The sequence below is a fragment of the Phaenicophaeus curvirostris genome, chromosome 17 (assembly GCF_032191515.1).
Source record: "Phaenicophaeus curvirostris isolate KB17595 chromosome 17, BPBGC_Pcur_1.0, whole genome shotgun sequence".
Taxonomy (NCBI): Eukaryota; Metazoa; Chordata; class Aves; order Cuculiformes; family Cuculidae; genus Phaenicophaeus; species Phaenicophaeus curvirostris.
The window spans coordinates 11326316-11614673 of NC_091408.1; the positions used below are offsets into that span (position 1 = coordinate 11326316).

Consider the following 288358-nt stretch of genomic DNA (forward strand, 5'->3'; position numbering starts at 1 on the left):
GTTACTATAAATACTTGCTCTGCCCATCTCTATCTGTAATCACTCATGCACTCCAAAGGGTGTCCACTGCCCCTTGCTGCCTAGCAAAACAGGTTCCCATTGCTCTCTGGGGCTCTGGGTGTTCCCATAGCATCCCAAATAATCCTGAGGATTACTGAATACATTCGTGTCCATCTTTCTGGAGAGGGTGGATGAAATCATCTTCTGATGAGTCAGATACTTCTTGCTATTGGTAGGACAAATATAGTGGAGTTAATTTTGCCTTTGACTTGTTTCACTTTTATTATATCACATGCAACACACTGACATTTTTACCCTCATCGTACTTTTAAAACATCCAATGATTCTGTGTAACACATCTTTCTGGAAATCGCTTGTTTTTCACTGATCCAAACACTGTGATTGAATGTTCCAGGTTATGTCTTAGCGTGCTGTTGCAGCTTGGATGGTGCCTTTCCCAGCTATTATAATTCATCAGAAATACAGAACAACACTGGTTGGCTTTGCAATATGCCATTTACTCCTGGGGGTGAAATCTCTAAGTAATGCTCCCACAGGTGTTTATAGCATAGCCCAAAGGGCACGAGCGTACGCCGTGAGTGACGCGTGCTGTGCTGTTTATCCTGGCTGTGCTTTGTACATAATCCCCACTACAAATGGGCTCTCTCAGCTATTGCTTGCAGCCTGAGCGAGCTGAGCAGGCAAAACCTACATTTTAGTCTATTAAATTGTGATGTAACGAGCTGATGTTTTTTGAGGACTCTGCTCAATGGTGGTTTTCTATATTTTAGGAGCTGATGCCTTTAGACGTGATCAGGGAGTTGCATGTCCTCATAGCACATATGATGTCAGCTTAGCAACTTTTATCTGTTATGCAGAGTACCTTTTTTGTCTTTAAATGACATGAACTCAGTGCTAAAAAATACATATCCTCCTCTTTGATATGCTCCTGATTTTTATGATTTCTGGCATGGAGTCTGATTCATGCATTTCTTATTTCATTTTTGCATTACATTTATTTCAATAGAATTACACAAGTATGAGATTATGAGATTGAATCATAAAGTGATAAACAGACACTTATATTTATCATAGATCCTGCATAGAATCATTTTTTGTGAGTCAGATCTTGTTTGCTGTACTAACATGAATAGTAGCACCCGTGTGAGCAAAGAATAGTAGGAATTTTCCTTCTATGGAGACAAATGCTAACCTGACCAGCATTGCTAATAGTATAGTCTGTTGAGTTCAAGTCTTTTGATTATGAAAGGCAGCTGGGGTTTGGGGTTTGTTCTCCAGACATTAAAAGGGAGGGTTTTTTAGGTTTCATCTCCTGTTTTCCAAATTTAACCCACAGCATTTATTCTAGATGATTATATTGCACAGTAAAAAGTAAACTTTTTCTAGATTAAAAGCCATTTTATAGAGTTTACACTTTGCTAGTTTTATAGACTAGCATAAAACATAAAGGTATCTTGGGATTTTTTGTTCCTCCACAAGAAACTGAAGATGTTTTTCTAGCTGCTTGAAAATAAAATGCCAGGATGTGCTTTAGAAGAAGATAACCATTTTGATCATGTTAATGCTACTCTGTGGGGCAAATTCTGTCTCATGAGGACAACCTTAAATTTTTGTACTATTGGAATAATTATGTTCAATTACGATTTGTAATCCAGGGCTTAATTTAATCCACAGATAAAACATGTGCTTTGTCTTCATCTTCACAACCCAGCTGTTAAATGAAACAGAAGGGAAATATTTATCACTGAGAAAATTTGTTTTTGAAAAGTTCATGTTATAGTTCTGCTTTTGTGAAGTTCCATAAATCAAGGATTTTTAAGTTTCATTAGTGGGCCTTTTCATGAGTTTGACTGGTTAGTCTATACACACAGTAAGCTTTACTGTCTCACTCTCCAATGACGTTATTCCAAAAGCTGGTGCTCTCAAAGGTTTTTGGGATGGGGAGGTGCCTTGTGGAGGCTTTCCACTTTATCCTCTGTCTCTCAAGCTCAAACTGATCTATGTTTCCATTGCATCTGAAGCAGCTGGTCTGGTTTCGTGCAGCAAGTGGCTTTAGGAGATGCGCAGTGGGGAAACGCCACACTGAAAACTACTAACATGGAGAGATATAGTTTGAAAAGAATTTAACCTTTTGAGGAAATGGGGCACCTAGAGTGGTGATTGCTGTGTGAATGTGTTTCAGGGTAGCCCATGAGCAGCATTTACTAAGTGGAAATCTCTAAATTGTTTCTAAAGGAAATAAGTGTGGTTCTAGAGCTGTAAGGGTGGGTGTGTTTGGTAAAAGGCAGCACTGTGTATTGTCCTTATGTCCATGGTGAAGACTAGAACTTGAGCATGGGGCTAAGCTGTGACCTACAAACAGAGGCTGGAGTTCCTCCCATCGCCAGATATGACCTGCTGTCCTTTGGGAATTTTGCAGTTCAGTTTGATAAACTTCTGCAGGTTTTCTATTACACAGGACAAAGCATCACTATTGATTTTTACAGCTTGATGAATTTTATTTCTATTTTCTTGCAAAATCAGCAGAAAGAGAAAAATCACAAATCGTTGCACAGACCTATGGAGAACTTTCAAACTAAGAGTTCTGTACTTACCTCTGAAAATTTTAATACACGTATGTTGGACCATCCTATTGTGACTATTTTTTCTCTGGAAATATCATTGTTGAAAACCTGATTGCTAGTTTGCCATTTGCTATGTGAAAAATCAAGCTGTCATGAGTTATTGCCTGTGCTTTTCATCTGATGCGAGATACATGAACACATTGCAGTTGCTCTGGCTGAACGGACTGAAGTAGAAGTTATTGAATACAGCCAGTCTGTGTAGTATCTTCATCCAGCGATACTGCAGAGATCATCCTCAAGTCAGAGCAGTAAACTCTGCTCATAAAATCAAGTCAGTGCGAGCTTTGTTTCTCAGAAATCTCAAAACCATTTCAATTAGGAGAAGCTTAAGGCTGCTAGCAATCACAGGAAGCAGCCTGAGATTTTATTGCCTGGGAAAGCATGAGTAAGGTTGATTTTTAGCTAACACTTCACAGGGAAGGGAAAACCTTTCCACTACTTCATACTGTGCTGACGTATAAATATATCAGATTTTCTTCCAGAGTGAACAGCTAGGGCAAAAAGGATTTCCTCCATCTTCCTAGACTATAGACCCACTTTTGATGTGGATTTAAAGACAAACAAAAGAGAAAAACCTCCCCAAACTAGAAATTAATGGATCAAATATTTCTAAATGAAACTGGAACAGCGTCTGTGGTTTTATTATCTTTCGCCATACAGGGCTGTCTTTGAAAGGGGAAAAAGCTTAGTGAAAAGTAATTTCAGAGCCTCAACTGCTTTTTGATTACAATTTGGGATTACTGTTTTAATCACCGCTTATCAAGTAATACCACAAACCTCAAAGCATGACCATCTTTCTCAGGGGAAGCCAGATTTAAAAGCCAATTTTCAGCAATCCCTCCTCTTTCTCCCAAACTCATCTAACAAATATGGAGGGATAATAATCTGTGATATTACAAGGGACCTTTAGCAATGCCTGAAGCTCTCTCTGTTCTCGGTTTTCTTCTGCATTTTCCTTATTGTTGTAGAAGTATTATTTGTCAGTGGAAATACCAGTGTATGTCTAAGCGAGCTCTTGTTTCAAGGCAGCCTCCATTTAGGTGAAAGAACATGCTCCCTGTTCCCAAGCTAGAAAGGCTTTTACACATGCAAACTTGTCCAGATATAAGCATGTGCACGTGTTCAGGGGAGGGCTGAAATGTATACGTTGTATTTGTATGCAAATGACTGCTGCAAAATGGCTTCATGCACAAACAAAAGCTCTTGCAAAGGTGTATACAAGCTAGCAGACATAGCCATTATAGGCATGGGAGTTAAAAGGTGGATTTTTAACTCAAAGTTACTGATATTGCATTTTTTTTCTGTTGCGAGAGCTGGGTAGCAGCCCTGCATCTGAAGCAGGGTGAGAGAAGGAGCCTTTGGTTTCTGCATTGCATCAAGGAGCATGACTAGGTGTTTGCAAGGGAAAAGATGCCTGCTAAGTGTGGTGCTCAGGGAGGAATTAGAGCAGCCAAGATCAACCCCAGACCTTTTCCTTGGATTTGCTTTGATGACTTTATCTCGCAGTGGCATGAGGCTCTGCTGCGGGACAGCTGGTTCGTGTTAGTTCTTTCAGATAAATACTGCTGCTCTTTTAAAAAGTGAAGACAGACCCTCCCTCTTCCCTACAAAGAGGTTGCATCTAATGAAAGTAGTCGGACAGATTCTAACCACAATTAACTTTTGTCTGAATTATTCAAACCCTACTCAATAATGCCAGGGATGGAAGAGGCCTATTAGATCATTAAATTTCTTGCCCATAAAAAGCAGGATGTAACCTGATGGGAGATGATGTATCTTTTATCAAAAGGATACAGTGAGTGATCTTAGCCAAAAGCCTTAGAAGATGCTGTTACCTGCCAAGGAGACCCCAGAGCTAGTTCTATTCAAGAGCTAATTGTATGTGGTACATGTGCCTATAGACAGTGCTTGAAGTGCGGGCAGTAAAGCTAGTGTCCCCATGAAAAGGAAGATGCTTGTACACGAATGTTTATAAACAAATCATGACCTCTTTTTATTATTTTTTTATTATTATTTGTATGAAGAGAGTTTTGAATGTGGCACTAAGTAGTGTTAATGAAATGATAAATGGCTGAAAGGGAAGGATGTGAATTGGTGTATATTCAGCTCCCTGGAGGAAAAAAGAGCTCCTCCCTGCTGCTTGAAGTGTCCATATTTTACCTACAAGTTACTACCATGCAAAGAACTACATCAGATAAATTTACTCTGATGTAAATCTCAATGAAGTCCAAGTACATGAGACCGACCTAGATCAATGCTCTCTCTTAACTTTCCAGTTCAAACCCAGCTTTATCACGGTTGAAACTTACTAAGATGCTGCCCAGTGGAAACATGATATGCTAAGTTTATCACCAATGGGAGAGGTTCATCCTCTGAGCAGCTTTTCTTTCTCTTCAAATTTGTGTTTCTAACTTCTCTACTAGCTGTGTAGGAAGAGGAGGATAAATCTAGCAAACTGCTGCTGGAGCAGAACCTCCTCTTTCTACATTGTGAACATCTTTCTATCTCTCCAGGGTACACAAACCCCCTCTAAAACCCCAAATCAAAGCTAATTTTTAGGTAGTCTGGCAAGGGAGATACAACAACACAGAAGGCAGTGATATGGCAGATAACTTGTTGATTTGGTGTTGCACAGTGCAGAATCACGGGATGAGCTGAATGATTTAGCAAAATAGTTGTGTTTGAGCAACAAATTCTGAATGCCTACTGACCTTAGCTGTTGAAAATCTTGGTGATGCAGCCTCACGGTGTTAATGTTTCTCTTTGGGAATTCAGGATGCTGGTGTTTTGGCCTGGTGGAGTTGTTCAGAGGGAGTGGGTGGAATTCATAACCTCCTACATTGTGTAGACTCTAGAGGAGGAAACAGCTTTAAAGGACATTGTTTAAGTGGTACATGTGCATGCATGATATGTTCCACCTTCTTTCTACTGAAATGCACGTTGTCCATCTATTGCTTCTCTGTTCTTAGAGCAGGTGGGCTGCTGATCAAGTGATCATGCCTAGCTGGTCAAAATGGCAGTAACTGTAGTTCACTCCATGATCTGCTCATCATATAGATGGCCATAAAGAGGGTAGAAACAGGCATCTTCAAATGGGCTACGTTGTTGATCGGGTAAAAGAGTTTGGTTTGGAAATAGCAGAATGATTCTGGTTTCTTACACTCACGTAGGGCTAAAGCAGTTGCACCTGTGTAAATAATGGTTTAACTTGTATCAAAATTCTTCCTTAACTGGTTTCTTTGGTGATTGCCTTATTTTCAGACGTGGAGGAGAGGGAGATGTTTGTACTGATTTGATTAAGCCTGGCAGCTGTGTCTCTCACTGGAAGGGATGCTCACAGAATATTTCTCATCCTCCCTGTCTGAGAGATACCATAATATCATTACAGAGAGCTATCTCATTTTTCCTTAAGGACATGAAGTTGTGTGATGTAGGGTTCGGTTTTCAACAGCAAGTTGAAAGAGCAAAAAGCAGGACTAAAGGAATGCTTGTGAAGGGAACCAGGGGAGAATGCTCTCCCTGCACATGATCTCAAAAGCTGATTGTTCCATGAGTCAGAGTGAAAACAATTTTTAAAAATTGCCACAAAATGTACCTTCAAAAGTGAGTGAAGCCTTTTACCTGTGGGTGCTTAGTCACAATACAGTCAGATTAAAGCCAGATCAGGACTGCAGCCTGGAATTCCTTAGTTTCTCTGTGTGGTAGTATACTGTGATGTTGTAGGTATGGAGAGCTTAGCATATCTGTCCTGCTGTTGTTTCTGCTTGCAAAATTAGCATCATCTTTATCTGCTCGCTCTGCCAGCCTGAATTAATGTGCCAGTCTGCTTTAAAAAATAAAGGGAGAGAGAAAAAGGAAAAAACCAAACCTCTCCATCCTACTAACAAAATACATCAATGCCAGCAGCCCCTACACATGAATGAACCTCAATAAGCAAACCACTATGCATGGGTGGCAGAGGAAGAGAAAAACAAGAAATTGATAAAGAAATATATTTCACTTTCAGTCTTCTGAGATGCTGGCTTAAAAACAACAGGGAGAGAGAATAAGCCCAGCCATTTTTTAAAATCATGAAAAATTACACTGACAATGGCCTCCAAGCTCAAGTAGGCTTTTTTTTTTCGCCTACAGAGGGCCTAGGGCTGGGAACCAGTTTCAGTTATTCTTCTGGAGCTCTTGTCATGTTCCTCAAATATGGATTGATCTTATTTGATCTCAAAGGATGATACCTGAACACCTTACTTCTTCTAGCATTCTGCTAAGGCATTGGGTAGGTTGAGTTAAACCTCTTCATTTAAGATATCTGCAGGAAATGGTCACACACATGAGGTCGTCTAAAATGCCAGAGTGAAACTGCTTGGAAATTCAGATGCTCTACTGAAGATTATTGACTCTTAGGAGGACAAGCTGATTGGTGGCCTGTTTTCAGTTAGGAAAACTTGAATACAACTACTTTTTCTCTTTGCTGTCTATCCCAGAAGGATCTCAAGGGCTCCAGGCTCTACGCCCAAATACCTCTTAGTTAACAGACAGGTTAGGTGAGGCAGGATAGACAAGTTGACACTGGAGGGACAGCAGAGTCAATGTGCATACAAGTGAAGACCTTCAAGAGACAGTATTGATACTGACCTGGAGGCAGAAGGTTTAAGTTATGTTAATACCAATTCTGGTAGAAACGACCTTCGAAAGACAGGTTAATCTTGCTACTGGGTATTTTTGTGTTCAACATGAAAACAGCATTTTATGAAACGGAAGTAGTGGCTGCTTGACTTGAAAAGGGATTGTTAGCAAGTTTGGGATTTCATCAGAAGAGTGAAAATAATCTTCTGTCTCACGCTTTACATCAATTCTGGAAATCTAAATGTGTCATATGACATGGTCCTCTTCTGCATCTCTGTCCTCACAGGTACTGATGCACATATGCATTTCCCTGTAGTATCTGAGCGCTTCTCTAGTCTTTCACTCTATCCCCCAGAGGTCAGATATTCATGTTCTTTCCAGAATGCGGGTGATATAGTGCAACAGAAAAAGCAAGGTCCAAATACTTAAAACTGTTAACTTGTCTCAAGATCCTAGTCTGTTTGTTGGTTGATTTTGCAAGTGCCGAACTCCCAGTCGTGGGTGCCCATTTGCATCTTCAGAGGTTTGAATACTGCTTTGGACCTACTCCTAGGTGATTTGTCCAGATCATAGAATTAGTTTATTGGCTATGGAAGTCCCAAATGTAAGACTGGAAATGCCAGCCTTATTGTATTATAAATATCCAGGGGTAAGGTAATGTGATGTAGATGTTGCAAAGGAGGGAGGAAAGCTTTGTCAGGGGACTCGTTTGCATATTCCTCCCATTTTATGGTGATGAATGATGTCCATGATATCTAAGTCTTGAGGGCTGCCTTTCCCTGTACAGGCAGAGGCTTTCTAGTCTTCCCTCGGTCCTGGTCGTCCCTTGCAGTATTAAAGCATTAGAACAAGGGGGTTTTGCTGTGTCTGTCTAGTGTATTGCTCACTAGCACCATGTTAGATTTATTGTGCCGTGTAGGTTTTTCCCCATGTATCTGTAGAAAACATGGAATAAATGACATAGACGGAGTGAAAACATATTTCCCAAGCCCCCTCTGAAAATTTAATTAAACCCACAGGGTCTTGTTTGGGGGTAGAAAAACAGCAGGATGTGAAGTACTGAAGACCAGTAAATAAATTATTGGTGTTCCTTGCTATTTCACTGTGTTTGTAGTCAGGTGGAAAAAAAAAATCCAAATCTATTCTTTTTGCCTGACCATTTTATTATTAGCAGCTTCTCTGTGTTTCATCCATGACTTCCTGTTGAAGAAAACTGCACTGGGGAAAAGACAGTTTTTTAAGATTGGACTTAAGCTCATAAATATACAGGGAGCTTCTCCACTGAGCCTGAAATTCATTGTTCCTATTTTTCACCCAGTATATCTCATCACAGAGGCTGAAATTGAGACTTGTGGATGTGGCTTGGAACACAACACATCTATATTCAAGCTGCCTGGGTGCAGTGGTGATTACAGGGACTACAGGGACACTGTACAAATATGAGGACAGAACCTACAGATCTCTATAGTAAAGCATTGCATGCACAACCATTTAGCTGGAAAATGTAGGGCCATCCTTAATTGTTATCCCAGCATTGGGTTATTCATCTGTTCCAGTGAACTGTACTTTATCCCAGCACTCCACTGGAGTAAGAGATTGTGGATGTTTCCCTGGTGAAGGACTGAGGTGAAGTGACTTGGTCAAGATCATGCAGAAAATCTGTGTTGGAGTGGGGATCCAAATTGGCAATATCGGATGGGGCTGAATGAGAAGTATGGGCTCTTGCCAGATTCAGACACCAAGCAGAATACAGGCACAGCACGTGTGTGATGAATAAGAGAGTTGCTTGAACTCCTAACAGCCCCAGGAAAGGTGAAAAATTATATCCTGTGCCTGTCCTTCCTGTTTCTTCAGTGGTGGCAAAGTCTCAAATTAATAGTTCCTGAAGCTGACTCAGTGATATTTCCAGTCTTCATCTCTTCTGTGAAATACGTGATACACATTAGCCTTAAAAAACAATGAGAAAGGGGAAATACCGATAGAGTAGTGCTCTACACCAGCAATCATGGAACCAAGGTAGAGCTTGGATGAGTAATGAGAGGAAAACCCCAAGTCTCCATGAGAACGTGTGCTTCTATGATGCTGGTGAACTGATCTGGATAATGCTGGGTACTGTTTCTATAATGCCATTGGCTTCACTCATTCCTGGAGATATGAGGTTATTCGTTCCAGTTTATTAAAGAAAAATCATACCTAAAGGCTAGTTTCATCAAAATGTTTAGAAACAGAGAATAAGTCTAATAAGTTAGTCTCTTAAAAATAAAAAACCAACATAATCTCATTAAATGTGGGATTTTTTCTGTTTTGTTGTGAGTGTGTGGTGGGTTTTGGTTTTTATTTGTTTTGTTTAATGTAGACCCTCCTTAAATTCTGGAGCAATTTTGTTACTGGTACAGTAAGTGGCATGTACCCATGCTTTCTCTCATCCTATTGAGTAAGGTGTGCAGCCTGAGCATATGCAAGGAGAATATCCACAATCCAGTAGGGAGACAGAGGTTTCCACAGCAATTTTGCAGAAATCCATAACAAATGCATTGTTAGGTTGGTTTATTCCTTCCCTTTCCTGCTGTGCAAAGTATTTGATATTCAAATTAAAATGTTGCTTGTTTAGGACAATTCAGTTATAGAATAAGCCTGGTAATTGGTGCCCGTGGGACTGTTTACACTCTGCTTGGTGTAATCCACTTATAGAAAATTAATGAAAGGCGATTTCCTCCTCCGTGTAGCAGTTTTAATATGTACACTATGTTGCTTCCTCTTCCAGCTGAAGCCTCAGATGGTTATTTGGGGACAAAAGTTCCAGCAAACTGACATGCTGCTTGGAGAGTTCCTTAGGGTTATGGGTGGCTTTGGCAATGCTGAAGTTGTTTGTGGGTCCTGCACTGCTGTGACTCAGAAATATCCTCTGAACTGCAAGCCGTTCCTGCTCCCAGGGAGGACCAGGAGAAGTTTGCTACCAATATATATCCTTCCGTCATACCTCCCAGTGGTTGCTGAGCTGACCTGGGGGTCCAGCTGTGCCCTTCAAAGCACAGCACTAATCTGCACCTGAATGTTCAGATCAAATATTTCTTCCCTGCCCCAGCTCTGGGGAACCTGCTTAGGTTTGGGGAACTGCCTTTTCTCCGTAAGTGCATGGTCTGAGTCTGAGTCTCCATTGAGAAAACTGTAATTTATTTTTCAGCTTCCTCAACAAGCTGCACAAGCCCCTTTGATAGAGCTGAGGAGGAGGTAGAGGGGGAAAGAAAGGGGTTATTATGTGTTTCTACAGTCCATGATATACTCTGTATGCAGCATTTACTGTCATGGGATACCAGTACCACTTCCTGTGCACTCTAAAAAACATCCTTGTCCTGCAGGTTGATGAAAGGAGGTAACCTCTCAAATGCCCAGGTCAAGCCAGACCTAAGTCACTGCTTTCACTGTGTGCAGATTTGCTATTTCATGTTTTGTCTGATGAGGGGAGAAAAGGAAAAAGAAAAGCCATTATTTTTCCTTTCCTCAGGAATATTTTCTAGTATTTCACAGGGAGCTGACCGTAAGTGCAGGCTGTGTGTGAAAAACGAAGCATTTCAGTGAGTAGCTGTTCAATTTTACAAACAGCACTAATGCACAGTTTTGGGCTGAGGGAGCCCTGAGTCAATACAGCCAAAGCTCTAGTTCCAGAGCAAATAGCAGCAGCAGAATTGGGAATAGTGAGAATAGAAGTAGCATAGTTTTGTTATTCACAGTGGCTACAGAAAAATTCACTGAGGAAATATCAAATTCAGAGAGCTGGAGGTCAAAGAGAAGAACAAAATCAAGGTGATCTTAGAGAAATTACTAAGCTACATTGCCTGAAAGAAACTGAAATGAAACCATTGCATCTTACCTCAGTAATAAAGCATCAGGGTAACGCATAGAAAATATGCCCACTTCAACCTAGGGCTATTACCTAGATGCCATCTCTTCCCTGCCTTACCCCAAATTTCTTTCCCTCCTTCAGGCAGCGGACAGACTATATTTGCTTTATCACTTCTAAGAAACTCATTTCTCTTTCTGTGCTCAGCCAGGCTTGTGCTCAGAAATTACTTGTGTAAGGTTAGGTTGACCAAAAGAGGAAGGCAGGGAGTAGGGGGTTGTCCCATTTCATCATCTCCCATATTTATTTGCAACCATGAATAAATAGCAGTGGACAAGCTCTCCCTAGAGCTTTATGTGGAAAACATGGGAAAATGCATCCTTACACCTGCATCTTTTTCTGTATGGTCTACTAATGTGGAAACGCTTGTTCAGGAAATGTCTTCTTTGCCAGGTAGGGTCATCATCAGTGTGGGCCACAGCTGCTGCGCTTTTTTGCAGATTCAAAGATCAGGTTACAGGCAGCAAATGCTTTGCTCAGCTGTTGTTTTACCCAGCTCAGCAACATCTCACACCTGTTCTACAAACCATGCAATAAACCTCACCTGTGCAGTGCTGTGTCCTGACTATTAAGAGCTTGATGTATTGCACACAAGGTCCAACTCATAACGGCCTGTGTTCCACAGCTCATTGGGTATTGTTCTGAGGAACATCTGTCTTAGCTGCTGGCAGCATCATCTTTGAAAACAAGCTTCATTTTGCATCTCTGTCCTTTGGAAGATGGGGAAGATTTACAACCTGCAGATAATCATGATAGGTGAACTTGTGTCCTCAGGAATGGGATGGAGGCAATGAGCTTGAGAGATGAACAACTCTGAGGTCATTTGGGCATTCTCACTGGCATTATCAAATAGAGATGGATCAGGTTCACTCTGCCTCTCCATTCAGCTGTGCTCCTCTGCAAGAGCTGAACCTGTCTGTAACATAGCATCTTCCAAGCACTGGGCCATCTACAAGGTGCCTTCAGGCATGGGCCGAGAAAAGGAAGGTTTTAAAGGCTCTTATTCAGTTCCTCAACATTTGAAGGGAGTTGGGAGGAAAAAGTAGATATTTTGGGAGAAATTGCTTTTTCTCAGCAGTCACTTGAATGTCTTTGAGTGGGACTGTCTGTTATCTCTATGTGATTGGCACCTTTCGCTCTGGATTGAAGGAAATCATCTGTTTGTTTTAACATATCTCTTCTCCATTTGTCATTTTCAAAGTCCTTGTGGACTTTGCTTTAGGCTTGGTGAACTTTATTATAATTGCATTTGAAGAAAATGATGAAAGGGGCTTGCTTGATAAGTGTTGTGTTTCCACAGGACTCCTGGATTCAATGACCAAGACCTCCAGTTGTCTTTTAACAAGCCCATCTTGGTTATTTTATGTGGATAATAGGTGTAAATGGTAAATATCCATGGGGATGTTGTCCTTCTTGCCACGTAGCAACCCAGTTGTGGAAGGAGGAGTGTAGTCTGTGGTCCACTGAATGACCTGGGCACTGTTTTGTAAATGGGGAATTGTTTGAACAGGATATGAAGCTCAAATCTCTCCTTGGTGAAGTTGGTGAAAGCCTATCACTGAATGTGGTGGGAGATGCACAGTAGTTTGCTGTATATTTGGTCTAATGATATGAATGCAAGGGCTGGAGCACAGATTGGTTTTGTTAAAATGGACACGGTTACTTCTGATTTTGAGAACAACTCAGATGAGTGGTTGTGGTGAAATAGTATTTTGCGCAAGTACCTCTGCTAAAATTAAGTGGAAGCGGTACATAAGGAAGGTGAGGCTATTTGGCTCTATGCCATAGTTCTTCTAAGCAAGTAAAATGACAGGAAGCAAAAAACCTCATAGTTGGTAGCACATCTCTGTTCTGTAATTATTATCTGCGAGTTACTGGGAACAAAACAGAGCCAAAAAACCAAGAGTACCTGAAAATCACTTCACTGCCTGTAAAACTTATGACAGATACTTTTCATTTAATTCATTCAGGAAATCAATATGTCTTACAGAATCATTTGACTGTGGTTGGCAGTGAAATGATAAATATACATGAAAACAGAATTAGATTAATAATATTTGACAGGTAATATAATGCAGCTGTTGCTGAATGATATTAACAAGAGGAGGCATGTTAAGTCCTAGTGTCAGAGTAAGGGTAGGTGGTTATAATGTCGGAATAAATTTCAAGCTGTGACTGAAGACTCTTGATGGCAGGTGGAGATCAACAATATAAAGTTCCATGAAAAAGTCCTTTGCTTTGCTAATTCTTGATTCTCTTGCTGGTCAGTGGTCTGCTCATCGATCTTGGCTGACTGAAATAGAATTTCCCCATTTTATCTGCCTGAGCCTATAGACTTCATTTGCAATATACTGAGTTGTGAAAAAGTAGAAACTTCACCCTTCTGAGATCAGCATCCCAAAGAAGCCTATCATCATTCGGGCAGGGCATCATCTCTCTTCTATCTTCTTTCCCAAGTGAGACTGAGAGTTTAGATTTCTTTCTTCGGGGTTTACAAGATGATTGTAAATGCCTATGAAAGACGAAATACCCTTCGTGAAGGACATCAGATGGAATTTATTGCTGCTCTCTTCCAGTTTTTCTGTTCCCTCCTTCTACCATTTTCTTTTTTGTGCTACCACCATGGCCCCACTTTTCTCTCAGCGCCTGCTTGTGTGGGGAATCCTTTTCCCCACAAGTCATGTAAAGCGACCAGAACCCACTAGAACTGCCTATAGATTCCACCTGAGAAAAGGTATTACATGTGCCATTTCTTTTAAAAGACAGAGAGGCTGAGTCAATCTCATGTTCTCGCTACTCATAGGACATTGAGCTCAGAAAATACTTGTATATGGCTTCCACAGAGCCATGATCTCTTTCTAGGATTGGCTGTTTGCCCCCATATCCTATTGTGATATTTCAAGTACTAGCAACAATTTGATCCTTGAAGATGAGGAATATGCCAACATCAATTCAGCAAAGCATTTAAGCAAACATTACCTTAGAGTATGGGAATAGTCCCCATGGGAGGGATTTACTTCTAACCACATGCTTTCTTGCTTTGGCTGAAGTGCTAAGTTTTTGTTGGCTGAACCCATCTGGCAGAATTCACTCTTTGCTCTTATTCATACCAGAAACTTCCCCCTTGTCACACCTGGATGGTGTTTGTATGCAAGTTTAGCAAATGCTGTGGTGAATAGAATTTTACTTATATACCTGCAACAAAAATTCCTTATATACCAGTGAACTAGAAGATGTAATTTCAAAGGGAAACTAAGGAGAAAGATCAATTTAATAGAATTATAGATGTGTGGAGACAGTAAGCATCACACCTGGGGGAAAAAAATAAAATATATCAATCACTAAATGGAAAATAGGGATTAAGATCATATGGACCATATTCTTCTTTTCACCAGTGTAAATCTGGATGCACTGGTGAGGATTAATTTGATGACTGTGACTACAGTTCATATTAAGACCTGTCCAGGTAGATGTTAAATAGAAATAAGTCTATTTTACAGCTGATAGCGGTTGATGAAGCTCCGAAGTCTACTTTTTCTGCCAGTGTAGAAATGATGACTTTTAATCTAAATTTTCATCTGAGCTTTGCACAGGACTGCAGTGCAAAAGCTATTCTGAAATGGAAGAGGAAGCCCAAAAAAATCTTACTTCCTCCAAACGCTGTGAATTAAACACTGTGAGTGAGCACTGAAAGACTAAGACCCAAGGAAGTAGATGGGATTTTTGCTACCTAGTTAGCTGTTTTTCTGTGCCTCACCAACGTTTAGAGACATTCCCTGTAGCAGAGAAAGCTGCATCTCAAGTTGAGCAGTGTTCAGTGTAGGTTTCTGCTTCCTTCTCAGTAGAGTGAGACCATGTGGGATTTTTTTATATGAGGAGCTTCTTAAGTAAAAAAGCTCTTTCCAGATTCTTTCCAAGCACTCATACTCCAGCTCGCAGACTCTCTAGGTGAGTGTGTGGTAGTGAACACATTATAAAGGTGAATAAGATTCCAGCTATCTTGCAGCCCTTTAGGACACGGGGTTTGGAAGCAGATAATCTTTAAGGTCCCTTCCTACCCAGACTATTCTCTGATTCCATGACATAACGTGTTGGACAAGCATATCACATGATCATCATCTTTACTTGAGCATGGAAACTCATCCTTAAAATGAAAAGATATTATTTCAATAGCATGTTTGTATTTTTCCTTAGGCAGAATCCCTCCAGAAAAATTCAAGCCTCACCAGTTGTCAGAGGGACTGAACAACCTGGTGACCAGCTGCCATGCATTTCAATAAATATTGGCAGTTACTCTGGTAGCTCTTAACTTAATCATGAAATCACTTATTTTCCTCAGCAAAAGCTTTTTTGACTGAAGTCTCCATGTCTCAGCCAGCACCTGCTTCTCCCTGCAAGATGAGAATGCTGTTAAGTTAGAAAATGCACAATGTGTACAGAGCGAAGGGGAGAATGCACTGACACAAAATGACCCCAAAACCTGATGTGAGTTCATGTGATTTACCAGAGCTTTATCACCTCTGTAGTGGGAGCTCTAGAGGAACTGGTGGGCATTCTTTTGTAGAAAGTCCTGACTATACCCAGCAGAAATCCAGTATCTCAGTGAAGAACCTTCTGTCTAAAACTGCCATTTCATGAGTGGTTTTGTTAGTTGCGATTGTCTTCTAAATGCCAAGATTTGCCGTAAGCGATGAAGTAACTGGACCTTCAGGATCTGCTTCAATACTTTTTTATAAGAACAAGAAATGCTTAACATAGGGAGAGGCCGGAATTAATTGAATTGTTCAGCTGTAGCTTATCTATTCTTCTGTCATGAAACCATCAAAACTGCCATTTTATTACTCACCCAGGACCTGGAAGAATGTTTTAGTGAGACAGCGTAGATAAAGTGGCAAGGAAAATAATAGGTAGCACTGGAATTATACAACTCTTATTATAGCTTGCTTCAAAGATTATTTTCATTTAATTGATCATTTTGTACAAAATTACATACTTGTGTGCTGCTGGCAGAGGCCCAGGTGGGTGCTACCAGCATTTGTAATGTCCATTGTATCAGACTCAGATATCTTTAGAATGATTTACCTGAGGGAAAAAATGTTTTTAATTGGAACATTACTTGTTATCTTTACTGGATTATTTGAGCTAGTAGTTGGGGTAGTGGCTTGATAATGTCCCCATAAGAAATATTCTGCCGAGTATACAACCCATAGATCTTGAGACAGAGACATTTTGACTGGCTGTACAGCTTCACATATCAATATTTACAGTGATTAGAAATAAAACCACATCAGGAGACTAACCTCCATACCCAGGTTTAATTTCCATCTGTTAAAAATTGGTTTGGGTTTGTTTTTTTCCCCCTTCTTAATATATTAGTTGCTGATTTCACCCTCTTTTTTTCGTATTCATCTCTGTTCTTTTGACACACATCAGCAATTTCAGCGTAATTTTGTCATGATAGGCTTTGAATAACATAGTATCTAAAAATAAAGAAACATTTTATTCAGAGTTCTCTCTGATCTGGGTAGATTCTCAGCTTGTTTTAGTAAGTTGATAGGCTTACTTTCACCACCTTCAGCTGCTTAAGTGATCTTGCTACTCTGAACTACTAAAATATGGAACATTTTCTGATACTGCTCTTGTACGGAAATGACATCTCTCAGTGTCATTTCAAAGCATTTCTGAATAAATATCCAGCAGTCCTGTATATTGGACAAATAACATTACTATAAAAAAAGTGATTATTCAATTAAATGAGAAGTTTCCAGAAAGCCAAACTTTGTATCCTGAGAGACCGGTTGTAAGAGGAGGTTAGGCGTTAAGCAAAGGATGGCTGAAATACTTTTGGAATGCTGAAATCTTCCCTGGCCTATAACTCTCTGTGCTGCATAGACATGATCCCAGGAATACTGAAGATTAATGCTTTCTGGTAACTATTTGCAACGACTCAGCTGAGTAATAGGATAGATATTCTACTCAGGAACTCATTTAGTCTGCTTCTGTGTTCCTAGTTTATACTATAATGAGACGAGTTGCTAGCCAGACACTCATGACAAATGATGTGCTGAGGGTTGATTCCCCCCTGCCACACACTTCAAGTTGTTGTTTACACCTGTGTTGAGTGAATGCAAAGCAGTATAAAGGGATTCTGCCACTTGCATTTGTTTTATGTACTTTGCTATGAATAAGGTGAAGAAAGAACTGTTGAAATGGAGTGAGTGCCTGCTGTTCCCTGTCTTATGCTTGTTGTATGCCCCAGGTGGATCTGTAATATGAATCCATGCACCTTCTTGGTTTGTAACACTTGGGAACCTCTGCAAATGTAATAAAACACCTTCCATCATAGGGCACTCCAAACTCCATCCTAGGACATCAGGGTCTCAAATTCCTGAGTTTATTCTTCCTGATTTTGAGCATTTGCTGATTGATGAGAAGCTCGATATGGGCTGGCAATGTGCGCTTGCAGCCCAGAAGGCCAACCATGTCCTGGGCTGCATCAGAAGCGTGGCCAGCAGGGTAAGGGAGGGGATTCTGCCCCTCTATTCCTCTCTTGTGAGACCTCATCTGGAGTATTGTGTCCAGTCCTGGAATCCTCAGCACAAAAAGGATTGTTGGAATGGCTCCTGAGGAGGCTACAAGGATGATCAGAGGGCTGGAGCACCTCCCGTATGAGAGAGGCTGAGAGAGTTGGGCTTGTTCAGCCTGGAGAAGAGAAGGCTCTGAGGAGACTTTATAATGACCTTCCAGTACACGAAGGGGCTACAGGAAAGCTGGGCAGGGACTGTTCACAAACGCTTTTGGTGATAGGACTAGGGCCAATGGGTACAAACTGGAGAGGGGCAGATTTAGACTGGACATAAGGAGGAATTTCTTCGTAATGAGAGTGGTGCTGAGGCACTGGCCCAGGTTGCCTGGGGAAGCTGCGGCTGCCCCATCCCTGGAGGTGTTCAAGGCCAGGTTGGATGGGCCTTGGGCAGCCTGGTACAGTGGGAGGTGTCCCTGCCCATGGCAGGGGATGGAACTGCACGATCTTCAAGATCTCTTACAACCCAAACTATTCTATGATTTTTACTTTTGGTTTGCATAAGGTAAAGATCTGCAGAAGATGGATATGGGCTAATCAGATAGCAAGCTAATGGTCTTGGTCTTTCAGAAGGAGATTGAAAGATGAGACGTATGCATACTGTTAGTTTCTTTAGGGCAAAAATGTAGATGTGTTCCCAGCCTGTGCAGATTTCTTTATTCTTCAAGGGGAATTAGAAGGGTTGAAGACAAGAACCTGAGGATGAAGAAGGTGTTTCTAGTAGAGTTGTGGTGTTCTGCATTTGCTGTGTGATATTGTGAAATAGAGCAGGCATCTGCAAAGAAATGAGATGGGGAAAAAGCTAAATAAGATGTCTATATCTGTTCTGTAAGTTCATAGCAGATGTAGATATCGCTGTTAGTTTTTATAAATCCTGTGCTTTAACCACCTCTCATTCTTTTAATGCTAATGAATAACCAGGCTGTGTCTGGGTCCTGCAGAGCAGCCTGCTCTAAGTCCTGTTGCACTCTTTGTTGCTGTGTTACTGCTCATCTCTATCTCATGATCCCCCTAAGGGGGGATATAAGCCTGGAAGGTGCAGAAATTAACTCCACGTGAGCAGGTTGTACCTAGCTAAGACCTGCAGGGTTAAACAGTGGGGTGATGAGGCAGAAGCTGCATCTGAGTCACACTTCCATCCTCAGGCACCTCAGATAGTGCACTGAGCAAAGGCCCAGTTCAGGTCATGATTAACAATGAGGTGAGTGTCCCTTTTCATTAAATTTGATCCTTGCTAAAGACTTATGGACAAAGCATGAAATATGCTGGGACCCTGGAAAAAGAAAACACACAAATCCCACTCATGTCCATCTCTAAAATGATATGTATACTGTATCTGATTTATGAAAAATGTATAAATGTGACTTGGGAACATCTTGCGCTTTCACACTAAATAAAAGGAAGAGACAGAAGAGGGAACTTGAATGTCTGTGAGCATACTCATGTATACAAATGACTGTCATAAATCTTTTTGCATGATTGCTTTGCTTTGTGGCATCTCTTTGGGGAGTTCGGCAGGGGAAAAAAGCCCTACAGTTTGGAAAACTGGAAAAAAATTACAAAAGAAAATGGATTTGCTGATATAATTATGCAATACATGTAGAACATATTTGGTCTGCTAATCAGAAGCCTAGACAATGCTGTTGGTTTAAGGGAATTGAATTAAAAGACCAAACAGTCTAAGCAAGACTGCTGCAGCCCTCAGGAGGCAGGCCAGGCTCTGGAGGGAGTTGGAAACAGAGCCCTGCAAACCATGCTAGTGTCTCATGACTGAGGGAAGAAAATGCTTTATTCTTGCAAGATAGGCTGGGGAGAAAACAAATTCCTTAACTAGTATAAATCTGCCTTGACATTGGTGCTCATTCACATTACCTGTAGGTCTGGTCCACAGTGTCCTCAGTCTGGGTTTAAAGTCATTCCTCGTTGTGGTCTAGCTCCATCAGCCTGGAGCTCAGGATAGGATGCAGAGCTCCCCAGAAAAGCAAGATGAACTCTGAGGAGATCATCTCCCATGGGGATTAGTGCTGTCAGGGCCAGACCGGATCCTGTATCCAAGCAAATGCTCCTGTGTGACTGTGCAACAGTTCTGCCCTGCTGATTTTCTCAAAGCATTATTCCCTTCTGTCTCTTCAGGTTGGAAGGTGAGTGATTCTTAGTTACCCTTTTGATGTGTAGAGGAGTGAGCGAATGAGATTATTCAGAAAGAGATGGGAGAGAGGGGAAGTGAGTGGAAAGACAATGGAAAAAGAACAGCTAAACTGTTTGGGCCCCTATAATGTGGTCCATAGTGTTGTACTTTTCCAGGAAAGTTTGTCTTGCTCACCACACTCAGGCTAAAGAAATATGACTGGCAGCTCTGTGCCTTGTTCCTGCCTCTGGGACTGTGTTGTCCTGATGCTGGTCTGAGCTGTACATCTCACTGTCGCTCTCAAGTAATCTTGCTGGAGCCCAGGGCATACCTGAGAGGTATTTCTGCAATTCATATTTTGCAGAGGAATTCCTGTTAATTAGCTAGGCTTTTGCAGCTTGCTTCTGGAAATGTTAAGTAATATATAAATAATATTAACAGTTAAATAACTATTAAAGCTGCAATACAGTGACTCCAGAAAGAATATTTGGATAGTAAAGAAGGATTTACTTTGGTGATATCCAAGGGTTTTTGCAAACCATGTTGAATGTGATGTGGTTTTCTGAGCAAAGGCATGCACAAATGATAGAACAGCTAAGAGCAACACTCGTGATGGTGCCCTCATGCCTGTCCTGAAATGACCGTAAATGATGCCAGTGAGTTCAATCAAGTTGATCTCTCCTGCTCTTCCTAACATCAGCCATCTGGCTCCATAGCCTTTGTATTGTGCATGACCAGCCAGCTGGCATCTGCACGTCTCATCTTCCAGACCCCTAAGCCTCCTCTGGACAACAGCCGACTTTGGGCCTTGAAGTGCTGCTCAGACTTTCATGAAGGCGTAACTCCAGCGAAACTCGTTCCATTTTATTCCATGAAAAGAGCGGTAACTACATGGAAAAGACATCATCTTTTCTTTTTGTCATTGAACTCTGATGCAAAAAGGAAGCAAAGCAAAGATTACAATACAGTTGCTTTAGTATGGGGGAGCAAAGTCCTCAGCTGCTGTACGCTGCTGTGGGTTTTTTTTTGTTAAGGAACTAAGCTTGCCTTACTTATACTAAAAGCAAAATAATTGTCTTTGATAGAAATTTGTTCCTTCCAGTTGAAAGCCTCTGAATTTTGAAAGTCACTAGAGCATCCCTTTCGCCTTCCTTCCCAGGGTTTTTGAAGAAACCAAAGAGATTCATGGTAAAATGGAAACCGCTGAAGCCTGTTCTGTGGTCTTCTCATCTTGTGCTCAGTTCTTCCATTCAAAGCATTTGTTTAGTCAGCCAACTCCCAGCAGAGCCAAGCTTTGACTGACATCTTTAGCACAGGCAAACAGAGGCCGCCTTGGCTCATCTAACAAGGTATTTGCCTGAAGACTGTAAATTCTCTTGTCCCAACTGCAGCAGCAGGAAAGCGGTCTCCTCTTCACCTCTCTGGCAACGGGACCACAGCCTCAGCCTGAAGGACTTAACTAAGGTCAAGGTGCTGACAAGGCACCTGTAAGCAGCAATTTCATCCAGGGAGCAAAATTTTAACCAGGAGGCTTGTGCTAAAGGAAGAGTAACACATCCAAGTGCTTTATAGAACAGAGTAATAGAGAGAGGATGGGACATATCTTGCTGTAAAAGCCATTATGTGTGCTTTTGAAATAATCTTTGATAACTCAGAGAAAGGTGCAGCTGTGCCTTTCATTGAACAGCAGTGAGAACGCTAAAAACTGCTTACCCCTACTTATGCAGGCTTTTCTTTTACATTAATAGCCGTCACTCTCCCTGGCTGGGCTGCCAGGGACTAACTTAATTCATGTGCTCAGCAGACTAGCAGGATGGAAACTGTGCCACAAGCAGTTCTTGCTGCTGTCATCTGATTTTCCATGGAGTGTGTAACATTAGTAACTGGATGCAGCAGGATTTGGTGGGTTATATTTCCCTATACTGGAAATCTGCCTAATCTGCCCTTTTCTCAGGCCTCCCTTCATTTTTATTGAAAGCCAGCTCTGCTGCAATTTTCCAGGCACAGGTTAATAGGACAGATTAGTGTTTTATTACTATGATTATCTTATTGTTCCTTGTGTGACACTGACCATGAGTTTTTGAAGTGCTGCATCAAGCATAAAGGAGGCACAAGCCCAATTCATAAAAGCAATCCTTAGATTATAACAGGTCTGATCCTGCAGGCACTCAGGAGGCTGCGTGCTTGTTCCCATTCACCTTCGCAGACTGTTATTGGGAGCATGGGTGTTTGTACTAGCTTTTTATAACAAAATGCCTTATATGTGGCTCTTCAAAGGTAGATGCAGTGTAATTAGGAAGGGAATTTAAAAGGTTTCAGCAGGAATTTTCTAAAGCTTCTGAGTCATTAAGGAGAGCAACTACTAAGGACTTTTGTGCCCTTGAGGCCGTTGCATGCTTCTAAGATGCCACTTATTTTTGCATAGGTTCTGATCCAGTCGTTGCTGCTACAGTGGTTGTAGAACACGTTGATCTCTGACCTACGCATTCTGTTTAACCTTGCTGAGCTTGCATGGGCTCTGCATGATGGATTCACCGCCCTGTGCTCCTTGGGATGAACCGCAGTGTGCCTTGAAGTTTTATTTGTTGCAAGATAAGTTTGGAATTCCTTGTCCTAGTGCTGTGAAAGGTGACACCTTAGAGCACAAAAGCTATTATTTGAAAGAGCAACAAATAATGTACCTTGAGTTGTTCACCTGGTCACCAGCAAAGAAAGCCAGTGCCCTTCTCTCTTCTGAGAGCTCATAGTTGAAACTTGAAGTAGCACCACCAAAGCCCTTTAATGAAAGTTAAAGGTGTCAGTTAAGCAGACAAGTCCATTAAAATGTCTAAAAGATATCTCTCCAGGTAGTAGGAAATACTAATTGCCTACTTCTACAGAGAAGCCTGCATTTCAATAATTTTTACTGTCTAAAGGTAATGTGAATATGTCCCATCAACTGCCCTGAAAGCAGGAATCTGATGCACGAGAGCTGTGCGTTTCCCCATTCATCCTTTGGCAGGGATGAGAAACATCCACAAGCAAGTGGCTGTCTTTGTGCTGTCATACAGTTTTCCATGGGTTGTGTAACATCAGTAACCAGATAAATCAGGATTTCCTGGGTTCTTCTAGTGGGCAGAGATGGGAGGCATTGCATGCTTGATGTATCTTGATGACTCAATGATCCTGGAGGTCTTTTCCAACCTGGTGATTCCATGATCTTCAGCCTTACGCTCTACCTGTGAGCATCTAACTACATGAGATATCGTATGTAAGGGCCATCGTGAGTCGCAGCTCTTGACCCAACTGGGACCCTAAAGGTCTTACTCTTCCATTTTACACCTTGAGCACAGAATTGTTTTGTTTTGGTTTCTTTTGAAGGTTACCTAAAGCTGATTTCCTTTGTCTACATATAGGAATTGCCATATATGATAGTGGTTTCCCATCCTGGGGTTTCTATCACCTTTTCCTAAAATCACTGGCTGAGGCAATAGATCAATAGCAGATGTTAGTTTCTCAGCAGCTTGAAGCACTAAGTTAAGAGTCTTAGCAATGAAGTTAAAGAGCCTGGTTGTGTCAGGCCTGACTACACTTTGCTTTCTTAGCATAATATCATAAACTAAATTTTATCTAGTGAGTTATGAGGCATTAAGATCTCGTTAAGGATGAACTGTTTACTTTGCTGTAGCCCATAATGCCATTTGTGTTGTTTCTCAGTGTGTCAATCATCCTGTGATGATACTGCTGGCTGTGATGTAGACTGGATAGAGGCTGCTCTAAATAGTAACTGCATGTTTGAAACGTGCATCTCCTGACTCTGCTGTCCTCTGTTCTTCTCAGAGGGGAGTGAAAGGAGCCAACAAGGAAAAAAAATATTTTTTTCTTTTAGTTACTATGATTTGAAAGACAATCATACTTCATTAGCATGCAGACTGAGTGTCACAGACCATCTGAATCTCAAGCAATAATTTTCAGACCTCTTGAGAGCTAGAGTGTGAGTCTGGAAAACTACTATATGTAGAGCCATTGGACCTATTTCCCATGGGATTTACTTCCATCTGCAAAAACGTGTAGCATCCACCTAGGAAAAATAGCAGAGTTTTGCACAGGTTTAAATGACTGCAGAATGTCAGAGTGAAGAGAACATGGCTCCATATTTCTCTGTGGAAGACAAGTAGTTCACAAAATAGGAGTGTGATGTGGTTCGTGTTTTTGCTTTGCTAAGCCCAGGGGCCTTGTCATGTTGGTTTGGGAGATTGATACTTTCTTTACAGCTCTCTACCTCCAGGAATACTGTGGGTTTGAAAGAAAAAAACCTATCAGAGAAAAGACTAAGCTATGCAGCAGACAATACCAGGGCTGTTGATCATAGATGTATTAAGTGTATTTGATTTTTTTTTCTATTGGGTAAAATAATGGTTGTTTTCCTCTAATCAAAGAGATTTGTCTTTTGACTCAGTCTCCAGCCTCCCAATCATGATCTTTTCCCTCTGTTTTCTTTTTTCTCCTTTCCCCTTTAAGTGCAATCAACAACAGACCAGGACTACAGCAGTTTGATGTTTATAAAGTGGTCCAATCATAGCTTCACTTCTAGGCAGGAGTAAATAAATTCATCAAGCGATTGATGCTTTTTTGCTGCAGTTATGATAAATGTTGCCATCAATTACACCAGTATGCTCAGACTGCAAGGAGCAGAGCTAAGCGAACATCGGTGCCTGATAGGAATGACAACAAGACAATACGTGTTGCCTCTCTTTATGCTTTGTATTCGTAAACACAGCTCTCCAATTATACTAATTTGTTTGTTTGGATTAGGCAGTAGATTAAGAAATTGTTTTAGTTAACACTGAAGCATAACACGCATTAATATTTTGGCGAACATAACATAATTCTCTGCATTGGGACAGGATCAGCCGTGCGGTGAGTGTAGTCCTATTGACTTTGAAGTTGCACGAGCTCCATAGCATTGGAGCATGCCAAAAGAGCAGACACTTGTGTGGCTGCTCCTTTACTTACTGCAATGTCGAGAGATCCAAATGTCACCAGCAAAGTGCAGGACAAGTGCTACAATGCCTGTAGCATTAGAGAATTACCTGCTTCCCCAGCTGACTTTGAATTCCTCTGGAAAAAAATGGCATTGGTCCCAATACTGGAAGGTGCTTGTTCATTGTTGTGTTTTGGCGAGGTTGTAGGTAGTAGATTTGGAGGAGATTTGCTGTTGTTTTAGCTCAGGATGGGCAGTAATAAGTAAGGTAGCAACTGGCTTTTGTTTAACTTCTACATTGGACTTAATGCCCTTGCTCTTTTGTTCCTGTGTGGTGTTTATCACAGTCCTTGCGTGATGTGATTACAAAACAGAAGATTTGCTAGAGAAGTGAAAATCAAAGTAGCAGATAGCACACTGTGAAACCTAAAGCATATTTAGCATTATTTAAGACATCCTTCCTTAGATCACAAACTGTGAAGAAGCATAGCACGAATTGAAGGAAATTAATTAATTCAGCAAAGAGACCTCCAATTCCTCCTTTGACATTAATAAACAGCTAGAGGCATTTCAGAATTGAACATTGTCACTAAAATACCTAGAAACAAGTGCACCTGACAGGTTACAGTAGAAGTAAACATACAATATTTGGCTTCTTTTGATCCAGAGTTCACATGATAGCATATTTATTTGACAAGTGGAATTTAAAAATTCAAATTATTTAGTTTAACTTAAAATACATCAATTAAAGCTGAAACAGAATTCTGTCTATGGGGTGCTGCTTCTCTGTGGGATCAGCCCTCTTTTTCTCATCCAGCCAGAATCAGTGGTAACTTGAAGAAAGCTTGATGAGAAAATGAGTGTGAGTTTTCAAACTGAGAGTGTGATCCTCCGCATTTCATGTATCACATATTCAGCAGTTTACTAGAGGGTCTGGTTCAGTGTAGTGCAGCATGGGTCATAGTCACTGAAGCATAAACTGAAAAAACACAGCATGCAACACCCTTATTAAACAGAAAGAATGGTCTGCAATCTGAGAGAAGGAAGGCTGGACCATCTAATCCACTCTGTAGACAAAAATTCTGCAAGGACTAATAAATTACACTTACAAATGATCAGAAGAATGCTGTGCTAATAGCATCCAGACAAAAAACTCAGTGGAAGATTTCAGTTCTCATAGCAGTTCCTTGTCTGTGGCAGAAGGAATTTGTCTTTTTAGCGTTTCTTCCAAGTATTCATCTGCCTCTTTATCAAGAACTCGAGTTATAATCTAGTGGAGTTTTGTGTTTCCATGAACTTAGAGAGGGATATTGCTTCCCAGACTGATTCCTCAAATGACCCCTCGCCCTCCTCTGTCCCTGAGCTAACTTCTCCAGAAATTCTTAGAACAGTGCTATTCAACTGGACAGAAAACCATGCGCTAAATGTGAGCATAAATAACAGAGGCAGAGTGTACCTTGAGGAAGGAGTCTGTAAGCTTTCTTGGTTGAGACACCAGGGAATATCACAGGGACTTTGCATTTATAGGGAATCTATTTTAAATTATTCTGGAAGAAGTGAGTGTGATTTTTGTGCTGCCTTTTCTATCTTGTATGACTTCTTGTAAACAGATACATCTTAAATACAGATAATTTGGTAAAAAGGGAAGAAAATAATTTCTTTTAGTAGGCAAGAAAATGCTGTCATGCCCAGGTACTTCTGAGACAGGTAACAAGCTTTGTTCTTCAATTGCTCTTGCCCTGAAGGGCAGTGTTTTACATTTCCCTTCCATGACTTTCAGGAGCAATGTAAAGAAGGCTGCTTGGCTGAATCTCCAGCTCGACCTCTGTATTTGGATGCCTCCATTTTCATCTGCTTATTGCAAGACAGCATACCCTTGGTGCAGATGTGCCACCCCTCATTTAGCTAATATTAGTAGTGTTGATGGATGGGGGTATATTTGAGATATATTTTTCTTTTCAATGTGTAACATGGCTTTAAGTTTACTGTCTGATGAATTATTGCAGTATCCGGTACATCAGCTAAACAGATTTATTCTTCACCCACCTTTCTTCACAGGCTATTGTTGGTGGGGCATTTAGACGGTTTGACAGGGAGGAACCAAACAAAGGTAACAACCTTTTATATACAGGGAAACAAGGTACCATACTGTGGCCAGTTGTGAGCTGTTCTGCAAAGGGAACCAGGCAGGCAAAGAAAAAGCTGTTTTGAATTTCAGACTGATTATAAATGACAAGTTATCAGGGAGCATAAAGAAGGAACTGCTGTGCATTTCATAACACTGATACCCTTTGTTAGACTACAGACAAAAGTAGACTTTGCCTTGAGACTACAGGAGAATACAAGATGAGAGTCTATAAAGATGGAACATATTGATCTTCCCTTTATCTTTTCAAAGCATTACTCTTTTGTCAAGGGTTCCTATTTTTGTATAGCATGATGTCCCTATCTTTTAATACCCTGTGCATTTCAGTGCATTTTTATAGGGAAATGCTGCATTAATGTTTTCTGTAATTACATTTTTTAACTAAATATTTATGAGTAGTGGAACACATGTATTTGCAAACAAAAAAAATTATCTCTGAAGTGAGATAGTAAAAATGGGTCGGTTCCTAGCCTGGCATGAAAGCACACAGCTTTGTGTTTCTCACTGAAGATATATTGATTTAGATGAACCAAGCATCTTTTTCTCTAAGCCCCAAATCAGAGCAGATTATTTTGAAATATGCTGTCTCCTATGAAGTCTAAAAAGCACAGATTATATTATGGATACTGGAGATCTACAAATAATGGATTTTTTGTTTGTTTGTTGGCTCAGTGAAAACATTGGCAAAGAGAAATATCCAGGGTGAGAAGTGGGCCCATTTCATCTGAGGGTGTCATTTAGAAATGCAAAATGCAACACTTAAAAGGGTGGAAAGATAGGAAAAAATTCAAACAAATTTACCATTTTGCAATAAATGGGTTTTAGTCCACTTTTTGGTGTCTAAATTTTGTATTCCAATGAATGGAATAACCTTCCAGGTTAGTCAAGCCTTTTGTCCCCATGAGTCTTGATCACAGAGCGCTTTGAGTCATTGCCGTGTTCTGACAACATATAAATGCATCACTGGTGAACTTCCAGGAAATAAGGTTTGACTAATGTTTTCTTATAAAATATAGTGGCACAATACAGTAAAGCACACACAACCATTATTCAAGGTGCAAACCTTAAGGAAAAACTCTTCGTTTGTTTCCATTGAAGAAATAGTTGAATCTGTCCCAAATCGGGTGCATAATCCACAGCTGCTATAAATCAAAGAAGAAAAGAATTATGCTTCAATTGACTTTCCTGACTTCAAGCACCAAAGAGGAATCTCTTGAAAGATCGAGGGAATTCTGCAATCTAAAATTCAAATGCATTGAGCTCAGTAAGCTCACCAGAATGCTTTTGAGGGTGCTGTAGGTCCCCAGCTCACTGAGAGACCGTTTGCTGAGAGGTTACACCTGGATTAGCTGGGGAACACTAGCCAGAAATGAACATAAAAATGGACTTGCAAGCACACAAATATTGAATGATTCCTTGTTCTTAACAAGTTTTTCTTCCCAAAATGAAAAGTTATTGGGATTGAAGCAATGTCACACGTGACATTGCGACATGTTTATTGATCTGAAGACTAACGGAATTTACTAGAAGTGCAAGATCATAGTTTTGGAAGGATCTCTTTCCCTGATTTTTCTTTTCTGATTTTAACCTTTTCTTTCAACTCAGTACAGAAAGTTTTTATTTCTTTTCTAATCGTGTAAGTTGCTTTATGAAAGCAAGAATAAATGGAGTTGCCACAAGCTTTTTGTCTGAAAATTTTTCAGAGGATTTAAAAGAACCTAATAAATAACTGCATTTCTTTGTTCTCTTCAACAACAAAGAGTTGGGGCTTTGCATCTTTTAAAACCCTTGTTATTCTAAGAGCAATAGAGAATTCAGTGGTCCACAGGTCTGTCTGGAGTTGTGTAATTGGATTTGTTCTGTTTTTCAATTTGATGGAAAATGGGAATTTGCCTTCAAATCTGAGATAGGTATTTTTTGAAAGTCTGCGTAGGCTTTTCAGCCAGTTCTACGGTTTGTTTTCTGGAATTTCATTGCTGCTTTAAAATATCACCTGTTTCTGTCTTTGTTATTTTAACAGAGCGTTCTAGATGGTAGCAGAGTTAACATACTGGTATTTCTGTTATTTGCCAATTCCATTTCCAGCCTGTGCTATCAGAGGAACACAGAGCAAGAGAAAAAATCCTATCCTGTCTTGCCTTCAGTATAATCGTTCTTTCAACTTTTCTATAAGTCTATATGAAAATGGTATAGACTTGTTTGGATGTCCTTGCTTGAAAGGCTGGAGCGCTCTTTCGTTTTGGTATGATGATATGAAAAATTTACTGTGTTTAGAGACTGTCTTTCTTCCACTGAAGTCAGCAAAGGAATGCTTGGGGCTGTATTCTGAGTTGATGGAAACTGGCATAGTTCCATTTACAGCTGTAGGATCAGACTGTGGTGTGAAAATGAAGGCTGGAGGCATTTTAAAAAGACATGAATCTTGGGATTTATTTGTGAATATCAATATTAATATTATATTAAGTAAATATGAAAAAGAGGAGAAATTAGTAAGAAAGCAAGAGAACTGCAAGGAACAAACAAAACATTACTTTTTAATTGGGTTGTGTATTTTCTAATTCCCTTTTCTAATCCAATATAAGCAGCTGGCTTGTGACAATATATTCCCAGAAGAATACATGATTTTCCCCTAATGTACCAGGTTCTGTCCATCACGGCACTGTCATCATGGCACTGTTTAGTGTCTTGTCAGCTATCAGTTATTGATTTTTATTCCTTAAAACAAAAGGGTCTTGTCTTCCCTCTTCTTCTTCTTCCCTTGTCTTCTCTGCACCTCAAAATCCCCAAATTCCTGTTAGGCTAAGAATTTGTATAAAGCTGAATTATCTATTGTAGGATTTACTGTGACTCAGAGGAGTGGCTAGAAAGGCATTCAGCTACTTCTCTTGCTATTTAAAGACAGTATCAGATTTGCTGCCATGTACCACAACTTTGAGAGAGAGATTTCAGAGGACAAAAAGTGGATAAAAGAGTTACTCTTACCGATTGTAACTTGCTGGAAGTTCTTAAGGCTTTTTTATCCTATAGCTATGGGACTTTAATGCTTTCTTTGGTAAAGAGATTTCCCAAGATGGAGCCCTGCCTTTTGGTGTTATTTGATATTATTGTGTGTTTACAGTCTGGGATTTAATGCTGATATTGCACTGTGCCCCAGGCATTGTTTTGCTGGTGCCCAGTTCTCTGGTGGGTTGGAATACGCTGGTAGCAGCAGATGCCATAATCACATTATCTGACTTTTCTTCTGTCTTCAAGCTGATGTTCCAGAATTTACAAAACATTAAGGATTTATAGTTGTAGCTAAGGCTCTTTGTAGGTTTTTTTAGGGTTTGCTTTTGTTTTGTTATGTGAACGTTGGACTCAACCACGACGACCTATCTCAAACACTCTGTGATAAGAAGGTAAACAAGATGATTTCTTGTGGTAAAAAACACAAAAGAAATTATTAGGAAAAAAACCAACGCACTCCAAATCTTGTTTGTGAGGCTTTGCAGTAATAAAGTCCACAGACAATGGCACAAGTCAAATGTCACCCAGTGGGTTTTCTTTATCTACTGTGTATGCCTGTCTTTGCTAAGCTTGCAAATAGGTGAAAGTATTGTGGATCACAACCTGACTTTCATCCTTAACATCCAGAGGCTGTGAGTGTAGCCCTGGATGTTACTTAGTCTGTTAGCCAGGAGACCAGGGATTTCTGTATTGACAGCTTATTACACAGGAGTCCAGTTGTGTCCAGAGGAATGTGAGTCTGATACTGTTCCAAGTTAAGTGGTTTTGTTCTGCCGTAATCCCTGGAAGTCCATGGTTCAGTTACTTATGTTAGCCCAGGAAACCCTCGAGTGGCCACACTTTGCTCATCAGTTGCATTTAAAGAACGATATGGTTTTTTTCTGGTTGCCATCTATGCTGCAAGTTCAGACAGTTGCACAATTGAAGTACAACATGATAGAGGACATGGTTTAGAACTGTTGTACATGCCACAGAAATCACATTTTATTTGAGATTAAATTGGGGTATTTTCATATTGCTACTGTCCTTTTCTGCAGTACACTTTGGAAAGCTAGGAGGGCGTAAAACACGCATTCTCTTATTCTGATACAGATTTTTCTTAAAATGAAAGCTCTGCCTGACAAAAGTCAGATTCAGTACTGATTACTCAGTTTTCATTTTTGAATGTACAGTAACACAATGACAATTAGTGGCACTTACATGAAGTCACATTTTCAAGGCAGAGGATGTTCTTAGCACTAAATCTAGTCTTTACATCCAGCTCCTCCAATTACTTTAGTATGATTGTGTTACATGGCAATGTTCACTTATCTAATTTTAGAGTGGGCTATTTTAAGAATAATCCAATACATTCATTTATGTCGTACATTAAGTGGATATCATAAAGATGCACTGTTCTTATCACTGCTGCCCATTATTATTTGTCTTGTTTATGTATTGTGTGTCAGATGAAAGCTTCTCGCTCTCCCTGTCAAGATCAGGGTAGATAAATATCCCATTCAAACATTGAGAACAAGAAGTTTAGGAAGGTGTGATAGGGAAAAAGAGGCTTGTAAGAAATAGACTGAAGGCTTCATCAACAGAACAAATTTGGCTATAGTCAGTGGCTGTGTCTGTGACCAGTTAAAGCCAATGGTGAGATCGGTTCTGTGAATATTATTTCTGTCTCTGCTACCATAATGTTTCAAGTTTTTACTTCAAGCCTTTCTGTATCCTCTGTGCCAAACCTGACTTGCACACACATGTGCACCAAAATGTATGCCCATTCTGAAGGCTTCCTAAATTTTATTTCCTCAAACCAGACCTACCATTTGCCTATACAGGCAATAAACTTCACTTACCTCCAGTTAACCAGGTAACGATGGCTGTATATTTGTATTGGACTTACTATTACTGAGTCTGTTGTTATAGTGTAGTGAATGTTTTCACCCCTAGAAATACATTCTTCTTCCTATGCCATTCTGTCTTGTTTTGGCTGACACGGTAAAATACCACATCCCAAATCCTCCCACACCCTTCTTTGTGATACTGGAGAAGTTCCTTATCCACACACTGACCACAAAAATTCTTAAAACCTAGGAGGAAACCAGCCTCATTTATTTCAGATTCAGACACATCAGTTGAATTTGAGATTTTTGTTAACTTTCTTTTATTCTTTATTTTTTATCCAGTCTACCCTAGACTCTGTTGGTAAGTCCATTAGATTCTGCTGTATTAACCTGCATGCCTCTAGTTTCCTCTTGCCCTAATCCAATTGATGTTATGGTTTCCTCTTTCCTGTGTTGAAGAAGTTGCAGTATTTCATGTGACAGACAATTACTGTTTCAAGAGAATTCCCCTAACCTTTCATCAAACGTTGAATAACCTCAGTCTATCACCTGAGCGGTCCTCTAGTATTTAATCTGGCAGGGTACCCTACTAATTGTGTTGAACAAAGCATGCTAACAAGCAGTGGTGCTTGCTCAATGCAGCATTGTCTCTATTAAAAAGCAACTGAAACCCCAGTATTTTAAGCCAATGTAGGTCCAGGCTAACCTCTGTCAGGGCATATCTTCCTAGGGGCCTGTTTGCTGGAGGGATGGAAGAGAATAACCAGCAGGAACACAAGCTTTGCTCAGCACTATGCAGCCTATTCACTGCTTGTTGCTGATCTTTGGTTTATGTAAATCAAAAGCAGCTCAATAGAGACATTAAAGGATGTAATGTCAGGAAATTTTTGTGAGCTGATACAATTGGACACATATTGGATATAGTATATAGTAACAAATGCCATAAAGAAAACTACACACATGATCTTTTACATTTCATGTTTTCTTTTTACAGCCCAAATATGATCTCTCCTTTATGGCTGTTATTAATGTCTGTACTTGGGAGAATCAAGCCACTAACATAACATATCCCCCTGTATTTATCATCAAAAGCTGTAAGTGTTTAGTATCTGAGTGTCTGCAATTATATATTTTGATGTAGTGGCTAAAGGCACATACAGCGTGAAATGCTTGTGAGCTAGGCTAGAGACTTTGAAGCTGTATTTTCACCATAGAGGGTTTTGGTGAGAAATACTTTTCCCTCAAAATAGGTAAATATATAAATAAATTAAGCTCTTCAGCTTCATAGCCCAGAGCAAGATTAATTAAGAGGGAAAAATGCTTAATTTATCTGCTCACCATACGATTAATGAATAATAGAGATTGTCTTCCCAGCATCTACAGCTAAAGGGGTTATGAATAAATGTGTGTGTCATACCCACGTGTTTCTGCCTACCTGCAGCTTCCCTCACCATGTTTCTCTTTTGGTGCTTTGTAGCAGATCTGTTTGTTTTCCATATTTTTTCTTGTTTTGGGTTTCTATATACTTTAAACTGCGTATGGTCTCTAAATCATAGAATCACTAGGTTCGAACAGACCCACCAGATCATCGAGTCCAACCATTCCTATCAAACACTAAACCATGTCCCTTGAGATGAAGACTAATAAAAGTAAACTCTGCCACTTCTCTTGTGGCAAGCTGTCCCCGGTTTTCAGATGGAGATACTGAAAACTAGAGAAGTTGTGTTTTCTGGAACAGGAAACAGCATAATGATTCTTTAGGCATTTGTATAGTCCAATATAGGCTTAAGTGTTCTTTTCCCACTGACTGTCTCATTTTCAAGTACATTAAAAAAAAAAGCAGCCTTCAAAACTGCTAAATGTGACTTTGTCCTTTACTGGGAATATTCGTTTACGCAACTCAACGAGAGGAGTTTGGTTTTGTCATCCTACTTCCATCTGTTAAGGCTTCTCACTGGCATAGTCGGATGGAATTTCACCATCATCAGCTTAGATCTTACTTTTTTAAGGTGGTATTTTTTTATAAAGGCATTAAAGACTTTAATGCTACAAATGGTTTCTATTTAAACATTCCGAACATCTCTGTTAAAGGCAAATACAAACAGTACTAAATATTCATTATTGCTCACACATGCACTATCCCTGTGAAAACCATCAGACATTGGAGGCAGCAGTGATTGTTCAGACTTGTCCAGGGATAAACCACCACATAGTTACTCTTTGCTAAAAATGTCAATGTCAACTTTATTTACCAAAATATGTTGGGGTTTTTTTTTGGTTGTTTTTTTTTTCAAGCTGCCAGTAGTTGTTTCAAAATAAATGGAACCTAAAAATCTCATTAATTTTATTGTTTAAAGCCAGCATTCGGTGCAGCTCTGGGGGTCAGAAGGTAACAATACTAATTTACCCCTGCGCTGCTGCACTTAGAATATTTAATCTCTTATGACTTTGACATGATGACTGACTGTGTTTCTTAATTTTGTTGTGAAGATTTTGCTGGAGGGCCATGCATCTCTTAATAATGTGCATCAAGACTGAGACAAATAAGTAATGAATATTTTATGAGGCTCTTTTTCTACAAGTGAATCAGTCTAGGCAAATACCTGCAGAAGTCCACAAGCCTCTGTGCCTCATGGCAGGGCTGGAACTGTGATGATGGCCAAAGGTTAATTTATGGTACTGAATTCAGTGCAATTCCAGTACCACAATATTTTTAACTCTTCTAAGCCAGTTATAATGTTCAACTTTTCATAGGCTTCCAGCTGAATTGGAGAGGGAAGAACATCCTTCCAATTGTGTTTGCTCCTCTATTTGGGTCTCCTGGCTATTTTAGTGCCAGCTGAGAACTGCAAAGTTCAACATCTATGAGGAAGATCACTTCTTTTTGCCACTCCTTTCAGTAAACAGACTTCTACCAGAAAGTGCAGCTATCTTTAAAATGTACCTTGATATAAAACTTGACCTGGACAGTATTTTCAGATAATGTTTGAGTAAATATTGATATAAAAGCTGACTGAATTCTATTACCATGGGTTTGGCTGTTTAGGAGTAAAGGTGCAAGCAAGACAAATGGATTCCAAAGAGGAGCTTAGGGTCATAGTCCCTAGATGTCAGCTGACAGATAGAGCCAAAGACTGATTTGTTCCTGGGATTAGGAATGGCATCCGTGAAGAAATTTTTAAAATCAATACTATCAAGAAGCAGTTTTGGGCTATACAGAATATGATAAAACAGAAGACAATATGAGGCAGTGCAAAAACCAGAAGCTTCAGCATGCAAAAAGCTTAGCCATTGTTTAGGCTTTTCTAAGTTTTCTGGAAACAGGAACAAGTAAAGATGGATTTCAAGGAGTATAATGAGGCAAGTTCTTTATCTGTAATAGCTAGATATTAAACTACATTTATATATCTCTCAAACACTTATTTTCTTACTAGAACTCTCATAAGCATAGAAGCTGTCCTTGAAAACTGCTTAGATTTATTTCTAGTGTGTGAGTCTCTCTGTCTTATCACAATACCTCTTATTTTATCAAAAAGCATCAGTCGGCAGCCTAGGATCTTGGGGCAGGAGTTGTCAGGCAGGTTCCAACCACCTTTCCTTTTTAAGGCACAGATGGATTGAGCCTCTGACATTCGTGAGAGAGAAGGTCCTCGAATATTACTTTCTGTTGTTGCATGGAGTAAATCTAAGACCATGCAAATAGTCTTTGATCACAGCGAACAGGGATAATCCTCTCTTAGAAAACAAGCACCTATTCTGAAATTACAGTAGGAGATAATAACAGAAAATGGATAGAGGACTATGCAGTTAGATTTTAAAAAGATGGGAGATCAACTCGTTCTTATTAAAACTGGTGAAAGCCGTAATGTTTATAAATTACAGCTTTGTAAAATGTAAGCATGTGGGTTGAATATTTTAATCTTGGCAGTTATTTATATTCTGGTCTTACAATGACAGGTTTATTGGGTTTTTTAATGCGTGTTTAGATAATTGTTGGGTTTTATCTGTGTGCTATTTTCTACAGTGTGGTCATCAGCACAATATCACAAGCATAAAAGCAGCAGATCTGCCTGCAATTATGCTGGGTATTATAAATCCTCTCTGAGGAGTCAACCTGTAGTTTTAATAAAATACGAGGAATTTGTGGGCAGTGCGTCTTTGTGTTGCAGCAACAGGTGCTAGAACACAGTGCAGTGTGCACATTAGAAGAACTGCCCCGTGTTCCAGTGTGAATTACTGCAATGTTAAAGGGAAGAGTCCCCAAAATTCCATTTAGAAAAATTCTGTGTGACTTTAATAAGTGACTGATACTGCCGTGTATTTCTATATAACTTCTGAAATACGTGTTCAGATTTTAAGGCACCTCATTTGATTTAGAACCATCCTCAAGATGATGTTAAAATTCAGCAATTATAAGTTAACTTGTATACTTAATCCTTGTGTTGTGCCCACTGCTTTGAGTAGGTTGTGAATGAGAGTCTTTGCAGGCTGTAACTGTGACCCCATGATGAGCATTTACGGCACCAAGTTTGTGATAGGTATAGTAAAGAGATCATGTTACTAAAGTAAACACATTCATCTTGTTCGAAACTTCATCATAGCACATTGTGTTGTCATTCAGCTCTAAGTAAAGCAGACGTTGATTATATTCAGGGCTATCCAGTCATCATACACCTTTGCTTTCTGAACCAGCACTAAATGTTCTCAGCATATAATCACTGCATGGAAATCCCTTGTGGCTTTTGGGCTTCCAGCCTTTTTAATGCAGTCAGAGGGATACCAGGTTGGGAATTCCTCTCTCTGCCTTATCTGGCTACATTACTTCTATTCTAGCTGTAACAGGCATTTGATCAACAGTGAACGTGCTCCAAAGCCTCTACATCAGCATGAGCAGAGTGGCAGTTTGAAGCCTTAGGGACCTGGCAGTGTTTTGTTGCAAGAGGAATTATTTGGCTATTGGCCTTCTCGTGCCACTATAATGCCAGCTTGCCATCTTCTCTGAAGCTGCAGCAGAAAAGATAAGAGGCTGGTTGGAAACACCTCCAGTATAAGACAGCTGAGGCTTCCTTATTTATTTCTCTCCTACCTTGCTACCTACTTTTTCAAAAAAAAACCCCTCACTTCATGCAACTTCATGCAAATATCACATTTGTTCGAATCTCTTCTTACAGTCTGCTGAAACTATGATAAGAAGAGGGCTGCAAAAATACTAGATTGTACGATTATTTGATGGGCTGCAATACCTCTTTGCAACAGGATGAGGGCCTCAGTTCTGTATATCTGGGTGACTTAACAGAGATCTTAGACTTTGTTGTCTGGTTTTGTTGCTGTTTTCTTCTAAATAAGTACTAGTTAAACTAGAAAAATAGTAGGCTATGCTAAAACTCTAGCTGATGGGCTAGAGACATCCAATGTCATTGGGATTTCATTAGGAAAATGGCCGATGATTTCAGTATGCATGAATAACCACAGCTGGAGTCTACAATTGCAGATCTTCAGTGGTATAATATTTTGGCCTTTTTTTTTTTTTTTCAAAGCTTGTGATCAAATACTTTAAACATCAAAGTCTTCCCTTCTACACATTATTCATTCTTGTAAAAGTCTCATATCGTGCAGTGGAATGATCAGAAAAGTATGTCTCTTTAGACAGGGTAAATGGATCCTATGTCCTTTTGGAAAAGTGGTTAGGAATGATTTTATGGTTATTAACTTGAATTCATTTTTTTTTCTGAACCTAGGTTTTTAAAAATTAAAAAAAATTTCAAGCAACTTTTCAATCACTATCTCCTGTTCTTATCTTTCCTCAGATGTAAAATCTTACTTGTTTTGTTTCATCATCAATCCAATTCCTTCATCTCCTTCTAGAGACATTAAAGTGAAATTCAACAGAAAACATCTCATAAAAAATGAAACTCATATTGATTACCTGATTATGCACCCACCGTACCTGGACTATACAACAAAAGGTATAGTGATTCCAATGATCCTGCCATAAAAATGGTACTTTGTAGGTCTGGCATGGTAATTCGTTAAGAACTTTTTCTGACCATTTTTGGAGAAAACGTCAACCTGGGAAATGTGCAGATGACGATGTGTATCTTGGTCACATTCAGTTGCTGCACAATCTACAGTTTTCACTAGCTAGTAAAAAAATAAAATAAAATATCTGATTCCTCTGTATTGGTTGAGGTTAGTAGCCCTAAATGAACTGGGGTCACATTGACTTGGAGTCTGTTGTCTTGACTACTCACACAATGAGCTCTGCAGAGAATGGCTGTAAGACTGATGCTTCACTAAATGTTCTTTTCAAAACCTTTTAGTTAAGTGTTTGAAGTGAAATTTACTGTCTCTGACCTCAATAGCTAAGTAGAACAGGATTGTAAATGCAGAAGAAGCTGAAGTTTTCCCTCTATATCAACATGGAGTGTTCTGCAGTAACCAAGAGTCAACAGGAGCAAAGACAACTTGCAGGACTAGGCACAGTTTCAAGCAGAGCCATAGACAATAGCAAGGTTTCTTTTGTGACCCTATTATTAGCATTGCAGCCTTAGCTATTTGATAGTCCCGTAGCAGTCCAGAAGAGCCTCAAGGCAATAAACCATCTTTACTCTATTAGGGGAGACACCTCTGACAGGTGGCTATTTTAGAATGCTGACGGATTTTTCAGTCTCTTTACCTCTGGCTACTTAAAATCATCTTCATCTTCAGCCAGCTGTCCTTCATCCAGGTGCATATTCTGGCTGAGCACAGTGACAACAGAGTGATGTAAAGAATATAGACTGTCATTTGAATATACAGCATCTTGTTTTTTCTTTCTAGCACCTTCCTAATCCATCTTACATGATATGAGTTAAACCATGAGCTCTATGGAGATGAATAGGAGTAAAAATCAATAAAAGAGAGTAATAAAGAGAAAGAGTAACTGTACGAGAGAGAGAGAAACTGGATTTGTGATTTGGAATGGGATCCTGGCACTGCCTCTGGGTTGGTCCATTGATTTAAAACAAGTTACCAGCACCTTCCCATGTTCCCTGTTTGTAAGATCCATCAGCAATCAGAGCTGACTGGTAAGATTTCAACAAAAGCATTTTCACCGAAATCCAGATATTGCATATATTGATTTTGATCTAGGTGGTTTGGGGGTTTGTTTTGGCAACATAAGCCTCACTGAGGGAAGAAATACTTGAACCTGACCCTCTGGGGCAGGAAACAATGGCTTGAGCTCAATGCTGTTTGTGTGAAACTATTTCAAAGCTTTTTGGTTTTGTTCCAGTGACAAAAGAAAATACATTTTATGACCTTGATTTTTTTCTAAAAACACTACTGTCACCCTTCAGTCAGATCTAATAGCATATTCAGTTGTAAGTTGCTCTGAGCTCTCTGAATGAACATTGATCTACAGGAGCTAGCTATTACTTTTACTTGAATGGTGTTAGGGAAGGTTGCAGCCATATAAGTTTATTCTCATGTTCTTTCATTTTAAAATGACTATTTAAGAACATTTACTTAGCAAAAGGAAACAACTTGCTTGACCTAAGTCAATCATCGATGAAATCATGTCTTGGAAAAAGCCCAGTTAAAACTGCAATGATGTGAATAAAACCCAAACAATCCAGAACCACCAGAATCTGGGAAACCTCTCAAAGTTATTTTACAACTCTTGGGACAAACTATACACTCCTGTATCATAATCTAAACTGAATTCTTGCAGACAGCTTGTGAGCTTGCAGTTTATAATGGAAATAGTGATCTAACAGATTCTTAACCATATCAAGACCAGCAGGTGTTGCTATAATATATTAAATGCTGTGGAGATATCTAATAAGCTGTGCTTGATCATTAGTTCAACATATTTTCTTAAACCAAATTGGTATTTTCTAGGAAGCACAATGCTATGACAGACCTGCAATAAGACTACTACTAAAATAATCAAAACGCTGGAAAATTGCAGGTTGTGAGCTGCTTCTGCTGAGCTGACTGAGAGTTTTACCACTGCTTCAGTGAAAGAACATCTGACCCCACATTTAGATATTGTGTTTAAGAATACAGCACTGTCAGAAGTAACCAAATGCCATACCTATTTTCATAGAGACATACCTGTTTGCAAGAGATGACCTTGCAGAAACCTGTGGCATCTTTTGCCAGGGACAAGATTAGATTATGGTGAAACTCTAGTATAAGCTTATTCTGTCCTGCTGATCCCTCTGACACAGGTTTCATTGGAGGTCCCCAAAAGAGAAGGGGAGAATTCATCTAAGACAAAACACATCTTTTCCAACAAATGGCACCCTCAAGGGCCATGCAGGTGAACAACAGGTGGGTCACAAGTAGGAGAGCAGTGGAGAGTTTATACATCAGGAAACCCTGAACATGCCTTGCCAAGCTACAGTAAATTCAGTGAAGTTTTAACTTTAGCTGGATTTTGAGCTTAGGAGCTTCTGAAATCAAGAAGGAAGGATGAAAAAAAAAGATATCTCACAAACGGGATTATATTATGGAATGCAACCCTCTAGGTGAGATGGTGTACAAAGAAGGACCACTGTGAACATGAACAGAGAAGCCACCCACTGCAGTCACTGGCTGTGTGTTTGCGAGTAAAAGCTTAGGTTGCTTTTCTCCACCTATGTGTACTTGGAGAGAATCATAGAATCATTAGGTTGGAAAAGACCCACTGGATCATTGAGTCCAACCATTCCTATCAAACACTAAACCATGTCCCTCAGCAGCTCGTCCACCCGTGCCTTAAACACCTCCAAGGAAGGTGACTCAACCACCTCCCCGGGCAGCCTCTGCCAGTGCTCAATGACCCTTTCCGTGAAAATTTTGTTCCTAATGTGGATGTGGTCTCCCAGCCATGTCGCTCTCAGGTAGGATCACTAACCAATGTTGTACTTGGCTAGTGGGGAACCTATGGAGCCGAGTGTGTTACCAGCTCTCCCTCTCGTCAGGAGCAAGCGAACTTGTTTCAGCTTATTTCCAGTGGCGAGGCAGCTGGGGCATCATCTCGCCTCCGGCTGCCGCACCCATAGACAAGGACAATTTTCATCCCGCCTGTTCTTAGGAACAGCGATCCTCGGGCGGGATAAGGGAAGGAAAAATGGCCCCGGTGGTGTTTCCCGTGGGAGAGAAGCGTGCGACTCCCGTGCTGCGGGGCGGGGAGCCGCGGGCGAGGCGTGGCGGACACGGCGGCTCCACCGTGTGCATGTAGATGAGATTCCCCCGGAGCACGTCACTCCGCACCGGCGCTCTGCGTTTGGGGCGGTGGAGAGCGAGGGCGGGCGAGCGAGCGGGAGCCGGAGGAAGAGGAGGAGGAGGAGAGGGAGGGGGAGGAGGAGAAGGAGGAGGAGGCTCGGCGGGCAGCAGCCGCTCGGCTCCGCGCCCCCGCTCCGTGCCGCCCAGCGCGCCGCCGGGGCGGGGAGCGGGGCCGTGGTGCTGAAGGACAGCTCCTCACCCCGCCGCACGGGGGTGACAGCGGAGCCGTGGTGCTGAAGGACAGCTCCGCACCCCGCGGTGATAGCGGAGCCGTGGTGCTGAAGGACAGCTCCGCACCCTATAGCCCGGGGGGTATCTGAGCCGTGGTGCTGAAGGACAGCTCCGCCCCGCCGCCGGGGTTCGCCGCGCCTGGATGCGCCCCCCGCCCCCGCGCCCGCGGCTCCCATGGCGGTGGCACGGAAGATCAAAACTTTGTTGACGGTCAACATCTTGGTCTTCGTGGGTATCATCCTCTTCTCCGTCTACTGCAGGATCCAGGACCGCTCCCAAGAGCTGGTGCAGATCGTCCGGAGCGCGGAACGCCGGGCCAGGAGCCGCGGCGCCAAAGTGGGCAGCCTGGGAGACAGGGAGTCCATCCTGCAGCGCCTGGACCACCTGGAGGAAGTGGTCTACAACCAACTCAATGGTACGGAGAGGGCTGGGAGGGCACGCAGCACCGTCCCCTGTGTCCTGGGAGGGTGCTGCGGGTTAGGGGAGAGAACCATAAGTGCCCACCCGGTGGGGAAAAAAGCCCAGGCACTGATCCCACTGTGCTGAAACTGAAGGGAAAGAGGTGGCTGCAGGGTCTTGATAGAGGGATGTGTTAAGCCCTCACCCCGAACTCTCGGTCCAAAATGAGCACTTCCTCAGTAGACACAAAGTTAAGGTGGCTGCAGAGTTTGTGGGTTTACAGATTGGTGGGAGTCCTTACAAACTGTACAGGGTATTACAGTTTGCTTGGCTATTTTCACTCTGCACAGCTAGGTGTTTGTACAGCAAATCTGCTGTCAGGTTATAGCTGGAAGTCATACACTTGGTCTCGGAACTAGTTTAAAAACATTCTGCCAAGTTCTTACACTGTGTACTTTTAATGGTCTATTTAAACATAGCACCTATATGTTTTCTTAATGACTGTGCCATTTAAGTTTGATGTTATCTTTGGTGAGGAGACAAAGCATCCACCACTGTTTTTTTTGTGATATTCTATTCTAACTCACCAGCTTTAAAAAATCTTGGTAGGTAAACAAAGAACCCTTTGACAGTAGTTAGAATGCGCTGAGCCATAAAAGTTGTTACAGGACTACGACTGTTTCATATAGAAACTAATTCTTCAGAACAAGTGTATATATTTTATAGTTTTTATTTGCACAGATGTGTAAAATTGTAAATGTGGAACGTCAATGATATAAGTATGTAATTAAATACATCAGTGATCTGGACAAGAAGAGGCTGAAGGAGTGAGCTTTTACATGAAATGATAATATAAATGTAGCATTTAGCATCTAGGACCAAATAAAACTTCCAGTATAAACATGTTGAAGTATACCAAATGTGCTTCTGGGCTTCTAGTGAAATTCTTGCTCATAACATTGATTTAACAAAGGCTACCGTCATCTCAAAATGCAGACAAATAGGGGGGTTAGGATAAAGTATATTTCCAATTACTGCTTTCTGAATAACTGTATAAATCTGAGTATGTTATGGCAGTAAGCAGCCTGTGCCAGCAAGCATTATAGGACAGGCATCCCCTTATGCACTTGTTAGTATAAACAGGGAAGAGAGAAGGGAAATGTGGAGTGTGGGTGTTAGTCACAAAAGCACACACTCATGAATTAGAGGGAAGGTGTCAATCAACAGCTGTGTGCCCTAACCATATTTTGGAGCAGTTTTGAAGAATGTAGCATTTAAGAGGGAAATCCTCCTCTCAAATTTGACAAAGCCACAGAGTTCCCAAACTAAAGTAGATTAGTCCACGAGCTATATCCATCATAGCTCAACTGAACAGGTTTTTTGACACAAATTGATTTGTTCTTGGTGTTGTTTATACATGAGTCTTTGTGTAGGATTTTACCTGTTCTGGGCTTATCTCAGCATAGCAACCCCTGGAGAATCAGCAGGAGTCCTTAAATGTACTGGGCAGGCACCACCACACATAATGACTGTGGCTTCACAGTAAACAGGAATTTTTCTGTAAAGCATACCTCTGTTTAGGGAAGGATTTGTTCTTCTTTAATTTCGTTTGTTGGGTATCAAAATTGACGGAGAAATTACTTCAGTTTAAATGTTACATTGCTTCTTCGGGTCATGATAAACACTGTAGGCTGTTTCTTCTTGGAAGCTCTTGCATGGGAAAGTACAGAAAGTTTTTCAAGCTGAACCATTCAAACTCCCTATTCATTTCCCTTCAGTTTCTTTCTGACACAATTGGGGTTTTTTATTACACAGTGGCACCTGAACACAGATTAATTATTTTATCATCATTGTGAAAAGATACTTTGTCAACTTTTTTTTGTTTGTATCCTATGGCAACAAAACCAAAATTCCTAAAAAATTAGGAGGTGCTTCACTGAAATCATCAGAATTGCATCACTGTAAGTGAAATCAGGATCAAGCATCTATGACATTAGCTCACTGGAATTCTGTTTTTAATATGACTCATTGCTCACGCTGTTAATGGGCATAATGCCAGACTAGCAGCACTGAGATTCTGTGGCAGTGTTCTACAGCTTTAGAGAGCTAGATGAGGCCTTCTTGGATGTTAATTTTTAAGGAGGTGGGTCAAAGTCACTTTTTTAGGGAGAGACACACGTGGCTAGACAGATTTTATTCAGAAGGAATATGAATTCCTTGCATACCCAGAACTCCAGCAACATCAGGAGTTTGAGTCCAGGTCGATATTATTGTTAGGTCCATCCAGATCAGTATTTCAATCTTCTGATCTTGGTTCTTTCTGCTTAGAGATTAGGAAGTTTAGAGGCACCTATTCAGGATCTCATAGTTTTGGTAATGAAGTCTCAGTGTTCTTTTGTTTCATTTTTCTATTCTATTACAATTAGTCCTGAACAGGGAAAGACCTTACCTGGATTTTCTAGGGAGTCTGTTGAGGATCCAGTGTAGTAGATAGATGCTTCTATGAGAGACCAGCCCTGCAGCTGCAGCCATACAGAATTTTCCTTCTGTCACACTTATTTGTTTTCATGCAATCAAAGATATGTTATCTGAAAGCGTACCTTCCACAAGGAAGAATAAACACAAACAGTAATGTTACAAAGTTATCAAGAGGCAACCCAAAAACTGAGCACTGGAGAACTCATTGACTTTTCAGTCTGAATAAAAACTGCACACATGGTACCTGTAGAGTTGTGTATAGAACACAGGGGACTGTGCATGGAAGTCAGTAGAAAGCTGGTCCTTGCAATTATCTTTGACAGAATAAGAATTTTTAGAATAGAGTGAATGAGCATTGCCATGATTCCCTGCAGAGTCATGCAGACATACACCCAAACAATAGTTTTCAGTTGGCTCGTGCTTTGGTTTTCTATCAACTTAGAAAAATAGTATTTCTAAAAGCTTTCTTTATGCTCAGCTTCTGCTGGCTTGGGTGGAAGTAAATGAACACTGCGCAAAGGGAAAGAAAAGCAATGAAAGATGTCTAGAATTTTCTTGGTGAAACTTTACCTCTTAATATTTGACTTTGGGTATAACATCTATTTTGAAAAACAGAATTATTCTAGATCTAGTTCATCAATCTATGTTTTCATTTTTACTGTGGTATTTCTATAGATGAATATGATTTAATTTTAGTCAACACATATCTAGCACCAGATAGACTTAGTAGCGATTTATGAAATGGCATAAAGACAACACCTTGTTATTTTCTTCCTTTGTCTCTATTTTTTTTAAAGTGGAAAAAATGAAAAATATTTAATTGACTGGATTTTTTTCCCCTAATCAGTTTTGCATCTGAGTCTGTTGCTAATGATTTACCATAGAGAATAAAGAATTTTTGATGCCCCAAGTAGAGCATAACCTTTCATGCCAAAAGCAATTGAAGGGTCAGACTACAATTTCACTGTAATTGCCTTTTTCCCTTTTCACTGTCTCTTTCCAGTAATACACAACAATCAATACGGCATGTAATTAGATTTCATTCAATCTGCAAAGATTAAGAGTGTTTTCATCTTCTCATTATGTATGCTCGCATCTTGTCTTCCTACCCATGCCTTCTGCATTAGACCTCTTTGACCCGTTCTATTGCAGGCGTGGAGGGATAAGTTTGGAGTATTCCCTTGAATTTGACAGATTATCATTCTTTACACATTATAATTTGATTTTGCTCTCTTTGGGGAGATTAAATACAATAGCTATTTCCAGTATGATAAATGGATTTTATATTGCATATGCATTTTATGGTGGAGGCTGGGGGGAAAAAGTGGACAATTCATATAATTGCAACACACAGACTTGAAATGATGGAAATAGCAGGTCCTAGGTGCAGAGGACTGATTCATGCTGACTATGACTCCTGATTTTTAGAGTGTACTGGAAGGAAAATGATTGCATTTAAAATTCAGTCTGGCAATCTGCATACTTAAAAGGTACAGTAGTATTTTTAAAAGGACAGTTTATTCTTCATAGGCTTGGGCCCGTTGAAAATGGTTCCAAATTTCCATATCAAAAAGTAATAGTTGGGAACAGGCTGCAAATGGATCACATGAATGTCCACATCAGATTTGTCAAAAAGAAGCTTTTAGAGCTGGCGACTTTCAGTTGAAGAGTAATTCTCTTGCAGAGAAGAGAGGTGAAGCCATGTGTGCGTGAAGGAAGATTAAGTGTGACTGCCAGCCTTGCATTCATGGAGCCGCATCTTCTCACACCCATGTACGGATTTTTGTGTTCTAATTTGGTTATGGTCTGGTGCTAACATGTCTGACAAAATTAGCACATAATTATCTCCAAAATTATCAGCTTATTTGTGAGGACAGCTCTCAGCCATGTGATTTCCTTGTGCTCATGAGAGGTGTCTCCATGTGGTCTCATTTTGAGGAGTTTTTTAAGAAATGCAAGATTTTACACCTGCCTAGTGAAGGCAGGTGTAAAAATTACCAGCTACATTTTGGTTTTATTTTTTTTAAGTTATGCTACAGGTTATCTTCTTACCACATAGCACAGAACAAGTATTCTCAATGGTTCTGGACCAGTTACTGAAGTTTAGGTAAGTAAATACTGCTATAGGCCTGACCTTCAGTGTCGCAAAGTGGTGGTCAAGTCCAAAAGACAGATTTCCACTTCATGCTGGCCTTAACTGTGTTAGTCTTGATTTATGTAGCTGGAGAAACTCATAATCAGTGATTTCAGGAAGGGCGAGATTTTAGAAGAAAACTTCCTGAGTCGATATTTGGATAACACTTAAGAAAATATAACGTTATATTTGAAATAGTATTATTCAATTTAGACACTCCAGGAAGAAAAGTCTAAAGGTTTGGCAGGAAAAAAAAAGAGGCTAAATCTCTTGTAGAATAGGCAAAATTTTATTCAACTCTGCAAAATATTGGCAAATGCAGAAAATATATCTCTATTCCAGCAGCACATCAGTGATTTTAAAGTCAGTCTCAGTACTCTCTGTTTTCTATACTGGTAACAATTTTTTATGTAGTGGTTTTGCTTTTTGCATTTGTAGCTAGGAAAAATGCTTATTTTGACAGAAAATTCATGGTAATTTCATCATTGACTCATTTATTTTTGTAGATCTTGAATCATTTTTACCCTATAGGATTAAAAGCAATGTTTACAGAGGTGAAAAAAAAGTCTTTGCCTGATGTTGGTTTTGTTGCCTTTAAGGACATATACCAGTTCGGTTTCTTTCCATTTCTTTGTAGATGTGGCTGGAGTTGGAAAAGCAAATATGTGTCTTTCATCTTTCTAGTGGAAAGCGGCAGTGTGGTTGTTGCACGTCTGTAACCACTGTACTGCTATATAGGATTAGAAAACCTGGCTTTAGCCGAGTACCCTTGATAATCAGAGGTCAGGTTTGGTTTTGTATTTAGATTTTTTTTGTTTATTTAATGTTTTAACTAAGTAAAGGCAGGTAGTAGTTAAATCAGGAGCATCATCTAAGAATGCAGTTCCAGCCAGTAAATGTATGGCTGTTCTCCAAGTGAATAATAAGATTTATGAAAGGAAGGAAAAGAAATGAGTCATGTTTAACAAATCTTCCTTTTATTAATGCCACTCTCTAACCTTACTAATGGGTACTCAGTCTCTCTTTCTCAGTATGTTTGGCATACTTTTTTATTACTATTATTTGCAGGGTTTCGCTTGGTAGTCATTTCCATCACTTATTTCAAACTAACAAACTGAAAAGGGAAAAAAGTAAAGAAAAAGCCTGCAGTGTTCTGGATAACAGGAAGGAAGAAAGCCAATGACAGCAGAGTGGCTTTCAATCTTGTTGTAGTCCTATTGATCAAAACTGTCCTCTGAAATAAGAGAACTTCAGTTTCTGAGAATGAAAACCAGATAGAGATCCTCCCACTGACCCAAAGTCATCTTCTCCTGAGAGTACAGAGCTAAAGCAGCCCAGTGCTAATTGGATCTGTACATGAGTTGTGTCTGCTTTTCCTAAAGCCCATTACTAGGGTGCCATTCAAATTCCTATGAATATCTGAAAGCCTTGTAGGTGGAGGCAAAACCCATTTCAAGGACAGCACGACAGATGCAAACAGATAAAAAAAATGGTCTGTCTGACCTATAGTTTTTATCCTTTCAGGTGTTCTTCAATACTCAGGTTTCCCAGGCAGCTTGGAGACAAGCTACAGTGCATCTGACACTTCCTGGTTATTCAGCAAATCCTGGAAGACATAAAAAGGGCATAAAAATTACGTGTAGCAAAACCATCTCCCAAGCCAAAATTTTTTTGTGTTAAGGAACAGAAGGGAGTAATCAGAAAGCAACAACTTGATATCAGGTCCTCTTCTTTAGATGGGGTTATTTGAGTTTAAATGTATTGTAGTATTGCTGTGGATGAAGGTGATAATCTTGGTTCTGTAATTTATTTCTCAGTCTAATCTGCTAGGCATTTGAGCTCTTATTTGCAAACTCTCCAGTACACAAAAGAGTATGGAATTTCACCTGGTGAAGATAGCTTCAAATCTCGGCAGGCTTAATCTTTTCGGTGTTGGATTTCCTCCAATATCTGTTCTGTCTTCTTTCATTGCCCACAATATCCACACTGGCAGCATACAAGAGTGTGGCGTGGATGATCTGTGTGACTTCTCTGGCCTTGGTTTTTTGAACTCTGAAGCAGTAGGAAAAGGCCTTTGTTTACATCAACAAGAGGTCCTCTAAAACAGAGTTGAGGATGGGATTAGTGTTTGTGGCTAAATGGTCCTTTTGTCAAATTGGGTTCCACCAGCTGGCTTGCTGGAGTGTTGACACACCTGTAATCTGCTCTAGGTCTTAAATAGAGTGAGCTCTGTGTGTATATGCAAGTCTGTGGATATCCCAGGAAGTGATATTTTGGAGCCAAGCTCTGCTTTCTCACCCCTCTGTTTAACATTCTCCTCCCATGGTGAGGTAGGTGGACTAGTGCTTCTTTGGTTCTTTGCAGTAGCTTTTTTATTCCATCTGGTTTAAGCTAAATTGGAATCATTGCCATGCGTGGAAAGACATTGCAGCAGTGCGTTCTGTGAGAAAGACAATGGAACATCGAGAGGACCTCTCATACCCATTTCCTACTCCTCATACTGGATTTTCTTACTGCAAGAGAAAGGTATCCTTAGGATAAGGTAAACCCTCTTGCTGCTTGCTATCAGGATAATCTATTCTGTGTGCATTCTGCCCAGTCTTGAAAAGCCATCTTGTGAAATAGATGTGGCTACCTGCCTCTCCCTTTATTTTATAATATTTGAATGACCTGTTCTGAGAGATCTGCTTTCAGGACAGGGATGAGATTAGGACCATGAATAGTTTTGCATCCTCAGTGAAGGGAGTCCTTAGTGAAACAGGAGAAGAGGGCCAGTTCTGGGAATCCCTGACAAATGGAAAAAGGCCCAATATATATTTTTCTTTTCCAAGTATGTCCTTGATCAGTGGCTTTGGAGGAGAGTCCAAGGGCAGCTGCAGAGTAGATAGCTGAAGAGATAATAGACTGATTCTGCTTCGTCATCATAAGCATTGTGCATGCCTAGTTTTCTCAAGGGCTGAAGAGTTGTCTAAGTAAACAAGCAAAGCATTTTTAGAAAAGGTAAGAATATAGACATCTGAATATTTAAAGCCTTGCACCACCTCCTATGGAGCTGTTCTCTAGAAGCCCTGCCACCAGTCTGATTTATACTTTTAATACTTGAGCTGTAATTTGCATGTCATCCTGGGAGAGTGGGCAATCATTAAGAAAACTAAACCAAGGAAAAGGTTTTTGAAACAGCTTCTCTAAGCACTGCTACTTAGAAATGATTCTGTCAAGCAGAGGTATTTGGTGTTGGAATCCTACAGGAGAGGGTTACCTGTTTAACAGCACTATTTGGAAATCACATCTAAATAATCCAAGCTGAGTGGATGAAATATGCCTAAAATATAAAGGCCTTCTGGATTTTTAGTGCTTTTAGTGCTTTTCCTTCATTCTTAACTTCCTGGGCAAAATGTTAGAGCAAGAAGCTGCTGTAACGCCAACTACCTTGTGTTGAATAGACGCTGTAAAATAGTATAGCACTAGCAAAAGCCATGCTCTTCCCCAACAGATCACCGATGCTTCCCCAAGCATGTCTGTGGAAAGAAGCTGCTGATGTGAAGGCCTTTCTCATTGAATTCTGCTCCAAGAGGACAATTCCTTGACTGTACAAACCACTGCTTTCCCCTCTCCAGGCAATTACCCGTGGCAGGAGAGAGAGGACAGAATCTGAGCCTCAGTAGGCAAAAGCCAGCTGTGGGACTTAATTATCTACCTTCTACCTATATTTCAGAGCTACTTATATAGGCAATCCAGTTCTCTTCACTGGAGTACTCATGAGAATAAGAGCTCACCAGTGTGAGGGTCTCATGCAATTTATAAGGCATGACTCAGTTTGGGCTTGCTGGAGTTGCATTTGAATCACTGCTTTGTACAAGCAGCATAAAAGATCTCCCAACTAGTCTTTAAGGTCTGATAAACTGATCAGGGAAGAAAATGGATCCTGCCAGCTCTTTCTCTTGTGTGAAGTTCTTTAAATATTTAGACACTGTGAAACACAAATAGTATCTACAGAGGTTCGCGTAGGGCTGTGTAAGACTGCAGAGATACCTGTGAGGGGTGTCTTCCATCAGATTTTGTGGACTCAGAAAGCACAGAGCTGGTCTCTGTGGGATTACCAATGTCTTACTAGTTTTTGTTCCTGAGGGCAACTGTTAAAAATCAGTCTATGATCTAGTTAGCCGTTGTGTCTTGTCAGGAATCTAATCAGGTACAAATCTGACATTGCTTTCTAAGCAAACCGAGAATCCTGCCTACCCCTGTTCTGCTGTCAGCAGTGCATTGTGTGGACAGTGACAGATGTTGCTGTTGGGATTAGGTAACTTGCTCAAATAGGTTTTTATACCTGCATAGGTATCCAAATTCCCCTCATCTCCCCCATGCACTTTGTCTTGTTGAAGTCAGTTGCTTAAATTCATCCATGTTATTGATTCAGCAGCTTCAGCGCAACCAGTAGTTATCAGCATAGTAGTTCCTGCAGCAAATTTGGCCAAATGAAGGTACTTGTGCCAAAGAACAAACAATATATTGCTAGTTATGATGATGAATAGGTAGTGTAAAGGATGAATTCATACCATGCCCCTGTACTATTTTAGTATGTTTGAGAACAGAACCCTTCCTCCTTGAATCAGAGATTCCTCTTTCTAGTACAGATCTGGAAACCTTTGTGTTTCTACTTCTGACCCCTACTATTGGAGTCTTTGATTGCTTCTGTGTTTGTGCCATTTGGCTACAGTCTGCATTTTGCAAAAAGAAGTACACAGACCAGAGGGTCAGATTAGCAGCCTTGTTGTGGCTGGCTTGCTCCTGGTATCCTAGTAAACTTTAATCAGAGATTGATTTATGTGTTTCCATGACACCGGTGGCACAGTACTATCTAGCTACCACAGAGCAAAACTGTTACCTAATCCCTCAGCTTGTGCATAAATGGTAGAAACTCTTCACTTCTGACCTTTGAGATTTGCTTCTGCCCATGATAAGTTTTACTTCTGTTTAATAGCACTGGGCAAGTTATACTTTTAGCTTGCATACACAATCAAATATGCATGGGTTATCTGTATCCTACCTGAATGCTTTGACTACTAATATGTTATTCAAAGAAACAAAAGGAGCATCATATCACTTTCCCTTTCCTTTAGGTGATGAATAAGACCACCGCTTTAGAGCTGTGGGTCTTATGTGGGCAAAGTTTTTCAGACTTCAAAGCAAGGATGAGACTCCTTTTCTTCATCCTTTGTTAACTAGTGCCATCCTAAGCCTCAGCCAAAGGTTTGATCTATGCCTGGAGGGAGAGCAGGTCTTTGCTGCAAGCACTAAGCTTGAACCCGAGATGCTAGCACCTGGATGTTATCCTCGGTGTGGTAGAGCACTTTGGAATGCATCAAAAACTGGAACTTGCACAAGGTCACACCGTCTCCAGTTCCTGTTTCGCATAGCCCAGGCTAGCATCCCAGCCAAAGTACCACCGCACCATTCCCAAAGCAATAGAGGATTTGTTGCACAGGAGCTCATTTTTCTTGGAATGAATCCACCGTGACAGCTGGAAAGACCTCTCCTGTAATACCAGAGAAGTTTGCTTCTCATTTTGCTTCTGTGGCATTTTTGGTGAGGTGGTAGGGTTAATTGGTTGTTTTTCATTTGGATTCCTTATGCTGGTTTTGTATTTTATTTGGCAACAGGGCCTTACTGCCCTTTTAGAAATTGAATTTATTTTCTCTACAGTTCTCATGCCTCTAGGATGTGAAGCTTTTGTAAATAAAAATGTATTTTTTGTTATATTAACTCATTTTCAAGTAAGCCTTGTGTTGTAGAAAAGATTGGTGGTATTCTTTCCTGTGCATACTGAACTGAAGGCAGTGATAAGACTAAAAATATCTCCAATTGAAATAGCATTCTATAACCCAAAGGTTAGTCTTCCTTGGGATTAAAATTTGCAGTAGCTTTATAGATTCCTTGTGAGGCAGATTTCTAGTCATCCAGCCATGTGTAAAATGAGGCTGCTGATAGCTGCACAATTTTCCATCTGCAAAACGCAATCCCATCGGTGATTACCATGAGCACACACCTGCTGATGGAAGATGCTGATACCCATTGTGCTGGTGCCAGCCGGCCAATGAGGTCTAAATATTCCTGTGTTGTTTGTATTATAAGCACCGTTCAGGAGGTGCTGAGAAGGAACTACGTACTATTCATACCTCTAACAGGAAAACCAGATTTTGCTGCGCAGAGGTGTTAATCCTAAAAGATGATGATAGTTTGCAGGTGGCTCCATGTAACAGATGGGAGTGGATTATGAGGTAAGTGAGCTGATCCCGTTCAAGCCTGATCTAGTGGGAGATGTCTCTGCCCATCACAGAGGGTTGGAACCGGATGTTCTTTAAGGTCCCTTCCAACCCAAACTATTTTATGAAGTTACCAAATAACCTAATACCCAGCTGCTGAACTACTGAAAGAGTTGATGCTTACAACTTGCACCAGCAGTGAGTGGGTTTGGCTTGGAAAAATGGGTGATTGAGTGGTTTAGGTGTTAGAATAGTTTGGATTGGAAGGGACCTTAAAGATCATCCAGTTCCAACCCACCTGCCATGGGCAGGGACACCTCCCACTGGATCAGGCTGCCCAAGGCCCATCCAACCTGGCCTTGAACACCTCCAGGGATGGGCAGCCACAGCTTCCCTGGGCAACCTGGGCCAGTGTCTCACTGCTCTCATGGTGAAGAAATTCCTCCTTATGTCTAGACTAAATCTGCCCCTCTCTAGTTTATACCCATTGTTTCTAGTCCTATCACTGCAAGCCTTCATAAACAGTAGGTATTAATTAGAAATTTTCCATCTTTCTTTAATTTAGTATTTGGCAAACTCACTTTATGTATCCTTCCTGGGATACTTCTTTAGGCTTAGACCTCAACATGTCAGCACAGGCACTGAACGCTTTGCTTTCAACTACTCAAACTTTGAATACACAAACCCAATAATCTTTGATTTTAGCCTTGTGCCAGCTTGATCTTCCTCCTGAAATAGTTCCATCTGGCCTGATATATTTTCATTCAACAAAAAATTAATTCTGTAGTGGAAGTAGCTCTTCTAATGCTGGTAGCCAGAGAGGTTCTATGTAAAACCTTCTGTTTTCTGAGCGAGCTTGGTATGGTTTCCATATGCACAGCCATGGTCCTATTTCAGGCCTTCGAAACCCCAAGCCAGGCTGCAGAGAGCCCTCATAGATGAGGTCAGGAAGTTACGAATTTCTTCTGTGATTCATCCTGAACCTGATCCGCCTAATAACTGGATTTTTTGTCTCCCTCTTTCTGTCACACATTAAATAGTTCACACAGCAAGATTTTTAAGTCTTCGTTGCACAGGGAAAAGAATGAATGGAACATATGCAGAAATGGAGGAAAATATTAATGAGAGAACAAAGACATGGCCTGACTTTGAAGCTGGGGTGGTGCAGCCCAGCATGCCAATGGACACAGGCTGAGTGATGCAGCCCTCAAAGAAGGTATTGATCATTGCAGAGGGTGTTTTTGCGTATGTTACAGGACTTCTTGTTTTGGCATCTCTCTCAGCCTTTAATCATACTGACAGGAAGCTGGAGCACAAATACCGCTGTTTTAGAGACACGGTGGATGTTGTTGAAGAATGAGAACAGTGAAATTCTTCTTATTGAAGTCGCTTGTAGTTGATGAAGTAAGTATGGGATTTGTGTACTGTAATCAGGGGCCACACATGAGTCTTCCTAGGCCTTCCTAGCCCTAAGGAGAGGTGGCATTCCCCACTTTCCCACAATGCACAACAGGTTATTCTGGTAAAGGCAGAAGTTTGACAATTCAAATTAACATAGATTGTAGATAAGTATTTTGAACCAGAATTTCAAGTGATGAAAACTGTCTTTTACATAGCCTACTTATGGCACTGTAGAGGCAGGATCAGAATCTGGTCCAAGGGACAGGACAGCTAATGCAGGGTCAACATCAATTAGACATGACTCTGTGATGCTCTGGGTGGTGGTAGGGTGAGATATCCTCTGTACACACTACTATCAGAAAAAAAACAACAACGCTGGATATTTCTGGATGGAAATTTATATTAAAAAAAGAAGTCAGTGTATGATCTTTTGGTTTTGTCCCTGGACTGGGACAAGATGCCTGTAATCTGTTTGATGGGAAATATTACACGCTGTTGGCTTCTCTATGCTAGATATGAGTGTCTCAGCATATAATTGTGAGACTGGAGGTTGATTTTTTTCAAAAGTATTTTGACAGATACTGGTCTGATTAATTCTCTGTCAAAAACAAAACAAAATGGTTTTGTTTAATACTCTGCTGGTGAGGCTGTGTGGATTTGGGATCATACTTTACATTATATCCCCTTCAAACACAGGGAGGGAAAATCAGCCCTACTATCAGAAGGATTAATTTCTTAAATGCCAGAGGAAACAGGCAGAGTTGCGTGGAGTGGTGTGCTCTGCTGTCATGGTGCCTCACCTCTAAGTCTGTGCCTTCTTTAACATGATCTCTTTACAGGGAAAGCGTTCTTAAATGGTGTCACAGACGTACCTCATTCATTCATCAGGTATATCCTAATCTGTGACCAAAACTTAGGCTGTTTTATCACTTAACTTGGTTCTTATTATTGCAAATAACACCTGACAAGAAGCAAGTGTAAGCTCACAGAAACAGGAACTGGAGGGTAATGGAGAAGTTTCAGTTCTAGCCTATGAGAAAATATTTAGAGCTGCTGAAATATCTGAGCTCAGGAGACCTGGGCTTCATTTCCAGGTGTGCCTTTCCTTTGCTCTTTAGCTGTGTTGTTAACTCATCTCTCTGCTCTTTTCCTTTCCCTTCCCTTATCTGTGTCCTCTATTTAACTGAGGAGGTCTGAGCCCAGACTAGTCTGTGCAGCATAATATTGTTAATTAGTCATATAAATAACAGCCAGACATCCAAGAGACCTAGACATCCAGTAATTATCACAGTTGATCCTAAAAATAAATGTTTAGTTCCTTGAGCAGCAAAAGCAAGGAAGCTGACTTTGTTGTGGGTTGGTACCTCAGATGTGAATTCTTGGATGCTCTCTGCTCACTCCAATAGGTCCCTCATATTTGATCTTCCACTGAACCTCTTCTCTTTGTGGAAACATTCTAATGCCACTTTCTTCCCAGGTGTGACACTTACAGAAATGTAATTTTTGGAGACCTCTGGCTGTCTGCCAAGCTTTGGCTGAAATTGGGCACAATCATCAAAATCTAATGAGCAGAGTGGAGGGGAAGGTATGGGAGTGGGAAGCAGACTGATAGACAAATGCAGGCAGCGTGATTCCGCAAACTGTTTTTTGTTAGCAAACTAGGCTAAAAATTGTATTGGTGACAAGTGGGATTTTTCCTCATTTGAACACAACATGAAAATCAAGTATTTAGCTTTTAAAGGAACCAGTCTCAGATCTTCACATTGAATTCCTCTGCTCGCTTTGTTAATTGGCAATATGTTAAAGCAAGCATTTTTTCCTCTGCTTTCCTGTTTACTTCAGTTAATATATGTATCGGCATGAAATTTCTCTGGCACTACCCTAATACTACAGGAGAGCCTCCTTTATTCCCTGCTTCTTAAAGTGTCAGGCTCGGGTCCCACTAGCTTGTCTCATTGCCTTTTGGTAGTGGTTGAATAATTAAGCTACAGAAGGAGCAGAGAAATGATCCTGCACTGCTCTCTGTGAGGCAGTGTAAAGCATTCCCTGATGCTCATTGCATCAGATACCCTTCATGGCTCAGGGGGCTCAGCATTGGCTTTCACTGGGACCATTTGGTGCTGGGAAGCTCTTTCTGCTTAGGGAAGCATGGATTTGACCTGAAGGTTAAGCATGACTGGATAGCAAGCCTGCTTTGTGTCCTTGAGGAGTGAAGAATTCAAGCTCCAAGCTCAGATCTCAGTTTTCTGAAATTCAAATTCTGATTCATCTTCACTAAAGAATCTTCTCCTCCTGTATAAAAGTACCTTCTATCCCTGTCTTCATTTTTCTCTTTCCTGTGTAATTTAACATCTCTTAATGAAGTCATAGTCGCAAGTACAAACCTGAGACACATTAGGGGACAAGAATATTCATTCTTTTATGGAATTTCTGCATAAAGTAAAGAAAAGCTTGAAGGAAAACTGAGCCTCTGTAAAACTTGATTTTCTTTTTCATTTCCTTGCTGGAAACCAGATAAGCAGTACTGCAGTCAGTGGCATTAACAAGGTAAATTGGAGAAGGCTAATCTACAATTTTGAAAACTCAGCTATTGTCTTCATTAATGATCTGAATTCTATATATATGTGATAGCTTTAAACATGCTCTGTAGGTGGATCAAAGCAGCATGTTGTTGCCAAATGCACTCCCACACACACATCTTTGTCAAACAAAGCCCACTTTGTCTTACAGTGAGTTTGTCAGGTCCTAGACTAGCTGTAGGTCATAGTCAATTCATAAAAATACCAACACACAATGAAGCCAATCTTGTTAATAATGAATTGGGGATTATAGCAGTGCTGATTTTTAAAGTGCCTGTAACAGTGGATCATAGCTTTTCCGCTCCTGGAAGTCTGAGTCAATTTATCTTTATATCAACAATAAACCAGAAAGGGCAGAAATCAAAGTAAGCAATGCTTTTATTACCACTTTTAAATAAAACATTGTGCCAATATTTTCCCCCTCACATTACATCTTTATTTTCTCAAATTTATTGACAATTGCTATTTATCCTCATTTTACCTTTCTTTTGCAAAACTGTCTTATCCTTTGATTTACTCCCTCTGGAGAATATAGAACCTAACACTTTTTATTTTTCCCTGATAAATGCCTGATTAATTGTATGTTATACGCTATCCATGCAACATTGTATCTTTCATTTCTAAATAGGCTTTCTTTTATGAATTTCAAGAGGGAACACTTCTCCCTTTAAAGACAAAACTAAATCCAGGCTCAATATTTCGTTAAACAATAGCAAGGCACTTCAAAACCGAGTATGATTCTCAGCACTGTGGACTTCTCCTTCTCCTCTGTGAACAGGAGAGAATTAGATCTTTAGTTGTGATGCATCATCTAATAGATTTGCTATAAATGTGGCTGCCAATTTGTCTCATCAATTAGAACTCCCTGAATAGTAACTTACTTCAACCACTGTAGCTTCAAAACTGTCATAAATTGTTGATTTGAAAGCATTTTGGTTCAGATGCTGGATGCTGGGCTGTATTTTTCTGTTTCAAATGTGTCCTGTGTTTAGTTTTGAACGGAATTGTCCTGCTGGTAGAAAATTAAATCATATGCGTGTTAAGAGGCTGTTGGAAGGAGGCACTGCAGCCTGGCATTGACAAGCAAGGCGCAGCTGTAGTGTGTGTTGACATGAGATATGAAAATAAAGGCAAGGAAGGCAAGAGGAGGAAAAGCAGAGATGCAAGTTCTATCTCAAACAAAATTTGCAAGCCAGACTCCCTGAGAGGTGTCAAAGATGTGCCTGAAAAAGCAGCACACAAACACGGTTCAAGAAAAATACACATTTCTACAAATGTAAAACAGACAGTCTTTCAGGAAAATGAGTATCTTTTGAAGCCAGCCAACAATATTTCTGTGCAACGGTGCAAAAGAAAAGTATGTCACCTTTAAAGAGCCTATAAGGGAGTATCACACTGAAAGGAAAAGGGAGGAAACAATGCGCTGTCTGGCTGTTGTCAAAACCAATATCCAAATTAACTTATTTTCAAATGTAAGCCCTTGACGAGATCTGATGGAAGTATTTCTGATGGAAATATTCTGATGGAAGAATTTGATCTGATGGAAGAGTTTCTTCACAATGAGAGTGGTGAGGCACTGGAACAGGTTGCCCAGGGAAGCTGTGGCTGCCCCATCCCTGGAGGTGTTCAAGGCCAGGTTGGACGGGCCTTGGGCAGCCTGATACAGTGGGACAAGTTGGGATGGCAGGGGAGTTGGAACTAGATGATCTTTAAGGTTCCTTCCAACCCAAACAATTCTATGATTCTATGATTCTATCTGAAATGTCACGTCTTCAGTGGCAGCTGATCTCTTCTACTATCTATTCCATACGCGAAATGCCTGGTGATAATATTGAGGGGCAGCAGTTAGAGAATCAACACTACTCTGACAAAGCTAGGAACATTTTCAGATCCTTTGATTCTCTCCTGGCCAGCAAAGATACCAGACAGTGACCACTGGAGCATGGAAAGGAGAGCAGCGGACATAGCCAGTAGGTCTGCAGGTGTTAATATTGTTTCTTTATTATAGTTGCATTGCCAGATATGGACATGGTGACTAATTTCACAGCTGTGGAAAATCCAGATCCTACTTTCAAGCAATTTTGAGCTAGTACAACTGGACTTAATGCTGTCATCCTCTGCTGTGCAAAATGGGCTCAACAACCAGGAGCTTTTCAGTCATACAAATGGCAAATGTTCTGTGTGACTCTGTTATTGGGAAAGTTGCCTGTGTGATTATGTTAGTTTAATTTAATAGCAGGCTGTTAAGATAAATGAGCAGAGAGGCATATGAAAGTCTGCAAATAACGTGGATTGCTAAATGATGCTGCGTGAGATGGGGCATGTGTGGGCCTTGCTGAGGGCTCACCAAATACCCTTGAGCAGGGAGAGAAGAGTCTTGCTTAGTCTTGGACACTATCCTTCAGACATGGAGCAGAGTCCCAGGGGCACGTGACTGAAACCTTTGGCAGGCTTGGCAATGTCAGATATGGCACAGCCTTTGGTTAGTTTAGACTTAAGTATCAGCACAATAGAATCTGGAGTGGTACAAGCCTGCACAAGCTGGTCTGAGAATAGGCCAGTCAGGATTTCTCATCTAGAATTGCATCAGGAATCAGAGAGGTATTTTTAACAGTTAGAGATGGTCAGCTCTGTAAGTGCAAGAATGTATCCAACGGCATCTTTTCATCTATGGGCTCTGTGCTGTCAGACCTTGGGTCAGAAGTCCCCATACCTCTGATTCACATAAGCAAAGTCCTTGTTTTTCAAAGGATCTTTTCCTCATTTGTGAAATGAAAACCCTTTAACTTGTCTTGGAGTAGCTTGTTCCTGAACCTAATTAAACATCCCCAAAGTTTTAGCTCTTGCAACTTGAAGCTTTTCAAGGAGAAGCCCTTTTCCCTTCCTCTAGAATAGTTCTTATCATTTTAATGATCACTTTCCCAGGAGTTCTCACCTCTGTTTCCCTAGAAAAATTAAAGAAAATCTAATATATTGACAGATGATCTATTTCATGTGAGTCAGTGACACTCTGACTGTGACAGTATGAGAGGATTCATTGCTGCAGGAGGGCATTGAATCCAATATTAGTGGCTGGGCTTTTAAGGGGCACTAGGCAGTTTTAAGCCCTATTTCTACCTGTCTGAGTTAAGATAATGAGGGGAGTCTGATATTATGCTTCAGGGCTTTAGTTACCTGCCTATGGGGTTCAGAAGGGAACTTTCCTTCCAGGGACGGTGTAGAGTTTAATTGGCCAAGTGCTTTATGATTTGTGTTTTGTTTCCTCTGAAGCCTCAGGTATTGGCTACTGCCAGAGGCCAGTTACCAAACTGATGACACTCAGAATTTGTGTCCTTTTAATATCAGTGGGCTGCCGGGCAGTTACACCAATGTTTCAGCTCCCTCTCTCCCAACTCCAGATTTATGCTATCACCAGAGGAAGAGTTTTCTGGCTTTCCTCCAAAGCCCTGAAGAGAAAAATCCATTTTATACGTTTCACCAGCACAAGCCACGAGTCAGTTGGGATTTTAAAACTTCTAGAAGAATCTTGGCATCTGTTATTTATTTAAAGAAAAACAACTGATCTTTCTCTGTGAATGATGTTTTTGATCATTGAAATAAAAATAATAATAATAAAAAAGAGACTCACACATATATAATTTGGAATTGTGTATATGGTGTAGGACCTTTTTATTATTGTTATTCAAAACTTAAGTTCAAAAATGTATCACATAGGTCTCTCTTGTTTAAAGATCTCTACTCTTTAGGAAATTGGTTTTGCTCATATCAAGCCTCTGACAAAACTCTGGCATCTCTCATTATCCATAGGCTTGCAATTAGTGTTCTACTTCAGAAATGGGGTTTTATCTTCATCTCCAGCGGTCTGTGCAGCTCCTGTTTCTTGGTCCTTCAGTCATCAATCTGTTTATCTCCTCCTGAATTATCTGTTGTAATTAGAATACATTTTCTCATCTCAAGGGGAAACCAGCTCCAAATGAGTATTCTATAAAAGCAATTACTTTTGATATTAGATATCTGTACATAAAAACACAGTATTTCTTCCAATTAAAAAGCACTAATGAATTCTGTGTATAGAGAGGGGGTAGCCTACACAATGTTACTGGTTTTTTGCTAGGCCAGTGAACAAAAAATTAGACCTATAAAAGGGCTGATGAAGCTAGCAGTGGCATGTGTGAAACACCTTTGAATAGTAGGTCAGGGAGAGAAAATATAAACTTAAATATAAATTCCTGCCCCCAAATGACTCTCCCATAGGAATCCTCTCCTTTTCATCTCCAGCAGCCATCTGTGGGTGCTTCTGGGGGCTCATTGGGATAGAATCTGTTTGATGGGGTAGGAAGGAAGATCCCCGAGCGGGCTATGAAACAACATGTTTTCTTGCTGTGATGACAAGGATGAGATCCACAGGCCACTGTTGCATTGCAATCTCTGCCTTTCTTACTGATCCATGTTGTCTTGCTGTCTTCTTCGGTGATTATCTTTCTGCATCTGTTTCTTGTCTTCAGTGTTGATAGCAAGCTCTTTAGGGTAGAAACTGTCTTTCTGGGCTCGTGTAGCATCTGCTGCTATGGCATCATGAATCTAGACTACAAGTTATGAAAACACTGAGAAAACAAGCTGTTATGGCCAAATGCTGTCCTAGTAGGGCTTACTATAAAGGGTTTAAGGGTTAATACATCAATATGGTAGGGACAGAGTGCGTAGAACAGTATAAGGGCCAGGTTTCAGCCAGGATGCTGATAACAGCCTGAGCATTTTTATGGCATTTCCCATCTAATGTACTTTGAGCACTTGACAGATATTCATAGGCTGTGCCTCAGAGGGCTCTCTGCAACCAGGAAATGTCCCCATTTTAAAAAAAGAAGGAGAAACACAGGGTAAAGCATGTAAGGCGTTGGATATTAGTCTTCTTGCCAGATAATTTGTTGTAATGTATGTCGTTTCCAAGGCTCCTGATTCTGAACTCTCTCTGCCTGACAAGCTTCTGTGGGCAGAAAAGGAATAGCCCTCCTACAGGCAGAGCTGCCAAATCGTTTCATCCCTTCACCAACATTTTGCAGTCTTCTCACAGATAAGTGTCTCACAGGATTGTCAGTCATCTGTGGATGAAGGCTGAGAAACACTATCTCAGGCTCCCACTTAAGCAGAGAGAAGGGTCTGGGAGATGAGGTCAAGGTAAAAAAAATGCTGCACCATCTATTTCCTAGAGCCAAAAAGTTGCACGCTAAGTGCTTCACTTTAGAAGTTATTGTACTTTTTTTCCTTTTCAAACCATCAGCCACAGGATACTGTTTGTCTTTTCCCTGCTATATCTGCAGAGATACTTGGGGCTGATACTGGATACTAGGAGACATAAATCTTTCAAGCAACGATGCAGCAAACTTGATTGCAACTATAAAAAATAGGACTGTATTTTGGATTTCAGATAAATGGAAGAGCTGGAGTAATTCAAATTGGATGGGGTTTTGTTTGTTGCTCTTCTCTTTACAGAGAGCTGGAGCCTGTGTCCCTGTGGAGTCTGATTTTGTGAATGCTTCTGTATGTAAAACTAAATCTCATCGCCATAAAGCGTTCCTTCTAGCTCAGGAAGTAAGCACCTTTGATTCGGGCAAAATTCAGATCAGTTCCCTGGGTAGCAAATCTTATATATTATTTAGGCTTACTGCAGGGTGGTGGCAGTGGAAACTGATTTGGGATATGGGAAGTTGAGATATGCAGAAATTAACGGCCAGGCTCTGTTTAACATTTAGATTGAATCATGAACCAGACACCACTGACTCCCCATGCTGTGTACTACTCTTTGCAAAGTTGATTCAAATAGTGTCAAATAATGAAATGGTTTCAAATAAGATTTTTTTTTTTTTTGATGTTGTTGATCCTTATGCATGCAATGGCAAAATATTTTTGCTTTTCCAGGTTTAATTTTGGTGCACTGAGCTGCTAATGCATTCAGCAAATTTATGCCTGTGAGACAAAACAATTTTTTTAATGTTCTCCAAGGCAATAATTGCAGCCACTCTTTAGCTATGCTCATTTCTTCATTAATCATAGTTTGAGCACAATTTATGAGATTCTTTGGCAAAAATGAAGCATGCATCATTGGAGAGGGGGGGAAAAGAAAGAACAGGCTGTGAAACTTGTTCAGCAGTTTGGTAGCCTGGGTGGTGCCAGAGGACAGAGAAGAGAGAAATACAGTTCTACATGTAAGGCCGTACGTTACTATCCCGCACCGTTAGCTCCTCCTAACATCACAGGGAATCACTGGACAGAAGATGCTTCAGCTCTTACCAGAGTAGGCCTGTATTAGAAACTGAGGGAGGCAGCTTTTTAGTTCCTAAATAATCACAACAGGACAAGAATTGAGACAGTCACTTGTTTTGATTTCTGGCTCCACAACTGTATCTTGTGCAATCCTGGGGCGTTCCTCAACCTTTCAGCAGATCATTGCTGCCTAAAGGTGGGTAGAACGGCTCCTTCCAGCCTCCAGGGATCCTGGGAGTCCAGTCTCACTGGTGTTTGGGAGGTACTGAGATATTTCAGTGCCAGCTGCAAAAGACCTTTAAGTACCATAACGTTCTGTACAGTGGGAGCTGCTTTGTACTCAGTAGCCTAATGAAAGTACATGTGAACCAATACAAGTTACCGTAAAACCAGTATCCCGGAGCACTTCAGTGGCTTAAGTAACCAAGGTGGAAGGGTTTTATTTATTTCTGAAAAAGAGATCTTTTTCTCAAGCTGAATCTCAAACCCAAAATCTGCTTCTTTTGGACTGTAGTAAAGAACTTCGGTGCTTTTTATCCAGAGATTTCAAAACATTTTGTAAAAGTTGGTGCCGTTTTATAGTCTCTGTATGTCCATTCTTTGTCAAACCATCTGGCTGGTGGGGATCATCAGCTTAGTTTGGAATTGTGACAAAGCTCATGGTACCTCTTCTCTCTGCTGTAGCAACTATGCCCCATGGGGACTTGCTTAGCCTCCCCAGGATGTCTCCTCTAGCACTCAGTCTGAGCAGCGTCCTGAACTGAGCAGCCAGTCAGAGTGGGCTCTGCTAGGTGGGTATGAGAGGTAAGGTACTTTTTATGCAATTGAGCCTCCCTCTGATGGAAAAATGAGATTTTTTAGAAAACTTGTTCCTCTTAGTTATTTTTAAAAATTCTCTAAAGCGGAGCTGTAAACAGCAAGACAGCTACTGAGCTGAGATCTTTTGCTTAGCGTTGAACAGCTCGCTCATATTGCTCTTTCTTCCTCCTCCTCCAACCAGCTGCTGTTCTTTTTCATCTGCTTGGCTCTAGCATGCACTGCTAATTCCTGAAGGCCAGTTTTTTCCTCCATGCCTACAGATATGCAAGGCAGTGAGGCAGTAACCTTCATCTGAAGTTTCTACTTGCAATAGAACAAGATTGCAAAATTAGCACAGTACAATAATTCACTTTAGCAGCATTAGAACTGAGTCATTAGATGCAACCAATTTGATATCAGCTCCCAAAAGAGTGGTTTTGTATAGGATTAGCTTAAAAAATGTTGTAAGCTGAGTCTTGTTTTAGCTATGTTACTGAACCTGTTCTTGAGTCTATGAACATTTTCTTTCAAAAGATGGCTCAAGACGTACTAAAAGTCAGCTTTATTGATCTATATGGAATTGCTGGTTTTCTTGAATTCTTTTTTCTTTCCTCAGTTAACCTAGGATCTAAGGATTTATATTCCCTTACAAGGTATGCAGGGATGTTTTCAGCTGAGAAATCAGAATCAGAAATGGAAACAAATGGTTTGCAGATAATTTCTACAATTCCTGTTCAAAAGAGAGAGAAGTGTTTCAGGGGTCACTGGTAAAACTGCTGGGTGACTATGCCAGCCTTTTTAGAAGGAAATGTTTTATTCCCTCCTTTTAGGGTGCTAGGAACCAGAATACTTTTGTGCAGTTACTTGAGAGTGCAGATGGTCTAAGTGCAGATAAAGCTTAGAAGTTTGGCTCTGGAGCCCTACAACAAGTCATCAAGGGCATTTCAGAGAAATTGCAGCAGTTTTGTCAATGCTTACCAGACTTGGTGACATTGGTGACTGAGATGGCCTCATGGTTGTGCCCAGCATCTCTGATACCCCCTCAGCAGACTTTTAACGAAAGAGGGATGAGGTGTGTGAGCAGAGCAACAGCTGCTGAAGGGGAGGTGGCCTTGCCAGAAGTGTCAGGATGACCAAGAAAAGGCTAAGAACAGATTTGTGGTACTGTGGATATGGGGGTATAATTATTCTCAATTGCTTTTTTTTATTTTGTATTGGCCAGAGGTTAATTATGTCTAAGAACCTCGGCTGAATTTGATTTACAGCTACCTATAATGGTGTTGCAAATTTTTAAAGAAGATAAGACACTAAAATAATCACAGATGTAGTTTGATCTTGGGTTTGCTATAGTTTCTCACATAAATATCTTCAGGAATTTTGCCATTTTGACAGGGATTATGGTGAAAAATAGAAGGTCTCTTTTCTTCCTAGAAAATTATGCATCTTGCAGAGTAATTAATCTGGTTAAGAAAGTAAGACTTGTTCATTCTGCTCTCCATTCTCCCAGCAGTTTCTTTCTTACACAGAAATCTCTGCAGTGTGAGCAATAAATTTGAGATGAGTGACAGACACTAATTATTTGTGACCTCATTGTCATCTGCGGTGTTGAACTGAGTACGACTGATCTCTGTGTAAGGGCTGTAGATCTTTTTAGTCTAAAAATTTAAAGAAAAGACAGCTTTAATAATAACACCTTGATGGACATTACCAGTGTTGTTCCCTCTCTCCCCTCTCTGCTCATCACCATTTCAGACCTGGCAGCATGATTTCAATCCTTTGCTCTGATACAAGCCACAGCCTTACACTGACAGCAATGCTGCTGTGCCCAGCCCACAACTGCTTGACAAGCCATGGACAAAAGGGTGAAATAGTTGCTAAGGCAGATCCCTAGGTAAGCAACTCAAATACAAGACGAGGATCTGGAATTCTGATGCAAGCTTTAGCAGAAGAAAGGAGAAAAGCTCTCTCATCACATCTACCTTGGTTAAAACTCAAATATATGCTGGAAGCTGAACCAAAACCTCTTCTCCATCTGTTGGAATGGGTCCAGAGAAGGCTACAAAGATGATCAGGGGGCTGGAGCACCTCCCATATGAGGACAAGCTGAGAGAGTTGGGGTTGTTCAGCCTGGAGAAGAGAAGGCTTCAAGGAGATCTTATAGTGACCTTCCAGTACCTGAAAGGGCTACAAGAAAGCTGGGAAGGGACTATTTACAAAGGACTAGGGGCAATGGGTATAAACTGGAGAGGGGCATATTTAGAGTAGACATAAGGAGGAATTTCTTCACAATGAGAATGGTGAGGCACTTGAACAGGTTGCCCACGGAAGCTGTAGCTGCCCCATCCCTAGAGGCGTTCAAGGTCATGTTGGATGGGGCTTTGAGCCCCCCGATCCAGTGGGAGGTGTCCCTGCCCATGGCAGGTGTGTTGGAACTGGATGATCTTTAAGGTCCCTTCCAACCCAAAATATTCTATGATTCTATGATCTGGGTTTTTTTAGGTTTTATGCAGCTCCCCATCACTTGTAGGACCTGAACACCCATCATATTAAATGAGCAGCAACTGCCTTTCTGCCAATTAGCAGTTTTCCCAGAAATGTGTCCCTTTTCCTGTTGTTCCAGTAGGTGAGACCCACAGGAATGAATTCTCCTACAGGCTATTCCTGGTTTTTCATTGCAGAGTACTCTACTCTTGAGTATTCTGTTCTTCTGTGCCCTCCCAGACATTGTTCCCATGTTTGGCATACTGACATGTCTCTGAGGAGAGAATTCTGCTCAATGACCCCAGACTGTAGGGAACCCCTTGCACGGGGCCCCAGAGGGTCTGCTGGAAGGTATGTCGTGTTCACCAGCAGCCTCTTCCTCAGACAAACCTGAGGCCATTGTCTCCTGCCTCCTGCCTCCCAATCCCATCTCTTAATGCCAACCTGTTTTTACGATGCTGCTGCTGAACTGGCACTCTCTTTCTGGTTTTCTTTTTCACAAAAGACTGCCAGTGCAGATAACTGAGGATCTGGGGTTTAGCGAGTTATGATCTTGACTTAGGTAGCCGTCGGGCAAAGCACTCTGAGGAGACATTTGCTGAAGCAACAGGCTATGCAAAAGTTATCTTATGTGAGACACAGTTAGATTGTGTCTAGCTACCTAACCAAGCATTGAAGAACATTGTCTGTAATTGCTGAAGTTAACACACACACAAACATATATTTAAATTATACTACATTCATCATTCCCAAGTACTACTATAGACACTTTCATGCTTTTCTTGCACAAAGAAGCAATGTGATATCATTTGTTTAATTGCTGCTGCATACTGGTCAATGTCACTGCATTGCTAAAATAATTGTCAGTCAGACAATTTGCGTAATGAATAGGGAAACAGCCTTACCACAGTATGTTCTGAGAGAAAGTCAGATATATGATGACTCTTTCATAGAACAAGATCAGATTATCAGCATGAGGAGCTTGAATAATAGATTTAAGAATAAGGTATATGAAATAGTTGCCATTATGCAAGGTTTGGAAGGGTATCTAACTAATTATCTCATAAGAAAAATAGCAAACAAATTCCTTGACGCTTCTCGTGGGTTGAAAATTCTATTCTGCTGTTACTTGTGCCATGAAGATGTAAATATTTTGTTCTTTAAACTGCAAGATCATATAGTATAAAGAATAAGGTTTTTAAATGCTGGAATTAAATGGTTGCTTAAAGTCGAATGAGCACAACACATCTTGGAGTGCCTTTCATCAAAGCAGGTCAGTTGACTTTAATGAAGTCATCTTCAGTTTGCTGAACCCAGCCCAGATGATTCCAAATGATCAGCAAATAAATTTCTACATTGCAGTTTTTCAAGGGCATAGGCTTTGTGAAGTGTCTGGTTTTCTTGATTCTTTAACTTCTAAAGTGCTTTATTTGGTTCCCTTTTAATAAGGCCTGCCTGTGCTTTTTTGAGGGAACTGTTGACTTTTCTCTGAAATTGAGCCCCCCTTTAAGATGCTGGATATCAGGCAAGTAAAGCAGAGGCAAGCAGCATAGCTGTTTGCTATTACTGTCTTTTATGTCTAAGACTGTATCATGCAGGAGGATTAGGCTGCTGTGGTTTTCCTTTTGGGAGGGGAGGGATTTAGATTCTCAGACATGTAATTTCTGTAATTACTTGAGCAAGGGCTAGTTGTCAGGCCAGGGATGGCAATATTAAGCCATTCTGTTCTAATTTTTCCGGAGGAAGTAACATTAAATACTGAAGCTAGTCAAAGTGCCAAATAGCCTCTCATCCTAAATTGAATCAAAAGGGACAAATGTTAAAGTTTCCTTCAAAGTTAAGTTCCCTAAAATATTTTCAGAAGTATTTGATGTGTATTGAAGTGCTTCACTTAGTATGGTAAAAGAATTTCTACTGTTTGAAATTACTAACTGCAGCACAACTTTTGAGGAGTTTTAGTCATATTTCAACAGAAACTATAGCTGTCTCATTCTCCAGTATTCTTACAGAAAGTTGTTTCATTAGAGAACTAAAATAGTCCTTCTTAAATACCACAAATAGCATGATATCACATTTTTTTGCTTATAGCTTCCATCTTTGCATGACCCAGTTGGAGGCATGATTATATCAATTCCTCCCTTGTGTTAGTTTCTCACCATCCCTGCAGAATGCAAAACTATGATACCAGTTGCAGATTGATCACCAGTGCTAACCCAGTTGCTTTATGAGGATTGCTGCAAGTGAAAATGAAAGGTTCTCAGGCAGTTCTGAACCAGTTTTAGTGGAAGAAAGATTCATGAGGTAGATTTCTTCAAAGAAATGTGAGCAATAGAGAAGGTTGGTTTGTGATTTATGAAGTAAATTTGTTCGGTTTTTAGGGATGAGAATATTGTTTTTTTCAAGAAATCACATTGGACTAATGATAGTTATTCAGAGTTGGAACACTCGGTATGTTTGCACGTTAGTAAAAAACTATAGGAATCATAATATTTGTAATAATTAAGACAGAACCAGTCGAGAATGGCAACTGGTGCTATAAGTCCTACTGAGACTCAGTACACTTGGTCATATCTCTTAGTAAGCAGCAGTTCAACATAGTGTTATGGTTTGGATTTGTCTCTAAGTGAATCGCTACCACTGTAAGTCGGCAGGAAATTTTGACTCACAAGCCAGCTCCTGTTGGGTGGAAGTTTAGACATCAGAGACACAGCTCTATTTTTCCATTTACCTGCAAATGTAGCTGGGCAGAGGTTCATGTGACCAGCATAAGATCACTAGAAAGACTCTTATCCCCTCTATTTCTGCACAGTGGAGGAACATGGCTGAGACAAGCACATAAAAACATTCTAAATGCTTCCACACATACGTGAAGACAATTCCATGAATTCACAAATAATTTGAGACATGAAATGTCAAATGAAAACTATTATAGGTTGGAACAATTATAATACTCTTTGGAAACATTTAGCTTACTTTTTTGCAGTTGTGGCATAAGGTCCAAATTCTCTAGCATTAATGGCTTGAGCTGGTAACTCCTTGTGATTTTCTTTTTTTTAGTGGTAGGTGAGGAGAAGGAATAGGCACATCTGCTGCCCTGCTGGGCATCAGCTCAGTCCAGATGAACTGATATCTTCATTCTCCTTGTACATTTTGAGGCAGGACAAGAGCACTTTCCTATTTGTCTTCCAGGTTAGCTACATGCCTTACTAGAGGAAAATGTGTTTGGGAGAGAAAGACATCATAGGTGGCCAGGGAGGAAGAGCAGTCATCGAACAGCAGGAGGGCTGTGTTTTACATCACTGAATATTGAAGGATAAGTCATCAAAGATGGTCCAAGATCCTAGTTTGGTAGTGTGACTGAGCACGAGAGATATCTACTGATAACGTGTTCCCTTGCCTTGAGCATGTCTTTCTTTTTTCCTAGCATTTTGTTTTACTTACAGCTTTAAATAAGTTAATTATTGATTAAGCATCAGTATCAATTGTAATAGCTCAGTGCTTTGGTGTTTTCTTCCTGTGTACCAGTAAATTAATACCCTAGAAAAAGGTGCTGTTTTGAAGTTTCATCTTTCTACTTTCCCCTCATGTATGTGTGGCCTATGGGTTTTCTGCCCGTGCCTCTATTCAGTCTCCCTTGCTAGTAAGATCTGGAGCTCACCTCCCTCACACACCTTTAACGAGACCATGGCTGCAGGAGGATCTTGTTTTCCTTTCTTTTCAACTGGGCTTGAATGCTTGGAGCTGCCTGAATTTTTCAAAAGCTTGGCCATGCCAAGAATGTTTTTCTGTAGGGTGTCATTTCTTCCTTCTTCTGCCCTCTCTCCTGCTAAAACTCATAATTCACTCTTAGATGGCTGAGCGTTTTAGTGTGTGATGATGAAGAACATGAAGAAGACGTCAAAGGCACAAGGTCTGTCCTGAATTAGGATCACTGATTGCAGTATGAAGTGTGTAGTTTTGTAGGCAAAAATCAGTACCAAAATTCCAGAGTACTGTAAGTACTCAGTCCTTTTCTTTTCAGGTAGACTATTTGTAGTGTTGCACATTTTCTCATAAACACTTACAGGAGGAAATGCTAACTTTACTCTTTCAGACCTCTAACAAACCACTGTCTTTCTGTTCTGTCCTGCAATTAAACAGAGATAATGATGGAGCTCTAACAAGTCAGGACTGTGTTAGCATTGAGGTGCAAGAGAAATTCCTTATGAGGGACTAAGCAGTCCTAGACCTTATTATGACTTGGAGAAGGCAGCCCCAGCTTTGTACTGCCTTGCATGTCTGTTGCTAGCAAATGTTGACATTTTCTTTTTGTCTTTCTCTTTAATTGTTTAGTTGAAATAATGACATTTTTGTCTTGAAAAATCCTTAATCTGAAACATGTTGAGCAGGTCAAACTCTAATTGTTTTGCTCTGCATTATAAATGATTTGGAGGATATCTGCACATTTCTGTATGTCATCCCCAAGAATATTATAAACAACTTTTTCACTTATAATGACTTGTTGACAGTGAACCTTTGGAAAGGAAAGCTTTGACGTTAAACACAGGATATTTGAGGAGCTTATTTATGACAATTAGATGCTAAGTGAAATGCCTGTTGCCATGGAGGATGCTCTTGGTGATGTGATCATATGGGTATTTTTTAAGTTGGTTTAATTTTGTTTTACATGTCTTTTTTAATTGATCAGTAATATACCAGTGAATGATACCTATAAATGCATTGTTGACTGGCTAATATCTCAGGTCTAACCAAATGGAGCTAATAATTTTAGCTCGTTTGTCCAAACTTCCTGATCCTATCAGATGTATAGAGATGAGTATTTTACATAGTATACATATTTAATTCATCAAAGATCTGAAGAACAGAGGAAATCTGGAACAATTCCCAGGTGAGTAATGATGTCACGCTGGGTAAGGTATGCAGTTGAGTCCAAATAACCAATGAATTGACTCACACAGTGAAATTAGATTTACCCTATATTTCCCACCCAGCAGCAGCTGGTGACCAGTTACACAGCTGTATGTTCCCAGCATGGGAACCAAACCTGAGTCTTTCAAGAGTTGCAGGTGATCTTAGAGCCACAGAGCAGCTGCCTCTGCCCCAGAACTGACATTAAAATGGAGCTAAACTAGGAGATCTACCTGTGGTAGATATTCAACATACCTCCCTTAAAATGAATGGAGCTATAATGGGCTGGTTTCCTGTTCTTATGAGGAAAATTTATCTTAACGATAATTAGGAATTTTGGAAAGTTTGGAAACATGAATAATATTTCCAGGGATATATACAGGAAAAAGGAGAAATCATGAAAGATGCTAGTATATTCTTTATTGTTTACTCATTAATAATTATGCATTGATACTGCAAGATGTGTCAATATGGACTCTGGTTTGAAAAGCTGAGTATAATTTCCACAGAGCCATGAGGGTTTCAGAGCTGAATTTCATGGGAATTTAGATCTTGTTTATCTATAAACATTCCATGGTCACGGAAGAAGTTAATTCCACTTCCTTTATATTAACAATTTGACCTTTTTTTTGTCTTTTTCATTCAGGTCTGGCAAAGCCCATGGGATTAGTTGAAGGTCCAGGAGGCTTGGGCCAGGGGGGAATGGCTGCTACCCTGAGAGATGATAGTCATGAATCAGAAACTAAGTATGAAGAATATGGTTATAATGCCCAACTCAGTGACAGGATATCACTGGACAGATCCATCCCTGACTACAGACCGAAAAAGTAAGTTGAGTTCCACATTATAAATAAGTGTAAGTGGTTGATGGTTCTGTTGACCCACCATGGTGTTCTTCTCTTCAAATCCTTTCCTGGTTATAGTATGACAGCAGTTAGTCATACACAGACCCCTATATATAGTGAAAATTAAAAAGGCTGACCACCATCTCAAGCATGGAGTATCATTTTAAATCATAGCTAATTCAAAAACTGCATCAGAACTCTGGGTTTAGTTCATTTAGAAAAAGCCAGGTAGTGCCCATCGTCAGAGATGGAAGCCTTACTCTGTGCTTTTTATAGGCCTGTGCAGTGGAAGATGAGGCAGTGACAACAGACACTTTGTTAACATTGGTCACTTAAGAAAAGAAAAACCACATCAAATCAACTGCCTTTTCTTTAATTGCATTTGATGGTCTTAGAATTGTTTAGTCGGGGTTTACAATGTGCTGAAACGTGGACTAAGTATAATCCATTGGGGTCCTATAATTGCAATAAGATTTGTTTTGTCATTGGAATGTGTGTTTATTTTTATTTTAGTGTTATAGTCTTCACGTGCCTGTACTATGTTTGACATTACAATTATGTGTTTAGTATTCGTACTGATTTATTATATTTTGTATTAAATGGCTTTCAAATTTTTCATATTTATGGAGTTATGTATCTTCCAGATGAGACATCCACACTGTCATCCTACGAATGACAATCAGTAATGTCTTAATGCAGAGGAGATCAGCAGCAATGCCTAGTTAGTCTCAGGAGACAGAATTGAAAAGAATACTTAATTAATTTCTAATACTAATCTTCTGTTTTAAAAGACCCACTGGGGCTTCTAGGCAGAACTGAAAGTTAAATAAAAAAGTATCTTATTAAGTGACTAGAAAAGTTTAGCCAAGCAAAACAGCTGCGCTCTGTGAGTAGATTGCAATTGAATTAGGATTTTAGGCAGTTCATGCTGCCAAAACCAAAATCTAGCAAAACCAAACTTCAGCTTAACTACAGATTTCATTAGCTGTGTTACATGCTGATCTAATCTCAGAAGTACTCACTCAGCATTTATTTTCTCAGACACTTGCTATACTAAAGGAGGCCTAGATGAAAGAAGTGGTGAAGAGAAAAAATATCTGCTGCTTTGGTATCACATTTGATGCAAGTATACTGACTTGTCCAATCACCTCATCTCTTTTTCTCTCTTGATGTATCATAAAAATCCATCATGGAATTATTCTGGGGAGAAAGTAATCTTTAATTATGCAAATTTTTGAGTTGTGCATCAGATCTGGTCCAAAGACCCTTAGAATCAGCGTGAAGTTTTTCAAATGAAAGTCATTGAGGTTTTGACCTGGCCAGGTGAATAATAAATGAGAGTGCTCTACTAGGGAATACGGAAGCAAAGGTTGCAGAGCTTGAATCTAGCTAAGCAGCTGTCAGAAGCATGAGAGCATTTGCAATGCAGTGATGTTTCACTTTAGATTATACTCTTGCACAGTTTTACCAAGAAGATTTGATGAGTCATTTAGATAAGCTTCGTGATGTGCTCCTGGGAATCTCATAAAGCCACGCTGCACTATTAACTGTCTGAGTTACTGGGAGAACTGCCTGCCTTGTGGTGTTTTGACACTTTTGAGGTGGTTCTAGTTATGCCTAGATGCTGGAATTGAAACACTTGTCCCTAGATAAAAGTCACAGGGAAACCCTTCAGACTGAATTTGCTCTGAAAAATAAGCACAACTTTGGAGAAGGTAGAAGCTTATTATATGGAGAGTTTTATACACTCATATCAAAGGACCTTTGGCTGCCATTAGGTTGCCATTTTCTGTTATAAATGTCTGCTGTCCTCATGAGCAGCATTTTTTATCTCTGACCACTTCAAATGCGCAGCTACTCATATACATCTTTCTTGGGAGCTCTCACTGTAACACCAAGAGGCAGTTTTCACTCCAAACCCTGTCAGCCTCCTCTTATCAACCATGTAGTACAACATCTCCTTGCCTAACAGGTGATAGTTGTGTATTATAGCCATAGGGCAAAACTGCGATTGACTTTCTATTTGATTTAGGTGCCCTGCTCTAATTACATACTGGAGAGAACTAAACCTCCAGATCTTTAAAACAGGCTTTGGAAAAAACACTCTTGTTTTATCCAACTTTATATACTGACTTGACCAACGGTCTCATCTCTCCGTTTTTCTATAACAGCTCTCATCACTGAGCCCTTCTCAGTCTGCTTGTCATTTATATTTGCATCATTCCCAGAACTTTCCATTTTTAAAAAGGAAGGACTTTTGATTTTTAAATTGAGAAGCAAGATAGAATTAATGCCCAAGGCCATGTACAAAGTCCATCGCCAGTCTATGAATAAAAGAAGTCTCTTCATTCACATTCCCAAAGTAACAAACAATGTTTTCTCCTCATTCTGGCTTCCATATAAAATGTTCAGATCTACATATTTGCACACAACAGTAGTTATTAAAGACAATTTATACTCAAGTAAGCATTGTATAGAGTCAAGTTATTAAAATAAACACAATTTCTCTATGCAAGTGTAGTACTCATAATATTCAAGGCTTGGACTTCTTTTAAAAGAATTTGATCAGGAATACTATCTTTTAGTTCATTTTATCTTTGACCTTCCCCCTTACTGTTGTCCAGTATCTTATACTGGTGGATTAAGCCTTTTGTTCTACCTGCTAGCATAGCTGCAGTAAACAATCAGCAGTTTAATTGCTTTTCAGGAGGTGTTTTCACCCTCACACAGCAAGTTAAAAAGTATGTTACACTAAAGAGGTGTACAGTTGTACCATGAAATCTCCTACAGTGGAGTAGGAGATTACTCCTACTTACCCTTTGTCTGCAATAAAGCCCACAATGCTGGGTGGACAGTCCTTTTCTCAAGATCCTTTTGCCATATGCTTGCATTGTGCTCTGGTTTTCTACCTGTTGCTGTCAGTGCAGATATTCATTTTAAATCAGAAGCATCTTCTTTATGAGAGGAACAGCTAAGTCAGTACAGGAGACAACAGCAGATTTTGTGCTTGTGTTTGTGTGCCAAACCAAAGCAATGACAATAAATAGCTTGCTTGCAATTACAATTCACACAATAATTTCAAAACTATGGTTTGGTCCTAACACAGTGTAATAAATACATCTCAGCTTTTTCTTCTCTGATATTGTACCTCCCACAGCTTGAATGCTTTCCCTGTCTCTATGCAGCAAGCAGATAACCCTGGGGAAACAGTTAAAAACATACTGTGAATTGATATTTCTGGCTATGTTTAGTTTCAAGAGACATATAATATAGAGAAGTTGCCGCTCTCTTTTATTGAAAAATGAAAAGCCTCTCCAACAGTTTGTAAGTTTATTCAGTTTGACCTTGAACACTATTTTCATTTCTTGTTGGATTTCACCTGAAACAAATGGCTTGATTTTAAAGTTGGAATGATGATCCTTCTTGAACCTATTATGTAACTCCTCATAGTGACTTTTTGCCTTTAAGCAGCTGAGTACAGTGCAGCAGAGTTGTCTGAGGAGATGCAAGGACCAAGTAGTGGGAATGGAACATGTTTGAGTTCAGTGTCAAGTAGAATATTCAGGATTTATTATGGTTGATTTATGTGTATTTAGAAATATTCAACTAATCCTCCTAGTGTTGGAATGAGCTGAGATTTTACTTCACATACTCAATAAAAAATAGTCAAGATCTTTATTTTTTTTCTTTTAAAATACAGGCCAATAACTCTAAAATAGTGGTCTCATTAGTACTGACTATTACTAACTGTCTAAATTCTAAACTAATTTTTTTAGTATATATGAAATCTATATTAAAGGCAAAAGAAGTTTGCAGGATTATTTTGGTTGCAAGGGAATTCATAATTCTTGTGATAGAAGTATGTTCATCTCGTGTCATTCAGTCACACATCAAGCTCTAAAAACTCTTCTCAAGTTAAGGCTGAGACAGAAGGAGAAGGGTCAAGGAAAGTCGCACAGGTCTCTGCATGTCCCAGCTGAGGTCCATCTTTGCTCACTGCTACGCTCAAGCTTTTCAAGGGTTAAACCCCTGTGGGAAATACGTTGCAGATAGCTCAGGATGTCCTGATCTCTCTTCCCAGCAATAAAATATTAGCAGGACTTTCTAGCCCTCACTAATGTACCCCATTTCCTCTGTGCAGTGGAAGAAACCCCTGCATAGTTGTTTGTCTTCAAGTGGTTTAATTTGTTAGAGGTAGTGAGAGTAGAGAAAGAGCGGGTTTAGCTGGAATACGCTGTATTGCTACAACAGGTGTCAAGAACAGCAGCAGCCATCCTCCTGCCCTTCTGGGAGTGTAACAGCCTTCACTGCTGCCAGCTGTACCACAAAATGTAAGTCTGTGCTCCAGTAACAAGGGATCATTCTCAGTCCTTCCCAGTCACGCATGAAGACAGAGGTGCTGCAGCCCTAGATGACAGTCGACTTTACCAAACATGAAGAATGCAGAAAAAGTCAAAACCTGAGGGAAATTCATCGAAGGGTCAGGGGAAGGGCTCCCAAACTTACAAAAGCTGCTTGTATTACAGTATGGCTTCCTGGAAAATTGGGAAGTGTCAACTAACCAGATCCTTTCAAAAGTAAGCATTGTCCCTTAGGATAACATCAATTCCCCTGCTCTTCATGGTGCACAGGCAGGATCACAAGGGATTGGAATAAACAGGTTGAACACCTGTAAATCTGGCATTTTCTAACTTTATGTCACTTGACTTTGCAACTTAAATAACTTCTGGGGTTCTTTACATGCAGGACACATCCACACATACGTACATATGCACTTGTTTAAACCACTCTCTGTGATGCATTATGTATACTTTTGAGAAAAGTTAATATGATCCCGGAACTTCCATAGTGCCTAAATTTGCTTTTAGAAGAAATTGTCGACCCTTTGTGAGGATCTTTAACTGATATTTTCTGTGCAACTGGATGCTGAGTGCGTTGTGGCAGTTTAGCAGTAACAATAATACTAATATATGGATTCTCTGCTGGCTCTATCAGCCAAAGAAGATATTTCTTTGTGTTATGGTCATGAATGTTTGTATTGAGAAAACTGAGCCCTAAAGAACAAGCTTATTAATGCTGAGGCAAGTCAAGTCTTTAGCCATAAAGAGCAGAGGAATCTAGGTCTCAAGGAAATTACTTTCATTTATTCAGTTCTTTTACAGAGGTGAACAATTTCTTTACTTGCTATAGACATTTCGCAACAGCAAAGGAATTGCATCTCTAGGGCTCTGAAGTGTAATTAATGGTTCGCTCCACTCTATACCTAAGGAAAAGCTTTTTTAATTACTTATCAAACAGGGTTCTGGAATTGATCAAATAGCGCTATCGAGGGGGCAGACTTGGTAAATAGACCTCTGATTTGTTCATTCAAGGGTTTAATAACAGTAGCTAGAAAACAGCCTTTCTGTCCTTCAGTGGTCAGTGAGCTTTTGAGAATGCAGAGAGCTCACCTTTAATTTTGACCCTTTCTTTTGGTGCTGGAGCTCACTGTGACATGTGTGCCACCAGACAGCAGCTCTCTGAAGCCGAATCATGCGTTTGCCAGTTCCCTGTGGTGAGAGGGAGCTCAGTGAGCGGGTACAACGGCACCTGCCTGAGGCTGTCTGATAGGCTGCTCCTCTGCCCGTCTGTGCTGGATGTCCCTGCAGGAGCAGGGCAAGAAGGCAGATGGCTTTCAAAGAGCATTAGCTTCTGGATCAGTGGATTGGAGAGAGCTAGACCTGGTTTTATTTTATTTTCTCCACCTCTGCAGCTTGCTCTGCCTCATGACCCACTTTTCACATGCTCTGGGGACACTGGGTGTTCTTTGCACCACTTTTCTAAGTGGCACAAGAATCTCCAAATTAAAACAGGCCCTTAAGATTCTTCCCAGGTTAACCAGAGTCTGATGTAATGGGCCCTTTTGCAAGGAGTGTTTGAACTGGAACAGATTCATCGCAGTTCAAGAACTGGGATTTCTGGTGAGCAGAAAAAAGCAAGTGAAAAACAAAACCCCACCTAAAAATATTTTATATCAGGCTGAACATCTTCTGTGAGGTCACTATTCTAAAAAAAGTCAGTTAGACCTACGAAATGTTTAGTGTTTTATGTCAAATCTAGTTCTAAAATAATTAATTTTCTGTCACTTGATTCTACTAATACTTTCAGATTTTTGTAGGGCACAAGGAAGTGAAACATTTGTTGCACTTAAGCTTTTTGTTTTCACAGCTGACAGTGTTTCACAATGTACATGCACAATATTTTTATTTCAATTGGGCTTATTTATTTTAATAGAGAAATTTTTGACTTTTTGCACCCTCTCTCAGCAAATGTGAAAACTCATGCTAAAATTTCGAAAGACCTGTTGTGGCCACTCTGATTGCAAATAGGATGTAAGTTGGAGCAGAGAGAAGGAAAAAGCAGAGATAGAAATGGAGCAGACAGAAGTATCTCTGGGGCACAGATTGGGATTGTTTGTTGGAGGGAAATTGAGTAAGAGATGAAACTAACTGATATTTCAGTTGGATTCCACATCAATGTCCAGATGTGGATTTTGAGCAGGACAAGGGGGACGTGTATGTACATGTGCTCTGGGACTTTGTATATATCTCACCCAACTTTGCCAGGTTGCACAGGCTGGAGGTTTTCCTTGGGCTCTGAATCCCATACAGGTAGCACAAGGCAACTCTCACACATACTATCTGTGTGCAGAATTGGCAAAACAGCTTCATAGAGATGCACCCAAGTCTGAGCTGACTTTCTGTCTTGCCCAGGATCAAAAGGAACAGGTGTGGACTAAGTCCCTGTGTGGCTTCTGTGGAGAGCTGGGCTCTGACCAGCTACTGCACAGTGCTCTGTGTTGTAATTCTGACTCGGCTCATTTCAGACATCAGTTGACAGCCTAACTTTGCTCATATTGCTGCCTCTGGGCCAGTTGTGTTTATTTGTGTATCCTTGTGTATGCCAAAGGCTTATCACTGCAGTTTGGGACACGTTTCCTGTTTTGGCTGTAATGGGCTCAGATGGGAACTGTGTAAAGCCCACAAAGGATGGAAAAATCGTCTGCTTCTTTGGCTGGGAAAGGAAACTCCCTATGAATCACAGGTACTGCCAGCCAGCCTCTGGCTTTATACTCAGTGCTCTTTATTTTTACTATACTTTGTATTTGTCACTGAGATCTCTAATTATGACTTGACCCTGTTTATGAAGGTACTGTAGGTCTCCTCCCAAAGTCTGCTGGAGCTCTGCTCGCTTTGCATGAATAATGATATATTAATTGGGATGTGGGCTCAAACCTTTGTCTCCAAAACCCCAGATCACCATTAGATCTTTGAACATTTATTTAGTTGTACAATGTGAAATTGCTCCAGTGAGAGGGCTGAAGAACAGATTAACACTGTCACCATGTTTCCCAATAGTAACAAAAAATAATTGAGGAACTTTCCAGTCACTTTTTGAAGCCATTATTGTGATGGTTCTTGGACTGGTTTTGCTTGATCGACGAGAGTAGAATATGACCATGAGACTGCCCAAGTTGCATTACGCTAATACTCTGCTTTTTGCTCTGTTGCGCATAGGGGCTGGTGACCCCACCGGGTTTGGGTATATGAACCAAAGTGTTTTGCCAGACATGGCTCCTAAGCAAAGACTCCCCCAAGCCAGACTCCATGCTGTCTCCAAAACAGCAGTGCTAGACATATTGCAACATCTCACAGTTATTCCTGATATTCAATAGAAGTTTTCTCTGGCTTTTCCCATTAGATATGTTATCGATTCCCTTTTGTTTAGTGCTAGACTTTCCAATTAAATAGTGACTTTAATTATACCACAAAACATTTAACATAGATCTTGATTATTAACAGTGTCCCATGGGATAATAAAAGGAGGAGCAGCAAGGCTAAATTAAACAGAAACATAAAAATGAACCACCTTTTCCAAAACCCCACCTTATGTTCAAATGCTGTAATTTTCCTCTCGTTGTATTTTTGCACTGTCTTTATGTATATTAATTGCTGAAGACAAGTTCTGCATGAGTGTCAGCACTAATAAATGTAGATTTAGTGAAGGCTGAATTTGATTAGCTAGGGAGCATGAAAAAAAAAACCCGATTGCAATGTTGTGTTTAAATGCAGTAAGACTGGAAGCCATTCCCTGCAGTTTGTCTGCACCAGAACGTACTCTGGATACATGAATAGTTTACCTAATATGGGTTGCATAACATTGACTGAAACTTAGACCTCAAATTAAAGGTGATCAACTCGGCTGACTTCATAATCAATGAAGAAGCAGCAGCCATGGTAGCATTACTTAAGGTCTGTATAATGTCCTCTGAAGGTCTCTCCCTCAGTAACCTAGGGCAGCCAGCATAAATAGGGTTTCAGGTGAATCCAATCCAAAATGCTAAATGTTTCAAGCCATACAGAAGCAAGAATTTCTGTATTAGCAACACGTGTTGAAGAATGACCTGCCAGCGTGGGCAGCCTGGGTAAGGTCCCTACTCAACAGCTGCAGAAGCAAAACTGTGGATACAGCACAGTTCTCAGCTGGGAGGAAAAGCAAAAAGCTGGTTTGCATCCCTCAGTTTTTCTTAAAATTCATAAGACTAAATGTGTCTCATGTGACTTGTAAATTTACAGATGTCTTAAATACGATGACATTTTTTAGAAAAAGCCTTCATTTGAGACTGTAGAAATTTTCTGAAGTTGAAAAGAGAAACACAATATTTTCATAGCAGGAGTATTTTCTCCTTAAGCAGTGCAGTGGTGGGGGACAGCCTCCAACTTGTGTATGCTATTCTTTCACAGGTAAACGTATATCTGTATTGTGGAAGCACTACAGAGATCCAGCCATGGCTTGCAGCTGTCTGCAGCTGTGTGTTGGCATTTTAAAGTTTCTTTCATTTCACTCCCCTGGGCCCATGGCTCATTGTTGCCCGCTATCACTTCCAGGGAGAAAAGGGTATTCCTGTAAATTTCTGAACTGTCATGTTATGTTACTCTCCATGACATAACATTACAGGATAAAAAGAAGTAACAGAACAAGTCAAGCAATGAATTCAGGGTGGTATTTCTTTTCCTTTTATGTTTCCTTACATGTGTATCTGTTAGGTTCTACCCGATATCCTTCTTACAGCTTTGAAGGAATTCTTCTAATGTTTTGAGATGTTCTTCCCCTTTTCTTTCTTAAAACGTGCATGCAAATTTAGTTCTCCTGACAATGTGAGATATGTTTTATCTCCAAATGCTTCCCTGGTGTAACTTCAAATTTAGCAGGTTTTGGTTCCTATTTTATTTGGATAGATTTCATAGTAAAAAGAAGTCGAGGTTTCAGGTCAAATAACATCAAGGAGGGATTTGTTGTTGTTGTTTGTGTCTTTGTGACAAAAACATGAACAGGCCAAAATGTCAGACAGTTTACTCTTCTGTCTGAAATAAAACTGAATTGTGAACTCCAAGTTGATGCAGTGTTTCACTTTAATAGTATTAGTTCTTGCTTGTTTTGCCCATGTCTCCTGTTTTGAGTGAATTTAGTTCTAATAAAAGTGAGAGACTCTTAAAACCAGCCAGAGCAAGAAGTACCCGACAGCAGCAGATGAGCAAATATAAGCTCCCTGGTCTTGGTTAGCTTGATTTAGATGCTTTCCAAAGTTTTATTTCTCTGAAACAGCACCTGTCAGCTAAGTTGTTTAACAGTTTTGCCATGTTAGAATATGGGGCCTCTATTTTCTTCTGACTCTAGCTTTCTGAAAAAAATCTTGCCTTTTCTTGTAGTGCTTCTAAGCTTTCTGCTGTTGTCTCAAAATCAAACCATAATCAAACCAGATCACCTCACCGGACACAACTTGAAAGGATCTCCAGGCACAATTGCTTCACATGCAGTTTGTGCACTCCTTCCCCTAAATTTCTAACTCACCAACTGGCTGTCTGAATAAGAAATCATTATGCATGTGCTATTTTGGCCACAAGAAATCCTGTAGCAGCTGAATGTTCCCACCTGGAGACTTTGTTTGAAATGCAATGCAAGCCCTGAGGAGCAGGAGCTCCAGACTTGTACCTTGATGTGTCCTTGGTAAAGTCAGCACTGGACTGATCATTGTTGTCTATGGCTGTCCAGTTATGTTTAAATAAACCTTGTGAAGCAGGCATCATGCAGCATGTGTAACTAAGCCTAAGAACTCCAAGTTGTTGAAAACCCCACTCTCTGCATGTAGCAGAAGGAGATCAGGGTGTAAAACATGGTGTAAAATCAGATTCATTATCTCTGTGGTTCTTGAGGATTCTGTGCATTGAGAGGAATAGCCTTGTGAGCACAGGGGAAGCTCAAATTGGAAATTTCATTTTTCACACAAAACTTGTGATGGAGCTTTTAACTCACTGGAGTTTTGTAAAGGCACGGTCACTGGGAAAGCACAAGACATGCTTTGTGCTTCTAGTATTATTTTTTTTTCATCCTGTCTGCAAATAAATGCTCTGTCCTAGAAAGACGATTAGCCTAAGTCTGTAATTAATGACTAGTTGAGGCAAAGTTACTCTTTGCAAAGAAATTTAGCATGGGCTTCAATTTAAGTTAAGAAGTCAAGAATCCTCTGTAAGTTATTGTGGACACTTCTAGTGTACAGATTAGCATTTATATGAAAATAACTCTTAGAAAATACTCTGGATCAGTGTTTCTTATCTCCCCTCCCCAGAAAGAAAGCTGGAAGGCCCTTGCTCAGCATTTATAGTAGCAACAGAAGAGGATGCAACAATATTCTCTGTTTTCTGTAGAGAATTATAATGTAGTTGATACATTGTGCAGGGATCACTTAAGCAATGGCAAGAAGCCATTCAGTGGAGGAGAAGAGCAGAGCTGGCTACCCAGCACAAAGACACACATCTCCTTATATGTCTAAATTCAACAGAGAAAATGAGGGTGGTTGTCATGCAAACATCAAGAAATCCAAATCACCTTGGTCTAAGAAGTGTAACTACAATTTGTGGTGGTATGGCAGGATTTATTAGTGAGGCATTAGACAACTTTAAGTTATGGGAGATTTAGTCTCAAATTGTGTATTGCTTATGCACAAAGTTCCCTGTTTCTCAGCTTCTAAAAATGAAGCCCTCTGGAGTTGCATTTTACCTGTGTGAGATGCCTTCAGGTTGTCAAACAGTTCCTTAATTAGTTTATTTTCTTCTTTGTGCCAAGGGATGAGTATATTATTTATTTTACCCCAGATTTTTGTTAGTCTGAGTTTATGTATTTTGTTCTCAGAATGACCTAGCACTGGGCTACCCTTGAAAGTAGTATGGAACACACCTCTCTGGCACAGACAGTAGTTCAGACTTGACTAATGGTAGAATATTAATAGCAGCCATAATAATTAAATCAGTGCACTGAAATACCCTTGGGTGCTGTTGCTAAGTTAGACCGTACCCCTAAAATTCCAGAGGAAAGGCATAAATTTTATTTATTTCCTTCCAGAAAGTGGACAGTTGTCTCTCTTAGCAACTGGAGTAAGCTTTCATCTCCTCTGTGGATGTTTCATTAGGACACAGTTCTCCCAGAGGGTCATGGTGCAGTTTACATTAAATTCAACATAAAAATGACATTGAAGCTTTGGTCCTGTGTTTTCTGCACTGCCTGAAAACAAATACATGACCTATAGCTAGTTCATTGGCTTGGTGCCTTGGTGTTATTAACCCTCATGTACCCAAGAGGCAAGGAATTTGTGATCTGTTTGCTCATCGAGGAGCACTCAACACCTTTGCCTGACAGACCTGGGAATCTGTGGAAGCAATGAGGGGCAAGTTTCTCTAAGTACGGGTCTGAGCAAATAGTCTGGATGAAACAGGTTGAATGTGTCTGTCTATAGATGACAGATGAAGAAGGGCATCACTGTGAGCACAGCTTCAGTCTGCTGAGCAGATAGTTAATGGGAATAATCTGTTCCCCCAGTGCAGAGCACTCGCTTCCAGGTTTCTTTCTAATAGCAAATTAATTTCAATCTGCAAGCACTGAGCATGTGACTTCAAAATGTCTGTGATCTATGGATAAGTAGGAAAAAATACCAGATAGCACAGAGTGAAAAAGGGAACCAGTTCTCAGCAGGCAGATTTGGCCAGGGTCGGTGCATGAATTTTGAAATACTATAATGGCCACAGTTTCTCAGAGTAGGGGAAAGTCTGGCGTGTGTCCTTGGTCCACTCAAATTCACAACCATACTTAAGTCTGTTGCCTGGTCTAGGTTGCGTGCCCGATTTCTGTCAGCCTGAGTGAAGAGTGAGCATATGCTGACCTGTTTTTGTGAATAAGGATAAGAGCTCATAAATATAAAATATCCCCATATATTGAAATGTTTTGCTGCTGTGAAGTGTGTGCCCTAGATATTAGCTTTGTGCTAGACAGTAAATGTGTCTGGATTTTTAAAAAATGTTTTTATGTCTGAATGTTTCCAAAATTAAATTAAAATGCAACAGTTTTTTTAAGTGCTCAAAATAATTAGAAGGTAAGAAACTGTTGTTAACATTTAACTTTTAAATGCGTGAAACTGTTGAATACTGTGCTGTTCACCTCTAGCTAGCCTTTAATTTAAACAAAAGCTATAAAAGTGCAATTAGGCTCCAGTCCAATGGAGCACTTAAATATGTTCCTAGTTTTAAGTGTATGAGTAACCCCAGTGAAGTTAAAACGTGCTTAACTTCTTTACTTGAATAGGACATTTCGTAGAGCAATTATAATAGAGAAAGAACAATCCTGCAAGTATCACTGAGAAAGATGTAAAAAGGAATAAAGTCCCAAACGCACTTCAGGATCTGATGGCTCTTAGGTTTTCACAAAGCTGATTTTGCCCAATGATTTTGCCTTGCGGGGTCCTGATCCAGATTTCATTGAACTCTTTGGATGCTCTTCAACGTCTGTTGTTAAAGAAGCTTAGCTGGTCAGGCACCTTCCTACCCCTGTCTACACACAGCACATGTACCTTCATTTGTCCTTTCTGCTTGACTCAGGGATGCTCCTTTTTATAAACACGCTGCTGCTGCCACTGTATTGAGCTCCGCTCAATCCCACATAAAGCATCTAAACATCATGGATTTAATACTCCCATTTTCAGTGCTAAATCAATGTTCTTTACGCATTTGTTCTTGGAACACTGCTCTATTAGAACCATAATTCTTCCTGTATACTATAAACTCGGTCTGTTTTCACTCAGATAGAAATTGATCATTTAAAGCAGGAGGAAAAACCCTGTGACTGCTGTTTAAATGTTTCAAGGCTATTGCTGGTGAGTCAAATCAGCTTCTGCATCACCTCAGCACACTCGGTGCTGGGATTACTGGGGAAGCAATACCTTTCTGGCTACCTTGCAACTGCTGGGATAGGGCAAAATTAAAAGCTGCTCGCGATGGTTTTGGCAGGCAGTGAGGGGATGGTTTTACTCAGTTTATGACTGACCTCCCATTTGGTTGTTTACACCTCCAACCATCCTGCATCTGTACATAGGTAGAAAGAAACATTCTGCTGCATAACTGGATTTGACCAGAGATTAAAGCTGGTCTCCTGTGAAATACGTTGGAGCCCATTAAAGAAAGGATTGGTTGCCAAACATTGTTGTATGTCCTCCCGAGACCATAAAAAACATTGTTAGCTGAAGTAATAGTGGAGAATGATTGCATTCCTCTATCCTCCTCCTTACCACTACACTGCAACGTGACAGCAAACCTGTAATGAAATCCATGAAGAGCTCTGCAGCAGTTACCTTGAGAACTCTTTTATTGCCCTACATTTCTAGACGCCACTGTGATACTCAGTCTCCATCCAGCACAAACAGCAGCAGCTGAGGGATTGATATAGTCAGAATTAAACAAAAGTACCTTGAATTTTTAACATGAAATACTCCCAGTAGATTTTTAATAGTAAAGGATAACTTTCTGTATTTACATATTGTTATTTGAATAATGAATACCTTCAAGGGTACAGCAAACTGTTGTGTGCAAGTGGAAAATGGTGAGTTTACTCTTTTATGTTATTTACTGAATATTTTTCCTTTGATTCCATCCACTCCACTGTTTTTTCCTTGCAACTGGCTTGTGCTTCAAGCGCAGTGGGAGAGGCGTTTCAGAGAAGGTGATATTTTAAGGTACGTAGTCCACTTTAAGGCTGTTACCTTCTCATGCTGACACGCTGGGATTAATTCTTTCTTTACTACTAAGATTCTCTTTTTTGGATCTTGATGCATCAGCTTGAGTGGAAGAGTACTTCTTAATGGGAATTCTGCTAGAAATCACTGTTGGAAACGCAGCTAAATAGCTGACTTCACATTGTTAGCTGGAGAGTAATGACCCTTGGTGGCAGGAACTAGAAGTGGTGCCACAGGCTAACAGCCAATTTTGTGAAAGCACCCGAGAAAACATTTCCTGGCTTCTTGAATGGTTCTTTCTGAACCTCCCCTATTTGAAACATGAGGTCTTAGTTTTGAGATGAGAATATATTCTCTATCCTCTAGAGGCAACATGGTTTCCAGAATTAAGTTTCAAAAAGTTGCACAAAAGGTACTGTTTTCTGAATGTATTTTGTTGGTAATAACTTCAAATTAAATCACTGCTACTGTGAATTGGCCTCTATTTACTATCACTTCATTGATTTCACTGATGCTTATATTTCACTTCAAAGAGCTGTCCAATCTTGAAGCATAATTTTGCAAAACCACCTTCATGTTTATTTTTTTTTAAGGCCACTCCTAAAAATCCAGTTGGAACAAGGGCTGGGATCTTTCACAAATCCTGAGAACCGCTTGACAAATCTAAATAAGCCTTTAATGTTTAATCACCTGGAATGAGGCAGAACATGTGTCACATGGAATTTAGTGGGGCTCTTCCTTAAATTTAAGTGTAGCATCATTAAAAATAAAATCTCACGGGGGATACATTTTCTTTGGGGATTTTTGAAAAGCATTTGAAAGCACACTTCAGCTTCTCCATTAATTTCCAATCAGCCTAATGCTTTCTGATGCAGCATGCAAGCAGCCACAGGCAGATCTGAATGGGCACACTAGGGGATAGAGCGGAAATTTTTTACAGATGGTATTTCAAAACATATTAGTGACTCAAGTTACCCAAAAAAGGCAAATACTTTTTATTACAGAAGGATCTGAGCATGAGCTTTTAGCCATTTGTCATATTAATAAAGGGGCTTGTTTTAAAAGTGATTTGAACAGTTTTTAACATTTTCATATGTGTAAATTAATACGAGTATTAGACATGATGGCATGTTTCTGTTATTGTTTGCCTGAGGAAAAACAGAAATAGCTCACTGAAATACAAAGTGTCTAATTTTGTGTGTGTGGCAGCTACTTTTGAAGAGTCTAATAATCCTAAATATAAGGTTTAATACTCTTCACAAATGGGGAAATCTTTGTGCTGCATATGTTAACTATGTATACATTTTGTGTTATGAGTCACTGAGTGACAGTTCTTAGGGCCTTCTACCATATACATAAAATAATTTGTCATAAGGAAGGGAGGGAATAAGCCAAATAGAGCAGGAAGCGTGTTAAAAAAATTCAAAAGATACAAACATGCACTGGCGTTTTTGTGCAGAGACATTAGCCCAGATGTACTGGCCTGAAATTTAAAAAGAGAGGGGAAAGGACAAAAATAAATGTCTGATCCTCAGTAAACCCTTGTCCCATGTGTATTATTGCAACTTCATGGGGAGCATTAACCTGACTGTGGAACTGTGTGTCTCCCAGCTTAAAAGAGCTCTCTCCTTTCTGGAAGTACTGGAGGACAGAAATTCCTGTACCTCGGGTGTTTTCTGTAGGAAACAGGACAGAGAAGAGAGAGTTCTAAGGCATAAAAGATGTGCTTTTTAAAAGCTCCCGCTGTTCTACAGATGTGAATTCCAGTTGTTCTGCCTGGGAATGTGGGAAATTCCCAGGAGCAGATATATGTGCTGGTGAAATCATGACATATTGCAGTGATTTGTTTCTTGTTGATATCAAAAGATACTTTTTCTTGATACAGGAAGTGTTTGAGATTAGCATAGAAACAAGGGTTTGGCCTGATTTCTTTCTTAAGTGAGTGATTTCTTTCTTAAGGCCTTTGGATGCAAAATAAGGAAAAGTGTGTCAAGGAGGCATGCAAAACAAAATGCTACTGGGAATTCCCACAGCGTGGAGTTAATTTAAGGTCTGTATTTATTATAATCCTAAAAATGACCATCAACGTCACTGTGTACCGGAAAAGCTGGAAGACAGATTATCTCAGTTAATTTCCCCTGACTGCCTCTTAGTACAAAGCATAGAAACACTACGGGAGGAGGAACAGACACAGTTTGTGCTCAGGAACAGTTGAGGAGGAGTCTTTATTTTAATGAATTTCTTCTTGAGGGATAACTGCTGAGGACATCCTGCATGGAGTGTGGCTGAGGGAACAACTGAAGTCAGGTAGAAGTTGTTAAGGGAAGCTGACCATTTGCAGACTGTAAAGAGCTTTAAATAATACATATTATGAAGATGATCTCTTGAGCAGCAGAAAGGGCATTTGTGTCTTTGGCATTACGTTTAGTTCTTGCAAAATTATCATTCAGTTTGTTCTTTCAAGAAGAATCAGGCAGTAGAGCTCAAAATTGCCTTTCATTGCTTTGGCAAATACTTCCTTTGCTGAGAACTCAAAAAGTGGATGGATGCAAAAAGTCAGTGTTAATGCTGAGTGTTCAAATACTGACAGGAGTCTTACAGTATTTGTAGAGGTGGAGAAAAAAACTATTCTGTTTTATTTTTAGCTGTCACTCAAGGAAGGAAATTCACCCACCAAATCCTCTGTCCATCAGTGCTGGTGGCTTTTTGGAGCTTCCTAGACTACCACACTTACAGCACCAACAGAAATTGCACTGTCTCTTGTATCTGCATTTCCCTGAATAAATTCAGGAAGAAGGGGAGGTGGTGTTGATTTTTCTCCCATATAGTAAATCAAAGTGGAGGCTGTTCCATAAAGCAACACAGAAATAGCCATGGTAAAAAGATATCTTCTGATATGACTGCAGTTTCTAGGCTTTTTCTGAAAGCACCTGTTGTTTGTGTTTTCACCTTGGTTGGAAATACAACAGTCTGCTTCTCTCAAGATATGTAGAGCATCAATGCTCTGTGCCACTGTTCCCTCATTCACTGTTGTGAGTATTTATATTACATGATTCTTAGCTACTGCTGTCTTTGAGCTGTAAAACAGGAGGAGAATGTAAGAGCAAGTCTTGACCTCAAAAATTTACTGTTTGGTTTTTTCTTTCCTTTTGGATAGGGCAGAAAAATCCATCCATAAAAAAAAAAGAGAATGTTATGGCATAATACAATTAACACCTTCTATTGAGAAGGAGAATTAATTAGGAAGGAGTTGGAGCCCTCTGCCTGACAGATTCATGATCCATGAAGCTAATCAGTTTTGTAGCCTGTCATTGCTTTTTCCGCAGACTGGTCAGCAGTTGAATCCCATGCTGGGGAAGGAGATCTTTGCAGCTTGTCACGTGTTCATTGTTGTGCCAGTATGGAACAAGAATGTAATACTAGTTTATTTCTGCACCTGAAAAGTTACTATTACACCTTGCACTAGCTGCAAAGTCTTAGTAGTTCTCTAGACAAAGAAATCAGACATTGAATTAGGTGCCAGATTTAGTGATTTAGCTGTTGTAAGTCATTTGTGCCAATGAAAGTCACAGCAGCACTTAGGTACTAAAAGGTAACCACACACATAAGATTACTCTGAGCCTTTGGCTTAACTGGATTCAACACACACATTGACCTGGTGGTTGAGAGTGGTATTTGTTAGCATTAACAAGCAAGGATTCAATAATTTTTTTAATATCTATCTTTGTCCTTTCATTGATTGCGTACCCAATGAAGTGCTGTTCTGCCTCTTTCCCCTGTTGTGGCAATAAAACACGAACACAGATCATTCTGCAGCTTTCAAGGTAATGGGGATTTTTGTGCTAGATCTGTACAGGAGGCTTCTTCATGCTCAGCAATTTCATCAAGCCTGTGAAGGGGAGAAATACACAGTCATCTTCATCCCAGCGGTTCATTGGAAAAATATATCTTGTATTAAATACTTTAAAGATTCATGAAGCAGCTTTAATTTTGTTTGCGTTTCTTCCTGAAGGGTAAAGCTGTCAGAAATCGCTAAATGCATTGCCTAATCCATTTCCAAACTCAGTATATTAAGGACTGCAAGCAAAATCCTTTTTTGAGTTTAGCAAGTATGCAGACAGGAGAGAAGTCAGGAGAAAGAGAGCAGGAAAGGTATTTCTTTCCTTGATAATACACTAAACTACCCACATGGCTGTAGTGTCAATACTTCACAAAAAACCAGTGCAACTCAAATGATCTGTAAGAACAGCTCTGATAAACAGAGGACTTTGCGTGGGTTTGTTGGATCAGATTCAGAGTAAATACAGCTATCAAGGAGTGAAGGTTCAGACAAAAGAAAATTTCCTGCCCTTTATTGCCTGCAAGCTAATAGGGCTGCCATGAGCAGGCTCATGTGTAGCTGAGGTTTGGTTTTCTCATTGTTCCAGTTTATAATCTATGACCTTTTTTTTTGCGTTAGGACATTTTTTTTTCCAAGGTTCTGGTCTGCTAACTGAAGAGCCCTTCCTGTTTTTTTTATCTCTGCACAGACAGTGCTCACAGTTGTTTGCTTAGGGGGCTAGGAAACGTTCATTTAAGGAACTGGTTCAAAGCAAGGCAAGCAACGAGTGAAAATAATCTCCAGAATAGAGAGAAATGATCTGACATCAAGCGGTCTGTCACGTAAAAAGGAAATATCTCTAGGTTGCCAGCCAAGCTCTCCTGTAGCAAATATGGACAAAGAACACTCAAAGATTTTTCCCAAGACAACAGCAGGATGCCTCAGGTTTGATGCTTGGCATGTTGTATGAAAGGTGCCTGAAGGGCTGGTTCATATATCAGGTCTGATCTATCCTCAGCTGGTCCATGGAAATGATTAGCCATGGCATGGTGAGACTTTGCGTGGAATCGCTAGTCCTAAATGCATCCAGCAGTGTGTTTCTCAACAGCATAACTATCAGCCCTGGAGAGAAGAGCTGCTTCTCATGCAGACCTGAAGTTCTTTGCTGGTTGTACGGTATTAAACCTGATGACAGTTCATAATACTAAATTAGAATCACAGTAATATTAAATGTGAGCTATGCCTGGCTGGCTTAGACCATCATTAGCTACCACAGAGGTCAAACGTATGCTCTAAATTCCTACCGAACTCAGTAGTGTTAGACAGATGTTAACGAGGCCAAGATCCAGCTGTCAATTACTGTAATTGTCCTCCCTCACTCAGTTGCCACAGTTCCTAATGTGATCAGACCCAGTGCAGAGAAGCAGAGAGGATGGTGGTTCCCAGCTCCCTTCCCTGGCAGAGTGCTGGCTGTAGCACTGGTGCTCTGGGCTCCCCAGGCAGGGCAGCCAAGCCCAGACAGGGCTGCCTTAAATACCCTGGCACTTTACTGCACAGTCTCAGGGCTGCCTGAAATGGATGATTTTTTTATTTTTTACCAAAGCCCTTTTGGTGGTAAGGTTGAAGCTTATGTGCTTTGCTAGGACACCTTTGTGCAGTGATGTCTTCACCTTCTGGTTGCTTTTTTTGTCAAAAGAAATAACAAAAGTGAGTAATCTTGTGTCAAGCTCCTCCATTGTTAGCTCACAGTTTTCTTGCCTGACACTTCTCCTCTGTCTGCAGATTCCTGCTCCAACTGTGTTCTGAGAGGATGCCCTGTGTCTTGTTGAAAGTCAATAGGCTTGTAGCTTTACATTTTTCCTGTACTCCTCTGGAACGAACTCTCTCCTGCTGCCATGCCCCAGGGCCAAAAACAAGTGCTGCACCGAGGAGGACTTCACGTGTCCTCCTGACACTCTGACTTTCTCAACTTTGCATAGAGGCACAAGTGACTGAATGTTCAGTTGTGATGCGTTGGGTCTGTCATCAGCATCTGGCCAAGGAAAGGTGGTGCAAGGTGACAGCAGGCGTGCTTGTGCCTTGACGTTAGTGCGTTCTTGCCTGTGACTTGCTAATGTCACTACTTAGCTCTGAGTGTCAATTGCTGGTTAGAGTTTCTTGGAATGAAGGAAGTATTAACTGTAAATTGCTGTGGCTGGTATCTAATTACAGAATACGTTAGGAAGCACTTGGGCACAATCCAACAAAGCACTTAAGCACCCACTGATTTTTAAGGAAAGGCCCCTTGTCTGGGATTGCTCGTGCTCTCAGACATCATCAGACGTGTATATTAGCGGACCAGTACTTTCTCCTGACTACCTCAGCACATCCATCTCATTTTCTGAAGTGACTTAAAGAGTTGGGAGTTCAAGGTTGACTGGAAGTCTGCAAGAAATAAACTCCTAAATCACAGCTGTATTGAAAAGGTGGACAGCTTCTTTTGCTGTTCTTCATCCTTGCTGTAATAAATAAAATTATGACAATTTTTTAAACCACTGCTAAATTCTGAGGTTTGTCTTTGCCCATCTGGATGTCCCTGTTGCAGCAGGTTTACCCAAGATAGTCTACTATGTAATGGTTGGAGTGCTCTTTCCAAATGCAGACAGCACAGCTTTTCAACTATGTCCTGCTAACAGAGAAAGGGGAGAACTGACAGAAGGAAAGTTACAGAGAGAAGTGACAGGAATGATTTAATAAATTCAAAACAAACTTTTATCTAAAGCCATCCATGATGCTCTATAATATAAGTAATTATTGAGAACTAAGGCATGAAAATTCTCGTGAAGCAGTAAGACTGTGGAGTCACGATTAGGATAATAATGCATGTACTTAATATGATGAAGAGTAAATAAATCAAAAGTGGAGTTTTATGATTTATGCATGCTAGTTCTAAAGCCTAAATTAGAAGTACTGATTTTTTTAAAAAATGTAAGTGGGAGGATTGAGGAAAAGCACTGGGGATTAGTACTAGTCAACCTTTTCAGTCTCAACTGGAACATGTGGCTGGGTGCCCAGGTGTTTCTGTTCACTTGCCAATAAAACAAATAATTTTTACTGCAGAAAACTTCAGCAGAATTTCTTGATTAGAAGTTAAAGGAAGCCCAGGCTAATCCACTGGGGTCTTGTACTATTTCAGTGGTTCTCTGTATTTTTCTGAGCAAAATACTTTGGTCCATCCACACATACCTCTTTGATTGCAACATTTGTGTTCATCCTACCTGTCCTTTTATTGTTTGTCTCTTCTAGACTGCAACTGCTTTGACTGCCCTCTCCTTGCTGTACTTCCTCCATCTCCTCCTCTGCCACAGCCTCCTCGCTGTCTCCAGACTTTGGCTATGTGGTTTCTTTGTTTCCCTTGCTAGCTCTGGGTGCTGATGCAGGACCCCACCAGATGCGTGGCCTGGGGTGGGCTCCCTCCTCTGCATCACTTCCACTAGCAACCCACCCTCTTGCTGGGTACAAGTCTGAGTTACTGAGGTGCAATTTGCTATGTCCTGCTGGAGGCTCTGAAGCAAATTGCCAGCAGATCGAAGATGTCACTCACCAAAAGAAATCTTGCAAGGTCCATCTTTGTACCTGATGGCTCGTTGCTGTTAGAGAGGTATTCTCAATGAACTTCTTTCATATGTTGATGTGGTCAAGAAGAAAATCACATTCAAAAATAAATTCAGAAGAATTTACAATTTCTGAAAATCTCTGTCCTTGTTCCAGGTTTATTTTTAGACTGTGTAGGGATGCAGCTGAGTCAGAAGTTTTACCAGGTGGTCCTCTTTATGGTACAGGTCACCAGCAAGGTACCGATAATTAGCTGTGGTAACACCGTAATCAACGACAAGTAGTGCTGGGATGAGTAGGAATTATGAATAATTGCACTTTACTAGAATTCATAACTGATTTCCAGAGGTTATCCAAGAGTCAAGTGTTTGTTGCCCTCCCCATCCCCGTGACTGCTGATAGTGGGAGAAAAAAAGTGATTGTTATGCCAAAGTAATGAGCAAAGAGGTCAGAAAGTTTAGTAAGATCAGGAAAGTCATTTCCTGTGATATCATTAGCAGTGTTTTAGTGAGCAGGTTCAGCAATTGCTATGGTAATTCTGAATGCCTTTTGACTGTGGGAATACTTAGGTAATATCTAAAGTTAGCATCTTTGCTAGTGGGTGACAGTGTGGTGTGAGAGAGGGGCATGGGCTGGGGGCTTGGAAGCAGAGGTTCTGCTCTGTGCTGCATGACTTCTCTGTGCCTCACTTTCTTCTCAAAATGGTCTATGGCAACATACATGCACAAAAGCAAATTGTGAATCTCAAGATATTGCTGCCTACCAAGATGATGTCTCAGATGCAGCAGATCTGTTTTGCAAATATTTGAGCAAGTTCATGTCTGCGCAATAAATGTCATGCATTTGTTATTCTGCACAAACTGCAAAATCAGAAAGGGTAGCAAGTGCTCTCTGTACAGGCAAATGTAAAATTTGCTTGAGTGTTAAAAATATGAGATCTAATCATGAGTTAAGAGTAGATCTTCTGACGGCTTCCTGGGGAACGCAGACAGTCTATAGTATTGTGGGCCTTCTCCACATTGTTTTTGAGCAAGGTTTTTGATATTCGTTTGGTTTCAAGGGATGTTTTTAACCTTCCAAAGAACGAGAGCTGCTCCAAGTCTGTGTACGTACAGATAGACTGTGGGTTTTGCTGAGTTGATGGAAAGTTTGCTGCTCCTAGTTTCGACTAGTCTTTTGAACTTTTACAGCATTTTTGTTTGGGATTAGGAAGAGCAAAGCCTGCAAGTCCCCTTATTCTGGAGAGCAATGAAGAGAGGACACTCTTCAGTGTACTTTGCCTCTCAGTGGCTGTTTGAATTTTAATTCATTTTTTCTCCTCTCTAGGTGCAAGCAGATGACCTACCAAGATGACCTGCCCCAGATCTCTGTGGTCTTTATATTTGTAAATGAAGCACTGTCTGTCATCCTGCGCTCTGTGCACAGCGTTGTGAATCACACTCCATCACACTTGCTCAAGGAGATCATTCTGGTGGATGACAACAGTGACAATGGTGAACATGCGTAATTGTAACTCTAAGTTCTGTATCCTGTGTGGTTAATGGACATGAACTATAAACCAAAGGGATTTTGGTCACTGCTAGCTGAAATGATTTTTTTTTTTTTTTTTATGTTGGGATGAAACAGCATTTAAACAGCTGGAGGGGAAGGTCATATGTGCAACCACTGATTTATGGCTAATAAGATCATACAAGAAAGCTGGGGAGGGACTGTTTACAAAGGCTTGTAGTGATAGGACATGGGGCAATGGGTATTAACCGGAGAGGGGCAGATTTAGACTAGACATAAGGAAGAATTTCTTCACCATGAGAGCAGTGAGACACTGGCCCAGGTTGCCCAGGGAAGCTGTGGCTGCCCCATCCCTGGAGGTGTTCAAGGCCAGGTTGGATGGGCCTTGGGCAGCCTGATCCAGTGGGAGGTGTCCCTGCCCATGGCAGGTGGGTTGGAACTGGATGATCTTTAGGGTCCCTTCCAACCCAAACTATTCTATGGTTCTATGATTCTACAAGTTGGTGTAAATTCATGTACCTCTATTGAAGTAAGTAGAATTTACAGGAGACTGTGTTTGTTAATAAGGGGGTTGATTGAGCCACTTGCACAAAGCTGTGAGTAAATATTACCTATTTGTGCAACAAATAAACATTATGTGGATAAGCCCTACTAATTTTATTGAATGACAGGATGAATGACGTTTGTATAGAAAATCTTAATATAGAAATGACTCTTTCTTCAAATTTTCAGATCCAAAAGAACATCATCATTAATAGACTAAAAGTTTAAATCTTGCTTTCAATGAAAAGTGAGGCTACAGATTGTCCTGAGAGGAGAGGGAACAATATAGAATAGGCACAAAGCATATGCAGCTTTCAAGTCATCGGTTTCATTAATGTAAAAACAACACTTCTGTTATAGCAGTCAAAATTCAAAATATCGATGAGCATGTAGGGTGCTATTGGTCATGTTTCACAGGATGGTCAGTTTTGAAGAACTTTTAGGGTACAGGAGATTGGCAGTGGTGTTCTGTTTTTATTTGTTATACAGTAAACTTCTAGAGTTGTTTTATCTTCTCAAATCATATTTATTAAAATAAGGCTAAAGTTTAGCATTTCTTCTGGAGACCAACAGCTTTAAATCTTTCTGGTTTAAGTTGCTGTTCCTCTTCAAAATCTTCAAAGAGAAAGGAGGATTGAGAGAAAAAAATTACTAAAACAAAAATAAATCCCCAAGCATATAGATTTAGAAAACCTTTTGTCTAATTCAGTTTTCAACTATGGCAGTGTAACCTATGGAATAATTATGTGAGATTTCAGAATATTTGAGTCCATGTACTGCAGAGGAGAATTGGACTCATTGTTTCTCAGTGAGCTTTTATATGGCTTTTCTCTGTCATTCTTCCAGATAACTGGAGGTTTATCAGGCCTTTGATTCTGATGATAATGATTCCACTGTGTAATATAGATCAGAAGAATGAGGCTCCTGATATCCTGGAAGCTTCTACTAGTTTTTCCTAATAAATATATTTGAGTAAAAGCCTCATTACGAAGAAGTTGCAGTGTAAATGAATTACCAAACTAGATTGATTTAAATAAAATAGAGAGACCATTTTGGTAATTTGCCTGTTTATAAGCCTATTGAAATGAAGCTGAATAAGGGAGTGAATGACTTCTGCTCCATCTGTGGTTGAATGCCTGAAAATGAACAAAAGAGGAGTCATCTATTTGAAATCTTTAATATCCATTTAGTTCAACATGAAAGAATCCTGATATTGAGGAGTCTTAATTATATTTAAGGGAAAACCCTTAAAATTGAGGGAAATTAATTGTGATCTGAATTAGGTCTTGACCCAAAATCAGTTGAGATTATTTTTCAAACTTTTACTGAATAGCATAAATCAGAAAAAAAAAAAAAATCACCCACCTCCCATGTTACACTGCTGTAAGGTCAGAACTGCTCCTCCAGAGGCCGGTTGCAACCTGATGGAAATCATCAGAGAATTAGAATAGTAATGATTTAAAAATATTTAGACAACCTAGCTCTTCAAAACAATACTCAAACCCAGCAGCCCATGTTAGACCTGTGCCAGTCTAACTGTAACTGCTCTGGTGCACGTTTTCTCTGAGCTGATACCCCTGGGACTGATCCATGCCAGAACTGCGGTATTTGGTTTGTTTCTGTGAGAATGACTAAGAGTTTAGGATTATTTAATGATTTCTTACCCTTTCTATTGAAGAGTAGATCAAAGCAAAACATAATGTTGCAGGGCTTTTCTCATTCTGAATATTTGTTCTGATTTTTTTTGTCCTGCAGTTGAGCTAAAATTCAATCTGGACCAGTATGTCAATAAGAGATACCCTGGTTTGGTGAAAATAGTGCGCAATAACAAACGAGAAGGACTGATTCGAGCCAGAATCCAAGGCTGGAAAGCAGCAACCTCTCCTGTTGTTGGGTTCTTTGATGCTCACGTTGAGTTCAACATTGGCTGGTAAGTTGCTGGCTGTTCCCACGAGGAGAACAGTTCTGTTAAGTTGTGCCCTGTGTCTCAAAGGCTGTGAAAGAGTTTGCTCAGCAACCGGGAAGCTGAAAAACTGTAGGGATGAGATGGCTGTAGGCTGATGTTATCACATAAACAATTACTTTTGAATAATATTCTCGATTACTGTGACATTGCCGACAATCTTCTGCAATGGCTGTAAGATCCATAAAAGAGCTGTTGCCTCTGTTCTAGTACAGCTCAGTGGAGAAAGAGGTAATTTAAGCCACACTGAACGTGAAAACTCCACACAGGGAGACACCATTAGGGAGGCTCTGGGCTGGAGGCAGATGCATGTTTTTTTAATCCCCTTGTCATTTTCTATCATTTCATCTTAGAAACTTCAATACCAATCTGATTTTCTCATAAAATTTCTTGCATTTGCATTTGAGGGAAACACTGAATTATTTCCTGCATTTTTAATGGGGCTTGAAATTAACACACCTTTCCTCATCGCCTCTTTTGCAAGGGAGCAGTATTGACTGTGGCAAGCATAATTTTGGGTTTAATGGGCCAGATCTGATGTTGGAGCAAATCTTTGTAGCACCACTTAGTGGCCAATAATTGGCATTACCGAAAGTCAGAACTGCAGTTACTGATATGTACAGACAGCTGAAAAAGAGCTGCTGGGACTTTCAGTATGTAAAATCTGTGTTTTCCAAAGATAGTCTGGCATTTGATAATGATGATGCAGGGTTATGGTGGAGCTGATTATGCTCTGCAATTCTGGGAGATATCCCCAAATTAAAACTAAAAATAGCTATACTGACAACCAGAGAGAAACTTAATTGCAAAGGAGTAGTGTGTTTATTTTTATATGTTCATGAATACCTTTATAAAATGGAAGATACAATAAAATAAGTCTTGTAGTGCACCTTGTTTATGTTCATCCCATTTTTTTTTCCCCAGGACTATGAAAGACTGTAATAGCATTCGTGGTAATTTTCTGGATGCTTAAGAGCTAGTTTAATTTATTTACTTACTTTTAACGCAGCTAGATCTTTCAAATCATTGCAAATGTTCATGTTGTGTAATATCAGCCGCTAGGCAGAAACAAGGAATAGGGAAAGCATGGTCTGAATGCTGTTCCCAGTGTTTGTCCCGCCTAAGCTGCAGTTTACTGGGCATTGAAGATAATTTTGTTATCAATTCTACGAAGGACATGAGAATTTACTGATGCGCTCTACCCAGAGAAGCCAGGCAATGGTGTCAGTAAGCAGGAAAGAGTTTTGTGGTTGCTTTTTGGGTTTGTTCGGGTTTGTTTTAACCTTACCGCTTAGCATTAGTGTCAGAAAGGGTTGAAATCAGCACAGCAAGAACCTAGACTGCTCAGTAAATGAGAGTGCGTGTATATCCAAGATAAAGAGTGTTTGCATCTGCTGCATCTCCCTGGTGTACTCTCCTTTCAACAAGCGTGCTTAAGTCTCTGTAATACTGCTGAGCCAATCTGTGTAGCTACTTAGAGGCCACTGGACTTCTAGAGTAGCCACAGAGGATGAATAAGCATAACAAATGTGCACCAGAAGCATCACATATGCCTTTGTTCCAGAGCGACATGTGGAGGCTCAGAGTGTTCTCTTCTGGTGCTTCTCCTCTTGTTCCCCTCAACCTTTGTGGCTGCTGACAGCCACCTCAAACCTTGTTCTGCCCATTTCCTCTGAGTTTTAATTCCATCCACCTGCACACATGTAGTTGTCTGTCATCTCGATTTTCTTATCTTCTTCATTTACTGGGAAGGACTGGAGATCCTTCCATCTGGACGGGTTTACTTTTTCCCACCAGGTTAACATCACCCCTACACACCTAACCCCATAAACTTGGTAGTCATGTGGGAGTATCTTGTTAAGGTATTGCTGTTCTGTTCTCCTAAGTCTCATCTTGCGTGAATATTTTCCCCTGTTTTCAATGTATATTCATGTATTCAGAGGCCATATGGATTGCTCCCACTCAAAAGCATCTATGGATTATTTGTGAGGCAATTAAACAGAAGCCAATTCCTTTACTACAGAAAAGAGCATTAGCTTTCTGTTTGGTTTGTGTTTCATGCAGAAGTCAAATATCTGCTTTTAATTTTAGTCTTCCAGACCATGGCTGCTTTACCTGCCTAATCGGTTGGCAGATTAATTCATAAAGAATCAAGAAATGGGCTTCACCACTTTCTCATGAAATATGTAGGATTCTAACAATAAAAAAACTTTTCTTTAAACAATAGTTGCCTCATTCACAGGTAAGCTCTTGCCTTGTATTGCACTAGAGCTTTTTACGGGCTCTCACAGCATTACTCTCCAGGGACATTTCTTCTAAACTAAAGTACAATCTGGTAGGATATAAAAAAATATTCTACAACCTGGCAGGTCAAATTAACTATTGAATTATTTATTTTGCTGAGCTTAATTGCTGTTTTTTTGCTTCTCAGGTGTTGAAATGTGTTAGTGCAGAGCAGAGATTTTCTACTGACCTGTTCCCCTTAAGGCTTTTGATGGTGTGAGCCAATTCTGCTGCTGTGAGAGCAGAAGTGGAGAGGGCTAGCTGAAAGGAAGGCTATTACTATTAATTTTCAAATGGAATTTTACATTAAAATTACATGATAATGTATGTGTACAGTTCATATGTAAAATTCTACCTGTCCTGCAGTAAAACTTCGTCTATTTTTAATGGCTACTCAATGTCGATAGGAGTCAGCATCTAGAGTCAGCAACCCAGTAGAACCAATAGGTAAGAAAATCTCCCATGAGTTCCTCTCTGAAGGGTTATTTTAGCTTTTATAGTTCAAGTTTCCATTCAGTCCTCTGAAGATTTCATCATTCCTGCTCTGACATTTCTATTGGGTCCACCCACTGCACATTAAGCAACACACAGTAACACTGAGTATAGACCATTGCATCCCGGCTGCTAATTGTGTTGCAGAAGATGTAGGGCGTTATATAGATCCCTGTCTTTGAAAGATGGGAAGGAATAACATGACAAGGAGAAGAGAACTTCACTACATTATAACCAAGAGCAGGAAAGAGAAATAGCAGAGATACGGTGTTTATTCTCTGGGTCACAAAAAGGACACATTGCATGAAGGAGAGCAGAAATCAGTAAGTGAAAAGCAGACACCACAATATATTAGCAGCCATAAAGAGGCTGCTAGGAGCCATAAAAGAAGACACAATGATGGAGTATTAGACTTGCATTCTATCTTAGGAATTGCTTTTGCTCCTATCACAGAGGTAGCATCAAAGCACTGAATGAAGTTATGCATTAGTAATTAAAATTTTGCCAGGCAAAGAGAAAGTATCAAAAAGGAAGCAGCGGGGTAAGAGGATTTCATCAAAAGATTTCAATATACCAGAGACAGAAACGGCCCAACATGAGAAAGAGGACCCGAAGCATAAGCCAAGTATCCATCAGACGGTGCCCAGTCCATTTTGTGTATCATCCCTGAAGTTGGCAGTGGTTTAAAAATATAGAAAACTGGCATTTTAATGATGTAAGAAGAATAAGCAAAGATCAAGCTCCCCTGGTCTATGGATAACACTTTGCAGATGCTGTTTCATACTGTAAGATGTAGTGCAGTTTGCTATAGCATCCATAAGCAATAGATTCTCAAGGAAGCCCATAAAGGAAAAGGAAGTTGATTTTGTCCTAATCTTCTACTGACTTCAGCTATTCCACATACTCGATAACGGAGACATGGTTATGCTTTTATAGGGCAAAGCCACAAGATCTTTTCTCCCCTGAAAATTCCCTTGTTAACATTTTCATTCAATATACTGAAAGCCAAACTCTGTCAGCAAGTAAACTCCCAGTCCCCCATGTTGAAGCTCAAGTGGTTCTTTGGGGACCTGGCAAGGTCCAAGTTGTTCTTTCCTTGTAGTGCGAGAAGTGCTGGGGGTGAGGGTGAAATTACACTTGCAGTCCTCCTCCTGTTGCAGTCCATCCCCTGTGGCGGGTTCACACCTATCACTCCTTCTCAGGACACGGTTCATTGCAGCATCCCTGTTACCATGACTTTCACCTAGGAAGTTTTATTTCTGCAACTGCAAAGGAAAAGACATGTATTTATTATGGGAGTTCTTTTCTCATCCAAAGCCTCTACCATCACTTAGGATCAATTTGGTAATGTAATGGAATATATGTTTTAGATAGCAAAAGGGATCTAATATTATCTGAGCGAAGAGAGAAGCATTCAACATAAGCCATGTGGGCCTTTCAGATTCATGGGACAGTGCCAGCTTACATACAGAGGACATGCCAGAAAAGCAGCTTCAACTATTCATCTACCTAAATAACCTAGAGTGTTCATTGAAGCATCCTCATTGCTTTTCAGTGGTGCAGAAAAGGGCTATTCAGCTTTGGCAGCCAAAGAGCTGATCCTTAACTCTTCAGTAGGTACTGAGGTCGCATTCTACTCCATTCTGGCCAGGGGCTGCAGGTCTGAAACCTCCCTGGGCACCCGGGAATGCTGATAGAGATGTCAGGTAAAACAGATGGGGAGTTTCTCTCTCCTCTTAGAGACTGAGGAAGGGAGTATGATTTTTTTTTAGTTCTCTGAACACTCTTATTTACAGGAAAGGCATTTTGCATGAAATATTCCTCAGTTGGCCTCAGTGAAGAATTATGGATGTCAGTAGATCTGCTTGTCTGCATCTGATAAATGTATATTGTCAGTGAAATGTGAGGTAGCGTATAAAATCACATGCAAAATAAGCTTTTGATTTACACAGATTTTTTTCTTACATTTCTGTGGTAAGTTTTTACTTCATGGTACGGTGGTACAGCTAGAGTAAAATACAGTGTTCAAACCACTGAGCCTTACAATGTAGCAGATGGGACTGTGTTGTCTTTCATTTATGTCTTATAAGGACTCTTCCTCAAGTCCTTGCAAGAGAGAAAAAGAAGAAATCCTTATCTGTGACAGGAGGGGAAAAAAAGGCTGGATTTTTTTAGTGATAGTTCTTAGTTTTTTATTGAAATGAAAATGAGAATAGTGATGGTGGAGAGGAAAAACCCACACTTTTATCTCAAAAGATGCCAGAGATAGGGGTATTTGGGTACTCAATTGGGACAGGGCAGAATTTGAGAAAGACATTTCCCACTGGCATAGGGGCAGGGTTGAGTTACACCTAGTGTCATCATTCTAATTAAGAAATGGAAATATTCTGGATCCACTCCTCAGATGATGCATGTTAGGAAAGCATCCCTCAGGTTGTGAAGTCCATTGAAGTAGAAAAGTTGAACAGCAGAGTATCTGGCCTGCAGCGTGCATGTGGTTTCTCTTAGATCGCGTGTTTTTATTCCTATGTTGAGCCTTTTTAAAAGTCTGCTTGAAGTCAGCAAGTGTTTTTACACATTTTAAAAGATTAATTATGTAATCATGTGTGCTGAGGAGCTCATTACTAATTTGGTTTTATCTGTTTTTTTTATCTGGAAGAAGCTGTTCTTTTTAGGGTTGTGAAAAATCAGACTTCCCCACTGGCACAAACTCTCCAGAAATCTGATAAGGATATGAGACAGCATGAAATTTTTGTTTGCTGTGGTTTCCCATGGGGTTTGAGCTGCTCTGAATTGGCCCAATATTAAATATAGAATGCATATATGTTCAGAGAGAGACTTACAATGGGATTAGAGAAGCCCATGTAATCACAGTATGATTCCTGCCTTTGCTCTCAGTCTTCTTACAGGCTTATTCTATACCCTGGGTTAAATTCCAGCTCTTTCCGAACTCTAATATTTATCTTGGGAGAACTTGGTTTTTGAGGTCCACAGCTCTGACATTGCTGGAACTCCCACTGAAATCATTGTGGGTGATCAACGCATTGGAAAATCCAGTGTTTATTCCCAAACTGATCCGCTGGTAGGCAAAAGCATTAAATGAATGAAATGCACGTGCCATGTTTAGTGATATGCTCAACAGTCTTTGACCAATCGACACATCCTTTTGTTGTGAGTTTGCTCCTGATCAGCAGTTCCTTCCACACATTCCCCAAGAGAGTTTCTGTAAGGAGGAGGCACCTGCTCTTGATGTTCATCCCACCCTGTCCTTGTGCTTGTGGGAATCCTATCAAAATCATGGGACAGGGATACTCTTTGTGTCGTTTTGACCAAGCACTGTCAGTCACAGGGCTGAGTCTTGGGAATGAAACTTCAGCAGTGTGTTACTGTATTTCTGGAACTGTTTCAGAGAAATAAAACTCATGTGGAAACACTCTTTATCCTAGTGGAGTCTATAAGGAATGAAATTTACTGTCCTTTCTCTGCTGTCTTTAACCACTCACCAGCAATCTATTCAGAGTTAGAAGACAATGCTGACAAATATATGTATTTAGAGAGGATAGAAGGGAGTAACGTCTTATGTCACTCAAATTCCAGCCCAAATTGTCTGCTTGTTTTTTATTAAGTGGAAAAAAAGAACTGGATGATGTGAAGCCCTATCTTTAAAGCTGAATCTTTTGATAATATTTGCTTTACTGAAACCCATCGTTATCTAGTAATATGCCTGGGAGAATTTTTCTGCTTCATCCAGTAAGTAACTTGTTAACAATATGAGCTACTCTGTGCCCATAAAGTACATTGACTTGGATACAAGCTAGGAACCCAATGTTTTTGCATCAGTGTAAAATAGAGATGAATCTCAAAATTCACATCTGACTTCTGTTCCTGATCAGTCACGGATGAATCCTGCCTCACTGCCAGCAGTGGCCATGTGGAAAGGAAACACGCAAATAACATATTGCAGCTCATAAGCATAGGATCTTGAACACTCTCGGACTTCAACAACCACTTCTACTCTGTCTTTTTAGTCCAGGGAGCTGCCAGGAGCCCCTGGCTTCTGCAGATGTACAGTAGACAAAGCAGGACAAGGAGGGGAGAAAAAGCCCAGGGAAAGAACACTGGTGTCTATAAAAAGGAGGAGTAAAACTACATAATAATGTAGCATCTTAAAATTAGAAAAAAAAATAGAAATTACTAGGAAAGATTTAATCATAATCCTTTCAAAAACCTGAAGCAATTAGACAAAGCCAGAATTACCAGCAAAGTTGACAAAGGATTTGATGAACGTGCAGCTCAGCTTACAGAGACAAAGACACTGTGTAAGTCTATTGAGCCTAATAGAGCTGCTCCAAGGCTGGACTTTGCTAGCAATGAATAGAAATAAAACCCTGTTCATATTTCATGGATTACCTAAGATAAGCGGTGCAAACACAGTCTGTTACTCAGTGCTGTTCAAGCTGATAGTCCTTCATTGGCCATTACACAGGGATCTTGTCAGGGAGAAGAACAGAGCACAAGCAGTGTCAGTGCTGCAGACGGCATTGACCAAATCTGGGATTTGAGTATTCCTGTAGAACTCTCTGAGATGAACTAGGATTTGGTGTCTGAATACCCCATGGCTATTTCTGCTGTCCCAGATCAGGCAAGACAAGCTGTGAAATCTCATAGGGGCACAACAGTTAATTAAAAGGCAATTCATTCTGAGTTTTGGTAAGTGACACAGCAACTCTGCACCGGGTTTTTCTCTTTCCATCTGTGACTGAGAGCCTGCTCTCTGATTTCTGGGTGTGAAAGTATTTTGGAAGTTAGATAAATGTGCAGTCTGTCCAGGTACTGAACCTTTCCTGTTCTTAATGCGTGCAGGCGTGTGATTTCCACGCACATGGATACAGAGGAGGAAAGTCACCTCCACTGGGAGGGGTGAGAGACTGAGAAAATGAAGTTCCAGCAGTTGCTTTCATACCAGTTCACTCCATAACCTTGGCATGGCGGCGTTTTATTTCATCTCTAACCTGAGGGTAGAGATATCAATGCTTGCTGAAGAAGTAATATCTTCAACATTTACATTTCTTAAGTGCAAAGGACTGAAACAGAACTTCCATCACACGGACAGCTTTCAGACACCTAAGATCTCATGGAAGTTCAAAATCTGAGATTTCAATGTAATAGATGGATAGGGATTAATGACATTTAATCGCATATTTTGATCTGACTGTTGTATTACACTCCAGAGATCCCTTCTTGTGCTGTTCAGGTGCAAAGCAACAAGTCAGATAGTAATAAAATAAGCCATACAACTGGAAAAACCCAGGAATTCAGTAAGTTGTAAAGTGACAGGAGCAGTTTGGTGACAGCTGCTGTGACAGCAGCACCAGATCTGGGGATTGATTGCTCTTGTTACAAAAAAATGAGGGCCTTGGTTAGAATTTCCAAGACACACGTATCAGACGAACACAATCACAAATATGACTGAGGGCTGAAAATCAGAATGACTGTTAAATATTTTCTTCACTTTCTTTCTCTAACTGTTATTCAGGATACACTTCCACAATCCAATTTTAAGCTGTCTTGCAAAGTTGCAGGCTAAATATCCCTTTATATTTGAAATAGGCTCCTCTGGAACATTATTAATCTCACCTCTTTTCAGTGTCTACAATATTATGAGAAGCAACTCAGTATAAAAGTATCAGCCTCTCCCTCTCTCTGCTGAGAATGAAAGTTTGAGGCAATTACCTTGGATGTGGGGGGTCTATTCCAGACACCTGACATTAAGGGACAAGAATTCCTTATCTCCTTGGAGGTATTCCTTATTCCTTATCTTGGCTTTTCATTACCGATCCTGTTCTACTTTTCAAAGTAACATACTCACAAAATGGGTACAGGGGGAGGAACTGTAGTAGGAACATGGAAACTTCAGGATAGTTTTAAATATGATGGTTAAATGGTCTTGCTTTTTATCAGCATAAATATCTCAGTAACTGGGGACTTGAGGATTCAATGACCAAAGAACTCTAACCAGGAGAGAGAAAAATGGTTTTTAAAACTCCCAGTCTTTCCTTGCTTGTTAAAGACCTGTTTCAGGATCAGACAATAGTGAATAAGAATTATTCTAAGTCCCTCTGCCCTGTGGCTTCCCCACTGCACCAGTGTCCAAGGGCTTCAGGAGTGGCCCGTAGCCCACTGGGTTGTTTGGTTCGCAAGGGAACTCAGAATCAGTTCTGTAACGAGGGTTCTGCTGCAAGTGTTCCACATGGGCAGTTACCTGCTCCAAAGTTATTTTTTTCTCCACAAATAGGAAAAGAAGGATTCTTCTTCCAGTCAAATGATTAGTGCCTTGTCATTAGTGACACCTATACCTGTTGTTTGGTCTTTTGAACATCTGTTTCAGAGGCCAGAAGGGAATGGGAGAGCCTCCTGCTGATATTACACACAGGAGTTGCTATAGCCATGCAGGGAGGCACCTCATTCATGATGGGAGAGAGGTGTGTGTCCAACATCTCTGTTGTTCTGCTGTACTTTCTTCTGCTGCCTCTAGGCTGATAAGCAGAGACACCAGTATGGAAGGGACAAAGCAAATTCATCTCTTCTGCATCCCTCCCTGCTTTATTGGATTTGCAAGAGTTTTTCTGCAGTCCAAACTCTGTTTTTTAAAACAGTTAATCTCATAAACATAATCATGTATTAATAACGTAAGTGGCTTATCCTCATTAGGTTGGTCACATTGGTTCTTTATATAGGTGCATGAGTGTGGCCTAAAGACCATACAAATTAGTATTCTGAATCAGGTATTGCACTGTCCTGGATCTCTCTCAGCTGTTTTTTGTTTCTTCCACAGAGAAAAGAACTCTTTTTTGAGTCTGGGGTGCAGCTCCTTGAATGCCATGCAAAAAACGGGGTGGGGGAAGAAACAATGTACATCTTGCTAACTAAAGAAGTATTTTAAAGCCAAAAAGTACTTAAAAACCTGAGCTGAATTCACTGAACCCCTTCTGGGCTAATGCATTTTCATGCTGCTGTGGAGGTCTTTAGTACCTTGCAGGGCTTGACTTTGACAATAGAAGTACTGCACTGAAAATTGCAGGTGGCAGGGAGCAGTAAGAGAGACCTGAGGCCATTCCAGTCATGCGGGATGCATTGATTTATTCCCAGGATAAATCAAGTAGAGCAACAAAACAATACATGTTGCACATGAGATGAACATCTCTTTCATAACCTCACCGGCCAAGGGAAACTTCTGCAATTTGCAATGTTGTTCTTCTCTTCCCATCACACCTGTGTTCATCCTTTTAATTAAAACTTCCATGTTCTGTGTTATTGGCATCCAGCTGACAAATTCAAATGTCATTTTTCTAGAGGAAGCCAAGCAAAACTAGTCTAACTCTCTTTGACTTCTCTCCAAATGAAATGCTGTGGCACCTTGTCTTTTTGTCACTTATGCTCTTATTTTACATTGGTTCGTGATGATCTATTTGCAGTAAGTAGCTCATCATAAATAATCAAAGGTTTCACTGAACCTAAGAGTCTTTTTACTGATGTTGGAGGGGTAAAAATAAGAGAAAGCAAGTAGTACACAACCTTGTGTAAGCAATATGGAGTCTGTGTATATAAAAGACAACTATTTTGCCCATATTCAAGTATTACTTTCATAACTTGTCCTTTTCTATTGGCCTTGCACAAGAAAATACATGGTAACAAACTAAATATAAGATAAATTATAAAATATAAGACAAATTATAAGGTAATAAACTTGAAACCACAAAGGAACAATTGCCTTTTAACCAACAACAAAAGAAAAATGAGAAAATATCAGTGTTTGAATCCTACCACCTTCATGAATTGCAGCAAACCACCATTCCCTAACGATACATGTGAGAGCTCTACAAAATCTCCAAAGCTTATTTTGAGGGGAAACACAGTTACAAAGGAGTGAACCAGTGGCTGTTTCTAATACTGCTTTGAGAAGTGCTTTCTGTCTTTGTGTAAGTCTGCTACCTCTTCAGATCAGTTTCTCTGTAAATTCATAGCAGCTTCAGACTACCTTGGTCAGAAATGAATGTTTGCTCTGAAGTGTTTTACTTTCCTGAAACACTTTGGGATGTAGCTTCTGTTGAAAGCACATGGATATTTAAAGGCTTTTGAAATTCTGGTCCGTTTCCTGCAGTTCACTGCTTTTGCACCATCTGGCAATTAAAATCTTCTCATCACCAAAGAGGTTTTAGAAGGCGTAATGCAGCCGTGCTTGTCATTCAAACTAGATCCGGTGGGGTCAGTTCTTAGGAAACAAGATTAAAGCCTTTGAGTAACCTTCAGATTCATTCAGTCCCTGGTGTGTGTTTTGTTCTTCAGGCCTTGTCAGCAAGAGCAAGTATTTAATCGCTACCAAGCATCGTGATAGGGTAGTGGTTAGGGGACCATTTAGTTACTCTTGACAACAGTTCCTCTCCACTCTTGTCCAGTGCAAATTGAATTGACAGCCTCCAGGACTCAGAATAAGCATTCAGTAAAATTTTGTGTTGTTAAGCTCTGGTACAGCTTCACAAGGGTGGTAATTCATGTGCTGTTCCTATGAGAAGTATCCCTCACCAAGCTCCAACCTCTTCAGTGCGTGGCAGTGTTATGGGCTGCCCTTTCGCTGGGCTCCTGCTCTCAGTATTAGAGAGCTTCCCTTTATCCGACTGCACAGGAGGACCTGGGATTACTGGATGGCTGTAAAACATTCTGCTGTTTTTATTGTTCTCAGGGTGGAACCTGCACTTACCCGGATCAAAGAAGATCGAAAGCGGATCATCTTACCAGCTATTGACAATATTAAGTACAACACTTTTGAAGTGCAGCAATACGCCAATGCAGCTCACGGCTATAACTGGGGTCTCTGGTGCATGTACATAATCCCACCGCAGGACTGGCTCGATAAAGGGGATGAGTCAGCTCCCATCAGGTAAATCTCCCATGTGCTGTCATGTTGGTAGTAGCGGTGTTTCGATCTCAGCTGTCTGCCAAAGAGGAATTTAAGCGAGGCAAGTCTATAGGCTTTGAACAGGGATAGCAAAATGAAACTGGAGAAAATACACGGCTCTACAAAGCTGTGGGTGCATGCGTCACATCTCAGAGCTGCACCACGATGTACATAGAAGTGTAGCTGCTCTGGTCCTATTTGTGCAGTTTAAGTTCACATTGTAGCTCTTAGTAGGATAGCAGGATCTTTTTCATCTGTGATTTATTTTCCAATGGACTCTGGCATGGGTAATAAGCCAGTGAAACATTGTGTGTATGAGAAACTAAAGTATTCTGTATGTGATTACTAAGAGGTTGGCTTCCCTTCTGGTCTGTAGGCAGCACTCTTGGCTATCAACCCAAACCAGAGCTTCCCAGCAGCACTAGTGTGCTATGTGTTAGCTTTGCCTTGTTTGGGAGTTGCTCTTTCTTTGGAGAACTTCGCACATTTTCTGAGTTTTCCTACTGGATGAATTTTAAAATTAAACTAGACACTGTAGTCAGTATCATTTTATTTTTCTGTATAAGGAAATATTTTACCTTACAGAAATGGAATTTTCCAAGGAAATATTGTTCCAGGAATTGTAATAGTGTTTCTGAGAATTGTTACAGTAGGAAAATGGGAACTGATAAGAAAGGCTTCATTTGATAATTCATATCTCCAAGTCCTTCTTCTCCAGCGAAGATGCTGTCTAACAGCTCCTCTGAGATGCCCGGTGCCGGGTGAAGGTTGCTATTGTTAGCAACTGTTGAAATAAATGCTAAAAATTATGTAGCCCAGGGATGCACTTTAGGCTGCTCTAAGATTTTTTGAGATTTCTTACGAAGGACACAAATTACCAGCTTAGAGTCATCTTCATCTTGATGTATATCAGCTTTGTCCTAAAGTGAGCTAAGACTCTATTGTATGGTCCCAATGCAGGCTCTGGCAAAGGAACTGATGTACTTCCCTTCCATTATAGAACTTGAGTTGTCAGCTCCCGAGAAGTCTATCCAAGCACAAACAACATATCCAGTTGAAAGGATCCAAGTGGTCTTTTGGAAGTGAACGGACACAGATAAACTGATCCCATTTGTCAGTGAACAGTGGGATGGGACCATCTCACAGGATCTGTCCCTCATGCAGAGGGTAATATTTCAGTCTGTATTTGAGCAAGTGTTGCACCTGCTCTTAGGTTCATTCTCATGCTCTGTGACTGCCAAACAGAGCTGCACAGTTACATTAACCTTATTTACCACAGGACAGAACAGTCCTTCATCGCTGACCCTTTCCTCAGCTTGAAACCTCAATAAGCTGGAAAGTAATTACTTAGGAAATCAGTTTTCCTGGATAACATGCCCTGCTTTCCTCACACTGTTTTAAAAGTGCAGGTGTTTTAGATCTGTTTCACTCAGCCCTGAGAAATAGTTTATTGATGAAGGAAAATTAATCAGCCAAAGCTTTCATTCCTGACATCAGGGTCTCAGGCTTTTATTCCTGAAAGGTTTTGCACACTTCATAACTTCCAGTTTTTATGTGAAATCACTGTATTAATTTTTGCCTGAGTTGTTCTAGCATTTGAGTATCTTCTGTTCTAGAGACTATCATCGTATTGAATTAAGAGGTTAAGCCTCAGCAAGTTCTTAGATATGATTTTCAGTGGTGGTAGCTCGTGGACTTGGCAAAGCATGGAAGTTATATCTGCAAAACACCTCTGGAAATTCAGCTACTGACCTTTTTTAATAGAGAATAAGGAATCTCATGTCTATAATGCTGGGATAAGAGGGTTGTCTCAGCAATACAGGGCCTGATTTACCATGGATTTTACTCAGGTTTATGTTCAAGCTCCTGCTTGAGTTATACTGGCTCTGAGTTGGATTGATGCAGAAGTGAATTAGGACCAAACTCAAGCACTGAGCAGTGTTGAAATCTGATGCATGTAAGTAGCTGGCTCCTAAGAGCAGCGATTTTATTCAGAACTCGAGTGAAGAAACCCTCCAGTTGAACAGTGCATAAACTGCCCAGAGATAGGCCAGGCAAGCAGCGCAAGGAGGAGAGCACCCAACCCTTGCTGACAAATACCAGGAGCACTGAGACATTGTGATTGCATAAGTAGCTCTCCTGCAAATTACCAATTACATGTCCTGCAATGCAGAGACATCAACATCAAACCATGAACACTTACATGTCTCCCTGGGAACATATGCTTTGAAGCAATGATCTAGGAGAGCGGGGCATCCACTTTATAGCCACATCGCACTGATTTCTGCTGGGTCTCTGACACAGTAGCACCTGGAAGAATTTGCTAAAGCAGTTGTGTGCTGTTTTGTTGTGCCTATAGAAACACTATGCAGCTTTGTGGCTTTAAAGTGATAATCCACATCAATGCTGTTCAGACCCATGTGTCCATTCAGTGTTTTCATAAGACTGCAGGGCTGTTCATCAGTATGAGAACTGATTAGTTTTAGTCCTTGCTGGCAATGTCCTTCTTAAGGCTTCCTTTTTGTTTTGTGTCTCTCTGTGCGTTTTGTAGAAGAAAAGATTAATAACTAATTACCCCATGACTGTTTTTTTGGTTGGTGTAGCTGAATACTTCCAGATCTTTAAAGGAATGAAGAATTTCAGTGTTAAAAAAAATATGTATCCTGGTGTCAGTGAGGAACAGAGTTCTGGCATTTCTGATGTTTGCATTGTATGAATAAATACCATTGATCTGCAGAATCGGGTGAGACATTTAGAAAGTATCGTCCAGTTCCTGTTTTCTTCTGGGATCACATAACAGATGTGCTTACTCCTTTTCTCAGAAGTTTTTTATTTGAAGTCTAATCCTTGGCTTTCTTAAAAACTAACAGTAGTGTGATCCAACTGAGAGACTTGCTGGGAAAGGGCTGGAACTGTCCCTCAAGTCAGTGGGGTACCATATAGGCAGTCATGTCAAGTGCAGACCATTAAATGTCAGATCAGTTGTTGTGGTCTGAATGACAAAGGGGATGCCTTGAAGTACAACAAAGGTAAAAAAATAGAAGGAACAAAGTGTTGGATTTTGTAAAAAATTCTAATATAGTTTAAATTCAGTTTTGTTTTTTTTATATACCAACTTAATACTCGAAAATTCAGAACAATTGATGTTCCCTGAATCAGCCTCTGCAGGCAATCCATTTTGCATGTTTGACATTTGAGATGTAAGATGCCTCTAACATGAAGATTTAAACAAGTATTGTTATTTTGACATGCTCTGTCCATCACGTCATTTTCCATTTGCGTTCCTGGAAACACACTGCCCAAAAATGTCCTTATCGTCTGGCAACAAATCGTGGAACAAAGGCTTCCGTTTCAGATGGTTTCTAATGATTTTGATTAAGCATTGAAACAAGCTGGGGGGTTTTCTGTATGCAGAAGATATTACTGATTTTTGAAACAGCAAGGAATATTTCTGGTATCCTGAGCTCTGGCTCTGGCTCATCTTCCCTTACCTGCTGTGATTATGATGGACTGCTCTGTGTTTGATTTCTTGATCAGCAGCCACTAATATTAGAGTCATTAGTCAGCCTCACTCAGCGAAGCGCTGCACAGCTTTCTATTTTATCTTCCTCCAGCAGCAGTGGTGCGTTTCATGGTTGCATATGTTCTCACTTATTGTGTTAATATACCATAGCTTGGTACCGCTAGGTACGTGTACGTACACGCACTGAATCAGCCACTCCAGAAAGCATATGTGCCTCACTCGTGTATAAGATCACATCTGACACGCCCACAGTGAAGTGGTTTTTGCTGCCAGCTTTAGGATGGGATTGTGCATGCCCATCGCATGCAAGTCAGGTCCCACGCTGCTCTGTCATAGTGATGGTGCTGCAGCCACGTTGGGTCTTCGTGGCTCTGGGAAGAGATCCATCTGCGTACATGAACTTAGGAAGGTGCTCATTTGTAAAACCTTTCAGGATAAACCATGCTGTCGTGTGATAATAAAACTGGTGACTGTTTATTGATTGATTGTGGCCATCTTTTCAGTTGCTGGTTCACAGAGGCCTATAACAAAGCAGTTTCTTTTCAATTTGTGCAGTTTCTGAAGAGTATCCTGCCTGTTCAAAAAAATATACTTCCGTGGGACATAACAGAGTTATTCTATATCACTATTGTCCTGCCTTTCCTAGCCAAGCATTCTGGGCTGGTTTTATTTTTTCATAAGTTATAGCTCTCCAAAGTGGTTAACAAGCTTCCCCATCATTAAGCTTTTTTTTTTTTGCCTGTAGCTTCTGAGCGGTAAATCTGTTCTTGACTTCTGTTTTTGCAACCTGACATGACTCTTTCTTGCAGAAGACATGATGTGAGCGGAAAAAAATTGCTTTTGTGGGTGCCACCTATCTGTCAGGCCAGGGGTGAGGTCAGGCTTAGGAACCTGAACCAAAGAAACATTCTGCCAGGAAAGGTGGAAAACTCAAAGATACAATGCATGGTGTGTCCTTTGAATCTCTTTCTCTCATTATCCCTGTATATATATATGTATATGTTTATATATTTTGTTATAGTTATATTTGTGTTTTTATTTATGCATTCGTGCCTAAGTGCTTGTAGGTCAGTTGTCTCAGAAATTGGACTTACTGCATACTTTGAAAACTGCTCCAAATGTGGCTGGATTGCATGTATACTGACCTGAAGGTGGGGGAGGAAGATGTGTAAGGGAGAGGAAGAGTTATATCACATGCAGTGTGTCATTCTAGTGCTCATGCCTTTCTCCTTCAGTTGTTCTTGATGAAGCCCCCAGGTAGAATCCTTCAGCTGTCTGTAAAGGAAGGAGAGCGATGCACCTGCCTGGAGAAAAGGGTACGGGTTCCTGCTGGAGTTTTGCCCACAGAGCCGTGTTCCTGGAAATATCACTAAAACAAAATAGCCTTGACACGGACCTACAGCAAGTGGCTTTCCTTCCTGCCCAGCGTGTCTGTTTCTGGTACCCCATCTCACAGCAGGCACTGCCCTCTTCCATATATTCCTCTTTTCCCTCATCCCCACGTGCGCTGTGCCTGCGGCAGCAGTTGAGGAGGGAAGGGAGGGAAAGGAGGGAGGGAAGGTTTACAACCATTAAGTGCTGTTTTCTCTGCTTCCTCCTTTTCCCAGGGCATTACCCAGAGTAATGTCTCTCTCATATCTCCCTTGTTACAGCCACACCATCAGGTAATTTCCACAAATTGACTATGCTGTATCTTTCTCCAGTGCAGAATCAATACTATTCTATATTGCATTTTAAGGTTTTAACTGCAAAAAAACATTTTGCTGTGTTACACACATTATCCTTTGAGTGCTACTGTTGATTATAATTAATCTTTATACATCCTCAGTTGTATCAAAGAATATTCCACAGATCAATTAAGTTTACCAACACCTTTGTGGTGCTGGTAAAAGATAGCACATCTCTAATTGCTATTTTGTGATAGTTTATTCTAGAAGCATCACAATTTTACTAGGAACTCCATGACTTAAGGAAAAAGGTCCTCTTATATAAAGGAAGTTAAGTTCATATATTTTATTCTGAACCTGTGAAGTGCTAAGGGCATAAGTCTTTTCATTTGCTCCCCCTTGGCTAGTGAGCAGTGCTTAAGATGTGCTAACACAGGTGCTCTGGCTCATAGTACCCACTTCTGATTTTCAAGGGAAGTCTTTGCTGCACTGTACTAGAAGTTGTAAATATATTAGAGTTTTTCAGATACTGGAAAAACCCAGTGATGACAGCAAAGGGAGAGTCTCATGGTTTTTGGGAAGCAAGTTTTTTAAAAGTGTTTGCAATATGTTAATGTAACAGCGTGCTCCAGTGTAAAATCATCCACCTATGTGCTTAAAACACTTTTAGAAGTGAGTCTTAGTCTTTCAAGAAAAGAAATTGTCAGACTTCTATGGGGTATTATGGTATGCGCTTCACAGATGGAGAAACAGAGGCAGAGGGAGGTGACTCACTGAGGGTCAGGTGAATGACAGAGCTGGGAGCAGAGCCGGGGTCCCCCAGCTCACAGCACTGTTACCAGCTCACTGGGCTGTGCAGTCACATTACACTTAGTTTACAGTTGGGTCAATCAAAGCACAGGCAAGCTAAGGGTCTGGGCTTGATGAGAACTGAGTGTTTAAAACTCTGGTTGAACCTGATGGAAGTGCTGAACGTGCAGTATGCAGAAAATTCAGCATTGTGTCATGGACAAGTTCCTCCATCACATCAGGGCCACAGACAGAGACCAGGGCAGAGACATGGGCTTCTCAGTTCACCTTCTGGGGTTGCAGCCACGCTGTTGTCGAGAAAAACAGTGGCTGCAGGCAGCCAAATTCAGGTCAAGAAAGACAAAGAGAACGGCAATTTTTGGCTGGCTCCTCTGAAAAGCTGGATGTGGTTCCTTCTGCCATTGCACTGTTATTTTTACTCATTCCTGAAAATATGGGGTTTTTTTCTGAATAAGCCATGAAGGCTTGAGGAGTCTGTATTTGAATATGTCTAATGAGTAGAAATAAAATCTAGAAGAGAGAAAGGGAGCTGCAAAAGTAGTCCTAAGTGGCGTTCATCTGTGAGTGATGATCATGTAGTTGCATCTAAAATGTATTACACACCCCCATTCAATTAATAAGTTGCTGTTTTAATGGACAGAAATGACAGCTGCAAATCCATCCACCAGAGACAGAGAGATTCCAGCACCTGAGAGCAGTCTGCAAAGCCTAGAATTATCATTCTTTGTTAAGAAAGAAGGAGGAACCTCCTCATGGGAGCATCCTACAGTTGTAGGGGACTGCCTTCAGAGGACTGGGGGAGGGAGGGGGAAGAAAGATTAGAAAGGGGAGCAGTCTAAGCCTAAACTAGCAGCTAAGTTTTGCAAAGCAGTCACACTCTAGTCTTCATCCAGTAAAGTCTGTATTTAGCTTTGAATACATGAAAAGGAATGTGTTTCTCCCCCTGACCTCCTTCCCTGTTTTATCATGGTGAATGCTTAAGAAATACCTAAATATTCCTCTAAAAGCTTATTTCATTTCAGAGCTACCGAATTCCCTTTCCTTGGTCATGTCGTTTTATTTCAGTTTCTGGTCATAATTTATTCCTTGGTAACCTAAATTATAGTTTTCAGGATCTGACAGTGGGATGCATATAGGATATATCTGGTCCTGTGTACAGGAAAGAACTTAGCCTTTTTAGTGAAGTCTGTCTTCAGTCATGACTGTAAGAACTATAAGCAGGAAGATGCATTTTATCCAATATCTTGAATTTATATTTGCCATCCATCCTGCAAAGATCCTGGTATGTAAGTATATGCATCAACAGAAGATAGATGTGTCCAGCCAGGAGTACCCAGGATTATGCATGGTATATACAGAACTCTAAGACTACTTATGACCAGAGATTGATTCAGCAGAAAGTCTTCACAAATAACAACATCAGACAGAGAAGCACTGGAATTTCTTGCATGCCCAAAAAGGGAACTGTGGGATGTGGGAGAGATCCAAGCACTGAGAGTGCTGGTGGTGAACCTGGTGCAATTTTATTGTAGGGTTTATGTCATCTTGCCTCAGTTTCCTCCAGTGTTTTTGAGTGAATGGGTGGGGGTATCTGGCTGAGAGCCCCACTTCAGTCCAAAGTCACCTGTGAAAGCCAGATGTTTGCCTTTGTAAATGCTGTTGAATCTTGTCTCGCCAGCTCATGATCCAGGGTATGCATCTCACTCTGTAAGGATGGAACATAAGAGTTAATCAAGCTGTTTCAACTCCTCTGTCAGAAACAGTGCCGATCAAATGTGTTTCTATCAACAGCTGCCTTTTTCAATTATGCAGAGAAACATGAGACTGATACTGTGCACTGACTGTAGTATAGGCTGGTAATGATCTGAGAGGTTGCAATGGCTTTCAAACTGAGAAAAAGTGCAAGGGAGAGATGCTGAAGCAGTACCAGTAATGTGAGTGCCACAGCAGAGTCTATTACAAATAAGTAATAGCAGCGCCTCTGCAAATGAACATTTTCAAGGGTACCAAATAGTTCCTGCCATCGGATGGACAGTGTTCTGCAATGTCGGGATATGCATTAGGCTTGGCTGCAAGGAATTGTTTTCTCTAACCATACTTTAGATGTTTGTGTGAAGTCGTTTTAACCTCCTACTGTAGGAATGGTGACCTGCTGATGAAAAAAAGGACCTGATGTGATAACACCATTTCAGCAGCCATCTGCTGCTGGTGGTGGAATCCACCAACACATGGGTAAAAAGTGTGTTCATTTTCCCAGCCAGGGCAATTTTTCACATGTGTATGAAATTGCCTTATGAATATGTTTCTCAGATGTCATGGTAAAAGATCTTGTGAATAGCTTTCTGTATGAATTGAAGAAACATGCAGGTATCCAGGACAAGAGAGATTTCATAATGACAGTATAACATTAGTGCATCATAAAGGAGACTTTTTAAAGTAGATTGTAGATCTTTCCCATTATCTCTGTTTCTATAGGGCATTTTCATTGTGTATATATACAAGCTTGGGCCATAGATAGAGCATTCTCTGTTCTATTAGAAAATAGAAAATTGGCATAAACTAGAATTTTCCTGATGTCTTTTTACAACAGCGCTGTTAGGAATGATGTTGTATCTGCCAGGTGGTTCAGAATTGCCTCCCTTTCAATGGAAAAGGGAGCACAGCTCATTCTTCTAGGTCAGCTCCAGAAATGTTCCGTTTCTCAATCAATTTTACGGTTTCCCTGATTCAGCAGTCTGGTCTGTAAAGATCCTACAAAAGTGGGGAGAGGCTGTCCCCAGCGCCTGGGCATTCCCTGTAGATCAGGCTGCAGGATGACTGCCCATGATCTTGCAGTAGGCACTATGCACCCTACAGCTGAATTGCAAGTCAAACTTAAAGCTACAGGCTCTTATTGTTTTTAACCTTAAAGTTAGTCAAGTTTGTGTTTTTAAATTGTGGGCTGTAGTAGCAAAACCTAACTCCTACGTTGAATTTTGAAGAGGCAGGTGTTGTGTCCAGCCTGGAGATGTAGAGGTAGTAAGGAGAAATGAAACTTACAGATGTCACTAGCTTGATTTACATCGGAATAATCTGTGTTCATATGGTAAATGATCTCAAAATTTGTTGTCATGTAGGGCTGCTCAGTGACAGGTTTCAGACTGCTTTGTAAAGGAGAGCAGAGACAGTTTTGCATGTAAAGAAATTGTTACTCAGTGGAGGGAAATGATTTATCTGAACTCACCCTGTTGGTCAGTGGCAGGTCTGAGGGCAAGGTCTCTTCATCTGAAAATTTTCCCTTTTCTAAGAACTGACCTCAGCAAACATAGAAATGTTAAATATGTAACAGTTTCACCAAGGCTGAAATATATCTGCTAGAGTTGACTCCAAGAAGTCCCCGGCCAAACATCATGCCATGATTGATCTATGGCTTTCAACATGCCCTTACTTTTAATATGTGGGTACGGGGAATCCTAATTTCTAAGAAAGCCAATGGGGTTTTGTACATTAATCTTCAAATAAAGTGCTGCCTAGTTCTTGCACAACTCTATACAGTATTGAACTTCAGCTCCAGCACAGAAGTTGTGTCAAATGAATATGAAAACCAAACGAAAACCAGCCTGATGCTTCACTTACATGCATGGGGTACTTGACTTCACATCCTGTGTCTGTCTCACAGGCACCTTGTCTGAGTGTGTCTGGCAGTGTGCTAATTATTTGGGTGTCTCTGGTACCACAAGTTTTGCTGTCCATTGGGGGATGAAGTGCAATGTGATTGCATGCTAATAGATAAATTTAAAATATAAAGGCTAAGGACTGCTTTGTCTGTGTAAAATTTTAATGAAATGGGTTCTGTAGTAGATAATAAATGATTCATTTTTTGCTTTAATGTCTCTGTGCAGGACACCAGCCATGATTGGATGCTCGTTTGTAGTGGACCGAGAGTATTTTGGTGAGATTGGCTTGCTTGACCCTGGTATGGAGGTCTATGGTGGAGAAAACATTGAATTAGGCATGAGGGTGAGTAACAAAGCAGATGCTTTGTGCCATGTCCATTTACAAAGAAAGATGGGGAGCCTGTGGCCCAACAGAGTTGCTGTCTGACTGATAGGCTATTACACTAAAGTAATTGATATTGCAACACTATCTGGAACTGACAGTCCCAGTAAATGAATGTTCCTGGCCTTACTGGCCTTGAGAGAACTGATAAGAGTCAGAAGTATGGTTTATTGGTTCATTCTGTCAATGTCTGAATCCAAAGAGACAGATTTTCTCCTTTCCGTTTCGCTCTGCTTGTGCAAACAGCTACACTAAGCCTTCATGTGCTCACTTCGCCTAGATAATGTTGCGTGCTTGTGACAGAAGACTAAGGCCAGGCTGGTAGAAATCAGTTGTAATGTTCTACATACCCCACATGATGAATGCTGCGTTATTTTGAGACTTTATGGGTCCTCTGTATAGAATAAGAACTGCATGGTAAAGGTTTTTGATCCTATCAGAAAGGTCCGTGCAAAGTCTGGTCAGATGACTTCTGGACAGCATCAGTCTCTCCTGTGTTCCTGGACCCATAGGAGGTTTGATACTTGGGACTGTTTGCCCTTGTTTTCAAGGTGGTGCTTTCCAGCAAGTCCTTCTGAAGTCCAAGGAACCTGCCACTGCTTAGCACTTGAAAATTAGGCCACTTAATGTTGCATGAATACAGTTTCCTCATTATAAAGCTGACTGTTTAATTATTTTCTCCTTACTCTTTATTCCCTGCTTCACAGTAACACATTCCTGGTGCATGTAATGTGCTCATTAAAGTATATATTCTGCTCATTGTGAAACACTGAACATCAGATTAGTCCATCCTTTATCTCCTTTTTTTTCTAAAATGGCTACAAACTCCTTCACACCAGTGGGCTGAGGAAGAAGGTCATTGCAGCAAGAGTTTATTTTCATGTATGGGTGTGTATTTATTATTCCAGCATTGCAAGAGGGATGGGGTTTGTAATGGGACTGTGTGAATACGCTGTTTATACTTTAAGGTTCAGAATCCACATAGGGGACAGAAAAACTGCTGCCACAAATCATCCAATTTTCCTTAAGAGGGTCAGGCTATTACCAGGATTGTGTGAGCTTTCCTTTATCATTGTGCAGGGCTTTGAGCTGTTTGAAACTTTTTCCACATGACTGCTCCCAGAATAGATTGAACGCTCTGGCAAAATTCTGTCGTAGCTGATGAATAAGCCTCCTAAGAAATCTGAAAGCTGTCGCTCTTCCTTAGACGAGAAGACCTTGTGGAGTAAGATTAGGGCTCCTGGTAAACAGAGGCAAAGGTTTTAATAGGATTATGAAATGGCACTTGCTTGAAGAGACAAGGATTTGAAGTGAGCAAGGACAGGTTTTCAGGGGTAGGAAACCTGTAAAAGTCTGCAGAAATCTAGCATCTAGAAATCAGCTCTTATTCTCTGTGTTGCTTGAGGAGGGAGCTGGTTTGGGTTTTTTTTCACCCTATAAAGATTAATTAACCCTGATGTTTGAAAAAGGCTTTATGAAAGTACAGGCATATGACTGAATTTGTTCTGAAGTAAGATGTATGTCCATAGCGTGGATCTGTTATTCTGCGTTTCCAACACGGATCCAGCACAGTAAGTAATATACAGTGTCTGCCTCCTAATTTGCAAGTCCTACGCGTGATCCCCTCCTGCGTGTCTTTCAGAGCTGTCAGAAACCAGCAGTGTGAAAATGCACAGGAACCTTCTCCCTTCCCTCTAAGATATTTATAAAATTACTGTGAATTTACAAAGTTGTCTTTTTTTTTTTAACTCCAGAATCTCAAAGTAAGTTACAAAAAATCCTTCTTTTCCCATGGCCTCGTGCACTGACCCACATGGGGCTATTTGACATATCTTCTACACCTGCACAGAGGCTGCTGTTGCCTGTGTGTGACTCTGCTTGTGTGGAGCAATGAAAGACAGAAAAGGGAAGGAATAAATGAATGAACATGTAAAGAGCAAAAAATAATGTAATACTAAATAATAAAACAGTGAGGAAGTGGTGGCATGCATTTGGCTGAAAACAGTCCCTATTTAAAATAGCTGTGACAATAAGCCTTTAACATTTTTTGCAAACTATTATTATCTTACTGCTAAAAGAAAAGGGATTAGGCTTGGAGTGTCTGAATTAGATTACATTGCAACTAATGAACCCTCATTTAAATTGTTTTAATAAAGTGAAATAGGGAAAGTCAGTGTAACTAATGAGCTGATTTGGAAGGATACTGTTTGATAACCCAGCTAATCCCCCTTAAATCTATTGTTTATTTTACAAAAATCATCATCTTGGGTATTCCACTATGGGCTTTCCTTTTTCTAAATTCTGTAGATGGAAATACTTAACTAATTTTCAGTATTGAGTAAGCAGTGCATAAACTGACTGGGACTACCACTTCTATTGAAAATATTTAGGACTCTGCAGCACTTTTTTTAACTCCTGCTAAGTTTTGTGTGAACGTCTTGTTGATTAGAGCTGCAACATTCTCCTAACGGGTTAGCTTTGCAGTGTAGCCTATGTCTGTTTGCCACGCTGGGGAGATTGTGGTTTAGCTGAGAAAAAGCACCAGCTGTTCTTGGAAATAAAGGGAGATGGACATGATTGCAGGCTTGTGATAGTAAGGAAATAGATGGACACTTACACAATATCAACCTGTATGATATTTTTTCGAAGGTGACAGTTTCACTGTAAGATGGATAAATACAGGACTGAATTCTGGTGCTATTCTCTTTGCGTTCAGCAACCAGCTACTGAAGCTGTTGGAAATTGTCTCTGAGCAGCTAAAAGCTGATTTTGGGTAGGAATTTACAAAATGGAATTGTGGCTGACTCCTATGTGGATGGGGTGCCCTTCAGAAGCACTGGAATCTTGGCTTGTTTGCTGCATTCAGGCAAACACCACACTGCTGCTCTGCCTCATTGGTTCCACATGGATCCAGTGAGCAGTAGATAACCCTGTTCTCATTCCAGCTGTGGTTCAGCTATGCTTTTCCCAAACTGGAAGAAGAGGAAAACAAAAATAATGTTATTTTCTCCTGCAGCAAAGCCATGGATGTGTCTGTCCTGGAAGAAGATCCCCTAAACTCAGGGCAGATGATGTTCATCTTTGCTGCTGCTGAATATCAAATGGTCTCTCTGACCTGTCGTACAGAGAGATGTCCCAATAGTAACAGAAATTCAAGCAGTACTTGAATGTAGATGGGGATCTCTTTAAGCAAGGGCCCCAGATTATGACCCTGTAAGAAATTGCATGGTTTGCAAGCACCATGGAAGTTTCCTTCCTGTGGGAGCCACAGACACAATTAATTGTTTAGAAACGGATCGTATAAACATTAAAAGCCTGTTTTATGATTTGACCTAATACAGGCAGTTTATGATGCATCTTTTTATAGCAATTCATTAATCATTGCACTAAGGATCTCTCTCTTCCTCTTGTGCTCCAGTGATAAGGTGATTGAATTGCTGTTCTTTTTCTTTTGTACCCATCAACTGTAATGGTGAGTGGGAAGAGATCAGGCATTTATTTTAAAGGATGATCTCATAAAAAATAAATTCTGCTTCCACCATTAAGAATACAAACAAATTAAATAAAAATATATTGCGACCCTGACAACTGAAAGCAAACCTTTCTCTCTTTTATGGCCAGCATCAACTGGCCATACTACTTTATTTTCAGTAGCACTGTGATATACCTCAAAGAAGGGAACCTACATCAACAGATGAATTCTTAGATGTGCTAACTCAATGATTAAAATAAATCAAAACACATGCTCGTTTACTCCAAATTAACAAATTACGCAGTTTGAAATGCCTTAAGAAAAGTACAGTTTAAGAGGTACTGCCAAGAAAAATGAGTTAGAGCTGTCCCTACATAGCAGTGTGACAAACTAACTCTATGATGGATTCACATGACAACTTAACTCTCCATCAGAGCTCAGCTGGATGCTTAAAGTTAGTTGTGATCTCAGTTCATGCAGATGTGTCACAAGTAACTTTGGCTGGTTTTGGCCACGGGTAGTCGCGTGGCCCTGTGAACACATAGTTCATCAGGACAGAAAAGAATTGTTGGAAAACGGGCTAAAAATCCAAATAATTTGTTCTCTCTTCTTTTGTGATTTTGTTGCTAATGGTGGCCAAGCTGCCCATCTGAAATCAGGTGTAGGTTACATCTGTAGAAATGCAGCCCCACCTTTGGGCTTTGCAGAACTACCGTATGTACTGTAAAAAAAACATGATGCAGATTCACTGAAATCTCTTTATGAGGAAATAAAAGGACTTTCATACACAAGGAAATCATTATACTTTCCAAACTTATGCTGTATGGCCCAGCTTTACCTTCTGTAAAACCAGATGAACTACAATTTCTCTGAACAGAAATGCAATGTAGGTTGTTGAGTAGTGAAACCCTGACCTGTTTTTATTCCCTTTAGCTGAGGAGATTTAGATTCCTTTGAGCAGTGTTTTAAATGCAGATTCTAGGCAGTTGTGCTGTAATAAAAATGTCATGAGGTTTATTTATAGCAAACTTTAATTCTAAATGCTGTACAATGCTTTTTTACCCTGTGTGATTCATGAGGCCAGGCTCCTGATTTTAAAACTAGGAGGTAAGTAGGAACCATATTCTGGAGATTTTCTCAAAATTTCAGGGGGTTCCCCCACATGCTGTAGTAAAATACAAGTGAAAATTGTACAAAAATACAGGTTAATCAAGATGTCTTACTTCAGTAAATATTCAGTAAAAAAATACTTAGTTTTTATTTTGACTTTTCTCAAGTTGTATTTTTTACTATAAATTAATTCAGTTTCAAATTAAAAGTTTAAAAGATGGTCTTTCACTTTGAAGACATTTAATCGCTTAAATGAGGTTAACAAAAATTCTCAGTTGCTAGTATCCAAAAATGTAGCTCACTCTGTCTTTAAACACGCCTACTCACACTGGAGTGCAATAAATCAGCATTTTCAGCATGAAGTTAAATGCTATTAGCATTTCTGAATAGTTCAGAACTGAACTCTGCATTGCTTAAGCAAAATCATAATAAGTGATGTAATCTATTGTTATTGGAATTTACTCCATCACATACATTCCAAAGATCTCTATGATAAAATTCCACCCCTCACCTTCCAGATAAGCCAGTAAGTAAAGGTGTCCCCTTTGCCATCTGCAGCATTTTTATAGGTACTTCCTAAGGTAAAAGGATGTTAAGCTTGTTAAGTCAAGCATTAAGAAATCAAGAAAGGATTGAATTTGTGATGCCTGGATTACATTAAGTCACAACTCTTCTCCCTCTTCAAAACAGGGATTGGAATAGTCTGCTGGGTGGTGACGTGCATATATGATGAGCCAGGTCCTCTGCCAGTCTGGATGTTAAGCATCTCATCATTCCAGCTGAGTTTCATTGATTCAAACAGGATGAGATTAGGCTTGACATTTGTATAAAGCAATAATGCATTCTGTCTGGAAAAAGAGACAGACCTAGTTGCAAGTGGAGACTCTCATGCAGGCATTAAATCCCAGGCTGCTGAACCCTTGAGTGGCTGAAGTCACCAGAAAGCAGGGCTGCCCTGTTGCCAAAGTGTTCAGCTGCCAGCCCAAGGGGCTCTTCAGGGCAATAATCACATTAAAAGCTTGGGGAAAGCTGTTCACAGCCCTGGTTACTCTGGTACAGGTTCTGTGGTTGTGTGCTCTCAGTAACCAGTGCTTGTGCCTCTGTGCAGTGAACCAAAGAGGTGTCGTGTTGTTAGCAAACAAGAAAACCATGAAAATGGAGATGAAGAGGACAGGCTGGAGGCCAGTGTGACAACCAGAGCCGAGTGCCAGGTTTCAAATGTCTGACATAAACCACATTTCAAACTGAAGGGTTTTCTGTGTAAAGGGTCTTCTCACACAAGAAAGAGAGGAATGTGAAAACAGTGTCAAGCCAAGCCAAACAGCTAAAAGACCCTTGGCCTCTTCATCCAAGTTGGAGTACTTGGGTTTTTCTCCTACCTGATCATTTATATAGTCTTAATTGCATGCCAGATGGGATACCTGATCTTCATTCTGGAGAGCGAATCCAGCTCCCTGCCTGTCTGCAATTCCTTTGAATCGCAGTGTGCCTTTTTTTTTCATTTCTTTTTCTTTTTTTATTAAATTGAAGATAACTGTAACCTTGAATGGAAAACAATATTTTCATCAGAACATAGTGCAATAGTGTTCTAGCATGAAATTGCCAGCAAACTACAGGACTAGAGCTTGTGAATACCGTTAAAAACACTCTCTAAAGTAGGAGCATTGGTAATAGCTCAGAAAAGAGCATCTGGCCATTTGGCTTCGATATCTCATCATGCTCCATCAAGTGTAACATTTTACGTTACAAACTCTTCCATGTACTGGGACATTATAAAAGCACAAGGCTGGAAATTTCAGAAAGAGATCAACAGTAAAAGAATGTAGGGGAAAAATTGCTTCCCTGGTCTTTGTTGCTTTCTTCTCAACCACTTTCCTGCAGGTTTAATCTAAATCTTACACAGGTTCCTCCGCAATGGCAAGTGGGAACTAAACGAAAGAGGAAAAATGCAGAGGAGTGTGCTAATTGTGTTGAGGTGGAAATAGATCTCACTTGCCTAGTGATGAGACTGAACCAAAAGTTTAGAGATGAGCTACAGCTTGTCAGAAACTTTCTCATATGACATATTTTCTATTGCAAAATAACAACTCATCCAGTACACTGAATGTTCTGTAGAACTCTAAATTTTGATGCTGATTACTGAAAGCCTGGCTTGGGATGTTGCGCACCAGAGGTGCCCAGCTGTCAGTCCTCAGCCGGGTGCCCAGTACACCTGGCAAAAGGTTCCTTTGAGTTGTTTGGAACAATTTTGAGTCTTCCTGAACTCTTAAAACCCACATTTCAGTGCTGTTGAAAACATTGTCTTTCCACTCAACAAATTATATGTATTTCAGGATTCTAGTTGATCCCAGAGCAAGGAGATGCCCATCTGCTAACTGATCTTTTAATTGGTTCCCCAGGTGGTGCTGGGGATGCGAGGTTTAATTTGACCCTCCATGAAGCAGAGGGCCCTTAGGACAGTAGGATTTCTTTCAGCCTGAGATTCTGCAGTTGGAGTAAGGCCTTGGTTTGGGCTAGTGTCCTGTGTGGAGGTCCCTGACCCAGATCAGCAGCCCAGGTAAGTCCTGGGGAGGCAGACAGGGGGTTTGAGACTTGCAGCCCAAACCACTTTCCTTTGATGCAGCCAGGGCTCCTGTGTGTGATTGTGTTGCTGGAAGGGTTTTCCCTGAGGACCATCCTCCAGGCAAACCATCTCGCTAGGGAAAAAGTACTTCAACCCTAGAAGTGAGCTGTCAGATTTATGGGTCCTTCCATCTTGAGCACAGTGCCTGGAGGTAGGATTGTAGGCATTGAAATGTATAACTTGTCCTCTGTTGCTGAGGTGTTACTCTGGTAGGAAAATTCAAGTCACCATTATTTATGATGTTAAACAGAGGCAAATAAATCCTTACCACTCACGAGTGGAAGCATTCTTGTCACGTGAGCATGAGGAAAATGGAGCTGATGTTTGATGAGATGTGGGTTTGGAGGAAGGAAATGTTGTAGGTTTTAGGTTTGTTTGATGGTGGTTTAATTCTGACTAGAGAACTTCAGGAGGTAATATGGCCTCTTTTTACTGTATTTTTTGCAGCCTGCTAAAGAAACGTCTAACTCGCTAATAATTATCCTTTTAATAGCTTTGTCTAAATAAAGCAAAACATGTTGAGCTGACCTGTGTGACAGATACCACTGAGCTGAGGAGCAGGGAAGGAATAATGCGTGTACCTGTGTCATCAAGTAAAACTTCACTCCTCTGTGCCAAAAACTTGTATCATTATTTGCATTGTGTGTAATACAGAGGAAAAAAGCAGCTTAACACTGTGCGTGAAAGAAACAAACTTTGTTGAAGGCAGCAGCAGATTAGTTACCAATGAGAAATTGTTAGAGCGAGTCTTGTATAAATTTAATTTTAATGGCCTGCATAGTGTGATGGGAATATTCACAACAAAGGAACCCCTGGACAAAGTGCCTACATTGTACAGCAGGTCAAGCACTTGGCTTGGGGGATGGTGGCCAATGATAATATTCATTGCATAGTGGGAAAAACAGTAGAGGGAAGGGTAAAGCTCTCATCTCGAGGGTGGCAGAAAATGTCTTCTGAAAAGGGCGCAGGTGGGCTCTTGTGACTTGCTCTGCAGTTAACATTTCAGAAAGTTGCTATTGGCTGGGTACGTTGCAGGAAGGTGGCAGAAAGAGACTGTTGACTCACCCAAGAGCTCACAGCAAGGTGAGACCCAGCATAGAGGGACCGGAGAAAGGCACAAAGTGGGAAAATGGATCATTGTTCAGCTGAGCACAGTCAGAAGACGCACAGGTGTGAATGCTTGTGGGCACAACCGCAGTCCTTGGCACAGACTCGATGAGCAGTTCATCCTTTTCCACCTAGTCTTCTTCCTGAAAATGAGCCCTAATATATCTTCCCAAGCTTGCCTCAGTTTTATTATCTGTTCCTTTTTGCTACTGGGAGCGGTGAGCATTTGCTTGTAATTGGGTTGTAGAAGGACTCCAAACAAACAAATGAAAAGAAAATATCATGCATCCTGCAGAGGTATATAATTTCCTTCAATTCAGTGTCCTTTAACAGCTTTGGGGGAAAGTTTTATTGCAGTATTTTGGGACAAGATATGTGCAGTCATGTACCTTTAGATCATATTGGCTGCTAGGAATTTGGAACTTGATGGCAACCATTTGCCATTTTTTTTTCTGTACTTTTTTTTCATCCTTATTGTGAAGTTTTAATTCCTGCTTTGCTCCTGTACAAATAAATTAAATTATCTCAATGAGGAAGGAAGAAAATCTAAAAAAAAAAAAATCCAGTAAAATATTTAAAGTCTCCCTTAAAGGATTCCAAGGTTCTTTCTCTCAGATTTTTGCTTCCTGTATAGTAAAAATAGAAAAACATTTTGGCTGAAATGCTTTATTAGCACATTTGTCATAACTTGCATAGCTCCATATGTAGTTTCACTGCTTGCATACTGCAGCTAGTCCAGATCCATACAGACAAGCTACCTTTGCATCCTTATACGTCATTGTTGCTCTTCCATGAGCATCAGATTTGCCTGCTTGGCAATGTTAGACACACACACATATATATATATATATATAATGTGCACAAATGCATTGGTCAAAATGCCAATTGCTTTCTATTAGTAACTTTCTTCCAACATAATGGAAAGTTGTTAGCTATTTAAAAGAAAGGAAAACCAAACACAAAGCGGCATCTGTCATTTCTATTCGTATTCTGGGCTTAGAAAAGGCAGATCTTACTGAAAAAAATCATATTTAATATGACACACAGAATTTAGAACGTGAGAAGTGCAGCCAAGGAGAACCCGGAAAAGCATCGAAATATGTCTGCAAAATCTGTGTTAGGTGCAACTACACTTAACATATTCAAGTGTTTTGACTGTAATAAAATCATCTATTTGCATGTTTCAGTAAAACTGTAGCTGCGTATTTCTGTCTAAAATGGCACTTACATTTCCTCTGCCTCTCTAATAGCATTTCATTTGCACAAATATCTTCCTATCAGCAGAAAAACAAACAATTGAACAAGTTCAAACGCGTCACACCAAGAATTCCTAGCATGCTCTGGGGGAGCAGGTGAATGAGCATCCATTTAACCAAGGGGAAACTGTGGCCAGGGGCTCTAAAGTTGTCCTCACAGCACGTTAGTGTCATTTGATGGCACAGCCTAGGTTGAAACTGGTTTAAATATACTTTATTGACTTTCCCTACTAATTGTTCTGAATTCAAAGCCTGAAATGATTATTGGAGGTTGTAGGACATGTATGCCTTAGAGATTCTTCTTTAGGGCATGACTTGAGTGAGGAGAGGACAAAACTGATGGTTTTTGGGAGGAGTAAGCAAATTCTGAAGCCTGTTCGTGAGCAGGAGTGCAACAGCAGTTAAAGCAATTCTCCTGAGTTCCGTTTTTTTCTGTTCTCATTTCCAGCTGACGTTGCCATGTTGCTCTGGCAGGTGCCTAGTGGGTTGCAGTTTCTGATATATCTTCTGCTCTGCCCTTTGTTGCTGGATCAACAGCCACTGTCTCCGTTCCCTGCCTAGGGAGGGAAGGTGGTTTTAATTTGTGTCTTCATTTGCTTCCCCATGAGTGGCCTGAGTGGGGCCAGCCTGGCAGCTGTCTGCTGAGGGCAACCTGGGATGTTCTGCTTGTGCTACAGCAGACAGGCATATGTCATATTTCTCCTCCACTTCTTTCTTTCATCCTCTTTACCCCTCAGCAACAAACTCATTGGGTCCTGAACAGTTGTGCCCCAGGAACACACAAGTACAAGTCACACTGTTGACTGGTGGGTCTGTGACCACTGTGTCATTAAGGTGCTGTTTTCCTCGATCCCCTCACCCTCTGTCTGTGGATCAGCCCTCTTGTGCTCACAGTCTCAGCGTTTGCTGCCCTGATGTTATGCGTTTAGCCCAGAGGCATCGATCTGCCAGACCCAGTAAGCCTCAGATTGCTGCTGACAAGTTCGGCTCCAGTTAGCTGCAGTTCAAGGTCAAATGGGATTTTTAAAATATGAATAAATGTCAAGGTTTGCTGGCACATCGATCTCAGTCTTTTTGATTACTGCCAGATAGCATGAATAAATTAGCCTTGACAGGTGCGATAAATTGTATAGACTACTGATCTCAAACAGTAAATGTTAAAGAAGGACGTGGGAGGCGTAGAGGGGAAAATACCCTCTGCAGATGCTTGTATTAAATGAGGTGAGTTTTGATACACTACTCTGGGGGTAATCTTCAGGCAGAAAGAGGGCTTTTGTTCATTTGAGATTCTGTGCCAAGCTGGGGCATGTCTCCTACTGAAGTATTGATTTGCTTTGTCAGAAGGAGTTTGGGTTACCGTGTGTTATGAAACCAGGGAGCTTCAGCAGCCTTTTCCACCAGCTGCCCTACCAATTCAAGGTGGCTTTCAAATGGCTTGGTCTCAGGTTTTCTGCGTCCCAAGAGTGGGACAAACAGACAAACAGAGCTCTAACTAAAATAAAACAGAAGTAGAGGACATTGGAAGTAGCTCTTCATATGTTGTAGTAATATATGGAACAGTGTCAAGCCTTGATTCATTTGCATGTCAGATTTTTGCTTTGCAGGGGCTTTTTATGTGGAAACCAACACAGCTATTTAGAGAAACTCACATGATTTATATTGTATGCTTTCTTCTCTATCATTTCCTGTATAACATAACAGAATTTTTATTTCCCTCCTATGCATAAATACTGGCAATATCAGTCACTGCTTAGTTACTATTTTATAGAAGGATTTTTTAAAGTAAGGAGTTGTTATCTTTTGTCGATTGCTAAATGAGCATGTGAAAAAAAAAAGGTGAGAATAGGGTGGGTTTCTGATATTACTTCATGTGTCTCTAAGAACTTGCAGTTTTCTTGAATCTAGAATCAAATAATACAATGCTCTCCAAACAAGACATATGAGAAAGCCAGACTTTTTGTCACAAACATGAAGACTTGTTCTTTTCTATGTACTCTTATCCAATTAATTGAGCTGCAGCAGAATACACACATTCTGTCTCCCCATCTTGATATCTGGATAACTCGTCTGTGTGTTTGGGTATACAAGTCTGTGTATACATATTTATACGTAAGTAGAGGTCATAGAGTAGTGCTTATTTTGGGCCATTCCTCCTCAGGGCTTCTGTGAAATAGTTACATTTAAGCCAAAATGCTAAACTTCATAGTACAGTTCATGAAAAATGCACAATTTCAAATACAGAAGAATTTTATTTTTTTTTTTGCCAAAAGCAGAAATGTGTGGAAGTGCTATAATTTGTAGCAAAAGGACTAAAGGATTGTTTTGGCTCAAATCAATTTTATAAAATGGAACAGTCGTCAAATGAAGTGGATTTAAGATTTTCATTGTGAACATTCCGCATAGCTTGGATTCTTTTCGGTATAAGTAAACAATCTCTAAATTGTCCTATTAATATACATAATCAATACCATATGCATAATTTAAAAGGGACTATTATAAATCTCTTGTTTATATGCCAAACTGTTTGGGTGCTTTGATGAACTGATATGTGCTCAATATACATGTCGTGGTAGAATGCAAGCATTACCAAAAAAAAGTGTTCTTACTTAAATAGAAATGAGTTTTATTTATGTAGAAATAGGGTAATGTAGACAGAGGTTGAGAGGGAGAAGGCTGGGAAAGAGAAGGAGCCTCTCGTATTAGAAGAGCTTCACCAGATGGATGGTATCCATCACACAATGTGCCTGTGGTCAGGGTGTGAAGAACAGCAACGAGAAAAAGAATGTAAAAATGGATGTGTTGACAGAAAGAAGGGTCAGGTACAGTGCTAAGCGCTAAGAAGCAAATTGCCTAATAAGAAGGATTTTAAGAATGGTATAGAAGCTCTTGAAAGATTAGCCAATGCAGGCAGGTGGCTCCAAGCATTAAAATGTGTGCTTTTCTGATTACTGGTATTGCAGGGAAAAAAAGGTGTTTACAAAGCAGTCGGGAAGAGGATGAAGATTCTGTTTTGAGGGCCAGAGAAATGTTGTGCTAAACTTAGGAATCGGGCAAAGAAGCTGTTGAAGTAAACAGATAAGAGAAAAATGTTAGTATTTCTAGAATGGGAACTGATGCTTGAACACAAGCCAGATGAAACAAAGAGGGATTTGCTCCTGAGGGTCAAAGCATCTTCTGCCAGAGAATCTGCACAGGTTGTAAAGGATATCTTCCTGCATGCCTACAAAAGCACTTATCAGTATATTCACTCACAATGCCTGTTGTTTTCAGATCTTATAAACATCAATTCTTAAATGCTAAACCTTTAAAGCTTCAGAGTAAACCAAAAGGTGAACCCGCAGGGTACTTTATTTTGAGCCATACGATAGATACTGTTGTGAGAATGGATTCACACGATAAATTACAGCTGTGCAATTCACATATATTGCACTGCTCTTCTCCCTCCTCAGTAATCTACCTGTCCAACCAAAATGCCACTTTCTCAGAAAATTTAAATTTTACTTACATTAAATTTTAGCCTTTTAAAACTATTTGCCTTCTGAAACATTTTTCCAATTTTTATTCTGTGGCATCTAGGAGGAGGCTGAGACTTCTTGCAAACTTTGCTCAAATCAAAAACCAGTAACTCACCTTTTTAGCACCAGGACAAGTTCTTCAAGGAATCCACAAAAATAATATATTCTTATTCTCATTGCTGATGCTTTTTTCACTCCTTAATAGTAAATATCAAGAGATCAGAATTTATTACTTCAGAAATTGCACACCAGTCTGAAAAGTTTGGAAAAGCATTACCTCCATCAGGTAAAGAACTAGACCAGGAAAGGCCACTGTATTTTTCTCTTTACTTGCATATTATCTGCCTTGTACAGAAACTTGATCACTGAAATACTCTTCCCATACAACAGACACATTAGCAATTCATGCATATCTGTAAGGTAAGTGATGATCCTCTACAGATTTTTATTAAAATATCACCTTCAGTAACTAATTCCTCTAAAGACCTGGATTTAATTGTATTAGCTATTAAATATATTTTATGCGGTCAGGTGTCAGCTCTTTAATAGACACATGCAAAATCTCTGGCAGCTGTTCATTCCTTAAGATCTCTGGACCTACCAATTAGAAATTGGTTACGATACAGTATGTCTTGAAATCTTATTTAAAATTAGATATCAAATTCCCAAGGCAAAATGCCCTTAAATAGGGACAACACTCCCAGAAAACATGTGGGAATGGAAATTCAGAGAGCAAATCATGTCATTTTATATTCAGCTACTTGCTGAAGTTAAGTTTTAGCATGAATCCCCATTTGTTTGCAAAGATGTGCAGTCATTTTAACATCAGCTATGTGAAGAGCTGGATATAGCACCCACTTCCAAAATCATCTCTTTGTTCAAAATCCGTAGCCTGTCCCATCTTTCTGTCAGACTGAAATCTTACCTGGTACCTGGAGTTGGGGTATTTGAGGGTTCGGTATGTCCAGCAACTTGCCAATAATGCATTTGTTTTCTCAGTCAGCTCTAGTAAACTATTATGTATTGAACCAAAAGCTCAATATTATTTGAACTGCCTCCGTCATCTTAGAAATTTTGTCAGCTGATTATTCAGTTCACTGCGTACGCTGCTTTCCCTTTTCTTGCCTCCCTTGATGTCTATGATGTGACTTATGAGAAAAGCATAGTCAAGCTTAACCTATAAAAAGGGAGAAGAAAATGGCTGATAGAGATCTGCCAAAAAATCTCTAGATGAGAAACCACAGGAGGAGTGAAAGAGAGAAGTCAAACAAGCATTTGGAGGTAGTCATTAACACAGGCAGCTGTGGACTGAGAGCAGTGATACACAGGCATTCTGCAAAGAGCCAGAAGGCAACTTAATGATGTCCAGGGCACTGTAATTAATAATTTTCGGGGGGAGGAAGTGGAGAATGGGAGATGTCAAACCAAAATTTGACAGGCATCTGAAAGAAGAGGTCTTGGTAGAGTGAGTTTTGAAACCACCTGTGGTCGTACCAGCTGCTTCAAATGAACCTGACCTCTCCCTGGAGGGAAGGAGGTGTGGAAAACACATCATGGAGCCAAACCCTGAGTGTTTGCACTCAAAATATTTGGCCAGACTTAGAGTAAACTAAAGCAGTCCATTAACTTCCCTACCTTGCCATGTGAGTGACCTAGGCATTCTGTCTGCTCCTCCCCAGCTTCTTCCTAGGACATTTTCACCCCTGATCAATGCATTTTGCTTCTAAGGCCATGCTGATGTATTCTTCTCTGGGGTGCAGCAGCAATAGGAAGTGAGTTTTGGAAAGCAGAGTTCGGTCACAGGTTTGTGGCATCCCATGCTCAGCAGCTCTTCACATTGTATGCACTTTCCTTTACACCGGTTACTAGGGGCTGCCCTTAGCAGGAAGCACTGCAAAAGTAATTGCTAAGGGAAATGTGGTTCATTTTTCTTTTTCCTCGTTTGTCCATGTTCAGCATCTCTTCAAGAGGATAAAGTGATGTACAAATGTGGTTTAAGATATATTCTCTCCCTTTCCATTCCCTCAGCTTGTTTTAATTAAGCCAAGCCTGTTGTCCATCTTATTGAAGCAACATTTCCTGTCATGTCAAATGTCAAAGGCAGTTTCTACATGAATAAGTAGCAAATTCTAGAATATATTAAGACATTTCTTAGACCTTTGCACAAAACTGCTTCATTCCGTATACCTTGTGGGGCATTAATCCTTTGGTTGTTTTTTTGAGTTTTTTTTAGTTTAGAAAGCGGACAGGAAAGGATAGTGCAATAGTTTAAAATTTAGCAATGAGATCTACTGAGAAATTGAGGCAAATGTGACAACAAGACAAAGGAGGAGTGATGATACCATAACCCGAGTGAATTTCATCTCAAAAGATGGTGTAAAGATCCTGTAATCTTTTCCTTAGCCTTTTGGTAAATCAAGACATGAAAAAAAACTCTCCTTCAGTGGCATTAGCTGAATGTCTGCACCCTCTCAGACGTGAAGAAAGTGTTGTGGCTTAGCAAAACAGGAAACTCTTAAATAACAAACTGTTACAGATTGCATGATAAATCTTTCAACCTGCTGCATATAACCTCTTTAAATTGTGATATACAGCAAAATGGAGTACCCAACCCAATCTGAGAGATGTTTATGCCTTCCTGGTATGTGGGGTGAGGGTGAGCTGGATTTCTGCTCTAAGTGCAGAGGCACAGCAGCCACTGATTTTCATTTACCACAAATCTGAATGGCATTTATTTTCAACACAACCCTGGTAAATCCAGTACTGTTTTGCACTACTTACCACATTAATAAAGATCAGGCATACTAATCCTCTGCCTTTCATGCCTTAATTTCTTCACTGTTTCTGCTTCTGTCACTGTGAAGGCTTCATGCCACGTTTCCCCATTAACCCAAACCCATTAGGTCTTCAGTCATGACTGTTTTTATATATACGTATTTTATTTTTTTTTTCTGACTGTTAACCACACCCTTATTTATCTCTAAATTCTTTCACAACAGTTTTCAGGATAAAGAACAGATTCACTGTCTGATATTTGCAGGTATCCCTTTGTTTCATGTGTGTTTAAATGGTGACTCTTTTGAGTGTCCATCTGGACCTTGGTCTCCAGAGAACTTAAGCCTTGGATTTCAGGGGGAATTTAACTCTCTGCCAACTTGGCTGCCCAGCAACAGATGCCCTCTGTCACCAGTGGTTCTTAGTGATTGACAGCCAGTAAGGCACTCAAGTGACAACTTAATACTCTTCTACATATCCTTTAGCTGGATTCAAGTGACATCCATGTATTGGCTTTTGATGCCAAAGACTCTAAAAAGTAATAAATAAGACACTGTCTACATCTCAGACTAGTGCAAGATGGAGCGTTGAATGTCATTAACTGTGACAACATGGGATCTAGATTTCCAGTCCAAATCTTAGACTTACATGAAGTCTACATTATGCTATATGTGGGCATCAGGAATCAAGGAGCCTGATAGATTATTGTTGGGGCTCATTTTCAGAGTACTGTTTAATGATGTAGCTGGGCAATTTCCATTAATATTAATAGGAATTTAGGAGATAAATCTCTTTGAATAACTTTTAGAAAATTTACCCTTAATGTGCCTTACATTTCAATATGCCGAGCCATGTTTTGAAATTCCATTTTAGGAGAGTAATGCGATACATATAATAACAAGGGTTATGCGAAAACCAGTAGGATGCATATTTCTACATGACACTGGAGGCTTACAGTACTTTTAAATCAGAGCATCCTAGAATACTATTAATGAAATCCCCTTCACCTTAAGGGGTAATTTTTTCTAAGTGATCCACAGGGGATTTGTCTGTTAAATTTCCATTAACGGTAATGGGATTCACAGTATTACAGAGCAAGTTCCCCACTAGCCATGCTGAAATTCTACCCCCTGCAGCAATTAATCATGCCTATTGGCCTCGTTAATGGAAATATGAAGCAAATTATCTGGCTAATCATGGTATGTGATCAATTGGCTCTCCTGCAATAATTGATTGCTGGCTAGTTAAAGCCAACTCACAGTTTTAAGATTGTATAGCTGAGTGACAAGAGACAGGGAATCCCTGTGATGGTCGTAAATGCCAAGGCATCTGCAGGTCATAGTAGGTACCAACATTTGCAGGTAGCAGGTACTCGTATCTTCCTGCCTTCCATCTCCTGGTGTAACATTTTTCCCTTTGACTCGCATCCCTCACAACAAATCCTGCAAGTGCTTCCCACAAGGAGCATTCTTCCCCCATTGACTTTACCAGGGTGTCACTGATGTCCTTCTGGAGGGCTGTATTTTCTCATTATGCCCCAGCTAGGGAACTTCATGTTTGCTTCTGCTCTTCTTGGAATCTCCGTTTCAAGCTGCGTTATGAAAATGGATAAGCTAGTCCAAATGGTGTGGTTGTGCTAGAGTGGGCTCAAAGAAGCTTTGGCTCTGTCCTTTATTATTCTGCTACCTGATAGGATAGACTTTTTTGCTTAACCTGTGTAGCGAGGAGCATTCTCTGAGGTTGTGGGCTGGTTGGATGTAGCCTGCCAAGGTCATCCTTCCAATTGTTGGAAAGAGAAGAACCACTTTAGCCCATCAGCTAGAATTCACTCCTTACTGTTGCTCTACTTAAAGACAGGAAGCTGCAAAGTTTACATTTTTTTTTTTTTTATGCTTGGTTAAATCTAAGCCGTTTAACAGATCGGTTCAGGGGCTTGCATTCCCTCCCCCCGCCCCCCTCCCAGTGTTCCATGAAGGCTTAACATACTGCCAAAACGTAGCTTTAGTTAGACTGCAAACTCAACTCTTGGGGATATTCTTTGATGTACGCTATAGTATTATGGTTAAGCTAACTGGCACAGAGGCAAATCCAGGAGCACCATGCAAAATCAATAACATTTCTTGAGGCAGAACACTAATTTATAGTAACACTGCATGACTGTGTCGTTTTCCTAATGAATTCTCCAGTGTGCAGAGGTGCACTAAACAACAAAGATAAATACTGGTGTGCAGAGGAGCATAATACAGATTTATAGCCTTTATAGAATACGGACTACAGATGTTTTGCATATAACCAGGATTGGTTTATGAGCTTTTGCGAGCAGGGGTATCTGTATTCTAACTGAGGACTGTTTTTCAGTGGAACTGGAAAAGAATAAAGCAACAGGAAACTTTTAAAAATACATTTTGGCACCATCCAAATGGCAGCTTCTTCAGTCTACCCAGCTACACGTGCTTCAGCTCGTATTGAGAGCGGTGTGATGTCTGACGTAGGTTGGGCATTGGAAAGGGTGAATCCTCAAAATCACCTGAGCAACTTTGAAGCGGAGATGTCATTAAAATTAGGACACTTAATAGGAGCGCTTGGGCAATTTTTTAAATCCCTCCTAGAATGTGTATTAAGCTAGCCAGGCACAAACATATTGAATAGATTTTCATTGCCCTACTCTGTCATTTGGCACAGAAACATTTAGTGCCTTGTTATTAATTTTTATATATTCAGAAGCTTATTTCTGCAGAAATCTTTTTTTTTTTCTCTTTCTTTCTTACTGGGGAAAATAAAATAAACTGCTTCTATTATGCTATGTTTCCATGGGGAACCTTACTAATGTACATAATATACAACAGCTGATGGCAAGTGATGATAAGTTGCTTATACCACTGGGAGCTCTGGAATGCATGGTTTACAAAGCCGGGTAAGTAATGAAAGTCCATAAACAAGACACTCCACGGAGCAGCAGAGTGACAGAATTTTGGCTCTAAGCTTGAGGTTGTTTGGCTGGTATTGGAAATCCATATTACATCCTTCCCTCCTGGCATCTGCTACTTTGAGAAGGTTCAGTTCATTACAATAACAAATTTCAGCTAAGCATGGTTGCAGTCCATGGCCTGTTCAATGGGTGGCCTTACTGGAGCATCTTGTAACTTGGTCTCACGCTGGTGGGTACTACAAGGCAAAGCCTCTGTGGTTGTTTTTCACGCCCTGACTCTAGGCAGGGTACATATACTGATTTGTAGTTAATGCAGGTGATCTTTGTAGCCTTTCTGATCAATCCAAGCTAATTAAAGGAGTAATTCTCTGGTTTTAGGGCCAATTTACCTTTCCAAGATGGTATGAATGCCTGCAGCTCAACTAGTAATGAGCTAACATCTTAAAGCCAATTAAGTGAAAATGAATCAGTAGAGCCCATTAGACTTGATAAAGTTCAATAAGAGATGGAGCAGGTGAATGTTTCCTTGTTAGAAACTCTAGTGTTTTATGGAAAGTTAGAAAACTCACAGCAGCTTCTCACACAAGAATGTCAGGCTCCGTGCTCCTGGAAGCAGTCCATCTCCTTTAGTCTCAGTCAGCGTACTGATGGTTTCCTAAACCAGAGCTGTGCTTCTTAGAGGTCAGGGATTCAGAACAGCCTACATCTAATATTTTTCTGGATGTTACTTCAGTGAATGTTCTTGCATATCAGCCCTCATCTATGAAAGGATTCTATTAATAAAACCAGCTGTGGAACAGGAAGACAGAATGGTGTTATTAGTAACTCCAAAACCCTTTCAAAGCACTCTTCACCATCCAAATAATTTACTAAATGCTTTCTGAGAAGAACTATTAATTAACTGGTCAGAATGAGCCACATCAACATTTGTTTATTGCACTATGTCTGTTGGCCTTGTGGCCTTGGACCAGAAGAGAATTTATTTGAAGAAACAGAGGGGCAAATTTTAACTGTCCCTTCGTGGACATCTTGGCTTGTGCAGATGATTGGGGTTTGTTTGTTCAAAGGCAGTGTGACTTATACAGACAGGTACAGTTGGAGCTGATGATCTCTGAAGTATTTTCGAACCTAATGATTCTATGATATGCTGATATCGGAGGAAACGCATTGATGTAGGCAAAGTGTGATGTAAGACAAGTCCCTATAACGTAGATTTATATAAAACACATATTTAAGTAACAGCAGCCATCAGTATTCACTTTATGCATCAGTTGACTCTTTATCACCAGGGGTTTGATCCCACTAGTAGTATAGACAGGGAGGGGAGATTTTTCACTAGATGAACTTAGATGCCCTTGCAAGGCAAGCCAACCTGAGGCTGTGTCATTATGTGGGATCAACACAGTTAAAGGCTGAAGTAAAACGTTCTGCTAAGAATGAGTAGAAACGAATTCCAACATTGGTAATCAATCACCAAAAATTTATGAGCTAATGCCCATGCAGTGCAGCTGACATCTGAAGCCTAAAACCAGAGGAAGCTGAGGTAGGATTCTTTTCCTACCTGTTGATGTGGACCAGTGCATTCTCTCAGCTCCCTTTCCTCTCTAGCAGAAGCAAATTTCATCTCATTTCACTTTAGTTTGTTTCAGCTGATGGCAGCAGGGCTGCAGAGACGTATCAGAGGAACATTTTTCAGCAAAAATCATTGTCTTTTTATTTTGTTCTACTGTGTATATAAAGCCTTGATTAATCACTTTGCTTTTCAGTTGCCTGTTTGAAGTGAGGGAATAAAGAAACAGAATTATCTTATGTTTCCCTGAATACTAAAAAACTGACCACACAGTGGCAGCCTTTGTTACTGTAACTCTGCCAGTTTGGAGAGGGTTAGTAAGTCTGTGGATGAGCTTGAAAAGGCTGTTGAAAACATCAATGTCCGTATATACTATAAACCTTGGGCTCAGTCTGCTGAAGATTTTCTTGTGAGATAGCCATAAAGTTGTTAGATGCTTTTTCTCAGAAGGTGTGATATGATCTGCACTGTCCTTTTTTGTTTGTTTGTTTTATACAATGGGTTAAAATGTAATTGAATAATTTGGATGTGTGAACAGAGCTGGTGATCATGAGTGTCTTATTCTTCCTTGTAATGTGCAAATGGTAGAAGACAGGTGTACAGGTGATGAGCTTATTAAGTAGATCTATGACATTAGTTTCCATGATGAGATCTAAATCAGCAACCTGATGGTGCTTAGTTTACAGGTTAATTAAACACATCTGTAAGCAGGTGTTGTGTTCCTGCCTAGCTGATCTGGTCAGGTGCATGAGCCACTTCCAGGACACCTAGGCAGCAATGATCCATGTTACAGCCAAGTCTGCAGAGTTTTGGGGAGGGTTATTTTATTTTTTTTAACAAATCCTAGAAGGGCTGCAGTAGGTTGGCAAAGAAGAGTTTTATATATGCTTGTTCTAAGTACCCTTAGTGATGTTGTTTCCCTTCTTGTTTTTTGTCTTCGTATGTTTACCAACTCCAGTTTTAGATTACTTTTCCAACTGACATAAATGCATTTCACTCTTCAGTGTTTCACTTCAGTGTTTCAAAAAGGTAGCAGTAAACTGTTTACTCATGTCAACACTAAAGACTAAATCACTCTTCTCAGTTACATCTGCGACAAATTTCAAAGTGTTTTTAGAATTTGACACATCCTTTCAGTGAAGATGCTAAAGAAACCGTCTCACTGATTTGATTCAGGAGGAATGAATCAATTCAAAGTGTGAAGTTAGTGTGTGTGTGCAAAGTGGCCTTAGATCGCTAAACCAAGAATTTCAACATAAAGCCACTTACCCCTGAATTAGTCCTTTTGTAGCAGTCCATACTGTTTATTTAATTACATACATCCCCTTTGATATCTTTCAATTAACAAATCTTAATTATTGTCATGTTGACAAGTCCTAAAAATATCTGGATCAAACGGGAAAGTGTTAGATTGTGTCCTGCATCACTAAAACCCCTAAGTGAATTTCCTCTTGTGCTACAGCCACGTGCTGGGCTGGTGGGAGTGAACTGGGCTCAGTGACCTTTATCCATGGTTTTGGTCATATACCAGAAATCACAAAGACATCTGAGGGCTCTAGAATATTCATCTGGTAGTAAAGAACAAGGCAGCTTTTTCCAGAATTATGAACTTGCATAACAAAGACTAAAATCTTAATTTTTTTAAAAAAATATTCTTAGCTCTTCCTCCCCCATGTCCTAGGCTATTTCTTCTCATTTTGCTTTTTGGCAACCTCAGACTTCCTTAAACTTCCAAGCAGCTGTGAGAGTAAGAAATCTGTTAGCCTAACCTCTGGAGACTTCCAGAGCTTCCGTCTAGCCTGAGAATCAAGTTGAAGTTCTATACTATAAATTTTATTCTTGCCATTAGAGCTGAGAATCCACAGCTGAAGATGGACCAAGAAAGAATAATGTTCAGAGTTTTGAAAAATGAGATTTGATTTACAGTGGTGACAGAAACCTAAGTATTGAGTTATCAGCACGTTCATCACTAGACTTAGTGCAGTTTCTCAAACTAACTCTCCTTCTTTATTTTGGTATTGCTGTGTGGTTTTTTTGAAGCAATGTAATGTTTTTTTCATGCACCTCAACTACCACTTTGTGCAAATTATTACCTATCACACCCATTAGGTTTTTATTTATCTGCACTGTGTAAACCTGCTGATATTGCATTTTTTTTAAATTCCTGAGCCCTAAAAGTCAGTTACGGCCAGTGATAGAGGGGTTTTGTCATTCTCAGCTGAGAGATGAGCATGGTTTCCTTCAAACTGATAATGAGGTGTCAGTCCATACCAGCTTGAGGTATAAAGCAGGAATCTGTACTGGATCCAGATTCATGTGCCACTTAAATTTTGTTTATTTTTCAAATGTGTTAAGAAGCCTTGTGTCAAGTGTTTCTGCCTTAGCAAGTTGAAAGCTGTTGATGCTTTTCCAGACATAGTCCTTTTAGAATTGTAATCCTGAAGAAAGCTGAAAGGTGCCAGACTTGCTATTTCTGTATTCATGTACCAGTGAATCAGAACAGCTTGAATTTGTGATGGGGTTTTGGGCAGCTTGGAAATGCCTCATGCCATTGGAACTCATGCTTTGTGCATGTGCTTCGCTCCTTCACCTGCTCAGAGAACATACCCAGTGCCCACTGAGATGAGAAACAGAGCCTTGTAATATTATTTTGTCCCCCTCTTCTGCCTATTCTTCCTCATTCTTTTACCTTGAGATTACCCTAATGGCATCTTCTGTGATGTTGATGTGTGGGTTTTATTTTCAAATTAAGCCTCCTGTTCAGAGTGACCTTTTTAAAGGCCAGATACTCACTGGGTTTTGTGAAGGACTGAATGGTCCAGTGTGGGACTTGGCCCGGGCTGCTTGTCTCCTTGCCACTAGAACTGAGTCAGTTCCCAGTCAATGGATCAAGGAGAAATATAGCTATTCTGGGCAAAATAAATTTCTTAGAACTTCCATCAAGACACCAAGAGGTTTTCTATTTTCAAGGGTCAAATTTGCAAGATGGGGCAGGCTTTATTTTGCAAGTCTCGTAGTAGGAATACGGGACACACAAGCAAAGCCTTGGCAGCTCAAAGCTAGTATTAAAGTGGATATTGAGGAGGAATTAAAAGAAGGCAAGTAAAGAGGTTTTTGGTGTTTGAGGACTGAGCAGTCGCATCAAAAGAAAATGACTAAGGAAAGAGAATCTGAAACGACAACATTATTTTTTTTCAGTGTCCCTGCATTATCCCTCTGCCTTTTGGAACATCCTCAAGTATTACAGTGGCTGAAACTGCTGGAGGGAAACAGTGTGAAAAATAATAGAAAAATAATCTCTTTATAAGAAGTGGGGGCTAATACCTAGAGGCATCTTGACAACAAACAAATAAAAAATCCCTTACACAAAAGGGAGGTACTCGAATAAGGCAGCATGCCTGCATGACACCAAAGCCTGCTGAACAAAGCTTCTCTTGTAAACCCTGCCCACTTGCTTGCAGCAGATAAATGCAACTAAACCTTTCCAAAAGAAGCTTAAAAAAGACCCAACCAACCAAACAAACCACAAACAAATAAAAATACATGACCCTGCTATCTTGGCTCCTTGTCCTGTCAAATGGCCAAGTCTTGTTTTGACGTGCAGCCAGAAGGGACAATTCAGGAGAAAAGTGAAGGCCAGGTCCTCTGTTAATATAAATATGTCTGGCTTGATTGCTAGCCCAAAAAAACAAGTGGAGTGGAAATGATAAAGTCATTTTAATAGTAGATGCCATCATGGCCCACAGTTTAGTACCTCTCCCTTTCTCTCATCCTTCCCAAAGACACATGCAGTCACATGCATCTGTTTCTTTATAATGGTTGGTGCGCACGTGATTTAAAGAGAGATCAATGAAAGGGGTGAAATTTTTCCAGATGACGCTCTGTGACCTGAATATCTGAATCCCATTGAATTTCTGCTTGAAAATTTCACTGCTAAAACTCTGGCTGCAGTTATCCTCCATCCTCCCTACAGGGAGTTTGTAGCACACCTCAAACTTAGTTTCATTCTTGTTGTATTGCTTCTTGTGAGGTGTTCAATTGGAATGATGTGCAAGTTAGCTCTGTGACAGTTCCTCTCAAATAAAAATTTTGTGGAAGGATGCTGAGAGTTGCCTATACACAAATATACCCTAAAGTAATATGTGTATATATGTAATTTTAGTATTTTTTCCATATATATATAAAAACATATCATTTTAATGAGTGACAGAAAACATACTCTCAAAATTTAAATGGTCTGCTTGCAGTCTTGGTGATTCACACACATTAACTTACACACGAAAATAACAGTAGAAAAAGAAATACTAAGAAAAAAACCACTTTGTAGTAAAATTTCCTAACCAGATTCACTGGGTAGGAGATAACAGTGCTTTGTGCATACATGCTTTTTTTTTTTTTAAATAGTTCATAGAAGCTTTGGAAAGCACACCAGACAATTTTCCCTAGATGTCAGGCAGACATTTGAACAGACCCAAACTTTTCCTTAATCTTTGGGGCTTTGCCGTGAGAACAACACCATAAGTTGTACTCAACTTACAGTAAGTTGTATTTAGTCCTTAGAGGTGCTGATATAGGTGTTGTATGGTTACCTGGGGTTAAAACAAACAAAAACAAGTAGGCATTACTGTGTTTAGAAAAGCAAATGAGATTATAAAATCAACCAAAAAGGTAAGTTGAAACTCCTTGCATCAGCTGTCAATCAAAATTCAGGTCCCAATTCAGCAAAGTCCTGAAGTACCTCCTCAGCGTGAAGCACTTGTGTAAGTCCCCTTGATGTCAATGGGAATTGAGTACCTGGTTAAAATTAAGCACGTGCTTAAGAGTTTTGCTCCCTGGAGATGACTTCAGGCATGCTGTGAGGCATCCTGCCTTAGCTTGCAAAATGAATGCCTAAAAAGAAATACTAAGTGACATTTGAAAAAGGCTGTAGCATTGTTTCTCATAAAGACAGCACAAAGAAGTTTGTGAGAAAGCAGCAGGGAAGTGCTCAAACCAACATGGTTCTCCTCTGAAAATGAAGGATACAGTGACTAGGTAGGAATAAAAGTAAGGAAGGGGACACTGATTAGAAAGGAGGAAGGAATACCAAATTCCTTCTTCAGATTAGGAAGTGTATTAAATAGGAATGCCAGCTCCAGTGCTGCCTCTATATTTAGATAAAATTGAGCTTTCCAAGGAAGTTCCTACCTTTGTTTCATTTATTTTTTCCATTGGTCTGTGAGGATAGTGGGTACTTAGAGGTGGGTGCTCATTTTCTTTCAGTGTGTTCACACTGCAGTTACGCCTTCCTGTGATTCTGTACTGCCAGGAGTGATGGTGTGAACAGCCATGACTGTCTGAAAAGTAGAACCATTAGAGCTTGTGTCCTTCAAGGTGACTCAAATCACCAAATCATGCCTCTGGTTTTCTTCTTCTCAATGACTGGAAGGAGATACAAGAGCCCTGACCAAACAAATATTGACTTTGTTAAGCTGGGTAGGTTATGCTGCCCCTCCTCTGATGTAATGTTGCTGACTTTCTTAGGAGCTCATCCAAGATAAGAAAGGATACAATCATTTTAAGGAGCATCTTCATGAGAGATATCTCCTTACATTACAGAAGCATGCCTGAGAAACAGAGTTATTAATATTTGATTCTCGTATCTTATGCTAGTGGAACTGCCAAACAGTAAGGAAGATGCTGACAAGTCAATCAGATTTGTCATCTGAAGAATTTCACAACAGCTGGGTTGAGGGTTTTTTTTTTTTCCTAATGCAATGTTATCTTTCAGTAATGGGCTGAACAGGCCTGTGTTTTGATTTCTGTCAGGTGAAACTCTTGTCAGTTTGTGGCACTTATCTCCAAGTAGCATTTTCTTGCCCTGTTTTCTTTAAAAGATTAAGTTCTTTTTTGAGGCATCAACGTACTTCACCCACATTGCCAGAGCCATTCCTTGTCGAGTTTGTCACTCTTCTTTTCTGAGACATTCCGCAGAATAATAAGAAATTTGAGTTCTTTGTAGTTGTTTTCAGCCAGATTTTTTTTTTTAATTCCTGTGCATTGTCTTTATTGTGCGCTAGGCAGATCCAGGAGATTGGCTTCCCATCCATGTTATTTATATCTGCATTTGCATTTCAATTTTGTACTGTGTGACTGGATGAAAAGAGAAAGTATCTGCTGGGATCTCTGTAAGTGCCAGGTATAAAGGTGTGTGGGTCCATGACTGGATATCCACAGTACTACAATGGAAGAATGAAATAGTAGTAAAACAAATGGAGAATCATGTTCTTGACAGCTGAAACCACAGAAATAATGTTTTACTAGTTGACATATGTGCACAGAGAAAGTAGGAAGTCTTTGAGCTCAGCAACCTTTTGGTTTTTTTACTCCTAAACCATTGTGGTTGCCACATCACTACAGCATAATTTTGTAGTGGGGCGGACTTTGGTTTATATATTTCAGCTAAAGAAAATAAAAAAGATGCTTTCTATGAAATTATACAGCCTGATGGTGTAAATAGAAATATGAGATCTGAAACCGTTGTGTATTTATCTGGGTTTTGGAGAGTAGCTTGTAGGAACACCAGTACCATGGTGCGGCGTGACTGAAGTACCAAATGTAGGTAAAGGAGAAGGCGCGTGGTAAGAAGTGTTAGTAACCCCAGAACAGTGGGTTTGAGCAGGCTGGTTTGTTTCCTAGAAGCAAGCAGTGACATGTGGCCTGATGTCCAATGCTGTCATCCCTGCAACTGCTAATTCCACTCACCAGGCTTACTAACCACCACCCGTCAATGTCGAAAATTTGTTTGGCAGAAATGTGATTGCCACATTGATGGTCTCTTGTGTTAAAAGGACTGTAAGGCTTTCAGAAAAAGAAAAATAGAGCTGTGTCATGTAAGTACTCCATCTTCAATACCTTTTGATCCTCACTTTAAAATTTCATAACCGACAAATGATGCTGCACACATTGTCAGCAAAACCAGGACATTCTTAGAAGGGCTTTTATCATTTTAGAGCTGTGGTGTTTCTCTTGTTTTTTTTCTTCTCCTCTTTTCTTCACTTTCACAAAGCAGATGCTTTATGTTTATAGGTTCTGTTTCTGTATTTCAAGCTGATGAAAATGTATTTTGTTTCTTTCTGTCTGAGTGCAGGAGTTGCCTGAAAGTGTACCAGTGCTACTAATCACCTCACTAATGGGGCAGCCAAGCACTTCCAGTGCTTCTGTGTTTGTAGATAAGTTTTCCCACACTAACAGATGGGACAGCATAATATAACTTGGAGCAAACTGAGAGTGCTCAAACCTGCCCCAGGTGCTAATGTTACCCAGCTGGCGAGCTAAATGCTTTGGGTCTCTCTGGGGTTGCAAAGAGGCAAGAGAAGCTGATGACTAAATGATTTCTCCTCCGAACTTCAGTGACTTCCTTTTTGTGTAACTACCAGAGAATTAAATCTTGCTCTTCCAGAACCTGATGCCACTATTCATTGTGATACAGGGAAACAAACAGAAAGCAGTGCTGTGGAACATTGCTCTAGGGAGGCAATGTTCAGGATCATCCTGATGCTAACTTGGTGCAGGCAAGCCTTATTCTATGGTTGGTGATGGCTGAAAATGATAAAAGCCACATATGTTGCAGTGTTCACCATATAGAAATGGTTTAAATTGCAGTCCTTGAAGATCAGAGACTTAAAGAAATACTGTCTCCTTCATTCTTGGTCTAGATATCGTCCATCACTGACACAAAATACTGGTTTGTCCTAATATGTGTTTTGTTCAAATTGCTGGGAGTAGTAACTGTTCCACAGAAAGGCACTTCAGTTAAGGCAGAATTACATTTAATAGCATGTGCTCTTATACTTGTGATGATCCATCTAACAAAAGGCAGTGGTTACAACATGACACGCTGCATAGCATGGTGAATTATGCAGTAGCAAAAAGGGAAGCGCCCTGCTCAGTAGTCATCTTCTTGCTTTTACTAAACTGGGAAATAACTGCAGGTGGCTAAAAAGAGATGTTTTCATTGACTCTTTTTAAGGGGTCTCTAGCTAGCCATCTGCAAAATGAGGCACCCCAATAATCAGTGTTGTCTAGAGGATCTTAGTCTGAGTCAACAACAAGTTCTGCCTGCTTCTCTGGAAGCAGATTGTCAGTATTTTAAAATATCTATGCTGTTGTTTTAAAAATATAAAAAAGCAAGTTATTGAATTCCTATATGTTTTTTTCAGCTTCTGATACTCATGTATTTTTAACAGAAGGCAGCATTATTATCTGTCCTTTACGTATGAGTACTCTGAGGTGTGTGGTATCTTACTCAAATACTCTGCTTTTGGCAGAACCAAGGATCCAAGCCATCTCTCCTCCTCAAGCTTACAAAAAATGCCCAACTCACAAGGTTATTCTGTCCTCTTACATATGTATATTATGCATAGTTAATACCCATGAAATCAGCACCTGAATTTTCTACAGCCTCTTTATCATTCTGAGACATGGGGTTTTTTTCAGCTTCTTGCTTTAGAAAACAGGTTTCATTTTGACTTCTTTCATAGTTTCTTTTAGAAGTAGTTATGGTTTGATATTAATATTTGCAGTGCTTTTGTCACGGTCTAAGGCATGAATACCTCAAACCAGCTCTGCTTTGTATATTTTGTCAGCAGTTTAATGTCATTTCTCTTGCTGAGCAAGTGAATTTGTTCAGAATGCAAACCCACTGTAAATTCTTTTAAAAACTGCCTCCTGTGTAGCAACTTGTAGGTGATGTGAAATATTAGAGAAGTGAAACAAGAGAGGATTGGGTTTTTTTCCATGTCAATTAGTACAGTATTTTGCTAACATATACTACGTTTGCCAAGCTCAACCCTTTGGACAAAATTGTAGTTATCAAATATCTTATTATTTTTCCTTTTGCTATTGAGGTGGGTTTTTTTCTAGTCAGATTCAAAATGTTCTTCACTGATTAAATGCAATTTCTGAATAACAAATTAACCATGTTATCTACATAGAGAAATCAGAATTCATCAAAACAAAGATGAAGACTGTTACTCGTCATTTGAAATTGTGTAATCACAGCTATGCTGAGTGTATTTTGATTAAGTAGAATGTGATTACAGAGATCCATCATGCAAAGATGCAATAGGAGATTTAATTCCATCCCAATATAACAAAGGTTATTCAGCACAGTTTTTAAGTTCCCACTTATGTTTGGGGAAATTCTTAAAACTGTGCATGTATTTAAGGGTATTGCAGAATATTACCTAAAGGAGCACTCACAAATCCTGTGCTGATTTAAGAATCAAGCAAACAGACCGATATTTCATGTTAAAACAGACTTCCCATCTCAGCAATAGGGCCACAAGCATGTGGTTTCCTCAGCTAACTTTTTATACCATAGTCATAATTAGCATGATTTTCCACACTGCACATTTATGATAATACACACAATAGCCCTGAATTGAGTAGAAGTGTGAAAATAAGTTATCTGCAACATGTGCAGTTTGCCATGGGTACAAAGGCAGCACAAAGGTTCACACATGTTTTTATTCACTTTTTTTTTGCAAAGGGAGAAATGGATTATGGAACAACGAATGAGAGAGCAGGATATAGGAACAGGAGAGGGATTTCACAAGTTTTGTTATCATAGTATAAGACCCAGACTTCTGATAGTCAACCAGGACTGAATATCTTGGGGCCACAAACTGATTTCTTCCAGTTGTGGTAACCAGAGGTGGAGTGACGAACCAGGATTGACATCTTCCACTTTGGTTTAAGTAACATATCTCACAGACTGCTGTTTGCATTTGCCTTTTGACGCTGGTCAGAGGTTAGACTTGAAGCAGTCTTCTATCCAGAATTATGTCACTTGGATGTTCCTATTTCTATACAACCATTACATCAGTGAGGGCTTTTTCTGCAAAGCCTGAAGGTGTCAATTAAGCTGAGAAACTGTGAAATTAAGTCCATTATCTGTACTGTTTCTCTGACAGCACAGGATCATCCTGTACAATACAACTTCTCCACATAGAAAAACAGCCTAAAATTTCATTTTATTTCAGGTAAGTTTAGAAATGTGCAGTGTCTCACTAAAAAGCTGAGGGCATCATCTAAACTACTCTAAGAGGTCCATAAGATGAGCTGCAGAAATATACTACTAGTTTTGTTAGCAAAGGGCGATTTTTTTTTTTTTTGCATACGCTGAAAGAAGTGAGGATTGTTGGACTAGATGATCTGGTGGGTCTTTTCCAACCTGGTGATTCTATAATTCTATGATTAGTGGGTCCAGTTGTGACAAGAAATGAGGGGAGGGGAGGAGAGGGGAGGGGAGGGGAGGGGGATTATTGTAAATTTATTTTATTTATTTTATTGTAAATTTGCAACAGCCATGCCAAAAGTACAGATTAGTCTTGTGTGAAAGGAGCCAGAGAAAAAAACAGAAGAAAACGGGAGATATATATTGTGTGCCAATGATGCATTGTAGGGAAAACATCCTACAAAGCATCAAAAGGGGAGTGTTAAGCACTTAGGCAGCTTTAAATGCAGAGAAGCCTTGATGACAGAAGCAAGGGCATTTTAGTAGACAAGACAGCCTTTCACCCTCTGAAGTTCAAGTGGAAACATTCCTTATGATTTTGTGAAGAGAGGCAAATTGTTACAGTGCATCAGGCTAGACGCATGATGGAAAATCTTACTTGCACAAAAGGCTCATAGAATTCACTTATGGCTGGGTTACTTGTCAGTTATTGGGTTTTCAAATGTGAGAAATAACTCTCATAAGTCATTGATACTATTGTGACCCATCCTCTTTTCATTCACATACACAGTTTTTCTTCCTTGCCCTTCTTGCTAAAGCGTATTATAATTATTTGATTAGATCTGTTACACACTGCTTTGAAGAGTGAAATGATGAGACCATTCTCCAAGCTGAAGTTAGATTTTTAAGAGCGCCGATTTCATCTTGAAGGTGGCTTACACTATTCTCAGTTAATATTAAATCCAAAAATCATCTCTCTGCAGAATTTCAGAAGTCAATGTCTGAGTGTTCTTGCAAAATTAACTCCCCTTTTTCACACGTCAACATTTTCTGGCTTCAGCTGAACTAGAAGGGTGAGAGACTGTTTCTGTGCTTTTTCCAGCCTATGTCTTTGGAAAGTTCATCTAAACCAAACCTGCCGATTGGGCAGTTACAGGGGCTCTGCTTGCCTCTTTTCACATCAGTTCAGTGCATTTTGACCTACCTTTCATAACTGTGCTAGTACGCGTCTGTGCATTGTGTCTGTTGTGAAAAGGATTAGAAATTCTTCATTGACGGACCTATTGCTACAGCTTTGCCAAATCTGGCTGGGCAATTAAACTGTAGTGGTTGGTTTTGTGAGGTCTCTGATGCTCGCCCCTTGCTGTCAACATGTGCTCAAGGCCGCTACTCACAGACTTGGAAATTTTTTTCCCTCGAGGATTTTTGACTTGATTTCATTACCAAGAGGCACCACTCAGAAATGTGCCGCTTTCTTCATAAAGTTTATTAGGTATTAAATTGTTTTATTGAGTATAAAATTGGTTTAGAGAATTGCATTCCAGGCTACTGTAGCGATAAAGTTTTCAATGAGAATTCATGAATTCATGAGACAGCAAGACTTCCTAGGTAATCGGAGAAAAGAAAACCCACCCACATTGTATGTACTGCCTGAGGTGATGACTGCTGATGAGATAAGTGTGATGGAAAAATTGCATAAGTAGAAAAGATAGCAGGTTCTTCAGCAGGTCTTCTTGTGGGTATTTTCGGAAGCACATTTACGTGTTCAACTGGAGTTAGAAGGAGTTTTCAAACTCTGGATAACACCAGCGAAGCACTACAAGTGAGAGAGAGCAACAGTCTAAGTGGTTTGAAGTATCGGCAGTGAATTGTTAACGAGCAAAAAAACCTACAAGGCATTTAAATAGGCATTTAATTTTAGCCATGTGAGTGGTCCTGCTGCAGTCAATGTAATAACACAGAGCTGTATAGTTAAGCAAGCAGTCAAGTGCTTCGATGGAGCTGGAAGTACAAGCAATTACAAATTGCATTTCCACCACCAGCAATGCCATTCTGTGTCAGCAGAGAAGGCACGAAGAGAATACCTAGTGATCTCACAGGATATAAAAGAAGATTTCTAGGATTAGAGTTTTCTTAATGTCAGCATACAAAGGCAGAACGCAATGTGATGGTTAAAAATGAAAGGTAGTTTGGAAGTAAGGTTCAAGTTGAGATAATCCACCCAGCGATACAAGAAGAGCCCCTAGCTCGGCCTCTGTGGCAGTCAGGGAGCTGCCTGTGAGCAGGTGTTGCTGTGACTCACAGATGGGACAGAATGCCCTGTCCCAAGAGACTCTGTGTCCCAGAGGTTGCAGCACAGCTGCACCAGAAACTGCATTTGTAACTCAGCGGAGCAGGTGAAGCCCGTGTGTCTAGAGGATGCCTCAGGGCAGCCCTCCAGAGACCCTGTGCTGTTCCTTGATGCCCTGTGTGGTCACCCTGACAGAGGCTGGGAGGTGGCTTTGCCCTGTGTTTAGCCAGAGTGACTTTGGGAGGGACTTACTGGGAAGCAGCCAGGTGAAGTAACTTTGCTGCTTGTTTTATTTATTTATTTATTTATTTTAACTTAGCATCATATAATGACCATCCTCAAGGGCTAGCTTAAAAATTAGGTTACCAGTTTGTATTTGAGGAATACATTTACAGAACATTTGCTTCTGAGGTGTTGTCACATAGCGTGTTCTGTTCTAGCCATTGCTTGTTACATAGTCTTCAGTTTATTAATAAAAAAGCATGTCTGTACCACGCTCAAGTGCATTAAGTTTGTTCTGCTTGATAACTTCTGCTTTACTGTGCATCCTTAGTGATTACAAGCAGAGAAAGTGGTTCTTCTATTGTGTCTTGGATTACCAGAAAGTGATGTTCTATGCCTTCAGCATTTTCCCCTTGTTATTAATCTCCATCTGTCTCGCTCTGCAGCCATGTCACAGCTTGAGAAACGTATGGAAAAAAATATTGTTTGAAGAAATTCTAATTCTGTATCAAAGGTTATTAGGTTGGGTTGACCCCAGTCTCGGAAGCTTGCCTGAATAATTTTTAATACATAAAAATTATTTATCACTTGTAAAAATTGGAAAAATAGAGTTTGCTGTTTGTCAGGCTTTGTTTTGAGCTATGATGTTTTCTTGTTCCACCATACTTTTGCAAATTTGATATGCCAGGTTAAACCCCTCAACTTCTAGCAGGCTTCTTGATTTAAACTGGCTACTGGAGGGCCAAGATCCTGACCCTGGAGCTTACACAGGCAGTCCCATAATTTCTGTTAGAGTTTTTTCTTAGGTTTTAGAAGATACTCAGCCTCACTACCAAAAATAAATTTTAGCAGTAGAGAATTAGCCACATTAAGCCTGCAAGCCATTCAGTACTTAGTTTTCTTTGTTGTTTTAAAAATGTCATTTTGTTCTGAAGCCAAAATCTTTCTAGCTTTAGCTACAACTTAGTAGATTTCATTGTTTCTTTTTCTGCTGCATTGAAGAAGTAGGGTTAGGAATTTCTTCCCATGCCATTAGTTATCAAACCACCTCTTGAATTTATTTCGGAAACCAGCTTGAGCTTCTTATTTTTGAGATTTAAAAACACGTTCATGCTTTTTAGAAGGAACTCTAGCGGAATACAGTCTATTTGTGAGGAAGAGAAGTACATTTCCTTGGTCCATTTGCACAAACTTTGTTCCACCTGAAGTTTGAGCACTGACAAATGCAGATATGGGACAAGTTTACCTGCCGGATTTTCTAGTGATCGCTGGCTGCTGCCTTTAGATGCTCCACTCAGTTGCCTGTCTATGCGCATGAGTGCAGGTAGACATTGAATCTATATGACACATTCTCTCAAGGGAGCAGATGGTGCTACTGAGCCCTCCCTAAGGCATTTTGACATGAATCATTGCAGATATTGGAAGACAGTATTTAGATATCTAAAAACAGTGGCTTTATATTCTCATTACTATCACCCTGTGAATTTATTAGCCTGTTTTCTGGGGACCATCGCTAATCACTGACTTTTGTCTGGAAGGAGGATCCTAGCTAAACTGCAGTAGGGGGAAAAACTAAGAAGGTATTTCTTAATTGGAAGGCAATGATTAATTATATTTGTGTAATGAAGCTGGGGAGGGACTTGTAGTGATAGCACTAGGGGTAGAGGGTATGAACTGGAGAGGGGCAGATTTAGACTAGACATAAGGAGGAATTTCTTCACCATGAGAGTGGTGAGGCCCTGGCCCAGGTTGCCCAGGGAAGCTGTGGCTGCCCCATCCCTGGAGGTGTTCAAGGCCAGGTTGGATGGGCCTTGGGCAGCCTGATCCAGTGGGAGGTGTCCCTGCCCTTGGCAGGGACATTGGAACTGGATGATCTTTAAGGTTCCTTCCAACACAAACTATTCTGTGATTCATCTTATTCCACACAAGCTGTTTATTTGGTTTCGTTTCTCAGAATCTGGATGGTTTCTTGCTAGATCCCATTCCTCAGCAGCCCACCTGGTGTGTGGCTCTGGGAGCCCAGGGACCCCCCAGACAGCTCGCGGAGAGTCAGTGCATTTGCTTGAGCACTGTCCTTGCTCACTTGCCCTGGCTCTGCTAGTGTGTAGGTCTGGTCCTGATTCCTGTCAGAGCACTAAGGAAAATTTCTCTTCAAAATAATAAAAGTGAGGAAAAACTAGATTGAACACAAATTTTGAAATGCTGAGCAGAATGGATGTTTCCTGGCCAGAAATCTATTAATGCATAAAAACACTGCCTGTTCCATGCGGAGCCTATAGACTGACCATAGTTCATTGTGTTAGGTGAATCTTTCAGTTCAAGCAGTAGCCCAAAAATTGGAAAACCTGAGTTAATTTCTGTCTATGCAATATGTTCAGGTGTGACTTTGAATAGGACATTTTATTTCTCTATATTCAATTTCTGTTCTGTGGCAGATAGGAGGAAATATTTCTTCCTGTCCATGTCTACCTTTCATAGGATCTCTAAAATGCTTCTGGTATTATAATAACGTGTAGCACACATTAAAATGAATGTGACTGAAGGTTCCATAACGCTTTCCCATTAACAGCCGCAGTACTCCTCTCTTAAAAAACTGAATTTCACCCTTGGTCCATGCTAACATAAATTACTGTCAGGCATTTTGTTTCCAGCAAAACAAGGTAAAAATATATTGCCTCCTCTTTGTCATCATCCCAAAACAGAGATAACCATTCCCTTAAACCTTAGCTGCATAATTAATTTTCCCAGATCTGCCAAAAGGATACAGGATTGCAGCTCCTACTATTGTTTAAACTAGACTGTATCATTTTGAAGTATAATTTACCCAGATTACAGGGCATTTGCATGACCAGCTCAAGCAGTGAGAATCTCTTGAGTATGGGGGAATACAAAGGGCAGAGAGAATGAACCAGGACTGGCACAAACACCTCTGGGGTAAATTTTCTACCTGGCTCAGCCAAAGCAAACCATTTAACCTGCAGTTTAGCCTCAGCAATGAGACGCAAAAATTTATCTCACATCATGTCAGGACTCTTGAATCATTCTTTAAATGCAGCATCTTTCATATAATGATAGATTTGCTCAGCATAGTTCAGTTGTAGAGCAGAGGCTGTGACCAGAGTTGGTTGGCAGAAGGTGTCAGTGACAAGAGAAATGAGGAAAGGAAATAGTTGTTGCCATCACTTGACATTGCAGATGAAAAGGCCGGAATTCCACTGGAAATTTGAGTGGTAGAAGCAGCAGAGCATGTAAACATTGACACAGGGCAACAACGCAGGATTTTGATACAGTGGACACTGTAGTTAGCTAGTGAAGAAACCCTTGGGGGCCTTGACTGTGGTTATTGCTTTTGTCTTATTTCATTTCCGTGGAGGTATTACACTGCTTGTGACAGCCTGGCTCTGAGAGGAGATGGAAAGAGATTATTTAGAGGCAATGGGACAGACAAGTGGGTTGTATTCCACGTTACTCACAGCTAAGATGCTCCAGGGCAAAATTAAATAACTGAAAGCCCAGGAAAGTGCCTTCATCACAATGATGTAGAGTTATATTTTTTCAAATTTTCTTAAAGATGATAGGGAAAGCAATGCAGCCCCTGTAGGTTTTTTTCTTATCATCCATCCTGTTTTATCAGAAAAGGTTCTTTGAGAGTTCTATTTAGGTTGAAAAAGAAAAGTAGAGAAGTCTCTTGATTATTTCTTCTGCAGCCCAAAATGTTTACAACAAAGGCTCCACAAATAAATAATTAGATGAAACCTGGAGCTCAGTAAACGAAGACCACTTGTGACCCAGCAGGGATAAAACACATCAGCAATGTGATGGAAGAATTACTTAATCCTGCAGCACTGTGTCTTTCAGTTCCTGGAAATTCAGGCTTCAATGAAGCAGAGTAGCATTTAATGATTGCTACCTTTCTCCAGAAATTAGTAGTGTAAAAGAGGCATTTTTTATTTATCTATTTATTTTAGGCAAGTTGTAGTTGACATGTATCTTTTTGAGTAAAGCTATAGCAGCTGTCTGGGAACATAAAATGCCATAGGTCATTAGGTAAACTCTGTATTCTTTCTAACACAATGGTTTTCTGGTCACATCTGTGACATCCTTTTGAGGTCAGTTTAGTGTTGATACCTGTACTTCATGACTGTGCTATTTTTAACGAGCTCTGTTAGACTTATGTCAAGCAGTGCCAGGTTTGTGAATGCATATTTACCCTCTATACCACTTTCAATATCTAGCAGTATGTGGAATGCAGAGAGGCCAAATTCTGTGCCGGGCCATGGAAGGATAAAGAGGATCAAGACTGAGGGGGAGGGATGAACACACTGTATGAGCAAGTTGTTTTAAGTATTCTCTGAAATCCTCAGCTACCATACCCTAGTTGTTCTAACCATTCTCGTGCTAAGAAGCTCATGGAGGCAATGAATTTTATAAGAACAAAGTAATCAAGAGGTGGCATTAAAAACATCCATTTTCATTTCCTAGCTTACAAAACCAGGGCACTGTTCTCCCTCAGAGCACTGGACTTTCTACACAGTTGGTTTTCAAGACTGTCTCTGATTGAAGGGTCTTCAAAAATCTGCTCACAGCCTATTGTGTAGGTTCCCTGTCTCGGAGTGAAGAATGGTGATGAGTGATGCAATTAAGGAAGCTATAAAAAGGCAAAAGGTAAATGTCAATGCTTCCTTTGTAACCAACTAATAACCGTTTTGTCTATAACCGGATAGTAACTTTTTGAATAATATTTTGGAAAAAAAGAATACAAATCTGGGAAAATATCTGCTAAGAAAGGAGAATCCATAAAATTACAATCTTAAAAAAGATTATCTTCAAATGTTGTTGAAACATGTTTTTCTTGATCTGAAATGAACCTCCTTTCTGTATTTTGAGTTGTGAAACACCTTGAAATGCCAAACACATTTTTGGTTCAATTTGAAACCATATCTGTACCCATATATATTTAATGTCTAGAAGTCTCTTGCAAACAAAGAACATCCTTTATTTGCTGAGCACTTTAATAATACAGGACACTTTATTCCCAATAAGCTGAAGCTAATATTTACAATGTTTGATTGTGAGGACACTTATAGCTTTTGGGAAAAATACTGTCAAACGTGTATGTGTATTTTCACATTCTTATGCTAGATGGACTGTGTCCTATCTAGTTTAAAGAATAAAAACATGCCTAGCAAACTCTTTTATATGTCATCATCAATACATTTCTGTGGGTTTTGTTATACAAGAGAACAAAAAAAAAAAAAACCCGTTAAACAAAAATCCTCCAAAGAATATTATATGTTAACTAAAGTAAGCCTTAGTCTAAGTCTTTGTTACTGAGAATAACTGGTCCTGAAGAAATAAAATTAAAAGACCCAGTACAAGGCTGTGTCTGGTGATACACCTCACTTCAAATTTCCCTGGAGAGGCAACAAATCCACAAATGCGACAGCTTACTTTGCTGTCCTAGGATTCAGAGATTCTTTAGGGAATTGTTCATCAAAATCACAGCCTTTTTCTCTTGTGTTTTAGCCAAACTACACCTCTTTACCAGATCTTTAAGTGATGTACCAAGCTCTCTATTCATATAAAACAGCTTAGTTTGTCAGTCACGTCACTGCCTATGATTAATGTTATTACCTGGTCATTATTAGTCACAATAAAACATTTAAGCAGAGTGAAGGACTAGAACACAGTAGCACTTTCTTCTGTTTAGGTTGATCTTCTCTGCTTTTGTGCCTTTCCTATAAGGTATCCAAAAATCATTCCAGACATGTACTGTCCTTTAGTCAGAAAGGTGAAGTCTAAGAGTGTTCCAGCAGACTCACTGGGGTTTTCTTGCATTTTTTTTTTTTTTTTGAGTTCTTCTTGCAACTCAGGGAGCTGTCAAGGGAAGCTGTGCATGCACAAAAGGGCAGCGTAAGTCAGAGTCATGCTTTTTGGACTTCAGGGACATGTTTCAGTGTTGGCCTTAGTCTAGATCAGCCCTGACTTTCTCCTTACAAGGTAGTTATTCCAGTTGTTTATGCGCAACTCCCCTCCTCTAGCACCTTTGTGTAGCACTGGTTATGTATGCCCCAGGAGAGCCTTAATCGTGGGTTTACCATCCAAAGTAAATAAATAAGCATTCCCAGTGACATTCATGCACACACACATCTGCATCTTTTCTTTATTAAGGATTTGGCACTTATTGTGTAAAACAGGATGTCATCAGAATTAAATAGTTGTCTGTTGGTTTAGTGAGCAGGTACTCCTTCCCACCTGATGAATGCGTCGTGTATAAGCAGGTGATGATTCGTGGGGATTTTAATATGAATTGCATGTTGAGTTTGCTGATCTGACTTATAATGGATGGACATGTGGGAAATGTCTGGAATTACTATAAAGATTTGCTAGTATTTCTGCTAGTGAAGTACTTTTTCGTATTGCTCATCTCTGATAGTTTATTAATTTTCCTCCTCGAGATCAGTTTTCTCTATAAATTTGACCTTCACCTTGAGTTCTGCTGGTCAGAGTACAAGAGAGAATGCTCTGGTATGGTGTCACTAGACTGGTGGTTCCTCTGCTTATGAGAGATGGATTCAAACTTTACTACAGCAGTATTATCACTGCTGTACTCTTAAAGCACTAGGAATTAGTGAGATTTATAGAACTATTAAGAATTAGCTATCAGATATGTCTCCTGGATGATAATATTCATTGTTCTGTGTTAGTACATTCACTCCCTTGGGAAGGTCATAGCAGATGAATAAGATACAATCCGTGCTTTGAAAAACAAGAGTGCACCACACAGCACCAGTACCTCTGTGGGTCTCAGCTGCCAAACATTAATTCAAAGAGTGCTCCTGAGAGACAGAAACTGTCACAGTTCCCTGAGTGCTGAACATCTAGTATCAGAACTCAGTGAGTGTTTTTTGCTCACTTCAACCATTTTTTCCAGCTACATTTGTCTTGATTTCTTTCCTTTTTCTCATTGGCATTGCCCCGGAGATGGTGACGTTGCAGGGCTGTGGAGAACTCACCTCTAATTTCAGGTAGCTTCATTCAGAGGTCCTGGAGAACAAACGCCTCTGCTGATGAGGCTTCTCTGCTGCCTAGATGCTTTGGGCGCCAACCTCTTGAACAAATAAACTTTGTTCACCAGTCACCAAGAAGCCAAATGATCAATGTGCTTTGTCTATGATGCCTTTGTAAAGTGGTCTCTGAGCTCTGTGACCATCCACCGTATTGCTTTGTACCCATTGAGTCCATGTGACTTCTCATAACCGCGTTCAAAGCTGAATTCAAGCTGAGATGCCAGATGTCTTTATGGTCTGAAATATTAGTAATTAATCTGAGTTCGAAGTGTTTCTGCATTGGAAGAAGCTTTTACTATAATAGCCTTTTTTTTTTTTTTGAAAGTGTTATTCTAAGTAGATCAGCATGCTAAAATTTGCATTGTAAAAGACTGGTTTGGAACAAAGCAGGATCTAATGAGCATATAGTAAATCCCTTGGCTCTGCAGCAGAGTCACAATAAGCAAAATAGCTCTTACTGAATGAATCCCTTGCAGCCCAAAAGCTTTTTTTCTTTAAAATAAAATAGCGACCCTGCAGGATTTAGTGCAGACAGTATGCAAAGATCATTTAAGGAGCTGTTGTGGAAAGGGAAAACAAATGAGGATGACTCCACTTAGGGTCCTTTGAAAAGACCCTTTGTGATCACTTCCTTAGACAGTCTGTTTCAATATTTTCTTATTCATGGATGACTTTCTTCTAATGGAAGCATCAATAAATTCTACTCTTTATTCTTCCTCCCTGTGGTCTCAGCTAAAATGCCAGGAAGCATTTTATCATTCTTTTTTTCTACCTTCTTACTGAAGGTTGAACACACAGTATCTATTATTTCTTTAGCAGAAGACTGAAAGTGTGAACTAATGGTATTACACAAGAAAGCTGAGAACTCACTTTGAGAAAAAAAAAAAACCAGCATCATTAAACACTTTTGCCTTTTACTTTCATCCTGGCTTAGCTTAGGTAACAACTGAAGGGAGACGCTGTTAGAGGTTCTGCCTATTTTTAGGCTAATGTTTTTGCATGCCTGTTAGAAAAGATGCCTTCAAGTTACATGCTTGCTGTTCGCCCTTTCTGCAAAGGTAGAAGTGGTTTATCTCCCAGGTGTACTACAACAGAAACCCCAAATAGTACAAAAGCTATTTCATTTGCCATTTTGAAGAAAGTTAATTGAAATTTGACATTGTCTCAATAGTCTGAAGATTGTCCAAAGAGGTTGTGGAATATCCATCATTGGAGATATTCAAAAGCTGCTGGGACATAGTCCTAGCCAAGTGGCTCTAGGTAGCCATGCTTGAGAAGGGGGGTGTGTGGATCAGATAACATCCAGAAAGGTCCTTTCCAACTTCAGTCATTCTGTAATTTAGCTGCTGCATGCACTGATTATATAGGAGTCCAAACTTGCTTTCTTATTTGTTTCTCTTGTTTTCTTTCTGAGTTCAAAAACTTGAAATTTGAAATTTGATGTTCTGAGTAGACCAACACCAGAGCATTCTAGTGTGGGTGTTTTAATTGTAGGCCCTGGATTTGGAAAAGGCTTTTAATTTTGCTTCTGGGCTGGAAATCCAATTTTTGCTTTAGTTTTGTCAGCAATTCTTCCCTTCAAAAGGTCAAAGACTGTCCTCATCTGCTCAAGGCCAGGTTGGATGGGCCTTGGGCAGCCTGATCTAGCGGAAAGTGTCCCTACCCATGGCAGGGGGGTTGGAACTGGATGATCTTTAAGGTCCATTCCAACCCAAACTATTCTATGATCAAACCTGAATCTAAACTAGATGCATACAAACCCCATCTAAATATGACAATGTTTGGTTTTGGTTCTATGTCAGAGATGTGTTTAAATTAGTTCATGTGATGGGATTTAACCAGATTTGGTACTCGGTACTAGCCACTTTCTTTTCCCATAGAGGAGATGGGTTTCTTGTAGAAAAGTTGATTCCTGAAGAAGGTGACACTTTATAAATGGTGTCCGTAGGTTACAGACCAGACTAGGGCAAGGGTGGAATTGGCCTCAGACCAAAAGCACAGGGCTTTGGTATGTTATCTGAAGGACTGGGTTTTGTGAATACAGAGCCTTATAAACCTCAATAGAGTGAAACTACTAATGGACCAGAAGTATGTATTGACTAAGTGTCAGTTACTATTTTTAGATAAGACTTTCCAATAGGAAACCAAATGTTTAGAAAGCCATCCTGCAAGTATCGCCACGTGTAATAGATGGAATGCCTGTCAGCTTGGTCAGACAGTGATCGAGTAGCTGAATGACTGAGGCATGTACTGATCTTGACATATATTAGTGTAAATTGAGGCAGCAATGACAAGTGTGGTCAATGCAGTTATAATATTTTATGTTATGTTTTTCAGAAAGTGTCCCAGTTCTGTTCTCTGTGAGTTAGTTTTATACTCTTCAAGAGACTCTAATGGAAGTGTCATGTGAACACCTACACATGTCAAGCAATACATCCCTACTCTGACCTTCTGTATCCTTGCTAATCTTCTCTTGGCATCTGCCAGTGTGCTTCAGTCTGGTTTGGACTGCTGTTATGCCCAGATGGCCTAGTTTTGAGCCTCTTAAAGAGTATCCAGCTAAGCACTGGACTACAGTAGCTATAGCATACTGGTTCTTAAATTTCAGAAGCTTCTGGATTGACTAGTCAGCATTATTTGGTGGTTTGGTGCAGGTTAGTAAAGCTCAGAGTCCAGCAAAATAGGTATTTTCCTAAGAACTTAAATGCTGCAGGAACTCAGATGCAGAATTTCTGATGTAAGCTTAATGCATGTACATCTTTATCCCTTGCTGAGACTTGAATTTAGAGGGAGATTTTCTCTGTGGTCTTTTGGGATAAATGAGAAGAAACAACTTAAAGTAAGCACATGAATTGGAAGTGAGGAGCAAGGATGACAGGCTGGTCTTTTATGCCATTTCATGTATCCCATTTGCGTTGATTTTTTCTGAGGCAAATTTGTTGAATTTTAACAGTTACTGTACAAACAGTGTCTGTGCTGACAGATTTGCAGTGGTTTTATTGATCTGGGGGAAAGTTGAGTAAATTTGTAAGAAGGCAGAAAATTATTCTCATCAGTTGTGTTCTTAAAGAATATGTTATGAGGAACATCTGCTTGTGACAATTACCAAACTAAATTAGAGATACTAAATTGCATTTACTTTATGCAAGAAAAAATTATTTGGGCTTGCAAAACCCAGCATATTTGGTATTAGACCAAGAGAAGATATCTGACTTGAGGAGAATTCAATGAAATAGGGTTATGATCTCTAGTCTATGAACTTTAAGGGTGTGCCTCAAAGAAATTGCTTTTCTATGCCTGTCATTTACTTGATAGGAGCTGTTAACATCTCCTGGAGCGTTTTGAGGTGCCAACATTCATTCATTTGCTAAGAAAAACAAGTCTTTAGAAATTAAAAAGTTGCCCTTAGACAGGCTGTCGTTCCTTCCTATTCCTGTTCCTCAGTGCTTCCTCCCATCAGAATGTAATGCCACCCCTAAGCAATGATGTCAGTGAGGCTGATGGTAAATAAATTGCTTGTCCGCACCGAAGGTCAGCAACACAGAACGTACCAGTGCTTGCTGTACACCATGCCTGTGAGGTTTCCTGCTTTGTTATTACCTGTTAAGCTGCCATCTTCCAAAATTCTGCTCCATACATACTTTCTGGGACTAACAGATCATCTCCTTCCTTTTCCATCTGAGGGATGTGCTGACAGACAGTGCCTTCAGCAGAGGAGTGAGCAACTGTCCTCGTCATGGCACATGGTACATTGCTGTAGCTGGATCCATCAGGATCAGTGGAGGCCCTGGAAACTTCCTCCTGGTGCCTCCCTTGTGGCTGTCCCAGAGCAGGCAGACATCCAAGGGACCTGTGCCAGCAATGTTTGGATCACCAGAATCGGGCTTTGCTTTGCAGCCATGTGAATCCTGTGAGCTCAGATTTGGGAATGAGAAGTGGACTCCAGAGCCCAGTGATCACAGAATCACTAGGTTGGAAAAGACCCACTGGATCATTGAGTCCAACCATTCCTATCAATCACTAAACCATGCCCCTCAGCACCTCATCCACCCATCTTTGAAACACCTCCAGGGAAGGTGACTCAACCACCTCCCTGAGCAGTGATGGTATCTGCGTAAGCTCTCCTAATGTTTCTTTGAGTACAGACCTGGTTGCATTTTGCCACCGTTTTGGCCTCATGCTTGTGTAATTCCTGCTGTCGGGTTGGTTGTGAAGCCTTCTCACCAGCTCCTCAGGGAGTAGAGCTATCAGAGCAGATGTTCTTTGACCAGTATCACTGCAGTTACAAATTAATTTCCCTAATGGCAAACATGAACTGGTGGACCAACTTGGCTTGGGGTGGTATTTTAGACTTTACTATCACAATAGATGCCTATTTGAAATCTGTATATAAAACATGGTCTGCGCAGTGTTGCACGTGCTGCTCGCTGACGTGGCAGCAGTCTGCTCGGATGTCTCTGAAGAGTTTTTTTGTAATTTCCATCCCCAATCACCAAGACACTTCAGAGTCTGAAATTTTCCTTGCAGAAGGGATTTCTTTTTCACTCTACATACTTTTTACAAAGATGCTATTTGTTAAAATTGTGCCACAACTGGGTTTATGGAGACCAGAGTAGTTTTAATATCATATTAAATCCTATCTTCTCCTTCCACTAGCAGTTAGTCTGTTAATTTATCGGACATAGTTCTTTATACACAAAGTTAATCTTTACAGCAAGATGATTGCTGAGTGCGAGTTTCTCTAGAACTTGCTTCAGTTTCTTCATGCTTATCTGTTTTCTTCTGTAAGACCATTAACAGAAGGATTTTATATTCTCACTGTTGTCACATCTGAGATCTTTGCTAGCTTGAGCTTCTGTGTAACCCCTAAGAAACATGTGAAGGACAATCTCTAAATTTGCTGCTGAAGAGCCACCAGAGATATTTAGAAAACATGCATCAATTGAACGTCTCATTGCAAGAACATAATGGTCCCATTGCCTATTTTCTCTGAAAGCAATCCATCTGTAAATACTAGAAAACCCTGAAGAAACAAAACTAAGAGGTCAAACCCTAATAAATTCTAAAAGAAATTAAAGGCTAATCAAGTATCTTTGATTTTTTTCTTTTTTTACAAAGAAAAAGTGCTATTTTCAATCTGCCATGAAATATCCTATTAGATGATTCTGCAAGAGGATTTGACATACCCTTGAAATCTCTCATAATGGTTTTGGGAAAAGCAGCTAACTTCCAAGTATTCATCAATTGGGCAACTAAAAATTATCATGAGGAAAGGTAATACTAGTGCCAAATGTATACTAAAGACTCCTCTCACTGCATCAGCTCTATCCTCAGTCTTTATGCTCTGTCTTCAAATTAAGTTCATGTTGCATGAGACAGGAAAACAACATTAGGGGAGCCCCAAGTGTAATTCAACCTTCCAGTATCAACTGTCCATGAATGCTACTGCGTGCTCCCAACCCTACAGAGCAGCAAGAGCAGTGAGGACTAGGTATTTACACTTCTACATTAACAATACTATCCTAGTTATGGAATTAGCTTTTACATGTGAGATTTTATTACAATCCCTATGTATCTGCTGTTAGATTATCTACAAACTGCTGTTAGCAGGAGCTGAAACCAAAAAGGCAGGGATTCTAACAGGCACTGCCACTATCAGTCAAGCAAGGACCCTTTGGGGTCCTGTAATTTGCAAGTATTGGTCAGAATTTTAGCCTGAAATATTTGACTTAACGTGTGATCTATGGATCTTGAGATGCGGTTTCTTTCATTTTGCAATTATTTTTCTGACAGCTAAAATTCTCTCTGATGTAAACTGCTCTGTCCCAGCAGGGAAAGGTCTTTGCTCTGTAAGTGCACCGTTAAATGACACAGAATATTTTGAGAACCAAGAGTTGAGGCTTTTTTTAAGCCTTAATTATGGCTGCCTTTAAAGATGATGATGATAAAAATGTAGTTGATGAACAAAATGAGGCCACGTGATTAATGTTTCCATATGATGTGTTTGATTATGACAGCTCCCTGGTTCCTAGCAGCTTTCTATGCAAAATGAAAAACAGTGCAAGTACTTTATCTAGCTCATCTGATTAAACACGACTATAGTCATGTGGAAGAAAGCGTATCCATAAGACCCCATTAGAAAAAGAGAAAATGTCAGGCTATGAATTACTTGGAAAAACCAGTTTTCAGTGAACTGTGTAAATTGCCAGTATCAGAAATGTAAGAAATATAAATGTGCTGTATCCATGTTCATTTTCAGTTTGAAGAGTGGACACTAGAAGAGTGGCCACATCAGTTAAGGACTGGAATACAACTAGAGAGCTCCCATGTTTCAGAAAATAACCTTATTGTCAGAGTTTGATTTACTTTGAAGAATCCCTTTTGATTTAGACCTTGTTGGTCTGTAGCTGAATGGAAAGAGAAGCCAAAAATACAGCATCATCTTCTTATACATGTTTTTAATGTTAGGAGTTATCTTTCTGTTTGACTTCATCAGAGTAGGATTTTTCCTATAGCTTTGCTGTACACATGGGTTTTATTTTACCCAGTGGTGTTAAAGGGGCTGAGGAGGGGCCAGTGGTACTTGCTGTTATGACTTTACTACCTGGGTTACGCATCCTCCTGCCCTTCAAGTATTGCTTCTGCCAGAAAGTACTTAGATTTCTTTTTCCCATAAGAAACCACAATTTAATTGCTCCTCACTTGGACAGTCTGTTGCAGTGATTTATCTTTATCTCCAGGCCACGTGCACTCTGAGCAGGGCTGGAAGCTCCCTGGCCTTCTGAAAGTTTGATAGGGGTTTTGAGGCTTTTCCAGCTGATAAATACTTGTGTGGAAAAGGCTGTGCTTTGGTGAAATTTCTAAGTGAGAACACATACCTCTTTTTAATGTTGTCAAAAGGTTGTGTATTTTTGCAACAAAAGCTTGGGTTTTCAGTTTGAACTGACCTTTCAAATTTAAATACACTTGTATTAAAAAAAATCAACACCGAACAGATCTGAAAATCATCAGTGATTCAGTTTAAAGTTGGGGTTGGTTTTTTTTGAGGAGGGCGAGGAAGATGGAAGTACAAAGAATGTGTTTCAGCTAGTGAAAACATTTAAGATTGATGTTGTGATTGACAATTTAGGTCAGCAACATTTCTGAAACATGAGGAAATTCTTTGGTGACAGGAAAATCTTTTCCAGTCCTGCCGTGGGTGTGTGTGGGTAGTCTAGAAGACATCCATCTTTGATAGGCTTTGCTTTGAAAATTGAAGAAAACCTGAGATCCCTGACTTTTAAGAATTCCCACGCTTGGATAACATAAAAAAAAGGGATATCTGAGCTGCTTTAAAAACTCCTCCATCTCTTCTGTTGGCTTCACATAGAAAAGAAAGTCTGAAATCTGAAAGGTTACTTCTATGAAGTGCTGGGCAAGTGGAGTTCAGAACTGCTTTTTATAAAATAGAGTCTGTAATAGCTTTAACGTTTTCATTTTGGGGTGTGCTGAATATCTGCCTCTGAAGTGCTGCCTCCGGCAGAAACCCTTGCAGAAATGCTGGGTAGCATGGTCTGCTATGGACATCAGAAATGAGGATCCCTGCTGCCACATGCACAGCTTAAAGGTGACTCTTTCCACTTTCTTACTGCTGGAAGGTGTAGACAGCGAGTGTTCCTTTCCACGAGGGACCACTGAAAGGGCCACGAGTTCTTGGAAGCAGATAAAGCACAAAGCTGTACGACACAATTGCAGGTTGTACAGTAACAGTCCCTCTCTAGCAGTTCCTCCAGAGGGCTTGCTAACTACGAAAAATGGGGCTCAAATTCTCAGATTATCACAAATGTCATTAATTGCTTACTTCTCTATATGATTAGGGAGCAGGATGATTCCCAGCTCTCTTTTGGAAAAGTGGGACAATATTTACTCAGCTGGTTTTGAAAGAGGTGGAGACCAATGTGTTATAGACACCTGGTTTGCTTTTTGTGTTGGAGTTGCCTTGGCCACTATAAACTTTCACCAATGGACAGAACCAGTGTGTGCATTAAAAAAAAAAAAAAAAAAAGCAAGCTGTGAAACTGTTAGCAAAGGGCAATTATTTGAAAGCACACCCCACATATGCCAAAGCCTCCTTTCTACGGTTACACCTTCGTGGATACCTCTTCTCTCCAGCTGCTTGAATCAAACGCATATTTGATGGAAAAAATATTTGCAACAGAGAACCTGAAGCTTTTATTTTTCTCTCTTACTGAGTGCCAAGGTGTTCAAACTGCAAAGTCACAGCAGGGTACAAAGTTCTTAAGGATCACAATCTTTCTTTCCAGTCTAAGTTTTCTAAGTCGAGAGTTAACTGTCTCCTCAGTTGTGCCTTCATTCTAATGCCATTTTCATTTTACCTGCTGATTTTGCTTTTACTGAGATCACTTGTACCAAATTAAATAGCACTGTGTAGTTGGTTTAGCATAAGAAAATAATGTCATATAGAAACTTTTGAAGCAAGCTGCATTTACGGAAAACAAGACTAATCTCTAGTATTAGTTACTGATAGACTGCAAGCACCCTGTTCTCCTGACACTCCTAAAAGCATGCAGAAGAATGGCTACAAAATATTGGAACATGGTTCCCTTTTTTTGGAAGCGGCATGAATAATTTCACTCATTAGTCAATAAATAGGTATTTTCAGAAAACAGACTAGCTGAAGGTAACGTGAGGCGCTTTTTGGTCTACGGAACACTAAGTCCCAAGAGAGTGAAAAGCTACCCTGTAATCAGTGTGAGCACCTTGGAATCTGCAGCTGCCCTGCTGCAAACGGTTCCTTGGAACATTAAATCCCATGCTGGTTTGGAGCTCTGACTTTGGTTCAGCAGGGTATGATGCTATTGGTAACTGGAGACCATGTCAACAGTGTTCTCTCCCTCTGTTGCCAGGACATAGGAATTGATTAGCCCAGCAGTCCAGCCGGCTCTATGTCCTGCTTCAATAATGACCAGGTTGCTTGTTTGACTATTATTTTTCTTATTTAGATAAGAAACTGGTTTTAAACCAAAAGGGCCATTTGGCTCAATGGAATTTTACATTTCACTTTGCTTTGTTTCTTTTCCTCCAAAAAATCCAAAATACCTGGATTTTGGACAGAACTGTTGGGTTGGTATTTTTTTCTTTTTGAGACTGTACTTCCTAATATTTTCATCAAAAAAAAAGGCAGTTATTTTAAGACCTTTTCTGGCCTTTTCTTAGGAAACCAATATTTTTAAAAAATCCTATTAATGATGGTAGTTTGGACCTTCAGCAACAAGTAACTGGGATGAAGTATGTTCTCAGAAAACAACTTCTTGTTTGGCAAGTATTAAAGCATAGCCATTTATTAACCTTCTAAAATCATGTACCTGACCTGCATTCAGAGAACTTTGGTGATGAGCCGTGTAGGATGTGGTAAACAAGACTGTCTCACCTCGGTTTTTCATTGGATATTTGACTATTGTATAATAAATGGTGAATACTTTTCTGTAGGACAGCCATATCTCGGGTGTACAGGAATAGCTAATTATTAGTGCTGGTAAATCATTGTAGCGCAAACCACGAACACTATCATTCAGTTTGTAATTTTCCCCTGATGTGGGTGCTTGTTCTTCTTAATACTTAATATGTCTGTTTATAGAAAAGCTGATTGAGATAATTAGCACTAAAAATGCTAAGGTAACATAGCTATGGTAACATTTATATTGCTATCAATTTTGTTTATAGCAGCCTAAAGAGCAGTTCTGAAATTAGAAATTAACTACAATTAGCAAATAAATTAAGTGTCTCTTGGAATTACTTGATCGTGTCTTAAAACGTTGCACAGTGTGGTGCTCACGGAGGCGATGCTGAGTCCCTGGGCTGTAGCAGCTGCATTGAGTTGAGGAGCACGTAAGGCAGAAGCCTGTTTGCTTCTCTGCTGTTGCTGTTTGTCAACGGGAGCTACTCCTGTGCCCAGCCCAGGACATCTTTTGAGCCTGTATCTAGCTCCCCTTCAGCGGAGTTGTGCTGTTGCCCCATGAGACAGGTTTGATGAGTGCATGCTGTGATGCCAGAAACGAAGTTTACTATTGGGGATTTGCCTTTCCATAGGGGGAAAGTAAGGTTGAGTGTGCTTTTTGGTGATGTGCACCCTCGTAGGGAGCAGCTCAGAGAGACCATTCAACTACTGCATGCTCAGTAAATTAACCTTGAAACACACATTTAATGTTGGCAGCTGAGTATGAAAGGAATAACTTGATCTGGAGCTGTGTTGTTGTCCCAGATGTCATCATAGACAAGGAGGTTAGTTTCCTTTGCCTAAAAAGTGTCAGTTTGGAGGGACTTGGGCATAATTTTGTGCTCACCGGTAGAAAGAGTTTGCTTTCCATAGTAAGGCACTTTAAGAACTCTGCTTGAGAAATGCTCTATAGATGCATGTAATTATTTTTCTGACATAATTTCACAGTTAGATATGGAAAGCACTGGGTTGTTTACTGCTGTTAAAATGGGTCATTAAATACAGTTTTGAAGATGAAAAGAGGAAGAGGATCAACCAGTTTTGGGGCAGCCACTGCCTCACCTTGCTCTTATCTGTTTCATGCAGTGAAACTTTCCTCATTCTTTCATCCTTTGTTGTATTTCAGAGACTTCTTGTAGTTAGAGGCAGACAGGTAACAGTTTTCTGAATCACACGTCTTTCAGTTCTGTATCCAGCAGGGAAGAAGGTGCTGTTAAACCTCCCCATCCTCTTGATTCAGACAGGAGTCTTGAGTCTTCATCTAAATCTCACGTGAATGCTCTTAACTACTGGGACCCTGTCCAGGTTTGGGTGCACATATTTGGTTGTACTACTGAAACTCTTTTTTTTGTGCGAGTTTAAGTAATCATTGGGCTGAAAAGGTAGAGGACAAGAGCTTGAGTCCATACTTAGCAGTGCGCTGCAAAGTTGTGGGGATAGAGACATGTCCATGCTCCATTGAACAGCAACTAATTGTCATGAAGTGAAACCGGAGACCTTGTCTGGCCTGAAAAGAAATAACAGTTGAGCAGCTGTGATACTGAATCGGGGTGTGGAGAAGTGGTGACATGATGATGTACACGTGGTGATACACGACTTTCTAACTGCCTCATGCTGCACATCCACTTCTGGCAGTATACGACTATATAACTGCCTCCTCAACACGTCTGCTGTACATCGAGTTCTCTTTCTGTGGGACTGGAAACCCCATCCTTATCCTGGGAAACATCTCCCATGGGTGTTAAAAGTTATATATTCTTACAAAAAAAAAAAAATCATCTGGGTAAATTAGCATCTTCATAGGAAGCAAAATATCCTTGAAGAGTTCTTGGATTTTCCTTCCTTTGTTCCCACTCTTCACCAGATTTTTGCTCTCTTTAAAGAGGAAAATAGGGCTGAGGAGTAGGGGAAAGAAGTGTCTGAATGTAAATCTAAAGCAATCTAGACAAGTGTAGGTGGGGCGGTCACACTGCAGAGCAATTCCCCCTGACTGCTGAGCATGGAAGATCCTGGCTGGCAGGGTGAGCGCTATCAGGCCCGAGGCTGCTGCTGCCTGTTTTTGTTGTATTTCCTTCAAAGTCAGGTGTCTGAGTTCCCTGTGGATTTCATCTGGGGAGAATTTATCACTGATAAATAACTGTTTGTGTTGAATCTACAGATGAGCTAAACTGTTTCCTTTAATGCTGCAGTTTAGTACCTTTTCCTTTTCAGGTTTGCATGGGCACTGGTATTTGAAAGAAATAAATCTGTCACTCAGATAATGTATTTGCCCTTGTTACCAAAAGATATAAATAAAAATTACAAGGTCATTAGCCATATCAACACAAAGGAAAACGTGCTGTGCATTAAATAGCTGACTTCCAGGATGAGTTGGGCAGAAAATATGTTGCTCATTTCCACTTCTGATCATCAAAATCAATTAATTCCTTTTGGTTTTTGTAGCACTTCCCTTTGCACGGGAAACCCTCAGCACATGTCAGTCCAAAATTTACGAGCACTGTGTTTTCAATGTCTTTCATTCATCACATGTAAATTCCAGTGGCTGGTGATTTACTACAGAACAGCAAATAAATATTACCTAAAAAAGCATTTTTTTTTAAAAAAAAGGCCACATGAAGGAGAAGATTTTATCTGCCACTTCTCAAGCAAATTTTCTTTGTCCCTGAGGAGGCAGGTTAGGTGGGGAACTGCCCTGCTATTATTCTGGAGTGCATCTTGTCTGGAAATGACCTCTTATGTTCAGTAAAAGGCAACCTTGGAAAGCAGTGGATTATTGATTATATTTGAATATATTTTATTTATTTCAGCTAGACTGTAGTAGTAGATGAAGACATGAGAGAACCAAAAGGCATAAGCTTCACTCACCCGGCATCACTCCAAGTCTTGCTGAGTCAGAGAGACAAGTCCTCTTTGTTTCCCACCACAGAGTTCACACAGTAAATAATCAACAGGGGGAAAAAAAAAGCCCAGATATTATGGGTAGGGGGACTCTAGGAAGGCTAGGTGATCAGTCTCCACTCAGTCCCTTTTGTCTGTGTTCATCAGCTCAGGGATAGAGAAATAAGTGGTAAATTATTGCTTCTAATGTGACCAGGTTGTAGGTAAAGGTGTACAGAATAGTTGCCTCAGAGGTTTCTCCTTTCTTCAGTGCCCACAAGCAAGCAGCTGAGAGGATGTAGGAGCACTGGGTGAGAAATGCATTTGCTGTGCTCACATTCACTGCCAAGTACGGTGGTATGTCCTGCTGCTAAGTAAATGCACAATTCGGTTAATGGCTGGATTCACCAAGACATCCTGCACTAACACTCATGTCTTTATTCTTGGGTAAAATTTCCATGGATGTCCTGTACCAACCAGGTAAGTCAGTTCTTACTGATGAAGGCAGGACAAAGTCTGTTTCTGAAGGGGAAACTGGTGGAGTGAAAATCCTCAAAGCCTGCAGGGGCTAGGTTAGAAAAAGAAAGGAATAATTGACTGACCCACAATCAAAGTCAAAGTTTCTAAAATGAAAAAGTAAGTGTGTTTCTGTGCTTCTTCTCTTTTTTTTTTTTTCTCCTATTGGTACTGCACATGTGGGTAATTTTTTTCCTTCTGTTTCCCAAATGTAATGTTCAAATCCCCCAACAAAAGACTCTGGTGTGGAATAGGTCATCTGCAATTCTTACGTACACTAGAAGTGTATCAACATTTTCTGGCAGTCACTTTAAACTATTTCAAGTTTGTTAGTTGATTTGGAGAGCTGATGCAGTAATCCCCATATATACAGTGCCAAACACAGATGATACAACTGGATTTTGTTGATGCTTCAGTAACAAGGACAAGGTTGAATTAGTCACAATGATAGAGGTTACGACCTTATAGTTTGTCTTCTGCCTAATGGTTCCAAGAACAGTGACATTATGGGGAAGGGTTTGTGTATTTATGGCATTTAAATTGCATACTTAACACAGCCAGCTGCATTCACCTTGGACTCATGTAGTCAATGTGCAGAGAGAGGTGTTTCACCCTTAAAACAGGTAAATCAAGCTGTTATTCCCAGTCATTCAATAGCACATATTGCCAACTAAGGAACACTGTATCTACAGCATCTGAAAAGAAGCAGTTTTACGGCCTTAAAAAAAAAATCTATACATCATGTAATTCTTCTTCCTTCAACTCTCCCAGGTCTGGCAGTGCGGAGGAAGCATGGAGGTCTTGCCTTGTTCTCGTGTGGCACATATTGAACGCACAAAGAAACCCTACAACAACGACATTGATTACTATGCAAAGCGCAATGCCCTGCGCGCCGCTGAGGTTTGGATGGATGACTTCAAATCACACGTTTATATGGCATGGAACATCCCCATGGCAGTAAGTGTGGGTCATGCTCTCTCCTGAACAGAGGCAGACACGTGGGTGGCTGCTCATAGTTCTTTGAGGTGAAAGGTGTGAGGCTACAGTTGTACAAAGTGAGCTAAGCATAGGGGAAGCATGTTTTCATGCTGGTGTGTGCTTGATATGAAGTGTTCTGCCATACAAACTTTTTTGCTTGGTGTAAGTTTTGTTGTACACTCAGGAGCAGTGACGCAGATTTATAATTTAACTAGAGCACAATGTTTCAGGTTTATGTGCCTCCTCCTCAGAAGTCATTAATTTGAGATGCCATTAAACTTTGAGGTGTTCATATGGTACAGTGGTGAGGACTACAGAAATGTCCATAAATAAATATCATCATTCGTTCTGAGACTCAGTAGGCCTCACAAGCATAAAAAATAAAGTATGTAATAAAAGAATCACACATTAACTGGCTTTATTGTCTACAGGCTGAGAATTGCAATGCGGACACATTCTGTTTCTTACTGTGCATGCGAATTATAGATGGCATGTGTGGGGCTTCTAGGAATCCATGTAAGATAAATATTAGATAAACTCTAGGTTCGATTTATCACATTCTTCTGTAAGTATCTCACATGCTACATCTCCATTAAGCATAATTCTTGCAGAGAAGACATATATATTCCACCCTAGTCAGGTGGAAACTGACTGATCTTACATCCTTTAGTGGTGTTTACGTTCAAGTCCTTCATGCTAAGGGCAACAGGGAGAGCAGCTGAGGGGAAACCTACTCTGATCTGTTGACAGTGATGGTTTAGTTAATCCTTATGTGAGGCATTTGTCCAGAGCTGCTTGAAGTAAATGGAAACAGGAATGTTCCTATTAGAACAGGAAAATTTGCCAACCCAGCAGTGTCCTTGTGAATATTCAGCTATGACCTAGAGTCCGTTGATGTCACGGGTGTCTTGTCAAAGACTTCATCATATTTAGTCTATGTCCTGAATACCTACTTGTACTTTGGTACACAGGTAATTCGTCAAAAAGATTTGAAAATACACTTACCTAAAGGAACAACTTTTCATTCATCTCCTCGTGATGTCTGGATATTTCAGATGTTTGTACACATCCCAGTTTCTCTTACTGCTGTTCAGTATTGGACACAGTGCAAAGTTTCAATGAAGATGAGTTTTGCTGACCTCTTTTTCCATGAGAGCTAATTGCAGAGAATTATTTTGCCTTAACAAAAGACAATACTGCATAACTTCTTTCCCTCACAAGATTTCTGTGATAGCAGGAGGAAGACAAAGCAGCATCCATCTAAGTGTGATTTCCTTTAATCTCTCTGAGATTACTTATTGGTGCAGTTTTCTGCACTGAGCAATGCTTTAAAAAAAGGTGGGGGGTGGCATATCTGTATTAAGAGACATAAATTCAACAGAAGTACTGAACATTTTTTTTTTTTCCATAAAGTAAATTGATAAAATGTGCATGATAAAATTAACCCTGTTAGCTAGTGTTAGTGTTCAGAGAGTTATTCCACTCTAATATACATTCTAGATGACTAAGAGGTATAAGACATAAGAAAAACCTTGGCATTGTCTATTCTAAAATGACTATTCTATCATGTCTATCCTAACAGGGTGTTGCAGAGAGATGGGTCTTGGTCTCTCCTCCCAAGTGATGGGTGGTAGGACAAGAGGGAATGGTGTCAAGCTGCGTCAGGGGAAGTTTAGATGGACATTAGGAAAAATGTCTTCACCAAGAGGGTTATCAAGCACTGGAACAGGCTGCCCAGGGAGATGGTTGGGTCACCATCCCTGGAGGGGTTTAAAAGATGGGTAGATGAGGTGCTTGGGGACATGATTTAGTAGTAGAAAAGAACAGTGGAGTTTCTAAGGCCTTTTCCAACCTAATGATTCTATGATCTTTGGACAGATCAGCAAGATCATATTCCTATAACATTCATCAGCAGGTCAGCATAGCTTTATTTTAGTTAGCCAAATAATTGGTATGCCCCTGCTTATGATCTATTTCTTGACATTTTTACTGATAAAGAAATCTTATATTGAATGATTTATTGTGCTGAGCGCCTCTGAGAATTACTCTCCTTCCACATAGCCTGAAGTAGTACGTAAATTAGCATTCATTTGAATGGGTGCCGCATGGAAAGCTCATGACAAAGTATGCATGCGCAAGCAGCAGTGAGCACAGCAAACTCTTTATGTGGCAAATAGAAAAAACCTGTTCAGTATTACACTTGTGTTCTCCCCTGAAAACGAGTCATCTGTTGGGGATTCTAATAAACCCTGAGCTAAGATTTGCTGCTGTGTTGTAAATCTGCATTAGACATCATCTGCAAAATGTACAGAAATTATTCTGGAGGAAATGTAGAAGGCAATGAAGACAGATATATGCAAAACTCCCCAGTCTAAGTCAATTCCATTCATACAGCACTGGAAAAGATTTTTAGATATGGTAACTCGTACTGTCTTAATGTTGAACTGAGATTACTTATAGTGGTTTAAATTGACCGGCACTAGCGCAGGACATGGCAATTCTTTAAATGTCTGGGTTTGATCATATCGATTCAACACTTCCAGCCTGTGCTTTTCATGGGATTTGTATTCAAACATGAATTAAACTCTGAGGTAGGATGATAAAGAAGGTTTTGAGTTTAACTGCATTTTACAGCTCAAGTCTACAAATGATCTCCACTTCCAGTAAAAACTGTATGCTGGTCTATGCAAATGCTTAATGGAGCTTAATAACTTCTTGAGCAGCTCTGCTTTCAAGTTTTAACAGGTCTGTTCCGATGTCATTCACATTAGTGTGCCTGTTACTAGAGGAAACCCTGATCAATCTTAGGTCAGATATTTCTGACCTAATATTAGGTGCCATATCTTAGGTCAGAATTTCTGCCTGCAATGCTAACAAATCTGAAAGCACAGGGGGTCAGGTTTGATTGCAAACATTTAGAATTGCTGTACATAACAACATCCTTATTGTATTCTTCTTATTTTGGTTTACGTTTGTTTTCTCCTTGTTCGTTATCCTTCTTTTTCCACTGATTTCATTAATGTTTATTGTTTGCTCTCAACAGCAGCTGTTTGATGAGCTACTCCTTAAGAAAGGGAAAGAAGAAAAGGAAATACAGCTTAGCATACAAAATTAACTCTAATTTGGTTTCAATAAAGAAAGGAACCCTAAAATCAATGCAGTGAAATTTCTTTATATCCTTTTCTGCTTTGTAGAACCCTGGAGTTGACTTTGGAGATGTTTCTGAAAGAATAGCTCTACGACAGCGACTGCAGTGCCGGAGTTTTAAGTGGTACTTGGAGAACGTCTATCCAGAAATGAGGGTTTATAATAATACTGTCACTTATGGAGAGGTACTGTATGGCTTTGGAAATATATCACGGCTGCATTAGAGCAGTCTTTTCATCTTAGTGGTAGGTCTTCAGGATATACAGAGCAACTTCAATTCATCACAGTAGTAGCAACAGAAATGTCCTCCCCTACTTTTAATAACACTGAGAAGCATGGTCTTGAGAAGCATTTTCCCTCTTATCAGAGTGTATCAGATGAGATCTTTGTCACTAACGATGATATGCAACCTCCTTGGCTTTCATTTAGAATAGAACAGCTCTGAGAACATAAATTTGAGGTAATCATTTTCCCAATTAGGATGCTACAGATGTCATCAAGAAAACATCAGCAGTCAAGAGAGCTAAAATAATTACAGTTAATGAGAACAGCTGAGTTTACTGAATTGTTTTTAGGTAAAGAACCATGCCTTTTGGGGATTTTGGCAAACTATTTGAAGGATTGCATTCATTTAGTTAATTAATTTTTGCAGTCCTTCTTCAGGATAAAAAGCAACATATCTCTGTTCAGATTGTGAGGGGAGACTTCCATTTGGCAGGTCTTTATACCACCGTGAAAGTCAGGAGAGGAAAAACAATATTGCTGCTCTGTGCTGTGTTTCCATTTTCCCTTGTGTACCCGTTTTGAGCAAGACCTTGGAACACCTACTCTGAGATAGCTGAGTAGATAGGTTAGGGTTATTTAACCCTAATAAAATGCTGGATTCAAACACGTTAGAAATGTGTAGATGTTTTGATTCACCTCAGCTGCCTGGATCGTTTCTTTCATCTCTCTGAACCATTCAAGTCTCCCACATATGCTTGACCCCAATCTATAAAGAAGTCAGATGCGCCTTCTGTAACTCTTTAAATCTCTATCACATGCCTGTAATGTAAGAACTGCTATTGCTAATGGCTGAACCAAGGCAAAGTTCTAGGAGCATACCTGCTGTGTAATATTTTTCAGATTCTGTTTTAATTGTCTACATGAACTATAATTAAATCCAAAGGCAATATATTTTCACACAAGACCACTTACAGGGACATTCTTCCTTTCTGTTCAATTTGATTGACTCCATATAAAAATAAGTATCAGATATTGATACAAAGTGCAAGTTTTATTGCATAATATCACTTTGCATCCTGATGTAACTATCCCTGACAGTAACTCAGGAAAGACATTTAGCAAATTCAACAGGAGCTATTAGTAACTGTCACCTCTGAGAAGGCTGTTAACTGCAAAGAGCATTGGCAGTATTGCCAATATTGTGTCAATTATACCAGACGGTTAGCAAGCTGGGCTCTAAAAAGAAGTTTGTTTCTATTTTGTGTTCACACGAAGGTTCTTGACTCAAAAAGGAAGTTCAGTGATACAAGTATCTAATTCATTAAATTTTATAATAAAATGGAGCCACACAAGATATTTAGCTAGTATAAACTGGCAAAGTTCCCTTTCAGTCTTACATGCCCATAATGAAAAAAATAGAGGCTTCACCGTAACTAACATAAAACTTGTTCTTAAAAGCCTCTTCTAGTTATTTTCCTGGAGGAAAAGATATCTGCATTTTAGCAAGTTTAAAGGAAAATAAACGTATTGAATAGATGTGAAACAGATTGAAACAGTAGTAAAAAATATTTCCTAGTGGCTCAATTCACATTTTTTTAAAGCAAAGTCATAAATATGTCTTCATCTTCTTTAGCCTTTATAGTACTTAAGTCATAAAATGAACCTCTTGAAATGTAACTGTTGGTGAGCTCCCTTAACCAATCCCTGTTATGCTTGCACACTATAACATGAAGGTTTATTCACTGATTTTTCTGACAGCTCATACAGTAGCTGTTTCTATATTATGGGAGTGGGCAGAGAAATTGTTCACAGCCTAAAACAAAACTGACCTGCTGACTGTTTCAAAATGTCCAGCTAAATAACCTTTTGATTAAGATACGTGTAAAATTTTTCTCCATCAGAAAAATGCATGTAATACTTCCAGCCTGAAGAGAAAAAAAAAAAAAAAAAAAAAGCTTGACATTTTAGAAGAGCTCCAGCCCAGTTTTTCCAAAGAGGGAGGCATGTGAATTTTTTACTGTAATAATTTTTTACTGAATTTTTCTCTGAATCCAAACCTTAAATATATTGAAAGCCTTCCAATGCTGGTCATCACTGCTGTATTCTTTCACAGTAATGTGTTTTACATCACTTCTTCATGTAACTATGCTATATTCTTAATTGAAATTGCATAGTTTCATATGATTTTTTGGTTTGATATATGCAGTAGGAACAAATAAAAGGGTGCCACATCCCATCCATTGAGGAACAGCTGAAGGAGCTGGGGTTGTTTAGCTTTGAGAAGAGGAGGCTGAGGGGAGACCTTATTGCTTTCTACAACTACCTGAAAGGAGGTTGTAGAGAGGAGGGAGCTGGGCTCTTCTCCCAAGTGACAGGGGACAGGACAAGGGGCAATGGCCTCAAGCTGCACCAGGGGAGGTTCAGACTGGATATCAGGAAAACATTTATCACAGAAAGGGTCATTGGGCACTGCAGAGGCTGCCCAGGGAGGTGGTTGTGTCACGTTTCCTGGAGGTGTTTCAAAGATGGGTAGACGAGGTGCTCAGGGACATGGTTTAGTGGCAGATAGGAATGTTTGGACTCAGTGATCCAAGAGGTCTTTTCCAACTTCGTGATTCTATGATTCTGTGATCCCAATTCTGGTTAGTTCCTCGCTGTTTGATATAAGACACATTCTGAAAATATATGGTCGAAATTTACATTTAAACAAGGGTAATTTGGAGCAAAATTTGGCTTGGCTTTCTTAGAGTGAATTTTATGGGGTTTTGATCCTTGAGTAATTGCTGAAAATAAAACTTTAACCCAAGGTCTGTAAAGACAGCAGGTTGTCCAAATAATGTCTCTTCCTGGAGCAACTTCCCTGTTGGCATCTGGAGAATAAGCATGTGTTTCTCAGACAAGAACATTTTTACATACTAGTTGTTTCCTAAGCTGCAGTGCAGTAATACACTAATACAACTCTTTTCTTTCTGATCTGGTTATAGGTCCGTAACAGCAAAGCTAGTGGCTACTGCTTAGATCAGGGAGCAGAAGAGGATGACAAAGCAATCCTTTATCCCTGCCATGGAATGTCCTCTCAGGTAAATGGATAAAATCCCATAATCAATGAGAAACCTTTACTTTTAGCAGCATATTCCTGAGCTGGAAAGAGACAGACTTTACAGCAGTATTTTTGGGTGACCTTTCTGCTGTTCAGGATGTGAATCTCTACATTGAAGAGGCCTGTTAGGAAAACAGAAGAATCATGATAATTTTTTCTAACAACAGAGAAATCCACTGAAGATTAAGGAATATAGACAGTTTGTTTGAGTGAGCAGCTCTTCTTGTTTTGACATTACTTATTCTAGGAATATTCTAGGATTCTTTAAATCAAGGGTTCACTGGTCCAATAGGCTCCTATTCAGAAAGGATTTAGCAAGCTGCTGATGTGATTTCTCAAGCAGGCAAAAAGTTAAGCATGTATTTAACTTCATCTTCAAAGAGAATTAAGAATATCTTTTAACATTTTTCTAAAATAGATTTCTTTTTTGTCAGTCCCTGTGCATATTATTATTTTTTTACAGATATCTGGAGATTTTAAAATTACATTTCTTCTTTTCATGCTCATAATGATGTTACTTGTTTTTTTAAATACAAATTTGATAATATTTAAATCCAGGACTTGAGTTTCTTCTGAAATGTAGCTCTAGTTTCTTTTGAAGTGCCATCTGAATCAGAACTAAGTTAATGAAGATTCTCATGCATAAATAAACTCTGACCTTATCACGGACTTAGCAGTTATCTGAAGTTCAGTCATACATATACTGATTTGGAGTTCAGGCTCGTACATCACCATGGAGGCATAACAAGAGTGACAAAATACAAATATTTCTTATTGTGCTTAATTGCAAGCTGGTGAGGAGTCATTCCCTGTTAGAGCAAAGTGAGATAGACAGTGATTTCTAGTAACAAAAGGTCCACCTTTGGCAGGATCATTATGGAACACTTGACTGATACTCTCCTCAGAGGCGGAAGGAACAGCCTTTGAGTAAGGTAAAGAAACAGTGCTGCTTAATTAGATGTAAATGAGTTTTTCAAGACGCCTCTAATTAGGGATGTCTGGGCACTAAGAGTTCGGTCTCTTACTTCATTCTGGTTGTAAGCAGGAAGTTGCAAATTTAAGTCTTTCCAGAAAGTCTCTTTGCAACATCTAATCTCATATCATCATGCTAGTGTTGGGAAGAAAATTAAATACATGGTTCTCACTGTAATTTGTTTTGCAATTGAAGTCCTTAACCTACTTATTTGGCTCCATGACTCCAGTTTCATAGAATAAGCTTTGACTCCCAGAAGAACAAAATAGATGAGGCCATAAGTTACTGTGATTTTTTTTTAAATCATGCCCAGCTCCTTCCAACTAACCCCTGTAAATGTGGTGGCTAAAGTAGCTCACCTGTCAGCATCCAGCTCTGACCAATTTCTTCCATTAAGGAGCAGGTCATTTTCCTTTTAGTGAGATGTAAATACATTGCCTAGTATGTGAGCCTTTTGAATTGTCGACTCTAGACAAGACACTGGGCAGCTCTTCTCAGGTGTAAATAACAATATAAATGCCCAAGAAATTAAGTTGCACAGTGACTAGTTAAATATCTTCAGTCTCACTTCCACTACAGGTCTTCAGTAACCTGTCTACCTTAGTTTTCTGGAAAAGCCTGAAAAGCTGCTTTCAGGCTTTAAATTGCAGCCTCGATCTAGAGCCTTTTTGTTACTAGCACTGTGTAAATGCATAGAAAGAGAAAATTATTCTTCCCAATCCCTTAAAATTCAAAACATCCCTTGTGTGTGAGAACTATAAAACTACAGGAGAGCCAAAAGTTAATCTACCAAATCATCCTGCAACACTTTCCATTTTTTCCAAAAGTTTTAATTCTTTAAGAAACACCAAGCAGAAGGCAGAGGTTGATGTACTATCTAAGTTGAGTATTTCACAGACAAGCACGGGTTGGAGCCACTCAAATGCAGCCAAGTTAATTAATGATTACACAGCTGGAAAACTTCTATCATCTCACCACAATTTACAAAATTAATTCAGGATGAGAACCACAGCTGCACAAACCCTAATCAAGGCTATTCAAGCACATAGCATGAAAGGTGTTGACAGCAAGTGTTTTAATATATTAAATAAACATTTTTAAAGCCTCTCTTCTAGTCAGCCTGGATGAGCATAATTGTTTATTATGTTTAGCTTTCAGTTTTTGACATTTTTTATCTCAAGCATAGGGCACAATATACTCCTGCTGAGTTGAGATTTGGGTTATTTGAAATTGACTATTAAATATAAATGTATATATACATGGAACTCATTTTCACTAGTTAGGTTAGCACTGGTGCTTGCTGTGTCCTACCAACACGAAAGCCTCTCACTATTCGGCTACAGCCTTGTCTGGTTTTCATACCCTTCAGTTCTGACAAGCAAATTTCTAGTGATTTGAGTATACACATGGTTCCACCAAAAGCAACAGAAGTCAGTCAAGTGTTTAAAGAAGGCTAAGTTAGGAATAAGACTACAGTGCATCTGTGATAAAATTATTTTTTCTTCTATGTCTTACATTTCTGTTTCCCTTGCGCATTGCACACCTCTGGATGGTGTTGTCCTGCATTACCACTGAAAAATAAAACCACTCTACCATTACTACCCAATGAAATAAACTCCTTTCCCTCTGCATTTTCTCAAGATTATTTTTACCATGATAAATCACATACTTGCAATGATGGCAGCCTTAAAATTTCTTTGTTCAAATGGGGACAAATTATTTTATGGATGCTCTGAAATGCATTTACAGAATCACCACATCATTTAGATTGGGTTTTAAGATCATCAAATTCAACTGTAAGCCTAACACTTAGCCTGAGTTTACATCATTTTAACTTAATGAATTTAACTGGAGCTAAATCAGTGTCAGCTAACGCTTAGTAATATCCAGACAAGGTTTTACACCAGTATAAGCCAGTTTCAAAAGTTGATTAACAGAAAACTAGTGTCTTTTTTATATGTGCTCATTGGATCTGAAGCTTGATTCCAATTCCTTTCATGAAAATAGGCTTGTAAATACTGTTTGGAGAGCAATAGGGAACAGTCCAGAGCTAGATAAAATTCAGAAACCAAGGAATGTATTGAGGGTCTTGAATTGTCTTGTCTCTGCTTCTGGCTTGTCTTGTAAAATCATCTGTAAAACTTATTGGGTTTGCAGCACTGCATAAAACCCTTTTGTTGTAAAATAAATTGCAAAAATGGGAGGACAGGATGAGGGGGGTAGATGCACACCACTCAAAAATGGAATGTGTTGTTCTGGAATCTTCTCAGAAAGTTATAGGGCACAGATTTTGAACTCTGAGAGCACTTATACAACCTCAGTGAAAATAACTCCCTGTCACAGAGTCTGTCTTGAATGCTGTGATGTGGAGCTAATTATATTGTTTGTGAAATAAGAGGAGAACTTAATAAAATGGCATTCTGGGATCAAAAGGTCCTGGTGAACAGCCTCCTCCTCTGCCCTCCTCTCTTCCTTTTCACAGCAAGAGAAAGAGGAGGGACTGCAGCTGTGAAAGCAAGAACTCCCTTGTCATTGAGATCAAGCAGAAAGAAGGGAGATCTTGACATTCAGATTTCTGAAGCTTGCAGCTATGCAAACAGATAGAGTAAGAGGAGATGAAAGGCTTTACTTAAACTGTTGCTTAAGGGCAGATATTTAATATTTTGCTTGGTAGAACTGTGGATTTCCAGGGCTGCACGCTGGGTAGCAGGTCTGATTGCCTGGAGGAGGGTGAATGGAAGGTATTGTCTTAACTTGCATGAAGCAGTGGGTAAGATTCTGCAGCAAACCTGGAGGTTTGGTAACTTACACTCGTGATCTGTTTGTCTTACAGTGACAAGTACTCTGGAGATATAAGGTATTTCATAATTCTGTATAGCTCACTGTTTCAATTTCTGTGTCAGCTTACAGCTCAGTTAATCTGCAGGGCTGAAGGATCATTAAAGATTTCCTTTTGCTGGAAAACAGGACCAAGAGAGAGGGGTTAAACTTTGTGTGGAAAGCTAATGGAGCCACTCCTGTAACTGTTTCCTATAAATAATTGCCTGTTGTTGTTTTATGCTTTTTTCCACTTGACTGGAAATTAACAGGAATGGGTTTTCTGAAGTCAAATCCTTTGATTTAATGCTGGCATTTACTTATCCCACTGATGCTCCTGAAGGATCACCTTCCAGAGCCAGCACCACTCACTATGTTTTAATCAGATGTGGTGGCTTTGATAAACAACCTTTGACTTCAATTCTATTCTGCTAAGATTTCTAAACGTTGGAGGGGAAAAATATCCTATGTTATCTTAGGTACAGCAGATAGTATCAGGATTAGATTTTGGAGTGTTTAATAGTGCACGTAGCTTTAGCATTGTCCTTCAGCTCTCCTCAGATAAAAGAGGAAAAACTGAGTGAAGTTTGATCCTCATGTGAGGTATAAAACTTTTTCTGTTCTGCAGGTTGCAATAGGAGCATGTGGATACCTAAGGCTTTCAGCCCATCATGACTTTCCCAAAATTTCTCTTTTTAAATGAATGATATTCAATATTCCTTAATAAAGGAGACTTTGTTGGTTCATTTTGGCTGGCACTGGGAATGGTTTTGGTGTGATGTATGATGCCCACAGTTCTAATACAAATTCAGAGGTTATTTCTTTTGATAGCGGCACTTAAGATCAAATTTGAACACAGCAGGTGTAACTTTCACTGTTCCATTGACTCTGTATTCTAGCTCCTGCTTTCTAGTGTGTGGTAATAAGCAATTTCTTTTAACGCTTATTTTATTCTCACATATTATATTGTCTCTAGGAAATTCTGATATGAAGTCTTTGCAAGGAGATCTTACTAATCATATAGTAGTCCCTTGTACCTTAAGTTCTGGCCTGATTTTGCAGAAGCAGGCGCTAAATCTTTGCTATATAACGTGGTCTGAAATGTGATAATTGTTTGTGGATTTTTTTTAGAATTTTATTTTATTTTAAGATAACCCTAAGTTTTTATGACAGTTGGGACTCTTGGCAGAAAGTACAGATTCAGGAAAATTAAGCCCATGGTGTTCCATTTGTCTCATCATTTTATAGGTAACAGTTTCCTGCACCGAGCCATCTCTGAGTCTCTTGAGCTGTCATGCAACTGCCACTTTCAATATTGGTGATAGTTTGTAATAGTGTTAGTTTATCTTCCATTTCTAAGGCCTAAGCAGAAATGGGACTTTCTTCTTTGACAGGTTTCTATATAAATGTCTTTCCCAAACACATTGAGAAATTCCCAGATACTGAGATACAGAGCACATGCAATTCTCGCTATTGAGATTCTAAAGACACAGAATATTGTAGACTGTTTTAATATTGATATAGAAAAGCTACTCATCTTCAACCATAGAGAAAATTGATCCTATCCTACAGAGCAGGCAACCCATTATAAGTAGTCTTTCTGATCACCTACACAAGTCAGAGCCACCCGCGTTGCTAGATGGCATTTTGGGACCTGGAAATGCATAATAAAGTCTAAAAGATTAACACATTTCCCTGTCAGTGTAAATTTCAGCCACGCCTGCAGTTCATTTGAACTCTGCTCAGGACTCATGAGACAGAAGCGTGAAACACAAAGACGGGTTTTACTTTAAAAAAGAAAAAAAAGAATTTGTGGGATGGTTCCTTCCCACCCCTGTTGCCCTTTATTTGGGGAAAAAGGACAATAATTTATCCAAGTTGGCTGTTCATTAGTATTTTGAATCATTTTGCTTGCTTGAGCTTCTTTTACCTATGTCCCCAAGTATGCCTACAGTGAAAGGAAAAAAAAGTGTCTCAACTTAGTGTGTATAGAACTCGACAATGACATTGTTCATACCAAGGAGAATCCTCCTGCGGTTATCCCTCTGTTTTCTCTGTGTAGTCTATGTTCTAACTCTCTGCTTCACATGGTTGCTCTGAACAGAAGTGGCAGGTGGGGAAATGAACACGTAGTTTGTCAAAGGGAATCTGGTCTGGGAGCGAGTAGACCGTGCTTTTTTTCCCACCAGCAACATATGATTATTCACAGCATGATTCTTCTGAGGTTAATAAGGGTGGCTGTAGAAAGCCAGACTCTAATTCAAGGTTTTTTGATTGACTCTTAACGATATCTCATGCAGTGGTCAGTAGCATCCAATAAATGGCAGGCACTTCTGACCTTCTTTCTCTTTCTCGTTAAGTAATTTCAGCCATATAACAGCAATAAGACCAGACAGGCAGTAAATTTCCTGGGTGATAATTGCTTTTGTTCAGTGGCTCAGACCTTCGCCCTGCAGCATCCAGTCTCACAGCACACAAGCCATGGAGGTGATTCCGTTTTGCAGGTTTTTGGCACATGGGTGTCACACTTTAGTACTTCTGGGGTAAGAAGGGCAAAACACCATGCTGGTGTAATGACTCCAGATTTAAACAGAGAAGTAGTAAGAGGCAGATACACTTGATTTGATGTATTGGCCTGCCACCAAATTAACGTCTTGCATTTTTGCTTTAATGTGCGTTGAAATCTCCCTCAATAGGCTTTTCCCTATCTAGGAAGTAGCAGTAATTAAGGGGATTAGTTATTAATTTTTGCAACATATCAATGAGGACCCCGCTGCTATCATAGTTATCTCAGTGCAATGCGATAAGAAGTGAGCTGACAGTGTCACTATTCCCTCTAAATGAGCATCCTAAAACCACCATGAAAGGTTTGAGGTTTTCTTAGAATACAGATTAAAATAAATCATAGTAGAGAAAAATCAGATACGGAAGAGGCAGAATAAAGGGTTTGAAATTAACCTTCCTCTGTCAAGATTGTGTTCTTCAGCCCTGCTGTCATCCAGCAGTTCTTCGGTGGTTTCTTGGGTTGCAAGAAACTTTTCAAGGTCCTCAGGGTGTCCCTAGGAAAAGCTTTTCCTCACCCAGTGCTTCTGAGATGTGGGTTTATGTCTGCAGACTGCTCTCCTGGGAGTCTGTAGGCTCTGTACTGGCTCTGTCCCTTCTCACACACGCTGTGTGGGAGGCTGTGTCATCCCAGCAAGCTTGTAGTGCTTGAAGAAGCAGTGTCTCCCTCCACCTCAACCCAAAATGTAGCTGTGTGAGAAGGTAAATGGGCAGCTGCCCTCTACTTACAGAAAATCATTATCCCAACAGTTAGGTTGGATCAACATGAGACATCTCCAGATATTCTCTATATCCTTAAATATTTTCCCTTGGACTAATATTAATGTAATAAAACATGTTCTAGCACACTGAGATTAGAAGACACCGTTTTTCACCTCACCTTCTGTGCAGGAGAACTAAATTGCAGAACAGTTAAGCCCCACACAAGACTAAAATATCAGAGCGTGATGTAGGCCTGAAGCATATGTTAGCCTATTTGCTGTTATTGCCCTCATGATTTTTTTTCCCCTTTCATATTTTTGGATACTGGTAGCATGGTGAATTTTTTTTTGCAGTAACATTTATTTACAAAAACTAATTAGACTTGTTGCTATCAGTAGCCTCTAATAGAGCTCTTAAGAACAAACTGCATGGCGAATTGACATCGTGTCCTTGTTAAATCAATTCCTGCTGAGTGGATATGATTTACATACTGATTACTTCACTTTCTCGATTGCTCTTTTTCCAGCAAACCAGTAGGTAGATAATGGTGAGGAGCAAAGGTGTGGAAGAAGGGAATATTGTGTCCTGCAAGAGACCCCGTGTTGGTAAAATGAGTTTCCCAGGCTTTGTCGTTAGACACTGTGTGCCGGATCGGTGAGGACCCAACACTGAGCAGGACAGAGGGCTCCTCACCAGCACTCAAGGTGGAAGCCACCAGGGAAGGCAGCTGCAAGTCAGCTGTGTCTCATTGCTGGGGTCTGTGGGGTTGCGGTCAGAGTCTTCCCTTTCCTTTCTTCCCTAGCTTGTCCGCTACAGCTCGGAAGGTGTCCTGCAGCTTGGGCCGCTGGGCTCTACAGCCTTTCTCCCTGACTCCAAATGCCTCGTTGATGATGGGAAGGGCAGGACACCAACTCTAAAGAAGTGTGAAGATGTTCTGAGACCAGCACAGAGGTTCTGGGATTTCACACAGGTAAGAAAAAGCTCAGGGAGCCTTGCAGAGAGAGGAATACTGCTCTAGAGGATTTTTAAAGAAACACAAGGTCTTTAGAGGATTATTCTAGGAATCCCTGCCTTACGCCTTCTGGAAATAGTCATGTTCTGTAGGTCGTGTTTGATCCAGGAGTTTTCTTATATTACTACTAAGGATATTTCAATTATACTTTCTCCATGTACACTGTGTGATTTGTTTAGTCTGGATTTCTGTAGTAATGGTCATGAAGATGCTTGCAAGTTTTTTTTTTTAATATCTAGGAATTTTTGGTTCTGGAATTTTTCTGAGGTTTTTCTAGCATACTTCAAGGAACACTTAGACCTTGAGATTTCAATTAATTTTCAGCATTTTTGAAGGCATTCTTACAGTTTCTGCCATTTCCTATACCTCGGAGCAGGGATTCTCTAGTGTTTTTCTAGTGATTTCTGGGTAATTTTCTAAGAATTCTTAAATCTGGAATTGTCAAAGGATTGTTTTGGCACTCTATGAATCACCTAGCTCCTCCTAGAAATTTCTAGCACTCTTATTGCTTGATATATATAGAATTTTCTAGGCATTTTATAGTGCTTTCTAGGGATTTACGGATCTAGCACTAATTTTATTCTAGCCTTTTCAGCTGTCTATTCCTCCTTCTAACCCTTCTGTTTGGTTTTTTTTTCTTCCCCTCTTCTTTTTTTTTTTTCTCAGAATGGTCCAATCATCAGCAGAGACACTGGCCGTTGTCTAGAAGTGGAAATGTCAAAGGATGCAAATTTTGGGCTCAGATTAGTTGTACAAAGGTGCTCGGGGCAAAAATGGATGATTAGGAACTGGATAAAACACGGCCGGCATTGACTGCTGGGGCTGAGAAGCTGTCGATCCTGTCGTTGTTCATTGCTCAGTGTGCCATATATTGCAAGGTATTTGTCTTAAAGGAAATTAGTTTGAACAGGACTTGGCTTTCAAGAGTCCTCCACAGTTGGGCATTCAAAAGAAATAAAGAAGGAAGAGGAAAGCAGACAAATACATGCCCTACCTGACTCTTCCTTGCTCCGGAAGATGATCTGGGAAGCTTAACAAGAGTTTTCTGTTGATTTGGAAATCTTGTGAAGATCAGAACACAACAGACAAGTGGATTCCTTAGGCTCTCCCAGAGGAACTAAGAGACAGATATTTCTGTGATGAGTTCAAAGGAGAGATCCCAATACTGCCTCGTAAAGAGAGTTCTCTGATGGGTAGCTTTTTAGCTTTAAGTTAAGGACTGGTGCACAACTCCTATGGTGAATAATCATGTGCCTTTTTTATTGTACTTCATATAAAAGGAGACTGGAAAAATCCTACCTTTTCAGCATGTCTGGTTCATTGTACTAAACAAGAAGATCTGTAAATAACACTGGAAATATAATATAATATATGATAATTTTCAAGGTTGATTGTTTAGGAGTCTCTGTTTCTGGTAGGAGACTGTTTGCAAATGTTTACAGGTGGTTCTCAACCTTCAAGCTGCTAAAAAGCAGCATTTTAGAGACCTCTTATAGTTATACACAGGTAAATGTTGAATAGGTAAAATAGCCACATGCTCCATTATATTGCCACATTTTACATTTCTTGGCTGTAAAGGCACCACAATCTAGCACTTGTGAATTTAAGTCTTTCCAGGCAGTGAGTGTACTAGCAGGCAGATGAATTTCTAGAAACCTTGGTTGGCCCACAAGCCCTGAATATACAAAGTGCAAGGCTCCCATCCCGCAGTGCTGTGCATGCAGGTGCACTGTTATGTTGTTCCAGCAACTGCCTGGAAGCTGGATACTCATTACTTCTGAAAAGAAGTTGACTGACTTAGGTGCCATCTGTGGAATTTAACAGCTTAAATCTCCATATTGTTACCTGTCCTGTGAAAATGTCAAATGTGAGCAAATATGCTTTGTGAGCACTGTCTAGACAAACGTCCTGAACAAACCTACAAGATCTTTTCAGTATTTGAAAATAAGAAGGCAAATTAGAGCAAGAACTAGGCAACATATATAAATATTGTTACTCTGAAATACAAATCTTTTACTGTAGTTCACCCATTGGCGGCATCTTCATGAACCTGAATTCAATACTGTATCCAGTGGTTCATACAGTACCTGCACACAGATAGCCAGAGCCATGACGAGGCTGCATCCAAAAAGCTGTCAAAGTTGATGAGCTCCGTCAATGTCAGCGGGTTTTGGGTGTGGGTCCATGGCAGACAGGATTTTCACTTCAGAGGGTTCAGTCATATTGGAGGAGAGACAGCAATGGCATCTGTTAACTTCACTGTTAAATATTTTATAGGGTTTTTTACAAAAAAAAAAATCGTTTTATTGAGCCAGGAAAATAGGTGGTTGCAGACACTGCGATACCATGAATCTTGGTGACCTGATTCTTGAAGAGGTTTTGCCATTCTTATCTCAAGGCATGCTGAACAAAATAGAATGGAAGCAAAATTAATTTTTAAAGGGCATGATATGTAATGAAGTATTTAATTTTAACATGCAAAATCCATCAGTTCTTGTCAACTCTTGGTTGTTATTTAGAAAGTATATCACTATATTTTCCCCCAGTTCTTTTTTTGAAAGAATCTGTGCAAGAGGTAATACAAAACCTGTTCTCCTGGAGTTCATTGGTGGCTAATTGGTGATCTTTATTTATGTCACGTGGATCGGGTTATGCATGAATATATACAAAAGAGTCATTCCAGATGATATTCTAAATATAAAAATGCTTCTGTGTTTATGGTTAGTTGAACACAATCTCTTGAGCAGTGTCATAAGACCTGTGGGGAGAGGTCGCATCTTTAATAAATCAAGCAATAGAGTAAAAAATCATGGACAAATTTGATATTCAGGCCTTCCCACAGGTCTTAAAAAGGCAGGAAGCTGCAGGCTAAATATAAATTGGAAACAGCTGCCTTGGATTTAACATCCTTCTGTTAACCTGCTAGACAATTGAAAAGGATACTTACCATCCACGGAAAAGGTGTTGAAAGCTTTGTACGGCAGTTCTATTTGTAAGTGACTTTTCATCTGCTCTCTAGATACAATTTCTCTTTAATTCTGTGAAAGCTGTGTTCTTTTGTTTACTCTGATGGACTTTTACTCCTTGAAATATTTGACTGTGGGAGGGAGGTGAGAAGGCAAAAGGATGGAAAGGCTGTTTTACAAGGTGAGGTTTTTGGGTGGTAATTTCATTCACATCAGTTGTAGCGTTTCCAGTGAGTAAGTGCTAACTATTTTATATATAGATGGCTGGAAGTTGAAAGTGATTATATATCAGTGTGACTTCTAAATACCTAACTATTAGAGTATAAAGTTACTGTATTGAACAGAAGCAAACGTCACATGCGTGCTTTTTTTGCCATTTTTATTTCCTTGTCTTGAATTGCTAATCTACAGTTGATCCATGGTTAGCAATGGGGCAGAAAGCCTTTCAAATCCTGTGTAAATGAAAAAGGAAAGCTGAGTATTTGGAGAAATGCCAGCTTTTAAATTTATCATCCTAAATGGAATGTTGCATTTGCAGTTTAAGAGCTTTGCAGCTGAGAACACCTGAAAAATGTGTGTTTACCAGTAAAGATTTCAAGGAAGCATGACAACCCTTCACTATGACACCACCATAATGAATGTGGAGTTGGAATTTTGCTGCCATATGTTTTTAGTGCCCAGTGCAAAGCATTTGGATGTGGCCATACTGAATAACTGAGGATGGTCGGTCCTGGTAACTTTGATTGCAGAGGCCACAGCCTGCAGAAGGCTTGAAAGAACTAGATTTTCAGTGTAAGAAGGGAAGCAAATTTTTTTTGATAGATAAACGGCTCTTACAGGACAATGTAAAAGAATTCAAATGACTCTTAAAGGTAGAGTTGGTATTTTCTGTGATTGCCATTTTTTTTAAGATTTACTGAAACAATTTCTCATGTTTAAAAAACCCACATCTGTTGGATTATTTTTACTTTAGTCTTTATCTGTATGAACCACAGCTTTGGCTGAGGTATTAACACAGAGACTCTGCATGTGAGGGGTTCTTAAGTTAGTCTCTCATAAAAGGAATAATAATAATAAAAGCCTTGAGTATTATCTGTTTTAACCAAAGTCTGTGGGTCTCTTGTCCGTATTTCACCCATTAGTATAATCTGAAGCCTTGCTTAATGTTGTTTCAAATTTTCAGTCCTTATTCCCACAGTGAAACAGTCCAGATGTTTTGGGAAGTATTTAACGTAGGGCAATAGGCCTTGTGGAGAAAATTCAGATCTAAATCTTCAATTGCTATTTTGCTTGATTTAGGAGATTATGGAGTTAATTACTAGGTCCTAGGACACAAGAACAGAAGGTGAAAAAGAATATCAAGTCTAGCACACTGCTATCAAAAGCAAGCCAATGAAAAAATACTTTTGTAAGCATGTCAAGATCCTTAAAAATTAATTTTAATTTCATAAGCAGCTTTTAGTTAGTAGTTAATAAAACTGGAGTTCTGAGGGACGGAGAGGAGCCCTTTCTCCTTTGAGAGCAACAAACTATTTTCCAAGCTGAATTTATTCTTGGCTTGATTAAAGCCGTTTGTTCCTCCACCAAAATTGTCCCCAAGCTCCCTACTTCCCGAGGCAAGCTGACGTCCAGTGAAAAGCAAAAATGAGAAAAATGAGAATGAATGAGAAGAATGAGAAAAAATGGTGTTGTTGAAGGACCCTGTGGAGTCCCTGGTGGCTATATAAAAGATATGTATTGTGCTCATCCATGATGCATGAGAACTCTTCATGAGAAGAGTTCCACATGCAAAAAGCTAAACTCTGTCTGCAGAGAAATGATCTAAGACAGAAATAGTGAAATAAACAACAGGTCTTTGTACATATTCTGAAAGCATTGAACTATCTATCTCGCATCAATGAATAATTGGGGGCTGGGTGTGTCTGGTGATCAGGCCTGTGTAGTCCTTTGTTTGTATTTTCATTTCATCAGCCTACTCCCTTTTACAAAACTGTGGTGTAGCAGATGAAAACCTCGCTTACCATGTGACAAGGGGTGTAATCTATCTGACACAGGACAGCTGCAATTTTAAGTACTTAAGCCAGAGCTAATAAGATTTAATGAAATAGCACCAGTCCTAATCTGTTCTTTAGATCAATTACACAGCACGTAATTCCTTCAGTATCCAGTATTCATTTGAAATGGTTCATTAACAGCCATTCTAAAACACATTATAGCCTGTTTTGGGACCCAGTGAGTTGAGTTGTAAGAAGAAATTTAATAGAAGCTGGAGTTCAGAGGGAGTTTGGCGTGATATCATTTAGTTAGGACACAAATACCTTCCTTTATTTTTTTTTCCAGCAAAGGCTTTGGGAGGAAGAACAACTGTCAGAATTCACTTAATTGAAGATGTTTCTAGCAATCGTGTCCCATTTTTTACTGCTGCTATTTTGATAGCCTGCTTTTTTTTTTATTTGCTAAGCAAAGTTGATCATGAGGTCATGCCACAGGTAAAAGATGGTACTGTAAAGTGGAAGAACAAGCTGACAATCTGGATAGGAAACATGTCTCCAGATCTGGTTGCCACCAAAGTAATATATTCTCTCTGGAAAGAATCTCAACCTTAGCACAGTTTGTTTTGCTTCATCAGGAATACCTTTTCAAGAGACAGCTGTAGTGTACACCACTAAATCTTATTTTGCAGATACAATTTGATTTTTTGTGTGTCTGACAATAGTGAACAAGAGTTGTAATTACTGAGTGCATGGAAAATACATTAATTGGCCCCATGGTCTACTGCAGTACAGGCATCACGCATTTATAGCTTCCTGTATGGCAACAAGGATGTTCTTGAAATACTAGTGCAGAGTGTATTCTGCTAGAGATGGACTCTGCTTACCTTGTGAACTTAGGGGAGTAAATACTAAAATTACATAGTTAACAATTCTCAGTGAATTTGGCATAACGTGCATCATCTAAAAACTGTAATGAATTAATTTCAGGTTCTCTTTTAACAATCTCCACAGTTTACTCTGCTAACTGTTGAAAATACCTTGTCTCTATAAAGAACTGAGATGCTTATGCTGTGTGAAGACCTTACCTGTGCCTTTGCAATGCCTCAGACATCAATGGTATCGGAAAAAAAGATTTAGTGATCTCTTTAGTGCACTGTAATGGAATTTAGAATAGTTTCACAAAATAACATTGGCTTATATTATGAAAGCATTAATGATATGTAACTAAAATTCTTGAGTTCATGGTTTTCCCTAAATAAAAACTGTTTTCTCTGGCCAAGAATTGTTATTTACAAACACCACAGTGAAGCAATTCATGGCAATCTGATTTTGAAGAACAGAATTTCTGAATCAAGAGCATTTTCAAAGGTGCCTAGAAGCACTCTTTACTTTTCATAAGGTTACAATCTTCTATTGGCCATCAACAAGTATTGTGCAGTTTTCAAATTCTTTGTAATAAGTTTGATTAAAAAAAATAACACAGCAAATAGAATGCAAGTTGTGACTGCAAGTAAGTTTTCATTATGTGGCACATGATCAAATAAATTTGTATTTACACTTGAAAAGTTAATAAATTACTATGCATTTTACTGCTGACATGAGCTGCATTTTTTTATCATTGTACGTTTGGACACCATGTATTAAAATTCAAAGATTTCACACAAAGGAAAAGTAGAAAAGCAAAGTATATATGCATTTCAAAATTTAAATGTGCTTGTAATCTGTTCTGGAAGGTGATTGGTCCATTGTTGAGATGAGCATGGCACACTTCGCAGCAGATTGCTACTTCTTCTAAAGTGAACAAGCTCTGTGCATGTCACAGGAGACTCATCACCTCATAGAATCACAGAATCACCAGGTTGGAAAAGACCCACCGGATCATCAAGTCCAACCATTCTTATCAATCACTAAACCATGCCCCTCAGCACCTTGTCCACCCGTCCCTTAAACACCTCCAGGGAAGGTGACATTCATATTAGAGAATTGGTCCGTGAGCATGCAAATCCAAAACCAGACTGATAACAGGATGGACTACAATCGTGTTCAAACTCAGAATTGAGCAGAGGCTTGTCTTGCCATCCCAATACAAAGAAATGCTTGCATAATGCTCACAGATACCAATCCACATGGCAACACAAGCTTTGTTCTTGTATGGGTCCACGGGACTAGTGGGTGCTCCACAAGAAGCATTCAAACATAAATTAAAAATATCCTCATAAAAAAAAGTCTGACCTTGCAATCATCATCCTAGAATCATCAAACTATGGGAAAAAATACGCTATCAAACCACAGCTAGGAAACTTGGGATGAAAGTGTTCTCTTTCTAGGAGTTTTGCATCGGAGCTGTGTTTCAGCAACTCAAATGTGTAAGAGCACAAGTTATCTTTTGTTGATGCATTACTGTCCTAAAGAATTATAGAATCATAGAATCACCAGGTTGGAAGAGACCCACCAGATCATCGAGTCCAACCATTCCCATCAATCACTAAACCATGTCTCTCAGCACCTCATCCATCCCTCCCTTATACACCTCCAGGGAAGGTGACTCAACCACCTCCCTGGGCAGCCTCTGCCAGTGCCCAATGACCCTTTCTGTGAAAAATTTTTTCCTAATGTCCAGCCTAAACCTCCCCTGGTGGAACTAGAGGCCATTCCCTCTTGTTCTGTCCCCTGTCACTGGGGAGAAGAGGCCAGCTCCCTCCTCTCCACAACCTCCTTTCAGGTAGTTGGAGAGAGCAATGAGGTCTCCCTTCAGCCTCCTCTTCTCCATCCAAAGAAACTGAACAGCTTATACTTTCTAAGCTACCTACTTAATACAAAGCACTGAAGGATATCCCATACCCTGTGACCTGACCTGTACAAACAGAGAGGACATATTTGCAGATGATATAAAGTGGTGCTGCTTTACTGCAGCCAAGGTAGTTGTGGGAACCACAATAATTTATCCCATCTATAGACCTGGACTGTTAAAAAAGATGATATTGCTATTGACTTGATTTTTTTTTCTGCTTCTAAAGTCACTTTTATCTGCCCAAAAGCAATAGAAAGGGGCTATAAAGTGCTTATGCACTCCCTTTTATACTGTCTTACTTCTGCCAGAAGTCTATGTAGCCCAGCACCTCATCACTGAAAACAGTCAATAATTGATGTTTAGGAGAATGAAATAGGAGACGGGGAAAATGTAGAATGACCCTTTCATTATAGATCTCCCTCTAATTTCAAAAGGTAAGGACTTCCCAAGCCAGAGACTGTACACACCAGCCCAGCCGTTAGATTTAATAACTGCTGTGGGCCCGTATGTGTCTAATTCCCTTATACCTCCGGATGTCACAACATCTGTTGTAATACATAGCACAATTGCTGCGAGTCAGTATCTCTGCTTTTCTTTCCATGGGATGCCCTGTAGTTCTCTTCTGATGAAAAACTGTGAATAACTGTTACCAACTCTTTTTTTAACACCCTTCTTAGTTTGAACTCTGGTATCCTCTTTTTAAATATATTTCAGACCTGACTAAGCGTCATGCTTTTTTTGTATTGCTAGCAAGCAACTTTGTAAAAGTGCAAGCAGATGCTTTGTGTCATCCATTGGATTGGGTGATAGCATGGTGAGAAACGATCGGGTTCTTAACTGCTCTGCACTATAAAACATACATGACTGGTTTTAACATTGATTTTGGATCTCAGCCAGACTATTTCTCCTCAGTTAGTATGTATGCATAAAGCTTGCAATTTGTGATCAAGGAGCACAGAGAATCCGAGAAAGGTTCTGACACCTTCTTTCATTCTGCTAGAAAGAATTCCCTGCCCTGATCCTCCTATTAGGGAGAGGCTGTAGGTGCCTACAGTTGTGTGACTTGGTTGGGAAATGTTTCTGTCTCCTGCCTTTCTTACACACCTCTGCTTCAGCTGAACTAAGAGGTTGAGACCCGAGTGCACAAGCTTTCTCTTTCCTGATTTTTACAAGGACAGTGATTGTAGAAACCAAACTGCTGCTGTTAATCAATCCCCTGGTTGATCCAGAGGAAATAGGATTGACTGTAGTCTTCAGGTGGTCAACAATACAATTAGCCTCAGAGGGAAGAGCCTAACAGAGCCTTGGGAAACTGAGCTCAATCTCCAGCATCAATCTTTTTTACGATGAGGTACTTCTTTGTAAATCCACACTGAGGACTCCATGTAGAAATGCAGCTCTGTTGCTAGCCTAGATGTTCTGTGGACTTAATTTCCTATTATAATCAAGCCAGTATTTCTTGGAAGGAGAAGTGTGACCTTTAAAGGTACCATATGCTTGCTAAAATGAATATTCTGTGAGTAATATCCAACAAAATTAGGTTCATGTAAATATTTTGTCAGCAGTCCTGCATCTGATAACATTCGTACTACAGAAGTTATCCTAAGTCTCAGGTTTTTCACTGTGAAGAATATATACCATGAATGTAGCCGCTCCTCTTCTTTTTTTGATCAATAAATCTTCATGAATCAACCATGAATAACATATGTCTGCCTGTAACCAAGCACTAGGTAGTAATGATAATGACTCTTCGGCCTATACGTTGCTTTGTTGGGGTTTGGTTTTGTTTAGTTTAGCTGTCTGTGATTGCTGTAATGCAGCTGAGCACCTGAATCAGACTTGCGTTTGTGTCGTGACTGGTTCTCTGGAATTTAAAACAAGAAAACAAGGACTGAGGCATTTTCCTGTCCGTACTGTTGAGATAAAAGCAAGCAAACAAACAAACAAAACTTCTTTATGCTAGAATTTATGTAACTTTCCTGTGACCAAATCCAAGAACTTATTTCGGTACCTAAAACCAGATATAAGCCTACACACCAGCAAACAAAACTTTGCCTTTTTCATGCAAATTTACTGCAACATTTTTCTGGATGATGTTCTTATCGTAAGTTCACTTTTAATGCTTAACCATATTCTTGGAGTTTCTCTTAAGGCTGTTCCTACCTTCTTCTATCATCTTGTTTCTCTAATGTAATTGTATAACTTGTTTGGTTTTAGATGTGTTACTAAAAAACATGACCTGCATGTGGAAAAGGAGCCTTTCTAATCAAAAAAATCATTCTACCATTTACAGAACTTAGGGGTAAAGGTGCACCCACCAATGTTCTGTGACATTCATTAGACCAGAGGTACAATTTTTAAGAGTCTATTATTTGTTACAGAAAAGCCAAGAACTTCCTAATGGCCCTTGTCTTGTTGACAATGGAGGAAGATAACACCACCCTCCGGTGGGTGGTCCAGCTGGTACTAAAAGCTCTTAAAGAAATGATCAGGGTTTAGTGTTGCAACCTGGTGTTACAGAAATAGGATGGTAAGGCCAGGGCAAGGCACATCAGGATTTCCTTGAACTGGAAAAATAGGAATTAAACATGAAAGGATGACCTACATTGTCCAAACTGGAAAGTATGAATCAACATACAGCAGTTCACTGACTAATCAGGCCCTGGGTTCTTTATATGAATAACTGAGCTTCGATAAAGAGATTTTAATCAGGATTCAGGAAAGATTTTTGTGCTTTTGCAGTTTATTACAGTGAAATCTGTCTAATCTGTGGACAGAGCTCCAAAACACACACAGCTTGGTGCCATGGTGTGTTAGCAGTGAAACATTTGCCAAAAGCTATTGAAATTCTCAGTGTATTTCAAGTGTTGGCATTCCATGCAGAAAATGGTGCCACCTATCAGCAAGCAGGAGGAAATTAAAGAGCAAAATTATTTGTTTAAGCTGAAAAAACTGCTATTTTCATTGCAAGACTGATGGGTTTGTACTAAAAAGCAATTAGCAAGACATTCAGCCTCTCTGTATCATTCTGGGTAAACGGGTGCTGACCTGGCTAGCCACTCTCATGCCAAGAGAGAAGGTCTAGGCTAGACAAATGCTGGATGTTCTCATCTTGCTGACCAAAGGGCAGAGAGTTATGAGAAGAGAATCTGCATCAAGGATGCATAATGCAATTCAGCAGATAGGCTGATGTCCAAGTCACTAAATCTAAGTAGCTAAATATTCTTGTGAATATTTACCTAAAGAACTTTAGATCCAGTTTTTCTCTTCTTACCTGGCTTAGGTCATTTTGAGTCATTCTTGAGAGGAGAGTGTGTGTTCATTAAGTGACACTGTTTTTTTGAAAACAGTTTTTCTTGTTCTTTAGAAAGGTACATTTTGAATTATCCTGTTGGTGTTTTTGTTTAAAATATTCAGAATATATCCTAGCAGGTGCAAGCTGTGTGTTTCCCTCACAGTCTCAAGGTAATAGTGAGGCCCAGGATACTGCACTGTGCTGCCTCCTTTCCCTGAACAGAAATAAAGCTCAAGGCTTCAGTGGACTCATGAGGAGCAGTGAGGGATTTACTTCTGTTCAGCCTTATCGGAAAAAAGTGAGGACACTTTTAATCTCTTTGGAGGCTGTTTTATGTTTTGCTCCTGGAGCCAAAGCTCCTTTCTTAAGACTGAAACAGTTACAAAGACCCATTTTGCTATCCGTCAGGCCAGAGTGACATAAGGTTTCTTCTTTATACCATTGCTTCAGTGGGTTTAGCAGAAAGGCATTCTGAGTAACTATTAGATCTATTTAAAAGCTTAAAATTCTAAGGCTTTTGAAGCACTTCCTCAAATTTTTTGCCTGAGAACAAGGCAAAACAAAGGACTTATAAGGTTGGAGATTTTTTTCCCTTTTTGCATTGATAAATGTGGCTAAAAATTTAATCTGGAGTAAATGTGCAGAGCTTTCCTATGTCTCAAAGAAATGTTCTTTTGTACACCAGCGCAGGATTCATCCTGAACAAGCAGAAAAATGCTGGACGCTAAGAAAAGCAAGGCTGCTAGTTAGTTAATTTGTGTCAATACTTCAGGAGTATTTGCAGGTCTAACATATTTGCTGAGCTCACAAGGACCAGAAGATCCCAAGCAAGCTTGGCAACTCACAGCACCGAGGAAAAAAGATAAAATTCAAGGTTTAGGATTTGTTTTGATTTTGTAAGCATGAGAATCAAAGAACTGTTGAAGTAGCAAGCCTAGAACATAAGCTGGCGATCATAATTTCTGTTTTGAAATGTGCACTCCAGTTGATACAAGAATTTCATAGTGAGTGCTAAAATCTAAAGAGCAAGACACTAAAGTAAACTACCAGAAGTCTATGACAGTATCTGTACGAATTTCTAAGTACTAATGTGACTCTCATTATTATACGTCTGAATGTGTCACAAATAAACCTGTTCCTGCAATTTCGTGTAAGGTATCTTCCCCCTCACAAAGAGGAGGAATTGTAGTACAGGGAGGAGAAGGACTGAATTTATCCTCACCCATTTTAAACACTTAACTGAGGAACGTGTCGGACTCCTCATCAGTCACGGCTCACGCTGGAGGGAAGAGAGGCCCCATGAGCTGTTTCTACTGCACGCTGAGCTGGCGTAATGCCCCTTTGTGGCTCTGTCAGTCACGTTCTCATAAAAGGTATTGTGCCAGGTTCCTAACAGGGGCAACCCGGACTGCATCACCGAGCTCTCCTAGAGGTTAGAGTGAGCTGATGGGGAGTGGGATGTGGGATGCACGCTATATATTCTACAGGGGAAAAGGCTTGAGGGAGTATAGAGTGAGACCCAAGGTATTTTAGTCATTGTCTTTTGAAAGAACACTGGGTATGAGCATAGTGTAGAACTAGAGGCACACAGAGGCTGAATTTTCCATGGGCTTTATGCTGGAATGTGTGCATTACTAAGAGACATTCTGAAAAGTCATCCTCCTTCTCTTCTTAATACGCTAATGAAATCCGATTCCAGTATAAGGTATCAATTTACTCTGTGTATATATCAGTGTAACACACATTATAAAACTTCCACATCATGAAAGTATATAGGAGCCAAACAATAGAAAGGCATCAGCACCATCATAATAGTGGAAAAGAAATAAAGTGGATTTTAAGTTATTTTAAGCATATTTTTGTAGTCTATACCTCCCTCCCTTCCCCGTGGCAAGAGCCTTGCTGCCAGAATGAAGAAGTCCTGTTCTAGTAATATTTTGTTCTACCTTACGACATAAAACAAATGTTTCTCCAAAAGCTTTCTCACATGAAGGCAATGAAGTAATTCTAATCTCTAAGGTGTAGCCCAGGGTTACAGAAGGGCAAAGAGGACACACGTTGGTTTGAACAGCACTTACAGTCTGCAAGCATCTTGTGGATAGGAAAAAGCAGCTTGCTGTTCTCTGTAGGAAGAACAAACTGAAACAATTTTATCAGAACTGCTAGATAGAAATCTTAATAAGCTGGCATTAAAGAACTGTGTGGTTTTATCTTGGAGGAAAAAAAAAACCAGAAAATGAGTGCATTTAAAATTCACAGTATGCACAGTAACTTGCAGTTAGTAATTAAATCCTCACAACATCCTTCCACAGTGCCAGGCAGAGCATATTGGCTTAGGTTGGCCTGGTTGTTGAGTGTGAACCAAAATGATTTCTAACAGCAATCAAATACATTTTGAAACGTGCTCATAAAATTTCTAGCTCAGAGTCTCCAAGCAATACTGAGTCATGTATTAGCAAATGAACCTGTCCTCTGTAAACTAGCCCCTGAAATGTAATAAAGGATCAGTCCAAGGAAAGAATGAAATGTGTTTATTAGGATACTGAAAGTTAATATTTTGTGATGGGAGTTTGCAGTGATGTCTAATTGACATCTATGGAATAGCTATGGATTGAGATGTTGGACTGGGCTCTGGAAGCCAAACTCTACCGACAGTGCCTTTACAAAGTCTGTATCCACAGAGTGATTTAGGTGATGTAATTGCCAGAAATCCCCCTGTCCCTTGGTGGTACCCAAGATAGGCTCCTTCGTCCATGTATGAACAAAGCTGGGACGTGGAGAAGGTGAGAAGAGGAATCCTGTATCTCCTGTGCTGTGAAGGTGCATGCCAGCTGAACTGCTCAGGTGAGGCAGGATGAGGAAAGATCTGTATGTGAGACCTAGCAGTTTTCAGGTAAATAATGAAGTTGTCTTCTGCTACAGCTGCTGGACGTATCCACAAAACAATCTGAAGGGACTGTGACTTTCAAAAAAATCTCCCCAAGTGCCTAACAACAGCAGCAGCAGCTAGAAACCTCATTTCTTTCTTGTTTTTACCATGATATGGGGGCAGATGCTTCCTCCTCTTCTGTCACCCCTTGAGTGCTCACTGTGCTGTTCCTGGCACTCAGGGAGGGCCCATGGGACCCAAGCTTCAACTCCTCATGAGCCACAGAAATATGGGGTCTTGGGTGGCCCCTGGGCTGGGCTTTTCCATCAGTTATGCCTGTGCTGTCAGGTGGAGTGGAAAAAGCAAGAAAATGGGAACAAGAGAGGAAAAGCAGCATAGAGAGAGAATTAGTAAGAACTTGGTTATTTTATGGAAGTGGAAAAATCTTAAATATCTGTACAGAATCCCCACTCTCTGTATCAGAGATTATGGTCCATTTTATCCTATTGGTTTTAATTTGTCGCCAGAGGCTGCTCAGCTAACTGGTGTTCAGTGAATTGAGAGATGAAGAGGACCACAATATGGCTCACAGACTTTGGAGAGCTTTGACCTTTCCTAGCACAACACATAAAAATATGAGTGACTGAATGTTGGTGCCGCAGGCAGAAACCGGCAACCCCACCACTGCCACCATCTGCAAAATCAATACCTCATTAAACCTGGCTGCTGGATCTCCCTGCCCTGGGACTGTGGGCAAGGCTGAAACACAGGGGTGTAGCTCATGTTGGGGCAGTGATAGCTTGAACTTCACTCTGGGGAGCAGGACAGCTCAGAAACCAAGTCACCAGCCAAAGGCTGCTGCAGGTTTTGCCCTCATGATGGCAGAGCCCTCTGTGGGCAGCCCCAGTGTCCCTGATCCCTGCCTTGGGAGCAGGAATTAACGGGCTGGGATGGTCCCTGTGTCCATGAGGGGGGACTCGCTGTGGTAGAGCTGGGAAGCTGCCACTTGAGGAGGACAAGGTCTGGAGCCAACCCTGCCGAGGAAGCCTCTGGAAGAGGGGAAAGGGGCCAGTGTGTTCCACACCTCCCCCAGGCCTCGAGGGGAATGGAAAAAAAAAAGTGTTTTTTTTCCTGTGAGGATGGAAGAAAAGTCACAGAAACCCAGCACGGTCAGGATTGGAAGGGACCTCTGGAGATCATCCAGTCCAATCCTCCCTGCTAAAGCAGGTTCACCTACAGCTGGTTGCACAGGAGCACATCCAGGCAGCTTTTGAATATCTCCAGAGAAGGAGACTCCACGCCCTCCCTGGGCAGCCTGTTCCAGTGCTCTGGCACCCTCACAGTAAAGAAATTTCTTCTCATGGTCAGGTGAAACTTTCTGCCCTGCAATTTGTGCCCAGTGTCCCTTGTCCTGTCACTGGGTAGCACTGAAAAGAGTCTGGCCCCACCCTCTTGACCCTTCCCCTTTAGGTATTTATAAATAAGTTCCACTCACAGTTTTCTCATCTCTAGCCTAAATTGTTCACCCTTCCTCATAAAGAGGTGCACCAGTCCTGTAACCACACCACAAAAGTAGCAGCATTATTGAGCTGCTTGATCCAGCGTGGAGCTGTGGGAAACAGAGCTGCCCTCAGCTTCTCACTGGGAAGAAGCTAGAGACAACCTGCACGCTAGTTCCCTTCTCAGAAAGCAGCCCTGGAACACTGACAGCCAGACAACCACGTTTATTCAGTCCAGGCTGCTTTCTTGGGAAGCACCAGGCACTGTGTGGGAGGAAGAAACCCTGGGCACGCAGACTGATGAGTTGTAGCAGCACTTGCGTGTTCTTCATGGTGTAGGGGCTAGAACAGTCTTAATACACTTCTTATGCTAAATTCACTCTTCCTTTTCTAACATGCAGATATATTTTTTATCCTTTTTCAAGCCTGCGTGCGTGTCTGTTCATAATTATATTCCAATCCCTTTCGTTCAGCCACAGTTGCACCCATGTTCTCACAGGAGCTTTGGATGGGATGCAAAGCAATGTTTAATCAGATCAAAAAGGGAAAATATTTCTTCCTCAAAAAAAAATTTAAAAAAGCAAAGAAACACAAAACATTTGTGATGATTTCAAACTGTGAGGCAGGAACCTGATATGGGTCGAGCCTGGAATTTTCTCATAAGAGATGCTGCTGCAAAACCTGAGGCAAAGATTTAATCAGGACTAGGGGCAGCTATCAGAGCAGGCTGTCATGTCTAGAAAACCTCAAATTATGAGCTAATTATCCACCTACACTGCCAGGGAATAAATAACTAATGACTTCAGCTTACCGTGCTAAAGATAATTCCAGTTGTAAGAAGTTTGGAGGCTGCAGGTTTTTTTGGCATGTGTCAGAGGTGCAATAATTAGAAGTGATTTCACTGCAAAGGAATGACTGGGTGGCCTGTGGAGAAGTGGAGTCAAAGTTCAAGGCGGTCACCTTACAGGAGGTGACCCTTGGTCATCGCCTGCCTCCTGAAGGGCCTGCGTAATGATGTGTGACCAGGTATCTGCTCTCTTCTGCTCCTCTTCCTTGCTGTGTAATGTTGTGTCTTACCACAGGAAAAGAAAACAGATTCAGTGAAACAGGCTTTGTCCTCACCTTGTCCTTGCAAACAAAGGAAAATGCTGACAAGGAGATTCTTTCTGAGTCAAGGCGTTAGAAGTATTGTTCAGAGCTGTAAATTTCTGGAGTTGTGATCAAACTAGATTATGCTAATGCATGTGAGTGAAAAAAAAATGCCAGAAAATGTTTTTAAATGGATTGATTTATCCCTCAGACCACCTCAGAGCAATGACTGTGAAAAAAACAAATTCAGACATTTTGGCTCCAAAGGGCTTTCATTTCAGAGAAGAGTGTTTGACCCTGTATCCTTCAAGTATGCTCAGTTTTTACCACCTGTGACTCTATCATCCCTCATAGTCTTAGTTATACCTTGCAAAAATATCAAGCAGATAGAAGAGGCTCATTTCTTGTTGGTATGACTATGGCAATTTTTAATAAGAATTCCATTTTCCATAAAAATACCACATTCAGTGGTAAAGATAGTCAAAATCGTTATAAAAGATACTTTACCCAGGGAGGTGGTTGAGTCACCTTCCCTGGAGGGGTTTAAGGGACAGGTGGACGAGGTGCTGAGGGACATGGTTTAGTGTTTGATAGGAATGGTTGGACTCGATGATGCGATGTGTCTCTTCCAACCTGGCGATTCTATGACTCTACGATTCTATGATTCCTTGCCTAGTTTTTCCTGCTGCATTTATATGATGCGCTATGCTCCCACATACCCTTGTCTAACCCCAAAGCAGATCACCTTAGCTATCACCTTCCACCAGTCAAAGACAAAGGTTAAATCCCGGAACAGCTTTATTGGATCACGTGAAATTTATTCTGACTCTTTGCACTCTGAGCAGTGAGCGTTGTCCTTGGAGGCCTGGGGGAAGGGGACAGCAGTGTTATCCCCTTGCTCCCAAGGACCAGAGCGGTTCTTGGTTCAGCAATCTTTCTTAGTGAGTTTATGATGGCAGACTTTCATAATCAACCGTAATTGCATACTCAGGCTGAGCTTGGGAGCTCTTTATTTTTTAATAATACCCTCCTGTTTATAAATACACTTGAGATACCATATTGCTGCAGAGTATTGATTTGCCTATGTGAGTAATTACTTTCTTCTTCTGAGACTGGAAACTAAACCTAAGTCAGGATTAGCATGTCCAAAGATGATTTTTAATTAAATAATTGAGATGTCTCAGGTGAGATTAATTTGGTCTCTCATTGTCTCTTTAGCTTTAAATAGAGACTTATTCATAAAGAATTTGAGAAAGGGGTGTATATAGGTAGCTATGTTGTTACAGCCTATAGTGGATGCGGAGATATTTTTGTTGTTGTTTTTGTTAATGTTTATAAGAATTGGCCTAAGTGGTTAGTGAGTCATTAAAAATCAATTTGGATTAAATTTATTCTTTAATTGAAAAACTTACAAGCTTTTAACTTAAAAGAAAATGAGGACGTTGAATCTAAACATGTGGAGCTCATGGAAAAAATTGCAGCAATTTGTTTGGGAGGGAGAAAAATAAAAAGGCCAAAACATCATCAACCTTTCCTCTTATGAGGAACAGCTGAGAGAGCTGGGGGTGTTTAGCCTGGAGAAGAGGAGGCTGAGGGGAGACCTCATTGCTCTCTACCATAGGAATGGTTGGACTCGATGATCGGGTGAGTCTCTTCCATCCTGGTTATTCTACGATTCTAAGCACATGTTGTGCTGCCTGTGTGCCCTTGTGTGACTCTAATGATGTCAAAGCTCAGCTGAACAGTCTGTATTGGTAATGTTAGTACTATTAGTGCCCTTCAGTGATGGTGGCTTTTGGTTTCCTATCAGAGAAGGTCTCTACAACAGTCAGAGTCTTACTGATGATGGCAGACACTCAGATACAGCAAATTTGAGCAAAAAGAGAAAAAAGAAAAGCTACTATTGCAGCTGGAGTGTGCATCTTCTATCTGTTATTTAAGACAAGAGTGCTAATGACAAGCAAAGTACCATGGCAGAGTTGTGTGCCAGAATGCTGTGGCCAAAGCAGCTGGTAGGCAGTGACTGCAAAGAGAAGATGTAGCCTTAATTTTGTATATATGGAAGATAAGCAAGGAATGAACCAAAGAGATGTGAAGTACATCCTTTTTTTGCTTGTTAGCTGAGAAAAGAGCAAGATGCAACTACGTTCATTTTTTCAGTAGTGCTCAGACATCCAAGACTGGAGATGGATAAGCTGTCAAAAGTGCAACCTGAAGGCACAAACACATATCACGTTGTCATAGCTGCACTTAAATGAATAGACTACATTTAGTTGCTTGTCTGAAGATTGAGGAGAAGGTGTCTTAGTTTGTCCAGTGGTAAAATATTACCACAGGGGCAAAATGCATTACTTGGAGTTTCTGTATCTGCTACACAACTGTTTTTCATCTGAAAAGCTCAGGCTTCTGTGGATTAACCCATTACTGAATCTATGACCTTATCTGGAAGGAATTTTTTTCTGCAGGATAATTTATGCAGTCAAAGATTGTTACCTTAGCTGTACAGGTATAAGTACAAGATGAATCTAAATGGCCACCACCTCTTGCATGGCAATGTCGTATGCCCCCTATTTTAACATCAAGTTATAGTGTTTCTACATGTTGATATTAGTGGAACAACCACTCATCAAAATAATTTTTTTGTTAATTAAAGAGAGACTGAACTCTATCCCTTGTTATCTTTTTCACAGCTTTCAAAGTAAAGAGCCCCTTTAGATGAGATTCTAAACAGACCACTGAGTTATTTGAGATCATTTGTGCTCTGTGTGTAAATGAGATCTGCTTCTACTTGGCCTCAGAGGTGAAGTATGAAATCAGTCAGCATCATAGAAGTGAGCGCTGAGGGTCTGTAGTGTGACTAGTGGGGCCCAGCTGGCTGTGCTGATGTGCAGAAAAAAGGCTTTTCTCTACAGCACTTGTTTTTCTGTTTTGGAGGGGAAGAATCTGAAATTAGACTTTGTTTTCTCACTTTCTTTGAAAAGCAGAAAAAGCAGCAGTTTTTCCATACTAGAAGTTCTGTGTTTGTTTTGCTCAAGTACAAGGGCTGCTGGCAATACGGGCAAGTGTGAAAAGAACTGTGAAATTCATTAAATTGACACTTTGGGAAAATACCTATATTGCTGGAATCCTCAAAGCAGCAACACAAAGTGAAGTTATGACATTTTGCCAAAGGTATTTTTATGAGTAAAGGAAACCCAGAGGTTTGGCTAAATCAGGGGGTTGTTTGATACAGATTTTGAGAAAGAGAAGGCGTCTGTGTTTGTGGAACTGCATGCGATTTGGACATATTCCTCCTTTCCTTTAACTGTCAAATAATAAGCTGCACCTGGATGGCCTTTTTATTAACAAATTATCATTAATACTTGAATCCAAGATCTGACATAGCTTGTTTGTTTGATGTCATTTGAAAAGTGCAGAGGATGCTGTGAAACCCATACAAATAAATTCCTGTTCGAGGGACCCAGGTGCTGTTAATTAAATGTGAAGGCTATTTACCTCTTATAGCCTCTGTTTAGGTGTTTTTGTCTCCTTTCCTAAGTTTTCCCTCCCCTATTTTCAATTTGGAATAATTAGCTGAAGCTGGTGGATTTTGTTAGTATCTGGGTTTGAAGAAGGGGAGTAGGGAAAGAATGAAAAATAGAAGTTTGGTAGATTAACATATATAGGACAGACTCTTCATAAGTCACAGATCATGGTTTATGTGGGGCTTTTAGCTTTTTGGGTTGGTACAGGTTTGGTTTTTTTTTTTTCTTTTTTAACACTAGCTATTGAAGATTTTTATCTTTTCCTACATAAGCAGTGCTAAAGGTGAAATTCAGAAGCCTGTTCTTGCTTAAGGATAAACAATATCTGTTGGGTGAAATTCACTCCTGTGCAGAAGAATTAGTGCAACTGTTCAGAGCTCCAAAGCAGGGCAGTACAAGCCGACAGTCTGAACATTGGCCTTGTGTGCACTGGTAAATTTTATGCATACTTCATGTATTTGTACACCTGGATTTGTCCTATAAAGCAAGGAGAAAAATGACCCACATGGGAAAACATTATTGATGGCTTCTTCTACCCTTCAGTGATAAATATTGCGTGACTATCTGCTCATTCTTTGAATTAAAGGAACAATCCAATATCCATTTCTGTTTTCCACACTGTGCGCCAGTATGACGAGCTCTCTCCTAATCTTCATAAAAAGCAAAATCCAGAGGTGTCTCTTTTGAATGCTGAATGACAAATGAGAGTAATGCCTTCCACATGAAATCTCTTGTATTTGGATGTTGTATACGCTGTTATGATTTTCTCTTTAATTGTATAGCGGAGAGCATTTCAAAGCCATTAACGTAGGGTATAATTTTGTAGCTTGACCATTGTACTTGACCATAGTAGTCCTCACCATTAGGATTCCTAGGTCAGCTCCTGAAAACTGTAAGCTATGAACACTTGGAAATGTGTATTTTGTCTTATTGCACCTTTGCAAGCAAAGCTGCAAAATCCTCACCAGCAGACATACTCTCCCATAGAGCTTTTCAGAAACATATTGACAGAACAAAAACAAATGCTCTGTTCATGCTTTCAAGCCTCGGTTCTAAGCTGCAAGTAGTTTATTTTGTTTAGAAAATTGTAAAGGAACCCGATGATCTCAGTGGGCAAAATCAATACAATTAAAAGTTGAGGGAAGTGTCCCGGAATATAGGCCAGCTGTTAAATAAACTGTTTTCTTCTAGAACTCCCTTCTGTAATTCCACAACTCAGTGTGAACAATCCATATTTTATACTTAAACACTCTGCCATAAAATTTTTCAGTTATTTCCACACCTTGAAGCTCAAAGAGCTGAAAATAAACAGGGAACTAACAGGTTTTTGTTGCAACCCACTATCTCACAATTTCACTGCTTAATGTGTTGTATTTGAACTGTACTTCTAAGTTGTCACTGGTACGCTCCTTTGGGCAAGGAACCCATGAGAGCTCTGGATGGCTCAGCTCTGATATCCAGCTGTGGCCCCCAAGCTTTTTCCTTTTATTCTTCCTTCTCCTGAGTTGTGCTGCATATTGCTGTGCCACTGTAGCTAGCTCCTTAATACCATCCATACTGACTTCTGGAAAATAAATGTCAGCTGTGGTACAGATTTCACTATCCTCTAGCACTTCTCCACTTGCTGGTTAGCTCAGGTGAACAGATATTCATAAGAGAGCTTGGAAAAAGTGTAGCAGCAGCACTTTGTTTCTTTGGCCTGCTCTTGCCCTAGGAGAGGCAACATGTAAATGATCAAATCCTACACAAAGAATCATAGAAGAGTTTGGATTGCAAGGGACCTTAAAGATCATCCAGCTCCATCCTCCCTGCCATGGGCAGAGACACCTCCCACCGGATCAGGCTGCCCAAGGCCCATCCAACCTGGCCTGGAACACCTCCAGGGATGGGGCAGCCACAGCTTCCCTGGGCAACCTGGGCCAGGGCCTCACCACCCTCATGGTGAAGAAATTCCTCCTTACGTCTAGTCTAAGTCTGCCCCTCTCCAGTTTATACCCATTGCCCCTAGTCCTATCACCACAAGCCTTTGTGAACAGTCCCTCCCCAGCTTTCCTGTAGCCCCTTCAGATACTGGAAGGTCGCCCTAAGTTCTCCTTGGAGCCTTCTCTTCTCCAGGCTGAACAACCCCAACTCTCTCATCCTTAGAATTTAAATAGGTGTTGGTTGAGGGAAGGCTGCTGAACACTTGTGGGTCGGTAGTACAGTTTGTATGTGCATCTGGCAGATATTCACACAGAGCCCTCTCTATGTCACTGATGTCTGTTTGCACTGGTCCAGCTGATGCGAGATGATTTATTTCTTGCAAATCAGCCCAAAGAGAAAGGACCCCAAAATGTATTCAGTGCATCAATCTTCCTTTATGCTGCTCATTATAGGAGAATTTTTGTAAAACAGAAATATCCAGAGTCCTTTTCCTCACTATTATAAATTGGCTGCTTTTGAGGTACTGATTTACTGCAGCTGTGACTGCAGACCCTTCTTAGTGAAATACAGCAGCTGAGAGAAGCTCAGCATACATTGCCCTGGTAGAGCAACTGCACGCTATGTTCTCATTTCACGTCCTCTCATCTGCTTTTGTTTATGCCATGAGACTGAGGGTCAAGTTACTGAATTCAGTCTGAGCTCCTGTAGAAAGCTACTATTTTCACGGTATATGTCAACAGTAAAGTGGGGAAAATGCATTTACTTTGTTAAGAAATTTCAAGACTTTGGAAGAAAAACATAAAATGCTGTATTGTGCATTTCTGGAGGCTGAGGGGAAGCTTATACTAAATATTCATTATACATATGTTCTTTCATTCAATAGTTAGAATACAAATATCCAGAGATAATAGCAAGTGAGGACCCTGCATTCATGAAAACAAAGGACTGGACCTTGCCTTCATGTTCATGGCAATAACTGGTTAGGATCCAAACTACCTATTTAGTGGTTGGTTAGCTTTCTTTATTACTTCCATCAATAAAGCATTTGTCATTACTGGTTTGTTTGTTTAGATTCTTTTAAACAACTGTGAGGATAAGACCAAGACATACGTATGATTATTTCTCTGAGTAATCAAACTGTGCACGCTTATTACAGCAGAGAACTGCTCCCAGTTCTCCAAATGCACACGTCATTGTTGTCACACGCTACACAAATGGTAGTTTTCGGGCTGTATCCTTCCCCGCTGTCAGAGCAGCAGCCTGTGGAACCATAACTACAGAAATTTCTGTAGCAGTACATCAGAAGTAGTCCTTGCCTATTGTATTGGCTGCTGCATTCGCTGTTCTAAACAGCAAGAAGCGTTCACAGTTAATAATCTTATTGTATTATAAGACTAGTAATTACAAAGGCAGTTTCTCCAATACTGCCAATGCTGTTCCATCTAGTAAGAATGTAATGTCATGGCAACCAATGGCATTAGTATATTTTTTCCTTTTAAGTAATTAAAATCTCTAAGTCAATTTGCACTTACTTGTCAGATTAGGAAACAGAACATTGTTTCCCTTTCTCCTGAAGCAATGAGGTAGCGAAGAGGGCCAGCAGGGTTGGAGCTACCTGAGGAAAAGCCCTTTTGTTAATAAATTATTATTTTTCTAATATGTGTCAGGTGTGGGAAGGCTCGGTGATGACTTATGACTGCTTGGATTTCAGCTGGATTGGAAAGGTGCTTGCTGGATAGCAATACACAGTTAAACACAGAGACTTTGTGACTAAATGTATTTGCTAAAGACAAGGATGCTCAGATGCTATTGAGACACGTATGTATGAGCATGATATGAAAAACAATGTCTTAACTAGAATTGTTAGTGGAAGAGTGGCATCCTTGATTCAAGCTCTGCTTTTGTGCTGTCAGATTTATTTACCAGCCCTCATATGCTGCAGAACACAAAGTCTCTTTCCAAGGTACATAATGCCCTAAGAAATTAATAGAGGGAAATGACCAAGGCTAGTCAACTCTTGCAAAACACAGGGATCTGAAAAGGACCCAGTTCCCTTTTCCATAGCATGATGCACAAAAATTATTGCCTGTGCAGGGCATTCTCTTTCAGGAGTATTGGGAATACCCAGAACATATAGGTCAGCCACATGGCAGGATGGGAGAGAGGGGCCCATTTCATGCTGCGTTTGATTTTGCTTGATTTTCCTGAGGTCACTGTATGCTTCTCTCCATCCTTGTCAAACCACATCTTAAAAACTACAGCTGTCAGCCATCACATCTGAAGAAGTTTATTTTAGCTACGCTCTGCTTCTGCCCATTAGCTCAAAAGAAAATGAGTGTCCAGTGGAAAAAAAAGAGGAAAAAGCCCCTTAAGTGTTGTCATTTTTAACGGTGAAAAGCCTGTGCACAAGCATCAGAGACAGACACAACAGCCCAAGAAGCTGCAGAAAGTTTAAATCATTCATTTTTTATTGGTTCTGCTCTTTGCTTTTCCATTGAATTAATATGAAAGAAGGTATAAAGGGAACTTTGTTGTATATTTGATATCTTGTTTTCTCTAGTGCAAGAGAAGACCCACGTGGTTTTATGTTTGGTGGCTGAAACCAGAAACAAATTTTATTTCAGATTCACCTGAAGAACAGATTTCATTTTTTTTATACCAAAATGGAGTTGGAGACAAATAGTCTTCGTTTAGAAGGAATTTTGTTACTGTCATGATTTCTTAATATAACACCAAAGTAGCTTATTAAAAATTGCAAAACCTACTTGGTTTTCCTCAACGTGTAAATTTTTCCTGCTATTTAATGAGTAACATTAACCTGTCCAGATTTTGTGTTATTTTTGTTGTCTGTGAATATAAGTTAGGAGAAAAAAAATCCTATTGGATTTGTAGAGATTGGAGGAGGTAGGGAGGGACATACAAATATTACTCTGAATTCTTTGTGCTTATGTTGAGTTCCTATCACAATGTATGTCTGAAGGCTTATTTGTGTGTTACCAGCCTATGCCAGTTATTTCCTTCTCCTCTCTTCATGTATTCCGATACATGATGGGCCTCTTTCCAGGATTTACTGCCTTTGAATTGGTCTCTGTCCCTCAGAGGCTTTCTGGTTATCTTACTTAAAACCACTAGAAATGTGTGAAAGTATAATTAGGTCAATCTGCTCAATGCAGGTGCATTTTTAATTTACTGTTGTGATTACGGAGCATTTTTCTGATGTTGTTCCCCCTGACAAATGAAAGCTTACAAATTGTCTCCAAAGCGTGTTTGCTGGCTTCCTGGATAAACGAATGGTGAAGCAGGAGAGTAGCCTGCCACCACATTTTATTTGCTTTCTTCCCTCAAAAGCCTAGTTAGCCGATAAAAAAGGAAGAGGGCATTTGTCACATGGGCACTGGTTTCCCAAAGTGACGATGCTCTCCTCTACACCCATTCCAAACCTTTGGGGATGTAGGGATGGGGAAAAGCCTCTGTGACGGTTTAGTCACTCTTGTGCTTGTAGCAAGATTGGAAGAAGGGTCGTGGCACCATCAAAATGTCCTTGTACATCCCTCAGCTATTAAAATGGGGAAAGATGTAAGAAAAACATAATAATGATAAGAGTCACAGACATAAAAAGATGCAAATAAAGAGGAGTGAAATACAGTGTAATTTGAAAGCGATGAGGAAAACACTGAGAAATCTATCACATCTGTGTTCATGGTGCTAGGAAGGCAGAGATAGCTGTTAGTAAGACACAGAGCATGAACTCAGAGTACTTTTATGCAAAGGCTACAGTAATGAATTCCAATCTTGCCTGACTGCAATTTTTAAGATAAGTGCAAAGGAGAGTTGGAGTATTGATTTTTACTAAAAGACAATAAATTGGAATGAGTTCTTAAAAATTAGTGCTGCCTGGAACAGTTCACGTTAAATCAGCACACAGGTAAAGAGGGGCAGATTCAAGGTGGAGTGTATCAGGATTGAATTTTGGATCCTGGTCCCTACTTCTTCCATTCAGTTCCCTTTTCCCTGCCTCCTCTGTTCCTCCATTGTATAAACCCCTGTGGATAGAGCTCCAATTAATAAAACTTACCTTTACGTATGCATTATCATAATACAAAGGCTCAAGGGGCACACAATCCCTTCATGCCTGAGCAAATTTAAAACTCATAATTCTCCTGGGATGCTTGCTGGGAAATAGAAAAAGGGAATAAAGGGCATTCTAACATCTCTGCTGAATGATGGCTACTCTTTGCAAAGTGCTCTGAAGCTTGTTAGATTCTGAACATTTATGGGAACCTTATTGCTATTAGATCCTGTAGAATGACTATAGTTAAAAATATGGGTCCTTTATAGATGGAAGATCTGCATTGCGTGTTAAATAATTTTCTTGGAATTGCCTGGGAGAAATTAGAAATGTGAGTGGTACAAAAAGAGCAAATTACTAGAAATATTTAAATTGCCAATATCTTTTAATGGAAAATACTGCGAATGCCGGGTTTGAATGCACATATACATTGTCCCATGTTTTATCCTTGGAACACAATCTCATGCTAATGATTACGGTTATTAATAATTCTGCTTTTTTATGGTTTGGTCTGTTGTGTGTCTAGAAGGTTCAGGCCCATCATAGCTTGTGCAGTACAGAGTATTTATGGAAAGGCGGCTGCCCCAAAAACCTGTTAAAGTCTCTAAGGGATGTAATGACAGAGTCAGTTAAAGGCATGGAGTGAGGGAGAAGACAATAGCCCAGTAATGCAAGTATAGCAAAGTTATAATTAGTGATCAAAACACTCCAGCTTCCAAATCATTGCCAAGTGGCCTTCAGTGTGCCAAAAAGAACAATTCTAAGCCAAGATTTGAACAAGATTTGGAGGATTTTTACAAGTGTGCCTACTGTGCATGCACATTCTATGCCAGTTGTTGTCCATTAACCAGATTTACTAAAGCTTTGCAGAGCAGAGGTTTTCATTAACAATCACCTTGGAGTGCTAAAAGAGACAAATAACAGAATGAACGCATAAAATAAAGAGATTTTTACAATTCAGCCTTCTGAACATAGAATACAGTAACTTTCAGCCAATATTTCTCTTGGAGAGTGAGCACAGTCAAATAATCTCCGGGGCCTCAGAGGAGCCCAAAGGAACACGAGTTGCCTACTTATGGTGCTGATTGTCTAACTGCAAGAACATCCTCTTGTGCCAAAAGAGAGACCTGTATTCATGTATCACTAAATTGCTATTTGAGTAAGGCAGGTTCACAAGAGATAGCATGAAGCAGTTACCTGAAAACTTTTTACTTTGATCTAAACTCTCACACACGTACAAGGCATCAGTTCCTCATTTCTAATCATGTATTGAGTGAGATGCCAGTGGTAGGTTTATGGTCTAATTTTTATTCTGTTTTGTTTCATCCACTTTGGTATGAATTTATTTGTAAAAGTCCCAAGGAGGGAGGGTGCAGGTGGTATTTCTTCTTGAATTTACAACCTGGCCTCATTAAAGATTTTTGTCTCAATATTTCTGAAAAAAAGGCTTGTACAAGGTCTCCCTTCCCAGTTCCAAACCATTCCTAGATAGGTAAGGTCATTCCTTAGTGAATTCATCTGCACGTTTGCTTTTAGCAAAACCAGATTAATCCCCATAGGGACAAATTTAATTAAACTGACAATCTTGCTGTGTCATGTAGTTAGTAGATAAATAAAATTAACTCAGACTTATTTGGTATTTATTCTCAGTCTTTAATCACCCAAAAGTAATTCCATAATTGAATTAAAGTACTTAACTATTCTAATGCAAATTGACTGGCCCATAGTTCTTCAATTAGTAAATTATTGCAAATCAGGTACCCATGATATCAACATTATTCATTTGCAGTTAATTTATCTTCATAATAATTGAGCTAATTTTTATTTATACCAGAAACTGAAGTCTTTTTAGTTATGAAGGTTTAACGTTAAATATTTGGTGTGGTTTTGTTCAGTTCTTGTATGTAAATGCTTTCTTTATCTCACAGTAGTAAATAATGTAGTATGAAGTACTTCCTAGAACGAAAAACTGTGAAAGAATGAAAAACTATGTCAGCTGCTCAAAAAGGTGCATTACAGTTCTACTACAGGAAAAGTTATACTGATGAATGGGTTCATAAGGGCTATTACCATTGTATTTTGTTAGAATTGTTTGCATACTCTTTTGCTTTGGAGTTTTGCTTTTGGAGTTTTTTTTCTGGTTTTGCTTTTTGTTTGGTTGGTTTTGGGGTTTTTTTTGCTTAATATTGGTTTGCTTTTTTCAATTCATCCTGTTAGGACCTAATTCCGCATCAAATATTAATCTGGCATGTTTGGTTGCAAGGTGTCTAACTATAGATATACGAGGGTGAGAAAGCCAGTTCATTCGCTAAGTCTTATGATAAAACAAGTTTAATTTGATAGAAGAGTGAGGATTATCCTGTGTGATGATAGCATAGTGCAGATGCTGTTACTGCTTTGAATCAAATAGGTAATTTCTGATGTGAATTCAAAGCCTCAAGTCAAAGTTAAGGTACCAGTATGGGAAGTACATGGTATTTATGTGCTGTAGTGTGCTTTATAAACTTATATCTGGTTATGAGGTACTGTTTGATGCAGGACTACTGTATGTGATCACTGTCATGTGGAGCCTTTCAGAAAAAAAGCAGTATGAAGCTTCATAGGTTCCAGTAGCTGTTGTCTGTGTAGTCTCTTATTTTCCCTGCCTTATAGGCTTCAGAAAAGCTTGCCTGTAGGCTGATGTAACTCAGAGGAGTCAGGTCTGAATTTCTAAAAGAATTAAGCAGAAATTGCTTTTACTTTTCCTGAAATGAGTCAGTTGAATTTCCACATCAGAAGGAAACAATAGGTTAACATAATCCTTCCTTTATACTCTTACAGTTACATGTTGTAACTTTCTGCTAAATGGCTTGGACAAAGCAATTTGAGGCTCTAGAGCACAAATTCAACAGTCTGTCTGTTGGCTGACTGGTGGAGGTGGACCACTGATGTGAGATCACGTGTTGATTTTTTCCTCCCTTCCTGGGATGACTCAAACTTCTTAGCTTGCTCTTGCTCTTTTTTAGGTGTCTGAATTCATAATGAACTCTTCCCTAACAAAAAACTCTGTCACATGATTGCTCAATTAAACTTGTCTGCACTAAGTCTACAATGACTAATCCAGTAGAAGCCTAGAATGCATGCTTCTGCACTTATTAGCTACATTTATAATACCCTTGCTTTTAACTTTCCAAGTTAAAATACATTAGTTTCTAGGGGTTTTTTTGACGCTGACAAGTAAATACTAGGCACAGTGGGAGTTTAGAACACAAAGTGCTTACTTGAAAGAGTTTCACCCGAGGTTAGAAATTAAGGTTATCATCAAGGCAGCTAATTGGATTGTAGGGCTTTTTTTCCTGTTTAAGAAATATCAGATGTGAAATCCTCCCATTGTTAGACTTGCTATGTACTAACAATTAAAGTTTTTACCTGAAAACACCAGACACTTGCATGTATATAAAAGGAAGGGAGGGTAAGCATTTTTTTCTGCAGCATACAGGAAGGAAAATGATGGCTGATACCTGATTAAGGTAACAAATGTACAACAGCTGTAAAACTCAGCTTCTACTTTGTCTGGATATTCTAAATGAAGGGTTTCATTTGAATTTTTCTTACAAATCTAGCTGGACTCTACCTCTCACTAACCTCTGGCTCCTTGAATTTCTGCTAATGAGATGCTATTTATCAAACTCCACTATGAGCTATATTTTCCTTAAAATGTTTCTGCTGGTAATATGATTATTTGATCCTAAGACTCTCACGTTTGTAAACTCTAATCATTAGAATTATCCCCTTGTTGCTTTCACTTCGCAGTTAAAATATAATTCCTGTCTTGACAAAGGATATGTGTTGGCCTAGCCCAGAATGCCCTAACCAACAATTCCTTGGGTGTATGCTCTTTTTTATCCTATATGAGAATGAAACATAGCTCAAATTTATTATATTCTTATGACCTACGCTGGGAATTCTCTGAATATGCTAGAGCTCTGACCATGCTTTAAAGTACTAGCAACTTGTGTGGGATGATGGGAAGTGGGTTCTAAGCATCTCTGAGTAATGTGGGGTATTGGTGGTTAAATATTTTCTTCTGCTGTTTCAGCACATCAGTACAATAGCGAAGATCAGTGCGGTGTAGGTAACTTCTGTTAGTAAGATACAGTAGAAAAGTATCTTTTTAACCTTTAGAGGAATGAGGTTCTGAAGCAGTCTTATAATAGCTACAGTGAGGCAAATAATCGAAGTACTTGTAATTTATGCTAATGAGTGAGGTTTTTATGATGTGCTTGCAGCAGCAGCGTAGGTTTAGTTTCAATTAGAGAGCTGCCCCAGTACAGCTGTAACATTCCTATTGTTTTGCTCCATTCTGTCAGGCAAGAAGAAAGGTCAAATGAGTCAAAAAAAGCCCTGGCAGCTATTACTGCAGAGGGTAAATTAGAGCAAGACCCACCACATGTCCTCCACCCTTGGGTTCATGACAGCTTAGACACGTGCCATGAGCTTGGAGTGTCACAGTGGCTGTTTTCTTGTGCAGGAGTGGGAATAAGTCCTGGCATTGTGTGGGATTGCCTGTTAGACCATGATGTTTTCTCTTGGTTTCACATGTCTTTCATGCTTTATGGTGAAATGGTAGAGATCAGGGAAAGCATCACAATTTTACAGTAAGGAAGGAAAAAACACTACAAAAAAAGAAATTATTTATGTCTCTTATCACACATGACTATTGACGACGAGTTTCATCTCTGCAGTTGAGCTAGGCTGATAAACCACCATCCTTTTCACCCTTGTCAATGAAAATATCAAACTCTTTGAGAGGAGGGACTCAAAATCTTCAAGTACCACGGACTGTTCTGCAGGGAATGTTTCACTGTGACCTTAGCACCAATGTTACTGAAGTACTGTTCTGTCATTTACATAGTCTGGACTGCAGGTGGATCAGAGGGAAGGGGTTGTGGAAAAATCATCAAACACAAATTCAAATTCACAACCTCATGCTGATCAAGCCAGAATGTTTTAGAAAGCTGCTGTCTATCACGCTTTATTATCTTTCAGCTGAAGATTATAGTTTATGGGAGAGCTGTTTGGCTGTTATACTTTATTCTCAGCTAGGTTAATTTTGGTCTCTGAAGTTAATAAATGGCATTTCTTTTCATTTCGGTGATATCACCTCTGCAATATGGAATTGTTGGTGCTATCCATGAAGAGGCATACTCCTGGCACCACTAGTATCTTGTGAGATGCTGCTTCCCAGAGTAAATGACAAGCTGCTGGAGTTGAGCACAGTTTGGAAGGGAAGTGGGTAAGCAAGCTGAGGCAAGAGTTGACTGCATTTTCTCCAGTGGGTCTGTAGGCAAGTCTGTGCACAAGAACAGGAGATATTTGAAACCTCTGAGCAATGCACACTTGTTGCAAGTCATAGTATCCTTTCGTTAATTATCTTCATACCTGACTTTCCTCAGTAATAATAGATGTGATGGTAAAGATAATGTCATGTACTATTTGTGACTGAAGCTTAGTGTAATTGAGAATAATGATAACATAATCATGATGACGGTCTGCCTCTAGGCAATGGAAGTAGGACGGTAATTTCTTGTCGGTTAACAAAGTTGCACAAGATCTGCAAAAAGAATGGTAAAGAGTCTAGGAGAACATAAAATTCTCCTTAAGAATCTCATACAATATATTTAGGATCTGCCAAATATGTTTTTGGGAACAGTAAAGACAGTTGTATTTAACCAGCCATTAGCATGATCTGTGAAAACAGATGTTCTCCCTCAAGTACAATGATGAAGCATTAATTACAGGTAGAGAGGAGCTGAAGCAAAGACTAGAAACCTGCTGCCACCGAAGCCTTTTTTAGGTTCAGCTGATTTATTGTAGCTAACTGTGGAATACAAGTTCTAATGAAAATGAACCTTGAAACCAGGCAGGTAAATGTATTGTTCTATGGCCCGGTGTGATACATTCAATTTACATCATGTTGGAAATTAAGCTTGATATGAATTACGGTTGTACAGTTGTAATGAGCAGTTTGCCTTGTGATTTCAATAAAAGTACTGATGGTGATAACTGCCTTGCAGATGCCAAGGATGCTTACCCCTATTTAGAGCAAATGACTTCCTGGACCACATCAGTTACAGCACGATAGAGGTGCAGTGTGCCTAAATGAAAATGAATAAATTCAAGTGGGTGATTAAATGTTGCTGCCTGTGGTAACTGTAAAGCTGGAGTGTTACCTTTACCGAGACAGAATAGGTCAGTTTATGGTTGGTTTTCCTAGTCTGGAAAAGGCAAATCAATAGAGGCAGAAAATACTCACCCCTGTAAATTAAATGCAAGTGGTGGGCAATGTGTGTATACAGATGAACACTGAATAGTGGCACTCAAAGTAGAATAACTGTAACTTTCTGGTAACCAAGGCAAGATTTGAAAATGTAGAAATCAAAAGTTACTCTTTAAAAATTTTTCATCTCTTTAATTAGTGTACAATCTCAAGATGCCTCTGTTGCTAATGTAGTTCAAGTTTGAAACAGAAAACAGTCACTAATTTTCTTAATTGCATGCTTGAGCTATTTCTCTCTCTAGAAAGCACAATTGAGTGCGTTTCCTGCACTGTTGCTGTACCTGCCCCAGTGTTCTGATTCTCATAGGACCATGAGCACTGTTTTGGACCTCAAAAGCAGCATAGATCGGTTAATGCACTGCTCTGCAAGTACCGAGAGGTCTTGTAGTGTAGTTATCAGGCCTAGATGTAATGTCGACATATTCATCCCCTGCCACAAAGACCATATTTTGTGACATAGCTGCACATACACAAAAAGCTGGCTTCTTTCATTGTCTGACAATCCCGTTGTTTACCCAAACTATAGCGTTTAAAATGCATTTTAACAAAGACATTCAGAATACCCCGCAGAGGAAATCAGTAAGTAAATCAGCTGGATCCCAAGGTGTGTATGCTGAAAGTATATGCTGGGAGCTTCACATGATTAAGGATGATCATGCAAAATCAAAACAGCATAGAGTTCATCTTTTTTCTGTGCTTAAAAAAAACTAATGGAAATTAAATGGAATAGAAAACAGTAATTAGAAATTGAGTTATCTAACGGGAAAGAGGGAAAAATAAAATTGTTCTGAAAGCAGAACAGCTATAGGAAGACAATAGCTGTAGTTATTTCTTCTGTTAGTGCTGGTAGGGCAGTAATAAAAAAGGAAAAATAAGAACAATAATGGCTGGTTGGGACTTTTTACAGAATTCCTTTCTAGTTCTTGTATATTTATGACAGTCATCTAGTCATTTAATAATCAAATCAAGCCAGATTATAGAAATGGTTAGGCATGTCAAAAGGATTTATTGTTTTTAATCTTTGAGAAGCACTTCCATCCCTTTCTTGTTTTGTTCATGAATACTTGGTTTCTGCACACTTTACATATTTGGTAAATATCCATCCATATTTGCCAACTGATTTAAATCTGAAATAAAATCTTCATGGAGCAGTTCTTTCTTGGAATCTACTTGCTTTTATAGGTCTGAAAATCGTACAGTATTTTCGAGAATTTCTCAATTATAAAGTAGTTTTTTCCAGGGAAAACTGATGTCCTCTAGGGACAGATGTGCATGAAGTTTGATTGCATCTGTAGGTGGTCTGGTGTACTAAACTGTGTTACTAGCAGCAAAATATTAACGGCTTAAGAAATACAGGCATTGATCATGCAACTGGAACTATTGACGAAGTTGTTTGCAAGGGTACAAGGATCACATATTGATCAGATTATAATGAAGATGGAATGTGAAGCAACAGGGAAAGTAATAATCTGTTCTTTAACAGAATAGGTAATTTGGGTGTGAGGGGGAGAGAATTGCGTACTGCTTAAAAGATTTTCTTGCCCTGTGTTCTGGGATTCAAGACAGAGTAGTATATCATAGTTCTCCCACTGGCCCTGGAGGATGTTTATGCAGTAGACTTTCTAGATCATGTCTGTAATAGCTCTAAGGGTACTTAAAATTGACCTTAAAGATCATCCAGTTCCAACCTCCTTGGCATGGGCAGGGACACCGCCCACTGGATCAGGCTGCCCAAGGCCCATCCAGCCTGTCCTTGAACACCTCCAGGGATGGGGCAGCCACAGCTTCCCTGGGCAACCTGGGCCAGGACCTCACCACCCTCATCATAAAGAAATTCCTCCTAATGTCTAGTCTAAATCTGCCCCTCTCCTGTTTATACCCATTGCCCCTCATCCTATCACTATAAAACTTTGTGAACAGTCCCTTCCCCACTTTCCTGTAGCCCCTTCAGGTACTGGAAGCCTGGAAGCTCTTCTGGGAGCTTTCTCTTCTCCAGATTGAGCAACCCCAACTCTCTCAGCCTGTCCTCGTATGGGAGGTGCTCCAGCCCTCCAATCATCTTTGTAGCCTCCTCTGGACCCATTCCAACAGTTCCATATCCTTCTCATGCTGAGGATTTTTTGATGAGTGGTTTTAAATATTGTTTTTAACTTATACCAGTACAACTTACAAATGTGCATAAACCAGCCCCTGCACTAATGCGTGTGTGTTTTATACTCCTTTCTCTCTTTCAAGCTGATCCTGTGCATTTGTGTACTGATGGTACCAGGTCACGGATTTACTTGAGACAGGCTGGAATCCCTTTTTGCCTATGACTCTTACAAGATGCCAGGATCGTAGTAGGGATTTTAGAATTCATTACAACAGGTTAAGACAAGAAGACGAAGGTAGTCAGGCAAAGCGTAATTGAAGATGACAGTTGTCAGATAGAATAGTTTACATACCTGCACATCTGCATTGATGTGCTTCGGTGCGTTCCTCAAATAAAACCTGACGCAGCAACAGCAGATTGGTCATTCCTAGAGAGAAACAGTAGTCCTTGGTTGATTAGCTGTCAAGAAAACCCTCATCTTTTCCAAAAGCTTCTGATGGGTGTTTACACTTGACAAAATAGGACTAAAGGGTCAGGCCTGGCTATCATATTTAGCTTTTCCTATGGAGAAAATTAGAGATTTTCTGTCTCTAAAGTAGCCTCAGTCCTTAAAAGATAACAGTCACTTTATTCTTTCATTAATTTCTTTTGCTGTTTCAAATATAAAACTTCATTGAAGTTGTGAACATGTTACTGCTAATTAAACTGATTTTTTTTCAGTTGACACTTCTGTGAATCTTATAGCCATATCTGTTAATTGTCAGCCAATTGCAAGGTTACTTTAGTTGTCACAGCAAGTTATTCCCAATCTAGGCATCCCAGTTCTGAGACCATGTGATTTGAATGGAAGCAAGATAGCAAGGCTTTAGATGAGAGCAGTCAAAACTGGAACATTAGATTTTTATTTTTTTTAAGTAAACAGGCATGGTTCTTCCTAGAATGTCTTGCTTCAGGAAGAAGTATTCCTTATGGGATGAGGACCTGTCCAGCCATTGTTCAAAAGATATTTACTCTGAACTCTACTATTTCCATTGCAAATGGAGGCAGATGGTGTAATGGTGTCTCTGGACCATATGCTCTGTTTTCTCAATTGTTTTTTTCCTTTGTCTGTTTTTGCAATTCTGAACTGTTCTCTCCACCTGCTCATTTGTGAAAGATGGATGGTCTCCTTGCTGAATACTTTCTGTTGGTTTTGCTTTATTTCCCCTGGCCACGCTTTATTTAAATGTCACTTTCTTGGAATTGTCAAGCGGTGACTTGTTGAGCGTTTGAGTCAAAGAAATGACCAAAGCAACATAAGGTATTCGGGCTAAACAGTCCAAGCAGTTGCAGCATAGTCCTTTCAGATTTCTGAATAGTACGTCGTTTCACTTATGCTGGTTTAATGAGTGACTTTGCTGTAAGTGTTTTCTATTTGTCACTTGTTAATATTCCAAGACTAACTGCTGAAAGATTGAGAAGAATTTATAGTAATTGTTATGGGTGGCATTTTGTTTAGCTACTCTATGTGGTCTCCTCAACTTGAGCATTGTTAAGAAAAATCATGTGTTCCATAAGTATTTTTTATTAGAGCTTTATTTCCTAGCTGGAAGGCTGAATTCCTGTTCTAAGATAACTGACAGGCATAGTGCTAAATCAACATTAAACTGTCAGAATACAGAGATAAATTTAGTCAAAATAGGCTGTTACTACTAAAACATGACCTTCCATTCTTAAACAGAGCAATGCATATTCCTGAAACTGTTGAGTGTGCTCATTAGTAAGCAATTTCTTTTAAATTTCCAGTTAGAGTACATTGTTGGTAATAAAGATGCCCTGTTTTATTCTGTAGTTGACAAGCAATCGAGGTGGTTTCAGTATAATGGACGCAAGCCCCTAAGACAGAGCAGCATGTTTCTAGTGGCCTGTAAGTTTCCCTAGTTGCCCCAGTATTTCTTCTTTTCTGCTATATTATATTAATAAACTCCTGCAGTCCAGCCACAAGGAAGTCAATCCTAATTGACCTGTTGACTTAAACAGAAGAGTGCATGTGAGAATTAGCTGACGAAGATAAGCAAGAACTAAATTGGTTGAAAGTGTGCAGTGTTCACAGGATCATAGAATACTTTGGATTGGAAGGGACCTTAAAGATCATCCAGTTCCAGCCTCCTGCCTCCCCTTGTATGGGAGGTGCTCCAGCTCTCAAATCATCTTTGTAGCCTCTTCTGAACCTATTCCAACAGCTCCATCTCCTTCTTTTGTTGAGGATTCCAGAACTGGACACAATACTCCAGGTGGGGTTTCACACAAGAGGAATAGAAGGGCAAAGTCATCTCCCTCAACCTGCTGGCCACGCTGCTTTTGATGCAGCCCAGGACACGCTTGGCCTTCTGGGCTGTGAGCAGAAATTCCCGGCTCATGTTGAGCTTCTCATCAACCAGCACTCCCAAGCCCTTCTCCACAGGCTGCTCTCAATCACATCATCCCCCATCCCGTATTGAAACCAAGGATTGCCCCGACCCAAGTGTAGGACCTTGGCCTTGTTGAACCTCATGAGGTTCACACAGTCCCACTTCTCCAGCCTGTCCAGGTCCCTCTGTATGACATCCCATCCTTCTGGTGTGGCAACTGCACCACTCAGCTTGGTGTCGTCTGCAAACTTGCTGAGGGTGCACGCAATCTCACTGTCTGTATCACTGATAATATTAAACAGCACAGCGTTTACATGTTTGATGGTTTCTCTCCAGCTCTGCTTTGGTACCTGCAGCCCTTGCAGCAGTGCAGTGACTGCAGGAATTAAACTCTTCTCTGAGCTTTGTTAGGTGTTGGCTGCTGCTCTGTCACAGGATTAAACATCTTTACCGGTTCTTTTAGTTGCTCTAATCACTGCTACATTGGACTTAGGCATTCTTCTCGCTGGCTGAACATGTTGAACATGTCCTGCTACTAGTGGTATTTGATGAAATACTTGTCTCTGTCTTGCAAACTTCTCCCTTTGGCTTTGTTCTGTGTCTTCATGCAGGCATGAAAAGGTCATGTTAGCAAACCTTTCCGAATGCAGCCAGAGCTGGCTGCTGCAAATGTGCTTTCTGTCTCTGCCAAGCTGTAGGCAACCAAAGAGATGAACCAGCAAACAGAAACTGAGTGAAGCAAGTAACTGACTGGCCGTGAATCTCCTTTTCTCTTCTGTTTACTTAGATGCATGAGAGATTGTTTACCTACAAATATTCATGAGTAGGTTTATTTGGAAAGATTTGATCTGGTATTTGAACCACATTCAGAATTCAGAACATTTCTGAGGATGAGTTGATTAATAGGCCTATTTGTTGAGTCGGGTAGGATGAAAAGTAGTTTTAAGGTGAAGGAGATTCTTCTAGAAGAAGGAACTACAAACATAAGAGAAATACCTATTTGAGCTAGAGAACAGTGTTGGCACAAAACTAAATTATATAGACAGGCTCTGGATAAAATTAGATTGGAGTTTGGAGACTTACTCTTATATCGTCATTTAAATTGAATGCTTTTTTTAGCAAGTTTTTCAACTCAACTGAATTTTGGAGAAAGATGTCTGAAGTAATGTCTATTTGACTCGGGAGAGCTCATGTGACACATCAAAGAAGAGGCTGCTGTCCCTTCAAGGAGGTCCTCCAAAACTTGCAGAACTCAAAACTAAGTGGGAGATACTGTTAAAACAAAAATCTTAAAGAAAATTAGTTGAGAGTACTGATGACATCAACACTGGTGTCTCCTCATATCTACAATAACTTAATCAAATTATGATTGTCTTTAGACAAACATTACTTCCTCTATAGTTCTGAGATACTTAATAAGATTTCATTTAAGTGTACTCCATTGGACAAAGATTATAAGTCTTTAAACTTACAAATAAAAACCTGATATTCACTGAATTTCTTTCCCACTCCAATAAAATTTGCAAAGTACTATTTTAATTTCAGTTATTCCAAAGCATCTCAGTTTTGCACTTTAATATTTTCAAAACTTAAGGTGAAATTGCATCTTTCCAGATGTTAAAATATGCTTTCTAATATTGCAAAATGTGATGAGGAGACTCTTATGGTAAATAAACCCTTTCTCTGAAAAATGTCAGTTTTCCACATTTTCTTCTGGATGGTGAGGAGCGGGGGGAACATGAGGAAAATTTGCCAGCCAGTTCTCCCTACTGTCACATGAATGAAAACCAACTGAAAAAAATTAACCTCTTTCTACCAACTCCTAAGTACAATGTGCAAGGCTAGGGCAAGAATTTTCCAAAGGAAAATGCTTTGCTAAGATTTTATTTTCTAACCTTCATCCATCACTCCAAAAGACAAGGAACAAATAAGGGCTGAGATATGAATATCAAAATAACATCAAGCTGATGATCTTGCAAAGCAGTCCAAGGAAGGCTTTAATACTTCCCGCACTGTTGTATGTTGATTAATCCATATCATTTCACTCGCAGATGTGTAGCGATTCCATCAGATGCTTTATTGCCTACAGAGGGAGTTGCAGTTAGAGTTCACCTGTCGTCTCCTCAGAATTTATTTAAAGAGGGAAAACAACAACACTTCCCTGAAGAGCTGCAAATGTTGAAGCTTGTTCTGCATTCTCTCTCATTATAGGGAGTAGTCAGTCCCCTACTAATCATTAATATCCTTTTAAGCACAATGACATTGTCTCATGTTTTCTTAAGAAACTTTATTTTCCAGGTTGCAAGATACTGAATGGGCTGTGGGAATGTGTGCTGCTCTTGTCAGAAAAGAGATTTCCTGCAGAACAGAAGCAGGGGGTGAGATGCAAGTTGAGACGAAGGTGGGCAGTGGGAGGGAAAATGGAAATGTAAAAGAAGCAGGAAGTAGCCCTATAAATTGGTATACTTTTTCTGGATTACATGCTGCATTGATTAATAAAACACAAGTTTTGCACAGTTTTAAAACCAGAAGAAAGTCATATTAAGAACTGAGTTTCAGAGCCCTCAACTCACTTAGTGAAGAATTGACTAACTGATTTTGAAGAGGGTTGGGGACTATCCCAGGATAATATTTCTTTTCTGATAAACAAGATCTCAAATAATCCTCATTGCTTTGCTGGGGAAAAAAAGGGATTCAGCTTCTTGTAACCCACTGTGTGTCTGTTGTAGAGAACATCCCAGCATCTTTCATTTAACAGACAAATCTGTACAAAAAAGTTATAGGACATATAGCTCCTTGAGCAGCCCAGCATCGTTTTCCATTGTGCCAGCCGTACATACAGATCTTGCCCAGTGGAAAGTCAAACTGGTTGGTCTTAGACCTTCTCAAGAACTGTGGGGCTATCTGAGAAGTTTCTGTGGACGTGGGGATCGATGAGTAGCTGAGAAGGAAAAAAAACCCTGTAAACTAATATTGCTAGCCTAAGTCTACAGCATGGCTACCATACTAAATTTGTATGTTTATTACTTTCTCTACACTACTCTTTTGGAAAAAAAAATAGTTACTTTCATAAGAGTAATTGTCACGAAAGTGAATGTCTGAACTGACAGCTTCCTTCAAAAGTTCTGTCAGAAGGTTCTTGTAGGATGAGGAATCAATAGAGATATTTCATATATGATGAGCACCTCTCGTCGATAGTTTCCACTAGAAAGAAATGACTAGCTTGTTAGGTTGCAATTCCATTCCAGAAGGGAACAACCACAGATCATTATACTGATGTGAAGGAGAAACAGGCATTGTTCCTTAAAAGCTATGTGAATAATCCAGAGCACTTGATATGTCAGAAGCACTGCGAACACACATCTATCTTTTTTCTCAGCTGAACTTTCTCTGTGCTTTAAAAGTTTTTTCTGGTTTGCTTTTTTAATTTTTTTGGCCTTACCAGGGATACACTTATTCCTTGTAGGTAGAGGGAACTAAGTTGTCTTATTCACAAATAATTTTCTTGCCTCCAAATCTCTAATGACTTCAAGTGGTCAAGGGCTTCATTTATACGCTCTAAGACTGCCTACCCCAAAGCTAACTTCAGAATTAAAGCAATTATAAATGAAGAACTATATAGCAAAGGCAAAATATCAGGTGAGAAGGAGAAAAGGGCAGTGTGAAAAAAACTGTGTGTAAATGAATGGCTTGTCATAGAAATAAATAAGAAGAAATTATTCTTCTCTTGCCAGCAGGGCAAGGAATCACTGAAGCTGCAGATATTCATATCCCTTGTTCTCATACAAGGATTTATGTGAATGTGGGTATACATATGTATGTATGCAGCTACATTTATAGGCTGCCTTCCTATGGAAACTGGAGGATTAAATGATAGTTGCTCCACTTGAAGTAGGGTTTGGCTGTGGATTGCTCATGCATCCAATCCATTTGCTCTGGTTTAGTTTTGGTTTTGTTTTCCTTCGCTTCCTCCTCCAGCCCCCCATTTCTACCTATGAGCTTGCTTCCATCCACCCTTTAGTTTAAACTGTATCCCCTTGAGAAAATACAGATTGACTAGATTGCTTGCTATGTGGTGTTAAAATATCCCTGCTTTCTGCAGCTTCGCTTTTGCTGCTGCTGTTACCAGCCTTCATGTTGTTACTAGAATAATAGCTTGGGAGTGTTGCTGTGAGCTGCCTGGCTGTGAGGCAAAAAAGTGGGTGTAGACCAATTGGTCCAAGGCCAGCTGAGTCTCCTGACCAACTTGTTCATAGTGCAGTCACTCAAATGGCCTTGCCAGCACAACTGTTGGTCACTGTGCTGCGAGCAGGAAGGGTTTTCCTACCACAGGCTTCACTCTTCTTGTGGTGCACCTTTCCTGCTGCCCAGCATATTCCTAGTAATGGGAATTACAGCATCATGTGGTTAGAATCTTCACTTTTTATTTGTCTGCCTTATAATGCAACAGCATCAGCATTTCTGCTGGGGATGTAGGAAAATCATATTTACGACAGTGTAATACAGTTGGCTTAAGTTCCTCCAAGTGTGGTAATGAGAGGCAGGGAGCTAATAAATTGGTCTTTGTTTTCAGGTAAATCCTGAGTCACACCACTTTTTTTTATTTTTTATTTTACTGGACTGGCATCTTCTCTCCCTTTGGGACCGTGGTACCTCGTCCATGCAGAGTTATCTCCCCAGGTGCATCCTATTCTCATCATTTTCTGATGTAACTGTGATGACGGCAGGAGAAGAGGCTGCAGAACCACACTGGGCTGCTTGGAGTCATGCCCTTAATGACAGTTCAAGGCATGCACAGAAGTGCATTGGTGTCATCTAGTGATGAACAATGACAGGTTTGCCAGTTACAAATTAATTGTATAGATCACAAGCATAGCTCATGCAGCTGTTACCCAGTTTACCAGCCAAATCTGTTATGAAAAGAGCAATACCGAGCTCCCTAACAGCTGCTTGGGTCTGGATTGTGGCCAGTCCTGTAAGAAAGAAGCCCACTAACCTTTCCTCTCCTCTGAACTTTCCAGTTGGAAAGGAGTCTACTAGAGTTCCTGAGGGAAAGGAGGGAATAGACCTCATTACCATTATCCACAGCTTTGTTTTAGTACAAGCCATCTGAACTCACACACCCTGAACAGGGTCATGGAAGGCTGTAAATGATTTCATAAGCTTTTGTACTGTGTAAGGTAAGGCAGCAACTTTACTTGAACACCTGCCTCTCACATAAGGAAATGCAGAATATGGACTGTTCCTTTGCCTGCTAGTACACAGGAGGAACAAGGTCACAGTGCATGAACAAGAATCTGTGGGAATTATTCGTGGACATGGCAATTGCTAGCTTCTGCTTTCATATAGTTAATACATCTTGCTAGTAACCTGGCTGCAGACTAGTGTCCTGTCCTGCAGCAAAGTACTGCAGAAGAAAATTCACATGCTAGGAGGAAGAATATCCTGTGCTGTCTCTTCCGCGCCTTAAAGCTTTTGTCCTAATGTCTAGTCACAAAAGAAAAAAAAAAAATTGGCTGAAGGCCAGAAAGTGGAGATTTAGTGGCCCTTTGAAGTGTTAGGGTCATCTGCACTTATTACATAACTGTCTGATGTCCACTCCCTCTTCAACTTTGATTGATGGTTTCAGCTTTAATGAGCATCCAGTGGCCAATGAATTTTTTGGTCTAATTATACTCTGTCAGACAAGGTGCCTGCATGTAGGTTTTATAAAATTTTTTGAATCTCCCATCTTCTAGTTCTGATTAATTTCGGCTACCACTACGAGCTCTAGGATTGATGCATAGAATCATAGAATAGAATCATAGAATCACCAGGTTGGAAGAGACCCACCGGATCATCAAGTCCAACCATTCCTATCAAACATGCCAGCTGAAGTCTCATATACAGAGTCCTTTGTTCTCCTCTGCAAATCCAGTTTTGGGAAATACACTTATGATGATACTACGCATGAGCGCTCAGGCAAAAGCCAGCCTCTCTTGGATCCTAACTGCAAGTAAGCACACGGCACCTTCAGCTTTCCAGCAGTAAAACCTTTGAACACTAGATATCAACAGTGTAATACAAATTACATCCAGGGACACCAGAAAAATCTCTTCCTTGATTAATATTCTGATGTCTGCTGGCATTCTGTTTGACAGGGGGATTATCTTTTTGTGATTGTAGACTTATCATACCTCTTCCTTGTCTATTAGCACCATATCCCAAGGTGGTGGGAAGAGAGCTATATCAGTTCTTTCATCTTTCCTCCTAGCATTATTGATTATCATTTTCACAGGCGTTCTCTGAGATGTGCCTTGTGTGGAAGGTGACCCTCACAAAGAAATGTGAAGAAAAACCTGGTGAGATTCTAAAGCTGAGCAAGGTTCTGTTTGGTCTCTAGCTGTTTTTTAATTTTTTTCTGTTTACTTCTTGATATATCAAAGGAAAGGTTGGCTTTTTTCATAGTCCCTCCCATTCTCTGTGCTCATGTATTCTTTTCGTGTTCACTGAGAAAATGTGGGTGTGTTACTTTTCAATTAGTAGATGTAGAGACTACACTCTGCGTGATTAGATCTATCTACTTAATCTAGGCACCAAAATCTTAAAAATGAGCCCTTATGACAAGGGTTGAACACTACCAGGATTTAAAGACTATTATTGTCTGCTTTTTGACCGATGAGTCGGGTGACTGGTTAGGAGTCTATATTACAATAAATTGTTTCTTAGAATAAAGACTCTTTTTTTCTGTTTTGCAACCCACTTATTTATTTCAAGTTTAACAGTCTAGAAACTGGCTCTGTCAAATAGCTTTCAGTGCATTCTACTGTGCTGTCCATTGTTCATTTTAAAGACACTTTGTAGTTTCCAGGTTTCTTATCTTTCTTTTTTTTTTTTTTTAATTTCAGATCTGACAGTATCTCTTAACTGAGTAACTTCAACCACATGCTAGATTTTGGGACTTGAGATCTATAGTTTGGGAGTGGAGACTGGAGGAAGGAATTCATTATAGTACAGCTATATAAAAATAAATTTTGAAAAGCTACAAACATGAATCTGTCAGGAGAAAATAATAATCTTCTTCCATCTTCTTGTGTGGAAACTTATGTTCTTTTATGAAATGAACAAAATATGCTTTGCTTCAAGGTCTTCTCTTTGATAACTTATCCTCTGTGTGCTGCTAACTCTTTTATCTTGTCTAAGCTTTCTACTTATTCCCTGTTTTCTGAGTTGTACATCAAGTTCTCTTGTTTGTTTAACATGAAGACCTCAGTGCGTCCCCTTGATCATTTTTAAAAGTTCCTTTGCTGCATTTTAATGGAGATAAGTACCTTTCTGCTGAAAATATCTTCCCTGCCATAAAATGATTTGGGGCAACATAAAGGGAAGGGTTAGGACATCTTGTCTAATCCATTTCCCCTTTTTACCTTTAATTATTGAGTTTGAGTAGGAAAAGATGACATTACTTAAAATAACTGTTGCAGTGACATCCTTCTAGGGTATAGGATGAAGCCAAATATCCACAACAAATTCTGAATAAACAAGGCACTAGTGGTGAAGCAAGTATATACTATAAGGAATTCGTATAACAAATCTTTGAATGCAATTTTGGTCCTGCAGAAAACTCAGATATTCTGAAACTCTTTTTTTTTCTACCACAGATCAAGATGTCAGGATAAAAAGTTGGCTAATTTTGAAAACTTTAAAAACATTTTTTGAAAATGTGTTGAGTGTCAGGGCTTCTCTATGCCAGCAAATGTTTTCTGTGCTTCAAAACTGCTATATTATTTGTTTGGCAAGACCCAAATATTTTCCTGAATTTTCCCATCTGAAAAAGTCTATCCAAATAGCTACACTTTAAAAAAAAAACCCTACAGATCATTTTCTGATGGGAAAACTTATTTATGGTCTTAAATATACTGATAATACCAGTTCATAGAAACATGGTAGTACATTCTTTCAGGATTTCTCTCGGTGACAGAATATATAAACATACGACAAAGCTATGGTCTGTGTTTACAGAATCTCAGCTCTGTAGGAAGGAGAAGGGCATGCTTCTGTATGTTGTTGATTTAGACACAATATCTTGTATCACTAGCTATTTATCTGGATGTGTGCGCTATCCACTTCAAGTTTCATGTATAGCTGCTGCTGTATTCACCAGGTGGTAATCACACGATGTTCAAGTCTCCACTTTCACAGTACAACAGGATTTAATGTTTCAGAAGAACTTCCCTGGATTTGAAAAATTTTAGATCCCAAATGATATAAGATCTTTGCAACTGCTCTTACCCTGGATTTTTTTAAATTATCAGCTATGTCATTTGACTTTTTTTGTTTACATTAAAAACACATGATTCATTCTCGCTTTAAGGATTGAAAGCGAACTTTTAAATCTGAACTCTTACCCTTTTTTTTAAGTAATTCTATAAAAAAGATAGAAAGGCAAACTAAACTGGCATTCAAGGCTGATGTCTATGTCTATACGTAGCTTCGACAAGAAGTGGTGAGGCCAAAACTGATGATAAGTCTTGAAAACTGGACTATTGAAGTAAATAACAACATCAGGGGGCAGAAGGTCTAGAAGAAGAGGCAATTTTTCATATGACACTTGAAAAGAAAGCAGAAGCTAAGTCTTGCCCTGAAAGTTTGGTAGTAAATGAGGGATGATAGTGTGGAAAATGGAGAAGTGACACAGCATGGCACTCAGTGGAGGAGCCTCTCAGAAGCTTCTGAAAGTAAAACAGTTTCAAGCTTTAGCTCTTGGTAGAGTAGGAGCTCAATGTTTGTGGTATGATGACTGTGTTGTGTAGGGACAAAAAGGTAAGGCTTAAACCTCTGAGGAAATTTTCTCTGGAGCATTCTTTACAGGTGAAGTTATTTCAGCCAGCTGCTTTAATATCTACTACAAAGTACACTTCCCACTAATCAGCTTTTTCTGTCCCAGGGGACTATGTGTTTACAGAACATGTATAACCTTTCCAAGGTGAAAAGCAGGAAACAGGGCAGGAGGTGTGATCTAGCACTGAGGATGTGCTGCCCCAGCACATGAGAGAAAGCATTTAAAAAAGCTGAAACCTTTTGTTATGGTTTTCAGAAATTTCCTATATTGATATCTTCTGTTTAGCAGCAGGTACCTGTGCAGCACATCAGCTCTGCGGGAAGCCCTAATCAATAGCTCAGTGCAATGGCCTGACAGTTATTTACTCATCAGCTCATTAGGGTGGGGAGAGTAGATTACACTTCTCATAATTTCACTATTGACTGGCACACAACGCTATGGTTTTGTTGTTGTTTTTTTCAAAGTACCCTGTAATGAAGATGCCTGAAGCAGAGGAAGAAACCCACAACCTGTTATAATGAGAGATTGTTGTAAAAGCAGGGGGGACTTATTCACAGCAAGGAAAAAACTTTAGCCACAATAAAGTGCAAACAGGAGAAGGGAGGAGCAGTGTCAGCTCTGCCCTAAGTAAAATGAAGTTCTTAATTTGCAGTAAGGAGATGGAAAGGACTGGAGCTGGCTGGCTGTGCAAGCCGGAATCCCTTGCTGTGCTATTGACTGGGGTAGGAGGAAGTGAATTTAGTTTGAAGTCAGTCGTGGTGTAGCACTGACTAGAGGACTTGGACTGACGCTTGCTCTGTAAGGGCTCCAGCACAGCAAAGGTGTTTAGGAAGCCTTACTAAGCAAATGTGTTCCTTGCTGTCCCTGATGAGCTTTACACTCTGCTAGTGACTATAAAAAACAAAGTGAACAAGACCACTTTTACTTCCCAGGAATATCCCACTATTATGATCTCCTAAGACTGGACAGGATAAACTGAAACATTTTTCCCAGCTTTTGGATGAATTTTGCTCATGAAATTGAAAGGCCAAAAAGCTGAAGAAAAAAAAATGTAAATTTAAAATGAGGCATATACACTTATGTTTTAAAAGATGAGCAAAATTACCAGTTAGAAAATGTTGTGAAGTAATAGGTGATGACTTCCTCTTTCTTCAAGCCTTTGACGTGCTGCAGCTTGTCCAGACAGTTTTGATTTAACTTTAAGTGAACACAAGTCATTTGGCCATGGAGGCATACCTAGATACAATCCTATGCCTGTGTTCCACGAGTAATTGGACAAAATAACATATTCTGTAATTAAACTCTGCCCATCGTGCCATTTTTCAGGGAAGCTGACAAATTTTTATTGTAATTTTGTCACTCTTCCCATGCGGAACTGGATAAGGACTGGTATCTGTGCCTTCTGTGAGTGGACTTGTCCTCATCCCTTGTAAAATAAGTGGTAGAGCAGCATCACTTTCCCAGAAACATTTGGTTTCCTTCATTAATTCATTATCTGAGAAGGAAAGATTATACTTCAGCTTTGACATCTCTAGTTCTGTGACCTAGGAATTGTTAGCAGAGGAACAGAACTTGGTACAAGTAAAACTGATAATATGACATTTCCGAGGCTACAAATTAATGAATTTGCTTTAAAAATTGAGCTTTTGGTCTAATCCAGATTAATGACCTAGAAAGATGGAACCCCAATCTGAGGATACTTGTTCACTTCCATGGCACCCTTGGGAAACAAAATGTGTAAGCAAGTCCAATTAGAAACCATGGGATTTATGCAGGCATTTATGTACTCCACGGAACAGGAGACTCGTTCTTCTGCCGAGCCAGCCCTATAAAACAGGGTTGCAGTTTTCTTGATTGCTTGCCAAATTACTGATTTTTCACTTGCCTACAGAGAATGTTTTTGTCACTTTGTATCTTTATGATATCAGGCATTAATATCAAAGACCGACTCTCCTTGATTTGATAAGATCTTGCATTTTTTTTTAGTTTTCTTTTTGTATGACACTTCTTGGGATAAGCAAGTATGTTACTTTCTGGGGAGTGACTGGAATGTTGGATCTAGACCAAGACTTTTGGAAGCAGAACACTTCAGGAGGCTAAAAAACTAATTTATGAGAGCTATTCAGAAAAGGAAAAGTGTCAAGAGAAGTGTTCAGCCCTTGCATTGATTTTTCTGTAGCTGCTTGCATTCTGAACTGGTGTTCATATTCATTGCCTGAAAAACTGTCTCCTTTGCAATTCTTCTCTAAGGATATATTTTGTATTTTTTATATAGGCTAATAAAATCTTTCTCTTCTGTTCTTCACTGCCAGGAAAGAACCAATTTTCCCATTGTAAGAGCTAAACGGCACTAAGGGCTTTTTCTAAAGGCATTAACTGCAAGTTTTACTCACTGGATACTGTGAAACATTGAGGTTGGCTGATTATTGCTTGTCTCAAAATCAGTCTTACAAAATTAGACAGTAGGCGGTGTAAATGGGCAGGTTTATTGCTAAAGTGCTTGAAAATGACCCAGAAAAAAAAAAAGCTGTTGGTAGAAACTTTTTCACTACTTTCAGTAAGCCCTAATCAGGCCACTGTAATAAAGCAGCACTTCTGAAACAAGTGATTTCAGGAACAAGTGTAACTTGTTAGCGGAGAACAGAATCCCACAAATGAAGAAAAATAGTTAATCTGTGAAATATTTATACAAACATCACAAAGGGAGGATGTGAGGGTATGTTGTATTGGCTGATAGTCTGACACAGGACTTATTTTACTGAAAAACAAAACTACGTGAGTTAGTGCTGAAAGCAGTAACGTGGCTCTTTCAAGATTGCTGCTCTACAGTCGCACTGCAAGCAGCTGTAAAAATACTGGGCTCAGCAAGGTCTGTGTTGATCACTTAGCACTGATGGATAAAACATTATTTCCCAGGCTTGCACTGCTCTCTGCAGTGGTTAGAGTACAGCTGGCAGCCTCAGCAGAACACTTTCTACGTAGCCTATCCTGTTTCAATTAACCGACAGCTAAAAGACTGACAGTTCTATTTTATTTTAAAAAATTTAGGGAGAATTTTTGAAATGCAGGCAACTTTAGGTTAACCACTTAGTTTTAGCACCCAAAAAAGGGCCAAGGTTACTGTATGGCCTGAATTTAAATGGAGGGAGTTTGCAGTTGAGGAACGTGGCTGTGTCTTCTGCTCGCTATTTTTTCTAGTTTCACTGGGGACCAGGGAACACCACATCATTGCAAGCATTTGTGTGGGATAAAATGCATAGAGAGGACCCACATCAGAACATTGTTCTAATAAATGATAAAAAGAGGCTGTATCCAATAGCTGTGTCTACTACTTCCACTTGTTCTCTTATAACAGCTAGAAATGCAAAACATTAATCTTCTTTACAGAGCCATTCAGGAGAGTCCTGACTGACCCCACAGAATAAAAGCCAAATTCTTGGACTAGTGAGATGTTAGCAGCGTGACGCTGTTTCTGTGTAGTTTGATCACCCTGATGTACCTTGCTAATTTTTGAAAAACAACCTCTCTTCTTACTTCCCTTTACTATTTTTATTCTGCTTTCTCCTTCCCTCTTCCAACAATTAAATGAATGGAAATCAATGCCTGGAGCTTGCCACTAAGCTGCTCTGCTTAGGAATGCCAACATTCATTGGTGAGAAAAGCAGCACATAAATGGAACAGTCTTCAGAAGAAGAGTCCTTTGCATGGTGGACAGAATTCTAGTCTCTGCGTCACATTCACACTAATAATCTTTACTCATTTTTTCTTATTTAGTTCACCATGACCTTTAGTTTAAGTGAATGTTATGCAATACTTTCTAGGGGAAGTGTCTTGCAAGCTTCAATGCAAATACAGTAGTTTCTCTGGGAAAGCTTCACTATTTCAGATCATCTTTGGCAGCATGAAACGCTTTAATTTTTCATGGATACTTGATCTCTTCTCTGGATACAAATATGAGACAATTGTAAATGCTCTGGGGTAAAGTCATAGAAAATGCTGGTTAAAAATTAAATTAGCCAGATCATTACAGTCAGCTTGTCTGGAATGCCATTGGATGCACACAATCATTTTAATATAGTCCTTTGGAGATTATGTGATAGAATAGACTAGCGCCACAGATACGGGGCTAAGCTGCTGTGAATAGTAAACAGCAATGGGCCAGAGAAGTGGTATAACTCAAGAAGGGTAAACCTCTTGCTAGCAGCCAGGAGTGAGGATGGATGCATGCACCTAAGTATGCAGGAGCTGTAAAACTTCTTTGGAGTCAGCGTGAAAGTGAGACTCTAATCTAAATGTTGCTGCACTGGATGTGTCTACTCAGAACAGCTAGTGTAACTTTAGCTCATGGGAAGACACAGCCATATACTCAACTCCACTGGTGGCGATTTCTGCCAAGTTCAGTTTATGAGATTCTGCCCACCCATTTTATCCTTGGATAAGGTATTTCTATAGCAAATGTGATCCTGTTCTTAAGAACTTTTGATATATTACTCTTTATAGGTTATTTCTGTCATTTTCCATTAAATATCATCATTTGAAATAGAAAGTGATAATTTAGCACCAGTCAGGTGGATGAATGAATCGCTCTAGAAGTTGAGTTTTCAATATTTTTTCAAAACCTATTCAACGTGAGATGCTGAAAAGCAGAGAGAAGAGTTATAAGCCAGGAGAACTTTTAAATAGGTGCTAAACTATTATTTTTAAAAATCAAGAGCTCATCCTTTGGATGAGCAGAGTACTCATGTTCAGAATGGGGATAAGGGGTTGTGAAGAGTCTGCCACTTCTGTATCTTTTGTGTCCATTTTCTACACACTAACGGTGAGAGAGATACGGAGGCACTTAGTTAGGTCAAATGAAGAGCTGTCTTTCCCTGAGCATCTGTTCCATAGCCAGAGCTTACATTCTGCATCTTTGCACTGACTTGATGCTTCTGAAGTGTAGCTGACAATAAGCACCACGAGAGGGCTTGTGAACATGGCTTAATGTGAAGTTTCTTTTCTGTTTCAGCTGTAACTTCCACAGGGCAAAGAATAGTTTGGTTTTGGCAGCAGTGAAAACTTAGGCCCTAAAGCATGACCCCTCTTGTATTTGGTACAAAGAGAACAAAACTCAATTAATCTTGAAGCAGTTCTTACCTGAGGACACTGGACCTTCAGCACTTTTGCTAAGCATGAGGAGAATTAGATAAGCAGGCTGCACGCCTCTGCACCACCGTGAAGGCAGCTATAAAAAACCTCTGTGGAAAACCACAACCGTTCTAATTCCTTAGGTCTCAAACAGCTCCAGAGCACCATTTTCTGCTGCCCTCTAAACACCCTCAGATGCTTCTGGAAGGTGTGTGTGTGTACATTTCCAGCACCCTTTCACCCTTCACACTTCTCTTCATCTCTAGACCAGATTTGTAATGTTGATCCTCAGCTACGTGATTTCCCTTTGCCCATGCTCCTTTCCATAGCTAAATACAGTCAGTGACTGGTTAACCCAGAAACAGTTGGCTTTTTTTACTTACACAGCACAGTTTCCCTGCCTCTGACAACTAGTGAGTCTCAAAAAAGAAAAAAAAGCTATGCTGACTCTGATTCCAAAGATGTGTTATTCTGATGCATGTGAACAGACTGAGGCTGAAAGACAGGTCTAAGTGCTGGCATTCGAGACTTTCTTTACCTCATATATTTGTGAGATGGATGTAGGTCAGTACCTTACTGCTTACTATTACCACTGATGCCTACCAAGAACAAAAGATTCCTTACTTCTTATTACCTTCCTAGGAACAATCTTGAATAGAATCTTGCTGGTGCTAGTGATGCTGCTGGATGTCTGCAGGATAAGGCTGAACAGGAGTAGGATTTATTAATGGACAGTTACTGGGGGAGGGGGATGAGTAAGGTAATTTGTTCTGATTTAGTAAAATTAAGTGGTAGGTTTGGGAACTGGAAGCTTGTAGAGATTTTCTTTTAATGCAGTTGGGAAGCAGCACTGTAAGTAAAGCTCACACTGAGCTCACTAGGGAAGGTAGGAGCTGCCTGTGCTTTTGTCTTCCTGCTTCTGAGTTTGTAACTGTGGGAAGAGAAGAATGCAACTGGAAGAGGAACACAGAAAAGCATGGAAGGATTAGGTCAGACTGAGATACCTTATAGGTAGGAAAAGATGTTTCAAGGCCTTCTGCAATGTAGTATTTAAGAGGAAAACTCCTGATGCGCTGTTGTCCCCAAGTCGTGTTTGCAGTTCTGAAATTGTTTCAGTTACCAGCTACTGTCCAACTTGTTGCCTAGTTAGAATTCACCGATTGCCTGGGAGCAGTGCCCTGGGTCGAATCTCTTGGAAACCAAAAGGTTTATGCCTTCTTGTACAGAGCTCGCGTTTAAAATACCACTGCTATTTCATTTTATAAATAAAAGCACAATCTGCAGGCATTTTTCCAAATTATGGAGCTGAGCATGTCAGAAAGCTCGTTGTTTTACAGACGTACAGCGGTCACTGCTTAAAGTATACAGTGAACAGAACTAGCAGGTGGCTAGCAGGTCAGACTTCCAACTCCATCTGTTACCTCTTACTGTACACAATTGCAATCCTTCAAGTTATTTGAAATGAAAAGCTCCTTTGAATGCAGCATGCTATGTGCTTTCCCCTAATTTTTTATATCAAAGTGAAATTTTACAAATCATTAGTCCTTAGGAGACTTCATTATGTTGAAAGCAAAATCAGAAAGGCTTTATGCATTGTATATCAGAAAATAGTGGATGTTTATGTACAGAAAGCCTCTCTTGCGTAAGTATTTTATAACATTGAACAGCTTCAACCTGATAGACTGGAAAGTTTATTAAAGATGAATAACCCATGCACCAGCTACTTTCCATCTACTGATGAATACAGTGCACACTAAGGGCTTCTGCGGTAGTTTATTCACAACAAGAAATGTTCATGACGTGTTACTCCTGAGGGAAATTAGTGGGGGAGAGGAGGGCTTTCAGCCTTCATATGGAATTTTGTGTTGGTTTTTTTGTTGTTGTTGTTGTTTTTGTTCTAGAACTATAGGTTTTTTACCCACCAAAGTAATAATAAGTGAACATTTACAGGTTCATTTACAGTAAATGCATAAAGATCCAATGCTTAAAGGACAGACCTAATTTAAAGCAATCAGAATTAAGTGTTCCTTGGCAAAGGGCCAGATTTTCAAGCCTACCAGAAAAATCAAAGTCATTCAAAACTTCAGTTGTCCATAAATGATAGCACTAGAACTGGTTCTTACAGTAGGTGCTCACAGTGCACATTTCACAATTACCTACTTTCTCTCTTGTGCCAGGGCCAGGATAATGTGGAGCATGACTCCAACTCTTCATTACTTTCTATTTTCTTGCCACATGCACACAGCAATTAACCTTGTACCATGTTCAAGAGGGAGAGGTCTGTTGAAGAGCTCCACCTCTCTTCTATGCCTAAACAAAAAATGAAATTAGGTAGGTAATCTTGCTCTGCTCTGTTTGGAAGTTAGAGATGCACAACCTCATGACTCTTGGGGATGGCTCTTAGCCAGAAAGGATGGGGACAGGACAGGAATTATAATCAAGGTTTTAATGGTGGTGGTTGTTTGAGGTTTGTTGTTTTTTATCATAGTCATTTTATGCTTCACGTATTTTGATGTCTGGCTGTTGTTTTGATGTCTAACACTTTATTGTGAATGATTTGAATACTTCAGCTTCTCACAACTGGAAAATATCACCATGTAGTACATCAGAAGAGAAAAACCATTACACCAGTCATTACCTGGATGTAATGTAAGGCTGCTTGAATATTACTTTTCTGCTATTCCCTGACTAAGTAGATGCCTTTTTAACCAGACTCATGTGCACAATCAAAATGTTCTTGACACACTCCATCGCTGTTTTATGGATGTGATAGCTGGGACTTTGCAAAGTCTCCAAACACATGGAGGGATTTGAGCTGTATGGTATATCATCTTCTCCTTCCACCTGTTCATGCAACTGCATTCCATTTTATTTTAATTAAAACCTGGCAGGTGTTTCATGAAGAGATCCAAACAACAACAATGCCAGTTTCTCCGCAAAGCAAAAACAAAGTACACCACAACGTCTTGTGTCCTGTCACCTGGTCCAGAAGGTAGTATTTTTGTCCATAGCTGAGACTACTTTGCTACATCTCTAGAAACTGGTAGATTGCAGAGATTTTATTTGTGACAGCTGGTTAATGTCTGATGACTAACTACACATAACCATTAACAGAGCAGCAGAAAGTTCACCTCTCTGCTGACTAGCCCCAGCACAGCTTGTACACATACTGTTAGCTCTGTTAAATCACTCTTCATCACAAAACCAAACTTTCCCCCACATCATTATTAAGCTCGATCTGAGAAATAAATAATTTAGGAGACAGTGTTGGGCTTGTGAAGTCTGAGATCAGAACTGCAGGCTTTGTGCCGACACACAGCATTGTATGTGACGTGAGTGTATTGAAGCACATCGGGCCATCTGCTACATGTGGCTGCCTTTTCTTTTCAACCAGCCACACATGAGACAGAAGAGCCAAATAAAGACGATGCTGGGACCTGGGTTGCTCCAGTACCTTCCTGACTCTTGAATAAAAGGGCTCAGTGCCACTGTGTTGCATGTTGACAAAAAAAGCAGTATGACTTTCAGTATCAGTTAGCCAGGCAAGAAGAGAGAGGAATAAACTAAGAATTCTGCATATTATTTCCATGTGCACATGCTCTCTCTTATTTTAGGGAAGCAAAATTACACAGCACAAGTTTTACAAACAGAAAAAGCATTTCCACCTGCAGTAGTCATTAACAGCTGCTAGAATATAATGGGGCTTGGATGTTGGTTTTTTTAAAATCTTCCACCAAATGCATGAAAAGGCTGTTTAGTGGCTGCCTTTATTTAGCATTGTAGTTTGGCCGTATTTTCTAAAGCATCAAGCAAAGTCAGGGGAAGCTTCAAGCAAGGGTAGGCATGATTTTAGAGACAGGCTGGTTTCCAGGCTTCGTTTAACCGTGTATTAGCTGATGAAACATAGTAGCTAGCTATAATAAGGATATTTGAACATGAGATTATCCACACTACCAGCTGGAATAGACAAAGAAGAATCAGACCCACAGATTTCTGATCTGAAGTGTGAAGAAAACTGGTAAATTACCTCATATTCAAATACAACAAAAAGAACAACTCAAAAAAGTTGTTCAAATCCCAGTTGGATGTCTGTATGCTGGAACAGGATTCTGAAACATCACAGAATTCAAATTGTAAATTTGATACCTTGTCTGCTGCTAGGGTTTCTGTAATTCATGAAGTTTACAAAAATTTAGTTCAGATAAAGCATCTGATTCTCATAAAAGTTCTTCTATTACCCTGGTTTTCTTGTATGGTTACTCAAAGGTCAAGTGACTTCTTCAAGGTCAAGGGGAAAGTGAATCCTTCACTCTGGCTTCTGCCCCAGAAGACTGAGTCTGATGTAGCAGATATGTCAATGTTACTTGCGAAATCTGGGGGTTTTTTTCCAGAATAAGCAATAGCAAAACCTAGAACACCGTATCAGTACATTTCTGGACAGACTCATAACAACTCTTAACAACCACACGCTAGGGTTTTTAACTCATAAAGAATTCTGCAGTTTTATCCTTTGCATCTATCACATTTTCAAGCCTCTATATAAAATAAATTGATTCAGAAGGAGGTATGGAATAAAAAACAAATGACCACAAATTTTCTTTGTTGTCTCATGTGAAATAAAATGTTTCTGTCTGTACTCATCAGTAACTACAGACGTTAAACTGATAGTCACACATAGCTGGAGAAGAGTATTAATTGGATCTTTGGAACCAGACACTGCTAGATAGCTGTTATTCATCGAAGACAGTCCTGGAGTGGGACTTAATCATCTGTATTTTTAATTTTGAATACGTTTGGTTTCAAACCTGACTTTGGTTTTTGGGGATCTTCATGGATCTTTTTTCCCTTTCATGATAGGATACACTTTCATTAATTTCTCCATTCCCAACTCTCCCTTCATTCAATCAGCTCACATCCCTCTCTGAATTCTGAGTAAATACAAGTAACTTCTGGATATACTACAGATTCCTGGCTTGGAAAAAAATACTTATCTTCCACAAACTTGATCCAGTTCTCATTTTCATATTACTCAGCTATGTCAATCTTTTTTTTTCAGCCAACTGAATTTTGCAAACTAGAGGCTTAGATCTACTTGATGGAGCAGAAACACAATTTTATAGGACCTGAAGTGTGCTTTTCACTGATTTCTGACAGCAATTGGAAGCAGTGAACAAACATAATTGAGATAGTGGTGACAATCTGTCATTTTCCTCAACTTTGGAGAACAGTTTTGACACCAAGGTTACTTTCCCCTCTTCTAAAGTTCACTGTATAAAGGACAAATCTTAATACTTTGTTATAAATTTGAAATTTTTGTTGCATTTCCATGAAGACCTAAATTCAACACGTGCCAGTGAGCAATATTGTCAGTTTACCATTCATGAAATAATGTTTTCTACACTTGCAAAGGATGAATAACGCCTTTGGCCAATCTTTGATGTTCCCACTATTCCATCCAGTGTCTGATCATCAGCTGCTGTGATTCTGTCAGTGCAGCTTCTCCTTGGCTGCCATTTGGAATGATTCCCACCTAGGTGAAGTTGAGAACTATTGAATTTGACAAGAGGCATTAGAACATTTCAGAATTGGAGACAAGTGCACTGTTTCTAGTAGCTTAGAATGTGGCGATTCCAACAAACTGTCATTTTTCCACATCATATTAAAGAATGATTAAATAAGGATGAGAGTTGGATGCTAAAATACTGGCTTGTAGGTAGTAGAAATGTTATGCGCCAGTTGATAGAGTTTCAGCTGGAAGAGATTATATACTTCTATGGTCTTTCCTATTACAAAGACTAGGATGAAGGATTTCAGACAGATAGTGCTGTGCTGGCTACAATAGCTTGGTCCTGCCTGTAGCATGTGTTATAGAAGGATGAGCACGTTTGATTTGAAGGCAATGAGACAGAGAATCAGCTCCTTTTCTTCATACCATGTCTCAAAGGTTAATCACCAATTTGTAGCTGAACATTCTGAAAAATGACTGCATGTTGATTCATCTGTTTCTGCCTGTACCAAATCATCAGCTGTTCCAAGGTTTAGGTGACCTTGCAAAATATCTAAAACACAGTCTTTATTTAATAATTGCATCAGTTTCACCTTTGCCATCTCCACAAACAGCAAAAGACAAAAAGAAAAAAAAATAATGTACGTTACTAGAGTATATATTGTGGATATGTACGGTAGGGCTAAAAATCCCTATTTCAAGTTAAAGAGTTCTTTTTTACAGCGTATTCTGACAGTGAAATTCTGATGTACTAAGACTGTGAACTTTTAATCACTTTTTTCATACTTATAAGTGTATCTAGGAAACCAGAGTCAAAGAGTGTCTCTGTGATCTCTCACCTTTTAAACGAAAATAGAATGAAAGAGCTGGAAAGGAAAGACGTTGTATCACGCTGAAATAAGTACTCCTGTTTCCCTGAAAAAGAGAGAGAATTTCATCCAAAGTGAGATGATTTTACTTAGGTGAGGATTCTCACCGCTTACTTGTATGAATAATCCACACTGGGATACAGGAGAGATTTGTAACCTGAAGAAACAAGTTCAATTTAGTTTCTCACTTTTGAGGATGGTCTCTTTCAGTTTTGTGTCTGCTCAGTGCTAAACCAAAGGAACCTGGTAGAAATATCAAAATGAGAAAAAAATATTTCTAGTGCTGAAGAAACTATTCCAGTCGTAAGGGCTGAACTCAAGGGACATGGGCTGAGACATTTTAGTATTCCTAATGTTTAGGGTTGTTTAGGTCTTGCAAAAGAAGTCTTTTCATTTGTCATCTTGGCTTTGTTTATCCCGATGTGTAAAATCTTCGGGCATTTTAAGATGTCTTTCTCATAAATTTGGTTATATATCTGTATGATTAAGTGATGTTACGCCATAAAGCAAATGAAAATACAATTTCATTTAACTTTAGCCTGAGGATTTTAGCTTCAGCTTCTGCTTCTTTAGCTGAAGACCAACTTAAGCACGATGTAGTATACTGTAGAATAGCATTCTACATGTAAGATCAGTAATTATAATACGTGGGAGCCAATATGAAAGATGATGTGATGGGGTTTAACAGCAGCGAAGTGGAAAGCCCTCACATTTACATGACTAGATGACAGATTGAAATTCTGTTCATTAATGACAGCAGTAGTTCTTAAAATGCTCAGTATATACCTGACAAAACAACATACCTGCTGGAAAGTGGTGAGCTGCAGGTACTTGAATTCAGAGTAAGGTTATCAGAGCATAGAGACTGAGCTGTGAGAGCCTTACTGAGAGAAGAGCAAGGATTAGACTTTCATCAGAGTAAACACAGAGGTGCTAAGCTGTATTTCTGCAACAGAGTTGCTCTTGGCTGATCATGTGCATGCACAGTTTAAGAAGTGTTCTAGATGATTTTTCACAAGCTGAAATGTAGCTTTTTGGAGGATGAAGAGGGAGTTGTCTTAACAGTAACATTCAAGTGAAAAGAGAAGCACCATGAATGGCTGGATGTTCCCACAATTCAGACCTTGTAGCCAATATAAAAATTACTGGTTGAAGCAAAAAGACTTCCAGATGTATCCTTGGGTTTTTTGTTGTGTGTTCAGTCTTTAAGCTTTGTCTCATTTTTAACTTTCTCTAGTTTGAATGATCCTCTTCCTTCATTCTTAGGTTATACCTGAGGCATATGCAGCTTAACTAAAAGGTATAGTTTAATCAATAAGAGTTATGAGTAACTGGAGTAAACTGGTATTTCTTGAGATCCTCTGACATGGAAAAAAACTCAAATGTATTCTGTCAAGCTAGTCTATCATATAAGGCCCGTGTCCTACACCAGTGAGAAGGATGTTTTAGTTTTTTGACCTAAGGATCAGTCTCTGACGTTATTGGCATGGTTATGCTATTCAGTATGTGTATTCAAAAGACATTCTGCATGGGAAAGCATCTTGTTTTAGACGCTCCTTGTTCTGCTGTATGTGAAGCAGAACTATGTTTAGGTCACTAGAGTCTTTCTGATATAATACGTTGCAAAAGTGGCAAATGCAGCAGCCTGTCCTTCACACTTGGGTTAATTGAGATTCCTGGGAACTGCATTGTCCAGCGTGGTTGTAGGTCATATACCCACCAGAACAGAAGATATTTCTGTAAAACTCTAGGCAACCAAGTAAGGAATTTCACAAAGCAGGCTTTGCTTACAGGAACTTAGTTGCTTCTGTGTAGAAAAAGCAAGTTCAGATGCACAACACCACAGTGCAAAATTTCACTTCATATGAAATACTATCATTTTGAATGATAAACAGAATTCTGTGGGAGACTGAAATGGGCTGGAGCAACAAGGCTCTTGAGATCTGCACAAACAGAATGTGTGACCTTCAGAAAGTCACAACAGGTCATAAAATCTCCTCTCGTTTCTGAGTTCCTCAGGTTTTACATCATCTGTTACAAACCTTTCCTGGTCATTCTCATTCAGTGTAACAGAACAGAGGTTCTCCCACAGGGTGCGTACATGGCACCTGGGCCCATGCTGCCCTTGATCCTTGGAACAGCAATAACAGAGTTCAGTGCAAATCCTGCTTCCTGACACTGAAGAGAATTCAGATCCCTTGCAGATGCTCTCTTTTTTCATTTTTCTTCAGATTATGCTCAGTGAGAAAAAAGCCTTATGGATGTTTGGAATGCAGATGTTGGATTGCCTGATGATGTAGTACAATGCAGTTGTCTGGGTGTGGTTGTGCCACCTCCCAGCTGGGCTCAGGTGTGGTCGGTGCAGCCGCACTTCCCTATTGACTGCTTGAAGAAAAATGCCTTTATCCCCAATGAATTTGGAGGTAGAAGGGGATATGGATTACAAATAGCATTAGTGCGCAGAATAAGAGTCAAATTCAGGATTGAATTATTCCTTTTTCTGCCCATTACCTCTCTCTTTCTGAGAAGCAGGACAATGCACACAAACCATTTCCATGACTAAGCCAGCGGGCACGAGCTTTGTCACTTGCTGAAGCCAGCAGTGAGCTTCTGCAAGCCTTTTGAGACCAGATGGTAGAATTCCTTCTGTCAAAGAAGCACAAAAGACTTCCATAGTTTCAAGAGTAATTCATTTGGGACAGCTCAATCTGCTGGGACCCGCAGAGCTGCATTGTACTGAATAAAATGAAGCAAATATTCCTAGAGGCAGAAGTGTTATGCCAAGGAGCCTTATGAAAGAGCTGGGACTTTCACAGACATACTAGTACACTATTATGTAAATTACTACTTTGTTTGACAACTGAATGGTATTAAAACTGTCTGGAAGTTTATTGCTCGGAGCAGAGAGATCCTAAGAGCTGCATTTGACATCATTTAAATTACAATGATGCTGTGTGGTATGTAAAATAACTGTATCTGTTCAGAAAGGTGTGTGCTCCTCTGCTTGCTTCCCATCTCCCTGCAATTATTTCATATCCAGGCAAGATCTTTTCTCATAAAATTCAGTGTTGAGCAGACAGGGGAGTATTACAGAATTTTCAGAGGAAGGTCATAACACAAATGGCCTCTGTGAAGAGCTGCGTGGCAGCTGGCTTTACCTTCTTCAAGAGGCAACTTGAAGCTGTGCACTGTGAGGGGTATCTTATGGAGGAAGCATGTTAATGAAGTCCATTAACTGAACCTCAGCAGGAGAAGAGCACCGTCCAAGCCAAGAGGTATTGTACAGGGGTGCTGGCAGGTGCTGGGTCCCAGTCCCCGTGTGCCTGCTGGGAAAAGGCAAAATGCTCTTGGGAATTCAGCGCACTTGATTTTTCCTGGAGCAGATCTCCTCAGTTTAAGTCTGGAACAGCAAGTGGAGGATCAGACCCAAGGTATCCCACTTATCAGCTCCCTTCATGGGAATGGAGACAATTTGTCAACAGCTCTGATGTTTTCCTATCCACCATGCAAGTGTTAAAAATTAGTCTGTTGATCACAGGGCAGTACTGCCTCCACAGGCACTCTTATCGTGCCAGCTCAGGAGGACGCTTTTTCTTCCTAACTTATGTTAAGGACCTTTAGAGTTGAGAACCAGACACATCTGCACCTGTACTTCAGAAATCCTGCAGTTCCTAGAGCCCCTAGAAACCAACTGGCTCTTCATTCCCTTCAGACCCCATAATCTTTCTCTTACATTGAAGCTCTAGGACCCCAGGGGTGCTTTCTAGGTTAAGTTGGATGGTGCAAGCCATTTAGTATGTGGATAGGAGGAGAACAGAGCCTATGGCTTGGCTTTTGCTGTTATGTTTCTACTATGCAAGCTTTATCACTATAAAAGACCACACAGCTGGACCTTAGGACCTTGTGGTCGACATTTTACCCAGGAAGATTTCAGTCTCTGTTGGCACAGGGCTTTTCCCAGGTTAAAGCTCCTAAGCTTTGAAGTAGGAGCATTATATTTTGTTTTCAAAACCCCAGCAATGCTAGGTAATATGTAGTTAAAGCTACCTCCAGCTTAGGAGAGTCTAACAGAGGCAGGTTAGCAACAAATGAGTGACCTGGAAATGCTGCCCTTGATCATTCAGTGTGGAAATGAGAACTCTGATCTTGAGTACCAGAAGCACATTATGTCTGTAAACACAGTGTGGAGATGATGGGAGAAGGTTTAAAGGGACATTTGGGGTGCACATGGTAACTGCTGTAGGACAACATACATCAGATTCACGATGAAATACGAGCATACCTACTCTTTGGAAAAAGGTGGATGCCTATTCAAATTCTTCAAAGACATGCACAAATGTCATAATTTCATAGATCCTCTTAGTGGCTGCCCACACTGCCATGCTCCATGTGTTAGTAAATAGAATATTCGGTCAGCAGTAAAAGCAGTCTTCTGATAAAACTGAGTTAGAGTAAGACCCTGTCCTAATTCCTTGATTGGAATGATTGGACTTGATGATCCAGTGGGTCCTTTCCAACCTAGTGATTCTATGATTCTAATCCCAGAGTCATCCTGTTGGCTCATAGCTTGCTCTTCTCCTCTCTCTACAGAAAGAGCAGCAAAGAAAGAATTTGTTGCACGTGTGAAGCCTGTGAAAGCCCAAAGTCTAGTAAATGAAGCGGACTTGAGGGAAGGAAGCTGGGTTTTCTTAGCAGTCTGCTTTCAGTGTTTCTGTGTTCAGGTTCTTGGTTAACTTTCCACCTGAGAAGTTATGTGACTAGCAGGTTCAAACGGAGAACTAAGCAGCCATTTTCTTAGAAACAGCTCTATTTAAACCTCATATTTTTTGTAGAGTGCCCCAGAAGCATACAACTGTGCAACCAGGGACTGTATGAAATATTCAGTCTTTCCATTCTCCTGCAGTTTTTCCTGCTTGCTTGGCATATGGAAGCACTAGATATGCTTGCCAGTAAAGAATTCCCCTGGAAGAAATCATTTAACAAGGGATGAAAACATGATAAATGTTTTATAATCAAGGTCCCACAACCAAAAGTGAGTGCAAGGCAGCTCTTATCCATCTGAGTGGGAACTGGCTGGAAGTTTTAATAGTGACTTGGCACTGTATTTTTCTGGGGTTTGATGTGAACAGACTACTTCTAGCAGGATTATTTTTACTGGCATTCATCTCTGCTGCAGCTGTTTCTGCTGTAATTTATATAGATGCTATTATTCATAAGCAGTCCTGTCCCTATTACTTTTGATGTTAAAATCTTTTTGGTGTTGTATTCCAAATCAAAGGATCTATTTCTGCAAAGTATAGGTAATTCAAGCAGTTTCACTTATCTGCATGCTGATGCTAAGGAGCCTCATCTAATTAAAAAGCTGTTATCAAAACTCTCTTCACCCCACAGACAGCCGATGAAGTTGGTTTACTGGCTTCATTTCTAAACTGAGGGCTAATGAATATAATTTTACTGATGAGGGATTTCTGTATGATTCCCCATGTGAACTGCACACATAATCTAATGGAGGACTAGCTGAGCTTGCAGCTACAGTCAAGTCATTTTTCATACTGTGGCAAGCCAGTATCTTTTAAATCAATTTGTTACTCACTATTAATTATTGCAATGTGTTTATCTGAAACATAATAACTGGAGTGACAGTACTTATTAACAGCTAGGCACTTGTAAGTACGGTGGATAGATCATAAATGAGAATTGTGAGGAACACTAATGAGAGACATGGGGATATTCAGTCATGTGGAGAGGACTTCCAGTGTCCAGCTACCTGGCTGCTGAGAGTGACACCTGGATCGGCTCACAGGGCATCTGTGGGGGCTTCATGCCAGCGATGTATCAAGAAGGCTGCCACAGCACAGATTTGAAATCTGCCTTCTCATCTAATGATGCTCAGGATAGGACCGATGAAGTCATTTTCTGTCTTTCAGAGAAGAAGATGCTTAAAGCAGATGTGCAGCAGCTGATCTATGTGTCAATATGCGTATGGAGTCGTGCTCGCGTTCAGAGGTGGGTTGCAGGGAAGAATGTGCTGCCTATGGAGACTTACTAATCTGACATTAGGAGAAGGATCAAGCTGCTTTTATGATAGGATAATTAGAGGAAAACTTGACTTGGGAAACAACACGAACAAAAATAGCAGATTTTATTTTTTCATTAGAAGAAACTTGCAGCTTGTAGAAATACATTTTCTTCCAAATACTCAGAAGAGTAAAACTTTCAACCAGGCCTACTAGTCTGACTTGCGCACGGAATGACAGAATGGTCAAGGTTAGAAGTGACCTCTGGAGATCATACAGTCCAACCTCTCTGCTAAAGCAGGTTCACCTTGAAAAGATTGCATAGGAATATGTCCACGAGGGGTCTGAATATCTCCAGAGAAGGAGATTCCACACCCTCCCCGGGGCAGTGCTCTGTTACCCTCACAGTAAAGAATCTTTTCGTCATGTTCAGATGGAACCTCTTCCTGTGCTTTTATGAGTGCCCATTGCCCCTTGTCCTGTTGCTGGGCACCATTAAGAAGAGTCTGGCCCCATCCTCCTGTCACCTGCACCTTAGATATTGATAAGCATCAATAAGATCACCTCTCAATATTCCCTTTTCCAGGCTAAATAGACTGAGCTCACTCAGCCTTTCCTCCTAAAGAGAGACGCTCCAATCTCTTCATCATTTTTGTGGCCTCTGTTGGACTCTTGAGCTGGGGAGCTCAGGACTGGACACATAGTCCAGATGGGGCCTCATTAGGGCAGAGTAGAGGGGGAGGAGAACCTCCTGTACCCTGCTGGCCACACTCTTGGCCTCTAGGACATCTTACTGGCTTATGGTTGACTTGTCCTCAAGGACTCTCAGGTCTTTTTCTGGTCTTTCTCTGCAGAGCTGCTTGCCAGCAGTTCAGCCCCTCATCTGTGCTAGTGTATGGGGTGTTCTTTCTTAGGTTCAGGACTCTGAATTTGCCTTTGTTAAACTTCATTATGTTCTCCTCCCATCTCTCCATGCTGTCCAGGTCAAAGTAAAGGCTCCTAGGAAGGGCCTTAATTTTGGAAAAAGTGGTTATTTTTGAAGGGGGTAAAGCCACAGTTCTTCCCAATCTTGCAGTGCATCATAATTTTCCTGGTGCTTCATTATTCAAACAAAGATCCACCTAAATCTAATCATCTAACCAATTTCCTCTGCTTTCTAATCAGAAAATCAGCACGGTTGTGAGCTCTTAATCTACTGACTCCCCCTGGCTAAAGTCCACAGAAATTGTTACTGCTATTGAAAAGTCAGCAGACTTAACCGAACCAGGGTCTGTTCCCTTAATACAGCTGTTAAATAAGAACAAAAATTTTATTCTCTATCTCAGCAGTTAAATGCTGACCTGTATGGCTATTCAGTCAGGTTACAGAGACCAGAATAAATTTTCAAAAACCAGATGGTTACAAACCTCTATAAAATCTGCATGTGTTCAAATGTCAAAGGCAGCACCTTTTTGAAAAGTCAAGTTAATTAATACCTGTGATTTTATAGGAAATTAAATGCAGGAAATATTCCCTTATACCTTGCTCCTGACTAGATGGCTGAAACTACAGTAATTGCCTTGTATCAGGAATGTCATTTTTCATTTCTAGCAGGTCTTGTTTAACCAGATATGTTCTTAAATTACTGTTCATTGTATGCTCTGTATTGAAGCAAACCTTCCAGTACAGTTTTTCATATGTGGAAACATGAATTCAGAAGGTGGTTAACACGAACAAAGCTCTTGCAGGCTGCATAGCTCCATCAGAGGATTGTTGTCTAGTAATAGGGGACTGCTGTTTGTCTTTCTGACTGATCCTGGCAGAAAGGAGAACATGGAAAACATCCTGCTGTTTAGTGACTTCAAAGATGTTTGAGGTTGTTTTTCAACCCATTGCTTCGGTCTGCGGATAATTTTGTGACTGGGTGAAGAGTGGAGAAATCACTAATATTCACCTTATGCTCTTGATGAAATCTCTAGTAGTTTTGGGTTCATGTTTTTTTTTTCCCAGAACTAGGATCATTCAGCTGTTACAGATTAATGAGGAATATTTTTCAGGGAACCAAAATTATCAGGAAACAAATCCAGTGACACCAACCAAAGAATACAGCAAGCCTAATTCTAAGTCCAGGGTAATTAATGGGCCACAATGAAGCTGCTTTTTCCTAAAAAGTAGTTCTTAAATTTCTCTTTCAGCTGAACCCAACAATAACCAAACATCCAGGTGGACCCAGCTTTAAGCTTATGGATTTTCATGGGACTTTAAATGAAGTGGGGTCTGGTCTCTCTACAGCAAAATGATTTCTTCCCCTCTTTCCAATCTGAATAAATCCAATCTATTTCCCTTTACATACATTTTATTAATTCTTATTCCTCGATTCTTATGCTCTTTGTATTCTGTGAAGGGTTTGTATACCATGCATGTTTTTCTTTTCTTATAAGTTCTGTTGAATAGTTCATACATTTAAACCTCCTTAATCTGACTGCAAGAAGTGCTCCCTTACTCTCTGCACATGTTCCATGCAGACAAGTTGGGGGTTTTTTTATTGTTAAGGTCTAACAGAATTCTCCTGAAAATCTTAAAATCTGCTAATGCAGCTGACTTGTGTGTGACAAATTTTCATCAAATGCGCTTTATTCATGTATGGATGTTTAAAGGAATGATGTGCTAAGAGCATTGAACTGGTTCCATCCAGTACTAAGCCCTCTGACAACAATGGGGATGTATAATTCTTATGGTGAGAGCTCAGCAAAGAAGTGTTTCCATTAATATCTGGTCTCTGGCATCAGAAGGGCTTAAAGAAATAGGAAACTGGCATATTTATTCACCACCTAAATTTTTAAACAGCAAACATTTTTAAAGCTCATGCTAAAATATTTAAACCAGGCAAATAACAAGTAGATGATGTGTGACAGGGAGAATAAATGCCTTGATTTATTGAAGAAAAGAGAATTTAAGAACTTCACGTGAACAACTTTCTAGTTAAGCTGGCTGGTGATAATTCTCTAATTGAATTGTTCATACTGGTTTATTGTATTGGAGAATCTTGAAAGGAGTTCCAGCCCAGGGTGTAACCTGAGCCACCTAACCCTCACAAATGTCATTCACTAGCTGAGATTAATCTAGAAACTTTTGCAGAGCTGTCAGCACGCTCACCTAAAATCAGCTTCTTGGTGAGAATGAATCAAGAGTCTTTAATGTGCCAACGTGCAACCTACCGTCTCCTTCACTTTCTGCTAGGAGCTGGAGAGACAGGTTTCAGGCTTGTGAACTGTCAGACTCCAAGTTTTCTATCAAAAATGACTTCAGAACCCGTATTTCTAATTTAAAGCTCTTCCATCACCTCTTCCCCCCAATTTTCCTTTTTTTTTTTACAAGAAAGGACCATCTGAAGAGCATCCTTACCCACAAAGTGTAAGAGGGAAAGAGAGAAGTAGGAGATATACAGCTCATATAAACAGTCACTGTTTCTTGGCATTTCTGGGCTGTGTCATTTTAACAGCTGGATACAAGCCCCTTTATTTGCAGTTGATCTCTTAAAGTGGCATTTGTTCAATAACTTTCATGAACCTCAGACTTTAGATGTCTGTGCATATTTTGAAAAACAGGTGGAAATTAATAAATGACACCAGTCCTCCTCAGAAGTTCCCAAGCTTATTAGCATTTCAGAGCAATAGCTCCAAGGTTTTGTTGGCTGAGGATACTGTGGCTCTTCTGAAGACAGTGTGAAAGGAGGAAGTTACACTGATTTCCCTCCTGGTTTCTTATCCATTTCAGGCTAAACTGAGAGGCACACTGGTGTTTTTCCTGCCAGCTAATGAAATTTGCTCTCATTTCACCTTGCCAACCTAGTGGTCACTGTGAGCACAGGGCATAGTAACTCATTGCATCTGTGGCAGGGGCTGGAAACCAGAGTAAGACACACATCTGAAACACTTTACCAACTTAACACTCCTTTCATATTTCTCTTTGTATCCGCTACAAGCCAGCAGATGCCATCTTACGATAAACAAGTGCATTGAATTCTCCTGGGAGGGAAGGTTGTATCTATTCATTGGGAACCTCTGGGAGCAGTTGGCTGGCTCATTTAAAGCAGCAATTAAACAGTTAGATTTAGCCTGCTCTTTACTGTTTAACATCACATTGCTGCTGGTGAGAAAGACATTTTAGTGAATTTGGGAATAATCCAGCAAAATTCATAGTGGTTCTTTATGCTGCAATGTCAAGCTGTGCTCAGAGCAGGTCATAAGGCTGGTGGCAAGTTAACGATACTCCAGGATCTGATCACAGTGCTAGCCAAGATGAACTGTGGAGGAACTCAATAGAAATTTTACTTCAATGATTTGGAAATAATTAGGCAAATGACTTGATAATTTGTGACAGAACTGTAACATCATATGCTTACATGAGCATTCACGTAGGGGTGAGGTGGGTTTTTGCTTCATGACCCTCCTTAGTTAATTGTGTATATTCAGAAAAAGAGCATAGATTGGATATAACACACTATTTCTTAGGCTGTGAGTCAGCAGTTTTGTTTCTAATTGGCAAATTATACTACTATATGTTCCCTTTAGCTACTTTGAAAAATTTCACTATCTGAGACATGAACATTCCTCTTTTGCAATAAGACCCAAAAGTTCATGGTTTTGCTGATGGCCTCCTAGGACATGTTTCCATTAAACAAGCAGATGGAGGAGCTCACAAAGCAATAGCACAGCACCCAAGCAGTTTAATACTTGCCAGTTTTCAACCCCAAATATCACCGGGTTGACTTTTCAAGCGCGTGACTGCACTAACCTTGCTGTGTCAGGAAACTGTGTCTCCAATCATGTAATGCATAAAGATGTCCTGGCAGGAGAAAGGCAATAGAATTTCTTTGCTGAACTCCAAGTGCAGCCTGTCATTATTTATTAAAGAGCAAATAGCTGAAAATTCAACCATTCTTGACACTTCAACTTCTCCTAGCCTTATTTGTGTACATCGTAAACAGTCTTTTGCAGAGTAAGACATCACCAGTCACTTCTGAGGGAGCTGAAATAATACAGTTTTTCTAACTTTAGGAAGGGCATATCTTCTTATTCTTGTTTAAAAGGTGGGACAATGTGGTAAATTCCCTGAATGCTGGTGGGTTGCATTTCAGCATGCTTGAAAGGGGAGAGTCCCAGCTGAAGTCGCGGGAACAAGCTGTAATTAATTGAAGCAAGCAGATGGCTCCAACTTCTTGTGCCTTAGCAATGTGACAGCAGCTCATGGAGGAGCTGTGACAACATAGGACATTTGTAGGAGAGACGGTGGCATGAAAGCTCTTGGCTTGCATCTGCAGCAGGCACAAGCAGTGTCTTTATTCAGGCAAATTTTATCTCACCACTCATTGAATTATCTGTCTCAAAGGGCCCTGGATAAGGGGATAGCTGTAAGGGAAGGAGAAAGAGGTGAACCAAGATTTACATTTCTACTTACGAAAACGTAGAATAAGAAGAAAAGTTTGAATCTCAAGCCATTTAACTGGTCCTAATTGGCTCTGTGGGCGGTTGCTCTTATTTTAGAAGAGGAATGACTTTTCTGTATAAATCTCTCTTCTAAATGGATTAAACAAATTCAATTAAAAACTCAAAAATGTTGTTAAATGTTGTTGTTGTTGTGCACATACACATAGGGGGTCAATGTCCAAAGTAACTTCTGTCATAAACATATGACTTTAGAAAAGTAAACAAGCAGGTTTTTTTCTCTCATGTTTCACACAGTCTTATTTAGTATGCGCCTTCCTGATGCTGGGAGTCAAAGGCTTGGTTTGATTTTGATTACTCATGTATGAGCTCATGTAGGAAGTGCTTCTCATTCTCTGAGGACTTTCTAGATATCAAAATTGTCAAGAAAAAACAGACTTATTTTTTCAAACAAGCAAAATTAAAAGGATGAGAAAGAGGAAGCTTGGGTCAACTAAGCCATTTCCAGTTTTCATATCTTTCATAGTAAGAATTTAATTCTTATTAACAGACTAGCTTTTTAAATATAAAACTAGAAGACTATTTACAACTTTGAACCACTATAATGGCAATACTAGGCTCTTCACTATTACAAATATGGTCTCTAAACAGCCATTTTTTAAATGAAATTAAGCCAGAAAGTTGCCAGTAAGATCCACTCACATGCCTGAAGTGAGGTACATAAAGCAGTGATTTGCTGAGCAAATGTCTCTGCCTTAGGTTGATCATCTGTACTTCTCAGCTTCCTTACTCTTAGGCATTAATATTTATGTCTGCAACGCTGTGTGATTCCCCATATGAAACACGTTTCACAAGCATAAAGTCTTAGTCTCCTTTGAGATCAGAATGAGGCTAGAAATCACACCAAAATCCCCAGGTGAAGTACCTCTTCAAATAACGTCCTGCTTGAAGTGAATGTTAAAAATACCGCACAAAAGAGAACCCTATTGGAAAAAATAAGATTTTACTTTTAAGCTGCATGGTTTAGTCCGTGGAATTATGGCATGAATTGGTGCCTTATCTGAAGAGTGTGTTTGGTATTTAAGTTAGGGCTAGCACTGTGTTTTTGAGCACAGGAATTCTTTTCTTTAAGAGAGTTAAGGATGCACAAAGATACGTGGCAGATGGAGAAACTTGCTGAATCCTGGATAAGTTATTGAGACACTGCAGGGTTGCTATAAATATTGTAGGACCTCATGACAGGGACAGCCAAATGAGATGGAAAAAAAGACATCTACCCACAAGGAATGCAAAGTATTTTTAAGACTTCAGCTTTTGAGAAGGAAATAGTATTTATCTACCTATAGCTTCGGGTCCTTAGACTACCATATTTTAAGGAGAGTCACGGTGGAATAAGTCTACCCACACTGCACTTGTGTCTAGAAAAGTACCTTATAGTGTTTCATTACATGGTTTATTTGGCGATGGTTATGAGTCATCTGAGCTATTCCCAATGTACCATGCCATAAATATTTGCTTTCGACTTTGTCCTGACTTTTATAACTGCAGGTGACAGGGATTGCTCATTTTTTTCCCTTAGTTTTGTCCTCTATTTCTTCCTTTTGCTTGTACATATCAAGTTTGTGACATAAGTTTAGTGCTAGTTTCTCACTAGACTCTGAATCCACAATTTTGACTGACATTTTTTAGATCTCTATGCACTGCAATCAGCAGAGTTTTCTTTAAATCCTTATATCCTGTTTAACCTCATGAGCTAAAAAGATTTTATTCATTATCTTAAGTATTACTTACCTTTTTATTTTATTATTATCTTTAGATAATCTAAATTTTGGTGTGCAGCTGTTTTGCTGCAATTTGCATTTATGAGGATGAGTTGCCATATGTAAAGACTCTCTGTGCAGCATCTTCTTATTCTGGATGGGTTTGTACAACTTTCCCTCAGCCAAACTCCCAAACATGGGAGTATCAAGCCTTCTGTTCTGAGGACGCTGGCAATTCCAGCTGAAGTCTTCCATCAAAACTTCTTCCAAGTACTAAATTAATATTCTACTCTTCTGACTCCAGAAGAGACAACTGGGTGAACTTTATGTATGTCCCTTGGTGCAAGTATTTTCCAGCTTTCTTTCTTTTATATATGTCCTCTTTTTTTTGTACATGCATATGCTTTTTAAGGAAAAACCTGACGTGGCGCAAAAGATTTCCATTGCTGCTTTTCCTTCATTCCCTAGTTTCTCCATTCAAATTGACTTCCAGTGGTTCATTTTCATTCACATATTTACCTACTTTTAACAATTTCCGATTACCATATTGATTTCTAAAATGTGAAGAAATAATGTTGCTGATACAAGTGTGATATTTACTGCATTGCTTCTGCTTGGAAAAAAAAAAGGTGAGAACAACTGTGTCATTTACAAAGATTTATCACTTTGGGTCAACAATGATCCAAACCAAATTCTCACACCCTGACATCTTCATGATTTGAAGGAATCTAAACTTGTTCTGACTTTGTAGCCTGAAACCTAAAGATCTTTTATAGGAACAGTTAGTATTATATACCAGAGGAGACATATTCTTAATTTTCAATATGTTCTTATCATCCACATTCTGTGCTCAAAGTTATATAAAACAGTATCTGAAGCCATAAAAAATATATGGAATTCTGGGAAACCTAACCTGTACATACATTTCTTTTCAAACTCTCCTTTAATTTTCAAAAGGTCAAACCAGTTGGAACAATAATTAGAAGAACAAACACTTCTGTCCTCAGAGGAGACCTTGTCTGCCAAACTACTGACTCGAGGGAATGGTTACAGCTGAGTTACACCTCAAACCTCCTTCCTGCTCTGGAAAACAGACCTGACTTAGACTGGAAAACCTCTTAGACTCAGAGCTGAGAGGCTCTGAGCTTTACCTGTGCTGGTGGGTGGGTGTTGTGCGCGCATCAGTCAAGCACATAAAACCAGAATTTAATTCAGAGTATGATGCTTAACTCTACATCATCAATCTAGCTTCTCCGTAATCACACCCAGATACATACTGTTTGCATCTGTTAATACTCCAGAGTCTGTTTGACAACTGAATGCAGCTGAAAGCTCTTCATTTTTGATTCGTATTTTTTTTTTATGGAGAAGGGAGGTGGTGGCTTTTATTTTTAATACACATGGCAGTTAACACAGTAAAGCTAGATGCTAAGAGTCAGCCTGTCCTCCACGGAAGTTTCCCAAAACAGAATATTACTTTGGAAGAACAAGATCTACTTAAGCTCTTGTTAAATAGAATTTGAGTGGATTGACAATTATTTGAGGCTGGTGTCTAATGAGAAAATACCCTCGGTGCATATTTAGGAACCACTAGTTTTCTGTAAATAAGGAAATTTGTGTGTAGATGCTAATGAATGGGATTTCAATTCTTAGAATTAGTCAGATTCATCCCTGCTGCTCAAATCCTAATATTTTAGAAAAGAGTAAGATCTCTGGACCCTTCAAGGTGAGAGATGTGTTGTGCAAAGCACTGCTGGTTTTACTAGGAGCGTGTTGATTTACATCAGCTGTGAATCTAGACGTTTTACAACCAAGAAAAAGAGGGACTGATAAGTGGGAAAGTATGAAACAATGGATGAGCTGAAGATTCTAGCCTAATCACAAGGCCAGGCAGCAAATGCACGCGTTGGCCCAAAGCCCACAGTTATGTGGGCCTCCAGGTACCTTCATCCTGATGGGTAAGTGTAAGGTCACCAAGAAATTGCAAAGTTGTTGGTGCTGTGGATGCTGACAGTGCAGTTCTGCTCAGTGTCCTCGTACCTTCTGCTCCCTTGCAGGCAGTGCTTGTTGATCGCTCCAGATTTTGCTAAGATTGCAGGGCTTCAGGTCTCAGGGTTCTGCAGTTCTCCGTTAGCCAGCTCTGTGTTGCTGCAGCTGCGTTGGGGGTGGGACACTGTCCTGAGATTTGAACTGGGAGCAATGCCGTAATCACCCCAAGGTGGTGATCAGGGGGCTTAGGAACTGTCAGCCGGGGAAAGAGGAAAAAACAAGCTGAAGATGCAGCTGGAGAGAGGGTTTGTTTGTCACAGCCACTGTTGTAGCTGGGGTTGTTTAGCCTGGAGAAGAGGAGGCTGAGGGGAGACCTCATTGCTCTCTACATCTACCTGAAAGGAGGTTGTGGAGAGGAGGGAGCTGGGCTTTTCTCCCAAGTGACGGGGGACAGAACGAGAGGGAATGGCCTCAAGCTCCGCCAGGGGAGGTTCAGGCTGAACATTAGGAAAAAATTTTTCATGGAAAGGGTCATTGGGCAGTGGAACAGGCTGCCCAGGGAGGTGGTTGAGTCACCTTCCCTGGAGGTGTCTAAGGGACGGGTGGACGAGGCGCTGAGGGATATGGTTTAGTGATTGATAGGAACGGTTGGACTCGATGATCCGGTGGGTGTTTTCCAGCCTAGTGATTCTATGATTCTATGATTTCTACTGTTCCACTGGCAAATGCAGAAACCTTTTGAACAATTAGGCAGCACAGGGTTGCTCTGTCACAATTCTTCCGTAAAATAAAGGAAAGGAGGAAGGAAAGTGTGTTAGTTCTGCACATCAGAGGTTTTCTAAGCTGTAAAATACTTGCATTTCTCCCACACCCTTACAGCCGAACTCAACGGACAAACCAACCACCCTGCCTGTCTTTGTGGGCTTTTGTGCTTTACTTGATGTTAAATCACAACTGATGTTTAGACTGAGATGCTGCAGCCTTCAGACGAGAAGTGCTGGGTGGGCTGGACCCATGGGATGCAGTGCAGGTCAGCTCTTCTTTGGCAATGCCTTCTCTGTTAAAGCAGCTGTAGCTGCTGTTTGAGAACTAAAATAGAGCAGAAATTTCATCTGTACACTGCAAGACCATACGATACATAAGAAAATATAGTTATGCTAAAATTTCTCTTGCTTTTTTGACCATTTCTGCTATCTGCTGACTCATTTGTCTTGCAGCACTAACAGAAATATGGGTAAGGAAACACGAGCAAAGCCAAGTGCTCACAAAATTGAACACCAGTTCAGGTGAGACTGGCAAACCCAGTTTTTCATGTGGAGATGTCCCTTATCACTCTCTTACTCACTGAGATATATCAAAACTTTGCAAACTGGGAATTTTTTTTTTAATTTTCTGTTGAACCCAATCAAGTCATGATTCAATTAACTGGATATTGAGAGAGAGATGCTGGTGAGTTATTTGTGCACCTGGCCATGTGTGCAGAATAATAATAGTCTGGGTAATGTTCTCTAAATCCTTGAACAGCAGCAGCTGGAGCGTATTTTTTTTACTTTGATGAGTAGGGAAAAAAGAAGAAACCTATTTCAGTGCAGCGACAGTAGTATATTTACATTACAAACACGACAATTGCTAAGCTTTGCTAGAATTCAGCTGCCAGAATAAAGGCACTGGCATTCATTTAGCTCCATTTCCAATTATAAGAGATCCTGTTATTTTTTCCTCCAAAATAAAAACCTAGCTGAAGTATGAAACTACATGGACTGCTACCCGCCTTTTCTATGAATGTGGTCAGCTCTCATCCCAAGTATTTTGAACTCGTTCAGCTTTTGATCTTGTGATTATTGTAGAACTTTTTTTTTATTTCTTAGCTAAGCATGGAAAGAGGCAGCCTGGTGCTGTGAGGAATAGCTATCCATGGTAAATCAAGAAGATCCTTCATCTCTTTGTTCACAGTGGGAGCTGATTCTTTGGCAAGCAGCTCCTCTTACCGGAGTAAACGGTGACATTTGTTAAGCGCTTCCAAGCTGGCACTTTGTGAATTCTTGGTACACCTACTCAGCATCTGATCCAATTGCTACTGAAGCGAAGTCAGTGGGAGTCTATCTACTAACTTTGGAGCAACAGAGAAAGTCTCCCTCTGTATGCTTTGTGCAAGCAGGGAGCTCTGGGGAGGGAGTAGATAATTCACTGGTGGTCAGGGCATTTCTTACAGCAGCAGCATTGCGGGGAAGGCTAGTGACAACAGAGGTTATAGGACATCAGTGAACTAGAACAGCACTTCAGTCTGGTCTGTGTCTTGCCTGCAGCTCCCATTTCAAGACAGGTGACCCAGTAATAAAGATTATTCAGGGAAATTTGATGGGAAGAGATACTTCAACAAACGAAGCTTGTTGGAACAAATCCTGCTGTCTGCACAGGAGTGATTTTACTGAAAGAACAGCATGGAGAGAATATTTCTTTTAAAGTTCCGCTCCAAAAAGTTTGGGAGGCTCTCCCTTTCCCTCCACACTGAGGAGCCATCCCCCCAAACCCTGCCTGAGACCCAGCCTGTTGACTCACCTGCAGACGTTTTGGGAAGCAAAGGAAACTCTGACGTTACAATAGGCACAATGTCTAAAACCTCCTACCCAGGGCTCAAATATCCTCTCCTCAGTTCACAGCAGGAATTAGACATTTCAGCTGTGACATAAAGCTTCTCATGTTTGTTGAGCAGAACAATGCATGGATTGATTTGACTCATTAATAAACTTTTGTATGCAGTAGCTCTGTTATTTCTTCAGGTTCTCACTACTATACAATGAAGCACATGATTAAAATCGGCAAATGTCAGCTCAGAATCAATCCCATGTGTGTAAATCCTTTTAAAATACAAGTTACTTCTGTGCCATTTTCAGTAAGATTTGCCACTTGCTGAACATTTAGAAGGTACTGGTTATGTTACATTTCTCAAGAAAAATTAATTCTGTGCAGACCTAGTACAAGCAAATTTTATTGTGCATGCAGCTGTTCAAGATTAAGTAATTATTTGATGAACCTTCAGAGGCAATGAATTTTAGATGAAGCAAGTACACATTTTTATTATGCATACATTTTTCTTGATCAGTTTTCTCTTCATTTGGTCACTCGTTAATGGGGAAGCAATGAGCAAAATCTGCATATTTCACTCTTTGGAAAGAAAATTTCCATTTACATAGCCTTAATGTTTTCAGCCCACACATCCTACAATGAATTTTCAAAACCCACTGATCTCTTACACTCCACATAGTGACTTCAATAAACAGGTCATCTCAAAAAGACCAAGGCTAGACCTTCATCTGACTTTTCTCTTTTGCAAAAACAGTCTTTTCTCTTTTGAGCTCTTTTTGACCTCCCTCAGAATGAATTTTGCCTTCAGCTGAGCGGGGGTGGCTTGTACAGGGGATGGTGACCCAGGTCTCATGGGGGGATGTTTCACATGCTTTTTTGGTTGTTTGGAGAAGATCACTAACCAAAAATTTACTCTCTATTTTGTTCTTTGCAGGCAGCTATAAGTTCTTTCTGTTAAAACTGATTTCTGGAAAACACACAAAAAAAAAAAGACATAAGGGAGAAAAGCAATTTGGAAACAAGGAGCAAAAGTATATGCTTTTGAGAAGATCAGAGTGGTAGTTTGCAAGCCTTTTAAATACTGTACCGCCCATTTCATCTGAAGAAAACATGTGTAAGGGGTTGAATCTTAGCAAAACCAGCAGTAGCTTTGGGTTTCAGACCAGATTAATTTTTAATGGAGGCACCATGGTTTTGGCTCCACATGATGTAGTTTGACTTTTCCTGCCACCTTGAACACCTACCTGACACCTGCTTAATCCATAGATTTTATCCTGGGGCAATACATTCCGAGGCTGTTCCAGCGAAGGCTAAAGATGTCATTCTTTGGTCTTCATACCAGATCCATGTGCTTACGGGACCATCCAGCAACACAGATTTAAAGAAAATCAGCCATGCATATGCAACTGCGTCTCTAGTGAATTAGCCAAAATATCAGATAAGAAGCATATATTTATTTTCTGGTAGCTGAAGATGGTACAGGATCTCAGAAAATATAAAACTGCTGCAGACAGATAGTACGTGATCCAGCACAAAGCCTGCCAGTGAGAAGTTAACCTGTCAACATTTTTTTTAAAACAAATCAAAATCAGCAGAGCAAATTTATACTGGATTAGTGCTTTGTGTCTTAGAGCTGCAGTAGTTTCAATATAAGTTGGATTTATTATATATCATTGAACAACGATGAAAGTGTACAGAAGATGTGAATACAGCTCAGGGAACTGTATTTCTGTCAGGAAAACACACCCCTTAAGAGACATCACCCTGAAGCTGTTTGTCTCTGCCTACATTGCTTTTAAGCCTACGTTTGAGAGCCTTTTTCTGTGATTGCTCTTCCTTCAAGCCCAGCTGGCACAGCACAGTGCCGTGCTGTGGTACACAGAAATATTAGCATTCTCTATAAAGAGGTTATATAATGAGGAAGAACAGTACTTCTATGTAGATACAGGTATTTATAGATAAATAAATAGAGGCACAAAGCTGAAAGAAACCGTCTCTTTTATACAGATGGTGCCAGCAATATCCACCTGTTGCGTTACTCTGGCCATCCTTCCAGCCTAGCTGAAACTCAACCAGGTAGGAGGCTTATATTTTTCGTCAATACCAGCAAGGATTCCAGTCACCAGCAGATCCTTTCTCTGTTGGTGAATGAGGACACCATAAACAGGTGCTTTTTAATGGTGGAGTAAAGGATTTCTGTGTGCTCAAAAGTACTTACCCGTTTGTCAGGAAGGGCTGGGGAGAAGTTGCTCCATAAAAACCAGCTGTGAAACAAAAGCCTGGTCTGTAATGCAGGAGTTTCAACCCAAGGGCTTTCTATCCTGACTGTGCTGTATAACAGAATACTAATGAGAAACACAGGTCAGCCTGTATCACGGGGTATGTGCTACAGTAATTTCATTGTAGTGTTATATTCTGTAAGTAACTCCTAAGAGAAAAATTATATTGTTCGAAACAAAGTATATGGAAAGTAATATGACTTTATGTTCCCAAGTACTTCAGAACTGCATACATAAAAAAGGGTAACTTGCTTTTAGACTATATTTTATGTTACTTGGACTCTGTCTTGTCTGTTCAGACTGATACCTCTTGTTCTGTAGTTTTATCTAAATGTACTTTATAAACTATGTGCTATGTGAAGGCAAGAGCAGCAGCATGATACCAAAGGAGCTAAGGGGCTTTGCTAAATCAATGCACGTTGACTTTAGGGGAGCAGGGTGTGACCCTCTGATGGGATTTTTGATAGTACATCTAAAGCCAGTGGTTTTATTGCATTTGCCAGTAAATGAAAGCAGCAGATTCTTTATCAAATGAACCTTGAGAAGTGAGAGGAGGTTTTCCTGGATATAAAAAGATGAAAAGAAAGGGGCCTAACTGTCCAAACATAAGTTGTAGTCATTTTTTCAGGGTCCATCACAGCTGCAAGTAACAACTATTGCATTATTTGGGCCTTTTTCATAGGCAGGGAAAAAGCATATGTATAGGTAGTGGGTTTTTTTATTTGCAGTGTGAAATGAGGAGTGAGGAAGGAGGGGAAAGAATGTTGGTTTGGTGAACTAGGGCTATAAAAACTTAACCTGGAAAAAAAAATCACAGAAATCAGGACAAACCCATCTTATTCTAGATTTTACAATCTTGTAGGAAAAACTTCTAATGAGAAAGCACTTTTGCATCACAAAACAAAATATCACAGTGAAATGTTTTGACTCCTTGTCATGTGTTTTTGTAATGGAGTTGAATAAAGTACAGAAAATTGTACAAAATAATACCACAATGTCCCCGCGCCAGTATATCTTCTTCTGCATGCTCCAAAAGCACAGCAAAAAAAAAAAAAAAGATAAGCTGTTTTTTCTCTGAGGTTATCCAGTCTGGACCTAAAGTGAATGTTTCAGGTTTGTCTTACTTGCTGCTATGTAGTCCTGACGGGTTGAATTTTTCCTCAGCCTTGAGGGTCATCAACTACAGCTCTAGTAGAGTAAGACCATGTTTGCAGGGACACTAGTAGGAGTTTCAAGAGGGAAGGCACATCAAATTTTTTGTTTAATGTGATTCAAAACTTTAAATTTCTTACTAACAAAATTCTGCTTTTATCTATGAGGTGTGCATGAAAGAAAACTTTACAACAATGACTTTTATGTCATCTGCCAACATTTTCATTTTATCTTAACAGGGGATTTAAATTATCATTGAGTTCCATTTTCTGAAGAGAGCAAATGCACAGAAATTTGATTATATTGAGCCTCTAACTGCATAAACACAATACTAGCCTCAGTGGACTAATTCCATTAAGACTTGAACTATCCGTCTTGAAGTTGCTCATGAATACAAACTGCCAGAGCTTCTGGCACTGCTGGCTTTGCAAAACAACTTGTACATTTTTGTGTCAGATAATAAAAACGAGCTTTATTTAGAGAGATATTAAAATAAACAAGTTTAATAATATATTTAAAAACTTCATTGCTACTCATATGTTGTTTCTCTCCACTTGAATGGTGTTCTTTATTACAGCTGTATATTAGTTTCAAAATGCCTCTTGCTCTGAACCTTGCAAGGTGCTGAATCTGTAAATACATGATCTGTAGCACAGGAAGGTGGAGAATTTTAATTCTTGCAGTAGAAGGGTCCATTTCAGTATTTTGCCTATCCAAACTCTGCTCTGTCTTGCCAGTTTTTTAATTCTACCTATCTTTTAGATAACTCTTTTCTATCTAAATAACATATTACTGCTGAGGTTTGGGAGTCATTAGGGAAGATCTGCCAAATTAGCGTGTTAATTAGGACCTACCCAGTTCGGGGATAGGGAGGTGATTGTTTTATTAGTATTCTGTACGATGAAAGAAAGATTAATGACTGTGCACGCACCCCTTGAGGGGTATAGAAGTAACACTTCTTTTTTGAGATATCTACATGTGAAAGGAGGTATTTGAAATGGCTGGGCTTACTGAGGGAGTTGCCTGCTGATTAGTTACGCCTGGAGCAGAGAAAAGTGTAATTGAGTTTGTTTCTTGATGAGAAGGAAGTGATAGCACAAAGCAAACATAACAGGACAAGAACTTCTGTTATAAATAAGTGAAGTCCCATTGATAGATTGATATCAACTAAAGTTTTTGGCCCTTGAACTGGGCAAGACTGGGCAGGGCAAGACTTGCATCTGTTATCCACACTGTAGGCATATGTAGTTACTTTGATGCTTTGCTACTGTGAATAGAAAAGGTAGGATTGTATCTCTCATGGTACTTTCTCATGGCCACATACCCCATACAGCCACACCGTGTGACCCATAGATATGCTGAAGAGGTTACTCCCAGGGCTTTAAAATTCAGAGGACTTGAAGTAAAGTCACGTAGGTAATAAAGAATGAAATGCGTAGGCAGGAATCATATTGGAATGGAGAAATAATTAATGACAAGTAAAAAAGAACTCTGGGCAACGTTATCTGAGACAAATGTGTAATCTTTCTTATAACTTTGTGATTGCTGTGCCTTCCCACAGCTTTTCACATATGGCTGTGAAACAGATGCATTCCAAGATTCTCTGCCAAACGCAACTCATGTCTGTCATTTTGTTGAAAAATTGCAGTATTAATTTATTCTAAGGCTCTCAATATTCATGCACCCAAGGGAAACAACAGAATGTTGGTATCTTTGCTTTTTCTGAAGCCTTCCTGGGCAGCAGCTATTTGATGCATGTTCTTTCTTATATGAAATAATTTTTTCATTGTTTTTTTTTCCTTAAATTCTTGAGTAAACACCATCAGCTTCTTAAAATTTAGAGAGTTGTCTATGTGGTCTCATCCACAAATGTACAGAAAATTGTGTTCCTGGCTTTGGGATTTGAGAAAATATTCCTTGTGGAGAAAAGTATGCCTTCTTCCCAAGACTAGACTCAACAGCTTGAAGGAGACCAAATGAAGATCCCTGTGGACATTATTAGTTTACCCTAACTTATCTTGTTACAAATGCAGGCTATTTCTTAAACCACTGCTTTACTGTTTTGTCTGATGATCACATACTTATCCCTACTCATATATTACTCACACCAACCCTAAAAATCCTGTTTTAAATTGATGTAGTTCTAGGAAGATTTGTTAGAAATAATTCTATTATATTTCTCTTTGTGTCTCTTGGCCCTGGATTTCTCCACCATTAGATGACCATAAAGTACCATTTGACATAATAAATTCCTGATAAGAGTTCTCATTGCACAAGCACAGAACTTATGCTTTCAACAGTTTTATTTGCTTTAATAACAGGATATTTAAATCAAGAGAAACTGGGGAGGATTTCCTTAATCATAGGGTTTTTTTTCTTTTGTGATGCTGCGGCATCCTTATCCACATGAATGTTTCTCAATCTGGATTGTAAATTAATTTCTTACTGAATTTTAAACTGGGATATTAGCAGCTTATTCATGTCACTGAGAATGCAGAAAACTATGAGATACGTGTCTCTGTGCTCCTGTGAGTTACAGCCCAACTGCTCAATAAAAAGCTACATGCAGAAATAGTACGCGATAGGAATCTGTTTTTTAGAGTCACCCTGAGATGGAGTTTGCTATTTGTCAAACGATAGCTTGTTGATATTGCTAAAAATTGCATACATTACCTTTCAATACAACCAACAGTACCTGTGGGAGACCACAGTTCTGTACAAAACAATTGATTCTACTGATATAAGCAAATTAGGGGTTTGTGACACAGGGAGGAGTTTTCCTTTAGTCTAAAATGCTCCTCGTTGAGAACTCCCACCAGGTGTACTATGCTTTCTGAAGCCATTAATGTAGATCAAAGAATAATTAGGCTTTGGCAAGCATAAGGGGGGTTGATTAATCAGACTGAACAGCATCCTTTCATCTCATAGTACCAACTGCCTGTTGATTCAGCATGGTATGGCCAGGTTTTAAGAAAGCACTTCTACGATTCTTTTCCTCTTGCACAAAAGCACGGCATTAAGACCAAGCAGAATCCATCCTTTCGTTTCTTACCTTTCCCAAAACTGTTGACTGGGAGCAAGCCTTTATAGTAAATAGTAGATCCTGTGTAGAAAGAGTAAAACTGTCAAGAATTTGAAGCTAATTCTCACTGGTGGTTGACACATTGCTGTTCTCCAGGAGATAGCAGGCTCACTTTTGTTTTTTCAGAGACTGGCAGCTGACTAGTTAGAAATGCTGAGTGGCAGCGGAGTTAATTTTGTGAATCTAGCAGGTGCTGAATCTGTGCACATATGGGATGGAATCACTAAGATTTTTACAGACCTTATGTCCCCATACACTGTTGGGATTTGGGTAATCAGAAAATTTAATAAGCTTTTTTTTATTATTTTATTCTGCACCAATACTTTATGAAAAGGAAACCTAGCAAATCCAAATTGTTCACTCCACCAGGGTGGTATCTCTTGGAATCTGCAGTTTGAGATCATTTCCATGACAGACAATAATAAAACTAGAGTAAGCTATGGGAGTTACCCTTCCATCACATGGGCAGCATCAAACCTAAAAGTACCTGAGTGTGGAGGGCAAGGGTGGGGTAGGTGGGTTTGTCTGTTGATTTTCTATTCTGAGATGTTAAAAAGTCTTGTGAAGCTCAAGGAGCAATGATTCACAGCACCAAACAGTGACATCAACAAGAACAATGCAAAAATTATCATAAAGTCACTCAAGGACATATCCAGAAGGTATTTGCCTTCAAATATTTCTTTGGCGTCCTAATAAGTCTGGGAGCCTGATCCCTGGAAGTGCTGAGAGCTTCTGCAGTACCTGTTGGAATGAGGACCCAGTTTCCCCCAGTACATGTCTCTGCTTCACATATGAGGCAGGCTTGCTCTGTAGCACAACTGTCCTAGTGTGAGAACAAGATTCAGGTAGTTTTTTCTATTTAGCAATGTGTCTTCCCACTGTGTCTGAGGGTAGATTGCACAGAAACCTTAATGGCATAACCAAATCAGCAATCAGTTCACTTGTTTGTGTTTTCCTATTATGTGCCCCATTTTAAATCTCTTTAAGAGGGCCTGAAACTAACTCACCTTCATTGGAATTGCTGTTGAATTAAGCTTTATCCATTTTAGCCTAACTTAAAATTGCTCCAGGAGTATTCAATTAATAGATGTAAGTTTTAGACACTGGACCTGAATATCTAATTCTTTATGAATGGTAGAGATCATCCCTTCACCCAGATGTGAAAAATTCATGTAGCAGATTTGTTTCTTGGGAACAGCCCCATGCAGCAAGAGGCTGGTTCATACGCTTTATGTGTCATAGAACAGACTGGTACTTTCCTGCTCGCTTGCAGGAGTTTGATTTATTTCTTGAAAGCTCTGTTTGCGCTTCACAGTCCATTTTTCCAAAGATTCCTGTACTCCTTGCCAACACCTATGCCTTTGTAAAAAGGGCAAGCCCTGCTACCTCTGCTTGCAGATGCCTTATCAATTCCTGAGATGTAAATGCTTCTTTCAGATGAATGAAGAGGAGCAGAAAGTCAATGGTGTTAACACGACCTTGTGTCTGTAGAGCACTATTAAGACTGTCTAGCATAAATATGATCAGGGTTTGGCATGCAGAGACCTCCTCTGTCTTAATCACCTGGCAAAAGCCTAGAAAATTACTATCAACACTTGAAAATACATTGATTAGAGTAGACAAGAGGTGAAGAATCAAAACAGGATTTTAAAATTTGAGTTTGCATGCTTGTGTTCAGTAACAGCATATAGTCCTCCTTTGGGGAGAAAGCAGCTGCTCTGGTCTGTTCTGTTGTGCAAGCCCAGAAGAAGGAGGGAAGGTCAGGTTTTGTTGTTAAAATTTAAGTAGACCATAAAAGCCGCTCTCTATTTGATTTTGGACAGATCCCAAAGGGAGAAGATATCAGTGGGGATAACACAGGGGGTTTTGACTGACCAGCACTCTGTACCCTGAGAACAGCTGACTGCCCAGGATGTTTCTCTCCTCTTTTTCTGCCACAGCAAAGTGGCAGCATCCACAGGCGTTTCTGTTGTGCAGGCGTGTTACGGTGTAGATGATCTCAAGAGAAGCCAAAAAGCAGAGGGGGAGAAGTGGGAGCAAAGCAGGGCTTCTCGGGTACCATTTCAGTGGGTGCAGAAGCGATGGCTATAGCAAGGTATAGCAACATTATTGATTTTCACCTTCTTCCCAGAAATTATTCTATGCTTTTCCCATCAAAATGCAGTAGAAGCTTATGAAACACTAGTTATGTCATTGCTGCATAAGGACATGTGCCCAGTGGGCACCTACAGCAGCCACTGCAGGTGCCTAAGGTGTGCTAAGCAAAGTTCTGAGGAAATAATTGGATCAGGACACCTTAGGAGGCATCCCTCACCAGAAAAAAGGAACCCTCACATTGGGAATGGGACTTAATAGAAGACTGGTAACAAACTATTTTATCTCTAGATTAAAGAGGAAAGAGCACAGAAAGCTGCTCTGTGTTACACTGCACTTCTGCAAGACGTGCATCTAGGTTCTCTGTATTCATTGAAGTGGAAAAATAGAGATTTATATAACAAACTTTGTTTTGTGATGAGATTACGATTTTCGGCTTCACTGGAAATGCATTTTTCCTACTTTTTTTTTTGCAAAATTATAGAGGCTGTCATCTTTCTGGTAAACTCAAACACTGTTATAAGACGTACAAGGTCAGCTTTTAGTGACTAGAAATGACAGAAGGTCCTAGGGACATGGGAGCTGTGAGGCATAGAACCCAGAGCAACGGCGGGGTCAGGGCCTCAGACTTGTTTCAATTACAGATTAATGGAATTTACTCACATGAAACATTTTCAGAGGATTTTTAAGGTAAACACAAGTTTCTAGCAGATTTTGTGCCTGATTTCTACAGAAAAGGAGAGGATTTCCTTGTAGTTGGGGTCCATGAGCTCAGGGAAGGTGGAAATCTGTACCCACACAAAGATCAACCTCGTGGTATGGTCAGATGGAAAAAATTCCAGAAATCTTTGTAAAGGGAATATTCCTGAATTGGTCTCAGAAGAGGAACATCCACAATTGTTACTTTCCCTAAAAGGAGCCTCAGAATTGTTTAATTTCTCACTGCTTTCCATCAGTCACAGCTCCCATCCTTCTTCAGTGCACCACAAAGCAGTCGCTTCCTCCCAGCTCTTGGGATTGTTTTGAGTTAAAACAAAAATTACAGGAATAATACTTGCAAGTGTGAAGATTATTTGCACAGGAATGATGCCATGTGATGTAGCTGGATGTGCACAGCTTTGCTTATCGGATACATTCGCAGGAATTCAGACTTGTTCTGCAAAATGGAGGCTTTGCGCTTTGCTCAGAGGAGACACCCAGCACTTGACATGATAGGAGCAGAGTCTGTCTTCAGGCACCAGGCAAGGAGAAAAGGGAAAGGTTATTCTCTTTCTTCACTTTTTTTTCTGAAGCAGCAGCTACCAACAAAGCAACACGATGCAGGACAGGGGAAGCATGGACCGGCAGTTCGTGCACAGCCGATTTCTGCATGTGCCACCATCAGAGCCTGAGAGGCAAGGAAAGAAAACATTCCAGCAAGTAGGCAGCATTTTACTTGCATTATTATGTTGTTTGTCGTCTTCATTTCCATCAATATTTCAGTGAGGAAGCAACAAAATTCTTCCTTCTACCAAGTGGGGAAAAGATAACTCAAATGACATAGGGGAAGTAATGCTATTATTACCAAAGAATCTGTGGAACAAAGTGCTTCCTTTTCCCCATTTCTTTCTAAATCATATTCACGCTAACTGTTGCATCCATTTTCTGCATCTCTATCTGTGTAAAAGAAACTTGGGGAGAAATTACCTCAATAATGTCTTTCTGATCTTCCTTGTTTACAGCACACTTTTTGTTCAAAGTCATTATGACAGCCATGGAAGATTCTGAGTATGATGCAGTTATTGAATTTTAAATGAAAACTAAATTGCCTGTGGTAAAGGGGAAAAATATTTCATAACATCGTAATTTTTCCTTGGGGGACGGTTGCTTCATTTTATTAGAAATAAGCAATTTTCACTATGTCTACAGAATGTATAGAGCAGATAAATGCGAGGTATTAATCTAAGGAAAAAGGGGGTTTACAAGTATTTAACACCAAATGGTGGTTTAAAGTTTGCATGTTTTCTCTGTTTCTCTGGTGTGTTGGAGGAGCTATTTACTCATTTTACTGAAGTAAAACATAGCTTCTCATTCTGCATTGGTCAAAAGCCTCCCATGGAGTCAGGGAAATGGGATTTAATTGAGCCATTTGGAGGGTTTTTCCGCTTGATTTGTGCATTTGGGAAGTGAGGATCACTCTCTATATGCAAAAGGCATTAAGATGCCCACGTGGCTGCTAATCAAACTGCTGGCTGATGGGCAGTTCTTGGCTCCCACAGCGATCCCTGGGCATCACCCACCCCAACAGCCCCACACAGATAGGAACACCCCCAGGTTGTCTCCAGATGGTTCTGCCTGCAAGGCAGAGGGGAGGCTTTTGCGAAGATAAATATTGGGATAAAATAAATGCACCTTCATCCCAGTGTTACAGTCAGCTGGCAGGTATTAATTTTGCAAGATAGCTCTGTCAGCTGGCAGATCTCTGCAGGGAATAGCTCTCGCAATCAGCACAGCTCGGAGGCTGCCAGGAGGGGGTTTAGAGCATCCCAGTGCCGCTGGCAGCCCCCTGAGCCCTGGCCATGTGGGCACCACCCTGGCAGAGCCCCTGGAGAACAGATTCCTGCAGCCGCTCAAGCTGTCCTGACAGCATAATTCAGCCATTCCTTTCTAAGCAAGCAGCATTGTTGCCCTGGTTTTGTGTTCATTAGATTTGCTTCATTCCTCCTGCAGCTCTCAGGGTACAGTTAGGCTGCAAACGTGAGCAATATTCAAATCAGTGTTTAGTGAATTCTCATTGACCAGTATTAGCTCTTCAGCTTCAGATCTGATCGTAATTTCAGGCCAAACTGGAGGTAGAAATAAATTAATTGTAGTAGTGAAAGAGCTGTATTTTATGTATTTGCAAAGTATACAAATTGGTATGGAAAATGCTTCCACACATGGATTTTGGAGTCCATAGGCTCATGGTTTCTCTCTCTTAGCTTGGCTCAGAGCTACAGCTTTCTCCAGTCCATAATATTGACATCGTTCCCATCCTTTGTATACGTCTGCCTTTTGGCTATGGCTCTGCTATGTAGGAGCCAAACACTGTGCAGACCCCCTTCACGTTAACAAGCATTTAGATTTGCTTTGACAGCTTTTATCCACTAAAATATGGATGGGGCACACAGCCTCTACAAGCACTTATGTTCCTAAGCAATGTTCCTTCACGCTCCCAACTAGGGCATGTTTGTATATGGTCTCCATAGGCTTTGGTCCCCTGCTTGTGTCTCCAGTTTGTTTCACGGCTCTAGATCTCATGGCAAATCTAAATGCACGGAGTTTACAGAGTAGGGTAAATGCAGCAAGCAGACAGGAAAAGGTTCGATTTGAGCAGAGCCTGTAGGCTTGCAATGGGGTAAAGTTATGGAGAGATCAAGGTTTGTTGGCCTCAGATTGTTTTGCACTTTGGGAAGTAAAAACTTCCTATGCAGTGAATGTAAAATGAGTGTTAAAGGTGCAGATCTGGATCTGGAAGAGCGCAGATCCAGCATTCTGTTAGTGTGGGAAACCTCGGCTGGTCCAAGGAGTTAGAGTGTATGAGCTTAAACATTGGCCTTGAATAGATGCCTGTGTATCCTTGGAGAAGCTGGAAGGCGCCGAGAAGAGCCGAGTAAACAATATTAGGAAGCTGTCAGGCCACAGGTGGAATCACCCAGTTATGAAGTTACAACTGAGAAGGAGTCGTCCAATTATGAACTGTCGGTCTTTAGCTAAACCAATCGTGCATGGACGTGCAGCTCAGGAAGGGGTATAAAAAGTCTCTTAAAATCAATAAAGACGGTCTTTTGGCCCACAACTTCTACGTGTCGTGGATTACCCCGACTGCAACATGTTAGAGCCTCCCAGACCGGTGCCATATTCTGAAAACCTGGTTTGAAGTGGATTTTAATTGCACTTTTGCCAGGATGCTAAAAAAGAAATTTAGAGGAGGTTTACAAGCCAGCTCCTAGCAAACCTCACACCAAGTAAGCTAATTCAATTTATCAGATGCTGGGACAAGAGACCATTTAGAACTGAGTATGTTAATGTAAATCCCTCTCCAGATTAATCACAAGCAGTTATAGTTTTATGCTTTAGCACTGTTGTTTATGACTAATATTTACAGAAGATTACTAGTAGATTTTCAATAAAAGCTTTTCAGCTAAAACTAAGATTATAACAATTTTAGAGATGATTGGACAACAGTTGAATTCAGAAGCTGATAAATATAGAGAGTTTTTCAAAACTGTATATTTCATGCTGACATAATGGCAGGTTAGACTTCCAGATGCATAGCTATATGATGAATATAGAGTTTGCTAAAAATAATGTTGTCGTTAGTTGTTTGAAACATGTCACAGCCTGTAAGCAGATAAAAAGTTCCCCTTAATTTCAAATCAAATCTGTTGCGAAAGGCATTTTCTGATTAGCAAGTCTCTTCATTTTAGAGCAAACAGCAACATCCCTCATAGTATGTTTTCTCCTTTTCTGTTTTCTGTCTTTGTAAATATGCCAACCTGTTGTCATCAGTTGCTTTGCTTCCCATGCAGTCTGTGTGAGCACTACAAACTGAAACAGAACAGAGATGTGTATTAAGAAAAACTAAGAAAATGTGATTCCAAAAACTTGGAAGAAAACTTATGGTTCACATGTAATTTCTGAAAATAAGACCTGTTCCTCCTTTCATGATAATATGTGATACCTGGATACCAGTGTCTCTTAAAGGACTCAGACCCACAATCACAGGTGATCAGGTTATCTCAGATAAATGAGTGGCTGGGCAGCAGCAAGACCAGCATAACCATGAGCTGGATTTACCCAGCCTCACAGGATAACTGCTTACCCCACAATGAATCCAGAGACGTGATCTGTGAGCTATCTATGGAGACAGAAGCAAGGGTAAGCTTATAGTCATCATGTTTAAAGAGTTTTACAGCAATCTGTGTCACCCTTCAAAAAATTTTAAACAAGTTAAAAAAGGTCAAAAATGTCTTGTTTAGGGGAAAACTTTATCCCCTTTCCCTTCCAAAATGGGATTTTATGGTCTTTACATTTTACTGTCAGATTTGCTGTAAAAGCTCTTGAATTTTACTGCACCTGCTGTTTCCATTAACTTCACACAAAAATAAACTCTTTGGAATTTTTCTACACATGTGTAGGTGCATCTTTACTCAGAAAGTGTTGTGTAAGACTGTAATGTATTTTAGTTAATTGTTTCCTGGTTTTCAGCCTTGTGGTGGCTGCCACCCATTCAGTCTTAGTTTTATATTTTGGACAAACCTTGCTGTAAATAGCACTTCAGTCTCTACACAAGGAATGTAAATGTTGTTCTAATTTTCAGCACCATTCAGATGGCCACATAACAGTTATCCTTGAGAAAGCAAATTGAATCTGTCACGTCATCTTCTATGGAAGTCTAATTCTTGGTAACAAAAGATATTGCAGCTGACAGATGGAGCTGCACACTACATAATTAAGTCTCCAGTGTGTGTCAACTGTAGCCTTTCAGACACAATTAGAGTCTGACCAGTTCACCTATTTATGTACTTTAGAATAAAAAAACAATCCCTTAGGTAGATGCAGAGGTTCCTGTGAAAAGTGTACTCCAAAATGCACTAAACAGAAGAAAATAAGATTGTGTTCATTGCCAGACCTTCCAATGATAAAATTTGATACAGCTCTTTAGATCCTCACTTTACCTCCTTTTCTTTCACATTTATTATGTCCTGAGTGTAGCTAAGCATAAACTCTTCTCAGTAGGAAGGCTCATGGAGGCAGTGGATGGAAAATACATTTTCTTTAGAAAACTAGCTTTGGAAACCTCCAGCTGTGCAGGAGATACAATTGTGTTAGGTTTGTAACAGTAGATTGTACAGCTTAGGAAAAACTACAAAACAACAGAAAACTTTAAGAAAAGAAAAAAAAAAAAAAGATGCTCAGCAGTGTGTGATGCCTCCAGAATTAAAAATGAGCCTGATGCACAACCTTGTGGCCTGGATCTCAGTACCTACCACACTCAGGGATCCCTGTGTTTAGAACTTTTCTTCAGACAGTCACTAGGAGAAATACTGAAGAGGTTTTAGGTAATTTTTCCCCTGCTATCTTCGTAAATGTTTACACATCTTACAGTATTACATCTGAATACATGAGCTGTTCTGAACTCTAAGAATATCTGACCAAGACCAGATCTCAGGTTTTTCCTGTTATACTTGTTTTTCTAACTTCTAAAGTTGATTCCATTATGTCCAATATACACTCCTTTGTTCAGTCTTCCTTCCTTCCCTAGAACACACACAGCAGTTGCCTGGCAGTCGTTATAACGATGCACCAACAGCTGCAAAAGCAGCTCTCAAGGTAGAATTGTTTTTTTCATGTTCCTCTTCACTTTTTAGGCGTGCTTTGTTTCATTAAAGAGAAGTTCCACGCTGCTTTTATTACTCTGGCTAGTAACGAAGGATAGGCTTATTAATTCAGAAGGTTTAATTAAATGAGAGGGACCCACTTGACATGAAAATATATTCCGTGTCTGACTGTAAGGTGACGCAGCCTTCCTTGCTGACCACTCACACTGGACACCTGCATTTCAGATTGGTGTTGGCAAGGATACCAGGAGGCAGGAGGACACCAGGACAGCGTGCACAGAGTAGCACTCCCAAAAGCAGGGCTGTAACCACCAAGATAGTCATTCAGCTTTCTGTATACCTGTCAGCAGACATCTCATCTCTAAACACCCATCCAGCAATGGAACTAGACCATGGTGAGTGCTCGTACTTCTAGTGCTAGTGCCCACCCCACAGCAGCATGCAGGAGGTGAGGAAGCCACACATAGCAGCTTCCTCGATTATGAGAGGGAGAACGGTCTAGAAGTCTAAATTAAATGGAGAAAAACTGGTTGCCAAGAAGTGACTCAGCTTTCCTACACAACTAGCTTAAAAAGAGATGGACTACTTCATGGTTGACCCTAGAGGGAACTCTGTCTAATGGCCAGTTCAAACTAGAGAGCCTCATTTTGCAATTTAAATTAGGACTGGAGTGGCATTAATCTGTCTTTCTTGAGAAAGAAATCTCCAGAAGACACATATGCCTCTGCAGCAGATCTGCATTCAGAAGAAAGGAAGCTAGGTCCCAGAACTTGGTTTAGCTTTATGGCTTATAGCAGATAGATTTGATTTTAAAAAATAAACCTTTCCTTGAAAAAGAAAAGAATGAATCTGTCTAATTCTGGGAACTGTACTTGATGGCATATTTGCCCTCCGACCTGCCTCTTTCATGCTGCCCAATTCAATCTGGCACAGATTTACAAAACTGATTTAAAAGCCTACCTTTCTCATCCCATTTCCATGCTATTCCCCAAAGTAACCAAGTTATCATGTTTTCCTCAGGCAACATGAATTATCGAGAACACCATTACTCAATAAACCACAGGTGAGGTCAGGCAGGAAAGATTTTTCCTCACAGTCATCTAGAGAATAGGAAAAGATGGAGAAAGTGTCCTGATTCCATCTGCCAGGCTACCCCCTGCTCTTTCCCACCCTCTCAGACCTGCACTGCTGTTTGAGCCATTGAAATCCTGACTCCGATGGGGCTGTAGAGCCAGGAAGGTCTGATTCAGGTCTTGCACATTGGTATTACAGAGAAGGAGAAACCCCACGGCCAGGACCTCACCACTGTGAATCCAACTAAAAGCCGTAATAGCCACAATACAACAGGCAGAAGACCTGGAGGGAGCAAGCGATCTTATCTCAAACACTGAATTTAGAGTAATTAACAATTGTAAATGGAATTGCGGTATTTTATAGGCTGTCCTTTCTACTGTTGTGTAGAATGGAAGTTAATGGAAATGCACTTGATGATACTTGTTGGCTGAAGGGCTTATATTAGCTGATCTAGTACCTCCAAATGCACACTTAGGTAATAATGTAGTAGATGAATCAGGGAGGAATGAGATTATTTTTTTGAGAAATAATAAGCATGTTTCTCTCTCACCGGGCTCAGCTGGGATATTACTGCTGTTCATATAGCCAAGTGTTTTGTCAGAGAGATGAAGTGCTGCGTATAAACTTGTTCATTACCAGAAACCTGACAAAGAGTGAGCTAATATCATGTCAACAATCAGCTGGGGATAATGCATTTCTTCTCCTCTTAATAGATTTTTTTTTCTTACATATAATCATAAGCAATACAAAAAAATTACAATGGGAAAAAACCTGCTGCTGGAAGATGTCTGTTCTCTGTGATATGCAGTTATTTTGATTTGAAGTATCAGGGGCAGACAGGATGAAAATAATTTGTTTGGGGATTATCTACATGCAGAAAGAAACTTGGTAATCACTCAAGTGAGGTGCTGCTGCATTTGTTTGCTATCCTCTTGCCTAGAGATCAATGGAAGTTCAGGGAAATGATTGTTTCCTGGGAGGGGTCGTGAGGGTGATTTCATTAAAGTGCCTCTGCTCCCCTCTTGCAGAAGTGATAGCAGCCACTTAGCAGGGCTTCCCACTCAAGGAGTTGTGTTGGTCAGATTTCCAATATTCACTGACAAATTAATGGATTCTTTTTCCTTACTGGAACATGAACTCGTTAACACAAACAGGAAGGTTTAATACACAGACTAGCTTAGTCCCCAGAAAAGGCATCTTCAACACAACATAGCTTTTAACGGCACATGTATAACTGTGTTCTATAAAGATTTTATAAGAATGGCCTGAATAATATTAATGATGTGTGCACATAAGTGGCAAGACTAGATTTATGTTTTAGGCAATTATATTTTACAAGCTGAAGTAGAGAACAGAGGTAATTAACAAGAATAATGAAAGCACTACCTTGCCATAAATCACTGTTAAAAAAGAGTAAATAATAGAAGACAAAGAGATTATGAGTCAAGTTCAGTCGTTATTCATCAATTTTAGAGCAGGAGGGTGGGTTTAATTAGTGAAATGGCACAGCGCTTGTTTGCTGCTTTTCAAACAATCTCGATGCTCTTCTGTCAGGGGGAACAAACATCTCATTGAATGCAAATGACAGTGATTGCCTTCTCCACATTTCTAATCAGTGCAGGAAATTTCACTTCACCCTCCTTTAATGAAGAAAAGGGAGCGATTAGTAGGCATTCTGGACTGGGGAAATTAGCAGTTCTGATTGCAGAAGGATGACCGTGTCCCTAATCTGCAAAGGAAAAAAAGCACCCACTTCTCCAGCAGTTTCAGGTTTCTATGAATTGTTAAACTCCAGTTTCTAATCTACAATGCTTTGTGGATCATAAAGCAAATCAGCCTCTATTGGGAAGACCTTTATCTATTAATTACTTTTTCCTCTTCTTATCCTAGCAGAAGATATTTCTATTTCTCACGCTGAGCCACAGGAAGTTGATGCTGAATTCAGTAACAGCAGATGCTACTAGGATATTATTAAAAGCCTGAGGTGAATGGGCTCTTCGTGACCAGCTCCAGGAAGAACCACAGCATCTCATCCGCATGTTTTCTTTGCACGTCTTGAGGGAGCAGTTCATCATCAACTGAGTATACCCTTTCTCCTCATTCTGTTCACTCTTGTGAGAGGAGTAGCTGTATCTGTGCTCCACAACAGACTTTTGTAGAGCAGAAATGTTTGACCTTCACAATGTGAGAGATCACAGAGAGCACGTGCTTAAGACCTGTCTCTAGTTTGCTCTGCAAGGGCATGAATTCACCAGTGCCCTTTGTGTGAATTACTTAGTTCAATCCTGACAGCAGTGGATTGTCCAGGATTCTCAGAGGTTGTCAAAACCTAGGGCTGGCTCTGTGCTGTTTTCCTGGCTCTCAGGGTGATATCATGCAAGTTTTTCTTCATGTTTGGGATTCAACCTCAGAACCTCCAGGAGGGAGGTATAACATTCTTACTTGCTTGTTGTTTGCAGCTTATATTTGGACAAGTCAGTGTTAACTTACTATTAGAAGTCTCTGTTGTATGAGAAGCTGCTGGCTTTTATTATAATGTCTCCCCTGCTGAATAACAAAGTCATAAGAGATGATGTCAGTTATCCCCTGGCTAGTTCTCCTCCAGCTCCACAGTTACAGGAGAGATTCGGCACCATTTACCTCTGAACCTTTATAGTTGTGATGAAAAAAGAAATAACATGGTAGATGCTTTCTCAACCCAGAGACAATGGAAATGACCATGTCTGTTCTATCATCATCCAAGTAAAACATTAAGAGTGTGTATTTGGGGACTAAGCCTCCCCCAAAAGAAATGGGAAACTTCATAAAGAGATCCCAGGGGAAGCCACGTGCCGCAGTGTAAACATGGATTTTCCCACAGATAAACAAAACATTTAGTGACGTTTCTAAAGGTCTTGTCTTAATATTTTAGCTGACACAGGGTTGGGTTTTTTGGAAGATGTTTTGTATTCTAGTTACTCCTCTAAGGGCTGAGCAAATCTGGACTGAAAACATGACTGGTTAGGGAAAGGGCTTTTTCATCCTGATCAGTTTGGACTATGATTTTGACTGACTCTACAGACTATTGAATAAGACAGTTGTTACTTGTAGGCACATCTGATCTCTCGTTGCCAAGAGGACATGCTGCCATTTTGATAAGGAAAAATAATACCAAGTTATTTCTCCATTCACAGAACACAATTCTAGTTTTGCAAGCAGTTTGCCAGATTGTGATATAAATCAATATTGCCTCTTCACTAATCCCTAGTTGAAGGCCTTTTCATTTGCACTTGGTAACTGTGCAGCCTGGTCTGAGTTGAGTGGAGGGTTTCTTTGCTCTGCTGAAGATTTGCCATGAGGCATCGTGAGCGATTGCTGTTTCACTGCTGGATAAAAATATCCTAAATGTATGCAAAATGGTTTGCAGAGAATTAAAGGCATCCTTTGACTGAAAACTAATGAGAAATGGACTATTAACTGTTATTCCTTATTACGTATGCAAAGCTTGTGAGCCAAGTTTAATTAAATTCAATAAAGACATATGTAATAAAAATGAACAATTAGCAGCAGTGAAGGATTCTGATCTGAATCTGTGAAGACTTTCTGTATCCATGTAGCACAGTGAGAAATAAAAAGCATGTGTAATCGCAATTCTGACATATATAAAATGCTGTACATTGCCCATAGAGTAGGGGAGTAAATTCAGTTTACCTGTGGTTGTCGTTGATTATCCACTGCTTTCTCCTTTGCCCATAGACTTCAGCATAAATGTTTAGCTTACAGAGTCACCTCCAGACAGTGACAAAATGCTTTGTGTCACACGGAGAGCACATATACTAAATATAAGAGGTTGCAATGCAAGTCTAATGAACAGCTACAGAATGTTTGCTAATCTGTACAAAGAATCATTTGCAGTTAGCCAGTGCTCACTCTGCAGGTCACAGGGTGAGGCATAAATTATGCAGGGATGGAATGCTGAGGTGAGGAAAAAGGTGCTCCTTCAGTACTGCAGATTCTCTGTGCTGTATCATCAGCTCTGGTGGTGGCAGGAACAGACTAAAGTTGTAGATCTGTTGTGGAAAGGTTCTATATTTCCTTGCACAATTGGAAAAAAATCTCTGTGGTTCAGAACCTCATGGTGAAGTCTCAAGAAATCAGATTTTCCAAACCTTTCTAGATTTTACTGAATCAGAAACACAGCCTGAAAAAATATTTTGTGATGGTTGAATGAAAAACAAACAAACAAACCCCAGTTAAAAAAAAAATAAGAAGAAAAGAAATAAATTATTCCCATCATTTTGCTAGAAGTTTGCAGGTCTTTCCTGCAAGACAGCTGGGGAGAGGCTGTTTACAAAGGTTTGTAGTGATAGGACAAGGGGCAATGGGTATAAACTGGAGAGGGGCAGACTTAGACTAGACATGAGGAGGAATTTCTTCACCATGAGGGTGGTGAGGCCCTGGCCCAGGTTGCCCAGGGAAGCTGTGGCTGCCCCATCCCTGGAGGTGTTCAAGGTCAGGTTGGATGGGCCTTGGGCAGCCTGATCCAGTGGGAGGTGTCTCTGCCCATGGCAGGGGGAGGAACTGGATGATCTTTAAGGTCCCTTCCAACTCAAATTATTCTATGATTCTATGATCATTGCAGAAAGTTAAATCAAACTCTGCACATCCTGTAAGTTTTCATGGCCCATAACTGAGATGCAAATTTTGATACTGGGCTTCCCCGACATCCTAGATTGTCATGCAGTGCTATACTAGAAAAGCAGAATAGAGAAGGTCATCTGTGCTGCTTAGTCTTGTCTTGGACAAAGATTTTTGTGAGACTGGTTTTTCTTGCAAAGGGACAAGTGTAGCTTGGCTGCTACTGCAGACAGCAGCTGTCCTGCACCTTGCACAGCTGACATGACTTTGGTGCAAACCCTACCTGCTTCAGGTGTGTATTGCCCTTGTGATGACACCACATTGAACCAAACCGGCTGATTTTTGTGTCCTGCCTGCTGTAGCAAATCTGTAGAGCTGGTCAGAAACTGGCCAAGAAAAGCAGTTCTTATGGTAAAATCTTACACATCGAAAGCAAAGCACATTATCAAAAATGCCTCCATTTTAAAGAAGCAGGAAAATAATCTGAGCTTCTTGGAAAGTAGTGCTACAATTTCTTCTTTGAAAAAAAATATTTGCTTTGTTTTAAGTATTTGTACTTATGCATTACGTATGTGTATGTGTAGGTCACAACATAGAAGAGTTGTCCCATTTCAGTGACAGATTTTTTCTTGATCAAAACACAGTGTTTCAGTTGTCTGAAAAGAAATCTCAAGTATTTTAAATTGCGACAAATATATTTCTTTTAAAAATCCTAGAGCGGGAGATGAAATAGAAGCAGCTGCTTGTAAAACAAAATCTGATTTCAGTTCAGCTTTACAGACAGCACTGCCTGTGTATCTGTAGTTTCAGAAGATATCTTCATAGGAAAAAATACTCATGCAAAACTGATGGGTTTGCATTCCTATCTCTAAAGACCTGAGTCTCTGGATATAGGTGCATTGACTACTTTGATTTTCAGACTTAATGGATGAAGGCACAAGAAGGGTTTTCCTGGAAATCCTTGGAGTTTTCAGTTTGTTGGGGGGCGTTCTCTTGTTCCTTGTGTTGATCTCCCCATCTTTAACTGTGTCGAGGCTTTTTGGTAAAGCAGAGCAACCTTTTAAGGATGTCATTGAAAATCAGGGAGGGGATAAAAATCTTCAGGGTCTAGTTGTGGGCATGTGGAGCGAGGAGGGATTTTTAACAGGATTTAATGGAGCTGAGAGCTGGGTTATTTAAGACTGGTGCAAAGATCCTTTGTATTGACAATTCACTGTGTGAGCCGTAAACTCTTCACTCTGTGCGTATAAAAGATGAAAGGACCAATTACTTATTGAGGCATTAAACACCCAGGGGACAGAAATGCCTGTCTGGCAATAGTAAACATATTGACAGAAACCTATTTGAATTTCAAATTGCCAAATGTCCCAATTTTTGAAAAGCTTCCTATGATAACCAAGGTCTGGAAAGTCAATTGAAACTTAATTCTCCTGGATATCTCATGGGGGAAAAGTACATGAATCCGGACAGATTCAATTATTTAATTTTAATGAAAAAATAGATAGCTGCTTTATAATTTCCTTATTGAACAATAGATGGGAATTCAGCTCCTTTTCCTAAGATGTTATCCTAGGATAAATGACAATAGAGGTCTGCCAAACACAGGTTTCTAAGAGGTTGATGTTGAAGGATTTTCTTCTTCCTCTTGTTCCTAGATCTTGTTTTCTCCTCCATCTGGGACCAGGTCTTTCTGACATGCCAGCCAAGTCTGGACTGGCGTTTCCTCTGTGTCCACAGATGGTGCAGATGGTGTTTATAAAGCTTTATGCAGGGATCTGTTACAGGGTGCTGTACATCCACACATTGCAGAAGGACGTTTACCATCTCATCAATTAGAAAGACTCTCGCAGAGCATCAAGCACAAGTCAGTGCTGCTGCTATCAGCGTTGTGCTGGTAAGATATCCTGTGACTGCTGTGAGAATAATGTGAGTCGTGAGAGCAAAGGAGGAAAAAAAATCATCTCAATTCTGACCAGTTGCCTCTTTCTGACCATCTTCTTGAAGTGTTTGAAATCCACCCCCATTAGATGCTCCGGTGCTCTTGGGGCAAGACAGGGACTTCCCATGGTCTCAAGACCCATCAGCTGTTTGCTGTGAGGTGGCTGGGCAGAGCTCCAGTTGAATGAAAAGTTACAACTAGCTCCCCTTGATTTGCACTACTCTCAGCACATTCATTAGTAAAAGAGTTCATCATGATTAATGTCATTACTCTGAATACTAATGGAGTTAATTATTTCCTCTGTATTGGACAGCATTGCCCTAAACATTGACTCCACGTGAAACCGTGAAAACAATTAGTGCAGTGTAATCTTGGGTATTTACTGTTGAACTCATTGTCCTTTTGCTTTTACTGTAATGTCATATACAGAGAAAAGGTACACAGCGGCAGCAGGGCTGTTATCAAAACCTCAGAGGAGTTTATCCTCCCTTTTATATGCTCTACACAAACAGAGCAAGCATCCATAATCATAGCAGTTGGCTGTGTGTGCACTGCTGGGCTGAAGAGACACCTACTACCGCACAGCTGTCCTTGACCTTGGTATAATAAGACTTCTATCAGATAGAGCACCAAGAACACCACTCAGTGCTTCTGTCTGAGTAAAACTGGTATTTGTTGTTGGTTTTGTTCTAATAGTTCTTCATTAAATAAGAGAGAATAAGTTGCTGCCTATCAGCTACATTCAGCTGATTGTAAAAGAGATTTCATATCTCTTCCTTTGTCTTCAGTGATTTCTGTTGGGATTCCCATCATGCAGTCCTTTTCTGTATTCCATCTTGGTGTACAGTCACAAATGAAGGTAAGCATTTATCATTACAGCAGCTTTAAATATCAAATGCTTGATGAATTTACTCTCAGCTGGCCGGAAGCAATAGTGTGATTGCAGCATTTTATAATCATCAAAATTTGTTTCTCTCAGCTGAATTAATTTGCATGAGCAATGTGTTACTAGCAACATTGCTGGTAACTAGCTTGTACAAGCAAAATGTGGGAGAAGACTCTTGCAGTCTGTGCTTTCCTTGGGGAGACTTGACTTTGTGAGATGGTTTAAATGGCTGGGTGGATAATTCTCTGTGGGGGAAAAGGTTTAAAATGGGTGTGAGGAATCCAACTTCATGTTAGATAAAGACTGCAGAGCCAGGCTCTGTCTCTGGCCATACAGGGCATTCCCTTGTTTCTATCAACACTCATCTCCAGCTATGGTCTTAGGGTTTGTAATGTCAAGTCAAAAATACGAAGAGAAACATTTTTCTTGTAGTTCTCAGTCCATCATTCAAGTGTGCTCAAGAATTCTTGATAAGTTAATTGTGTACCAGGAGATCAGGTATCACCTGTCAGCCAGTGTAAAGCTGATCAACACTCTGTATTGTGCATGCTGGTTAAATCAACAGGAATAAACACCAGCTTACCCTTCTATAAACACAGTATTTATATCTTGGTTGGTGGCTTATGGATCTGAAAGGATGATTGGGCTAGCTCAATCATTGTTCTGACACCCTGGTAGCTTTTTAAGATGGTGGAAGGCTTCTTCACCATGGCTGGGGATGCACTTTTTTTATCTGCAGCAAGAGCTTCAGCTATTCCTTCCTGTGAAGGTTCTTAAATGCTTCTGACAATTATTTTAAGTGGAAGGCAGTGTTTACACTTCCCAGCCTCAATGAGATTTCTCCAGCTCATTGTGGTATTTATTGCTGTATTAATTGCTTATATACAAAAGCTTGCAGTGGTGTGCAAAATGCTAATAACTGATCCTAATGACTGTGCACCTCCCCCTCCTTCTCCGGTCTGTGCCTTATTGATGTTTTCATTATACTGTCCAAATAATGAGACTGGATGCACAGACCAAAATGTTTCCTTTTCATCAGAGAAAAAGACAGAGCGTAAAAGAAATTGGTGTTGGAGGCTGCCAGACAAGGAGCTCTGAAGGATGAACAAAAGCACTCTGAATAATCATGTAAGAACTGAGAGTCAGGAGGAATGGCAGAGGGAGAGGCTGTGCCTCCAAGGAGCTCACAGATGGGCAACAACAGGATGTTAAAAGGCAATTTTGGCATTTTGGAGAAACTTATCTGAAAACAGGTCCCGTTCTCAGTGGGGTGTTAGGATACATTCATGTGGCAATGTAACATACCATGCCTGGTGACAAATGCATATGGAAAAATCTAGGGGTTTTAGATGCTTGTGTGTAGTTCTTCATGATTTTCTCCTCACTTTATGAATTTTGTTGGATATTAACTCAGATGTGTCTCCTTTATTGAATTAATTCATTACATTCAACCTTTTTTTGTCTGTCCATCAGATTACCATTTATTTTGTTACTCCTTTGAGAAGAATCCAGCATGAATTTGAATTTACGTACCATCAGTGTCTCCTATGTCAACTGAATTTTCTAGGTGTTAATGCACATAATTGTTTTCTGCAGTTTGATTGTGATCTAGTGAACAGAATAGCCAGAAATGGGTGGGGGTTTTTTAGCTCATTTGAGATCCACGTTACAAAGCAACTCACTGGCTGCACTGGGCTCTACCAGCCTGATGGATGAGCACGGGTAGTCACTTGTCATAGGGCTTTTCATCAATGACACTTCAAAGCCCCTCAGGATGGGAGTATCTTTATCTCCATATACTAAATGAGAAATCAAGGCACAATGCTCTTCAGGAGTGCAGAAAAAGCATTCATGTCTCCCAGGACTTTCATTCCGTGCTTTGTCAATTCTCTTCACTGTTGACCTTAGCCTGTGTCTTGCTGATATTCCACCTTTCTCTCTTCAGTCTAGCAAGGTACCGGGGAGAGGACAGTGACAGCTTATCTTCTTCATAAGTGTCTTAAAACACATAGCAGACCTAAGATTATAAAACAACAGTTGGGTTGGTTTTTTTTAATTCCCAGTATGAGTTTATGTTAGAACTTTGTAGAAATGATTAAGTTTCAATTTATGCTCAGAATAATAACTGACATTGTAGCAAATGTGTTCATTGATAACTAATTTGGTGTGGCTAATTTCCTCAATGCCAGCTAAATGCCTGGGTATTTCTTATCGCCTTAATGCATTATCTGAATCTTGTTGCACATTTGTTCAGTGCTTGTGTAACTACGACTTAATTACATGGCAACTGAATTTATACCCTGGTATGGAATATTACTCTGCAGACAGTTTCATTAGATAAACAATAGATAATTGCCGTGTTCCTGCTTTAATTAATGTAAATTATAAGATTATTTGAATTATCTCGAGTTCAGCCTTGGTGAGATGCAGATCACTTCTCAAGTCCTGCTGAGCTCCCACCGTG

General features: G+C 40.0%; 1 protein-coding gene across 2 annotated transcripts; it reads left to right on the forward strand.

Moving 5' to 3' along the window:
• The first annotated feature begins 41387 nt into the window (after window positions 1–41387).
• On the forward strand, window positions 41388–189103 carry GALNT9 (polypeptide N-acetylgalactosaminyltransferase 9). 2 transcript variants are annotated; one of them, XM_069870769.1, is made up of 11 exons: window positions 41388–41719; window positions 71653–71833; window positions 94687–94853; window positions 97168–97342; window positions 108891–109088; window positions 118988–119105; window positions 172744–172929; window positions 176145–176282; window positions 179307–179402; window positions 187279–187446; window positions 188155–189103. In XM_069870769.1, exons 1-11 carry the CDS (start codon window positions 41479–41481, stop codon window positions 188299–188301), a joined length of 1815 nt encoding a protein of 604 aa, XP_069726870.1. In that variant the 5' UTR covers window positions 41388–41478; the 3' UTR covers window positions 188302–189103. The 2 variants fall into 2 exon arrangements, with proteins under 2 accessions (XP_069726870.1, XP_069726871.1); XM_069870770.1 differs by having other exon boundaries at window positions 41529–41640.
• Window positions 189104–288358: the final 99255 nt, after the last annotated feature.

Excerpts from the sequence above, each read along its gene's own strand:
- GALNT9 (XM_069870769.1), top strand. The coding sequence starts at position 41,479 with ATGGCGGTGGCACGGAAGATCAAAACTTTGTTGACGGTCAACATCTTG. Across the intron at positions 94,854-97,167 it reads GGATGACAACAGTGACAATG|TTGAGCTAAAATTCAATCTG; the intron begins GTGAACATGCGT and ends TTTGTCCTGCAG. Across the intron at positions 176,283-179,306 it reads ATACTGTCACTTATGGAGAG|GTCCGTAACAGCAAAGCTAG; the intron begins GTACTGTATGGC and ends ATCTGGTTATAG.